Below are 288,358 nucleotides of genomic sequence, written 5' to 3'. Positions count from 1 at the left end.
GTGTAATCACCTATTTGATTCTTTTAATGTCTCTTTTACAATACATTCCCCTTTCCCATTGGACCATGATAATTAAGGTAAGAAGGAAAAGAAAGAATAAGGATTAAAAAACAAAAGGAGACAAAAGGGGGAGGGGCTTAGGCCAGAGAACAAACATTTTTTTTGATGTAAGAGGATGAATTCTAATCTGACCTCTTTCATTTACCACCTGTGTGACTTTGGTCAAGTCTGTTGATCTCTTTAGGATTCACTGTTCTGATCTGCAAAATGAGAGGATTAGATTACCTTTAACGTGTCTTCTAACTCTAAATACATAGTCCCCATATATAGTCTGGTAAAAGCCTGTCTTCACACTGTCCGTAAAAATCTTCCAAATGCACAAGTGTGTCACAGCATACTGAAAAGGGAGATTTACCTTGAGAGTCAACACTCTTTCTAGAGAATGTAACTCATTTCTGGGAGTGACATAAGCAATAAGAAAAATCTGACCTATTGATCTGAAAGGTGACTGCTACATTCAAACAAACCTCTGCTTGTGAAAGGTACAATCTACATTCTTATAGCAAAGTTGCTATTAGATTGTGTCTAGACAATGCCAGGACTTTATAATTCACTGCACAAGTCAGTACAAGAAATAAGAGAGGCAGAGAGAACAAGAAATATAAACAGAGTTGAGAGAGCGAGAGTGTGTGTGTGTGTGTGTGTGTGTGTGTGTGTGTGTGTGTGTGTGTGAGAGAGAGAGAGAGAGAGAGAGAGAGAGAGAGAGAGAGAGATTGGCTTTATGCCAACAAAATGACATTCTAATCAGTAGACATTTCCTGACTGATAGGTTGAGAGTATTCTGTCTCCACTAATGAAATCATAAATGTCTATTGTGGTTTCATGTAGACCTAACTGAAATAGTAGTTCTTATGAAGTTATGAATCATAATGAACAGAATTAAAGTTAGGAAGACCTGGGTTCAAATCATACCTCTGATATAAATTATATGGTCCTGAAAATGTTGTTTAGTATATTTAACTATATGTTCATAGGCAACTCATAATCTTTTTTGGACTCATTTTTTTCCATCTGTATGTAATGTAGGGGTATTGATAAAAGAGCACCTACTTCATAAGACTAGATTAAAGTTCAAATGACAGGAATTTTAAATAATTTGGACATTTTGAAGCACAATAATTTCCTCTATACTTTCTCTTGCTACTCTTGTCAAAAAATTTCTATAGAAATTCTAGGTGGCACAATGAATAGAGCACCAGTCCTGTAGTCAAGAGGACCTGAGTTCAAATCTGAATCAGACACTTAATAATTGCCTTGGACAAGTCATTTAACCCCATTGCCATAAATAAATAAAAAATTTTAAAAATCAAATAATTTCTATAGAAATCTATGGATTTGTATGTGAATTAGCTAAACTATTAAAGAAATTGTAATTGGAAATTTCAAATAACTCTAATCATGACCTTGGTGCAAGTTGTTTAGCATTTGTCTTCATTTTTAACCATTTGTACAATGGCAATTCTATTTACCAATTTCCCAAGGATATGAATTTACCTGTGGTAAGTAAATCATGAAGGAATCACCACAGGAAGATAAGATGGAATAGTCCTATGGCAAGAGTAAAGGGTGACAAGAAGACAGCCAGAGGGCTCCCTTGGTATTCAAGATTTCATCATTAGGAAATCTTTAAGTATGGGCTTCCTTTGGTAGATTTTATGGGATGAACAAAAATTCTACCAGATAGGTATGTATGGATTAATGTTTACAACATTGAATAGAACTTCTAAATCAATGACATCTTTGATATACTTGAATATTCGAGTTATGCGTATGTTCAGTCTGACAATCTATGATGTAGAAAGCACATTTCTTTTATCAGATAATCTTTTGGATAATATTTCTGGTATATTTTCACATTTCATAGAATTTGTGGCTTCATGGCCCTTTAATACTCCCTTTACCTAAACAGTTTACAACCTCTACAAACCTTAATAAGATGGTTTCATGGGTTGCCATAACCAAATGTTACCAATTTTTTGTTGATGAGTTCCCTTGTGGTCAGCTAGCCTGGTGCTCTAATCCCACATCTGAAGTCTTTCTAGTTTGTTAGGGCCACCTAGAGTTTATGCTCTGCTAGCATGACTCTGAGAACCCATTGTCACCTTCATATATCAAAGGAAGACTTCAATGACTATGGACAGCACTATAACTCAGAAGGGCAAATCATCTTTTGTAATTTTAGGAGATGTGCTATACCTCATTTCCAGAATACTGATCTATGCATGGTTTAAAATTGTTTCATTGCATTTCCAACACATCAGCCTTAAATGAGGAGAATATCAATTACATCCATGTTGCTAGAACTTATATCTATTAGATGACTGGGCAGGGTCTAAGAAATAAATGTCAAATTCTTGTTTTTTTTAAGTATTTTAATAGGATGCAGAAGAATTAGGGCAGTCTTTAAATCTAATCACTATCCAAAGTGCAACTAATTTTCTGCGCAATTAATTACTATCCAGTTCAACAAACATTTCTGTATATCTACTATGTGCAAGACTGTTAAAAAAGAAGCTACACTGTGCTATATAATATGGGAGTTAAAAATAACATGTAATTATGTTTGAATGACAGCTTTCATTCAAAATAATTTCAAAAATATGAAGGGAACATGGGCTCCTCTTATGAGCCTTTTGCCAAAAGTCCCTGAAAAGACTATGGCACAAAGGCAGCCCCACAAAATATGTTCTCTCCTTCTTCCAGATGTGGAAAGTAAGGATAATGTCATGCTCTTCCTCCAGATGTATTACATTTTTGAGCACTTAATCTCAAGAAACTTTTTGAAGTCCAGATACTACTACTTTATTCATTGTCTCCTGTTTAGATTAAAGTAACAAAGAAGCAAGCTGAAACTCTCTCAGAGACAAAATTCCTCCTCCCTTTTCCCCTCAACTCCCCCATACAGTACATAAACAGAGCTGCAGCCTTTGCATTTTTCACCATCTGGTCCACAGTGTGAAATGACATTAGTAGCATGTCAGTGATTTTTTCCCCTCCTCTTTCAAAAAAAAAGAGTGGGAAAGAAAAAAAACACCATAATCCTAATCTATAGTATGAAGAGTATTAAATGAAACATCTGCCTTGCTGAAATGAGTGGATCAACTTTGCAGTCTGCAAGCTGCTGGGGTTTGTCAAGTACATGTTTACATTGCTGACGGCTGTAAATTTTCAAAATGGTGACATAAGAAATCGACTAACTAAAATATCTTATTCAAACCTTTTCAATGTATTGCATATTTTGTTTCAATTTCCTTTTTTTCCTGTCTATTTTCTGGAAAGACATTGGAAATTGCAGCAATGAAAGGTTACTAAGATCCTAGTTAGAGTATTAGAGTATTTGAACTAAACTTTTCAAGGCTAATATGGATTCTAATGTACAACTCCATCCTGGGAAAAACTAGGTAGGATCAATTTTAATTGCATTCAAGGAAAGTTGCTCCTTTTATTCCATATACTGAATATCATTGTAAACTTTCCTGAACTCAACCTAGCACAATACCTAAAAATTAAAGCTAATAATTCCCTAAGAAAGCTTTTTAAAAGAAGTCCACAGAAATTTAATCTAATCAATATACTTTTACTTCATTACAGAAGGACCTTATTTTAAGTGTGTGTGTGTGTGTGTGTGTGTGTGTGTGTGTGTGTGTAGTTTTGGGGGGAGAGGAGGAAGAGTAGCATTAAAACCTCATTTTCATTATCAACCTCCTCCTGATAATAAATGCCAGGGCTAAAGCTTCTTTCTACATGTAGCAAGATCAATTTCCCAGGACTGTTTGGGAACTCTCATTAATTTAAGGAAATGATTATCAATTAATTGAGAAATATTTAAGGCTTATATTCTATTCAGATTAATGTAAAATGAAGTTTTATATTATGAAGGCTTTTTTGCATTGACTTGCATTTTTATTTTTGAAATGAATATTCATATCTTCAGGATCTTTGCTGCCATGTTTTCTCTGAGTTGCTTTTTTACACTTATTTCCTATTCTATTGATACTTCTACTACCAAAGCTTAGTGAGTTATTTCTTTAATTCTGCACTTCAGAGGAGCAGTTTATAAACAAGAAAGTTCCCAGAATGAAAATCGTACCTACTCTCTTCAGACTCATTGGTACCCCTAAAGACTGACAGTTTCTTATGTTTCCCCAAACTTCCAGTTATCAATGTTGGACTATTTTAAGTATTTTGAGCTAGGAAAATGAGGTTTTTTGACTAGATAATCTGAAGACTTGAAAAATATTACATAAGGGACATGAAAATATATTTCAAATATGTTTTTCCCAATGCAGTAAGATATTAGTAAGTCATCCTTGACATATAAAATAAATGAGAAGTCATACAATCAGCTTCAGTTGGTGTCTTATGGATTCATTTCTTTGTAACAGTGTTTTGAAATATATAATCTAAAAGGCAAAAGTCCCTATCTTGATATAGGCTCTTCTTTATTCTAATACTGACTTCAAATTATATGGCTAACATATTTACTCCTTTTTGTTTCAGTTACCTTATTTACAAAAAAATAGGACTCAAATACTTTAAAGAAATTTTTTGAGAAAGACAGAAGGAAACAAAGGCAAGAAGGTAGAAGGGAAAGAGTATAAAAAAGAGGAAAGGAGAGGAAAAGGAGGAAAAAGAAGGCAAAGAAAAAGATTGCATAAGAAAGGAAATAAATTGAAAGGAAAGGAATGGAAGGGGAAGGAAGGGAAGGAGGGAAGGAGGGAGGGAGGAAAGAAGGAAAGAAGAGGAGGAAAAAGAAAGAAAAAAGAAAACATAACTAGATGTCCCTGTTTGCTAATGATCTTGTATTGTTTTATTGGACCCTAGAGCACTAAAGGGGTTGTTCAATGAGTAACACAGTCAACACAAAAGTTTGACTTAGTTTTCCACAGAAAATAAATAATGACTATTTTTTTAGACATTATTAGATGAAGAAATCTTTGAGTTAGTCTATGGATCCGTATAACTTGGACAGATATTGCAAATGACCTGGGTCCAAAATTGAAAAGAAGATACAACTGGATTACATTCAAGAAAAGGCACTGCAATTTTAGTTATCTCAGGGGATTGATCGCTGAAAATGCCTTTCTAAAAAAATTTAGCAGCTATATTCAGAGGTGTGCTGATAGATGTTGAACAATTTGTTTTTCTGAAAGAAAGGGAACAAATGTACTATAACCTATTTTTAAGTTTAGTCCACCTTGTTAACATTTTCTCCATCACTTCCTCAATTATAGACAAATAGTGAAACAGCAAATCAAAGCTGATTGTGTTTGACAACTTCCGAGGTGAAGGCTTACAATGAAAATTTAACAATAGTCTCTTAAACCGGTTCAAGCTTCCTGAGGAGAAGCTTTGGTCAAAGAACTGGAATGGAAACTAAGAAAAATTGGGTTCAAGCCCCATCTTAGGCAAATTCTTTTACCTCACAGAGCTTGAAACAATTCACTAAGACTGTAATTTGCAGATATCATGTCCTAAGTGAAAAGATTTCTCAGGTTCATATTACTTGCATATATCATCCCTTGAAATGAAATCTCTGGAAGTGTAGGAACAAAGTTCCACAACAACGAGATCAACAATTATACAGTTACAGTTAGCATTTATATAACTCCTTAATGTTTTCAAAGTGCTGTATATATATTTTGTTTTATCTTCAAAAAAACCATGACAAAGAGGTATTATTATTATTATTATTATTATTATTATTATTTTATTATCCTCATTTTGCAGATGAGGAAACTGAAGTTCAGAGAAAGCTTAGGTGACTTGGCCAGAATCTCACAGGTGACATATTACAGAGATGATACTTCAACTTAGGACTTCCTGACTCCAGTTTCAGGTCTCTACCCAAGAGCCCACCTAGCTGATCCAGCTATGCTTAGTGCTGCATATTTTTTTTCACCATACTAGAAATAATGCCTTTCTGAAAAGTCTTCTTATTAACATTATGGTAGATACAGAAAAAAAAAACCAAAAGATAAAATATGACTTTGGGATAAAAGGATAGATATTGTTCCAAATGTCAAACATAAATGCATAAATGAATTCTAAATCACTGATTCCTTTTTAATTAATATTTATTATAGAAATCACTCAAAAATAAATTGTTGCACTGGAACTGGAAAGGAATCTGTGAGCACATGTAATTCAATTTCCTTTATTTTAAAGGAAAGAAAACCGAGGCCCTGAGAAGTTAAGTGCTTTACATATAATAAGTATCAAAGATGGGATTTGAAAAACAGGTCTTTCCCATTTTAACCCATGTTCTTTCCATGCAAGCTGACCCCTCCTGACTGGAATACTTCCTGTTGAGTGGGGCATAAGCTTTCCAGGGGCTTATGTGTTCTAAACCAAATGCTGTTGTATATAGTAATATATATTGTTATTATTAGTAAAATCAGTACATGATTAATCATCATCAGGTTAAATATAGTTCACAACCTGTCTGTGACTTTGAAGGTAAGTTTTAGAAAATTCTCTGACAGCAACTTGCCCAGAGTCATATACTCAGCTTATAAGTATCAGAAGCTGGATCTGAACCCAGATCTTCCTGATAGCAAGCATAGCAAACATTCTACTAGGCTAAGATAGATGGTACAGTGGCTAGAATGTTGGAATTTGAGTCAAAGACTCAAGTTGTGTTTAAATTTGACCTCAGACATTTATTAATTGTGTGATCCTGGCAAGTCACATAACCCTATTTGCCTCAGTTTATTGAAATGGAGAAGGAAATGGCAAATTACTCTAGTATCTTTGTCAAGAAAGCCTCCAATGAAGTCACCAAGAGTTGGATACAGCTGAAATAACTAAACCAAGAAAATAATAATAATTATTATTAATAATAACAACTGACATTTATACAGAGCTTACTATGTGCCACTCACTGTGCTAAGTTCTTTATAATTATCTCATTTGATCCTTACAACAACCATGGCAGATAGGTGCTATTATTATTCTCATTTTAGAACTGAAGAAACTAAGGCAAACAGCTTATGTGACTTGCTTGGGATACCAAGTTAATTAGTATCTAAGGAAGGATTTAAAGGAGGTTTCTTCCAGAATCCACTATAAAAAATCATTAATAATGTTTTGTCCTGCAAAAGCATTCTATAATCAACTAATGAATCTATCTGAAACAAATTTACTTATTATCTACTATGTACCAAACACTGAACTAAGCCCTGAGATACAAATATCCAAAAATGAGACTTTTCTGGACCTTAAAGGTGTTATAATATACTGAAGAGACAATATATACCTAAAAATAAACAAAATAAAACCAGATAAAAGCATATTTTGAATCCTGTTTTTGCAACAAATGTTCAAAATTAAGAAGTCTTACATATGTGGGACTTCCTAGATTAAAGCTGGGGGGAGGGGATCGTCACACTTTTAGTTGCAGAAACCCTGTATTTTTACATGAACCTTAGCTAATGGTCTGGGGGGAAAGGAAATACTCCGATGAGGATATTTGCTGTGAAGGTCTTCTCTCCACAAGAGGGCTGACTGGGGATTGCTCCAGAGATTGGTGGAGCTAGAAGAAAAAAGAATCTCAACCCCTGGAGCCCTTTCACTTTACTCAGTGAAAAGTAGGGATGAGGGAAGAACCGATCTGAAGTCTTCAGCACTGAGTTTTGCTGAAATTCCCTGTTGTCATGGTATCTATATACCACTATGACTTCCTTGGTCAGTTTTACATCTAGTTCCATTAATTTACTTCTGAAGTCTCTCCTGCAAGTAAAATTGAACATTTATTATATTCAAAGTTTATTTGTTTATATGAATAAGAATCAAATATTAATTGAGCAAACTGTAAATATAGGATGAAAACATCATTTTATGTTCCTAGAATAATCATGAGCTTTTTTGTTTACTTGATTAGTTTTTTTATGTCTTTCTGAATAAGTTACCCTTCTACAAAAACTGTTTAAAACATAAGAAATCAATTCTATATATATACATAAAATGAATAATTTCATAATTTTATAGAACAGGAACATTTTTTAGATTACTGAATACATTATATGTATATAATGGGAATTGTATATGTGCTATTATATAAGATCTATCAATATATTATACATAATATGAAAAATTTTGCTATTCTAAAAATTGCTTCCATTTTATTGTCTAATTCTTTAGACAAACAGAACATGTATATATTAGATAGCCTAAAAATTTTTCCCATTGTACAAAGTTCCCAAACTGTCCTGTCATAAGAGTATTAAACCAAAAAGAAAAGATGAGCATCATTCCTCTTGTTCTATTAAAATTAATAGGTACTATGCAGCTCAATATTTTGGCAGATACCTAGACTATAGAGCAAGACTATTGTGAGAATGGCATTCTATACACTGTTTTAGTATTGTTGGGGAACATTCTTCCTTTGCAGATCCCCTCTAGCAAGCAGAATATCCTCCTGACGGATTCCTGCTAGATACAATGCCTGCTAGCTAGTGGGCTGTGTGCTCTGAGCTTCATCAGCATCCTACACAGAGGGTCCTAGCCAGGAGATATTTCATAAAGGGTGTGGTTTTCCAAGCCGGCTCCCAGCCAGCAGTTCCTGCTTTTAACAGTATCTCTACAAGACACACGATGACAAACCCCTTCCTTGTACAGGAATTCTCCTGTATTGTTTACATAGGTATCACAGAGAAATGTGTTTGATACAAATTGTTTCAGTTGAAAAGAGTTCTGCCAAAGAAAACAGACAGGCAGCTGTTTGCATTTCGCATAAAATTTTTGTGTTAAATATGGCTGCACCTGTGTAAACACAAACTTTATTTCCAAGAAGTGCCCCTGCAGCTGCAGAGACTTTCAGACGCTGCCAGACAAGTTATTTTTTATTATACCATGTGCCAAACTCAGCTGGCCAGGGGTAGGTTGTCGGGCCTTAAGCAACATGTAAGGTTTACTTCTTTTTAGTACAGATAGTTCATTATAGTTTTTTTCCCAAGGAGAAATATGATGGCTTTCCTTCTCATTTAAACTCCAAACTAGATTTCTTTGTTTAGTTGAAAATAATGAGGAGAAATTTAGTCCACTGATCACAGAGAACATCAGGGACATGCTTGGTTTTGTTCTGTTCATTTCATTCATTCATCTTTCATTCATTCATTACCATAGGGAACACGTGTTTCACTCTTTGGCAGACAGGTTATATTTGAGCATCACATTTCAATGACATGACTTGAGGCATTGTCAATATAAGGACTTTTATGGCCTCGAGTGCCATTGGAACCTAGGTTAGAATCCCCACTTTGCCATTCATTAACTTTGCAAACCTAGGCAAGTTTTGTAAGCTGTCTGGGACTCAGTTTCTTATTCTGTAAAATGAAGGAATTAGACCAGATAATCTCTAAACTCTTCTCAGTACTATATCTGTGGTTCTTTCATTATATTTGTTGAGGGACAAGGAGACATCCTGATAGGTTGAAGGCTAAAACTCTCCTAACCTCTGTCTCCATGACTCAAGACATGTCTATTTTACTTTTTTACAATGTTGATTTTTTTCCCAGATTCTTTTCTACCCTCTTCAATTTTATAAGTTTGCTTCCTGCTCTCACCTAATTAAATTCTTACTAACCTCACTGTCCTCAGGGTATATATCTAAGTATAGTTGTAGCCAAGTAGGATTATGATCTGCTTGTTCAATAAAGTCAAAAATAACTAATTTCTATTCTAGGCATTGTACATTGAAATATCTCATGCAAAGAATTAGGCCGGTTTCAGTAGTACTCAACTAACCACTATAATAAGGTAAGGTATGTATGTGTGTCACACATACACACAAACACGGTTTAGATGAGACCTAACTCCTGTCTTTAAGGACCTCATAGGCAAGTAGGTCTTTTTATCTAGACCTGAGGGAGCAGGAAGGTACAGTAGATAGATTGCTAGGCTTGGAGACAGGAAGACCTGCGTTCAAATTCAACCTCAGACATTACCTGCTATGTGTACTTAGTCATTTAACTTGTTTGCTTCAGTTTCCACAAATGTAAAATGGAGATAATAAGAATATTTACTTCATAAGGTTGTTGTGATGATCAAATGCGATCTTTGTAAAGGGTTTATACAGTTTTATAAACAGATACTAAATAAATATGAGTTATCATTATTATTTCTTCATTGTGGGACTGTCTAGTGAAGAACCATTTCAATAACAAGAAAACTTGGCAAAATTTATGGGTAAAGATGCTCACCTTTCTGGACAGTTTCCCCTGCAAACTAATATATGCTTTTTACAAGCAAAAATGAGGCTGATCTGAATCTCGACAAGCTATATTCTTCACACTATTTTATCCACCCCCCCCCTTGTCTAAAGGGAAATATGTCAACTCTTATTTACTGAGAACCTAGCATTAGAGTTGGTACTTCACAATACAAACTTCTCTGATATTATCAAGTATAAATAATGATATCATTGGGAATCCTAATTGTGGAATGAAATGAGCTCTTAATGGCTTCCCACTCCTTTTTTGAATGAATTTCCTGGAACTTCCAACTGTAGTAAATAAAGGTTCATTCCTTTTAGTAGGATAAAGGACATGTCCCCAGGCTCACATTTGCACTTCTGTACCTGCATCTTCATTGAACTGTGAATGGGTCATAGAAAGTTTGGTTTTCAATATATAAATATAAAATATCTCCTGTCATGTTGAAAAACCAAGGAGCTAAATCTCAGAATATATTACCCACCCATGAATGGTAATTAATTTTTTATTGAATAAAGCCCTAAAATATAAAACATTAGTTGATTATGTATAATACAGTCATGCTGGATGTCCAAGGGTAATTATGATAAAATATTAAAATGATTTTATAGATTAGAAGAAATATTTTTTGAAGAATACACAGCCATAGACTTTTGGTTCAGATTGTTTTTTTGCCCACACACACACACACACACACACACACACACACACGTAAAACATATAGAACAGGAACTGACATCTAGGTGGCATCTATGAAATGTTTCTATTTCTGAGAACTGCCAAGTTCGATGAAGCCCCTTCAAGTTGCCCAGAGTCACAAAGAGTTGCTGCTGCTAAACCTCCCATAAGCCCAGTCAAGCTCATGATCCACTTCTTTAATAATAAATTTAGAATCCTTATTAGAAAATGTGCCGCAGTCTAGCACTTGGAGATAAACTATGTTGCAGAAGTCTCTTGACAAAAAAAAAGATAGAAATAAGTCGCTTAATAAAGTCTAAATCATTCCTTAGGTTAGCTAATAGAAGCACCCGTGGTTATAAAATTAATCAGTCCCTGCTATTACAGCAAATTGGGGAAGATTGTATTGACACATCTTCATCTGCATGTCTCATCAGAGGTGTCCATGCCATTTAGCTACAAAACCCTGGAGGCTTTACTCTGCACAGAATCTTATAATACTTCAATTAAGGGACACCAAGCTGCCAGCCAGACAGCAGAGCATTTATTTCTTGATGACTCCTTAAGTTGTGCCACAGGCCTATCATTAAGAGAATATTTTTCACAGCAGGTTGCAAAGATCCTCATGCCATTAAAAGGAATTGAAAAAGCATCAATTTGTTGTTTCCACCTAACACAGATATTTTTCATTGCTGGAACAGCCATGAAAAACAATCTGTTTTATTGCATTCTGAAAAGATCACATGAAGTACACAGAGAGATTTATTTTAAGTATGACATTAGTATTAAAACCACTGTGAAAATGTAGTATTTGAAATAAATATTTAGGAAAACAAAGTATCAAATAAGCTGTTTTTAAACTGAATTATCAGTAGAATTTTATTAATACCTTAAATCAGAGATCTCAGATGCTGAAAATGAAATCATTTCAAAGAGAAGACAAAGGACGATACTGGATAGCCCTAAGGATGACAGATTCAAATCCAGAGGCAGATCTGAAGCCTACTCAAATTAGAAACCAAAATTGTGTTGAAAAGACAAGGGATCAAATTTTTCTTTCAGGTAACTTGGTAGGAAAATTTTTGCTTACGTTATTTGATTTGTGAGTTTATTGTTGCTATTGGACACTGGTTATAAAATATTCACCTGTGAAGGTATTACCCTTTAGCAATGTGAGAAAAAACATTTAACTCTTTCCACTTTTTTTTATATCCAGTCAACTATTCAATTAATGGTGATTTTTTATATTACTCAAGAAATATTCCCAGGTGGATATAGGGGTTTAAAAATTAATATCACAGTTGCTGCCTAGTCACCCAGAAATGTTTTCGCCCTAAAAACAAAGGTCATAACTAACAATGACAATAATAGTGATTATGATGATAACAACAATGCCATGATGGTTCCCTATCTGCAATGAGATTTTCAAACTTTCAGCTATACTGTACCAGTAATTTTCAAAGGAATTTTTAAAGAACACATTTCTCACTACATTTTAAGTAAGATTTATATAGTGTCTAGGGTTTGTAAGATTCATCCTTTGGAAAAAATAAAATAAAATATTTTTGTTATTTTTGCCATGGTAGTATAATTTATATTAGGAGATGTAGGCTTCTGAGTATACATTATATATATATATATATATATATATATATATATATATATATATATATATGTATATATACTTGTTTAGAAGATTTAATATCAATCTATATACTTAATTTCAACTCCTGTCAATTGAATGGTTCTGCTTACTGGACTTTTAATTCAATACAACTCAAATATTGAACATAATCTTGTCTCATAATTTTAAATCTCCCAAACCATGTCTTGATGTTATTTTATTGCCCCATTTATAGCCCCTCTTCTATCCCCTACATATGCAGAGATATACATCTACTAATATGAATTATTTTGCCACCCTTTATATCTGTACTTTCCTCCTTTTCCTTTTTCCCCAACTAACTTCATTCTTTTCTGTTCTCCCCCTTCATCTCATATTTTTCTCCTTTCCCTTTTCATTATTACCACTTCTTACTCTTATCATTTTCCTATCATTTTTTCATTGTTATGGTAGCTTTAGCTTTTCTCATGGGTCGCATTTTCCAACTTGCCCACGCACTTGGAGAGGTTAACCACTGCACCACAGGATTTTCTGAGTAATTCTCAGGGGATGAGCTTCTAAGATGGTTGTTCATGATTCCCCCAACAATGACCTTTTCATTAATATTAGTCAGTCAGACTCCAATTAATTTTTAGAAAAGGATATATACTAAGATGATTCAGTAAGAAGAAATTTATACTCTCCCTCAAAAATATGGAGGTACATGGAAGAATGGGCTCTAACTGTAAAATTTTATTAATATCTTAAATCAGAGATTTTGGATGCTAAAAGGAAAATCATCTCAAAGAGCAAGCAAAGGACTTAGAAGAAAGATGCTAACTGTAGGGCAAACTCACTACTTCCAGTTACAGAAATCCTTCTTTCTCTGTGTAGAGTTATTATGAAGTTCCCTTTCTGTGAAGCTCTCTGTTGAACAAACTGGCCCCCAAGTCTCTGTTGAGTTCATAATCAGCATTCTCTGGTGCAAGGGGTCATATTCATTAATGCCGCTTTCTTCATCAGGTGGCTATCTTCCTATTAGTCCATTTGTCCTCAGTGTGTGTTTTTCTTCCCAGATAGATATAGTTTCTCAAACCAGTACAATCTCTAATGAAATGATCAATTAACAGAGACCTAGAGAATTTATACCATAGACCAGTCACTGTTTGAGTGACTAAGTGCTTACATCCTTCAACTATTTGAAGCCCTCAGAGGCATGACTATCCTATCAGTTATGTCATTTCTAACCTAATCAAATAGTTTTAAAACTCATAAAGGGGTCCCAGATTATAGGGCATCTCCTTTAATCAAGATCAAATGAGATACTATTTCTGAATCACAGCACAGTGCCAAATACATAATAGATGCTAAAAAACTTTTATTCCCTTCCTTTTCCCCTTTTCTTTACAGATTTTAAAAACCTAGCAACATTTATTCACTGATTGAAATAGAGGTGTAGAATGCATTTCCTTACAGTAGAAAGAGTTTTAAATTAAAAATAACAGCTTCTGACATACACTAGTTGTATAACCCTAGTCAAGTTGCTTTAACCTCTTAGTCCTTTAGAGAAATCTCTATGATTTAAGTTTAATTCTAGAAGAATGAGCTCTTTTAGAAAAAATGGAATTTTATAGGAATAAATGTAAATTTGATAAGAAGAAATTAAAAAAATAAATTCACAAGTACTTGGTGGGTGGAATATGACTAGAAAGCACAATATGTAACAACAATTTAAGGATTTGAACCATATTAACTCAAAATCATAGAATTGAGAGCTGGAAGAATATTAATGTCATCTAGACTAATTCATACATGAAAAGAAATATATATCAGAAATGGTCAGCCTCTTCTCGAAGGTCTCCAAGGAAATGGAACCAACAATACCATGAGTCAATAAACATTTATTTAGCACCTATCATGTGCCAGGCAACTCATTCCACTTTTGGATCACTCTAGAAAATTTTCCCACACATGAAACTAAAATCATGTCCAAAAAGAAAATGAGGTTTTTCTGCCATTGACTTTTTCTTTATAAAGCCATATAAGCTCTTAGTGATCACCGTTTCCTTTGTTAGATGTTCTTAACCTCTCTCATGATTTTTTTGAAAAATTTCTAAGGAATTGAAATTTGGATGACTACCCTATAATTTTTAGATTTTTCTTGTCTTTCCTTTTTGAATAAGAATTCACAATATAATGTTCAGATAGACTAGGTATTTTTAGCCCTAAGGATCATATAACAAAGTATCAGTTGATTTGGACCAAGTGTAGCATTCCTAGAAGAATTCTGTGGTAGAACCACCTAAAGGAGAAAGAAAGCTTTTGACTTTGCTTTTTATCAGATCTCCTTCCCTCGCATTTCAACTCTGGCTAGAAGAATATAATGAAAGGTTCAAAATCTTCCAAAATCTTTGGACTTCCAAATTCTATCAATGGAAATCATCTTAGTGGCATTACTGTATCAACTGATGATGTCAAAAAAAAGAATTCCCAAATCAGGTGCTATTACATTTTTTGTCACTTGGGCTTCCCAGTCCAGAGTAATTTCCCCTGGACTTTATAATTGCTGAAGAACATCACAGACTTGATTAGGTTTGGATAATGTTTTACAAGGACTGTTCTTTTGTGTGTGTGTGTGGTGTGTGTCTATGTGTGTGTATGTGTTTTATTATTATTCTTTATTTTTGTGCAAGTGATTTTTTGTACATTACTAAAATATTCTTGTTTAAGAGTAAACATAATACCCCCTCCCCCAAAAAAATATAGACCTTCACGAGAAAAAAAGTAAAAGAAAGGGAAAAACATGTGTTTCAGTCTGTGTTCTGTCTTGGGGAAATCACATTCTTTATGATAAGTCCATCACAAAAGTTACTTCCATATTTTTCCACTGTTGCTGATTGTAATTCCCTCCATCCATAGAGCAAGAGAAAGGAGGGGTGGAATATGCTAAGATATTTCATATAAAAGATTTTTATTTTGCAATGAACTATTTCAATGATATGGAAGGGGGTAAGGTGAGGCAGAATGAGGGACCCTTCACGGTCATCAGAAATGATTCAGAGAGGAAACAGCATACATACCCAATAGGGTATAGACATCTAGAGTAAAAAGGAGAGGAGGGGGACAGGGGCAGGGGGAAGGTGGGGATGTGGGTGATAGAGGAGAGGGTAGATCATAGGAAAGAATAGTCAGATATAACACATTTTCTTTTTCATTTCTTGCAAGGGGCTGGGATTGGGTGACCTGTCGGGGGCCAGGTAGTTGCTGGGTCTCAGGGGTGGTATGTGGGCTCGGGCCCTCTTGGCCCCAAGGCTGGTGATCAGTCCACTGCGCCACTCAGCGACCCTACAGCACATTTTAGAAGAGGGACAGAGTGAAAGGAGAAAGAAAATATAATACATGATAATAGGACTATTCTTAATTTGTCACATTAGGAAATGTTCCTTTCTTGAAGCTACTTAAGGTTGACTAAAGAAATATTTCTTAACTAATAATCTTGTGAAGGAAGTATTTCAGTGGCGGATCAAGTCAATGTCATTGGAGAATAACCTATGACTCCTTAGAGATATCCATAAAATTCTGAGGTGGCCATATTGGAGTACATGAACTTTTCATTGGGAGTGAGAATTGTGATAAGAATACTCAGATCTTAAATGGTCTACACCTAAATCAATAACAATCAAAGGTAGAATCCATATTTACAAAATCAGGGGCAGCTTGGTAGTGCAGTGGATATAGCATTGGCCCTGGAGTCAGGAGGACCTAAGTTCAAATTCAGTTTCAGATATTTAATAATTAGCTAGCTATGTGACTTTGGGCAACTCATTTAAACTCATTGCATTTCAAAAGAAAATATATTTACAAAATCATAGAATCTTAGAATTGGTAGGAACCATAGAGGAGATTATCTTAACCATGTCTTGTATTTTGAAAGGTGTGGAACTAGTTGTCTATAGTTTTAGAGAATACAAAGTGTCTTATAAATAGAAGTGTATCTTATCCATCTGAGCTGCCAGCTCACTGGTGATATGAGAAGAATGTGAAGAGAGCTGGTGAACTTATTTTAGATCAAAAAACAGATTACTGACTACAAAAGGTTTGATATAATTTCTTATGGCTGACTGGAATTCTAACTCATAGTCAAGGATCTACTGAAGCAGAAATATCACAAACACCGCCCCCCACCCAAACCAATAAGCTGCCTTCATTAAAGAGTGATGCATCACTTTAAATCAGCAACCATGGCTGCAACTCCATTGGCTATTTCTTTATATTGCTTGTTTTTGTGGCAGAGAGAAAATAAAGACAAAAGGATTCTGAAAAGTAAAGAAACAAATAAGAACATAAAAACAAAACAAACAACCACAAAACAGTGAGAATGAAGAACTGAACAACAAGCAAATTCGGTTGACATTAACTAGTATCTTTCTTGTATCTTTTGATATGCAATTCAATTACTATATTAACTCCTCACAACACAGTAGGCAAAATGGAGAACAAAGAACCATAATTTGACTGACTTTAATCTGTTATTTTAGCACTGAAATAAAATTGGAGGCATTAGAATCTCTCAAATAGCAAGACATTATAGTTTAGTGGAAAGCACACTGTTGTTGAAGAATAGATCTGGATCAGGGCAGCTAGGTGGCTCAGTGGATAAAGTACTGGCCCTGGAGTCAGGAGTACCTTAGTTCAAATCCAGCCTCAGACACTTAATAATTACCTAGCTGTGTGACCTTGGGCAAGCCACTTAACCCCATTTGCCTTGCAAAAACTTAAAAAAAAATAGATCTGGATCTAAGTCCTGGCTCTAAAGTTGACTAGCTAACTGATTTTGGGCAAATTGCTTGTATTCCTGAGCCTCAGTCATATTTATAATCTGTACAAATGGAATCATGATACTTCCACTACTGGCTTAACAAATTGCTGTGAGGAAGTATCAATTAATCAATCAATCAATAAGCATTTATTAAACATTTTCTATGTATTAAGATCTTGCTAAGCACAAAGGATAAACAAAGAGGCAAAGATAGTCCATGTCCTCCAGTTTACAAAGATTACAAAGTTTCTACATTCCTTATTTATCTAGAAATCTAACATCTCTTCCTGGAATATACATTCCTTTGTTTTAAGTACCTGGCATGACCTCTCAAAAGCAGAAGGTATTCTAAAAACAATCTGCTGAATAAATGTAATCTTGCACAATTGTCTGTTATTATATTTCCTTTTAATGCACTCTATGTTAGATTGGTTCAGAAGTATAAGAGAACAGAATCAGAGTCTCAGTGCCCTGGTTACTCTTGTACTTTTACCATCAGAAAAATATTTCAATAGATTGTGCTTTAGTCATCCAAGCCAATAAAATCTTGCAGAAATGTTCAATAGCTTTTGAAGGAAAGATTTGCCAAGCCTTCATGGACAGGGCATTCAGAAAAGCTACCTAGCCTATATGACAGTGTCTTAGGAAATATTTCTCCTCCCACAGAAACACTGGTTGGGCTTCTTCTACCTTTTCTGTTCTTCCCATTCTCATCCTTATGTGCCTTTCTTGAAGTTTTAAAGTACTTGGAGTCCACAGATACTAAAGTAATGATCACTGTAAACTGACTTTCCAGGTTGGGGCATGTAAGAAAAGTGAGATACTAAAATATCATTTTTATGGTAAATTAAAAAAAAGTTATTAGTGCCACAGTGGATAGAATATTGACCCTGGAATCAGAATGATTGCAAATCTAGCCTCAGACACTTAATACTTGCCTAACTATGTGACCTTGGGCAAGTCACTTAACCCTATTGCCTTGCAAAAGTCAAAAAAAAAAAGTTATGGTCACAAGTACAAAGGCAGAAGGACTAATTTTAAGGCCTCTGAAACTCTGCTTCCAGCAATGGATTATTGCCATGAAGGGAGTAAAAAAAAATCAAACAATAGCAAATGGTGCAACCTTCCTTTCAGCAACAAGGAAAAAGGGAAATGTTTTATATATTTTTATGGCATTTCTAGTAAATCATTATCAACTCAAAACCAAAAAGTTTTATCTCTTTGTAACTGAATTTAATTTGTTTATAATCATTCTGTGTCAATGTCCCGTTTGCTAACTGGTCTATTTAAACCAAATAGGACCAGTACCTTTTCCAGTTATTCCCAGAAATTCCCCTCCACCCCCAGGGCCACTGTCTATTCCAGGAATAAATGATGACACAATCTCAACTGTTTATCAATATCTGAAGCTATTGGTCCATTTCTGGAAATACTGCATTTCAATTGACACATCAGTAAAAACTTGGAAAGGCAAAATAGTTTACTTGCTTAGCATGGACTCCAAAGAGTATCCATTAATGCAGAGACATTATTCTCTAGAGAGCTTGGCAAGCCAGTCCATAATATGGAGATATTTAAACCAATTCATGAGATTTAGTCAATTTCTGCAACAATTTCCTTCTAAATAGTATGGTGAACATCAATAAAAGCTCATTCATGCTGGACCTTTGGTAATAGACTTACAAGTAGATTTAATGTAATTTGTTTTTACATAATGTAGGCTCATAAAATGCATCATTTTTCTTACCCAGTTCACAGTTGGAGGATTTATCTTTAAGGCTTTTTTTTTTCCTTTGCTAGGGCTAGACGCTTTTATTTTAATCTGCGGAATTTTGTCTTATTCTGGTAAAATTTGTCAGCTAGAGAACTGAAGTGCTTCAAACACCCCAGTAATGGTACAGTAAATTACATTTTCTCATTTGGAACATTGTAATAGATTTCTCTACAGAGTGATTTATCATGCAACAATTAGGAACCCAGGGGAATTAGATGACCATTTTAAATTTTATCAGCTTGTTTCAATAAACTGTTAATGTGACCCTAATGTTTGGGAAGCACTTTAATATAATCAGATTTCGGTTGTTCAATCTACTGACATTAATGGCTACCTCATTAATCATAGTATTCTCCCTGAGACCTTCGAGGCTGTGCTAAGTTCAGTGGACCAGTTCTTACAATAATAAAAACAACAGGCAATTTTCAACAGAGAAATACTTTTACTTTATCTACAAAATATATTTTTGTTCCTCCTTAGGAGCTGACATGGACAATTTGAAATTCTTCATGTTTACCACCACTCTTTCCCCCAAAACTGAAAAAAAGCTATTTAACCTGGGGTCTGTGAACTTATATATTTTTATAAAATTTGTAATTTCATTTCAAGAAAACTGGTTTCCATTGTAATCCTATACATTTTATTTTATGCAATTAAAAACATTCTTCTGAGACTTCACCATGCTATAAAAAGGGTTCAGGACATTTTTAAGGAGTTTAAGAACCCCTGCCTTAGTCAACTCTCAAACTGAGAAATTAAATTAAGATATCCCATAACATGAACTATAGTTCTTTGCTTTTATAAAAATATAGTCCTTTAAGGATCACAGAAACATAGATTCAGGGCTACTTAGGTCATTTAACCCACCTTCATTTTAAAGATATAAAAAAATGGAGGACTTGGAAGATCAAGTTACTTTCCAAAGTCACATAGGTAACATCATAACTGAGACAAGATTTGAACCCAGACCCTTATTTCCATACTCTTTCCATTGCATATTAAATAAGTCAGAATGTATGTGTGGGTTGTGTAGATAATGTGACCCTAATGTTTGGGAAGCACTTTAATATAATCAGATTTTGGTTGTTCAATCTACTGACATTAATGGCTACCTCATTAATCATAGTATTATCCCTGAAACCTTTGAGGTAGATAGAAAAATAGATAGATGATAGATTAGATAGATAGATAGATAGATATTTGTCTATCTATACAATACATATATTTACATAAATACATACCCTATATATGTTCTATGTGTATGTATTTGAATATGTCATATATAGACATAGGGACATGTATAATATCTATATAGTATACATAAGCATATATTTGTTTATATATTTCTTTGTATTAATTTCTCTTTCTAAATTTCAAGGTTAGGACATATGCACACATGTTTACATATATATGTATATTTGTATAACATGTATATGTGGGTGTGTCTAGGTAATGTTTACACATTTGTGTGTGTGTGTGTGTGTGTGTGTGTGTGTGTGTGTGTGTGTGTGTATTTAGAACTGGGAGATCTAGAGGCCATCTAGGTAAATAGGCCCAATCATTACAAACTTTATGAAATTAGAATTAAAAAGGAATTAGATACTTATTCTCTTCATCTTAAAATAGGAAATCCAAAATCTAGAGAAGTTAGATGACATTCCTAACAAAGGTCATATAGGTATTAACAGAGGCAGAATTTGAACTCAAGTACTATGAATCCTGGGTTTAGCTTTCTTCCAATTGGGCCTTGTTGCTGGCATTTCCTGAATCCCAGTCTATCTACTCTAAGATGAGTTTTTTCTTTTTATCCTATTACTAGAAGTAAGGGCTTGATTATATTGACTTCAAAAGGTACATTTTCCTCTCCTTAAATATGTGTTGCTTAAGTTAAAAGGATAGGATTAGTCCTAGTTTGAAATTAGGGAATTCAGTGCAACATTTACAAATTCATTTACAAATATTACATAATAAAATACCTACAAAACATTCCTCTTTCCACTAAAAATTTTAAGAGTACACATTCCCATAGGTAGACAGTGTATTTTTAACTTATACTGAAGAGATGCTGCACCCAAGAGTAAACATCAGAATCAATTCAGTTTAAGAAAAAAAGTGTGAAGAATTTAGGGTATGAGCAAGAGGTTATTGTGATGTAAATGGAGGGAAGAGGATGAATACAAGACACATTGGGAAGGTAAAATTAACATGACTAGGCAACTTACTGGACAGTAGTATAGCCCACATATGACACTCTAGCTCCAGATTTTTTTATGTTTCCTATGTCTTGAATAATCTCTCCTTAAATTCTATGACTTTCCTCCAAGTCCTAGATAAAATTCAGTCTTCCATGAGAGGCTTTTCCTAATTTACCTTAAGGCTAGTACCCTCCTTCTATTGATTAGTGATTATTATACCCATATAGCTATATCTAACTAGCTATAGACATGTCTTATATTATCTGTCCATATCTATCTATTAAATATTCATATCTATCATCTATATTAGCTAACAATCTATCTATGCATCTAGCTATATCTTGTTTGTATATAGTTATACTGTGAGATCCTTGAGAACAGGGGCTATTTTTTCCCTTTTTTTTTGCTTCCCTTTCTTTTTCTTTTATGCTTGGCATAAAATAGGCATTTAATAAATGCTTAATGACTACCTGCTTGATTGTACAAAGTTGAGGATAAGTTCTAGATTAGAAAGATAGCTAGGTAGATATAACACTGAACTTGAAAACAAGCAGACATCTTCATGAGTTCAAATTTTGTCTTCAATACATACTATCTCTGTGATCCTGGACAAGTCACTTAACTCTGTTTGCCCCAGTTACATCATCTCTGAAATGAAGAAGAGAAGGAAATTACAAACTAACCCAGTATCTCTACTAAGAATGGCTCAAATGAGGTCACAAAGATTTGGAACTGAAATGACTCTACAACTTCCCAGATTAGAAAACCTAAGTGACTAGGAAATGGGAAAAGGAATATTTAGAGCAGGAGTTGTTTAAGATAAGACACAATGTGTTCTGTTTGATGTGTGCTGAATTTAAAAATACCAGTGGAATATCTAAGGTGGACTGTCCACCAGGTATTTTGGGAAGTGTGAGTGGAGCTCAGAAGACAAGTTAATCAAGCAGCTCTCCCTTCAGGAACTAAAGATCTATGATATCTAATTATTTGCACTTATCTTAAAGAAGGGTATAGAACATAAATTATTGCAGTGATTTAAGAACATCCAGCATCTTCACAAAGCAAACATACTTGCATTTTGTTTGTTTTTCTAGAAAGTAATTTTGTGTTTGAGAGGCCTTGACTTTTTAGTCTACAGAGCAAAGCCTATACTCATTTTCAATATTGAATATAGGATCTATTAAAAAAACTAGAGAAATTAGGAGATATTAGACAATTATAACCCTTTTAGTTCATATAGTTGGATTTTGTGTCCCTTGAATTTAGAATTATTAAGCAATAATTATACATTTAATATTCATTTCACAGCATGTTCTCTCATTTAACATAGGACTGAACAAAAGGATTCCAACATAAATAGAACAAGAATTTGTTAGTTATAATGAGTAACTACCTCAAACCACTGTTGGCTAAACAATGGAATGGTATTGAGTGAGGTTATCAAATACATTTCTCTAAAGCTTTCAAAATCCATTTGATACTAAAAAGTTTTAGTTGAAGGCAGTTAAAGATTCCAGGCTTCTTCCTATCCCTTAGTTTCTATATTCATGCATTTTCCAACAAGCTATATTCACCCCTACTGCTGATTTTTATTTTATTAGTTAAGAGAACATAAAAATATATGTGCAGCTATAACCACATGCAGGTACTGAATACTCTCTTGCTTTGTTGATTTACTTTCTTTAGCCATTTTCAAAGGCTCAATTCTGCTGAGCTTGAAGCAATATGAATTGGTATTTATACTAGCCTCAAACACTGAACAGACTGTGTTTTAAAAGTGATTTTTTTATTATATAAAAAGTAGGATTCAAAAATAAAATCAAGTATCTATATAAAAGCTCATGATAGGAATTTTTTCTTAAAACCCATTTCTTTTCCTACACCCTTTTTTCTTAACCCCCTCAGACTTAAATTATGAATTATTAGAAATAGCTTGGTATAATGGATGGGACACACGAAATTGTAGATTTAGACATGGAAGGGAGCTTGGAGACCATCTATTCTAAACCTTTCACTTTATAGTTGATAAAACTAAGACCTAGAGAAGTTAAGTAATTAGCCCAGGATCACTCAGGCAGTAGAATGTCAAGTCTGAAAGTGATATACATATTCTTTGATTCCAAATCCAACCCATTTTCCCCCAACCTAGACTTGAGTCAAGAAGACAAATTCTAGCACTTATTATTTGACCTCTTGTCACAATTTCTTCGAGTCTCAATTTTTGTCATTTGTACAATGAAGAAAATAACAGCACCTAACTCACAAGGTTCCTGTATCAATTGAATGAAAATGCATGTAAAGTAGTGCATGAAGATCAGTCATTTTCCTCAAGATCTGCCATAATTTGTAAGGATTTCAATATATTGATGTTCAATTGATGATTCATACATATTGTTGACTGCAATCACCTCAGTTTTCATGACATGAGACTCCACTCCATTTCGACATCTGATTGGGTTCATTCAGTAGTTCTATTAGTATACCTCAATATTCCCCGTTCTATTTCCTTCTAAGTACCTTCTCTTTCACCTCTACAACTATAGGAATCCAACAAGACTCATTCTTTTCTTTATTCTCATTTGGCAACTATAGTTCCACAGTAAAATACTTCCTTTGAATATAGGAGAATAGGAATTTGATTTTCTGGAATACTTAGCTATTTTGGTTGCAAAAGTGGCAAAGCTAAAATGTGATTCATTTTCATAGAAGACATATATGTAGTCTAATAAAATAGTAATAAAATACTATATGATCTTGGAGGACCATAGAAGAATAGTTGTCAGAGAGGCAATGTTTTAGAGAGGAAAGTACATAGGATTTGTACCTAAGGTCAAATTAGAACCCAATTCAAATTCCGTCTCTGTAATAAAGTAAAATAATTAAGTAGAATTAATAATACAGTGACCTACTCAAAAAGTTCATGCAAAATTTCATATCTCTAGAACTTCCTCCCTCTTTGTTTAAGTTAACAGAAACCTATTTTTTCTCCCCTTCCCATTCCCAGTCCCATCCAAACAAAGAAATGAATGCTTGAAAGACTAAATTTGTCCACCTCTTCATGACCCCAATTTGGGTTGGGTTTTTTTTTGTTTTGGGGGGGTTTGTTTTAGGTTTTTTTCAAAGCAATAGGATTAAGTGGCTTTCCTGAGGCCACACAACTAGGTAATTATTGCGTCTGAGGTAAGATTTGAACTCAGGTCCTCCTGACTTCAGGGCCAGTGTTCTATCCACTATACTACCTAGATGCCCCCATTTGGGTTTTTTTGACAAAGGCATGGGAAGGGTGTAATTTCCTTCTCCAACTCATTTTGCAGATGAAGAAACTGAGGTAAAAAAGGGTTAAATGACTTGCCCAGGGTCAAACAGATAGAAAGTACTTGAGATCTGATTTGAACTAAAGTCTTCCTAATTCCATATCTGACATTCTATCCAATGTATCATCTAACTGGATAGATAGATAGATAGATTGGTCAAGAGAGAGGGAGAGATAAATGAATGAATAAACAGATAGATAAACAAATAAATTAATAAATAGATGAAAGCAAACTCTGCTACTTATAACTCTCAAACCTATGATCCTATCATTCTAGTTTTAATTGTGTTTGCAATTATTTGGGATGTCAAGGTAGTACATATAAGATAGTACCACATTGGGGTGGCTAGGTGGCACATTGAATAGAGCACCGGCCCTGGAATCAGGAGTACCTGTTCAAATCCAGCCTCAGACACTTAATAATTACCTAGCTCTGTGGCCTTAGGCAAGTCACTTAACCCTGTTTGCCTTGCAAAAACCTAAAAAAAAAGATAGTACTACATTGATTACCCTCTTATAATTATTTTTCCATTGACCCTCCATCATTCCTATCCTGTTAATCTGCAACCCTAGGCAAATTCTACCATCTATTTCTTCTCTTCCCAAGTGACTGAACCTTGCAGAAGAAAGTGAGGATATTTTTCAAGTATCCTAAAAATTCATGTTATTTAACTTCAAATGAGCCCTTGATGTTGACTGAATATATGGTTTTTTAATATACGTAATAGAGAAACCAAAAAAAAACCTATTGAGCAGGGGAGTGAGATAGAAATATAACTTTTGCAGCTCTGTAGGAGATGGATCTTGAAAGGCTAGAGAACTGGGTTTAATTCAATATGCTGAAATTCAATAGAGATAAATGTAAAGACAAATATATTCAAAATAAATTTATAAATTTCCAAATGAGGAGTAGGAAGACAGCAATTTTTCTGAAAAAACAAAAGATCTAGAGGTTTGATGGGTTACAATCTCAATATGAGTCATAAGTATTATGTGGCAGCCAAAAAGCTAATATGATTTGTAGTTGCAATGAGAGGCATAATTTCTGGGAACAAGGAGGTTATTATGTGACAGTTGTCTGCCCTATTCAGAGCAATGTATTTAGTTCTGGACTTAAAAGTCTAAGCCTGGGAAGACTTCTAGAGAAGAACAAAGAGGATGGATGAGAGAACTAAGACCTTATCATATAAAGAAGAATTAATTTGGAAGAATTAGGAATGTTTGCCTTGAAAAAGAATAGATTGAGGGAAGGGATATATGGAATAAATCATAACTATCTTCTAGTATTTGTAATAAATGGAAACAAAGGGGTCAAACATGTATGTGGTCTTCCAGTCCTGGGAGACTTGTTATGGCAACACCATTCATATCCAGAGGAAAATAAAATAAAACAAACAAAAAAACCACAATCTGAATGGATACTATGTTCATTTTTTTAAACTTTTCATATATGTTTTCTTCCTATCCCATGGATTTTTTTTCTTTTCCTTTAATCCTAATTCCTTATATATAAAATGACTAATATGTAAACATGTTAACCACAAATGAATATGAACAACTTTTATTAGACTGTTCATCATTGAGTGGAGGAAAGTGGGAAAGGAAGATGGTAGAAATATGCATATCATATAAATATGTATGTGGATGAATGTCAAAAACCATGTAAGTGGAAAAATAAAATAAACTATCAATTTTTAAAAAGTGCTCTTCATGCAGCCCATAATACTCCTGAATGAGGTCTGAAACGGATTAACATGTATTTGAAGCAGATTAAAATGTATTAAAATAAATAAAAATATAATGAAATATTATGTATGTACACACACATATATGTATATATATATATATATATATATATATATATATACTTATAAGTATATGCACAGACTGAAAGCTATATCTATCTATTCTCTATGTCTATACCTTTTCAACATATAATTTGGCTTTTTCCCTCACCATTCTACTAACTTTTCTCTTTCATGATGTATTAATGTTCTTCAAATTACTAAACCCAGTAGCTTACAGCCCTATGATTCTTGAACTTTACAAAAAATTGACATTTTTGATCACTTTAGCCCCCCCTCTCTTTGATATTCTCTATTCCATTGTATTCTCTGATGCAATAGCTCCTGGTTTCTATATTTATTCACTAATTTTGTTAAGGTAGACATTCCCCTAAGACTCTCCCATTAGTATTTATATCTTATCTTTTTATACTCCTTTCCTTTGTACTCTCATAGTGCCATGACTTCAATGATCTCATCTAAAATAGCTTGCATTTATTTGGTAGTTTTAGGTTTGTAAAGAATTTTCATTTGTTAATTCATTTGATCCTCTTGTAACCCTGGGAGGGAAAAATATTATTTTATAGAGGAGGAAACTCAAAAGTTGAAGAAACTGGTCTTGAACACAAGACTTTCTGAAATGATCAGTCAAATGCAAAGGGCTCATGTTGGAAAATCCTGTCCAAATCTAGAAAAAAAAAACTGATAGAGTTTGAACACAGATAGAAATATAATATTTTCACTTTTTTCAAGGTTTTCCCTTTTGTTTCTTCTTTCAAACATGACTACTATGGAATGATTATAGATATATAACTTTTATCAAATGTACTTAGTGAATGGGGAAGAAAGAGAAGGAAGGAGAAAAATTTTCATTAAGAAATGATTATTGGCCAAGATGGTGGATTAAAGGCCAGAAATCCCAGGAGACCCCACCCCAGACCACTCCAAATACTTTTAAATAATGACTCTAAACAAATTCTAGAGTGGCAGAATCCACATAAAGACTGAGTGAAGCAATTTTCCAGCCCAAGATAATCTGGAAGATTCACAGAATAGATCTGTTATCCTGGGGTTAGAAAGTGCCTGAGCAAACCAGCTGCAGCCAACCAGGAACAGCTTATGAGGCACCTGGGTCCCTGGCAGTGTCTGGATCCATGTCAGCGGGAGTAGTTTCCATACTCTCAGCCCAGGGATTGCCAAGAACAACTTGAAAGCTTAGCAGGAGAATTCTGCTTCATCAGATTGAGCCCAGAGCCCAGTCTAGAGCAGTCATCAGCACAGACTTGGCCTGGGGAAGCAGGAGTAGGCTTGGGGAGCCAGTAAGGAATCAGAGAAGACTGCAGAAGTCTCTTTGCTATTCCAGAAGCAGGACTCTGTTGCTTTACCCATACTCAGATCCAGGTCATAGTCTGGGCCCCAATCTCAGGAAAAGGAACTTTACTGCCATAGAGGAGCAGTAACTCTCCTTTTAGTTCCAGGACAGAGGGGAGAGCTTGTAGTCATCTACAGACCAGAGTACAGGCCAGGGGAACAGTCAGAACTTCTCATAAGACCTTGAAGGAATTGAGGTCCCTTGAGAATATTCCTGAAAACAGCTGCAAAACCTTCAAAAACTTGGAAAAATGTGTCCTCAGCACTAGAACCAGATTCCCCACTTTAAAAGGGATTAAAATTAAGACATAGACTGGGGAAATGAACAAATAACAGAAGAAAAAAATATGACCATAGACAATAACTGTGGTCCTATGGAGGATTAAAATACACACTCAGAAGATAACAAAGTCAAAGCTTCTGTATACAAAGCCTTCAGGAAAAATATGAATTGGTCTCAGGCTATGGAAGAGTCAAAAAAGATTTTGAAAATCAAGTAAGGAAAGTAGAGGAAAAATTTGAGAAGAGAAATGAGAGCAATGCGGGAAAATCATGAAAACCAAGTCAGCAGTTTAATTGAGGAGATACAAAAATACTGAAGAAATTAATATCTTAAAAACAATTTAGGTCAAATGGAAAAAGTAGTTCATAGGGTCAATGAGGAGAAAAATTCCTTAAAAAGTAAAACTGGCCAGTTGGAAATGAAAATTCTCTGAAGAAAATAATTTCTTAAAATGTAGAATGGAGCTAAGGGAAGCTAATGAGTTTTTGAGAAATCAAGAAACATTAAAAGAAAAATAAAAGAATAAAAAAACTAGAAGAAAATATAAATAATGTCACTGAAAAAACAACTGACCTGAAGAGATAATTTCAAAATTATTAGGCTACCTGAAAATCATGGCCAGAAAAAAAAAGTCTAGACTTCATTTTTCAAGAAATAATCCAAGAAATTTGCCCTGATATCCTAGAAACAAAGGGTAAAATAGAAATGGAAGGAATCCACCAGTTACTGAAAGAGATCCCAAAATAAAAACTCCCTGGAATATTATAGTCAAATTTCAGAGCTCCCAAGTCAAGGAGAAAAATATTACAAGCAACCAGAAATAAACAAAGAAACAATTCAAATATCATGGAGTTACAACCAGGATAGAACAGGATCCAACAGTATATACACTAAGGACTTGTAGGGCTTAGAATATGATATTCCAGAAAGACAAAAGAGTTTGAATTACAACCAAAAATCAACTACCCAGCTAAATTTAACATATTTTTTCAGGGGAAAAGATGAACACTCAGGAAAATAGAGACTGGCAGTATATACTGTATTTCACTCTGCTCTTAAGGGAAAGAAGCTGGGCTTCCTTATTTAGTCTCCAGTCCCAAATTGTTTATCAGGCAGTTTTCATCATGGTCCTGCTGGAAGCAAATAAGTTCTGGTAATATCTAGTACTAATAGTTATCCCTTCAGGAGAAAGACTGTTGATTGCTTTTGAATCCTTGGCGCTTAACAGTTCTTACCCTAGTGGCACTTAATAATGAGAGTTGAATGAATGACTGAAATTCTAAAAAACAAATGTGTTTGAACCAAGTGAAACTAAATTATAACATTCTCAACTTTAGGAATAAGATGACTCTTAAAAATACCAGACTCACTAAGATAGGCTTACTAAAGTAAAAGTATTTGTGAATCTCCAAGGAATCTTTGCTAGTTTTTGAATATAACAAGATGGTAAAAATAAATGCCTATTTTCTTGAGTGGTCATTAACAGCTGAGGGAGGGTCAAAATGGAAAGCAATACTATCTGGCAAGCATACTTTTCATGAGAATTCTATAAATTCATCTTCTAGTCATTTTTTTAAAATCCCAGGCTTATCAGGGTAAGCTATTTTGCATTGTCAACATTCTGTTAGTTTTTCATAGGCCAACATTGAAGGTGAAGGGACAGAATGAGAATAGCATTTTGAATTACTTCACAAGCACTGCCCCTGTTAAATTGTTTCATGTGGTGGACAGATGGCATATATGAATAACAGGTTGCAAAGCTGGTCTCCCCCCATTTTCTTCCCCTCGTCCTTGTACATATACTTCGTCATACAATACTAAAAGCAGATTTAATGCCAGGGTTCCTATGGACTCTCTCAACTTCTGGTACCTTTTGGAACAGCACCCTATAAAGCAATTGTTTTCTGATGACCCTCCTATTTTCTTTTCTTGAGTTCATACCTCTTTGGGTTCAAAGTTAAGTTCAAACTTAATTTGCACAGGCAAGCTGCATATTGGACTTCACTGAGATGTTTTTAGAGGATCTCATTTCAAATGGTATAATACTACCGTCTTTCTTTTTTCCTTTTGTTTTTTGCAAGGCAATGGGCCTAAGGTCACACAATTATTAAGTATGAAGTGTCTGAAATCATATTTGAAGGTCTTCCTGACTCTATGACCATCACTCTTTCCATTGCACCACCTAGTTGGCTCCTATAAAACACTTTCTATAGATTACATGTCTAACTTGAGGGATATGGAATAGACTGCAAAGGCAGAACTGTCAGGAAGTGGTACATATAGAGAGGAAAGCAAAAATTTCAGTGGTTGGTGCTAATGGATGAGTCCTAAATTCATAAACTCAGAATCATCCCTGACTCTTCTTGTTCCCTCTCTCTCACCTCCATTTCCAGTCTGTTTTCATCTTCCTACTTTTACCACCATGACACCTCTACTATTTTTCCCTTTTCTCCCCACTCACATGACTACTACTCCAATTAAGGATCTGACTAATGAGAATTCTTGCAAATGTCTCCAAACTAGTCACCCTGTAGCCAGTCTTTCTCTTCTCCAATCTATTCTCTATATATAAAACTCAAAAATATTCTTCTCAAAAACATAAGGAATGAACTATGTCTCTTCAAAAATCTTCTGTAGTTTTAGACATAAAATACAATCATCTCATTATTTAAAGTCCTCCACAATCATGCTCATGTTTCCCAGGTTTATCTCAAATAAACCTCCTTCATGCATATTCCAACAAAACTAATATGCTAGCTGTACCCCTCCATGTTCATAGAATTATAAATTTAGAACACAAATGGATATTGAAGATGGTTACACCCCACCTTCTTATTTTACAGATTAGGAAGATAGAGAGGTATCTTTTCTTTCTGGCACACTTTTATTTCTGTCTCCATGCCTGAAATATACCATTTTTACCTCTGCCTCTATGAATGATAACTTCTTTCAAGGGATTCTCTCCCTTCTTAAATAATAATACATTTGTTCAGTGGCTTAGTGAATAAAGCTCTCTAGACCTGGAGTTTGGAAGACCTGAGTGCAAATCTAACCTCAGATACTTGCCACCTGTGTGACCCTGGGCAAGTCATTTAATGCTGCCTACTTCAGTTTACTTTATCTGAAAATAAGATATTATATTAATTAATATGATTAATATAATTATATTTATCAATGTGATTGATTGATATAATTATATCAATTAATTAATATAATTATATTGATTATATTAAATTATATTATAGTACCTTCCTCTTTCAAGGTTGTCAGAAAGATGAGATGAGATAGCATTTGTATAGCACTTTATATATCTTAATTCTAAACAATTAGTAGTAGCAGTAATGGCTGGTATGATTTGTTTTCTTTGTGTTCAGGATATCTTGCTCAGTGCTTTACACAGAATGTGTTTAATAAAAGTTTGCTGAATTAAATGATGTTGAAGTATGGCCTCATATTTAATTCTTGCTTGTAAAAGGAAAGAAACATAATAGCCAGATCCTGTAGAATATTGTATTTTCCAGAAAGAGTGAACTGTAGGAGGAGAATTTTGACTTGAGTTCAAGCATCAGAGAAAAAAAAAAGAGTTCACCACCCTGGGCTTGAATTCTGTTTCTGACACTCTCTCATGTCATCATAGATAAGTCATTTAATCTCTTTAAGCTTCAGGATTCTTATTTATAAAATAAGGATAACAATACTTATAATGTCTGTTGTTATGGTTTGCAAATCTTAAAGTACTAAATAAATGTCAGTAGTTAATAATTACAGGATTCAGCACAACCTTGAAAACTATAACCCTAAAAATACTTTTTATCCAAAATGTTATATTGAATGAGTGTGTATTTTTTTATATTTGAAAATCTTTATTTTTCTATGTCTACATATCCTATAACAGTTGAAGTGGATATGTAACTTTGCAGAACTATATAACTCTCTAGTTGTTAGTGATTGTTTGAAATACCTTTCATGGATACTTAAGGTACTTGGAACAGTGCTTTGAATTTAAAATATTGCTTCTTCTCTGCTTAATATGCCCAAGTCTGTTAGCACCAGCTGGAGAGACATATTCATGAAGAAGGACCAAATCTCTATATTCCTCACATAATACCAATTCAATAGCATTCATGTCTCCTCCTCCCCCAAATGGCAGAAAATATAATGCTACATATTTAAAGGCAAATGTACAGTATATTATGCAAGTAAAAACATAATGTAAGAACTAATTGGATGGAGAGGTTTTGTTATGCCTTCAATATTTCAGTAACAAAGAATTGAAACATCACCACCCACAATTCTTGCATACCCACAGGGGACACGGGACCCTATTAGGTACTAAACACTGTTGTAATTGTTAATAGAGTTGAACTTTCAATGTGTAATTCTTCTTGTGTTTTCCTCTCTTTAATGTTTCTTTACAAAAACAAAGTGAATCTTTAATGCTTTCAGGAAAAGCAGCACTACAATTATTTGAAAATTGAATTATGTGCTATTAAATGTTTGTGTACTTTAAAAAATGTTACAGAGAAAAAATATTATGCATTCTAAGTGCTGTGAGATTCTTGGCACAATTGGCCTGTATTCCTAAAACTCTTTTAAAATCACTGTCAAAAGAGGAGCCGTCCAGGAATAAGGCCATTTTGTGCTTTTTGTCCTTTCAAAGAAGTTGCCATGGACAATAAACATTACCATTTGCCCAGCATTCTAGTGAATAGACTTGCTTCAAGGCTGGTCTTTGAACAACAGACATGCGCTATGTTGCCATGCTTATATAAGAAATATTTCAGACTTGATAAAATCCAGAAGGACTAAAAACTTTACTGATAAAGCCCCAAAACCTTGCACATAATAGGCACTTAGTAAATGTTTGTTCAGTTTGAACAGTAATATAAGAATTTATATGCATGTCTATACTAGAATGCTACAAACCATCCTCGACAAAGCCCATAGCAATGTGAAGGAGATACATATAACAATCCACAAGGGAACAACCACATGGATGAAAAATATACATTGTCTACACTATGTCATATAGTAGACAAACAAACCCTTAAATTAGACTATATTTAGTATGTATCTAAGAACGTTCTTCAGAGGCATGATAAATCATATTTGTAATTATACAAAATAAAGAAATCACACTATATTCCATTTATCAGACTGTGCAGTGTTTTCTGTGATTCCAAAATGCTTGCTGCTATCAAAACAAAAAACAAACACTTCATCTTATAGTATCAATAATCATAGAACTGCAAAGTTCAGAGCTGGAAGATAACACAGGGGTGGTCCAGTTCATACATGAACAAGAATACCCCTCTCTAATAAAACTGACAAGCACTCTTCTGGCCACTGAGGAATATCTCAATACATCCTGAGTCAAGTCATTCCACTTTTGAATAACCCTAATTTTTAGGAAATTTTTATTTCTATAATGTCCAAACTTGTTTTTTTTTTTACTTTTATTCAGTGTTCCTGGTTCTTCCCTCTGGGGCAAAACTAATCTAACCCCTCTTCCACAAGACACATTTTCAAATGCTTTTCATGTAGTAGATTGTAAAGATCTTTTTTGGGTCACAACTCTGTTATACAAAATATCACTTAGGGGGTAGCTAGGTGGCACAGTGGATAAAGCACCAGCCCTGGAGTCAGGAGTACCTGGGTTCAAATCCGGTCTCAGACACTTAATGATTACCTAGCTGTGTGGCCTTGGGCAAGCCACTTAACCCCATTGCCTTGCAAAAAAAAAAACCCCAAAATATCACTTATCCTTCTTAGTTTTGTGTCATGGGGGAACATGGCATTTATGTGTACAGCTAAGTAAACAATTAAAAATAAAGTGAAATAGCACAGGCTCAAGTCCAAATATGTAGGGTAAGCCACTAGAAATTCAAGTAAACAATGAATGATTAATGACTACTTTTTAAGTCTAGTCATTAATAAAGATTAATCAACAATTTAACTAAACGGTTGATCTATTGATGTTATGTCTGTAAAACATGAACCACCACGTTCTTAGTAGACCCACTGTAGTATAGGGGCTAAAGAATTGGACTTCTAGTGAGGAAAACTTACTTCAAATATACACTAGTAAATGAATATGGTCAAATCATTTAACTCACATTCAGATTCATTTAAAAATAGTAAATGATAATGATAAATAATAATAATAATATCTGTACTATCTACAGATTGTTGTGAGGTTGAGATGAGATAATATGTGTATTGTTCTTCATAAACTTCAAAATATATTGGTGCTGTTTTTCTTTAATTTATTTATTAAATTTTCTTTAATTTACACATTACTAAAATATTCTTGTTTAAGAATAAACATAATACCCCATCAACCAAAAAAAAATATAAAACCTCATGAGAAATAAAGTAAAAGAAAGAGGAAGAAATGTGTTTCAGTTTGTGTTCTGATACCACCAGCTCTGTCTTGAGTGGATCATATTCTTTATCATAAGTCTATCAGAGAAGTTACTTCCATATTTTTCCACAGTTGCTGTTACTGATTGTAATTCTCTTCATCCATCCTTCCCCACTATCATCTATTATATTTTCTCTCTCTTTTTCACTCTGTCCATTTTCAAAAACATGCCATGGGGCAGTCAAGTGATGGGGGGCCAAGGGGACCCAAGCTGACATCCTACCCCAGAGACTCAGCCAACCACCCAGCCCTGTGGTCTTGGACAGGCCACCCAATCCCAGCACCTTGCAAAAAGTAAAAAAAAGAAAATGTGTTATATCTAACTATCCCCTCCTATGCTCTACCCTCTCCTCTATCACCCACATCCCCCCTCCCCTCCCCTGTCCCCCTTCTCTCATTTTTCTTCTAGATGTCTATACCCTATTGAATGTGTATGCTGTTTCCTCTCTGAGCCATTTCCTATGAGAAAGAAGGTTCCCTCATTCCCCCTTGCCTCCCCCCTTCCATACCATTGCAAAAGCTATATGAAATATCTTAGCCTATTCTACCTTTCCTTTCTCTTACTCCCAGGACATTTCCCTTTTAGCCATTGACTACATTTTTACAATATATTATATCTTCAAATTCAACTCTTTCCTGTGCCTTGTCTACATATGCTCCTCCTACCTGCTCTATTAAATGATAAGGCTCATATGAGTATTATTAGTATCATCTTTTCATGTAGGAATATACACAGTTCATCATAATTAAGTACCTCATAATTTACCCTTCTCATTTTCTCTCTATATACTTCACTTGAGTCCTGTACTTGAAGATCAAATTTTCTATTCAGCTCTGGTCTTTTCAACAAGAAAATTTGAAATTCCCCGTTTTATTGAAAGTCCATCTTTTCCCTTGGAAGAGAATGTCCAGTTTTGCTGGGTAGTTGATTCTTGGTTGCATTCCAAGCTCTTTTGCCTTCTGGAATATATATTCCAAGCCCTATGAGCCCTTAATGTATTTTTTGCTAAATCCTGTGTGATCCTCACTGCAGCTACACGATATTTGAATTGTGTCCTTCTGGCTGTTTGTAAAATTTTCTCTGACTTGGGAGTTCTGGAACTTGGCTATAATATTCCTGGGGGGTTTTTTTTTTTGGATCTCTTTCCAGAAGCAATTGGTGAATTCTCTCAATTTTTATTTTATCCTCTGCTTCACTGGATCTTTATGTGGGTTCTGTCTTCAAAATTTAGTTAGAGTCATAATTTTATGACTTTTGAAATATTTTGGAGAGAGCTCCTAAGAGAAGTTGTTGGGCCACCATCTTGACTCCATCTCCCCCCTGTCAGTGTTATTTTATTAATTATTATTATTAGAGGAAATAACTGAAAGGGCATAAAAGTTTAGGATAATAAATACCCAGATGCAAATCAACTTATTTTCCTTCTTTCTTTCAATTACAATTCCTCATTCATGGCCTCTCCAAGATATTTAGATTGGCTATCTCGGTGGGAAGACCCTCAAACTGCATATTATAAACAGGACTATATGCATTTGTCATCCACTTATTTTTCTTTCTTTTTGTGGGGGGGAGACAATCAGAATAAAGTGACTTTCTCAGGGTCATACAATTAGTCAGTGTCTGAGGCTGAATTTTAACTCAGGTTCTCCTGACTCCAAGATCAGTACTCTATCCACTAAACTATCTAGATATCCCATATCTGCTTCTTCTTTTGACAATTTTAAAGCTTAAATCTCTCTATGATTGCTATGCTCTATCCTCCATAACTACCAAATTGATATTTATATGATACATAGGGAAAAATTAACAAACAGAGAGGAGGAGAGAGGTAGAAAAATTGCCTTTAAAATCAACTAAGCTAAAATAGTTGAAGAGTTAAAATACTGTAGTTATAGAAGAGAAAAAATCCTAATGGAGAGGGTAATATAAATATGAATGAAAGAAAATATAAGCTGAAGGTTCTTATCTTTATTTTGTCTGTCTTTTTTAAAATTTAATTTCCCCCAGTTACATGCAAAAACAAGGTTCAACATTCGCTTTTAAAACCTTGAACTCCAAAGTCTCTTCCTTCCTCCCACTCCAATCTCCCTCATAGATATAGGTTACCAAAATGCAGTCATGAAAAACATTCCCACAATAGTCATGAACATTCATATCTTTAACTATGAATGAACTAAGTAATCCAATATAATGAACAAGTGATAGACCATAACAAAACAAACCTTACAATCTGTTACACAAAACACACTTTTTAAAGACATACATAAAAGAAAAATGAGACATGAAAAAAAATTCTATTCTCCAGGTGAATCAAAAAAAATCATGTGATTGCACTATGAGATGTGGCAAAAAACTAAAATTTTGGATAAACAAGGAAATTACATTATGCCGGATGGAATTAAAGTTTAAAAATAAATTTCAATATTAAACTTACTTTCTATAAATACTTTAGCATTTAAATTCATGAACAAAAGATAACTGAACTACAGAAGAAGATATGGGCAATAATAGTCACAGGAGATATCAATGTCCCTTTCTCAGTTTTGGATAAGTCAAAAAAAAGAAAGATCAACCAATTTCCAGTGACTCCTTGAATTATAAGAAATTTGTAGGAAAAATTCTAAAACTCTTAAAAAACCAAAATTCTGAAATCACACATTTAGAATTGGAGAGTACCTTGGAAAATGTGAGATCCACATCCTTCCTTTTAACAAATGAGGAAATTGAGGGGCAGAGAGATTAAGGGACTTTGATTTTATTAATGTCTCCCCTTGCTATTTACTAAATTTAACTTTTCATCTCCTCTCTCCATGACTTTGCACTGGCATTCGCCATGCCTTAAATATACTTGCTCTTCACTTCTCCCTCTTAGTAGAGTCTTAGTTCTCTTCAAGGCTCAGTCCATATGATATTTGTACTCTCTCTTCTCAAATCATCTACTTCAACCCACCATCCATTCCCAAAGACTGTAAATTCTTTTAGGACAAGACTATTTTTCCAATGTTTTAAAATTTTCTAGCACCAGCACAGTGCCATGCATGATGCAGATAATTAAAAAAAAACTTCTTATATTCTTTGTGTAAGAATTCTGAGTTCTAAATTTCCACCTGCTAATTACTAATAAGAGAAATGCAAACAAAAATAACTGAAGTTTCATCCCCATACTATGACATTTTACAAAGATGACTAAAAAAAGCGAACCAAACAATATTAGAGGGAATGTAGAAAACAGGCATACTATTGTGCTACTAGTATGTCAGTAGTAGCATTAACTAGTGGAGCTGTAAATGGTTCAACCATTCTGGACATTTCTGCTAGAAAAGTGAATTCAGGGACAGTTAGGTGGTTCAATGGATAGAGCACCAGCCCTGGAGTCAAGAGGACCCGAGTTCAAATTTGACCTCAGACACTTAAAACTTACTCAGCTGCTTGACCTTGAGCAAGTCACTTAACCCCATTGCCTTGCAACTATTTTACACCAAAAAGCTAGATTCTAATGGATATTGTTAATAATATTCACACAATATGTGAATTTAATGTAAGATCATTGTATTATAAAGAATTTAGGATGAATTCTGATAAACTTTATGCAAAATGAAATACACAGAACTAAAAGAATTATATATATATATATATATATATATATATATATATATATATAATTATTATAGCAATGTCAGCGTAAAGATTTGCTAAAGGAATTCATATTCTGAGTAACCAGGAAATAAAATGCATCCTGAAAATTGTGGACATGATACCTACAAGCAAAAAATAGCTTCTGAAAGACTAGCCTGGCAGAACCTTAGCTGTAAGGTAAGGACACATATAGTTTCTATAAGGAAGAATTGCCTGAAAGGACAGGATCCATAAATATGAGACTGAAATTCAACCCTGATTTAAAGCATTAGATTAACCTTGTCATGTTGATTTTGAATTCTAAAACTAGCTGGTGCTAGAAATTTATAAGACAAAGGTGGTCCAGATTTGTGACTATTATGACTGTTATTTACCTAGTTATAATGGGTTATTAATACGAAGTCCTCTTAATCAGATCAGGAAGTCTCAAGGAAAATATCTTTTCCTGATTACCATTAAATGTACTCTATTTTATGTTGTTAAACACTCTGTATTACTACATCTTATATATCACCAACCCAAAAGTTAAATTATATTTTCTGGGGTCACCCTCTAAGGCATCTAGTCATTTCCAATATTCTTTTACTTTTCTAATATTTTTTACATTCAATTAGCAACAGTGACAAAACTCAAAAACGAGTATTTCTCAGTGTATTATGACTTTGTTATTCCTAAAGGGTCTTTCTAAATCTTAATTTTTGTCTGAAAAGAATGAATATCTTGATATTTCTCTCTGATCTTATACTTGTATATTGACTATTCCACTTAAATGCAAGCTTTTAAATTATCTCTATTAAATCTGATCTTCCTCTCTATTTTTGCTGAAATTGAACTCTAGATTCCTTGACACTTCTGTGTGCTTGCAATTTCTCAAAGATCACCAATGACAGACAGTTCAGCAATCACCTCTGTCTGGGAATTTGAATTCAAGAAAACATTTTTCTTTGTCCTCTCTAATAAATTCATTACAAAAGCCATGAATGAAGAATTTGAACTTCAGGGAAGATTGGAAAAGTCTGAGTAACTGACTAACAAATAAGCTTCAAACAAGCCAAGAACAAAAAGAAATGGGTCAGGGGGAATATCTAGATGTTTCACAGGCCTGGAATAATGGAGACACAAGTATAGTGTTTCCAAACAAATTTGGAGCAGTATGTCCTACAGTCCAAGGAAGGACTCTTTTGTGGCCCAAATAGAGAAGGGCATCTAAGTAAGACTCAAGAACTCTAAGGCAATCGTGAAGAGGATGGTGAAGTCCCAGGATGACTGTCACTATATTGCTTTGAGGAAGTAATGTGCCCTGCCCCCAAGGTCAACATCCTGAAACAAAGAACCTGAAAGGTTAGATAATCCAACCCACCTTCTTTTACAGATAAGAAAACTGACATCTCAGGTGGTTTAATAATTTACCCAAAGTTACACTGGTATCAAGCATTATGAAGGGTATTTGAACATAATTCTTTTAACCCTAGTCAGTACTTCCCCTCCTCCACCTAGTTTTTCTGATAAGATAAATGAGATTCTATAAGTCTTTCCTTGCTTACATTTTTTTGATTCCCTCAGACATGTACTAACTTCCAAAAAAATACTCAATGAAAGTACCAAGTGTTAATGAGATAGGGGCAGCTAAGTGACACAGTGGATAGAGCACCAGCCCTGGAGTCAGGAGAACCTGAGTTCAAGTCTGACCTCAGACACTTAATAATTAACTAGATGTGTGACCTTGGGCAAGTCACTTAACCCTATTGCCTTGGCTAAAAAAATGAGATTAGCCTCACTTATAATTCTGGGAATACCTAGTTCCATAATCTCTTAAACTTTTTCATTGTGTTTATAGTATTTTTCTGTAGTTACTGGTAGCAGTTGTCACCATAAGGACTCATCTAGTATAGCTTTCTAGAATATATGGTTGGCTTCCTACAATTATATATATATATATTTAGCATCATCTCTAATGACCCCAAACTTTAGATGACTGAAAAGGAAATGGTGAGATGCATACTAGGTTCAAATATTTTATAGAATAACCAATGATAGCTTGTGTACAAGATGAAACTTAAAAGACATCATAAAAAAGGATAACTAATACTTATATAGAACTTGAAGGTTTGCAAAACACTTTACATTTATTACTTTATTTGAGCATTACAATATCATGAGTAAGGGTTATTGTTATTCCCATTTTATGTATGAGGAAGCTAAGGTAGCCTTAAGTAACTTGCCCAGGGTTACTCAATTAGTAAATGTCTGGGATAGGAATTGAAATCAATAAAGTCTTCTTGATGCTTACCACTTTCTCTGCTGCAACATTTGGAAAGTTATGATAAGAAAAGAGGAGATGGACAGGATTCCCTCGACATTCATAAAAGTAGCTTAACTTACTTAAAGATTTAAAGAAAGCATTTAGGGAATTGGGTAAATCCACTAGGGATGATTTATGACAGAATATGGTTAAGATTATATAAGAGGAAAGGGTAAAGGTGGGTGAAATCATTCTACTGGTGCCTAATTCATAATGTCTAATGAACTCTAGAGAAGAGTGAGAACAAATATGCTCTATTTTTTTCTATGTTCTCTTCTGGTAAGTTCATTGCAAGAAAGAGATTAGCTCAGAGCTAACATCACAAATTCAATGCTACAAGTAGTAGTACAAATAGTAAAAATTTCTCAGGAACCTAAAGAATGATTATAGTAGAGACATGCTAGTAGGTTTTTAACAACTGGCTCTTCAAAAAATATATTTAACCTGTATTATTTAAATTTACTTCATCACTTTCCTAAATATAATTAATAAAATAATAAATCAAGTTCTGATGTGTGATGCCAATTTCTCAGGTGCATGCTGAAAATTTGACAATAGACTGATTCCAGCACACCTCTCTTTGTGGTACTGTTTCAGTGACCTCTAAGTAGAGGAGAAGTTGGTAGCCCACAATATGTTTCATTTCACGAGGGATTCTAGAAACCAGGTTGAAGAGAGTAGAGAACAACTTTAGAAGGTAGCAAGCAGATCTAATCCTTGAATACTTGACTTGTGAAAGAGCAGAAAATGAAGCATGCAAATTTAGTTTGGGACTAAGGAATATCTTTTGGGGTTTAGCAATTATTGGAAGGCTTTGTAGATTCTCTCCTTCCTCCCTCCACCTCAAGAGGCACTGACACTTGGAGGGGTGAACTCTTTGCCTGTACATTTGGGTCTCAATACAATTAAAAGTTTCAAACAAGGAGACCAAAATAAATGAATAAAATTATGGTGATATTAGCAAGTTTCAACAAAATTTCTTTAGGTAATGCACTTGCTAAGGTAGCTCATTCGGTTAGATAGCTCTATAGACATTTAGGATTTAGTGGAATGTCTATGAATTCAACTTGTGACCAGAGTGACAATCTCTGTGAATTTCAAAGAAAATTCTGTATGAGTATTATCACCTCCAAAGGATGCATAGGAAAGCAAGAAATGGTTCTTTTGTGAATTAGCAAGTGAGCAAAAAATATAAAAATCAATAGCATGGTTTTGCAAAATGTACTCCGTTCATTTATTTTGATGACTGTAGCCTTGTTTTAATTATTTATGATGCTACTTCATACTATATTTTATAGTCTGAGTAATATGAATCCTCACTGCAACTCTTTGCAATTAAATATTTGCTAAGGAGCATTTAAGATTGCCAATTTTCAGGGAGAATTTCTAGGTTTGCTGATTAGTGAAGTAAGAATTAGCGAAGTCATAAAATATTTTATGACTATGGTGTCCATTTTTAAGAAGTATGTGTATACTCATATGAACAGTTTTTATTCATTTAAAAATTTTACCCTAGAAGAATTATTTTCCCTTTTGATACATGTGTTATTTTGTGAATAACTCATTAGGGTTAATGGGAGGAACATGCAAAATTCCCTCATGCTTTGTGAGAAGCACAGTCTCTTTAATGTTTCCATGAGGAATACTCTGAAACCTTCATAAAACATTTATGACAGTTAGATAGAAAACACACACACACACACACACACACACACACACACACACACACACACATACACACACCAAAATACCATCCTTAATGAAACATTTGTCCCATTATGTAAAAGTTAGTGGTTTATTTAAGTATCATATATATTTACATGATATACTATGATATCTTCTGGGCAATAAATATAATTATTTCTTTGTGTGATACTAAGACTTTCTTTTTTGGCCCAATAAATGAAGTTTGTGTATCTAGGATATAGATTGTAATGAAAGTTCTCTTGTGGAGGTCAAGACCTGGCCAACTATTAGTACAGAAGGCTCATATTTGACTAGTTTTCTGAGTGATCAAGGATTATAATAAAAGTTATCACCTAAATGTTTAAAATGGAAAGTAAGCATGTAATAATTAATTAGGGTGATTGCTAGACCCAAATCCAGTCTTTCCTTTGTCCCACATAAGGTCATTGACTAAGATCAAGTCACATCTTTCAGTGCTCTAGACATCTAATATTATGATACAGAAGAAGCTACCTTCCAACCATTTTAAATGGAAAAATAATTCACATTCAAACCTCAAAAACCATAATTTGTAGAATACTAAATGTACTAAATTAAATTTCTTTTGTAAAATTGCTAATATGTGGTTCTACTTATAAGGATGTTCCCAGAATTTGTATCCAATTAGACAGAATATTGGAAAGGGACCAAAAGAAAGACAGGGACTTTTTAAAAAGTCTCTAGGCTTAAAAAAATTATTAAAGAAGCAAAACACTTTTTTAAACAACTGATTGTGTATAATTCAGTAAACTTCATCAGCATGTTTTTCATTAAATCATATAAGTACATTATTATTTATGCTAATCATCTTTTCTAGATTGTTGGCATTTTGACAGTTGTGGAAATCAAAGCCAAGTATAGTTAACACTTAAATATCTTGAGTAAAATTTACCATCCTTCTTGGGGGAATGTTAAAATGTTCTACATTTGTGTTCTCAACAAGTAAATAACACATTATATGGCTACATTATGACCAGATTATATCTATTAGTTACTGCTGTGCACCATGTAAATCTCCAGATTCCCCTAGGAAATGAGAAAATCATTTCAGACTTCAATAACTAACAATCAGTTATTGCTCTGGGCAATAATAAAGCTGAATGCAATTACCTAAAGTGAAGTTAGCAGTGTAACAAATGAAATACAGATATTTTTTTTCTCTCTTAAAATAAATGTAGCATCTCCTCATCACACACTGCTGCATAGGATAATGGGGTCTTCTAAATAGTGTATTGTGTGAGCAGTCTATTTGAGAAGTGAAATATATCTGGTTCAAACTTAGGAAAGTTACTTTTTATGGCATTATTTGCATGATTAGTGCTTTAAAAAAATTTAAAGACTAGAAAATTGAATAAAGTAAAGCATTCACTCTAAGAAGATATTTAAAAGCCAAACAGCTTCTAGTAATACTGTATTCTCATTTATAAAGATCTTGACTTAGAACAATAAAAAAGAGAAAGGGATGGAGTGAGTGAAGGGTATATTGGGAAAGGAAGGTGATAAAAATAAGATCTCATTTTTAAAAAGGGAAATTAATGTGTCCTTTAAAGGATCCAGTGTTAAAGTTGACATCCCAAAAGCAATGAGTTATGGACTTCCCCCAAGACTTGAATAAAAAAGCCCCAAACCTTGGATTTTCTACCTTTCTTCCCTGAAGAAACCTCATAGATGATGAGAGATCAATCTTTAGATCTTCTGGACTGCATCACCCAACAAACACTTATCAAGGGCTGCATGTAAAATTTAATATTTATTTATTATTCCAATGTAATCCAATGAGTGTAATAATAAAATGTAATAACTATATGAATCGGTTTCAAGGGTCACATGCAGCCTGTGAGCCATGATTTGGACACACCTGTCCTAGATGAAATTATGAAATTGTTTCATAATTTAAGAAACTATCTCCAACAAGTATAAACCATTGATTGATATACTTTTGGAAATTTCTCCAGTCCTTAAGATATTTATCTACAATGACATTTATGACTGGTTTTTTCATAAGAGGCAGAATGTGCTACTGGATTTGGATTTAAATTTGAATGTGAGTTCAAATATTGCCTGTACCACTTATTTATCACTTAGCATATGGTTTTAGTAGACAATAAAATTATTGTTGTCTTAATTGAACTGTGTTGACTTAACTACGATGATATGACCATGGTCAAGTTAATTTATTTCTATGAGCTTCAGTTTCCACATCTATAAAATTAAAGAGATAGACAATATCACTTCTAAGGTATCTTCCAGCACTACATCAAAGATCCTACCATACTGTGACCTTTGGATAATTACTTAACTTCTTTGGGTCCCAGTTTCATCATCTACAAAATGAGGGGATTGAACTAAATAATTTCAAAGATATTTCTGAGCTCTTAACTTATGATGCTATGATTAAGGATATATTCCACACTATTAAAATTGTTGAAAAATCTTACAAAAGAGTGTGGGAGGGAAGGGTTTGAAATGACACAAAACAATGACCTTTTAAATAATGTTCCCTTTTTAATCTTTCCTTTTAAGGAATATTATTGTCCTGAAATGATTCCTAATTCAATATTTGCATATACATTCTGTTTGTCACAACAAAATCAATTACCCTGAAACAGATTTCCCAGTAGAAAGTTAATCCTGTTGCTTCATATTTTGCTAAGCTATTTTTTTAAAATAATGTATAAATGTATCTAAGTTTAGCCATGTATAACTTCTGAAATAGTAGATGATCTGGTGATTTGGCTGCTAGTATGTATCTAAGGGTGAATACAGTCCTTCATTAGCTCTGTATTAAAATGGTACTGTCAAAGGATTGTTCATGTTTTTTTCCTTGCTTCTGTTTATCATAAATCCTTGGAAGCTTGAAGCTGACATCTGTTTTCTAAAGTAATCTTTTCTCTCTGTGTCTCTCTTCTCCCTCTCACTGGATTGGGTGCATTGCCTTTTTATGACAGAACTTTTTATTAGAACTGGTCCACTAGTAATTCTTATTCTTATTTTTCTTATTCAAGAAAAGAATGAGTTGTTTGGGGAGGGGTTCATATAGAAGAATTAAATGAGTAATGCTAGACATGGATATATGAAATTTGGCACCCACTAACTCTGACAACATCTGTTTAACTAAATATTTACAGCATCTAGTTTAAAAGTCTATTGAATAATTTGAAGAGGATGTTTGCTTTATCAGAGTTCCATGTATCAATGAGAAATTATTATTATTGTGTTTATTTGTGGAAAAACATAGCATCCCCTTGGAAAGGTGTATAATCTGTAGAAGGATTTGGCAACTCATATGCCTCCTTAAATTGACATCAGTGTCAATCAGTGATGAAGTTGGCACAATTCATGAAAATAGTCCTCAGATCTATTTCTAACTATAATTGTTAAGGAAGCAAAGTTTGATGTTGGTAGTTTCTCACCTCCCCACTCATCTCAATGCCCTACCTGAATGGAGAATAGAAATGAGAAAGAATCTGCAATTTAGAATTATGTCACATGTGGTATTGAAATTTTAATATTATTGACAAAATGTTAATTATTTAGATTTTTAAGAAAATCATCAACATTTGGATTATATATAGTAGAGATTAACAAACTAGAAAGGAAGGTTCTTATTTTTAAATTCTATAAAATTATTTGAAAGTTTAAAAAGTTCTTAGCTCAGGATTGGTAGGCTACCTTAAGTGACCTAGTCTGCTCCTTTGTCTTTCAAAAAAGACTGTACTGCAAAGTGTATCCAATCAAACTTAATAAACTTTCTCAGTAACCCATTCTCTAATCTACCAGGGAAAGGCATTTACTGAGCACAGCAGCATCCCTTTTTCAACAACTATACATAAGACTGAACATATACAGACTACACTAGCAAAGCAGCACAAATTCAAAGAACACATTTGGTCAAGGTGATTCACACTTGGGGACTACAAGAATACTTTGCTTTCATATATCATTCTAAGGTTACCCTTCTGCATCTCTGCACTGTAGAACATTCATTTAGTCTTCCTGTGATTATTTCTTTCTTTCTCTAACTTACCTCCTGATGGATAGTACTAATTCTTTCTCAGTTTAGAAATTCCAATCTTTTTGTCTTGACTTTTTGGGTTGCCTTCTTCCTACTGAGTTTAGGATCTCCTAAGATTCATTCTCAAGGACTTGGTACTTATTCCATAACTGGCTGTCTTCTTGATTAAGTTCAAGCCATCAGAGTTACTGCTTGTCATGACTTTCCTGAAAGAATGTTTTTTTAATTCTTTAAAGAGTAATTAAGGTGTAGACAACTCTTCGTTGGCCAATTACTATCTGCCCTCTGATTTTAACAGTTTGATTAGGAATCTTCACTAGTTGAGAAGGTTAAGAAAGTTTATGTTTTTCTTTACATTTGCTATAAAGAACATAGCATTTTATTATCTCTATTATTTGCCCTATCCTCAGTAATTTCTTCAGCTGGGTTTGGGGAAATTAGTTGATGTAGATAGGGAAAGAGTTTATGTCAACTACCTCCTCCTGTCCCACCCTACCAACATCTATATTAAATTCATCTGTGCACAAATTATATCCTCCTAGAAGAATGCCAGTCAGCTTTTTGAAGGACTATTTGCTTTTCACCTTTACATCTCCATTGCTTAATGTGTTCTTAATAAAATATTTTTTGTATTGAGGTTGAAGGGACAGGGAGATAGAGAGCTATAGAGTGAGTAAACAGTTACATGTATAGCAACTACCTCAAAGGTCACTCGGGCTTCAACCATGAATAATAAAGACAGTGGTGGTAATATTAAAAGAACAGAGGAAGCCAAAAAAAGAGTCAGTTTGTAGAAACAGAGTTTAGACTTTTATGAAGTCTGAGTGATGGAGGTATCTAGGTAAGAAAAGTTTTAGGTCTTTTGGAATTGTGAAATTGAAGCTTAGTGGAAAGTCTAGACTTAAAGAGTTTAAAGTTATGAGTGTAGAGAAGATAGATAAAACCAAGAAAATATATGACTTTCCTATGAACATGCACAGGGAGACCAACAGATGGATAAAGATTAAACTTTGAAGAAAGCTCACATTTTGAGTGGAAAGTTGAAGAGTGGTCAATGAAGGAGACAGAAGGGGGAAAAATCAGAGGGGGAACTCAGGATCACAGACATCAAGGTAAGAATGACTTTCAAGAAGGATGGAAATCAAATGCTACAGAGAAATGAAAGAGAAAAAAACATAGAAAGGTCATTGATTTGGCAACTGGGAGAGTGAAGTTTCATTAGAAGGATGATGGTGGGAGCCAGATAGTTAAGAAGGAAATGGATATATAGGAAGTCAGAGCAGCAGGGACAGGTAATTTGTTCAAAAGGCATCACTGTGAAAGGAAAAAAAGAAATAGGCAGATGACTTGGATTAAATGAAACTGTGTTCACAATATGGGAGAATCCCACATGGCTAAAATGAGACAGGAGGGGAGTGAGCCAGTGTCAAGAGGTAAACCATTTTTTCAAAGTAAAAAACACTTGCAATTTTTTGAAGGCAGATGAAAGAAGTCAATGCTGTCAGCATCTTTTCATATGACATCTCTTTCTTCTAAAAGTCAAGAGATTGTAAAACAAATCAGTAGATTTCAGAAACTCTTGAGCAAATTCCATCAGCTATTGGGCAAAGGCATTTATTCAAATAGCAAGGGAATGAAAATAGTTAAGAATATTAGGAGCACACTCTCCTACAAACATCTCAGAGTTTAGAATAGGATGGGGCAAGTAGTTTTGTCACCTCTAGGCAGGGGATAAGAGGTCCTCTCCCTCCTTAATAAATTCTTCCTACCGGGGCGGCTAGGTGGTATAGTGGATAAAGCACCGGCCTTGGAGTCAGGAGTACCTGGGTTCAAATCCGATCTCAGACACTTAATAATTACCTAGCTGTGTGGCCTTGGGCAAGCCACTTAACCCCATTTGCCTTGCAAAAAAGAAAAAAAAAACCCTAAAATAAATAAATAAATTCTTCCTACTCAAAAGCCATCCCTTGATGTTTTAAGGGAAATACATTCTCTAAGTCCCAAACTTCTTTGACAATCTTATGTAATTGAATGACTAGGGACTAAAGTGTAAATGCATCTGTGCCCAGACACAGTTCATTGTTTTACTGACTTCTTCCTATGCAATTTAGATATTCATAGCCTCTCAATCTTCGTAGGGTGGTTAATGACTATTTTCCACCAAAAGTCTCTCCCCTTTACTTTTTTAATATTCCTATCTTTTAACATCTACCAATCTTCAGTTTTTGATGGTGTCATTGGGATACTTCTTCACCTCTGTTTTCTGGAAATAAATGCTATATTTGGTTCTAGGCACGAACGTTTTTATAACGAATATGGGTAAACTGGAGAATACTATAAGAGAACAGCAAGGAATTATAAAAGATCTTGATCATAATTGATTGAGCATTAGTTGAAAAAAATAAGCATATGTAGTCTAGAAAAAAAACAACTTGGGATATTATATAATATTTGCAAAGCTAAGAATCTTACAAATATTATTTCATTTGATCCTCACCACAACTCTAGTAGTACTATTATTATCTCCATTTTTACAGATGAGGAAACTGAGGCAGGTAGAGTTTAAATGACTTACTCAGAGTCACACAGTTAGTAAGTGCTTGAGTCAAGGGGCTACTAGGCCACCTAGCTACCTCTAATATATATATAATAGATGTTTTCAAATGCTTGGAAGACAGTGGAAGAGAAAACATAGATATAGAGCAGGAAATGATCTCAGGGTTCAGCTAATCTAACTCTCTTATTTTATTCATGAAGGTCATGGAGGTTAAATGACTGTGTGATTAAAGATTCCACATAGGAAATTAGCATCAGATATAGGATTTGAACTCATGCTTTCTGAGTTTTTGAACCAATATTCTATCCACTCTACTAAAGAATCATACAGCCAGAACCTGAAGGAACCTCATAATCAACCTATGATATAATGACTCAGTTTGCCTCTAGTGCAAAAAACAAGTAACAGAGGGTGGAAATTTGGAGGGACTGACAAACTTCATAATAGCAAAAACTACCCAAAAGTTTGTTCTGGTGTTTGTTCTAATTATGGAAATCTGTGATTCAATAATTAAGGTTTCTTGTTAACTAAATATTTAATCAGGAAAAAAAATGGGAATAGGGTTTGACTTTTTTTCAATAAAATATTTCAACTCAACATCACTGTGTTAATTCTCTACTATATATTGAAAAGGGGTCCATAAGTTTCATTATACCACCAAAATAGTCCATCACATACAAACACACACACACACATACACACACACACACACACACACACACACACACACACACACACAGATCAAGATCCCCCCCATTTTAACCCTTTCTCTTGTTTTACAGTCACTATCTTATCATACTTGGCACAGGCGCAGAGATAGAGAATCTATATAAGAAGGGAAACTGAATCTAGTGAACACACTGAAGTAAATTTTCTGTCAATAAATTCATGTTACAAACTAATTTTGCTACCCTTGTCTTCCTAAAATTGGAAAGAACCCCATCAGGAAAAAAAAATGGTCAACTGAGAATTCTGATATCTTAAGATTTTATTTTACTGTCACCAATTTCTTCATTCACCTCCAAGAATTTAAAAGCCTTGATGAAATTTTATCTATCTTTACATTCAAGTGACATTTCAATATTTTGAAACTGATTTCCTTGGTGTAGGTACTCCTTTCACAGGAGTAAATGAAAACCTTGCTCTGACATCATAATTGAACTATTTTCATGATTTACTTTGGATGAAATATTTATCAACTGAAGATCAGTCTTTCTGAACTTAGATTGGTACTTAAAGGATAAATATGTAGTCTACTATCAGGACTATATTGGAAACTTTTCTAATTTACTTTAAACTTGAAGATAAATAATATCATCATATATTTGTTCCAGTACTAGATTATAAAATAGGAATTATATCTGATAATAAAATTCAATAAATGTATTTCAGTCCAGTATAGTTTTTAAATGTAATGGTAAAAGCTGGTTTTATATGATGCTTTAAGACTTACAAAGCACTTCAAATACAATATAACATGAATGCATGTACATATATATTGTGTATATGCATGTTTACATACATGTAACCTAAGTTTCAAAACTGTTTGGCAAGGGACTCTTTCATCTTTTATGGAGATAAATCCACTAGATTTGAATGGGGAACAAGATGAAGTTGATGAGAAGAGAAGTTTAAACACTATCAATTGAGGAGCAGAGAAGTTGCCTTAATTTGTTGAACATACAGCAACAAAATCATAATTCTTGAAGCAAATTTGGGGAAAATGTGATTTTTACCTCTATAAAATATGAATTTCACTAAAAATTTACATGAAAAAATGCCAATTTATAAGTAGGTTAAACTTGAATTTCCTAAGTATCAAAAAAATCACATTGACTTTTGAAAAAAGGTGAAATTAAATGTATTTTCAAGTCTTGTGCCAACCTAAGTAGGATATAGTATACACATTTATTCTCATTGCTATAGTGAAAAATATTTTAAAATGAAGACAAAGTAGTTTACCTTAAATCTGAAATGTGATGAATTTACATTTTCCCTCACTTTTCTATTAGTACAATTATGCTGTAGATGTAACAGGAGCTGAGTCTTGTCACTTGCCATTTTCTTCTCTGAAAGGAGATTAATTTCTTTAGGCTAAAATGGAAACCTTGATTGCAGACCAATAATAATGACGTAAACAAGCTTTTTATTCTTCTGATCTGAAATCATAATTTAATGACACAGTCACATTAATAATGTAAATAAGACAAATACTTGGGCAATTAAAGGTAAGCTATAAGGTAACATTTAATGTAATATTGATTGACTATATCAACAAAATAATTGTAGACATCTGTAGACATGATGGCATAATGAAGTAAAATATTTTAGAACAAAAAATAAAATATGGTATAGAGTTAGAAAAGGGAGCACAGGAGATCCCAGGATGTTTGTCACATAATAATATAGCATCAGAGAATTAGAGCTCCATAGGTTCATTGATCACTGAGTTCAGCATCAGGTCATAGATAAGTCTTAACTCCTCTATAAGTGTACCTAAGTAAGTTCACTCTGGGTTAATTGTGACAGCTTTTGCTCTAAACTGATGGCTTTGGGTAGTCTATATGAAATCAATACTACAATATCATACTGGGATGCTTTGTAGCATCATAAAAATATTTGTTATAGTTTCCAATTCATGAAATATCTTTAAATAATCTTAGTGATAATGAGTCAAATTTTCTAAGCACTTTAATTTCTAGTTTGTAAAAATATTAAGAAAATAAAGATGGCATGAATAGACATGATTCTATCAGTTTCTCAATGATTTATGCAAGATATATATTTGGATATAATACAATATAATATAATATAATATAATATAATTAATATAATATAATATAATATAATATATACTACAATATAATATATAATACAATATAATACAATGTAATACAATGTAATGCAATATAATATAATATAATTAATATAATATAATATAATTAGTATAATATAATATAATTAATATAATATGATATAATTACAGTATTTCAAGTGACTCAGAAGTCATCTAGTCCAAGTCATGACTGAATAAGAATCAACCCTAGAACTTACTCAACAAGGAGTTATCCAGTCTCTTTCTGACTTCCAATTGCCCTATTAGTTAGGAAATGTTTTCTTACCTCAAGCCTAAATTAGTTTGCAATTACAGTGTTTTGTATGTAGCTAGAGTTTCATGAAGATTTGTTGAACTAAAATGAATTCTATCCATTGCTCCTGGTTTCAGAAAATAAATCTAATTCCCTCTTCCAAAGAGAACCCTTTAGAAACTTAAAGACAACTTTCATTTTCCTGCTATGTTTTCTCTTTTCTACAGTTTAAAGAGAACATACACCTATATAATGTTTTATAAAGCACTCTGTATATTGTGATAATTGAAATATGTACCTATCTATATATAAGCATACATATTTGACAAGTATGAGAAGAGAAAATGCATGATAAAAGAAGCTTTTAGCTATCTAAGATAATGATAACTTTTTTGAAAAATACCTCTGTCTTTTGTGAAAGGAGATTAATTTCTTTTGGCCAAGTTAAAAGTAAAACTTAGACATAATATTCCTCATATAATATGAGGAATATATAATATTCCTCCTAAAAAGTGTGCAGGTCCATTGTGCAGGTTTTCAAACAATATTATATCTTCAAAATTGATTTTTGAAAATGTAAATATATCTTGTTTAGATATATGATATTCATTTGAAACCCATAAAACACATTTCTTCAAATATGAGATAATATAGAAATAATACTTGAGAAATATAGATAAATGGATAATTAATGTGTTCATTGACTGTCTCACAGATATAGCATATCTTAAATGAACTTCAGGAAAATTTTCTGACTTCTTTCAATTTACAATCAGTGTCCATAAGAATTTTCTTCCCAAAATTGTTGTATCAGTGGGCTAGTCAGTGAATGATTCAAACAAATATTCATAAAAAATCTTTATATGCTTTGATTTTCCTCTTTGGATGTCTAGACCAATACCATTTGAATGTCTGCTGGAATTCATTAAGGAGACTCTATCATGTTCTAGAACTCAATAAAAATCAGTACAATGTCATCCAGATAGCAAGATGGAAAAGCAGATAAATGCTAGAGCTGGAGTCATCTCAAATACAAGTTGTGTAATCCTGGACAAGTCACTTAACCTTAAATTTCTTATACAATAAAAATAAAAATAAAATTAGGATCCATCTCCTAGAATAGTTGTGAAGACAAAATGAGATAATTTTTGTGGAGTATCTTGTAAAAAATAAGGCATTATAGAAATGTTAGTTGATATAATTCTTTTTTTATTAACATTCGCAAACAGCAGCACCAGAAAGTCTTTTGATTAAAAAGTTATTACTATTTTAATTTTTTAGCATAATTACCTCCATAATAATAGTAAACACTTATGGTGAACATTTTTTAATACCTAATTTGTAATTGATAATCAGAGAATTCTTGAGCAAAGTTTTATCTGGGGTTCAAATATGGAGGAATTTCCATCATTTTAACATATGCATAAGAAATATCATTTTTTTTAAAGAGCTTCAAAGGGGTAGGAGAGTATAGTCAAGGTTGCGGATAAAAGGCAGCAGCATTCCAACTCTCCCAACATTCCCCTCCAATCAACTTTAAAATAATTGCCTCAAATCAAATTTTGGAGTACAGAGTCAATTAAAACATTGAAATAAGACATTTTTTTTTCCTAGACAAAGAAAATTTAAGAGATTGGCAAGAGAAATCTATGACACTGGTTTGGAGTTTTATCCAGAGCCTATACAAATGGCGGTAGCAACAGCAATAGCAGCAGCAAATTCTAGAGTTCTCAGTCCAGATATGAAAGAAAGTCAGACAATTGGTCAGAAAGAGATTAGAAAGGATTCTTTGCTGGTATTGGATACTGCTGGGATTGAGTAGCAACTCTATTGCTCGTGTACATTTGTAGGTCACAATGTAGAGAGTAGCACTAGTGGTCAGTCATAATGAAGCAGGGGCCCTTGTCACATTCCAAAGCAAAGAGCAACACTAACCCTTGTCACTTAAGGGTACCAAGGACCCTTCTTAGGTAAAGACCAGAGTGCAGATGGAAAAAAAAGCAGTAATCATACCTTTCCCAGGATCACAAAATCTTGGAAGTACAAAAACTTGCTGATCCCCAAAACTAGCTCTGGAAACATCACAGAAAAGCCTGAAACCTGGGGCAGTGTTTTTCCACCGTCAGGTGAACACAGCCCAACTTTAAAATAAAGTTCAAAGTAAAAAAAAGAATGGCTAGAAAAATATGCAAATAAATAAGAATATGACCACAAAAAGCCATTAGTTTCACAGGGAAGACCAATACATTAACTCAGAAGAAATCAACAATGAAAAAATACCCAAAAAAGCCTTAAAGAAAAATGCAAATTGGAACTCAAACTAACAAGATTTCTGGGAAGCGAAGAAAAAGCTAGAGGGAAAAAACTGGGGAAAAAACTGAGAGTAATGTAAGAATTATTAAGAGACACAAAAATTATGAAAAAATATCACCTTAAAAATAGAAATGGTCTAATGGTAAAAGAGGGATAAGATTTTGTTATAAAGAAATCCTTAAAAAGCAAAATTGACCTAGTGGAAAAAGAGGTACAAAAGTGCACTGAAGAAAATAATTCCCTAAAAATTAGAACTGGGCAAGTGGAAACTTGCTCCTGAAGCTTCAAGGAATAATAAAACAAAATCACAACAAAAAATAGAAGAAAATATGAAATATATGATTGGAAAAACAAGTGATATGAAGAACAGATCAAGTAGAGGTGTTTTAAGAATTATTAAACTATGATAGCCATAATCCAAGAAAGGGCCTAGGGAGCACATTTCTAGAAATTATCAAGGAAAACTGCTGTGATATCTTTGATTCAGAGTGTAAAAGAGAAACTGTAAGAATACACTACCTCCTGAAAGAGATCCTAAAATGAAAAACCTTCAGAATAATACAAACCAAATTGCTGTAAGTAATTTGAACTCCAAGGTAAAAATGAAAATACTTCAAGTAGACAGAAAGAAACAATTCAAATATCATGAAGCCACAATCAGAATTACACATGATTTAGTAGTCCGTGTTAAAGGAACAGAGTGCTAGAAATATGAAAGTCTAGAGGGCAAAGGAACTAGGATTGTAACCAAGAATAAACAATCTAGCAAAACTTAGTATAATCTTTTGGGGTAAGATGAATATTTAATAAAATTAGAGGATTTCCAAGCAGTCCTAATGAAAAGAACAGAGCTAAATAGAAAATTTGATATTTAAACAGAAAAGTCAAGAGAAGCATAAAAAGGTAAACATTAAAAAGCCATCATATGATTCAATGGAGTTAAACAGTTTAACATTCCTATATGGAAAGATAATAGATGCAATTCATAAAAAAATGTTATATTTACTGGAGTAGTTAGAGTCTGAATAGACAGAAGACAGGGATGTGAGTTGGTTAAGGTGGGATGATCTCAAAAGTAAGGGGTTAAGTATGTAAGGGTGAGAAGGAGAAATGCCCTGGGAGAAGGCAGCAAGGAGAGGTTGAATAGGGGACACTTTCTCACATAAAGGAGGTGTACAATGGAATTTTTATAGAGGAAGGCAAAATGGGGGGGCAATACTTGAACCTCATTTTCATTGAAATTGGCTCAAAAAGAGGTAGATTCATGATCAATTGAATATAGAAATCTATTTTACCCAAAAGAGGAATAGAAAGGAAAAAGCATAAGAGATATGAGGGTGAGGTGAATGAGGCAGAAGACAGTTGAAGGAGGCAGTAGTCAGAAGCAAGACAGACTTTTGAGAAGGGACAGAATAAAAAGAGAGAAAGATAAACAGAAGGTAATTGAGATGGGGTATGGGAAATGCAGTTAATGATCATAACTTTGAATATGAATGGGATGTACACACCCATAAAACAGAAGCAGATTAACAGAAAGAATTAGAAACTAGAATCCCATAATATATTGTTTAGAAGAAACACTTCTGAAATATGAAGAAACACTCACAGAGTTAAAGTAAAAACTGGAACAGAATCCAATATTCTTCAGCTAAATTAAAGTAAGGCAGGGGGTAGCAATCATGATCTCTTCAAAAGCAAAAGTAAAAAATAGGCTTAATTAAAAGAGAAAATGAGGGCAATTACATTATGCTAAAATATATCATAGACAATGAAGTAATATCAAAAAAAATTGACATGCTTCTCTGAGAAAGGCCCCATTTCTCAAATATATACTTAGTGTAGAATTGAGTCTTAAACATAAAAATAAGAGCAATTCTCCAATTGATTCATTGTCAAAGTATGTATGCAGTCAGTTCTCAAAGAAATCAAAGCTATCTATAGTTGTTTGAACACAAGTTCTATTGATTAGAGAAATACAAACTAAAACAACTCTTGGTTATCTCTTCATTCCTATCAGAAATGACAAATTCTGGAAGGGATGAGTTAAAATAGACACATTAATGAATTGTTGATAGTACATCCGTTCTGGAGAGTATTCTGGAAATATGCTCAAAGGGCTAGAGAATTGTACATACCCTTTGATCAACCAGTACCAATAACAGATCTGTATCCCAAAGAGATAAAAAGGAAAATGACCCATATTCATAAATATGTATAAGCAACTCTTTTTTTGTAGTGGTGAAGTATTGGAAATCAAGGGGTTGCCCTTGGAAAATGATTGCATAAGTTGCATCATATGATTGTGATGGAATGCTATAAGAATACTATAAGAAATGATGAGTAGGATAGTAAGAATAGGCAGCTAGGTGGTACAGTGAATAAAGTGCTGGACCTGAAATTAGGTGGAATCATCTTCCTGAGTTCAAATCTGGTCTTAGATTCCTATTAGCTTTGTTACCCTGAGCAAGTCACTTGATCCTGTTTCCTCAATTGTAAAATGAGTGGGAGAAGGAAATCTATATTATTCCAGTATTTTTGTCTAGAAAATTCCAAATAGAGTCATTAAGTCAGATGAAATTGAAAAATGACTAAACAACAACCTTGAAGTGAGAAGAACTGGGAGATCATTTTTGCAATGTTGTAATAATCAACTGCTAAAGAATTGACTACTTTGATCAATTTAGTGATCCAAGGCAATTCCAAAGAACTTATGAAAAAGAAATGTTCTCCAGTTCCATGGAGAGAGAATTGATAAACTGTGAGTACAAATTAAATTATAATTTTCTCATTATGTTTTTCTTACTTTATAAAAAGTGGTTAATAGGGGCGGCTAGGTGGCGTAGTGGATAAAGCACCGGCTCTGGAGTCAGGAGTACCTGGGTTCAAATCAGGTCTCAGACACTTAATAATTACCTAGCTGTGTGGCCTTGGGCAAGCCACTTAATCCCTTTTGCCTTGCAAAAACCTAAAAAAAGTGGTTAATAGAGAAATGTTTTGCATGATTTTACATATATAATTGTTATCATATTTCTTACCTTCTCAGTGAGTGAGGGAGAGGCTGAGTGGAGGAAGAGAATTTAAAACTTAAAATTAAGAAAGAAAAAATGTTTAATAAATTAAAATTAATTAAAAATTAAAATTAAATTAAATTAAATTAAAAATTAATCAATCAATTAATTAATTAAATTAGGCATTAAAAATAAATAATAAATTAAACTTTTTAAAAAGTCTCAAAGGATTTTTAAAAATCTAACAATTTAAGTAATTTGTTTTAGAAATAATAATAGAATGATTTTAGAATCAAAAATCAAATAGAATATTTGATTTTTTCATCTATTAATCAAATGTGTGATTGTGAAGATGTGGTCAGTAGTAAAAAGAAAATCTGTGAAATCTGTCCTTTTCTCCTATTGTCAGCAAGTACAAGACTAATTTCAATTCCTAAAAATCCAGTTTTAATGCCCCCTACTCTCCTAAGACACTATCAGTACATTGATGCAGTCTCACATCTCCTTTGAACTAGACTAATGCAATATCCTGCTGGTTTTTCTCCTTGCCTTAAGTCTCTCCCTACTCCAAATCCATTTTCTATGAAGCTGTCAAAATTGATTTTCCTAGAGTACAAGTCTGTCTATGTTATGCCCCACAATTCCCTATTCCCAGCATCAAATATAAAAATTACTTTTTTGATCTTTATGGTTCTTCATCAACTACCCCCTTCCTACTCTTACATTTTATACCTTTTTCAACAGCCTTCTCTGGCATTGGCCTCCTTTCTCTTAGTAGTACAGGGTACTCCAGACTTCAGAATTTTTTTTTTCTATGTCCTAAGCCTAGAACTTTCTTCCCCCTCCTCTCTTCCCCCTAGTTTCATTGAGATTCTTTCAAGTCTCAGCTAACACCTCACTCTCTTGGGAAGAAAAAAGTCTTTGTTGTTCTTAATCCCAATGTATCCCCACTGATATATCCAATTTAACCTGTATATAGGTTTAATATATCTCATTTGTATATAATTGTTTGCAAGCTGTCTCCAAAAGCAGTCTGTGAACTCCTTTCCCCTCCCCTTCTATTTGTATCCTTGGTGTAGACAGGAGCAATTAAATAAATGTTTGGTAATTTGACTTCTAGAAATGAGAAAGTAAGCATTTAAGTCAGTAATTGATAAAGTTCTCTGTCATTTTCTTTCAATTAAATTGAAGACTGTTATTAAGTACAATAAACTATGCTAGGTGATGGAAATGTAAGGACCAAAAAAAAAATTCCTGCCCTTTGGGAACTTTCATTTTGTAGGAAGATACATGGAAACAAATAAAATATTATAAAGAAAAGTAAGACAACTTTAAAAGTGTTATGGACCAATCGAGGTAATAATTTTATTCATTATCTTTTTCATAGTTTTTGAATTTTATTCTTGAAATATCTTGAAAATTGAATCACCTCTAACACAAATATCTTCTCTATCATATTCAATTGCTCTGCCTGACTTTGTTTTCAGAAATGTCTACTTTTGGGGTGGCTAGGTGGCGCAGTGGATAAAGCACCAGCCCTGGAGTCAGGAGTACTTGGGTTCAAATCCGGTCTCAGACACTTAATAATTACCTAGCTGTGCGGCCTTGGGCAAACCACTTAACCCCATCTGCCTTGCATAAAAAAAAAACCTAAAAAAAAAAAAAAAAGAAATGTCTACTTTTGTATATCTTATACAAATGTCCTGATTCCATTATAAATATCAGGGTGAATAAATCACAGCATAGTACAATGGGAAAAATAAAAATAAATAAGTCATTTCTAGCAGCTATATAACAATATGCAGATAGATTGATAGTTATATTACTGATCATCATATTTGACCCTCATAAAAGGCTTGTGAGGTAGGCGCTATTATTATTTGTATTTTACAGATGGATAAATTGAAGCTGAGAAATTATGTGACTAGAGGTAGACTTCAACTCAGGTCTAATTAACTCCAAGGTAAACATGATTCATATACTGACTCTGTTGGGGAAATCTTAGGAACCTAACTTCCTTTTTTCTGGACCTCAGTATTTTTCATCTGTAGAATGGCAAGGTTGGGCTACATGTCCTCTAAGATCCTCTAAGACTCAAAGGAGTCTGTTTCCTATAATTTGATAGAACAATTATATTACATATTTATTTCCTTCTTTCATATTAACCTAAAATTTTTTTTGTCCTTCATTCTCAAAAAAGACCACAACATGATGCTATGACAAGCACATGAATTGGATTTGAGTGAGGGGATATTGTGCTAAGTCACCAGCCTTACTTTCTGTTCTAGAGCCATCCAATTCCAGTGGCCAGATATGAATCAGGACAATCAGAGATGGCCCTGGATGTGAGGCAATCAGGATTCAGTGACTTGCCCAAGGTCACACAGCTGGTAAATGTTTGAAGTTGGATTCATGATTCATGAAATGTTCTCGGTTGTCACTTGGCTTAGCTGCCAAACTCTCATGTTTCTTTCAACTATATTAAGAATTCTATTATGGTCCAAGAAGTGAATTCAGATCAATTCAGCAATTGTTTATTAAGTAGGACATACAGTTTTGGAGATCAACAAGCAAACAAAAACTTAAATCCTACTCTAAAAGAGCTTAATGTTTATGGGTAAGAGAGACAATTCTAAAATAAATATGTAAATATGATAAAAATAAAATATATAAATCTGATAAAAGAGTAAGCTCTTTGTTTTAGCCACCATTGGAAAAATCATAATTAGCAATTGATGTTAAATTATACTCTAGTTGTTTAAAATGGAAACAAGATGATAATTAACTCCTTCTTAAAGTTCATTGTGTTCCAATCAGAAAAATAGGTCAGAAAAAAAGTAAATATGTGACTAAATGGTATAAGCAGTTTCCAGTCCTAGTGTGGTTGGAACTTTTTAATTTAAAATTAATTTGTACCTCAAAACTAACTGCAGTAGTGTACAAAAGACAAAAATTTGCTGTAATGCTGGAAATGCTTGTGGAGTACTTACCGCTTGAATGCTCTGACCCACCATGGTTTGTTGTTGTTGTTGTTGTTTTTGAAATATCAACACTAAGATCAATATAACTGTTACTAAAAACTAAAAATATTAAATATTAAAATACTATTTCACTTAAATTTTGGTACAAACGTAGAAGAATCTGAAGATTATAAAGAAAACAACATGTAATGTGGAGATATATCAGAAGCAAAATCAAGAAAACAGAGACATAGGTATGGATTCAAAAGATCAAGGAAAAAAAGTCCCAATGAAAAAAAATAATAACTCTCACCATTAGAATCAAAAGTGTCTAGAGTAGAAAAGAAATGTGAATTAAATTCGTTTTGTTTAAGGAAGTCTTGGTACTTTTGATTTTCTTATACACTTCTCACTGTAAAATGTCAAGGAAAGGAAGACTGATTTTGTTTCCATTTTTTTTTTTAGTTTTTTAAATTCCCATGAATATAAATTTGAATTTTTTAACTATTTGGTTAAATCTCATCATGTGTATAAAATTTTTAAAATTTCCCAAAATGGGCATAAAAATTGAGGGAGGCCAATGAACTTGATTTAATTTTTGACAAAATTCTATCATATTTTATTAAAGGAATAATTTGTGAATGTTTAGAATAGCAACTTCCTGATTTTTCACCACTGTATCAATTTCCTTCCTATAATTTAGAGTACAGAACCAAAGTACTGTAATTGAATCAGAGTAGTGAGACAATCACTTCCCTGCTCTTCAAATGTGTGCCTACGTCATATTAACTTTCTATGTTGCTTGTCACACTCTTTATAGGTCATAATTTTTTACTTGTAGACCACTAAAAGCATCTTTTTTTAGAGGAGTCACATCTTCCACATTATAATAATGCAATTGATTTTTTTTGTTGTAGTTAAATTTTGATTAAATAAAAAACTTTGGATTTGTTCCTATTGAATTTCATTTTATTTAATTTGATCCAGGGTCCTGGAAAAATCTTCTTGGAATTCTATCTCTGTATAAGCTTTCCCTATCAGCTCTGTCACCTGCAGATTCAATAAATATCCTATCTCTACCTTTAACCAAATCATACACATGTTAAATAAGGCACAGACAAATGCAGTTTCCCAGAGCATTCAGGAAGACACTGAGTCATTTATGATTTATTCTTTAGATTCAGTCATTCACCCATTTCTAAATACTCTAAATTGTGATTCAGAGGATTCTATAACTCATATCTTTCCATTTTTTGACAAGAAAGGAAATAGGAGAGCTAATGACATACTTTGCTGAAATCTAAGTAAATGATATTTATGTAATTCTCATTTGTTCACCTTGCCAAAAAAAGCAAATGAGAATTGTTTGTTATATGATCCTGTTCTCAATCAAGCTGAGATAACTCCTTTTTCATTTGTTGATTTTTTAAAACATTTATTAAAAAAGCAAAAAGTATGTTTCTCTCAAATAAAACAATTAAAAATGGTAAAGCAGTAACAAACAAATTGTATACTAGCAGTATCCAACTGTTAGAATTTTCTCTCCACTCCTCAAGTCATCTTAGCAAGTTTAGTGATTTGCGAGCTTGCTGCTAACTGCCCTCATCATCATAATGCAGATATATTATAAACATTATATAAACATTACAAACATTATGAAATTTACATTTTAAGGTTAAATAAGCTTAAATAAGGGTGTTAAATACAAGACACTTGATCAAAGCTTCTGTACAAAGATAAACAAATTTTGGCATTGGACAAGGGAATCTTGCTGGCTCACACCATACGTGAGTTTTTCATAAGTAAGTGGTATTGTACTTGTCTTTCCTAACTCTTTTTGGTCACTGTTTACTCTTTTAGGTGTTCACTAATTCTTTTATTCATATAAGCTAGAATTTTGTGGAAATCAAAATAAAGCACATTAGCCTAAAACTATTAAAAAATCATGAAAAGTCAGCCATGCTTTTAGAGAATTTTGAAGTGACCTTAAAAAATACAACCATGAAATTTCTAATTTGAGCCAGACAGTTGGGACAAATGTACTCTTTGGAAATTCTTTAGGTTGATTCAGTTGAAGAAGGATGACAAGATAAATTCCAAGTGAAAGAAGTCTTAGCTCAAGTAAAAAGTGATTCAACATTTAGTTCATGTATTTTCCTGCAAGTTTCTTTGATTTAAATAGTATGTGTGTACATTTATGTGTGAATAAATACACATATACATATGGTATGCATATATACATATGGTATATATACACACAAACCATCTAATTCAAGGAAACATGAAGGGAAAATGATGAACATTTATGGCACATACTGATGGAAAGAGGAAAAAGGGAAAAGAGGAGAAGTGAGAAAAACAAAATTTTGCTTCTTTACTGAAAACTGTATCTTAGTCCAACAAAAATCTGGCATGTGATAAATATATTTTTGGTAACAAAATGGTACCTACAATAGGTATTTCTGGTATTTTTTGAATCAGATTGATTCCAATTAGGAGTAAATAAGAGAGCTTTGGATAATCAATAAATTTCTCTTGATTTATTGCAAATTTGCATTTTTGAAAGACAGTCTAATGTAAAAAAAGCAGAAATATTAGACAATTGATAAATCAGATTATTATTTTCATCATTAATGGAAAGAGTAAATATTTATAGCTTGCTGTGAATTTCATATTATTGTACTAGATCCCTGGATTATAATATAGTGAAATTCAGAAATACTTCTGAAATTCAAATTATTATCATTTGTATAATGTCCAAATTAATTTAGTGAAGAAAGAACAAATAAATTAGAGTCGGGTCATTGATTTTTGTGATTTTTTTCCTTGTTTTGTCATCCAAAAGAATTTTATGTATATTTCTAGTGAACTTTATAGTTTTCAGAGCACCTGTCATCTACTGTCTCATTTTACCCTCACAGCTTTCCTGTGAAGCATGAAATAATGGTATTATCCTATTATTTTGTGGATGAGTAAACTGAGGCCTAGAAGGGTTAACTCACTTGTCAAATTTACATAACGATATAGTGGCAGGATTGGGACTAGAATCTTGATTTTGGCTAAGATGTTGAGAAGGGAATAACCATTAACACATTCATGAATTATCCCTCTGTTTAATTCTAATGCTGAAAAGTAAGTTTGTTTTAGTCATAATTCGTGCCTTGATCAAAAGTGTTTTCATGTGAAAATGTTGACTGTGCTTGGCTCCCTAGTGAGAAGGATATTAACTTCAAACAAAATTGTAAAGTATAAATAAAATATCATTCATTAGGGATCAAATAAAAGCCATTAATGGACAATAATCAAGGAAAATCTGTTTCATGTGTAGCAAGAGGATAATTCATGAACTAGCACATTGTTCATCTTTACTGTAGGCATAGTTTTGTCACTTAGACACATGAATCCAAGAGACTTTACTTAAAATAGACAATTCTTATCATAAGATACAGATATATGGAATTTTATATTTGAGTAGTGTCATAGTCTAAAGAAATACAAAAAGACTTAAGGGGCTAAGAGCTAGGTTGTGCCTATATGATGCAAAGGAGCCAGCAGAGGGCAGCAAAATCCTTGCAGAGTGTAGACCTTGGTTTCCCCCACCCCTCCCTTCTCCCTGCCCCCCTGCCCTCCTGCCCCCCCCCAGATAAACTGGTTACCCCAGACTAGGAAAAGTTTCTGGCAAGAGATAAATAGGAGTCCTGAGTAAGAGTCTAAATAGGAAATGTTAATAAGAGGGGTCAGCAGAATTTCTAACCTCTCCACCCCAAAAGATGGCAGATAACTGAATTCATAACCAGACTAAGACAATAAGGGTTTTGTTCCAGGATGTCTGGCATATGGCAGAAATTCATGATCTTCTGTTATCAACCAAGCCACAGCCTCTATATAACCAGCAACCTAGTTTAGATTGATCGCTCATTAAGGTTCCAATGTTGTTGTGCCCCCTCCTATTGGTTGTGGGTCCACTATATCATACTGTCTACCTCCACCACTTTAGTCCTTGCCTGTTGTCTTCATACCTCCACGTCCCGTTCTTAGCTGAGAATTAGAATAGTTCAGATTATCTAGGGATAATGGTGTCAAAAGAGAATAAAAAATAATCCCTGAAGGTAACATCAATGGTGTTAAACATGAATAGAAAATTATCCCTGCAAGCAGAATATGAACTTAAAAAAACCACAAATTAGCGATGTCTATTTTTATTGTATTTTTGTTCTGTTAAACATGTCCTAACTTCATTTTAATAGTTTTGAAGAGCTGACCTGACCTGGCCTGATAGAGTCACAAGTTTAACACTTCTCGGGGAAAGGGTTATCTGAATAACTTCACAAGACAGGAGAGAATTGAACTCTTTTCCTTGCCACGTAACACACTTAAAGTGAAACTCAACTCGGTAATATAAGCCAGGTAGAACCCTGTTGGTTTCCTATTCTGTGAATATTTCCCAGCCTCAACTTGACCCAGTTCCTTCCCCAGTTATGTATTTGTCATAGGTGTCCCAGGGTCTACCCCACTGTGACTCTAGGATCTTTTGTCCTAAAGATGTCTTTCCCCTAAATCGCTATTAGAGTTCTGCCTAACATGCTTGTCCTGGATCACAGAAGTGACAATTATGGCTCTGGTGAAGGGATATGCATCTCAGGTAGTTCAGAACATAGGTACCAACACCCCAGGGAAAGGAACAGCCTGACCTTGTGCCTGTGGAAGGTTGAGGGCAGGGGGAGAAGGCATCTTGAAATAGAGTTGTGCCACAGGGGGTGCCAATTGATAGGTAGAAATCAGGGAAGTGGGAAAGATTGTACCATATAATAGCAAGGACCAGGGAGGACATAAGGTAGGTTTTGGGTTGGTGGTAGACACTGCAGCTCTATCACCTACCTCAATGTCAGCCCGCAGAGGTACAACTTCATTTGACCTGACATACAATTATCTCCTCATCCTCACTCTAACCCCATTCTGGTCTTTCTGTTAGGCATTTATTTTGAATTCCTTGCCGCTATGCCATTTGCCTTTCTTTAATGGAAAATCATGTTGTGGTGGTTACCACATAATCCTAGAGTTGAAAAGGACTTCAAATTCCATTTTGTTACATCTATACCTAAATTAAAATTTTTTACACACACACATATTCTCACACATATGTATATAATTTTACAGTTTTAAGAAACCCAAATTGAATATAAGAAACCCAAATTGAAATTCATGAACATGGTAGTCTCAGTTTCTGAATACATTATATTAACTTTCGGTATTTATAGGTGATAATATCACAGAGTTCCAGAATTTTAGAGCTGTAAGAGATGTCCAAGGCCACTTCCTATAACACAAACATAGACAAGATTTATTTCTATAATATGGACAAAAAAGTTACCCAACTTGTGCTTGAAGACCTTTAGGTATACCCTATGACAATCTATTTATCTTTGGTCTAGCTAGCCCTAACTGGTAGAAAGATTTAGGCAGTTCGGTGGTACAGTGAACAGAGCAATAAGTTTGCAGTTAGGACAGACCTGAGTTCAATTGCTATCCCAATTCCATTTCAATTGTTTCTTTCATCTCAATTTTTTCTTCTTTTCTGCCTCTTAAAAAAAATCTTTAGTCACTTCTAGATTCTGTAAATATAGGGTATAATAATGCATGCAAACTATGATACAATGAAGGATATATCTATATATTTATATATAGATACACACATAAACACACACACACACACACACACATATATATATACATATATATATTCTTATTTTGTATTTACTTTTGGAATGGTGCCTACTGCTGATTTCATTTCTTTTGAGATTTACTGATAGAGTGATGAACAGGGGTAGAAAAGGACTCCTAACTATGTATGGTGGTTTATACTTGAAATCTAATTACTTGAATGGCTAAGGTAGGTGGATCTATTGAGCTTGAGTGTTTTTAGCTTCAATGGGCTATTCTGAACTGATAAATTCATGAATTTGGTCATTTGCGTGATAAGCCCGTGGGAGTAGAGGAGTCATCATGTTGCCCATGAGGAGTGAATCAACTCAGATAGGAGATTAAACAAATCAAAATTCTGTGCTGATCAGTAGTGAAAGAGGAAGAAAAGGAAGTAGAAAGAAAGGAAGATAGAAGGGAGGAAATAAGAGAGGAAGGGAGGAAGGAAAAGGAGGGAAGGAAAGGAGAGGGAGTGCAAGAGAGAAAAAAAGAAGGAAAGAGTTTGGGAATGAGGGGAAAGAAGAAAGGGGAGGCGAGGACAGAAATAAAAGAACTATCACTTCCTCAATGTCAGCTCTCAGAAGTACAACTTCATTCTCTTCACTTTTCTATTTAGGATATACCAAACAATTTTATCTATTAAATTTTTTTATAACACTTTGTATCTATGCAACTTTGTACCTTTCTTCAACTTACTTGCTATTTGGAAAGCTCCACAAATTTAATATTGTAAGAACTCCCTTCACAAACAATGGTTCCTTGCCTTTACTATACTTCCAAAGAATGGAGATAATTTCCTACATAATGATGCAATCACCCAGATAATCTTTTGAAATTGATACAACTTTTCTTTATTTTACAGATGAATTTTAGCATTAACATAGTCAATAGGTTACCAAAATCAAACAGTGATTGAGGAAAAAAGGATTCATTTCTCATACCCAGATACAGACAAGTAACTATTACACCCCTTAAAATGATGCAGGCAAACTTTACAAATCATTATTTTTCATGCTTATCAATACTGAATTATTGTGGAGTATAACTGAAATTTTTATTTTACCAGTAGAGTTCAAGAAATAGGATGTCCCATACATTATACTTATTAAGGGTTTGAGTGTAGCATTGTCGATTACAACCAAGATTTTCAGGACTTAAAACAAGATAAATTGGGGCTTGTGGCACATTCTTTAAAGAAATCCCTAAGGAAATCATGTTTTCCAGTCTTTCTGAAAAAAAAATAGAATTGCTCTATACCAATGTTCCTAATGGCTGACCTGCTGTCGACCAATGATGAACAGATAGTGAAGGAGAGATGTAAGTTTGACCTATTAACCAACAAATTTAAGTTGCTGAGACAGCTAATTTGAGTAATTTATCTCCAAAATTCAAGTCAAAGAAAGATCTGCTAGAAAGGAATGAGTATTTTTGCTAGTTTATTAACAGTTTAAATTCAACAAATCTCAAAAGATTTTGCAAAAATTTTGCAAAGTGCTTTGAGTATCTTTTCTAATAAAACTACTGCAAAAGACCTAGTTCAAAAAAACATGAAAAAGAAAAAGATCTAGTTCAGCTGTCTAAACTCCTTCAGCTATTTAATGTCATGGTTTAGATAGCTTCACACATACACTCAAGTAAATAACATTTTTTCTGTTTAATTAAATATAATATAAATAACTTACTTATATGCATGTTGATAAGAATTTATCAGATGAATGTTTTTGAATTTGTTAATTCATTCATATGTTATTCCTATTAAATATTTATATGATCTTGATATACTTTTATCATTTGGTGAGGATAGGATAAGTAAAATTCTATTTCTGCCTAATTTAAGTTTACCAAAATATGAATTTTTAGATTATATAAACATATATAAATAACAATTTAATTTATATATTTTTTATTTTTATATTGTTTCTGGTGGTTGCCTTTTGCATTTGATAACATGTTTATATTGCACTAGTAATATTAATTTTGATAAGAAGTATTTCTATAGCCTTAGGTTTTAATAACTAGGAAATATTTTCAAGGGAAATATACACATATTCTTATTATGGAGGCAGAAGAGTTACTAAACAATTATTGCTGGTATCATATGAGTTTGTCTTTTTTTTTTTTTTTTTTAGGTTTTTGCAAGGCAAATGGGGTTAAGTGGCTTGCCCAAGGCCTCACAGCTAGGTAATTATTAAGTGTCTGAGACCGGATTTGAACCCAGGTACTTCTGACTCCAGGGCCAGTGCTTTATTCACTGCACCACCTAGCTGCCCCCTGAGTTTGTCTTTAGGAAAACAAAGCTTTCAATTTTAAGAAATGCTTTCAATAATTACTCTTTCCCAAATCCAAATCACTTCAAGACTTCAATGATTTAATGTTCATGTTTCAATAAGTACTCACTAATACAATTTACAATCCATCTAATACTGTGGAAAACTTGTCCAAAATTAGGCACATCTTCCCTCTCTATTCTCTCCCCCTACCCCCCCTTCCTTATCCCTCTCCCCGCATCCCTCCTCAAAAGTCTGTCTTGCTTCTCCAATCTACCCTTCTCCCTTGTATCTCCAATATATCTCTCTCTATCTCTTATATATCCCTATATCTCTCTCTTATCCTCATCCCCTCCTGTCTTACTATTGGTTATCAGATTTCTATACCAAACTGAGTGGATAGCATACATATTTTTCTCTATTGGAAACAATTCTGATGAGAGTGAAGTTCAAGCGTTGCTTACCCACTCCCCATTTTTTCCTCTTCTATAAAATCTCTGGGCAACTAGAAGATGCAGCGAATAGGGTGCTGGGTCTGAAATCAAGAAGAATTGAATTCAAAACTAGGTTCAGACACTAACTAGTTATGTGAGCTTGGGCAAGTCATTTCTTCCTGACTGCATCAGTGTTAGTAAAGAGTCCCCTCTATTCTCTTTTTTGACCAGATGTCCAAGCCCCCCTACCATCTCTGTGCTGAAAGCTCCCTAAACTGCTGCTGCTGCTGATGTTTTGGTCACCTCCATGGTCACCTTTTGCAATCTGGCCTGCAACACTCCTCTATCCCACCCCATCTCCCATTTTCCCCTCTCCCCCATGTCCCCCCCCCCCATGTCACAAACCTTTCCTGTAGACCTCCTAAGTTATGTTGGGTTGGGAAAAAAAAATCCTTCTTTGACCTTTTGTTGACTCTGTGATGCTAAAATTAATTTTGAGGTGTTAAAATTATTTGAAAGGGAATACTGGGAGAGTTCAGCTGGGCCCGTACTTCACCATCTTGACTCTTCCACTTTTTATTAATTTTGCTTATTTTAAAATAATTTGAATTGTTATTATATTTTTCTATTATTTAGTCCCAAAATGTTTACCATTTCAGTTTTTAGATAACTTAGGTAAATTGACTTTGATAAACTGTGACTCCAAGAAAGTGGTAAAAGTCAAGAGCGTGCCTTGCAAATTTTGAATTTAATATATAGAATGTTCTCATAGACTAGAAAGTACATCAAAATTAATTTTAAAAAGTGAACCACAATTCCTTTTGTTTCTTGTTTATAAATCTAAAAGTAACAGATTATTTTTCTTATTAAATAAATTGTTCTGTTATACAGAATGTGAAATAAAACTGTAATTGTAAGTATAAAAATATGAACTTAGAATAAAACAAGGAAATGAAAAATGGAAAACATTTTTTCATGAGATTTATAGCAAAATCTTTCTTTTAAAAAATCAATGCCAGAGCATCTACCACTTTTGGATCCTAATGTCACAGTCCCCAAAAGTGCTACACATGTAAATAGAAATAACTGAAAATAAAATATAGGAAGAATAATAGTACTGGAACAATAGGATTAAACATAAAGGAAGTCTGTGCTGAAACAGAACAAGAATGATAGCAACTATATGCACTTATTAAGCACTGACTATAGGCCAAGCATTATGCTAAGTGGCAAGAATGAAAATAAAGCAGGATGGGCCAGTGAGCCCAGTCCTTATGGGCCAATGTAGAGAGCATGCTTGGCTAATGCAATTCCCTATGTAGAAGAGCTTGGGGACTGCTTCTTGGGGGCAGTCGTGAAGATGTTAAATGGAAGTGACTTGAAAAAAATTATCATATGAATAGATATTCTGTTACTAGTACTAGTTCTGCTAAACTATATATTAAATGACAGTCTCTGAATAGCTACAGTTGCAGCTAGATATAGCAGTAAATAGAGCACTAGACCTAGAGTATGGAACACAGAACTCTGAATTCAAATGTGACCTTAGATGCTAACTATCTGTGGGATCCTGGGGAAGTCAGTCAGGGTATCATGTGATAATAATATTGGCTGTTAAGAGGATCAAATGAACGGGGCGACTAGGTGGCACAGTGAATAAAGCACTGGCCCTGGAGTCAGGAGTACCTAGGTTTAAATCCGGTCCCATTCACTTAATAATTACCTAGCTGTATGGCCTTGGGCAAGCCACTTAACCCCATTTGCCTTGCAAAAACCCTAAAAAATTTCAAAAAATTACAAAAAGAGGATCAAATGAGATAATTATAAAGTACTTTGAAAAATTTGAGGTGTTATACAAATTCTAGTTTGTTTAAACTATTATTACAGGACTGGAACTGGGGGGGTACCTCCAAAAGACATTAACCTGTCTCTTTGTCTTGGTTGCATCCCTTCTTTTGATTTGAGTCCTCTAACAGCATCCCGTGAGACAAAGTGCTGCAAGACAAGAATTTTTGAATTCTCTCCCTATCTGAAGTCCACATATGGCCCTGTGAAAATGGGTCTTAATCCATTGCTTCTATGTTTATTCTTCTGAAATGTGAGGAGAACAAAATGTCCAGGAATCCAAGAGTTTGGAAGTTTGAGGCAGGAGTGAAAGAAAGGTTAAGAACTTCAGGAGTAGAATATTGTTGGCTTTTGGAAATAAACCATTGATTCCCTGAGGAGTAAGAACAACTTCAGAACCCAGTCAGTGTTGGCAGAGATGAGAACTCCAGGAGTAAAGACATCATACTTACTCACGGCAGTAACCTTGTTTGCCTTTCAGTGAAGGTAGTTATAGCATTTTATCCTTACACATGCTGTACATTAAAGAAGGTTTTTTCCTTTTTTTCCTAAATGTTTAACTACAAACCAAGGTGTGGAGCTCCAGATATTTGAATGTGTGAGTTTCAAACATCTGGAACTATACATACTAGAATAAATGCAGCTGTGTTTATTTCAATGATTACACATTCAAACACATACAATATATTTACTTAAGATGTGTGATCCCATATCCATGTGAGAACATTCAAACACATGCATTCAGTGTTGTGATATGAATGTGCAATTGAAAAATCATTCAAAGAAATGCATTCACTACTTTTACTTACATCTCAGGGCATTTATTCAAATAATGTATTTATTAATATACAATCACTGCTCTTTTTCTAATTCTAAAACCAGTAAAATTGAAATACCCTGAAAGATTAATGAAAGTTATAGATGAGAATTTAAGTCAGAGAAGTAAAAAATAAAATCTTGCAGTTGTGAATTTCAGAGTTAACCAACATTTGATAGCAGTTTCATTGTGGGAGAATTCCAATAATTCATCTTGCAAGAATATATCAAACTTTGTTATGTTCCTAGGACAAGGGAATGAAAACATTTGCAAGTGGGAAGTTCTCCTTTCCTTCAGGAAGTTATTGGTCTAATAACGATTGCTATTTTAGGTTGTCCTCAGAGTACTTGTTTACTTTATTGTGCAGCACTGCCTTTAAAAAAAAAAAACCAAAAAAGATTGTAACCAAATTTGGCCTGGATATTGATTGTGTCAAAGTTTTGAGTCAGAACCAGAAAGACTTTAATAACTTTCTCATATCTCTGAGTTTAGCATCCATGAAGGAGAAATATGAGTAAAAGCATGGTATTTAGTATCCTAAACTAATCTTAAAATTATTCAGTAAAAGATAATTATTTTTATGCTGGAAAATGGTCATCTTATCATGATGAGATGTCAACAGCATTAAATATAAAAAGGGTTGCTTCTATAAAGAAAAAAAAAGAAACAATAGGGATTGCTTTTTAGCTTTTTTTTTGGTAACTTTGTTGCTTTTAGCACAGTCCCTGAAACAAAGCTGATATTTTATAAATACTAGACTGACTGAAAGGAAACTTGAAGATAGTAAAGACTATTAATTTGCAAGGGTCTGGGGGAGCATGAATATTTTCCTGGAATTAATTCTGAGCTCTGAATGTCTACATCTCCTTTGAGTCATCAGTGGGTGGGTTGGGGGGGGGGGCTGCCCAGGCCATACTATCATTGCCACTTTTGCCATTATAGGGCCCATACTACCAGGAGGCTATTGAAATCAGTAAGACATCAGACCTGGGATTCCAGAAGCCATGAACAGATGGAGAACATACTTCTCACTTGCCTTCATTAGCATTGGTTCTTCCAAAAACAAAAACTGGTACTTTACCCTGACTAGAAACAATCCAAAGGATTGGTAAACTATCACTCCCTCTTATTCTTCTTATCTCTACCATCTATAATCCCAAGTTACTTGAAAACAGCCTGCTGGTAGCTACCTCATTCTCCCTCCCTTCAATATTGCCCACATAAAGTCCTAGATCTACCTGCCCATTCCAATGTGGTATCTGGAACTTCTATAGTGACATAGTTGTTCTATGGTTGATAATTAAGAAACTTCCCCTCATTAACTCTGGTAAAGATCTTATGCTCAAATCATGTTAGAATTAGGGCCCCAAACTGTGCCTAATATACAGTAGACTTAAAATACATGTTTATTGAATGAATTAATGTACTTAATTTTACAGATTAATTTAAACTTTGTATCTGATAAATTTCATCTGATGTTCAAAATTTGTTGCAAAATTATACTTAATCATATGTGCTACAATTAATCAATATTGTTGTTATTGTTTGGTCATGACCCCATTTGGAATTTTCTTGGCAAAGATACTGGAGTGGTCTGCCATTTCCTTCTCCAGCAAGGCAAACAGAATTAAGTGACAGGATCACAGAGCTAAAAAAGTCACATTTGAATTCGGGAAGATTAGTCTTTCTGACTCCAGGTTAAGTGCTCTCTATTCACTGGGCTATCTAGCTTCTCCTCATCAATATCATTAATGTATTTTTTTTGTAAAAATGAGAACTATGTGAAAAAGAGATTTATATTTTAGTTAAGAAAAGCAAAAGATCTAGTAAAAAGAATACTAGGTTGGAAAACAGTAAACCTGGATTTGAGTCCTCCTTCTGCTACTTACTACCTTGGCTACCTTAGTCAAAATAGTGATGCTCTTTGAGTCACTATTTCCCCATCAATAAAAGAAGGGGAATTTGTTGAAATTGCTAAATTATCACAATTCTGTGATAATGACTTTGCCTGGTGTATGCTGCTGTTGTCTATATCAGAATGTAAAAGTAAACTTTTATACCCACTACCCAAATCTTAAGAGATCTTCTTTTGACTTATCAGGGGAAAGATTTAGTAATTGTGTTCGAAAGGAGGGAGAATCTGGAGTTCAGTCTCAACTCCATTAGATTGTTAGAATTGTTGCTCCACTTTTGGAAGTTGTAATGCAAGTTGAGGTAGGTTGGGTCTTGGATAGCCACAGAGAAAAAGCAACTAGTGCCCTAAGAAATAGTGTAATCAGTTAATCATGTATCTATTACCAGTGACATTATGCCTTTTAACTTGAATTAATCAATAACATTGACACTATGGTGTGTACTTAAGTGGGATAGATTCAGTATGAGATAGATTACCTATGTGACTCTCAAAATTTTCTTGAAGATTCTATGTTTATTATAAATGCATTACTCTTATTTCTAAAGGCTTGTTTAATGTTTGTTGATTTTCCATAAGATATGTTTAGCTAAAGATAGGGAGTAGATATGAGTGTAAATCTGAGTTGGAATCTAAGCTTATATGAGAATAAACAGAGAAATGGAGATGCTTTAACAGAAATCTGTCAGAATGACATCATGAAACCGGAAGCTTTTTATGTGATAATGTTAAGGTCTTAGAATTTGCAGGGACTTAGAGAAATTCTCCACTCAGAACTTTCATTATTGTGATTCCCTGGTTTTAAGAAACCACTAAAGGAAATTTAGCATTTTTTAAAAATAGCTTTTTAATCAAACATTGTTTTTGGTCAATGTAATTGGACATTGTTTTCTGATGTGCTCCCTTTACTAGTCAGAGCACTTTCTTTGAGATAACTTTTGCTTGTTTGAATACCTATGTACTGATATCTGTTGTATTATTATATTGAATGCTCAAGATCATGTAAAAATTTAGCCACATGTACTTTATAAAGTTATTTTTTATTTTTAAATTTTAAGCAGACCTAGATTACTTACTTTATTGTGGATCCTTATACATTGAAACTGGCAGAAACTGGCTTCAAAATAGAAGAGATCCTGGAAAAAAAAAGAGATAGACATGCATACGGAAATAGAATTTCTCTCAGATTTGGAATCCAAACTGTGCCAGTATTTGCTTGACTTTGTCCCAGTGTCTTGCTCTCTCTAGTTCTCAGTTTCCTCGTTTGCAAAATAAGAGCAATTGATTGGAAATCAAGGTTTTTTTTTTTGATCTGGAGTACCTGATAAAATATATGCATAAAATATACATATATACATATTAAAAATCATGCAAACCTTAAATTTATTGTATAAATCATGTAAAATGTGCTTGATATATAGATATATATCATACACATATATAAAAAGTGTGACTGACTCTCTCTCTATATATATATATACATATATATATATATAAATATGTGTATATTAATTTTCGCATCTTTTCTTTTCCAGTTCAGGGACCTCAGGTAAAAGACCCTGACTTCCAGTCCACCCCCTCACACCCCATATGTCGATGATAACTTTAATATAATTTTCTCTTTGTAATGTTATTCTATTCATAAAAACTCACATCCTTTTGAGACAATTATGGGCTCCACCAGGAAGGTACAGGACACCCCGCCCAGGAGCTAGAACCAAGTTCAGGTTCATTTCCATCTTTTAAAGCCCCACCAATCTAGGAGGCGTCAATTCCCTGCCCTTCTAAGACAGAAAGACTCCGAATGACAGAGCGACCAATCCAGAGAGCAGGCTGAGAGCTCCTTCCAATCACCTTCTACCTCAGGCTTTCGGGCCCACCCCCGGGGGCCAATCAGATATCAGCACCTAGCGTTTGTCCCGCCCCCCATGGCCGGAGTGACAGCCTGGAGGAGGTTTACGTGGGCCAACTCCCGGATTTCCCCAGTTTGGCTGCCCTTGCCTAGGTGCGAGCGGAGGTGCTGTGAGTGTCGGGGACTAACGGGGTCGGGGAGGCCTTGGCCCGGACGACCTCCGCGATCCGGGTCTGAAAGCAAGAGTGCTCGCCTCCTCGGAGGCGCAGGAAGGAAGGTGGGGAGCGTGTAAAGACGCAGGGGAAGGAAGATGGTAGTGGATGGCTGGGTTGGGGGACGCTGCTACTCGGTGAGGGCGGCGAGACCTCGTGGTTGCTAGGGAATGCATCCTCCCCTCCCCCACCCCGCCAGAGCCTGGCTCCGCTGGGCGGGCTCCATCCAGTCTATAGGGAGGTCTGAGCCCCGCCTTCTCCCCCGCCTCCCCCGAGTGCTGAGGCTGGGGATTGGCTCGCTCAGGCTGTCAATCACATCCCGGTAGGGTTCCTTTACCTTTGCCCTCACCTTTCTGTGATCTTTTTGGCCCGATCTGACCTAATACTGTTTTTTTTCCTCCAAAGAGAGAGGAAGAAAGAGACAGATACACAGAGGGAGACCGAGCAGAAAAAAAACTGAGCACAGTCGGGTGGGGAGGGGGAAAGGAAGGGGGCGAATTCTTCCAGGGCATCAACATTTTCTCCTGAGTCCACCCGAGCCACCCTAGAGGAGGGGCGGCCTGGCAGGGGCAGGACATCCGCCTCGCCCTGCCCAATCCCGTGCCGCCCTTTTCCTTCCGCGGGGACTCAGAAACAGTCCGTCCACCAATCAACACTGTCCAAGCGCCGGAGATTCAAATGAGGCAAAAGACACCTCCTGCCCACAAGGATCTTACAATCTAATGGGCGGGGCAGACAGCACACAGGATTTACCCAGAATGCTTTCCACCGGATGTAGGAAAATTGTGGCCCCACTTAGTATCAGAAGTAGGAGGAGTGGGCAGCAGAGTGTTCCCCCTCCCCCTTCTGGGCTGGAAGGGGTGGTGTGATGGGGGCAGCAACTGTGAAGTGTGGCAGAGGACCCTGCCATGCGGGAGAAGCCAGGTGTCTGTAAGAACTAGTGAGTTTTGTAGTAGTTAGGGATTTTGTTGCCCGAGGAATGCAGTCATCCTTGACTTTTGTTTACTTTGTTGTTTTTTCCCTGAATCAAACATTCTTGGCCTTGATATCAATTAACCCAGGATCTCCGAACCACCTCTAACTATCTTAAAGGACTATCTTTTTTGCTCACATTCCTCTACTCCAAATGATTTAAAGTCTTAAATTTGGAAGGAAAATTAGAAATTTAGGTCAATCATCTGAAGTCTATATGTGAAAAAAGGGGAATTAGTATAGCCAAGTATAGTCAAGAGTAAAATAACCCTGTCTCAAAATAATGTTGTTTTTTATGAATAAAATGATATTACAAAGTAAGAATTATATTGAATAAAGTTATCATTAACATATGGGGTGTGAAGGGGGGTGGACTGGAAATCAGGGTCTTTTACCTGAGGTCCCAGAGTCGTTAAAAAACAAAAGTAACAAACTGGGCCAAAAAAAAATTATACTAGATCTGCAATTTCATCTTTGTAGGGAAATTTTGGGGGAGAAAATTGTCAATTTAGATCAACACCTTCTCTGAAATTTATAAAATTAGAGAACTGCCTGGGGATCTGAATTTAAGAGAATTGTTTGGGAAACACTAGAAAGGGTAACTTGAGTTCACATAGTTAAGAAGTGACAAAAGCTAGACTTGAATCCTGAATCAAATTTGGGGCCTGCTTTTTATCCATCATGCAAGTATTGGACCTGATAGTAAAAGAAACTTAAGATATACTTAATTACTTTATTTCCATCTCAGCCTAGGGTTTATTCTTCATTAAAGCATCTTCTGTTTCTTTCATTCTTAATCGGCCTCATACCCCTTTCTTCATTATCATTTCCTTTTAGGAACACCAGCTACTTTGCCCTTCCAAGAGCAGTTTCTACCTCTGCTCTTTCTTGGCTGATAACTTGTTCTTACTTTCACATCCTGGAGCTTGTATGAAGGGGGAAGAAAAGGAATTTTCTTGGATTCTTTTCCCGGGTTAGCCAATCTCTGATCTTTAATTGAGGTGGTGAGATAGACGGCCTACTTTATTTGATTGTTGGATTATTGGATGGGGGGGGGGGTCAAGCAGATAGAGACAGCACTGCTTTGAGAATCTAGCCTGTACACATTCTAAGGTTCTATACTATTTGTTTTTCTAACATGAAAAAAAAAGATTCCTGGACTTGCTTAGAGAATCAATGTTTTTACTTTTTTTGAGGCAAATATAAGTCTCAATTAAATGTATATTATATCCCTAAAATGAAATTTCTTTAAAAGGAAATATATGGATGCAGGTATATATGTATTTATATATGTTTACATGCGCATGTATACATATGTAAATGGACACACACATATGCATATATATATACACACACACACACACAGGCATTGAAAAATAACTGAAGACTGCACTTGCAGGTTGATTTTCATTAATTGAAATGTGATTATTGAACCTTTCCAAGTAATCTTTACAAGGCCTTTAACACATAAGGAAAAAAGGAAGAGGTATAACTGTGGGTCTGGAGAAGAGAAAGTGTTTTCATGTTTTAGTTGCTTTTTTCTTTTTTTTTTTTGCTTGTTTGTTTTGAAGGGAACTGAATGGAGTCTGGAAACTAAGTAGCAGTAAGCAACTTCATTTTCTGGGGAAAAAATCAAGTATGTATTACTAAAGAGATTTTCAGTGAGCACTTAGAAAGAGAAGCAGAGGTCATAGGTCTAGCATGTCTTCATCAACAGGTCATACCAGATGAACCCACTTACTTTGTGGATAGAGTTTTTAAATTGTATATCTGGTCTAAATCTAACTACTTAGATTTTATTTGATAATGTTTTCCAAACATAGAGAAGTTAGAAAAGTGAGGAATAGATGACATAGGTAGATTTGGAACTGGCTGATTGACTGGACTTAATGGTTTGAAGACTATCTTCGTTGTAGCTTCTGTTTATCATTTGACCTGGTCCTTTATTTAGCATTTAATGACTTGGAGTAAAAGCTTTGAAAACATAATCACCATCAGGTAATGTTTTAAATTTTGCAGATGACTCAGAGTTGAGAGGGATGGTCAACTTGCTGAATGAGAAGTCAGAATCCTAAAAAAATCTTGATAGTTTGCATATTGGTGCCAGGCCACTAGGGTAAAATTTAATAGTGATAAATGCTTTTTTACATGGTTTCAAAAATTAATATACAAAGTATGGGAAAGGGGAAACATACCTAGACATTAATTCATCTCAGAATGACCTGGGACCCTTAGTACACTGATGTTGAATTCTAAAACTATAACCTTAAATTTCTTTCATTCAAACAATTAACAGGCATTTATTTATTTATTCCTTGTTATATTCTAGGCATTAGGTTTCAAGATTACAAAATATAAAGTGAAATATATGCATGCAAAGTGGATATAATAACATGATTCAAAATTGAGGTGGGGCACTAGCAGCTTAGGAAGATCAGGAGAATGCTTCATGCTCTTGATCTGAGCCTTTAGTATATGAGAGTGAGGAGGGAAATGTGTTCAAGGTTTGGGAATAGTGTTGGTTGGCCTAGTTTGGGCTAGTATCCAGTAATATTAGGAAGTTGATTTGTCTCTCTGGATTCCTGCTGGGGTTAGTTGTTTTCTATCATGTTTTGTCCAGTGAATATCTCAGGAACCTGATTTGTGCGAGTCATTGTGGGATACTGATCCAAATGTCATATAAATTCTGAACTTAACTCCACTAGTCAAGATTGGAACTTAATCATCTCTAAGGTGATTCAAAGCTTTAAAATTCTGAGATTCTAAAACCAAACTTATTTCCTTGAGGAACATTTGATTTAAATTACAATTATTTATGCACTTCTTTTCCTTTCTTTACATTAAGTTCAAACCATTTTCTTTAGTTTTTAACATATTACTATAGTTTTACCATATTCCTGTAGTTTCCTTAGGATCATAAATGTAGAGCTGAAAGGGACCTCCTTTTATAGAAGAGGAAACTGAGGTTCACTAAAATAAAAGATCTTGTCCTATGGTACAAAGGATAATATTGTTATTCATTTCCAAAGGAAACCATGATTTCAGGGAGATGATGCCATGACAAGCACATGAATGGGATTTGAGTGAGGGGGAGCTATGTTAAGTCACCAGCCTCATGCCATCTGGGTCCAGTGGGTAAAGTAGGAGCAGGATGATTGGAGATGGCCCTGGATGTGGGGCAATCAGGGTCAAGTGACTCACCCAAGGTCACACAGCTAGTAAGTGGTAAGTGTCTCAGGCTGGATTCAAGCTGCCATCCTCCTGACTCCAAAGCTAGTGCTCTATCCACTGCAACACCTTGGTATGAGGGAAGTAAATAATAGAGTGTAGGATTTGAACTCAGGGTCTCTGATTTGAAAGCTAACACTATAAACATTGTGGAATATTATTAGAGGTACCTAGGAATCCCAGATTCCAAGTAGCATTTCTCTTTGATATCTTTCCTATTTTCAATTAGTTACAACATTCTCTAAAAATAGTAATCAGAATCAAACTCTGCTAAAATAATTCAAATAAGAATTGTACTGGATTTGCTATTTTGTCATCATCATCATTGTGATCTCTTTTATTGATCCCATATGCCTTTATGGGGGTCTCAGTAGCCACTTCAGCCATGACCTAGTCTGGTACTGTGAACAATCCCAATTATATCTACCTTCTCCCCCCAACTCCCAACCATATAGGGAGAGAAAACCTAAGGGAAAGATGCCATCATCTCTTTCAGTACTTCTTGCTTCAATCCTGCACTCACTTTCCACAAATCCAGTAATGCACTACTCCTTCCAAAACCTTTCTGCTGATTGTTGCCTACCTACTCTATCATCACTTTGCTTTCTTTCTACTAAAGGCATCTTTCACCATCTATCTCTATATACAAATGGTTTTTACTACTTCCTGGCACCAGTAAATACTCCATAGAGATGCAATCAATCATTTCCCTCTTTAGTTGTTCCCACTTTGGTGAGAGAGCTATGGAGGGAACATTTCCTCTGGCACTTCAAAGAGGAGAACCTTGCCAATCCTTCCATCTCTGAGCTCCTTGTCTTCTGGCAATGGGAAACTGCAAGATGATGACTGAATGTTACCTTGTGGGTTCCTATTAGCATAGATTTAAAAACTGTAAGGAATTTTAAAGATAATCTAGTCTATCCTCTTCATTATTTTATATAAGAAGATTCTGAGATCCAGAGATGATGACTTATCAGAACGTCACCAGTTAGCAGAGGAGGGATTCAAATCCAGGTTCTCTTCCACCATAGGATGCTGCCTTTGAGACTCGGGGACTAAACTAGTTTTTAAGAAATTCTACATATAATTTCTGTTTATCCTTTACAGGGTTGATATAATTTTATAATTATGGTTGGTAAAAATAGAATTACATACAAATGATACTTTATCATCAATGTTCTAGAACTGAAAATATTTTTAAAAATTTGATATTTTAAGAAACAGAGATTTTTTATTTCAATTTTGTCTAAAAATTAATTTATAGCACCTCATCTTTGCAAAACAGAATCCAAGGTACTATGGATTAAAAATAAAAATAAAAATAATCTTGATCTTCAGAGAGTCTACATTTTTTTGTAGGGTTGAAAATGGGGTGGGGTATTACATATATATATATATATATATATATATATATGCACAAAGGAGTATAATATAAGGTTATTTGAAGAGGAAGGGAGACTTAGCAATTGTGTGGAAGGGTGCAGTGAAAAAAGAATTGTCATGGCAGGGAATGCCAAGAAAGGGTGGCCCCTGATCTGACCTCATGCCATTGCCCTAGGGTAGGAAATAGAAGGCCATATCCAAGGTGAAAATATTCAAATATTCAATTAGGCAATGGCAGTCAGTGGTTAGGATTTTACACAGAAGAGATGAATTGAGTGAAGGTTTAGGTGTTATCTTGAGGCAACTGAATAGTGCAGTGGATAGAGCCCTGGTCTTGGAGTCAGGAGGATAGGAGTTCAAATTCAGCTTCAGATACTTGACTATTATCTGTAGGATCAAAGCCAGGGTCAGACACTTGACATTTACTAACTTTATGACCCTGGGGCAAGTCACTTCACCCTGATTGCCTCACATCCAGGGCCATCTCCAGTCATCCTGATTCATATCCGACCATAGGACCTAGATGACTCTGGAGGAGAAAATGAGGCTGATGACTTAGCACAGCATCTCCTCACTCAAATTAAATTCATGTGGGGGGCAGCTAGGTGGCGCAGTGTACAGAGCACCAGCCCTGGAGTAAGGAGTACCTGAGTTCAAATTTGGCCTCAGACACTTAATAATTACCTAACTGTGTGACCTTGGGCAAGCCACTTATCCCCATTTGCCTTGCAAAAATCTAAAAAAAATTGATGTGCTTGTCCTGGCATCACCTCCCTGATGTGGTCTTCTTTGAAAATGGAGGACAAAATATCTGGTATTATCAAGAAATTCTGCCCTTTGGTGGAATCTCTGGGAGGGCAATGAAGGAGGAACATGGGAGAGATTTATTTGGTGTTAGAAAAAAAGATATCAATAAAATTTTATTTAAAAAATGCTGTTCCCATATCTTCCTTTTAGAAGTTTTGACTGCCTTTTTCAACACTGGAACCATTGGGAACAGAAACTAAAACATTTGCCTTAGGAGAACATGTATATAGTTTACTAACCTTCAGTTGCTCTCCCAGGAGCTGGCTGATATCAAATATATCAGTCATCTATTAACATTTATTCGATGCCCATAAAAATATTTAACTATAATAGCTCTGTAAGTAGTAACTAAATTAATTTAGGTCTAGTAAGGTTAAGATTACTTAACAAGTAAACCTGCAATGGGAGAAGTGGTTCAGTGGTAAGAATTATCGCAGAGGTCAACTCTCTTTCTAGTGAATGAAGCAAAGCAGAATGAAACAGGGGCTAGTTGGTCTATAAACCTAGTAGTGGTGGACTTCTAAGGACTTGAAAGGGAAAGAAAAAACAAAAACTCTACCCCAAGGCAGGAGTTGGGAGGAGTTAGGGATGGAGTTCTGCCCAGGGAAGAGCTGGAGGTGGAATGGGGAATGTCTAGTTCTAGTTCCTGGATACTTCTGTAACCCCATGATGGGGAACATGAATTTGCATCTATAATAACATGCTAATGAATGGTGAAGCATCACAAAGGTAACTCTAGGTTAGGTAGGAAAGCAACCTCATGCTGGTCAAGGGAAGGTACCTTGACCACAAAGTCTATGGGAGATTGATTAGACTGTCAACTCCAGCCAGTTTCTAAAAAAACAGTTTGGGGGTGGGGTGGGGGATTTCTATCTGCAAAGGATGGGGGGGGATTCTAGTTGCCATCAGGGATAGGGGATGCTTTTAGCTGTTAATTGTCAAGAAACTTTTAATAGATTTTAAGAAATACATGTCTCTTTTATTTCTTAGTTTTCTGAAATTCATAGTCAAATGGTACATCTACAAAAACTGTTATTTTAGAGTCTCTTTGAAAAAAGATGATTCTAGGTTATGAAATATCAAACTAGAAATATCATTGGACAAAATGATCACAAATATAGAGTCCATAATGAAGATAATTTATATTTATTGCCAACAATTATATAAAGTAAATAAATTTTATGAATTTGACTATCTTTCAAACGGAACATATGAAATGTCTTGATCTGTGTCAAATATAATCATCAAATGGGTCAAAAAATAAGGAGATAAGTTACCTAGTAGGTCGGAAAATGTATCCAATGTTTTACTGGAGTCAAGAAGACCCAAAAAACTTATTAGCTTTGTGACCTTGAGCAAATTGCTTACTCTTAGTCTCTTAAACTTGGATTAACAATAACACTACCTTACAGGGTTGTTGTGAGAATCAATATTTGTAAAGAGATTTGCAAACCTTTAAAGTACTGAATAAATGTTATTATAAAAATGATAATGTTTGTCATTATATTTGAGGATGTCCAATGCAGAATCCAAATCGTGGGATTCTCTATCATTGATAAATTCCTCTTAATGCTCTTATGCCAAGCTATATAAATAACAAAACTTCTTTAGCCAAATTCACAGTCATTCATCAGATATCTTCCACATTATAAAATTGAAATGGAAAAAAAAATCTTTTACCCAAAGTATGACTTGATCATCATTTATAAAATAGGGAAAAATAATACTAAAATTTAAAAAGTGCTCATGAATGTTATTACTATTAGTTTTTAACCTTTTCCTCCTGAAGGATGGGAGGGGGTTCTCTCCTGATTTGATTTTTTTTTTTACCTATCAAGTTTTTACAAATATACTAAAAATTTTTTTTTGTTGTTAAATTCTTTTTTGTTCCTCATGTTTCTGTGACTCATATCATCATAAACTTTTGTTTTTTGCTTTCAATTTCTGATTAAGACAAGCTAGAACTGATATTCTTTGGTTTTTCTGACTTCATTCTGCACACTGCTTTTTTCTTGATTTTAAAAATTGGACGGGCAGCTAGGTTGTGCAGTGAATAGAGGACCAGACCTGGAGTCAGGAGGACCTGAGTTCAAATCCAACTCAGACACTTAATAATTACCTGGCTGTGTGGCCTTGGGCAAGCCACTTAACCCCACTGCCTTGCAAAAACCTAAAAAAAAGGACAATATGCTGTAAATAATGTCTGCTATATTTATCTGCCAATATTGATGTAATTTTTATTATAAAGATTTTTTAATTGAACTTCATCTTGAGAAAATATAAACATTTCAAAATTAAAGAACAAGAAGAAGATTGTATAAATTGTTTCTGCCATGGTGATATTTGATGCCTGTCCTTAAGAGTTTTCCATGACACCACCTTTCTTTTACTCTCCATATATATTGTTATGTATATATCTGAAATATCAAATAGCAGCTTTTTAAAAGTTCTCTCTTTTTATCTGGTAGTTAGATTTGTACCTTCAAACTCAAAAGAGACTTCAAAATTTCAAAGTATATCCATCTTTTCAAAATCATTTGTCATCTACTTTGTTATTAGTCATCACTTCTACAAATTTCTCATCTAATCTTTATTTAAAGATGAAGTTAATTTTTACAATGGTCTTGCATTGGTATGCTATACATTGTTGTTTGTTGGAACTGAGGTTAATAAAAATAAAAAAGCAGTATGAAGTCTTTGGCTATAAATGATAAAATCTGATTCCAGTTTTGTTATAATATAGTACAAGGAAATAAAGAAAATATTTAGCTTTGCATCCTTTTCAGGCATGGATGTGGGGTGCCCACATTATTGTCCAGCACCATCTGTACAACATTTTCAGCAGGTAGAAGGGTATTGGTTTTTCTGATACATTATGATTTATCTTATTGTTCTTACATACAAACATAAAGGAGAGGACTCCAGTCTCTTCTGGGTCAAGTTAGTCATTCAAATCTGAAGAAGATTCAGGAGGCAGTTTATTCTAAGCAAATCAAACTACCAGCTCACCTTCCCTACCCCCTCCTTTGTTCCTTGATGGGGCCAGCCTAAGATTCCAAAGCCAAGACCATTAATCCTGTTTTCACCTCATTTCCCATTCCTTGGAAGAATTTGCTATGTAGACAGGGCTAGCAATCTCCACCAAGTATCAACTAACTGCCAGCTTTGCAAGTTAGCTTATATGAAGCAGAATAGCCCCTTGATTCCCTATCCTAAACCCCTATATTTCTATAAACAGATATATATAGAGAGAATGTGCCAGGTAAGTTAAATCACTACCCACTTGACCAACATCTTGCCTCTGACTCAAACTCTGAAGTCTTGGGACTTAGTGTCTTTCAGACAGAGGCTCATTCTGTTTCCAGACTGGGTCATACAATCATCAGTAAGGGGATGATGGAGAAAGGGCATATCTTCTTTCACCACCACTAATACCAATTGTTGACCAATTGTCTAGAAGACCCAAGAGTGGCAATTGCCACCCCTCCCTCACCAGATCATTGGTCTTGCTTCTAGACCAACTCCATTAGCCATCATCTTGGAAAACAAACCCTATAACAATATGATCTGGTAACTATTTTTGCAATTGCTACAGAAGACACCCCCCCCCCCCACCCAAGCAACAAAAAAAGTTCTCACCATCAAATTTATTGACCTTGTCAAATGATTCAACTTTGTAAACAGCTATGATTTTATCTATAGAAATAAAATTAAAAATGCACACATATATATATATATATATATATATATATATATATATATATATGTATATGCGCACTTACTTTGTTGCTATTCCCCCTCTGTCCACCATGAGAGGTCTTTCAATGTTTTACAAAACCTTCCATATATATTGTCTCTCTCTCATTAGGTGAGCTCCTTGTTTATTGTATCACTATGACGTAGAACTATGCTTTGCACGTAATCAATAATGACAAAGTTTTTTTATGAATTTGTTCATACATTCATTCATTCATTGAATTAAGCTGCAATACTATGCTATCCCGCTGATTTCTTTTTTAGTCTTTAGGATCATTCACATTGTAGTAGTTTCAAGGCACATAAATCCCTAACTTTATGACATCCTGATTTGTATTCCTTTCCTTCGCCTTTCCATTTCACAGCATGGTTTGAGTTTTAAAGGGGTTAGTATTAATGCTATCATCATCTTGTTCTCATCTTTCTGATGAAGATCAAGTAAAAATGTCAGGAACCAAGTCACTATCCTGCTATGTTTCTTTTACATTTTAATAGAACTCTGTAGACTTGTCATGCAGGTGTAGAAAATTAATGTTTTCTGTAATTGAATACAAGCATTGGATTGTAAACTCATCTTTAGACTTATTGGAAGCATCTTGGGGACACCTTCAGTAACAGATAGGATGACAGGAATGACATGAATCTCATCCTCTATCCACATGGTTTTAATTTCTTCTGCCAGATGTCTACTACATTTTGCAAACATTTTATCCAATGTAATTTGGAGATTATGAGGATTCACTGTTGTAATGTTTATTAAAATGTTGTGCTTAGATTTTTAATGTATCAATGCTAAATCTAGACAGTTTTTGGAAATAGTTTTGTTTATAATGTTGCTACATTTCTACCATAGCTTTTTTAATACTGAAGATTATTTGGGGATTTGTATCTATAGAATGGGCATTTGTTATATCTTAGTTTGGAAAGGCTATTGAGATTGTAAGTGTATAATTCTAACCCTGTAATCAGGGAATGTGAGGTATCCAGTAGATGATAAATTTGTGTGGCCTGCCTTGAGTTATTGTATAATTCCTACAATTTTATTACATAATGTATATCAGTCACTAAGTCTGTGTTCCTTAAAGCCAAGCGTTTTTTTGTAATTTCTAATGGCATTTGCCTGTTCTTGAAGCAATATCATAACTCCTTTCATTATTATAAACAGATCTGCATGACTAAAGAACTTGTTTGATCATTTAATTTACTTGACAAGTGATATCTCTTCTTTTGCTGAGATACAATTTACTGAGTTCATATGCAGTATGCCTTTTGCTCCCGGTCTTGAATCTTAGCTGTCTAGAGATAAATCACTTTCAGTTATATTTGACAGATCCAGTGATATATACCTGTTTTCAACATTTGATACTGCTTTCTGGAGGTGAGGACTGTTTGTTACAAAAGTATTTTTGTAAATTTTTTTGATCTATTTGTTGTGTACTCAGAGAATATTTATTATTCCTCTTCTATCTTTTTGATAAGGAAGTGTTATTCTTTCTGTAACTGTCTGAGGGTGATGAGTCCCATGTTTTTGTTTGGATACCTTGATCCATCCTTGTCTATTTTACTGTGCCATAAATGTACATTAAGAAAAATATTGCATAGGTGTTAGGGCTCTAAATATTTTCTTCCTATAAATCTTAAGTTTCAGCTTTCTCTTTGAAAACCATGCATTCCATGTATTTTAACTGGAAAAGAACAAATTGTTACTAAGTGTCATCTTCATCTATTGATTCAATCTCATAGACTTCAGTTTTCTTTGTACAATATTTTGATAACATTGGAGGAAGTTTTCATAAAATAAACTATTAATTTAATGGTTTTCAGTGAAATAATATTACTTGAAAGTTGATTGATGTATATGATTTGTTCTTTGATCTGAAAGCCATACTTCTATTTAGGGGTGATGATAATGATTGAAGTCTAGGCAGGAACATAACAAGCTTAAATTATCTCCCTGAAAAGACCATGTTTTATATCACTTATTTTTTTATTTGTTTTGTTTTTTAACAAAGCAAATGGGGTTAAGTGGCTTGCCCAAGGCCAAACAGCTAGGTAATTATTAAGTGTCTGAGACCGGATTTGAACCCAGGTGCTCCTGACTCCAAGGCTGGTGCTTTATCCACTGCGCCACCTAGCCACCCTTATATAACTTATTTTTTTATCAATATTTTATTTTTTCAAGTACATGTTATGAAAAACTTTTCAACATTCATTGATATGCATATGTATATCCTCCCTTCCCATCTTCCCTTCCCACCGTACACCCCTCAGGGAACAGTCAGGTTATTATTGTACATACACATTTGTGTTAAACATGTTTACAGATTGGTCATTTTCTGTATAAGGAATTAGGATTAAAGGAAAGAAATACATAAGTCATATATTTTTTAAAAGTGAATGTAGTGTTTGTCAGATTATGAAGGGTTTTTTTTTCCCCTTGGTTTTCTTCCTCTGGATGGGGATAGCATTGTCCACAGCCAGTCTAATTGGTTTGTCCTAGCTCTCTGAACTACTGAGAGCAGCTGCTTCCAACAAGGTTGTTTATCTCATAATGTTGTTGATGTGTACTTTGTTCTCTTGGTTCTCTTCCCTTTGCTCAGCATCAGATCGTGTAACTCATTCCATGCTTCTCTAGAATCTGACTATATCACTTATTCTCAACACTATTGTATTGGAAACATGTTTTAAAAAGAAAAGTAAGGAAGAAAAGTATTAATTAAATAATTTATGGATATAAATTAGAAAAATGAGGCAGTCATTGCTTTCAAGGAGTTAACATTCTAATAAAGGGAGACTAAATTTAAAAAATAGAGAACTGTTTTCCAAGTGAACATCAAATAACCTGCATCATTTAATTGATTGATTGATTGATGCAAAATATGATGAGCTATGAGTATGGAACTGAGTTAAAGGCTTGGTAATAATCATCAAAAGCCAGGATCCTGGTTTGAGGCAGCTTATTCCATAATGTTTGAATTGATTAAAACTTAACTTTTTTTGAATATTTTTCTATTTTGTGTTTATATTACCTATATTTCTTCCTGTTTCTTTTTTATTTCCCCTCTTAGTATTATTCCTTATATTTAAAAAAAAAGTCATCAAATCCAATTGACACGCACAGTGTCCAAACCAGAGGTGTGAGTTGGTACCTCAGGGATGCTTTAATTTGCATTTCTCTAATCAGAAATGATTTAGAGCAATTTTTCATGACTATGGATCACTTTGATTTCCTCATTTGTAAATTGCTTTTGCATATCCTTTGACTATTTATCAATTGGGGAATGACTTGTTTTTATTATAAATTTGACTCAGTTCTCTATATATTTTAAATAATGAGTCCTTTGTCAGAATTGCTAGTTGTAAAAATTGTTTCCCAATTTATTTTGATATTTGTTACAGTGGTTTTGTTTGTGCAAAAGCTTTTAAATTTAATGTATCCAAAATTATCTGCTTTGCTTTTAATGATGTTCTCCATCTCTTCCTTAGTCATAAACTGCTACCCTTTCCATAGATCTGACAGGTAAACTATTCCTTAATCTCCTAGTTTGCTTATAATATTGTCTATTATAGCTAAATCCCGTATCCATTTTGATCTTATCTTGGTATAGGGTGTGAGCTATTGGTCTAATCCAAGTTTCTTGCCATACTCCAATTTTCCTAATAGTTTATATTGAAGAGAGTTTTTATCCCAGAAGCTGGACTCTTTGGGTTTATCAAAAACCTGATTACTATATAATCATTTCTTGCTATCTCTTTTACATCTAGTCTATTCCACTGATCTACTACTCTATTTCTTAGCCAATACTAGACATTTTTGATGACTGATGTTTTATAATACAATTTTAGACCTGGTAGGGCAAAGCCACCTTCTTCTGCTCTTTTTTTTTTTTCATTACATTCCAGGATATTTTTGACTTTTTATTTCTCCATATGAATTTACTTACAATTTTTTCCTAGCTCATTAAAATAATTTTTTGGAAGTTTGATTGGTAAGGTACTAAATAAATAGTTTAATTTAGGTAGAATCATCATTTGCATTATATCAGATCTGCCTATCCATGAGCAGTTGATATTTGACTGGTTATTTAAATCTGATTTTCTTTGTGTGAGAAGAGTTTTATAGTTGTTTTCATAGAGTTTCTTAGTCTGACTTGACAGGTAGACTCCCAAGTATTTTATATTGTCTGAAGTTACTTTAAATGGGATTTCTCTTTCTAGCTCTTGTTGCTGTTCTCTAAAGGTTTAAAATTTTACTTTTTTTAAAATTCTTTTTTAATTTGTTTTTATTAAAGTTATTATTTGAGTTTTACAATTCCCCACCCCCCAGTCTTGCTTCCCTCCCCCACCCCCCCCAACAGAAAGTACTCTGTCAGTCTTTACTTGGTTTCCATGTTGTATCTTGATCCAAATTGGGTGTGATGAGAGAGAAATCATATCCTTAAAGAAGAGAAGAGAAGTCTAAGAGGTAACAAGATCAGACAATAAGATACCTGTTTTTTTCCCCCTAAATTAAAGGGAATAGTCCTTGCACTTTGTTCAAACTCCACAGCTCCTTATCTGGATACAGATTGCACTCTCCTTTTCAGACAGCCCAAAATTGTTCCCTGTTGTTGCACTGATGGAATGAGCAAGTCCTTCAAGGTTGAACATCACTCCCATGTTGCTGGTAGGGTTGTACAGTGTTTTTCTGGTTCTGCTCATCTCACTCAGCATCAGTTCATGCAAATCACTCCAAGCTTCCCTGAAATCCCGTCCCTCCTGGTTTCTAATAGAACAATAGTGTTCCATGACAAACATATACCACAGTTTGCTAAGACATTCCCCAATTGAAGGACATTTACTTGATTTCCAATTCTTTGCTACCACAAACAGGGCTGCTATAAATATTTTTGTACAAGTAATGTTTTTACTCTTTTTCATTATCTCTTCAGGATATAGACCCAGTAGTGGTATTGCTGGGTCAAAGGCTATGCACATTTTTGTTGCCCTTTGGGCATAGTTCCAAATAGCTCTCCAGAAGGGTTGGATGAGTTCACAGCTCCACCAACAGTGTAATAATGTCCCAGATTTCCCACAACCCTTCCAACAATGATCATTACCCTTCCTGGTCATATTGGCCAATCTGAGAGGTATGAGATGGTACCTCAGAGAAGCTTTAATTTGTATTTCTCTAATAATTAATGATTTAGAGCATTTTTTCATATAGCTATGGATTGCTTTGATCTCCTCATCTGTAAATTGCCTTTGTATATCCTTTGACCATTTGTCAATTGGGGAATGGCTTTTTGTTTTAAAAATATGACTCAGTTCTCTATATATTTTAGAAATGAGTCCTTTGTCAGAATCATTAGTTGTAAAGATTGTTTCCCAATTTACTACATTTCTTTTGATCTTGATTACATTGGTTTTATCTGTGCAAAAGCTTTTTAATTTAATGTAATTGAAATCATCTAAATGGTTTTTGGTGATGTTCTCCAACTCTTCCTTAGTCATAAACTGCTCTCCTTTCCATAGATCTGACAGGTAGACTAGTCCTTGATATTCTAATTTGCTTATAGTATTGATTTTATGTCTAAGTCCTATAACCATTTGGATCTTATCTTGGTAAAGGGGGTGAGGTGTTGGTCTAATCTAAATTTCTTCCATACTAACTTCCAATTATCCCAGCAATTTTTATCAAAGAGGGAGTTTTTATCCTAATAGCTGGACTCTTTGGGTTTATCAAACAGCAGATTACTAGAATCATCTCCTGCTTTTACACCTAGTCTATTCTGCTGGTCCACCACTCTATTTCTTAGCCAATACTAAACATTTTGTTGACTGATGCTTTATAATATAATTTTAGATCAGGTAGGGCTAAGCCCCTTTCTTTTGCACTTTGTTTTCATTAAGCTCCTGGCAATTCTTGACTTTTTATTTCTCCATCTTAATTTACTTACATTTTTTTCTAACTCATTAAAGTAATTTTTTGGAATTTTGATTGGTAGGGCACTAAACAGATAGTTTAGTTTTGGTAGAATTGTCATTTTTATTAAATTAGCTCTACCTATCCATGAGCAGCTGATATTTGCCCAGTTATTTAAATCTGATATAATTTGTGTGAGAAGTGTTTTATAATTGTTTTCAAAAAGATTCTGAGTCTGTCTTGGCAAATAGACTCCCAAATATTTTATATTGTCTAAGGTTAGTTTGAATGGGATTTCTCTTTCTAGCTCTTCCTGATGTTCCTTGCTAGACATATATAGAAAAGTTGAGTATTTATGAGGGATTATTTTATAACTTGCAACTTTGCTAAAATTGCTAATTGTTTCCAGTAGTTTTTTGGATGATTTCTTGTGATTTTCTAGTTAGACCATCATGTCATCTGCAAAGAGTGAGAGTTTTGTCTCTTCCTTCTCAATTCTAATTCCTTCAATTTCTTTTTCTTCTCTAATTGCTGAAGCTAACATTTCCAATACAATATTGAATAGTAGTGGTGATAATGGGCACCCTTGTTTCACCCCTGATCTTATTGGGAATGCCTCTAGCCTCTCCCCATTGAATATAATGCTTGTTGATGATTTCAAATAGATACTGCTAATTATTTTAAGGAACAGTCCATTTATTCCTACACTCTCTAGTGTTTTTAATAGGAATGCATGCTGTATTTTGTCAAAAGTTTTTTCAGCATCTATTGATATGATCATATGATTTCTGATAGGTTTGTTGTTGATATAATTGAGTATACTAGCAATTTTCCTAATACTGAACCAACCCTGCATTCCTGGAATAAATCCTACTTGATCATAATGTATTATCCTGGTGATAACTTGTTGTAATTGTTTTGCTAAGATTTTATTTAGGATTTTTGCATCTTTATTCATCAGGGAAATAGGTCTATAATTTTCTTTCTCTGTTTTAACTCTTCTTGGTTTAGGTAACAGTACCATATTGGTTTCATAGAAAGAGTTAGGCAGAGTTCCATCTTTCCCTGTTTTTCCAAAGAGTTTATATAGGATTGGAACCAATTGTTCCTTAAATATTTGGTAGAATTCACTTATGAATCCATCAGGCCCTGGAGATTTTTTTTTTATGGAGTTCAATAATGGCTTGTTGAATTTCTTTTTCTGAGATAGGATTGTTTAGGTATTTAATCTGTTCTTCATTTATCCTGGGCAACTTATATTTTTGTATATTTTTGTAAATATTCATCCATTTCACTTAGATTATCAAATTTTTTGACATAGAGTAGGGCAAAATAATTTCAAATTATTACTTTAATTTCCTCCTCATTGGTGGTGAGTTCACCTTTTTCATTTACGTTACTAGCAATTTCATTTTCTTCTTTCTTTTTTTTAATCAAATTGACCAGAGGTTTATCAATTTTATTGATTTTTTCATAATACCAACTTTTGGTTTTATTTATTAATTCAATAGTTTTTTTGCTTTTGATTTTATTAATTTCTCCTTTAATTTTTAGAATTTCTAATTTGGTATTTAATTGGGGATTTTTGATTTGTTCTTTCTCTATTTTTTTTTATTTGCATGTTTAGTTCATTGATTTCCTCTTTCTCCAATTTATTCATGTAAGCATTTAGAGCTATAATATATCCCCTGAGAGCTGCTTTGAATGAATCCCATAGGTTTTGGTATGTTGTTTCATTATTATCATTATCTAGGATAAAATGGTTAATTCTTTCTATGATTTGTTTTTTGGTTCACTCATTTTTTAAAATGAGGTTATTCAGTTTCCAATTTGTTCTGGGTCTATATCTCCTTGGCCCAGTGTTGCATATGACTTTTATTGCATTGTGATCTGAGAAAGATGTATTCACTATTTCTGCCTTTCAGCAGTTGATTAGTAGGTTTTTATGTCCTAGTACATGGTCAGTTTTTGCATAAGTTCCAAGTACTGCAGAGAAAAAGGTATATTCCTTTCTATCCCCATTCAGTTTCCTCCATAAGTCTACCATGTCTAATTTTTCTAACAATCTATTTACCTCCTTAACTTCTTTCTTGTTCATTTTATGATTCGATTTCTCTAGATCTGATAGTGGGAGGTTGAGGTCTCCCACTATTAGAGTTTTGCTGTCTTTGTCTTCCTGTAGTTCTTTCAGCTTCTCCTCTAAGAATTTGGGTGCTGTCCCACTGGGTGCATATATATTCAATATTGAAATGACTTTATTGTCTATGGTACCTTTTAGGAGGATAAAGTTTCCTTCCTTATCTCTTTTAATGCTATCTGCTTTTGTTGCTGCTTTGTCTGAGATAAGGATTGCAACCCCTGCTTTTTTTACTTTGGCTGAAGCAAAATATATTTTGCTCCAACCTTTTACCTTTACTCTATATGTATCTCTCTGCTTCAAATGAGTTTCTTATAAGCAGCATATTGTAAAATTCTGGTTTTTAATCCACTCTTCTATTTGCTTACATTTTAAGGGAGAGTTCATCCCATTCACATTCAAGGTTATGATTACTAATTCTTTATTGCCCTCCATGCTATCTTCCCTCTGTTTGTATTTTTCCCCCTTCCCCCCCTTATCCATATTCCCCAGTATTTTGTTTCTGAATACCACCCCCTTCAGTGTGTTTGCCCTCCTATATCACACCATCCCTTTTCTTTCCACTTTCCCTTTTTCCCTTTTCCCTTCCCTTCCTTTTGTTATTTCCCCCTTTTTCCCCCACTCTCCTTCCCTTTCTCCATCCCCCCTCCCCTTTTCCCCTTTTAATCCTTGAAAGGTTAGATGTTTTATATGTTAACTGAGTTTGTGTAGGTTGACTTTAAGCCAAGTCTGATGAGAAGAAGATTCAGGTGTTTCTCCTCTGCTCCCTTCTTCCCCTCTATTACCATAGGTTTTTTTGTACCTCTTAGAGTAATGAGATTTACCCCATTCAATCCCCTCCCTCCTCCCGTCTCTTTCCTGTCCCCCTTTTTAAGGAGGTAGTGTTTTTTTTTATATCATTCTATCTAAGTCATAGAAAATTCTGAGTGTCTGTCCCTTCTAGCTCAGTATATTTTATCAAATAGAGTAAAAATTCCTGATTGTTATTGGAGTCTTTCACCCAAGTGGGGTTAAAGCCAGTTACATCCCATTAGGTAGCAGTCTCATGGATAGGTCATGAATGTCCATCATTTCTGGCTAGGTGTATTCTCTCTGTTAGAGTTACAATTCTGAAGATTTATGAGACTCTTTTTTTCCCCCATGCTGGGATATAGCCAGTTTGAACTTACTGGATTGCATTTTTTTTTCCTTTTACCACCCCCCTTTTTTTTACCTTTTCATGTGTCTCTTGAACCTCCTGTTTGATGTCTAAATTTTCTGTTTAGCTCTGGTATTTTCATCAGAAAATTTTGGAATTCTTCCATTTCATTAAATGTCCATCTTTTTTCCCTGGAAGAGAAGGCTCAGCTTTGCAGGAAAGTAGGTTCTTGTCTGCATTCCAAGCTCCTGTGCTCTGCAAAATATCTCATTCCAGGCCCTTCCATCCCTTAATATTGATGCAGCCAGGTCCTGTGTGAACCTTACTGTGGCTCCTTGATATTTAAATTGTTTCTTTCTGGCTGCTTGCAGGATTTTCTCTTTTATGTGATAGTTCTGGTGTTTGGCCACAACATTCCTTGGTGTTTTCATTTTAGGATCTTTTTCTGGTGGGGATCGATGTACTCTTTCAATAACTACTTTGCCCTCTGATTCCATGATATCAGGGCAGTTTTCCATCACTAGATCCTGTAATATTAAATCCAGGTTTTTTTTTTCTCTTCAGTGTTTTCAGGAAGTCTTGTAATTTTCAGGTTGACCCTCCTCAATCTATTCTCGAGGTCAGTGGTTTTGTTGATGAGGTATTTTACATTTGCTTCTATTTTTTCTATTTTTTGATTTTGTTTAACTGACTCTTGCTGTCTCATGGAGTCATTAGTTTCTGTAGACTCCATTCTTTTTTGGGGGGAGTTTTCTTCATTAACCTTTTGCAACTCTTTTTCCAATTGGTCAATTCTACTTTTTAAAGAGCTTTCCATTTGACCAATTGAGGTTTTTAGAGAATTAATTCTTTTTGCATTTGCTCATTTGAGGATCTGAGAGAATTATTCTCATTTTGTATTGGTCCAGTTGATGATCTGAGAGATTTATTCTCCTTTTTTGTTTGTCCAATTGTACTTTCTAAGGTTTTGTTTTCTTGTTGCAAGGTATTAATTGTCTCTCCCAAATTTTTAAGCTCCTTCCTTATTTCTTCAAGGAAGTCTTTCTGTGCTGGAGACCAGATTTTCTTCTCCTCAGAGGTTCCAGGTCTCTCTCTGAGTTAGGGTCTTTCCCTTCCAGGAATTTTTTCTATGGATCCACCTTTCAGCTGACCCTTCTTCATTTTGCTAAGACCTTGAGTTGGGGGGGAGCTGGTTTACCAGGGCTTGGGATCACTAAAGGCTTCACTCACTGAGTGCAGTTTCTCTGGCTGTCCAGTAGGAGGTGTTGGTTTCTTTCTCTGGAGTGTCTGTGACCTTGACTGAGTCCTTCTCCCTTTGCTTGAAGGGAGGGGTTGGAACTATTGAATTCTTTTGCCTTCAATCAATGGTGGGGTTTACCCTGGCCTGAGGTCATTCCTCAGCTGGGCTGGTTCTTCTGCTCACACACCTGGGCCTGAGGAAGAAGTAGTTTGCATTTGTTTCTTTGGGAGGAGGTCTGAATTGTAAAGGGAGCAGAGGAGCCCAGGATGGTGTCCACAGTTTTTCTACACCAGAACCTCCACCTCCCCCCCAGCCCTGGAGTTAGCACCAACACCAGTGCCTCTGCTCCCTAGCCGACCCAAGCCCCTGTTGTCCAGGCTCTCGGACCCTCAGACTCCAGGTTCCAACTCAGCTGCCAATCTCACTGATTGGGGCTGATCCTCCCTCTGAGCCCAGACTCACCTGCCCCAACTCGGCCAAAGCTGCTGCCGGAGACAAATCCTGAGGTAGAAGTTCCTTCTTCTAGCCTTTCTTTCTGGTTTTTGTGGTTCGGATTTGCTTTAAGAGGTTTGTTTCATGTGATAGATGGGGAAGAGATCAGGAGACTTTAGAACTGTGCCTGTCTTCTCTCCGCCATCTTGGGCGGAAGTCCTCTTGTTGCTGTATCTTGCTGAGAATTTATAAGGGTTTATTTTATATCCTGCAACTTTGCTAAAGTTGATAAATTGCTTCTAGTAGTTTTTTTAGACGATTTTTTTAGGATTCTCTATCATGTCATCTGCAAACAGAGTTTTGTTTCTTCCTTCCCAATTCTTATTCCTTCAATTTCTTTTTCTTCTTATTGCTGAAGCTAACATTTCTAATACAGTATTGAATAGTGTGATAATGGGCATCCTTGTTTCACACCTGATTTTTTGGGGAATACTTCTAGCTTATCCCCATTACAAATAATGCTTGTTGGTTGTTTCAGATAGATACTGCTAATTACCCGAAGTAACAATCCAGTTAATCCTACCTTCTCTAGTGTTTTTAGTAGGATTGGGTGCTGTATTTTTGCCAAAGGCCTTTTCAGCATCTATTGAGATAATCATATAATTTCTGATAGGTTTGTTATTGATACTAACAGTTTTCCTAATATTGAACCAAACCTGCATTCCTGGGAGAAATCTTGCTTGGTCATAGTATATAATCCTACTGATAACTTGCTATAATCTCTTTCTTAAGATTTTATTTAAGATTTTTTGCATTTATATTCAGTAGGGGATAGGTCTATAATTTTCTTCGTTTTGACTCTTCCTGGTTTAGGTCAGCACCATATTGGTGTCATAGGAAGAGTTAGGCAGAGTTCAATCTTCACCTAGCTTTCCAAAGAGTTTATATAGAATTGGAACCATTTTTTTCCTTAAATGTTTGATAGAATTCACTTGTGAATCCATCTGGCCCATGAGATATTTTCTTAGGGAGTTCAATAATGGCTTGTTGAATTTCTTTTTCTGAGAGGGTTATTTAGCTATTTAATTTCCTCTTCATTTAACCTGAGTAACTTATATTTTTGTAAATATTCATTCATTTCACTTAGATTATCAAATTTATCAATATACAGTTGGGCAAAATAATTCTGAATTATTACTTTAATTTCCTCTTTATTTATGATACTTGCAATTTGGTTTTGTTCTTTCTTTTCTTTAATCAAATTAGCCAGAGGTTTATTAATTTTGTTGTTTTATTCATAAAGCTAATTCTTGGTTTTATTTATTAGTTCAATAGTTTTCTTGCTTTCAATTTTATTAATTTCTCCTTTAATTTTTAGAATGTCCAATTTGGGGGTTAATTTGTTCTTTCTCTAATTTTTTAGTTGCCTATTTAGTTCATTGATTTCCTCCTTCTCTAATTTATTCATGTAAGCATTTAAAGATATAAATATATCCCCTGACAGCTGCCTTGGCTGTATCTCATAAGTTTTGGTATGTTGTCTCATTATTGTCATTATCTAGGATGAAATCATTGTTTCTCTCTATAATTTCTTGTTTGATCTACTCATTCTTTAAAATGAGGTTATTTAGTTTCCAATTAGTTTTAGGTCTATATCTCCATGGCCCTTTATTGCATGTGATTTTTATTACATTATGACCTGACAAGGATGTATTCACTATTTCTGCCTTTCTTCATTTGATTGTAAGGTTTTTATGCCTTAATACATGATCAGTTTTTAATGTAAGCACCATGTTAAAGTACAGTCCTTTCTATCCCCATTCATCTTTCTCCAAAGGCCTATCATGTCTAGGTTTTCTAATATTCTATTTAACTCCTCAACTTCCTTCTTGTTTACTTTATGGTTAGATTTATCTAGTTTTGAGAGAGGCAGGTTGAGGTCTCCCACCAGTAAAGTTTTGCTGTCCATGTTTTCCTGTGACTCATTCAACTTCTTCTCTAACGATTTGGATGCTATACTGCTTGGTTCATACATATTTAGTATTGAAATTGCTTCATTGTGTAAGGTACCTTTTATAAGGATATAGTTTCCTTCACCAGTTTTACTCCTGTATTCTACCTCCTTCGGGTGTTTGCCTCCTTATATCCAACCCCCCCTCCCCTTTCTTTTCCTTTTGACCCTTCTTCCTACCCTTCCTTCTGTTAGTTCATCTTTTACTCCCCCACCCCACCCCTTCCTCTTGAAAGGTAAGATAAGTTTCTTAACTTAACTGTGCTTGTATGTTAACTTTGAGTCAAATCTGAGGAGAGTAAGATTGAGGTGGTTCTCACCTCCTCCATTCTTGCCCTCTATTGCAGTATGTCCTTTATTCCTCTTTATGTAATGTAATTTAATCTGTTCTGTCTTCTCCTTCCTTCTCTTTCTGGGTTTTGTCAGTCAAATTTCTATTAAGAAGCGTGATTCATATTAATTCTAAGGAAAAGCCAGGAGACCTTAGCACAGTGCCTGGCTTCTCTCTGCCATCTTGCATATGACACATTTCTAAGTTTAATCTGTATTAGTTTGATTTCTACTGATTTCAGAGGTACAAATGCTCATATCTAAAATTTAACAATTGACTCTCACAAGCCAGCTTGAACTGGTGCCAACACAATCCTAGAGGTGCTGTCCATTATCTCTTCTTTGGGGCTAAGGTTGGCCATCATAATTATGCCTTATTCAAATTTGATTATTTTGTAGTGGTTGGCCTTTCCATTTAGAATTTGTAACTATTGTATATATTGTTTTTTGTCTCTCCTTACTTTGTTTTCATCAGTTTATATACATCCTTCCATGTTTACTATATTCATCATATTTGCTATTTCTCACAGAATGGAAATTTTAATTTAAATTCACATACTCCCAATTATTGAGTATATTTCCCAATTTATGGACATCTACTATTTTTCTACACTTCTACAACTAAAGAAAGTGTGTCTATAAATATCGTGATGTACATTGAGTCTTTCAATTAACCATTGATCTTTTGAGATATGTGCTAAGGAGTAGAATCTCTGGATCATAAGTAATTTACCATAATTCCAAATTACATTCCATAATCCAATTCATGACTCTACAAAATGTGCTTTTAGTATGTTTATCCTGAGAACCTCTAACTTTGACTATTCTCATCTTTTGTTTCCTTTTGCCATTTTGCAAAAGTGTGAAATGAACCCTCTGTGTTTTAATTTGAATTTCTCTAATTATTAGTGTTTTATATATATAGCTGTTAATAGCTGGCAGTTTTTCTTTTAAGAACTGTTTGTTCATATCACTTGGCCATTGGCAAATGACTTTTCTTACCCTATATTTTTGTAGTTATATATCTTGCTAACCAAACCCTATCAGAGAAAATAGTCATAAAGATGGTTTCCCCCATTTTCTTCCTCCTTTGTCCTAGAGCATTAATTTTGTAGGCAAAACATTTTTAATTTGATGTAGTAAAACTCTATTTCAACTTTTCTATTGTCTCCATTTGGCTAAGAATTGATGTCATGTATGCAAAACTATGAAAGATACATGATTTTTTTTACTAATTTTCAATGCTATTATCTTTAATGCTCAGATCAAACATCCTTTTTGAATTTATAGTGAAATATAGTATAATATTTTGTTCTAGGTCTAATTTATTATTCCACTTGAAATTTTAGATCTTTCATTACTCCAAATGAATTTAGTTATGTATTGTCTAGACCTTTAAAATACCACTTTGGTAGTTTGATTGGCATAGTTTTAAATTTATAAATTAATTTTGGTAGCATTGGGATTTTTATTATATTTCCACAGCCCAGCCATGAACATTGATTTTTCCTTCTTTTCCAGTTTTTAAATTCATACTGGAGTTACTTAAGGAGAATTGGAAAACTGAATATATTCAGGTATCAGGTGTGCTTTGGTAGATTAACTCAAATATTTTATGCATTTCATAGTTACTTTGAATGTGACTTCCTTTTCTATATTGCCTTCTGAATTTTTTTTAAATATAGAAATGCTGTTGATTTTTGTGTTTTTATAGTCTACAGCTTCTTAAATTGTCAATTGTCTCAATTTTTTCCTTAGTTCCTATGGTTTTCTAAAGAAGCCTATCATCAGCAAATAGGGATACTGCTAGATTTAAATATTAGCTATGGAATACTTTATATGAAGTATTTAAACATACAATTAACTGGAATTTAGAAATATTGTGGTTATTCTTACTTTTTGGTAATAGTCACATAACTTCTATAAAGAAAGATGGGATCATGTTTATGTTAGTAAAGGAAGCTGAAAAATTCTTTGCAAATGATTTATATGAAGCATTTGAGTCAATAAGTATGGATCTCATAAGATCCCACTATTTTTTCAAGTTCCAGAACAACTAGAGATTCAATAAATATACTCTTGATATAACTGTTCCATTCATTCATTATATTAATGGTGGAAAACTTCATGTTTCCCATTTGATGTAACTTTTATTTTCATTGTGTTGAACTTTTATTGTCCATGAAGATGATAATACATTTTCCACATTTTCTTCCTTCAGGATTTCTCTCTTACCTCTGATTACATTACCTCCAAGGGCACTTGAATAACATTTTTCATTAATGTTGAATTGTTTATTTTATTCACTGGGCTGCTGTTCTTCCTTCATATTAGGACTACTGATTTCAGTAGCTTTACTTTGGTATCTGTTATTTTGAATCATTTTCACTTAAGAATGAATTTGTTTTATTGCCCTGAGCTGATTGCACTTTATTTTTGTGTGGTGTGGAGCAAAGACAACAACAACGACAACAACAACAACAACTACTACTACTACTACTACTATTGCTATGACTACTACAACTACTACTACTAAAATTTTTTTATTATAGCTTTTATATAGCATCTACTATGTGTCAGCCACTGTGTTAAGTAATTTTACAAATATTATCTCATTTAATCCAAATAAAGTCTTTGCCTTTAAGTGGTGAGATATTTCCACATTTGTTATGATATAGTACAGGAACATAATATAAGTATTCATTCCTTCAGTGTATTTTATACATAATTAATGTTTGCCCACTTTAGCAGTTAGTGCTTTCTATATTGAAAGATTTCCAGCTGCTGGAATATTAGTATTTTTGATTTGTTCCAATGTATTTTGTCTTTCTGTAAAACTGGCATTTGAAGAAGTGCCACTCTTTCTGGTGATTGTTTTGATGGATTTTTTTGGTTGTTTTTCAAGGACAGGGTAGAGCACAGGACCTAGAGCACAGGACCTAGAACTCATGAGTTCAAATCCAAATTCAGACAATTGACACTTTCTAGTGGTGTGACCTTGGGCAAGTCACTTATCTTTGATTGTCCCACATCCAGGGCCATCTCTGGTCATCCTGATTCTTGACTAAATCTGGAGATGACTCTTCACTTCCTTGATGCCATGATCTTCTTTGAGAACACAAGTCAAATTCATCATTTTAAGAATAGTCAATCTATAAACTCATGCTACTCCATCTATTTCTTAGATTCAAAGGGGAACTTTCATCTCATGATAGAGATTTCTTATCCAATTAGTGCTATTGCAAAAGCTTTGTTGGCCAGTGTTTTAAGATCCCTTCCAATATATTCACAGCTACCATAGTGGTCTTAGGGAGTAGAGATTCCACGATATATCACCCTGCCTCTCATTCCTCTACTTTTCTATTGCCCTCCCCCTTTTTTAACATGGACCATAGTTGGTACATTGGAGGAATTATTATTCCTATTGCTGTTGCAGTTGCAGCTAATGTTGTTGGTCAATTATTACTTCCTGGACAAGACCAGAAATTTAATGAGATTGGATTGAATTAAATTTGGAATTATGGAGATTTCATTGATCTACCAAAGCTTAAAAATGACAGAAATGCACCTTTTAAAACATTCTCCTCATGATGATCTATGACTATAAATTTGAGGCCACTGGTATCATCATTATCATCATACTTGCTAGCATTTTTACAGAACTTTAAGTTTTGCAAAGTATTACAACTTTTATATCATTTTATTCTCACAACAACTCTTTGAAATAAGTACTATGATTATCCCCATTTTAAAAATGAAGAATTTGAGGCTAAGAGATTAAGTGATTTATACAGAGTTACTTAGCTGGTAAGTGTCTGAGACAAGATTCAATCCAGGGTTTTATTGACCATGCCTCCCAAAGAGCAATGACCAAGGTTCATTGTGACTTTCATCAGCTTTTAGCTTACTATTGTTGATGACTCACATGCAAGAAGTACCATGAAAATAATCAAAGAAAATGTGTGATTAGAAAAGTAGGTGAGCTGGTAATATTTTTCAGTTATGACTGACTGTAATTCAGAATTTTCTTGTCAAAGAAAGTGGAGTGTTTTGTCATTTCCTTCTCCAGGGGAAGAAACTGAGGCAAAGAGCATTAAGTGACTTGCCTAGGATCACAGAGCTAGTAAATGTCTGAGAACAGATTAAAACTCGGGTCTTCCTGATCCTTGGTCCTGAACTTTAATCCTGTGCCACCTAGATGACTGCTGATAATATATCAAGACTGAAATAGAGGAGATAGATATCTTTGATACTGTGAAACCTTTGAAATGTTTATAAAACTGGATAGGGAAAACCTCTATGCTTTGTGGGAGTGCTATGGAGCACAGGGTGAATGATGAGCAAGAACTAGATAGGACATGTAGTTGTGCAGATTATGTTTTCAGTCTGTGGCATACATGTGTTGAGAAGACCACAGAATTTTCTAAGTATCCAATTTTAAGTTCTTTAGTTGAAATGTAATTTTCTTTACATTTATTTTAGTATTTTCATTATTCTTTTTTAACTTTTTAATGTAAAAATTATTGAGATCTGAACCTGTGACCATATAATTGCAACAAAATTCTAAAACTTTAGATTTTTTTCTATTTCTTGAATAGTCTAAAAAAGGGAAAAGAAAAGAAATTGAAATTTTAAAATGATCAGCAGAAGATAGAACTCCTCTATCTCCTTCTTTCCTGGCAGGTTACCAGCCTCTGCTTATTAGAAGTATTTGAGGTTTGTCTCTAAAGAGAAAATCTGGCAGGTGTTGAGGGTTGTGTGATATTCATTTGTTTGAGGTTTTGTAGAGTTAACTCTTGTGTTATGACTGCTGCCCCCCCTTTGAGCCCTCTGAGATGTAATCAAAGAGCAAGCCAGAATAAATATGGAAAGTACTCTAAATCTGGAAATTGTGGAGGCAAAAACCAGAACTGACTTTGGCAGCTGCCATATTTAGGTAACATGTTTCCCATGGGGGAAAAATACATTCACACTCCAGGAGTCTGATTATTAATTCTAAATTCTTCCACAAGGGAGAGTGATAGTTATATAAACTTTATATTAGTTTAATCTTCAGTTTTTAAAATGCAATGGGTTGTTATATAACTTTCTAAATGAATCTTTTTAGCCATTACTAAGAAGAACATGGGCTGTTCCTGGAAATAGTTTCTAAAGATGGTGATGGGCTAAATTGATCACAGATGATTTGAGATAAATTTCTGAGCACTAATGAAGCCTTTCCTTTATTTTGAACGTGGTACTACAACCAGTCACCTGCAGCATGTTACTTTAATTTCGATATGTATGAACAGATACTTAGTTTCACATAATTCAGTTTTCAAGAAATGTGTACTTTGTCATTTTTTCTTAGAGAGTACAGTGATTCTCTAGAAAACCTTAAGAATAAGCAATATAATAGTTATTCTTTGAAAAATAAATAATGTTGATAGGGTATTATACTAGGATGCCAAAATCTAATTCTAGTATTCCATTCTACCAGGCCTTCTCCAAGTCTAAAAATGATGACTAGATTCATTTTGACCTATCCTGAAAGCAACTGTATTATTTTAGAAATGTTTTGCATTTGGGGAAAGAATGTTATTTAAATGGTTTGCAATTGGAAAAAAAAGACATTAGAAACTTTACTTTCTCAAAATGAAACCAATGAATATTAACTTAGCAATTTAGGAAACACCTGATTTAATAATTTATGAAAGAGGGGGATGGTATTTGTTATCTGAAGATAAATTCAGTTCATGTATATATCAGGCATAATAACTATATAAGCTAATGTAACTGGTGCTATGAGCAGCATAAAGAAATTAATTTCATTCACTTGTATTATGCTACATATTATATGTGTTCCTAGTACAGTAAATGATGACCGTGCTCCAATTGTTTTATGAAATGAATAATTAAGAAGTTGAAAAATAACTATTTCTTAATATTTTTTGTGTTAAACTAAAATTTTATCTTAAATCATTCCCTTTATCAAGTTCTTAGTTATAGTCAGGAATCACAAAATGTCAGAATTGAAAATGACCTATGAAGCTATCTAGGCCATTTCATAGCTGAGCAATCATTTACCATCAACACACTCAGCAAGTCGTCATCCATCCTTTGGAACCCTTTCATGAGGGGAAGCCTACAAACTTCTAAAGTAGGCTGTTCCACATGGTGGGTCAACTAGGTGGTGCAGTGGATAGAGCACTGACCTTGGAGTCAGTAACTCTGGAATTATAATTCAACCTCAGATACTTGATACTTACTAGCCATGTGACCTTGAGCAAGTCCAGGGTAATATCCAGTTGTCCTGATTCAAATCTGGCCACTGGACCCAGATGACTCTAGAGGAGAAAGAGATGCTGGTAATTTAGCACAGATCCCTTCACTCAAATCCAATTCATGTGCTTATCATGACATCACTTCCATGATGTGATCTTCTTTGAGAACAAAGGACAACCATAATTATTCCACATGGTGAAAGTGCTTGGTGATAGGACGTCCTTGTTTACATCAAGCCTATGTGTGTGTGTGTGTGTGTGTGTGTGTGTGTGTGTGTGTGTGTGTATATTTACAATCATATGCATGAATATATATGTGTATATATTTATATATATATATATATATATATATACACGTTTTCATCTTTCAAGCTTCTACCTACTGCTTTCAATTTTGCCTTCTGAATCCTAGAAAAATGAATCTCTTCCCTTTTCTCCATGCCAGCCATTTAAATGCTTGAAAAATAACCAAGATTCTTTTACTTTTGTTAACCTGCCACTGAACTTGCCAGAAATGACAACATAATTTCCTCAATAACGGCCCTTGTCTTTGGAAACATTTCACCCTTTGGCAGTTCTCCCAAAATCAGACTTGGCAGCTTAGAGGACACGATGTAAGGTGTGTTTATTTGATTTAACATTTGGCAAAAGGTGCTTTGTTTTGTGTTTTGTGTATGTGTTTTTACTTAACTTTTCTTGTATTGGTTTGGTTGCTTCTGGCAATGAATTTAAGTTTGTAATATTTCTTACTTTAAATAGTGCAATATTTTGTAAACATGTTGAAGTTTTTGAGCATTTTCTTCCCCCTTTTCTTTGGATTTTCATATAATCTAAATGAATTTGTGAATGGACAGTGGTCAATAAAATTATCTTCATGGCTAGTAGTATTTAAATTATTCAGTAGGGTTATGTGAAAATTTTGGTATTATCTTCAACTCCTCTCTCATATTTGTTCCACATTTCCACTCTTGCAAAATCTTGTTTCTGGCTTCATGACATCTGTTGTCAATGTACCTTTCTCTCCACTAACAACCATCAACTTGGTTCAGGCCCTTATGATCTTTACCTGGACTGCTGTAATAGATTCTGGTTGTTCTCCCTGCCACAAGCCTTAACCCCAGTCCAGTTCATTCTCCACACAGCTGCTGAAGTGACCACATCACTGCCCCCCCATCACCACCACCACCAACATACACACACAATAAATTCTATCATCCAATTATCCCATAATCACATATAATACTTTGTTTGGCTTTTAAAGTCCTTAAGAAGCTCTAACCCTGAACTGTCTCTCCTCCCTCTCCCCTTTCCAGTGTTCTCATACAAAAACCCAGTTCCCTAACTCAGATGTTCCCCAAGCCTGAAATGCTTACCTCTGCCTCCTGACTTTCCTGGCTTCCCTAAAGACTTGGATCAAATATCACTTCTGAAAGAGACCTTTCTTGATTCCCACTGACTGTTAGGGCTTTCTCTCTGGGAGTGCCATAGTTCCTGTTTAATAAAGATCTCTTGATTGATTAATTCTTTGACTTTCTTGAGTTATCAGGAATGAGCATATTTGAAATACACAATCTCTTAGACAGCATTGTGTTAATTAGAAATATTAATTGGTATTTCCATTCATTATTAATACAGTGATAATGATTGCCTTGAGGATCTTTAAGATCTTAAGTGTCTTTTGAGTCATCAAAGAAAGATTTAAGTATATTCCATATAGTTTTCTTCTTTAGTATATTTCATCCTTTGGTTTCTAATTATTTGAAAACTGGTGATAAATATATGGAACATCTCCCTCATCATTCTATATAATACAGCTTATTTTGCATTACTTTCTTGAAAAAAAAAGCTTTATTTTTCCCCTTTATCATATTTATTTCTAAAACAGACCAAAAAATGTAGAAGCTTCTGCAAAATCAGCTGACAAAGCAATGGATTTTGACTGCTTATTTATGCCATCATATAGCATTCCACTCACCAAACTCCTAGTGATTTCCCCACCACTCTGGGGAGAAGAAATTCCTCAGAATTTATTCTCCAGGGCCAATATTAGTCATTGGAATGAATCTGAGTTCAGTTCAGTTTCTATTTAGTTTAGTTTTAATGGAAATCATTGTAATACATACATATATATACATGCAATATATATATATGCATCTATAGTATATAGATGTATATACATACACATACATATTATATAGTGTTCAGTGAGTATGAAAAAGTTGACTTTGGGAAAGGGAAAAGGGGAAAATAGCAAATGTTTTGAGACAGCTAGTAGTGACTCAGTGGTTAGAATACTGGGCCTGGAGTCAGGAATGTCAGAGTTCAAATTCAGTGTAAGAATGTAACAAATTCTGTTATTTGTGTGTCCCTGAGACAAGTCACTTGACCACTGTTTACTCCAGGTTCTTCAATGTTGAAGGGGGAATGATAACAGCACATCCATTGCAGGGTTGAGAATAAGATGGGATAATTTTTGTTAAGTTTTTAGCACAGTGTCCAGCAAATGATAGATGTTTATATAAATGCTTATTCCCTCCCCCCCTTTCCCTACAATGTCCCCCCCACAGCTGTATTGTGTTTTAGAAGAAATAATTTACTTTGTAGCGGAGGCTGTTGGTTGTAAAATGATCTCTGAATATGGTCATGAGAACCTGAATTCATCTCTCACTTCACTCATTTGTGGAGGTCCAGGCATAACTCTTATGGTACAAAGGTCCTAAAGAGTAGTCCCTTTGGGAGGAGCCATCCTTCCTGCCTTGTCCTCCTGGACTTACCTCCTAGTGCATGTATCTGATATCTAGCCCCCAATTCTAGATTGAAGGCCACACCTTTCCTTTGATGGACAAGCCAGCAGTAGATTTTCAGATCCTGTTTCTGATAGTGGAAAGTATAAGGACCACTGTTCCCCATCTGTATCTTTTGAGGGTTTGACTCTCTAGTCAGACCCCCTATGCATGTCTGTGTAATCAGGGAATTTAGAGAAATATTAATAAATGTTTATGTTAACCTAATTCTGGTTTGTTCTTTCTTAAGACCAAACTCTGAAGGATAAGTCTATCTCTTATTACAACAAACTCTCAAGGTTGTTACCTATTTAAAGTGATTATCTGTTTTTAAGTCCAAAACTCAGTGAGGACCCCTCCTGATTTTTTGGAGGATTCTCTACTCATATAGCATATGTAAAATACTTTGTAACCTTAAAGCCTATATAAATATTAGTTGTTATTTCATATTTTAATGAAAATTTTTACTGAACCATTTTGAAGGAAGTAGATCCTTCAGAACGAATTATGTGTATGTCGTTTCGATTATTTTGTTAGATATTTATAAGTTCATTAATATGCTCTCCATTTTTTCCTAGATAAAATATTTTCTTCCTAGGTATTAGAAAATGATAAAAGGTATCATAAACTATGTTAATATCTCCACTTTATGTTGCATATGTCTTGTTTGTACATAGTTGTTCACATTTCATCTTGCTTTTTAAAAGTATTTAAAAAATACTTGCTTTTTTTAAACTATATCTCTGCTTTGTTATCAACTATCTATTAACCGATTTTGTTCTGTTCTTTGCAGTCAAGAGATCATTGCCCATGGCAGAGAAAATAAAAAGCAAAGGAAAGGCCAACTGCTTTCTTTCTACTCTTTCCAAGCCAAGCCCTATCTCTTCTTTAGCTTCATGTAACTAAAACAAAATTTTTTATTTTTCTTAGCTTTCCTGAACAGCATCAGCTCATGCTGAGCTTTTACATTTCAAACAGTATTCTTGTAGGGCTGTGCCATTCCTTTCTCCCAACAGCTTCACATTTTTAAAAAACCTAAGTTGGTTTGTGAATTCCCTGTTCATTCTCTTTGGTCATTTTAATATAACTCCCCTTTCCCCACTTTCTTACAGTCTCATGCCCCACAAGTATATGTATGCATTTCTCATATTTTCTTAGTCCAGGCTCATGTAATGGTATATAAATTGTAACTGTCTCTCTGTCTCTCTGTCTCTGTCTCTCTCTGTCTCTCCCACATATGTGTGTGTATGTCTATATGTAGTTATGTAATGTGTTTCCTATAGAGTTGACTAATACACAACATTTAAGTGAGCCATTCAATATTTTCTATGATGAGACCATGTTTATCTAACTTTTTTTTTTATTTAGGAGACCCACATTCTTTTAAAAGTTATACATATTCAGTAATTGTTTTTAATTTTTAGTTTTAAGAAAAAGTTAGTAAGCTTTAGGAAATTTTTGATCATCTAGAGTGTTAAAATTGACTTTAAATTGATAAAATACATTTTCAGAAGTTTATTGTAAATATGAATATTTTGTATTCCAAAATTATCATAATGGTAAATTTAGATTGTTGATGTGTCTAAAGCAATTTATAATAAATTGTTTTTCCTTATAAAGTTGAAAATTTCAGGTAGCAGCAATATTTTGTCCTAGAAAAGGAATGGAAATATGGTTTAGAGGAAATACTGATATGTATAAAATTTTTGCTATTTAATGATTATTTTGAAATATGTATTAATTGACTAAAGCTGCAGACAGATTACTCCACTGTTTTCATCTGACAGTGCTGAAGATTCATCAGCCAAGAAGGAAATTTAATGCCATTTGTAAAGAGAAATTTGCTTGCCTGTAATTTTAGACTTAGGTGGTCTATAATAGAAGATGAATGAATATGAAGGGAAACAAATCCCAGTAATGTCTTTTTTTCTTATGAAAGACACTCTATAAATTTGAACTCCATGTTTTGGTCTTTGAAATATCATAAAAAGGTGTGTATATTTTTCATGTGTATTGTATTGTGTGTGCATGTGGAAGGGAATGGGGGGGAGGGAGAGAGGGAGGGAGGGAGGGAGGGAGGGAGAGAGAGGAGAAGAGAAGAGAAGAGAAGAGAAGAGAAGAGAAGAGAAGAGAAGAGAAGAGAAGAGAAGAGAAGAGAAGAGAAGAGAAGAGAAGAGAAGAGAAGAGAAGAGAAATGAAGAAATGTCTAGGCTTCCCACATCCTTTTGTTTCAGAAGCAGCACAGAAATCTTCCACTGTAATTCAGAAAATTGATTAAACATTTCTTACTGGCATTCTTAAAATGGAGGATGCTAATTTCTTTTGTTTGTATTTCTCATATTTTCTCTAAAGTATCATTGATATTAGAGGATATTTTATCACATTTCTATGCAATTATTCCTATTAAACTATGCCACACAGCTTTATTTGGCAAAATGTGTCATAGATTCTTATGTATAAATGCTTTATGGAGTCAAGTGATGACAATGGTTTTTAGAATTAAATATAGAAACGGTTGTAAAAATGTGGTACAATGAATAAATTAAAACATTCAATCATAAGGTCATTAACAAAGAATGAAAAATTAAGAATAAGAATAAATTATATTTCAAAAATGAAATCTGGTCTAGAATGCAAAGGAAATGAAGCATACGGTAGATATTTTTGACAGAAACTATGAGAGTGGATATGTGTACTGATATTAATTCAATTCCTTCACACAATTTTGGAAAAAACTCCAAAAAGCTCTAATGTAGTTTAAACTCACTTGACATCAACATTGTGTTTCATGAAGAATAAGAATATGGGGAAATTCCTGTTCATCTGAGGCCATGTAGCCAGTGTTATAAAAGAGATGTAAAACAATGTTAATTTTTTAATGCTTTGTTTGAAAAAGAATGTCCTGGTTTTTAGCATTTCTTCCTCCCCCTCTCCCCACCTTTCAGTGAGAGGCAGATGGTCTGAAAAGTGGACTCCCTTATTCAAAGGGAGTGTTGATATTTATAACAGAGCTTATCTCTAGCAAGATTTATTTTTTGCAGCTGTTCCAGGTTGGAAAATATTATATTAAAATCCTGGCTTGTTTTTATTTCCATATTTAGGAGAAAAAAGTCTTCAGTCTGTGAAAAAGTGATGTTTGATTTTTAGATACTGATCCAATGTAAACTGTGATTTCTCTGAGTATATATGTGACTTTTTATGTTTGTATGCTGTTATGATTTGGTTCCTCTTCTTGTTTCTGTCTTCTATTTCCTACCCTATATTGAGATATATCATACACATGCAAAATCATTTCACTTGTCATTTTCTATACATAAACAAAGTATTTAAGGGAATCAAGTAGATGACACTGAGTTCTGCTGTAGTATTAGAGGAAAGATTTTTCTATTTTTCACAACTATTATGATCATTTTTCTTTTTGCCTGAGGCATCCTTTTTGCAATGAAGTTTATTTATTGCAGTTTTCCATGTACTGAATGTTATTCATTATAAGGTATGCTCTTTTCCTTTAAAGTTTTCTGGGCTGCTTTATTGAACAAAAAAAAGGCTAGCTTCAGTAATGCAACCTTCTGATATATCTTAAATTCTCTAAATTAAGACTGATGTTATTTTAATATCTAGGGCTTAGCATTTTTAGAGGTAGTAGATGTGCATACATTTTATGTAATTTAGCTAACATTTATTAATCCTCTATTCTATATAAAGCACTGAGCTGACAATATTAACTAGGTAGATTTTTAAGTTATTTACCAGTATTTATTTAGAAGTTTTGTGAAATGTTAAAATGCTCTGTATTTGTGAGGTGTGTATTTTTAATTATATATAAATGGGTATATTTCATAATTATATAAATGTAAACAAATATGAAATTCTCATCTCTTTTTAAGGCTTTATTTTCCTTCAGTCCATCTCTAGGAGCACTTCTCTTATGAAACTTTTCTTCTTTTCCCATCCCTGAAGCGCTGAATCTGAAAGTGATTACTGTTTCTTCAGATAATCCTAGAATTCTTTAAGGAATCTTCCTTTGCCATTGTCACATGAGACTTTATATTATTCATTTGTGTACATATTGTTTCACTTCCAGTAGATTATAATCTCCTCTAGGAAAGATGCCTCATCAGTTCTTATCTTAATCCCCAGTGTCTACCATAACACTAAATATATATTTATATATATGAAAATATACTTACATATTTTTATATATAATATGTATTAGTTCTATGTCTATATATTGATATAGATAATATATGATACATGTTTATTGAATTTAATTTAATGATTAAGTGAAAATATACTATTTGATTAAAATTCAATGGTCAATTCAATATCTCATATTGAATATTAACTACAATTTTGAAATAAAAATATTAGCAAATGGGAAAGTTCAATTCAACTAAAATTATTGAAGTATCTTCTTTGTGGAAGATATTGTGCTAAGTATTGTCAATTTATGAATATTTTAGATACATAATTGACTTTTTAGTAGCTGAAATTATTACTTGGGGAAGTATATATTAAAAAATTACTGTGTTAAAAGGGGAAAGTATGATAAATAGAAATACAGAGTCAAATGACTACAAGAGATTTGAGGAGGGTGAGATTACTTTGTCTCAGTGATGATGAGAGTTGAGAACCAAGCTTTTTCTGTTTCTTCAGATGGCAGGTAATCTGGACCTTAAAAAATGAATTATTGAAAGAAGAAACAGATGGAATATGGGGTAGGGGTGGAAGAGGATGTATTCCATATAAGAAGCCTGATATAAGGATAGTACTATGAATAAAAGAGGACAAAAGGAAGATGAGGAATAGTTTATCTCAAATCAAATCTAATAAGGAAGGGATGACATGAAATAATATTATAAAGGTATTTGGAATGTTAGGGTTAGGAGTTGATAATTTATTCAGTGGTAAAAAGTGGCAAAGGTCTGTGAATAGAGTAGTGATGTTATTAAGAGTGGTATGTTAATGTTAAGGATATTTCTCAATAGGTAAAGTATGAACCAGAGAGATGAAGAACCGAATCAGGAAAACGACTGGGAAGGCAATTAGTTTATGTTGGAAGAGATAAGAGCTGACATTTGACTGCAGTGGGAAGGGAAAGGAGGGGATAAAGAGAACAGATATTGTGATGGTTGGACTCTGTGAATCATGGGATGCTTAGCAATAAAAGAAACCCATAGTGTCAGCTAGGTGATATATTAAGTAAGATAAAGTGGGGTCAAGAAGATCTGAATTCAAATTGGGCTTCGGACACTTACTTGCTTGTATGACCCTGGGCAAGTCATTTAACCTCTATCCACCTCACTTTTCTCTACTGTAAATTATATATAATAGCACCTATTTTCAGGATAAAATAAACAAAGATAAAATAAAACATATTCATGTGTGGTTTTCTACATCATGATGTAGCAGAGATTCTTATTTAGGGTTAGTAGTTTCTGTTTCTAGTTGAGTTTGAATTGAGTAGCCTATTTGAATCTACTATCTACCAACTATTTTTATGTCATTATAACAATGATTTTTAACCAGCTCTGGTGTTCCAAGATTTCAAGTCACGTAGATATACAGGAAGAAAACATGCTAAGCATCTTGAACTGCATCTGTGAACTCAATGGTGTGGATGTCCCTATAGATAGGAAAGATTAAATCCAGAAGAAGCTGTGTTTGCATGGTCTCTGTGGAATGTTTAAAAGTATTTGTGACTGCTTCTGGACTTATGAATAAAAATACAGTATAGTCTGCATGCTTGAAGATAGCTGATTCCATTTACCTTGTCCCTGTGGTCAGAATACACATCAGACATTCAAGAAGGGAGAAGGGTTTTCCTGGAATGGAGTCTTGAGAGGGGGTCAACGTAGAGAGTACAACAGGTCGGAACACAAAGCTGTCCCTTCCTAGTGTCTACTTAGGTTGGATAACATCAGGTTAGAGGACAGATTGGGACAGTTGGGCAGGGCTTTTATCAGTGTAATCGTCCAGGATACTGGGGCTTGATTTGATCAGCATAATATCATCTGCATTAATGCCATCATTTATATGGAATCTCTTTTCCACTTAGACTCTTACAGAATGTTTATTGGGATGGTAAAAATTTTTGTTTGTTTTATGTTTCAGTTTCAGTTTCATTTGATGTTACTAACCCATGAATGATTTTATCATGGAATCTTTTTTGACCTTAATGTATTTATTGTAAACTTATCAAAGTGCTTTACTCCACTTATTGTTTTGTAATTCATAAGCATTTATAATTAATCAGTGATACACATAATAAATGTACTGATAATTTTCTTAAACATTTTATAAGGATGAGTCAATATTGCTATTATATAGCAATTGCTATATTAGCAATATAGATTGCTAATAATTTTCTTTTGAATTATATATTTTTTTGTGCATCAGTATTTTGGATGAGCTTTTTCCATTCTTTTGCTATTTTCTTCTCCCTGAATTACTGTGTTAAACAATTCTGTTATACTTTGAATGTTATATGGTGCAGCATAGATTTTTCAAAGTATATACTTAGTCTAATCAATGCATTCTTTCTTACTTTTCTTAAATACCATTTTAATTCTATGTATAGAATTATATATGTATACATGTTATGTATAGCACAATGTTTGTGGGTCCATCTTAGAACTGAATGGTATGAAACTGTTCTATTTTCCATCTAAATGTTGTTTTTCCATCAATTCATTTCCGAATGTTCTTGAGTGATTTTGACTCAATTGGATCTTTACATCAAATTTTCTTTTCTTTGAACTTATTTCACCTCCTGCTTTTAGGGGGAAAATACTACTTTTGAGGAAGTACTAATCTTTTTGTTCCATTATTCATCACTTTTTTAATCATGTTGATGTTGTATTGTCTATTTGCGTATTTTATTTCTTTTATTGAAGGTAGGAACTATTTTGATCTTCATATCCTACTTAACACATATTGGATGTTTAATAAAATATTTGAATTGAATACAGTTTCAAAAATGTATCTATTCATTGATTCTTAGATATAGATCTCACATTTTATCATTATCAGGCCTAATCTTAAACTCAAGTAAAAGGACAATCCATTTTTTTAAAATGTCTTTTAAAAAACTTTGTCAACACTCATAAACTTAACAATCTACCATTTTCCTGACAAGAATCTAAGTAGGTAACACAATCTATATTCCTTTTTTTATAGATGATTGTGAATGATTATTTCCAAAACTATGTTGGTTACTTTAGGAATCTAATTTTCTAGTTAGTAGCTTAAAAAGAGAAAACATCGAAGTACAACTTAGTAGATATAATTGAGTGTCACATTCCCTCCCATGATGCTATTCCCAACCCACTTCTGTCTCTCCATCTGGTATGTCTAATGTCCAGTACTCCCATGAATTAACTATAAGAGTCTGCCTCAATTTTTCCCTCTATCACAAAGGTACATGGAATGCTCAGGCTGCTGAGTGGTTATTTCTCACTCTGGCCATTACACCCAGTCCTTGGAAAATATCCATTACTCTGCTTTTTCTCTGTAATCACATGTTTGTAAGATCTTTTTAAAAGCAATATTTCCAATTACACTAAAAGCCAACTTATAATATCTTATTTGGAATTGTTTTTATTTTTAGCTTCCCATTTTGTTTTCTGAGTCAGGTAACTATTGGCTATCATTCCTTTGATAAATTCCCTGAGATTTAAATTCAAGTTTCTAAGTTCCTGTGGGTGGGAAAAGAAGATGAGGAGAAAGAGGTAAGGACTTTCCTTCTGATCATATTTTCTTAAATACATTTATTAAAATTTTTTGTTGTTTTGCCATCTAGTATTGCCTCGCCTGCCATCTTTGTCTCTGTTCCAGGGTTTGTTAATCCTGACCTGTATGGAACTATAGTATAATGAATTGAATTCTCTTCCTAATTATTTCCTCAACTGTTCTTTGACCCTGAACCAGTCTCCTCGTCTTTTTGTAGTTTGGGGATTACCAACCATCTTGCTTAGTCTAAAATTAAAGTTGTATGGAATTTCAGCTTAATAAAATCTCCTTTATGAAACACAAATTCCAGAATAAAGACGCTGCATAGGAGGAAGTGTTTGAATGTCAGTCGGATTTCTGAAGTCCACTAGGGTGAGGGCAGGAGTTGAGGAAGAGAGAAAGATTGTGGACTGGTCCCTGATTCACTAAGGAAGGGAAGAGGCCTGGCAGTCCCTAGACAACACCTATCAGAATCTTATCGGATTGATGAAGCTCAAAGGAGGGGTGGCTAACTGAGGGGCTGCAAGGGGCGCCCCAGCTCCCTCACCTCAACCACCCAGAAGGAGTGAAAAGACAATCAGCTCCTCCTCACTGTGTCCCTCTTCAGCTATGCCTCTGGCTTGTTTGACTTCCTTCTTATTGAACTAAAATCTCATCTTCTCCTAGAAGCCTGTCCAACCTCCTCAGTCCTGGTGCTGCTATAGTTGTTTACATTTTGTCCCCTCAATAGATTACAGATAGCTACTTCAGATAAAGATATTTTTTGCTTTTCTATGTATCCCTAGTGGTTGATTCACAGAAGGTTCTTAAAGAGTTCTTGGTGACTCATTCAATATCATAGCAATTTGACATATTTAGCACCTACCAAATTCCTAGCAAGGAACAAGCTGGTGATTTGAAGTTTTTGAAATAAATTGTATTGATATCCCCCCCCACTGATTTCTAGTGTATTTTTTGCTTTTCCTACTCCTCCCTTCCCCCAGCCATCTCAGATCTCAGATAACAAATATTTTTTAAATGAAAAGGAAATGAAGAAGATAATAAAAATTCAGCAAAATGATCAATATACTGAAAATATCTGGCATATGTGCAATATTCCATATCTCTGAACCCTGCAGAGTGATGAGAGGAAGTATTTACACAAATTTCTTCATTAAGACTAATATTTTTCTTTGAAATTTTGCAACATTTATTTTTGGTTATTTTGTGCTTGTTTTACTTTTGATTTATACTATTCTAAGTCATTATGTATATCATCTTCTTGGTTCACCTTACTTGACTTTGTATCTGTTAATGAAAATTTTTCCAAACTTCTCCATATCCATCATATTCATCATTTTTGCAGCAATTTTATTCCATAATTCATTCATTTGCATTTCTACTTTGATTCCAATTCATTGCTATCACAAAAAGTGCTGCAGTTTTGGTATATGTGGAGCCTTTATTTTCCTTTATGACTTCCCCAATGTTAAGAACAGTGGAATCTCTGAAACAAAGGACATTGGAATTTAGTCAGTTTCGTTGAAGAATTACAAATAATTTTCAAGCACTGTCATACTAATTCAAAGATTCAACAACAAACCCTCAGTGTACCTACTTTTTAAAAAAAATTATTTATCTTTGAATTTTACAATTTTTTCCCCTAATCTTGCTTCCCTCCCACCACCCCCTACAGAAGGCAGTTTGTTAGTCTTTACATTGCTTCCATGCTATACATTGATCTAGATTAAGAGAGAGAGAGAAATCATTTCCTTAAGGGAAAAAATATGAGATAGCCAAATTACATAAGAAGATATTTTTTTAATTAAAGGTAATAGTCTTTGGTCTTTATTCAGACTCCACAATTCTGTCTGGATACAGATGGTATTCTCCATCACAAATATTCCAAAATTGTTGCAATTATGAAATTAGCAAGTCCATTAAGATTGATCATCACCCCCATGTTGCTGTTAGGGTATACAATGTTCTTCTGGTTCTGCTCATCTCACTCAGCATCAGTTCATACAGATCCCTCTAGGCTTCCTGAATTTTGTCCCTCCTGGTTTCTAATAGAATAATAGTGTTCCATAACACACATATACCGCAGTTTGTTCAGCCATCCCCAATTGATGGACATTCACTTGGTTTCCAATTCTTGGCCACCACAAACAGGGCTGCTATGAATATTTTTGTACAAGTGATGTTTTTACCCTTTTTCATGATCTCTTCAGGGTATAGACCCAATAGTGGTATTACTGGATCAAAGGATATGCACATTTTTATTGCCCTTTGGGCGTAATTCCAAAATTGATCTCCAGAAAGTTTGGATGAGTTCAGTGTGCCTACTTTCTATAATGTTCCTAACATTTGCTCATATGTTTGCTGTCTTTTCTGATTAGCTGACTATGCTGCGAAACCTCAGGTTTATTTTGTAGCTTTCTCATTATAATTTGGACCATTCTTTCATGTTATTGCTAATAGTTTTGAAATCTTCCTTTGGTTACTAATTGTTCATATTCTTTGACCACTTATCTATTGGGGGAAGGCATTTGGAGCATTTTTTTGGGGGGGGGAGTGAGACTCTAGGTTTAGAAGTTAGATATAGTGATATTTCCTCAACTTGACCACTTGCCTTTTTTACCCTATATGCATTACTTTTGTTTGACCAGAGGCTTTTCAGTTTTGTCTAATTTTAATTATCAATTTTAGCTTTTACAATGTTCTTTGCTCATTATTTGGTTAAGAATTAACCTATTGGGGTGGGTAGGTGGCACAGTGGATAGAGTGTTGGCCCTGGAGTCAGGAGTACCTGGGTTAAAATCCTGTCTCAGACACTTGATGATTACCTAGCTATGTGGCCTTGGGAAGGCCACAGAATTCCATTTGCCTTGCAGAAACCTTAAAAAGAATTAACCTATTGGGGTCGCTAGGTGGCGTAGTGGATAGAGCATCAGCCCTGGAGTCAGGAGTACCTGGGTTCGAATCTGGCCTCAGCCACTTAATAATTACCTAGCTGTGTGGCCTTGGGCAAGCCACTTAACTCCACTGCCTTTTTTTTTATGTTTTTGTAAGGCAAATGGGGTTAAGTGGCCCAAGGCCACACAGTTAGGTAATTATTAAGTGGCTGAGACCAGATTCGAACCCAGGTACTCCTGACTCCAGGGCCGGTGCTCTATCCACTACTCCACCTAGCCGCCCCAACCCCACTGTCTTAAAAAAAAAAAAAAAAGAATTAACATATTACTGTGAATGGTGAATTATCTGCTTTATCCCAATACTTTTATGGTATGATTCTTAATATTCAAGTCATAACTTCTTCCCCTATCTATAGGTCTGCACACGTAAATTTATTCTTGCTCTCCTAATTTATATATGATATCACCCTTTATATCTAAATCATTTGCCTGTTTTGTCTTGGTTTACTATGGGATTTTGGTCTGTGCCTAGTTTTGCTTTGTCTTTTGTTTAGCCTAAAGGTGACTGGTCAGAACTGTTCTTTATTTTTTTCCCAAATGATATTTTATTTTATTTTTCCAGTTACATGTTATGAAAATTTTACAACATTCATCCACATGCAAATGTATATTTATAAGTAACATAATTTCTTTCCACCCTCCCTTCCCACCCTGCTCCCCTCAGCATGGTGAACATTGTACATATACATGTTTTTAATATGTTTACAGATTAGTAATTTTCTGTATGAGGAATTAGGGCTAAGGGAAAAGAAAGAAAACCATGAGATAGAAAGGAAAAACATAAAAAAAAATTTTTTAAAGTGAACATGGTATTCATTCAGTTTCTGTGGATTTTTTGTTTTGTTTTGTTTTGTTTTTCTTGCTTTGGATATGGATAGTATTGGTAACAGGTCTCTCAGGATTGTCCTAGCTCTCTGAACTGCTGACAGCTGTTACATCCATCAAGGTTGATCATCTCACAATGTTGTTATTAACGAATACAATATTCTCTTGGTTCTGTTCCCTTTGCTCAGCATCACATCCTGTAACACATTCCATCCTTCTCTAGAGTCTAACCATTTATGGATTCTTATAGAATAATAGTACTACATGACATTCATATATCATAATTTGTTCAGCCATTCCCCAATTGATGGGCATTCCTTCAATTTCCAATTCTTTGCCACTACATGAAGGGCTGCTAAGAATATTTTGGAACATGTAGGATTTTCCCCATTTTTTATTATTTTTTTATGGATTTAGGCCTAGCATTGGAATTTCTGGGTCAAAGAATATATGTTTTATAATGTTTTATTGTTTTGGGGGAACAATTCCAAATTGCTCTCCAGAATGGTTGAATTAGTTCACAACTTCAACAATACATTAATGTCCCTATCCCGCCACAACTTCTCCAACATTGATTGTATTCTCTTTTTCTCATTTTAGTCAATCTGAGGTATGAGGTGATACCTCATATTTGCTTTAATTTCCATTTCTCTAATCAGTAATAATTTAGAGCATTTTTTCACATGATTACATATAGCTTTAATTTCTTTGTTTAAAAGCTTTTCTGTTCATATCCTTTGGCCATTTATCAAATGGGGAATGACTTGTAACCTTATAAATTTTAGAAGTAAGACCTTTATCAGAACCCTTAGCTGTGAAAATTATTTTCCTTCTCATCTTGACAGCATTTATTTTATTAGTGCAAAAGTTTTTAGTTTAATATAGTTGAAATCATTCATTTTGCAAAATATAATATATTCTATTTCTTGTTCTGGTCATAAATTTCTCCCCTTTCCATAGATCTGACAGAGTATTTCACGATCTGTTAATTGGTCTATAATATCTCCCTTTTTGTCTAAATTCTGTCCCATTTTGACCTTTAGAGGATGTGGGATGTGACTCTATTCCCAGATTTTGCCATACTATTTTCCAGTTTTCCCAACAATTTTTGTCAAATAGTGAGTTCTAATCCCAGAAACTAATGTATTAGAGTTTGTCAAACAGTAGATTACTATAGTCATTTACTGTTATTTCTTTTGGCTTATCCTAATCAAGTGATTCATTACTCTATTTCTTAACCAGAACCAGGCAGTTTTGATGTCTGCTGCTTTATAGTATAGTTTTAGATTTGGTAGAGCAAGGCCACCTTTCTTTATATTTTTTTATCAGTTTCTTTAATATTCTTGACCTTTTGTTGTTCCATATGAATTTTGTTACTATTTTTTCCTAGTGCAGTAAAAGAGGTTATTTGGTAGTTTGATTGATGTGGCACTGAATGAGTAATTTAACTTGGTTTGAATTGTTATTTTTATTATATTAGCTTGTATTTTTCCAGTTGTTTAGATCAGACTTTACTTGTGTAAAAAAGAGCATTGTAATTGTGTTCATACAGTTTCTGGGTTGACTTGGGAGGTAGATTCTGAAGTGTTTAATGTTGTCTATAGCAATTTTAAATGGAATTTCTCTTTCAATGTCTTGCCCTTGGGCTTTGTTATTCATGTTTAGAAATGTCGATGATTTAATATGGATTTATTTTATATCCTGCTACTTTGCTGAATTTATTAATTGTTTCTAGTTGTTTTTTAGATGATTTTCTTGGGTTCTCTAAGTATACCTTCATTATAATGTGCTTAGAGGGAAAGTTTTGCTTCCTCATTGCCAATTCTTTTTTTCTTTTTCCTTTTTGTAATATAAATATTTTATTTGTTTTCTAATTATATTCAGTAGTAGTTTCTACTTATCATTTTTGTGTAATATTTTGAATTTTAAAATTTTTTCCACAACCTCACTTCCCTCCCCCCAAGAAGGCAGTCTGATAATCTTTACATTTTTCTATGCTATATATATATATATATGTATATATATATATATATATGTGTGTGTATATATATATACACACACATATATATGTGTGTGTGTGTGTGTGTGTGTGTGTGTGTGTGTATGTTGATCAAAATTGAATGTGTTGAGAGAAAAATCATTTCCTTGAGGAAAAAATAAAATAGAAGCTGTAACAAAATTAGTACTTAAGATAACTTTTTTTTAAAAAATTGAAGGTAATAGTCTTTGGTCTTTGTTTAAACTCCACAGTTCTTTGTTTGGATACAGATGGTATTCTCCATCACAGATACCCTAAAATTGTCTCTGATTATTGCACTTAAGAAATGAGCAAGGCTGTTAAGGTTGATTATCACCCCCATCTCATTGCCAATTCTAATGCCTTCGATTTCTTTTTCATCTCTTATTGCTAAAGCTAACATTTGTAATACTATATTGAGTAGAATGGTGATAATGGGCATCCTTGTTTCACTCATGATCTAATTGGGTATCTCTGAATTTATCCCCATTATATATAATATTTGTTGATGGGTTTTAAATACTGCTAATTATTTTAAGGAAAATTCCATTTATTTCTATACTCTAGGTTTTTAATAGGAATGGATGTTGTATTTTAGCAGACATTTTCAGCTTCTATGAAGATAATCATATAATTTTTGTTGATTTTTTTTATTGATATGTTCAATTATATTGTATTTAAATATATTGAACCATCCCTGCCCTACCTGGTATAAATCTTATCTCTTGGCTAAAATTTTAAGATTTTGATTTTTGCATCAATGTTTATTAGGCAGATTGGTCTGTAATTTTCTTTGTTTTGATTCTTCCTGATATAGCATATTGATGTTATAAAAAGAATTTGGCAGAATTCCTTCTCCTATTTTTTAAATACTTTATATAGAATAGCAATTAATTCTTCTTTAAATATTTGGTAGAACTTACTTGTAAATCCATCTGGACCTGGAGACTTTTTTCTTAGGGAGTTTATTGATGGTTTTTCCAATTTTTTTCTCAAATAGGAGTATTTACATTTTTTATTTCCTCATCTGTTAATTTGGGCAGTTTGTATTTTTGTAAATATTCATCCATTTCACTCAGGTTATAAAATTTATTCATATAAAACAGGCAAAAAAAAGCTCTGAGTTATCTCTTTAATTTCCTCTTTAGTAGTGAATTCACCCTTTTCATTTTTAATACTGATAATTTGTTTTTCTTTTTTAAAATAAAATTAACCAAAGTTTCATTTATTTTATTGTTTTTTTTTTCATAAAACAAACTCTTAGTTTTATTGATTTGGTCAGTGGATTTCTTGCTTTCAATTATATTAATCTCTCCCTTGCTTTTCAGAATTTCTATGGTATTTATTTGGAGCTATTTAATTTGTTCTTTTTCTAGCTTTTTAGTTGCCTGCCCAATTTATTGATCTTCTCTTTCTTTATTTCATTCATATAAGCATTTAAAGATATTAAATTTTCCTAAAAATGCTTTGACTGCATCCCATAATTTTGGTATGATATCTCATTGTTATCATTTTCTTGGATGAAATGATTAGTTCTATGATTTGTTGTTTGATCCACTTGTTCTTTAAAATGAAATTATTTAATTTCTAATTAATTTTTTGTTTATCTTTCCATGGCCCTTTATTACATGTAACTTTTATTGTATCATGATCTTAACTGTATGCATTTCTTATTTCTGCATTTCTGAATTTGATTGTAGGGTTTTTATGCCTTAGTACATGTTCAGTTTTGGTACAGGTGCCATGTATTCCAGAGAAAAAAGGTATATTCTTTTCTTTCCCCTTTCAGTTTTTTCTAGAGGTCTATCATATCTAAGTTTTCTAAGATTGTATTTACCTTCTTAACTCCCTTGTTTATTAGTTTTGTCTAGTTTTGAGAGTTGAAGTCCCCCATTTTTATGGTTTTGTTGACTATGTTTCCTTGCAATTCATTCATCTTCTCCTCTAAGTATTTGGATGCTACACTACTAGGTGCATATATGTTTCATAATGATATAAATTCATTGTCTTTGGTGTCTTTTAAGAAAATGTAGTTCCTTTCTTATTCCTTTTATTGAGATCTATTTTAGTTTTTGCTTTGTCTGAGATCAGGATCGCTCCCCTTGATTTTTTTTTTCTTACCCTGAACTATAATATCTTTTGACTCAAGTCTTTTACCTTTACCCTGAGTGTATCTGTCTGCTTCAAATGTGTTCCTTGTAAACAACAAATTGTAGGATTATGGTTTTTAATCCATTTTGCTCTCTGTTTTTCTTTTATGGGAGACTTTATCCCATTCATATTTACAGTTAAGATTAATAATTCTTCATTTCCCTCTATGTTATCTTTCCCAATTTGTAGTTTTCTCTTTCCTTTCCTCTTATTCCTCCTTACCAAGGATTTGATCCATTTCCTCCTTAATTTTTCTTTTAAATTTTGACTTTCTGTTTACTTTTACTTATAACTAAGCCTTTTCTTTTATCAGTGCTTTCTTCCCTTTTCTTCCCCTTCCCCTTTCCCTCACACTTCCTTGTAGGATAGGATACATCTTTTTAAACCCTATTGGGAATTTATGTTTTTGCCTCTCTAGGCTAAATCTCCTGAATAGGATTTACTCATTACCCACACCCTCCCTTCTTTCCCCCTATTTTAATAGCTCTTTGTGCCTCTTTACCTGGTATTATTTATCCACCAATGTTCAACCTTCTACTTTTTATGTTTTTTTTGTTTTAACCCTCTCTTGTACTACATCACTTTTTTCAAATTATACTCTTTTTTATCTGACTTGATAGAAGTATTATCAAAATACATTCAATCAAAGGTTGATTGATTGCTTGATTGATTGATAAGATCAAATTACTATCAATCAAAGTACAACTAAAGGTTGATAGATTGATTGCTTGATTGATTAAGTAGCATTGCCTCATTGTTACTAAGTACCCTTCCTTCTGTCTCATATGAAATATACTACTCAAGAGTCATGAATTATAATCACTTCATACCTTACCTTCCTTTCATCAAGAAAGTCATAAAAAGGTAAATAGAAAGGGAAAAAATATGTTAGTCAAGAACATTAAATTATATACAACACACAACAAGGGAAGATAACACTCCATGGACACACCATCCTCATGAACCAAAGCATCATGCAAAGCCAAATCATTTCATGATGTTTTCATGTTCTGTCCCTCTAAGTATACTCTCTCCTTCCATCTCTATAGTACTCCAACCATAACCCCACAGCTATACCCAATCAAAGTATCAGGCATGCTCTCTCCCATACTCCCACCCTTTTAACTCCCCAACCATACTTAAACCCTTGTTAACTAAAGTATGTATTAAAAATAAGACCACTTCCTATTCTCTTTATGTTCAATGCTTTTAAGTTCCCAACCTCTCCTCTATGGTACTACAAACCTCTAAGTTGCTAGCAAAGTAAAGTCACTTCTGATTTTAATTAAGTGTAGAACATCTAAGTTCTCTAAGGACTGGGACATACTGAAGATCTCTCTTAAGTACTTTACAATTGATTATAAGGTATGGAAGACACTGGCAGAGCATTGCCCACCATAGGATGCCCTGCTCTATGATAGAATTAAAGTATGTCAAAGAGTAAACACCCAGGGTTTTCACCTGAACTATTTGTGTATGACCTTTTGTAGAGCATTTCAAGCTTATATTGGTCTGATCAACCATAGTCTGATGTACTGTTATTTGTCTCAAACATAGTGATGTCATTTTTGTCTTCTTTGATAGAAAGAAAAGAATCAACCATACCTTTATTCTCTAAATCTCTTCTACTATATTCAATCCTTTAACTATACTAAGACTTAAAGTGTTTTCTTCCCTTGTTGTGTTGTATATAGTTTAATTTCTTGACTAACATTTGTTTTGTTTTGTTTTTCCCCTTTCTGTTTATCTTTTTATGCATCTTTTGAGTCTTGTTTTTGAAGATCAAATTCTCTGTTCATTCCTGGTCTTTTTATCAGGAATTTTTGGAAGTCTTCTATTTCATTGAACATTAATTTTTTTTCTCCTGACAGAGCATGCCGAATTTTGCAGGGTAGTAAATTCTTGGTTGTAATCCAAGGTCCTTTGCCTTCTGAAATACATTGTTACAGGCCTTTCAATACTTCAATTTTGAAGTTAATAAGTCCTGTGTAATTCTGATTATGCTTTCTTTGTATTTAAATTGCTTCTTTTTGACTGCTTGTAATACTTTCTCCTTTATTTTAGAATTCTGGAATTTGGCTATGGTAGTCCTTGGGGTTTTATCTTGGGGAGGTCTCTTTATGAAGGAGTTCTGTGTATTTTTTCTTTCTTTTTATTGATAGTTTATTTCTTGCAAATACATATTATGAAAATTTTACAACATTATAAAATTTCCTCCCACCCTCCCTTCCCACTCACCCCCAGCAGCAAGGTTAGCATATATGATAAACATTTTTACAGATAAGTCATTTTCAGTATGAGGAATTAGCATTAAGGTAAAGAGATTCATAAGAGATAATTTTATGAAGTATTTATCAGATTCTGAAGGTTTTTAATTTTTTTAATTTAATTTTTTTTTGAAAAAATGTTTTTTTGGTTTTCTTTTGTTTTTCCTTCCTCTAGATAGGGATAGCATTGCCATTCTAGTACAGTTGTCTCATCTCTGTTGAGAGGAATTGCTCCCATCAAGGTTGATCATCTCACAATGTTGTTAATGTTACAATGTTCTCTTGGTTCTCCCTTTGCTTAGCATCAGATCCTATAACTCATTCCATGCTTCTCTAGAGTTTGACCATTTGTGATTTCTTATAGAATGATAATATCCCATAGTATTCATGTACCATAACTTGCTTAGCCATTCCCAATTGATGGGCATCCCCTCAATTTCCAATTCGTTGCCATTTCAAAAAGAGCTGCTATGAATATTTTGGAACATGTGGGACTTTTCCCATTTTTTATGATTTCTTCTGGATATATAGACCTAGAATTGGAATTGCCAGCTCAAAGGGAATGAACAGTTTTTTTGCTCTTTGGGCAGAGTTCCATATGCTCTCCAGAATGGTTGAATCATTTCACAACTCCATCAGCAATGCATTAATGTCCCAATCCTCATACAACCTCTACAACATTGATTATTTTCCCTTTTTATCATCTTAGCCAATCTGATAGGTGTGAGGTGATACCTCAAAGTTGTTTTAATTCACATTTCTCTAATCACTAATGATTTGGAGCATTTTTTCATATGATTGTATATAACTCTAATTTCTTCATTTGAAAACTGCATTCATATCCTTTGACCATTTATCAGTTGGAGAATGGCTTGTTCTATGCATTTTTTCAATGGCTGTTTTGTCTTCTTGATCTAGAAGATCTGAACAGTTTACCCTGATAATTTACTGAAAGATATTTTCCAGGTTCTTTTTTCTTTTCTTTTTTTTTTTAATCTAGGTTTTCTGGTAGACCAATAATTCATACATTATCTCTTATGGATCTATTTTCCAAAAAGGTACTTTATGTTTTCTTTAATTTTTTAGCCTTTTTTCTTTTTTTATAGAATTTTTTAGTCTCATAGATTCATTAATTTCTATTAGTTCAATTCTAATTTTTAGGGTTTTATTTTCTTCGGTTAGCTTTTGTATTTCCTTTTCCACTTGGTTAATTTCACTTTTTGCTGAGTTGTATTCTCTTTCCAATTGATTTATTTTATTTTTTGAAGCGTTACATTCTTTTTCCAGTTGATCATTTTTACTTTTAAAGCAGTTCATTTCTTTGGTCAGTTTTTCATAATTTTCCTGCTTAATTCTCATTTCTTTTTTTCCAAATTTTACTCTTTCTCTCTTTATAGGTATTGCTTGAAATCTGGCACTGCTAAACTGCCTTCCTTCATAATTTGTTTCTCTAATACCCCTGATTTACTTAACCTTCTGTTCTTCCAGATCAATTTTATTAAAATTGTTCTATAATTGTTCTATAAAATAATTCTTTGATAGTTTGATCAGTACAGCACTGAATAAGTAAATTAATTTCAGTAGAATTGTCATTTTTATTGTATTTACTCAGCTTATCCATGAGAAATTAATAATAAATTTTTGTTCCAAAAGTTTGGATCTTTGGGTTTAACATATACTAGATTGCTATAATCCTTTATTACTACTGTTTTGGTACCTACCCTCTTCCACTGATCTACTACTCTATTTCTTACCAATGCCAAATAGTTTTGGTGCCTGTTGCTTTATAATACCATTTTACATTTGGTATGACTAAGCTGTACATTTTTCCAATAATTTCCTTGATAGTCTTGATCTTATTTTAAAGTTTTTTGGAGGGGAGTGTTAGGAAAGTTTGGATAGAGTGCTTCCTTTATTCTGCCATCCTCACATTCTTTACTTCTGTAAGGAACATTTTGTAATTGTATATCTATAAGTATTTTGTCTGCTTTGGTAAATTAAATCTCAGATATTGCATTCCTTTTGTAGATTTTTGAATGGGATTTCACTTTCTATTGTTTCATCTTGAAATTTTTATTATTATATTGAAATACTGCTATTTTTCAGGGTTTATTTTTGTAGCCTGAAAATTTCCTAAAATTATGATCTCATTTAGTTTATTTGTTAAATCCCTAGCATTTTCTAAGTGAAGCATCATGTCATCTATAAATTGAGCTAGCCAGTGGCTTAAATTTTTAACCAGCAGTTCACTATCTTTCATAAACTGATATGTTAAAAAAACCTTGTATTACAAGTACAGACCTCAAAGTATCCCTGAGAATTCAACAAATAATTCCTATTAGATTAGAGTATCATAATAGATTAAACTTTTTTATTATCACCTAGATATAACATTTAGATTCACTGACATTTAGGTCAAGGTTTTTATTAAATGTTACCATAATGCATACACATAATAAATCATTTCAGAATGTAGATACTTTGTTGAAGAAGAAATCAAAATCACTTAGGAAAAGACAGAGGCAGATCCCTTCCCATTCTCCTATCTGCCACTGGAATTGTCCCATAAATGCCTCAGTGGCCTGACTTTACATACCAATACCATCTTTTTCCTGCCATAGGAAAATGTTATGTTCCTGAATATCCCCTTCCAAGGAGAATTCTTATGTCTTTGTCAGTTTCACTGTGATTATTATTTACATGTTCCTGAACTCCCAAAAAATACCTTATTAAAACCAATGAATTCTTCCTTTTTTTTGTTTGTTTGAACTCTTACAAGTTCAAGAAAGTTACAAGAAAAAAAACAGCAGATACAAAACAATAAAATAAAAACAATGCATATCATATCATACTAACACAATACCAAGTAAGTTTGCAAAAAGGAGAAGACTAAGGTGAGGAATCCTGCAAGGAGAGTCATTTTAGGATGCATGATACATGAGATGCATGTACTATTATAAAACAGCAAAACAAGCATTCTGAGAGACTTGTCATCAATCACTACCTCTACAGATGTGAAAATGGTGACTCTTGTTTTCCCCAAGTCAACTGTTCTCAAGGCAAACAGCATAGTATCTTCCCAAAATCCTCTCTCAGACTTTTAAGTTTTACAAAGCATTTTATATACTTTTACATTTCATTTGATTTTAGCAACACGATTAGAAATGTAGAAGAGTTTTCAAGAGTAAGAGGTGAACCACATGAGTGTAATATGATGGAAGTCACAGGAAGAGTATCAGGGATAGCCAAGTTTATATCATATTCTACAGGGAAGCCAAGTAGGATGAGATCAGAAAAAAGAACATTGGATTTGATGATCAGAATATTATTAATGACTATGGACAGAGCTACTTCATCCGAGTTGTAGCCATTTACCTGAATAAAGATGGGTATTATATACATAGAATTTGCAATTTGAGTCTACTATAGAGGACTTTAAAGTTTTCATCATGAGAAGATAAGAGACATTACTGGAAACCTATTTCAAGCATTTGGAACAAGCTACATGATAAAATATCTTTTAATGAGCAAGAAAGACTAGTCTTCCTTCAATAGCCTAATATTTTAATAGGTCACAGGGAGACGAAGATAGCAGACCTGGGGGTGATCTGGTACTGTTTTCCTAGTCCGAAGAAAGGAGAGAAAAAAAAGAGGCAGTTTGTTGCAGGGTGTCAAAGAAAAAATTCTCAGATATAGATTGTCCCCCAGGAGTTTATTTATACACTGAATACACAGTGGGATGGACTGGGAGACAACACACACACACACACACACACACACACACACACACACACACACTCGATGCCATGGATTGACTTCAGGGATAGACAGCACTAACAAGGGGGCAGTTAGAAAAGGCAGAATTTATAGTAAAGTCATAAAACATGTTAGTTAAGGTGGACTTTATAGATCAAAGGCAAATGATGCAGATAAGGGATCATAAGACAAAAGATGGCCAAGGGCTTCAAGTAGTAAAGGAAAAAGGTAGCCCCAAGCTGTGAGTTAGGGCAGAAGATGCTGATAAAGGGTAGTTAGAAGACAAAGAGACCTTGGGTAGAGTAGACTTTATAGTTTAAGTCATAAACTACAATTCTAGGTTTAGCAAGGTGATACAGAATGGATCAAAATATTGGGGGATCCTCATCAACATAAGGAATAGAGTGGAACTTATATCCAAATTCAGAAGAGTATAAGAAGAAATATATGTGAACATGAAGGAAGAGATAGGGAAACCAATAACACAGACCTCTTATCATTTGAACCTGTCCAGGAAAGGTTGGACACACACATACATATGTAACCAAAGAGTTTATCATAATAGTACATTTAAAGCAATAGTGAGATAGGCAGGGAGAGTTTTAAGTGGTAGGGTAAGTTGGGAGAGAATAGTTAAAAGCAAATCAAACTTGGGTTAGAAGAGGGGAGATGGAAGGTCAGGATAGTGGAGGTAGATTACTTCAATTATAAATCTTTTTTTTGTAAATAGGGGATTAGAGGTAAAGAGAAGAAAACGAATTAAAGGATTTGACTTTAATTTAATGCAGTGAATAGCAGCTGTCAAAATCCAAGAGTCGGAAGATATAAATCTATACAAATCATTAACCTTGTTATATAGTTTTAAAAAAGTGGGAAGAGATAGTGAAATGTTATTCAAAATAACCACATAATATACAAAATATTTTGAAGTTCACCTACCAAGGAGCACACAAAAATTGTATGAATGAAACTCTATATTGTTTTTTTATAGAAATAAAGAGAAACACTCATGCCAATATAATAAAAATGAGAATACTATCTTTTTTAGAATATAATCAATTTATTCTGTCAAACCAACCAAATTAGCAAAGATTACTTTATGAAAATAGAAAAAACGAAACAAGAATCATCTAGAGAAACAAAAGACCAAAATTTTCAAGGGAAATAATGAATAAAGTGGCAAAATAGGTTTTATGGTACTAAAACTCAGACAACACCACAAATGTCAAAAGTATTTAGATCTGGATTAAAAAAAATAGTAAAAGGGTTAATGAACCAGTGGGACAGATTAGGAACACAAGATTCAGAAGCATATGATGAAATCAGCATATTTTCCAATAAGCTTGATTCATATACTTGAGCATGAATTCATATTCTATAAAAGCTTGTATGAAAATTTCTTGGCAGAAATTAGGTTTAGTCTAACATATAATATGCTCCAAATAATTATATGTCCAAGATGTCATAGGTCATATCATAAAGGAATTAGAAGAACAGAGATTACTTTCACAACTGTGGTTAGGGGAAGAATTTTTTTACCAAACATTGGAAAGATTGCAAGGATTAAAGGTACAATTTTGATTACTAAAAACCTTGTACACAAAATTTGGACAAAAATATTTCCAGCATGTCTCTTTTATAAAGCTCTATTATCCAAAATAAATAGCAACTGATTCAAATATATTAAGATGAAAAGTCATTCTCTATTAGATGCATAGTCAAAGGCTATGAATGGGACACTTTAAAGAGGAAAGAAGTGAACTGTAATTTTTTTTTTCAGGGCAGTGGGGTGGGAAGAATTGCTCCAAATCATTTATAATAAGAGAAATACAAATTAAACCACCTCTGAAATTACTTAATTATACATATCAAATTGGAAATATAGCAAAAAAATGAAAATGACATTTGTTAGAGGTATTTGGAAGGGAACTATATCCTAAAATTCACTTCACTGCTCATACCATTTGATATAGTAATAGCTCCACAAGCCTATTCCCCAAAGAGAGCAAAGAGAGAGAGAGAGAGAAGAGATTTAGATGTGTAAAAATGTGTATAGTAGTAGTTTTTTGTTATATCAAAGAACTGAAGGATGCCTAAACAATTTATGGCATATGAATGGAATATTATCATGCCATATGAAAATGAGAGACACAAATTCAGAGAAAACTAGGAAGATTATTATCAAATGATGCAGAGTGATGTGACTAAAAGAACCATAATGATTTTTACAAATAAAACATTGTTAAGAAAAATATCTTTTAGAGACTTAAATATTCTTATCAGTGAAATGACTAGTCATGACTCCAGAGGACCCTTGATAAAATATGCTTCTCAACTCTTGAAAAGCATAAAAAATAAAAAATAAATGAATAAAAAATAAAAATAAAATAAAGAGTGGCAGCTAGGTGGTGCAGTGGGTAGAGCACTGGACCTGGAGTCAGGAGTTCAAATTTGGCCTCAGACACTAAATGATTGCCTGGCTGTGTGACCTTGGGCAAGTCACTCAACCCCATTGCCTTAAATGAAAATAAAATTAATTTTAAAAAAGAAAAACAAAGAACAAATGAGATGAATTTTGACAAATGCTAATTTGTGGATTTATTTTGTTAGACTGTTCTAACTTGTTCCAAATTGAACACTGTGGGTTGGGCATAGCTAATGATAACAATGGGGATAAAAGAATAAAAAGAGCATCAGTAAAGCATTTAGAAAAGCTTCACAATATAACAGAAGAAGGTTCAAAGGCCAACATAGACAACAAGCAGGACAGTTTTGGAAGTTAATTCCAAAAAACTAAATTTAATATTTTAACAGAATATTATTATTATACTCCCACCTTTACTATATCAAAATTTATCTTTATATTTTATTTTATAATTTAATCTTTAGGGTACTGTGTTTTTATAGATTTATTCCCAAATATTCATTCAATAATAATTTTCAATGGCACTTTAATGACTGTTACTGGTTGTTATCCTGAGTCATTTGACCAAAAATCCTTTAGAAGCTAGATGTATACTAGATATAATGAGATTTGAATCCTTATCTGTAACTTTCTTTTTCTGTTCATGTCTATAGATGTTTATCAAGTTCTAAATAACAAAAAAAAAATTTTTTTAATTTAAAAACTGGACTGGTAGGAGTGAGGTTCTTTAGTTTTTGCAAGGGAATGGGGTTAAGTGGCTTGCCCAAGGCCACACAGCTAGGTAATTATTAAGTGTCTGAGGCCGGATTTGAACTCAGGTACTCCTGACTTCAAGGCCAGCGCTCTATCCATTGTGCCACCTAGCCGCCCAAGGAGTGAGGTTCTTAAGGGTAGAATTGAGGATGTAAGTGAAAAGATTAGATTTAGGAAAGGGAAAGTCAAAAGGACATTGAATAGACCAGAGGAATGTCGGTAGTGAGTTAAAAAAAGTTTTTCTGATGGTCCCATTATTTTTATTAAATTATAATGGGAAACCATTTTTCTCAGATGAAAAGTATAGAAATAGAATTTTGGGAAGAAAAAAAAGGATTGAAATAACTTAAAAGAAGACTGACATGCAACAGTGAAGACCCTCTGTGAAAATTTAAATAGCATAATATTTTAGTCAACCAAAGCAGTAACATTTCTTGATTTCCCTCAGCCATATTTAGCATTTGGGAATGGAATTGTAAGAAATGAATTACAGTATAATCCACAACACAGAACTAGCATCACCGAGAAGATAGAAGGGCAAGAAAGATTTGTCTAGAGCATTTTTAAATATTGAGTCCAGAAAAGGGTTAGTCTAGGAGAACAATGTAAAGTTGATGGGTTGATGGACATATTGTAGGTAAAAATGATATTTGAATTTTTCTTAAACCACATCCCCCTATCAGTTAAGAAAAAATATACATCTATATATTATCTAATTCTTTTTTAAATTATGTAATCTATTAATATTTCTTTTATAATGTTTACACAAAATATAAATATATATATATTTATGCATGCTATAAAGCTTATACAAATATTTAAAAGCAGAAAGGATGAATTAAAGATGAAGTAATATTTGATCCTAGAATGAATAAAGAGCTATTGGAGTTCTTTTAGGAGGGGAATTAAATGGTCATTCCTGTGAAGAAATTATCACTTAGGAAACTATTATAATAGTCCAGGTAATAGGTGATGAGGTGCTTAGACTAGGGTAGGGGGGATGGCTGTGTGTGTGTGTGTGTGTGTGTGTGTGTGTGTGTGTGTAATGAAAATTCATTATGCAGAAATGGTAAGATGTTCAAGCAACAATAGTGAGGAGTCAAAGATAACAAGGTTGTTGAACCAGGTTCATTCAAAGGATGATGGTGCCCTCCATACCCCTGGGGAAAGTTCAGAAGAGACTGAATTTAATGGGGAAATATAATATGAAAAGATCTTGAATCTTTCTTAACTCATTCATGTTTGCTCATTTTATATTCTCAGTCTGACCCACCCAAAATGATTCTTACTTCTTAGGTAGTGTTCTGGAGAACAGAATATTCACTCTGACTGTTGCAGCCTTTAAGTAAAGGGTGGGGGAACATCCAGCCTCACAGGGCCTGTGAAATCATTTGGTCTGGTGATGCTATCGCAATCACAGGCAGATTTGAAATTCAATAAATCTAGAAGAAGGGTGAATTAATTAAATATTTTACCAAATAAAGCAGACAAATTTTCAAGTTAATAATTTTGTACGCTCTGCGAATGATGTTATAAATAGCCAAATGACCCTTAGCAGAAAAAAAGATTCCCTACCTCTTAAGTAGTCTGGGAGCAGAAGATATATACATATGTGGGAGTGTGTAGAGAAAGGGTAGAATTTTTCTTCTGGTGTCTATGCAGGTTCTATTGTGGGTGGCTGGGAACTGGTAGGTAAAAACTTCTATGTGGTTCAAGAGGAGAATGGTAGAGTATTAGAGATCATTCCTAGAATTAATAGTCTTTCAGTGGTGGATATTATTGGTTGATAATATAACTCTTTAATTTAAGCCCTGGTTCCCCCCCCCCCCAGGAGATTACTGGAGGAAAAGCAGGAATACAGAAGGAGTATGAGATTATGTATTGGCATGGTCACATGCTGGCATGCATTCTGTATTTTTTTATTCCACTTTTTTCCCTTTCGTCTTTCTTTGAAGAGCCTTGTTTCTTGTGTTCAAATTTTTTTTTCTGTTCTATTAATTATCAGTGTGGAGTAATAATTTCTTCAATTTTGTTCTTTACTAACTTTTTCCCTTATGTGTTTATCTTTTGAATCATTTTTTTGTTGTTGCTTTTTAAGGCAATGGGGTTAAAGTGACTTGCCTAAGGTCACACAGCAAGGCAATTATTAATTGTTTGAGACCATATTTGAACTCAGGTCCTCCTGACTCCAGGTCTGTACTATATCTACTGCACCCCCTAAGCTGCCCCTGAACCATTCATGATCATTTTATTGTTCCATACCTTTTTGTTCTTCCACAGGTTTCTATCATGCATTGCTTTGATTTCTCTGTTTTCTAAGTTTTATAATAATTGATGTTTTAGTAATTATACTGCCTTTGAATTTTGACATTCTTTCTATTTATTTATTTGGTTGTGTTCAAGGTTTCTAAATGAATAGTCTTCTCTTTATATATTCCCTGTTTCGCACTTTTTGGCTCTCCCCCCTTTCTTCCCAGGCACAACTCCAGGGCTAGATTTTAACCTTGCCTTAGCTTCCTGCTGTGATGGGAAATTTACTTTTCACTAACCTATTCCCTGCCTAATATAAATTTTGAAATATAGAACTCTCTGAACTAGATTTCATTTACCTTTCCTTCATATTCTATGCAACTACATATGTTAGCTTCTTAACTCCACTGTTCCCTCCATTGTTTCCTTCGCAGCAACTGAATTTGTCTCTCTCTTTCTAGGTGTATGTATGGGGGAGGGAGAGAAAATCTCAACAGCATTGGGTTTCATTATTCTCCACTCAATAAATGCTTCCTTATATGGTAAAATTCATTGTGCAGAATACAAATTCCTTTGAATTTGAAGTTGGAGATATAAAGTCAAATTTGGATTCTCATGGGTAGGACCTTGTTTGCATTCCTAACCTCTCTTGGGAGCAGCTTTCTGATACATAAAATAAAGTAGTTGATCTAGTTGAATTCTAAGTTTTCTTCAACTAAAGTTTCTGAATCTGTGATACTATGGCCTTTCTATCTTGTAATATTATTTGATTAAAGATAGTAGATGCTCCAATCCTTTTATATTTGGTTTAGAATAAAAACACATCTCCACCCATAAAAAAGATACAATAGAATATGTAATTTTATTTGAGCGTATATTGCTGCCAATAGATGTGACTTCAGGATTTAAGATAACCTATTATGTCATTTTAAACATAATTCAAAGCGAGTCATTTCACTTTTTGGGTCCTCAGATTCCTTATCTTATAAAATAAGATATATATATATATATATATATATAAAACATATAATATAATATATAATATATAATACAATAATATATAATATCATATATATCATGCATATGTATATATATAAAATATGGCTTGGACAAAATGATCAAAATCAGACTTTAGCTAAGGTCCATAAATATATTTCAGAAGATCTATGAACTTGAATAGGAAAAACTTCATCTTATTTTTTACAAGACTTTAGCTGAGGTTTATAATTTCCTTCAATTATTAATTTACACCAACAAACCATTATTATTAATATAGACCAACACACAATTATTCAAAAAAAGATCCATATGCTACACTGGACTGCCAAAGGGGGGATCTGTGACACTGATGATGTTAGTCCCTCATTCTTTTTTTTAAAAAATCATTTATTTATTTGTTTGTTTGTTTGTTTGTTTAAGGCAGTGGGGTTAAGTGACTTTCCCAAGGTCACACAGCTAAGCAATTATTAAGTGGTATGAGGCCAGATTTAAACTCAGGTCCTCCTGACTCCAGGGCCAGTGCTCTATCCAGTATACCACCTGACTGCCCTGTTACTGTCCCTCATTCTTGAAAAAGACCATGACATCATGGAGGTGATACCATGACTTGTATGTAAACTGGATTTGAGTGAAGGTATCACCAGCCTCACTTTTGCCTCTGGCACCATCTGAGTCTAGTGGCTAAATATGGCTTGGGATAACTAGAAATAGCCCCTAGCTAAATGTATGACATTATGATCTTATTTTTAGAGAATCTTGAATGTTGTATTTTTTAAAAATTCTTTCATCATAGAAAATCAAATTACATCATTGTTTACCATCACCAACATGCCCAATTGCTTGTTTCATTTTTTTGCCCAGGTAATGGCAGAACCTTTCATAGGTTCATTTTCTGACAGTCCCACAGTTAATTTCTATAGATGAGGAAGTAGAATTTTCTTGTATTGAGTGAGGTATTTAACTGATGGAAATTTCCTTCTGAATTTCCAATTTATAAATCCAAATATTTATGTATTCATTTATTTATTATCTATTAAGTGTGAGATCTCATATAATGAGGCTTCAAATAGTTGGGTCTTTCTCCACCCCAGTTCACAGTGCAGAATTATAATTTTATTAAATTATTCTTTAATCCTTGGGATGTATACTGCTAATGAAAATTTTTCTAATGGAGAGTATTGTTGATGGTGCATTCAAGGCAGCTTTTTTTCTATTCTGGGCAGTATAAATTTAATGTGTTGTTGTCAAGTATGTCATGTGCCCAGATGCCACAACAATCTGCGCATTAAAAAACATTAAAACAAAAATAAGTATCACTTTTTGTATTTTTTGTGTATGTCTGTGTGTGTGTGTGTGTGTGTGTGTGTGTGTGTGTGTGTGTGTGTGTGTAGGGGAGGGATTTTGTGATAATTAATCATTTAAATAAATGCATTGTTTTCTTGTAGCCATTTTGAAAAAAATTACAATAAGGTTTATAAAAATGAATATTGCTTATACAATTTAGCCCATTCTTTATTCATTTTTTTCAGATTTTAAAACTTACTTATCTTGATTATATTTATATAGTTAAACATATTATAAACAAGATACAATTGAGGTTAGAAATGCTAGGAGGTAAGCCTTACTACTATGTAATATAAAGTGTTAAAATCCACCATATATATTCATCTATTTATTGTTGTTCATCCTTTATATTTGAAGAAGACAAATGGCATCATGATGCTGGGATTAAGTTACAGAGCATTTGACTATGACTGATTGGTCCAATGTGAGCTTGGAAGACTATAGTACTGGTTAGGGACAAATAGCCCCCCTGAACCTTTGGGATGGGGATATCTCTAGCTTGGTGCACCTCATTTTCCCTTTGCACTCCTGCTCTGCTCACAGAGCACAGTGCCTTTTTTGATGTGTGCTTGCCAGGTGAGCCATCCTTTGTCAGTCCTTCCTATCTTACAGTTGATTCCAAAGTTGTTCAGAGATCTCCAGAAGTGTCCTTGTCTTCTGACTGCCGTGTGAGTGTTTGCTTTGCCTGAGCTCTCCAGGCTCACAAAGAATCATTTGTCTACAGGTGGCAATAAAGCCTCTCTAGAGCTCAGCCCCCAGACCATGACCTTGCTCAGTTTGATCATCATACTAAATCTGGATGCTAGCCTAATAATAGATGGAGGCTAAATAAAGAGATCAGTGAGACATGTTTTATATCTTTCAGATCATCTATCCAGGGGTAGGGAAACTTTTTTTCTGCAAAGAGTCATTTGGATATTTATATCATCATAACTGGGATATATTTTGTTAAACATTTAATTAATTTATCCCTAGAAAGGCTAATAGATTTATTGAATTTTGAGTCTCATCTACAGTTGTCTTGGCATTGCCACACCAATACAGGCTGTGGACTGGATTCCCTGCCCCTGCTCTAAACCAAATCTGCTCCATCTTACAGATGGGAAAACTGAATCAGGTTAAGTACTTTGCCTAGTATTGGTCAGTAAGGACAGAAATGAAACTTAAACCCATGTTTTTCTAACTCCAACCTTAGCCCTGCATCCCTGATGGCATAGTAATATTCTCTGGTCAATCTGCTTAATAGAAGCCAAGCATTTATATAGAAAATGCCCCAATTTTTAGAAATAATGTCTTTTTCCTCTTTTGATCTGTGACCTAAAGATGAGGAGACATTAATTGGCAATGATGCAGGTGGGTGAGTTTTTGATTGATGTTTAGAACTAATTACTGTTTGATTTTAATTCAGTATTTATTAAGCAGTGTTACATCAAGATGTACAGGCCACTCATTGAGCCTTCTCAAAACACTCTGTACAGCCAGAGAGGAAACCTGGTGTCTTGTTGAAATCCGTAATTTGACCCTTCCAAAAAGGTCATTTAAAAAAAAACTTTAAGATTTACGTTATCTTCAGTTTGGAATATTTCCTTTCACCTCAATCTACCCAGTAAACTATCCTATGTAATAAAAAAAAAAAAAACCAAGGGGAGCAGTTCACCAAAACCAATCAGCACCTCACATGATTGTCATGATTTGTGTAGATTTTACATCAATGTTTTCCCACTTCTATAAGGAACCTGTGGTGGTGAATTTTTATCCTAGTGGAAGAGTTAACTATTTAAGTTCTCATGATATTTCATGAATTGTTATAGTGTGCCATATTTCTTTTTCTTGTGGATTCAGCTTTAGTGATTCTGTATATATTCCCAATATAGGTCACATTTTTTTATGAGTTTTTTGTGTTGCTGAGAATTGTACACAGCACTTCTCCCACCACCTAATAGTTGCATTCAATTTCAGGTTATCACTATTGACTTCTTTTCCTTTTTTTTTCCTTTATTGACCTTAACAAGAGTAGGGGGGGAAAGAGAGAAAATAGTTCAGAAATATGTGATGGAGGAAATAACCTAACAATTATAACAATGAATTTAAATGAGATGAAATTACTTTTAAAATAGTTGAAAGGGAGAAAACGAATCAGAAAGTAAAGCTCAGTATGAAATCACATAGAACAAAATAGGTTATATGAAATAATGTAGTATTAATATAAGATGTATAATAATATGAATGTATAATAATATAAATATGGTATTAAATCAGATGTATGTGTATAATATGAAAAAATAGCTAGCATTTTTATAGCTCTTTAAGGTGTGCACTGCATTTTATTTTCACAATAAAACAAATTCAGACCAGGAGTGACAATTTTAATTTCAGACCATGCAGCAGTAACAATAAATGTAGTCAGGAGAGGGACAAAAAAGTTACATTGTACTTAAGAGTGTCATAGATAATGAAAAAATAATAAAACCAAATACAGGTTGTCTCCTAAATTGCAAAACTTAACACTGTACTTTTATTTTTGAGTCACTGTACATATGCACTGAATAGAATACATCTGAATACATAAAAGGAAATTTAATCAAATTGCAATGATAACTTCCATACTAATTACTAATGGTTTCAACATTCATATTGCAGAGAAATTTAACAGAAAGATAAAAAAGATAGAATTAATGGACCTTAACAGAATTTTAGAAAAAGCATGTATATGGGGCGGCTAGGTGGCACAGTGGATAAAGTACTGGCCCTGGAGTCAGGAGTACCTGGGTTCAAATCTGGTCCCAGACACTTAATAATTACCTAGCTGTGTCGCCCTGGGCAAGGCACTTAACCCTGTTTGCCTTGCAAAAACGTTTTTTAAAAAAAGCATGTATAATATTTTGTGTAATTCCGGCTTCTTATTCTTTTAAAATTTTGTCTTTATGCTATGTCATAAAATATACACAAATATTAAAATATACTTTGTAGGCAATAATAGCAAAAATTTTAATCAATAATGGAAATACAAAGAAAGGAATTTGAGTTGACTGTAAACTAATGTCACCCAAAAGAGTATGGCAATGATAATCAAAGAACGATTTAAAAAAATATAATTTTAACCAACAAAATTATAATAATGAGACAACATAATAAAACCTTGGAATGCATTCTAGTCATTTCTTAGGGGCAATGCTTATCTGTAAGTGCTTTAAAAATAGAAGAAACAAGAAATTAATTAATTGAATACTGTCTTAAGTGACTTTTATTTACCAGTGTCTTATTTCAATTTACTGGAACACAACACATGATTTGATGTATGAATTTCTACCTGTAAAAGTGAGGTTAAGTGATAAAATAAGAATTGTATTAGACCTCTGATTTTATCAGCGCAGGAAGTCTTAGTGAAGAAGTTACTTAAGCAGTGTAGATAAGCAAGCTTTCTGAAATTTATAGGATCAGAGAGTCACCTTGAAGTTTTGAAGCATTGAATGATCCAATCACTATTAAACCACCAGACTTTCAGAGGTAAAGTTTGAGCCCAAGTCTTCTTGGCCTCAAAGTTGGACCTCCATCCATTCTACCACTTTCCCTCTCAGAAACAGTTAAGAGGAAACAAGGACTGCCAGGGAATTTAAGAGGAAAAAGAAATGGAGTTTAAGAAATTCTATCTGAAGGAATAATTTTGACCATCAAATAATTTTTGATGCTTTTTGATTTATAAAGTAACTTCTGATCCAGAAATTTATTTTCCTTTCATTTCTATTTTTTTAAATTTCCATTTAGATTTTGCACCGTTTATTCTACATTATCAAATTTATTATTGTTTTTGTATCACTAATATCTTGGAAATTTAATAAGTATGATACTAAATCCACAAATTAATTCAGATCATATTATCATTCATATTAGCATATTACAAACATGAATAATGAGTTTCCTTCAAATACTTAAGTAATTAAGAATTTTAAGTTGTTAGATGGGTTCCCTACATAGTCATACCAATGTCTTTGAATAGCTCTCGCTTTTCCTCCTCAGAATTATTTATTTTTTGTGTCTTCACAGTTTTAATCTTCTCATCTTTCCTTTGCTGATATGTAGAACTTTATAATAAGGAGTTAATCAATTCTTTCTTTGAACCTTTTGAAATCAAATCTCCCAAATATTAGGGTACACTCTAGAGTATAGCTCTATATTCTTTTCCTCTATTTGAATGCTGGATAAAATGATTACTCCCCATTAGTGTTTCCATCACTTATACTCCATCAAATCAGTTTCTCCTTGTTATCTCCTTAATATCATGCCAGTAGAATCATCATTCTGGTTGACACTGTTTCTTTGTTCAATATTCTTTGATTATTCTAAAAGTTAAAGGTTCATCAATGTTGGTATTATGCATTTCACATTTTATCCTGAATCACATCTTTACCTGCTTGACATCTCTTCATATGCATTTCAAAATCAATCAATCAATCAATCAGTCTATGAGTGTATTTCATATTTAATCTAATCTATATTTATTGAATCATTTAAAACCCCTTTAAAATTAAATTATATTTAGAGTGGTTTTTTGGCCATTGAGTTTTATAATTTACTGCTCACTGCTATCAGTTATTTTTTTATTGCCCCAAATCTTTTTCTTTCAAACCTGTAGGATGATCTTTGGTGTAGTACCTTAAGTTTTGGTATTTTCTTTTTCTTTTATTCCTTCTTTCCTTCTTTCTTTCCATTTCTTTCTTCCCTTTCTTTCTCTTTCCTCCCTTTCTTCCTCCTTTTTTCCCTCCCTCCCTTCCTCCCTCCCTTCTTTCCTTCCTTCCTCTCTCCATCTCTCTCTCTCTCTCTCTCTCTCTCTCTCTCTCTCTCTCTCTCTCTCTCTCTCTCTCTCTCTCTCTGCCTTTTAAACATTTGGCTTAAATTTTAAGCTAGTAGGAATGCTCACTTTACAATGTAATTACCCCAGGAGTGGTAACACATTGAACCATTATTAGTTATCCAATTAACACCTCAAAGGTTATTAATTTATTTGATTGCTTTCTAACATGCCAGCTAACTAAGAAGGAAAAGATAGAAAAAGAACAATTGCAAATAAGTCCCTTAAAAATATTAATTGATCTTTTGCTTGTATTCCCTGGATTCCCCTTTGTAACATAATACCTTATCCCAGAGCACCACTCTCATAACAAAAATATTAAAAGAAAAAAAATTCATCCAAATCTATTACTGTATAGAAAAAATAGGACTTATTTTCAATATTCTATGTTCACGAACTCATCATTTGCGGAAGAATGGGAAATAAATACCTTTCCATATCTCCTATTTGCATCTAAGCTAATTTCTATAATTTTTATAATATTCTGTTTCAGTTCTTTGATTAAACTTTCTGTTTACATTGCTGTAATCATTATTGTGCATCATTTTTTGACATTGCCTAAACTTTATTTTTTTCCATTTCATTTAATACTTCTAAATTTTTCTGTATTCATTATATTTGTTGTTTCATGTAACATAGTAAAACTTCAATCCATTCCTATACCACTGTTTACATACCTATGATTTTTCCAATTAGGGGAAACATACTTAGCAACTTATTCAAAAATGAAAAGAAAAGATAATTTTATTTCTTTCTTTTTCTATGCTTATTATTTAAATTTCTTTTTCTTGTCAATGCTATAGCACTTCTAGCACTGAATCAAATAGGAATAATGATAATGTATACCCTGACTTTTCCCCTAATCTTACTGATAAGTCTCCTGTTTATCTCTATTTTAAATTAAGCTGTCCCTTTATTCCCATGCTTTCTAATTTTTTTAAACATGAATGAGTTTTGTCTTGTTAAAAACCTTTCCTGCAAAAATCATGATGCCATGACTTTGTTTCTTCCTGTCATTACTATAGTCAGTTGTGTTTATAGTGTTCCTAATATTGAATTAGAGATGCATGGCAGGTATAATTCCAAACTGGTCATAGCAATAATGTTTGTTAATATGTTGCTACAGTCTTCTTGTTATTATTTTATTGAAAATTTTTGTTCAATAGTTTTCTTTGTTTTGTAACAATACTATATATCAAAGGAAAATCTAGGATGGCTCCTTCTATTTCTGTTTTTTTGGTTTATTTATTTCATATAAATAAGAGTGAGAGTAAACATAAACCTCCTCCCCCCAGAAATATGAAAAACCTCAAGAATACTGAGAGAAAAAAAAGTACTTCAGTCTGTGTTTATATTCCAACAGTTCTGTCTCTGGGTTGAGTTGCCTTCTTTATCATAAGAGAAGTTGATTCAATATTTTTCCCATAATTGCTATTACTAGCTGTATTTCCCTCTACTCTATTCCTTCCCACTCTCATCTATTCCATTCTCTCTCCTTTCACCCTGTCCCTGTTCAGAAGTGTCTTGTATCTGAGTACCTTCTCCCAGGATCATCCCTCTCTTCTATCACCTACTCTCCCCTTCACTCCCCCCATCCCTGTCCTCTCATTTTTCTTTAGGGTAAGATAGATTTCTATACTCTTAAGTGTGTATGTTATTTCCTCTCTGAGCCATTTCTGATGAGAATGAAGACTCACTCATGCCCCCTTGCCTTCTCCTGTTCCACTCCATTGTAAATGTTTTTTCTTGACTTATGTGAAATATCTTAGCCCCTTCTTCCTCTCCTTTCTCTTCCTCCCAGTACTTTCCTTTATCACCCATCTTTACTATATTATACCATTATATTTAACTCCTTCCTGTGCCTTATCTATATATGCTCCTTCTAACTGATCTTATAAATGTGAAAGTTCATATGAATTATCAGTATCTTCTTCCCATGCAGGAATACAAACAGTTCAACATCATTAAGTTCCTCATAGTTAGTCCTTCTTGTCTACCTTTATGGTTCACCTGAGTCCTGTATTTGGAGATCAAACTTTCTGTTCAGCTCTGGTTGTTTCAATAGGAAAGTTTGAAAGTCCCCTGTTTCACTGAAAGTCCATCTTTTCCCCTGAAAAAGGATGTTCACTTTTGCTGGGTGGTTGATTCTTGGCTATAAACCGAGATCTTTTTGCCTTCTGGAATATCATGTTGAGCCTATCATATTGAACCCTATGAGCCCTTTAATGAAAATGCTGCCAGATCTTGTGAAATCCTGATGATAGAGCAACAGTAGTTGAATTCTTTGTTTTTGGCAGCTTTTAGTATTTTCTCTTGGACTTGGGAGTTTTGGAATTTGGCTATAATATTCCTGGAAGTTTTTTTTTTTTCCTGGGATCTCTTTCAGGAGGGGTGTTGGTGAATTCCCTCAATTTCTATTTTTTCCCTCTGCTTCTAGGATCTCAGGACAACTTTGCTATATTATTTCTTGCAAAATGAGGTCTAGGCTTTTTTCCTGGTCATGACTTTCAGGTAGCCCAATAATTTTTAAATTCTCTCTCCTGTATTTGTTTTCAAGGTCAGTTGTTTTTCCAATGAAATATTTCACATTTTCTTCTAATTGTTTTTGGTATTCTTTTATTTCTTCCTGATTTCATTCAAATTCATTGGCTTCCTTTAGTTCCATTCTGCATATGAAGGAGGTATTTTCTTCAGAGCTTTTTTATCTCCTTTTCCAGCTGGCCAATTCTGCTTTTTAAGGCATTCTTCTCCTCATTTGTCTTTTTTGTGTTGCTTTTTCCATTTGGCCTAAACTGCTTTTTAGCATATTATTTTCTTCAGTATTGTTTTGTATTTCTTTCACCAAACTGTTGACTTTGTTTTATTGATTTATCTGCATTGCTCTCATTTCTCCTCCCAATTTTTCCTCTATCTCCCTTAATTGTTTTTCAAAGTCTTTTTTGAGCTCATCCATAGTCCGGGCCCATTTTCTATCTCTCTTGGAGATTTTGGAGACAGAAGCTTCAACTTTGTCATCTTCTCAATGTGTATTTTGGTCCTCCATGGGACCAAAATAAGTTTCTATGGTCAGATTCTTCTTTTTTTCTGTTTTTTGCTCATTTCCTCAGCCTATGACTGATTTACCATACTTCCAAGGCTTTTGGGGGTTTGGGGGACATCCCACTGGGATCTTAATTCTCCCAAGGTCTTGTGAGAGGCTCTGACTGCTCTCTTGCCTGCCTGTGCTTTGGTATATGGATGACCACAGGCCCTCCCCTTTGCTCTGGAGCTGGGAGGAGGGTCCCTGCTTGGCTATGGTGGCATGGGAACCCAAAGTGCAACCTGGATCTGAGTGTGGGCAAATAGCTGAGTCCTGCCCCAGGGAGATAAGAGAGAACTCTGCAGTCTCCCCTGACCACTTACTGCCCGAGCCCTTTGAAAGTTCTGGGTGGCTCTGCTGATTCCTGCTGCATGTTCTTACCACAGGGTTGCTCTGAGGCTGATGTTCCACTCTGGTGCAGTAGAGTTCTCTCATCACCCCTTCTAGCTATCCCTGCTGATCCCTGGGCCAAGAGGACTGGAAACCACCCCCTCTGCCATGGAACCAGGCTCCCAGCCCAGCTGTGCTGCGGTTGTGGCTCTTTCTAATCCTGGGTCTGGTGAAACAGATTGTCCTGCAGATCTTCTAAGTTGCCTTGGACTGGGAAATTGTATCACTGAGGCTTTCTGTGTGTTCTGCACCTTTAAAATTTTGGATAGAGTCATAATTTGGAGGCTTTTGGAGTTTTTTGGGGGAATGAATTCCTAAGAATTCCTGCCTTCATGCCGCCATCATGGCTTCACTTCCCTATTTCTGTTTTGTGTTAAAATAATCTTTGTAATATTGATTTTTTATTTTTATTTCTTTTATTTAATATAGACTCGCTTGAGTGATAAAGGGGAGGGAAAAAATTAAAATTAAAATAAAAAATAATAGTAATAATTGTAGGTATGGCCAGGTGGCACAGTGGACGGAGCACCAGCCCTGGAGCCAGGAACCCGAGCCCATATCCGGCAACATACACCCAACAATCATGCAGCTGTGTGACTTGCAAGCCACCCCAACCCCACTTCCCTGCAAAAACCAAAAACAGAAAAAAAAGACCTAAAATAAAATAAAATAGTAATAATAGTAGGGACGGCTGGGTGGTGGACAGAGCACTGGCTCTTGAGCCAGGAGCACCTGGGTCTGCATCCGGCCTCAGATAACCCAATGATCACCCTGCTATGTAGCCCAAGGCAGGCCACCCAGCCCCATTTGCCCTGCATCCCCTCCCAATAATAATAATAATAATAATAAAAATGTGCTTCACTCTGTGTTCCAATGCGACCAACTCTGTCCTGGTTGGATCACATTCTTTATGATAAGTCCATCACAAAAGTTACTTCCATATTTTCCCACCATTGCCATTGCTGATTGTAACTACCTCCTTTCACTGACTCTGCTGTAGGGTAGCGGAGTGGTGCAGCAGACAGATCCCTGGCCCTGGGGCCAAGAGGCCCTGAGCCCCCATACCACCCCTTAGGTCCAGCATCCACCTGGCCCTATGGTCCCGGACAAGCCATCCAATCCCATCCCCTTGCTAGAAGTAAAAAAGAAAATGTGTTATATCTGAACATTTTCCCCCCTATATTCCATCCTCTCCTCCTTCATTCACATCCCCCCTTCTTACTCCAGATGTCTATACCCCTTTGAGTATATATGCCGTTTCCTCTCCTAGCCACCTTTGATGAAGACTGAAGATTCCCTCATTCCCCCTTGCCTTCCCCCCTTCCATATCATTACAGTAGCTCATTGGAATAAAGAAAAATCTTATTATATGAAATATCTTGGCCTTTCTCCCCCTCTTTTTCTTTCTCCCATTACATTTCCCTTTTTTCTATTGATTCCATTTTTAAACCATATTTTATTTTCAAATTCAACTTTCTCTTGTGTTTCATCTATAAAAAGCTCCTTCTACCTGCTCTATTAATTGAGAAGGTTCATATGAGTATTATCAGTGTCATTTGTCTATACAGGAATACAATGCAGTACATCATCATTTAGTCCCTCATATTTTCCCCTTCTCCTCCAATCTATGCTTCACCTGAGTCCTGTATTTGAAGACCAAACTTTCTGTTCAGCTCTGGCCATTCCAACAGGAACATTTGAAATTGCCCTGGTTCATTGAAAGTCCATCTTTTTCCCTGGAAGAGGACATTCAGTTTTGCTGTGTAGTTGATTCATGGTTGCATTCTAAGCTTTTTTGCCCTCCGGTGTATTATATTGCAAGCCCTACGAGCTTTTAATGTAGTTGCTGCTAAGTCCTGTGAGATCCTGATTGCAGCTCCATGGTATTTGAATTGTGTCCTTCTGGCTGCTTGTAATATTTTCTCTTTGACTTGGGAGTTCTGAAACTTGCCTATAATATTCCTGGGTTTTTTTTTTTTTTTTTTTGGATCTCTTTCTCAGGGAGATAGATGGATTCTCTCCATTTCTATTTTGCCCTCTGCTTCTAGGATATCAGGGCAGTTTTCCTGTAGTAATTCTTTGAAAATGTTGTCAAGGCTCTTTTCCTGATCATGACTTTCAGGTATATCAATAATTTTTAAATTATCTTTCCTAAATCTGTTTTCCATATCAGTTATTTTTTCAATGAGATGTTTAACATTTTCTTCTAATTTTTCATTCTTTTGGTTTTGAAGTTTTGAGTCCTGATTTCTTGTAAATTCAGCAATCTCCCTGAGTTATATTCTTTGTGTGGAGGATTTGTTTTCCTCAGAGAGCTGTATTATCTCTTTTTCCAGCTGGCCAATTCTGCTTTTTGAAGCATTCTCCTCAATAACTTTTTGAACTGTTTTATCCATTTGACCTAAGCTGGTTTTAGCATGCTATTTTCTTCAGCATTTTTTTGGATTTCCTTGACTAAGCTGCTGACTTCATTTTCATGTTTTTCCTGCATCTCTCTCATTTGTTTTCCCAGTTTTATTTCTAACTCCCTCATTTGATTTTCAAAGTCTTTTTTGAACTCTGTCGTAGCCTGAGCCCAATTTCTGTTTTTCTTGGAGTCTTTAGATGCAGGAGCTTGTGCTTCCTCATCTTCAGACTGAGTGTTTTGATCCTTCTAGGGCTCACAGGGAAAATATTTCTCAATGATGTTCCTCTTTTTTCTCTGCTTGCTCATTTTCCCAGCCTTAGCCTGTTTTGGGGGTGCTTCCTGAGCTTTTGGGACACTCCCACAAGGATCTCAGTGTGTGAGGCTCTGTCCTCCCTCCTGGTCTGTGAATGACCATAAGTGCCCCCCTTGGCTACGGGGCTGAGGTGGGAGGGCCCTGCTGTTCTATGGGGGGACCTAGACTGTGATCAGGATCTGAATGTGGTCAGAACCCCAGAGTCCTGTTCCAGGGGCAGAGCTTGGCTGATTTTTTTATTTTTAAATGCTTGCTAGAATTAACTTAAATCCACTTGTAATTCAGTGCTTTTTTTTTTTCTTTAGGATCTCATTTATGTTTTGTTTAATTTCCTAAATCTTCCCTTTCTTATTCTGTTAATCTGGACATTTTGTACACACACACACACACACACACACACACACACACACACACACACACAAACATTGATTTGTAGATTTCCTGTTCATTTAGAATATCAGTTTTTTTTTGGTTGAAATAGTTTCAAGCGATTTTGTGGTGGTTTCTTTTTTTCTTTATTAACTTTTTCACTTTTGATAATGGTAATTTGATTTTCCTCATTTAAAAAATCAAATTATTCAATGCTTTATTTTACTTCATAATCAACTATTAGTTTTATTTCTTTATTTTTCCTTTAAGTTTTTTTTTTATTTTCCTTTTTCATTTTGAGGATATCTATTTTACTATTTAATTAGAGGGTGAAATATTTTGTTAGTAGTTTTACTTCCCAAATTAAATTTCTAATTTTGACTAATTCTATAATATATCTCTATGGAAATTTGATTGGCTTGGTTCTAAATCTGTAAATTAACATTAGTATTATTGTTACTTATATTATATTGTCATGGCATAGCCAAGAGTGCTGAATATATCTTCACTTTAATTTTTTTTGTGATGAAAATTTTGTAACTGAAACAATTATTCAATAGGTTATGGTAAATTTATTCAAAATGTTTCTTTCATTTTTTAGTTATTTGTGTATGACTTCTTTTTCCATTATCACCACTTAGATTTTGATGTTATTGTACAAAACTACTGTTGATTTTATAGATTTATTTTGGAGTTTACAACATTGCTGAAGCTATTAATAATTATAACAAACTAAATTAGCTAGCATTTAATACTTTCAGATATGAAAAACATTTTACTTGCTATGTCTCATTTGATCCTTTCTTTTTTTATATGAAACCATGAATCTATTTCATATAGCTTTTTAAAAAGGTGGTAGTACTATAACATCTTACTTTTCTGTGTTGCCTCCTGAAATTGCTTATTCTTCTATATATTTCTTATTAGAAAATTTTTAAATAAATGTACTTATTTATTTTTCCAACTTCTGCAAAGATAGTTTTTAAAAATCATTTTTGTGAGATTTTAAGTTCCACATTTTTTCCCTTCCTCTTCCTTTGATAGCATGTAATCCAGTATAGGTTATACTGTATATATGTTAATAACATATTAAACTTTTTCCAATCATGTTGTGAAAGAAGAGTTCATTTGCTCCTTTCTAATTTAGATTATCTCAGTTGTTTCTTAGCTATTCCCTAGAATTTTCTAAGGAAAACAATGCCATGCACAAATAATGGATGATTTTGTCTCTTTGGCTATTTTTATGATTTTGACTCTATCTTTTCTTATTGTTCTTACAAATATCTATATATTTATATAAAAATAGTGGAGCTAGGAGGCATCCTTACTTTACTCCTGAATTTATTGGGAAGTCTTCTAGTGCATTTAATCCATTTGATTTTTTAAAAATTTTTCTTTGGCATTTTAAATGATTTCCATATGATGAATAAATATAGAAAAGCCTGGAAAAATCTAGACTTGATGAACTAATAGAGAAAGAAGCAACATGAAGAATGTAAATGTAGAAAATTGCAAAGAAAAAATGTAATGCAAAAGAGAAGAAATGGTTTAGGTAAATATGAATGCCACTTGAGAATAGGAGTTGTTGGTGTTGTTTCAGTAGTGTCACTCTTAGTGATCCACTTTTGGGTTTTTCTTGGCAAAGACATGGAGTGGTTTGCCATTTTTTTCTGCAGCTCATTTTAGGAATGAGGAAGCTGAGACATAGTTGATGAAGTGGGATCATATGACTAAGAAGTGTTTGATGTCAGATGATAACTCAGATATTCTTGACTCCCAACTGACACTTTATCCACCTGTGCCACCCGGCTTCCCCAAGAATATTGGTTAATGAAGCATTTTTGTTACAGATAAATGAAATAAAACAATGGGTAGTAGCAAAACCTTCAGGATCTAAGTTCATATAGAAACTAGAGATAAAGAAGATACTTTTATTTCAACAACATGGTGATTTAGTGGATAGAGCACCAGTCCTGGATTTAATAGGACCTGGGTTCAAATCCCACTTCAGACCCAAACTGTGTGAGCTTGGACAAATCATTTAACCCTGATTGTCTCCCATCTAGGAGTACTGATTTATATCGGAACCTGACTCAGATGACTCCAGACGAAAAAAGTGAAGCTGTTGACTTAGCACAGTGACCCTCACTCAAATTCAATTATGTGTTTGTCATGGCATCACCTCCCTGATTTCATGATTTTCTTTGAGAATGAAGGGCAAGCAACAGTTTGAGGTGAAATAAAAAAATGAACATGCTTTACTAATCAATTTCTGTTATCTTTATAGTTCTTGTTGAATTATTTTTACCCTTGTCCACAATGTATCAATTCAGAAGTGAGGTAATGAGGATTAGAATATAACATTATACAAATTATATTATGTTCCATACTATGAGGTGTAATTCTGCCTTATTCCTTTTCCAAAATCATATATCTTTTTTGGGGACATCCATATACTTTCTCATTATTTGCCAGTAGTTACCCTAAGATGCTTTGATTTCACTTCTCCTATGGTAGAATGCTTTTAACAAATACTCGAATTTCTCAGTAGTTTTTTTGTATACCATTGCCAACCCTCTCAGTTTGGTTCTTTGTAAGGATCACTTAACCAATTATAGACATAATATATCCCTTTTGACCATGGGAGTTCTCTTCAGTGTAACTTTTTCATTCCTTTCATTCCTCACTTTTGTTAATCCATTTCTTTTTCCACTCCCCATCCATTTTTCTTTAGCTTTATTGCTAAGAGATTATAGGAAGTATCTTTCTTTTATCATTCATACATATACTTCATGAGTGTCCATTTATTTCAAATTCATCTCTCTCCTCCACATTCCAGTCTAATGTATGACCACAGATTGCACTGAGAAATCTGTAAGAGGATTGTGTATCCATGGTATGTCAGATCTGATCCTCCGCCATCATTCCTCTCATTTCTCTAAATTCTTATTTTATATTTAAATCCCCTATGTATTCAAAATATCTCTTAATGTTATCTCTATTTTTAAAAAGTATGTCAGTCTTTTCCTTTTGTTTAAAACATTACTTTAAAAAAAATTTAGTTGCTAGATATATATTTATTCTCCTTTCTGTTCTGGAAGTATTTACAAGTTGAATTATTAGTCAGTGGTTCAACTATCATTCTAAAAGCTCTCATTGTATTTCTACTTTCTAAGTACTAGGATGACAAAGACACATAAAAAGTAAGCTCTGCTCTCCAGAAGTTCACAGTCTACTGCTCTAGTCTGTCAGAATAATCTGCTCATAACTGATTGTCTTTCTTGCAGTAATGCTTTAAATGCTTTTTTCTCCTTTTCTTTTCTTTTCTTTTCCTTTTTCTTTTCTTTTCTTTTCTTTTCTTTTCTTTTCTTTTCTTTTCTTTTCTTTTCTTTTCTTTTCTTTTCTTTTCTTCTTTTCTTTTCTTTTCTTTTCTTTTCTTTTCTTTTCCTTCCTTCCTTCCTTCCTTCCTTCCTTCCTTCCTTCCTTCCTTCCTTCCTTCCTTCCTTCCTTCCTTTCTTTCTTTCTTTTTTTCTTTCTTTTGCAGAGCAGTGGGATTAAGTGACTTTTCCAAGGTCACACTGCTAAGTAGTTACTAAGTGTTTGAGGTCAGATTTGAACACAGGTTCTCCTGACTCCCGTGCTAGTGCTCTAACCACTGTGTAACCTAGCTGCATCAGTTCTGTTTGTTGAATCAATCATTTCAGATTGCATCTTGAACTCCTTTACTTTTTGTAATAAATTATTCCATTATCTCCTGTTCTATTTTATGTAGAGTAGTCTTGTGTTTGGTGTGACAGTGACTGAATAGCCAGACCTGGAGTCAGAAAGATTTATCTTTATGAGTTTATATCTAGCCTCAGACACTTACTAGCTGAATGACCTCGATCAAGTCACTTAATTTTATTTGCCTCCCTTCTTCATTTATAAATTAAAATAGAGAATGAAGTGACAAACTACTTATGTATCTTTGCCAAGAAAATCCCAAATAGAGTCATGAAGAGTTGGACATAAATGAAACAACTGAACAATAATAATTACTCAGATTCTTCCAATTTTACATTTCAAGTATTTTGTTCTCGGTAATTGGAGCATTCTTTTTTTTTTAATTTTCATCATTAGAACTATGAAATTTAACTGCTATGAAGCACTTTTTTCATTCTTAGAATTGTTCTATGGTTCCTTTTGATAAATGCTTTGTTCTCTGTATTCAGAAGAGAATAATTTTAATGTATAATTTTATAAATTATGTTTACTTTTTTATTTTTTTCTTTTTCTGGGAAATTTAGGATCCTTAAAGTTGTCTATATATGCATCCTTTCTTTGATATTACTGGCTTTTACTTGGATAATAATCATATATTTCTTTTGTGTTACTACCTTTTCTTTTTCTAGATTGTCCTTTGCTGAAGTTTATTTGTATTCCAAATCTTTTCACTTGCCACCATGATTTAAGTTTTTCTGTTCCAGATATTTGTTCTTCTAACTCTTGTTAAAGTTTCAGTTTGTTAAAATGTTCTGGAATGTCCTGCTATGTTTCCATGTTCTTGGGTTCTGTAATACATTAGAAATTGTTTTATATTCATTTTTCTCATAATATTTATTTAGAAACATTTGTAATATTTTATTTCATGCAAAAATATTACACTGGTCAGGGAAATTGGGGACAATCAGGTGGAAGGGGAGAAAACTGTGTCAGGGAACACAGGAAAACTGCATCGGGAAAATGCTGCCCCTGTTTGAAGAGTTATTCTGGGGATCAATACATACATACATATATACATACATACATAACATAAATTCAGTGTGTATATATGCATATGTGTATATATTCATATATAATAGTCATATAAGAGACACATTATAGATCTTAAAGCCCTTTAGAAACTGAAGCTATTATCATTTTATCTTAGCAGGTTTTTTTAGGATTTTTTTTTGCAAGGTAAATGGGGTTAAATGGCTTGCCCAAGGCCACACAGCTAGGTCATTATTAAGTGTCTGCGACCGGATTTGAACCCAGGTACTCCTGACTCCAGGGCCGGTGCTTTATCCACTGCGCCACCTAGCTGCCCCTCGTAGCAGTTTTAATTACTGCAGAGTTGTCATATATTTTGATGCTGTAGGATGAAAGAATTGTATTGAAAATAACAAAAATAACACAATTACTGTTTTTTAACCTTTTGAATTCTAATCTCTCCATTTGGGAGTGTGGAGGGAGGTTTATTGTTTCCCAGTTTATCTGCTAAGATGTCTATTTGGGGGCGGCTAAGTGGCGCAGTGGATAAAGCACCGGCCCTGGAGTCAGGAGTACCTCGGTTCAAATCCAGTCTCAGACACTTAATAATGACCTAGCTGTGTGGCCTTGGGCAAGCCACTTAACCCCATTTGCCTTGTAAAACAACAACAACAACAACAACAACAACAACAACAACAAACAACAAACCTAAGATGTCTATTTGACTCTATATCTTGTTCTTTATTTTAAGCCTTTTAATCACTCTTAGAGTTCCAGTAACCATTCCATAATATTTCTCTGATTCTGGTTATTAGATAATTATCTTTTGTAGTTTTGTACTTGTATTCTTTTAATCTACAATCCTCATTGCATGAGACATTTCCATCTACCTGTTATTTCCTTAGATTCTCTTCTGATTTCTCTACACACTCCCTTCCCCTTACTTTTTACAGAGTTGTATGTCATCCTTTCACAGGGCATGTGCTATTTTTCTCTGAATTGTTCTACTTTTACTGTATTTTCAATTGAATGTGGCATGCATCCTAACTGCACTTTCAAACAGTCCTTACCTAAATTCCAAGATTTTAATGGCACATAGGATGTAGAAAGGGTTTTTAATGCCACTTTAATATTTGAAAAATATTAATTACATTGCTATTTTATTTTGGAATATAACTTACTTTGCATCTCACTGAATATTGATTCCCCACCCTAGTCTTATTTTGATCATTGTTGATACAAGAAATAGAAATTGTAACTATTAGGATTCTTGTCTATGTACTTCTTGAATAATGTTAATTTTTAATATCCTTTAATGTGAATTTAAATATATACATCTGTCTTGGGTACTTTCCCCAGAAGGCAGAAAACTGTAAAAGTTTTAAGATTGTTTAGTCATTCTGTCTAATTTTCTATATATTTTATGAAAATTAAAAGAAAAATATGCTAAAATGAGTACTTCTACAGTATTATTTTCAGACCCTAATGATATATTTTTCTTGAAAATCTATATCATGTTTTTGTACAATTCAGGTTAATAAAATACTAATCAAGAATAGTGATTTTTACCCTATGAAACTTTTATCCAATGAGGACATTGTTAATTTAAAACTTTAGCTTAGCAAAAATGCACTCACTAAAGTATTTTACGCATACCATTTTGGTATTAAAGTTCACATTTTTTTTATCTATAAAGATTTCTAATTCTTTTAGAAATCCATAATGGTTATATTTAAACCCACTCTTACAAAAACCTGATTACTAATAAATATTAGTTCCTATTAATCTATAGTTTAGTTTAACTTAGGCTCGTAGCATGTGGCTTTCTCAGGGAATGTTATATTTTTTACAAGTGAAGATGATAATCCACAATCCCTAGAGAATTAAATTGTGAAAGCAATCTTAGTTTTGTACATACTAATAAAGATCTGCTATTTCCTTTCCACATCTATCACAACACACTTTAAATTGTGGCTAATATTTTATGCAAATAGCTATCTTATTAGATATTGTGGCTGTATGTTCTAATGTCTCCATGAGTTTCTTGGTAGTTTGCTATCTAACCATCAAAGCAGTGGCAATGAATGATGAATTACCATATAGCTTTGAAGAACAAAAAAAGTTCACACAACATTTTAGAGGTCCTAGATATCTGATGCAGTGATAGTTTGAACTATACAAATCAATGGGAATTTCTGTGACTCAGTTTAAATATTTTCCATAAAAAAAGAAATTTTGCTTATGCCTTTGATTTAGTGGAAATTAAATATAATGTTTGTAATGACAAAATCATAACAGTAATAGTATTTATTATTCACATTTTATGTTCCTATTTGTTTGCTCCTCAAATTATATTTTGGATTTAGGTTTTGAAAGTCATAAACTTATTTACCTAGGAATTTAACTGAGGAAAAATGTTTTTTAAAAAGACCTTATAAAAAACTAAAGAAACTTAACCCTATTTATTATTCTTTGTTGATTTCTATTTTCAATTATCATCTTAGCATATATTTATGTATTCCTATTATATTTGAAATAGATTTGAAAGATGAGGTACCTTTAAATTCAAAAACCTCAAGTATATATTAAGAAAATTGAACTTCTGGCTTGAACATAGGCCTCAGCTGTCAAGCTTATATGAGTGTAACACATGCTTTGTCAGGCCTTATGAAATTGCAGAGGCTTCAGAGGTAAGCCCTGTAACATTGCATCCACCATCCAAGGAGCAGACATATGTAGGTCCAGCTAAGAACATCATCAGAAAATTGTTTGACAGCATCTTTCTCTTTCTTTCTTTTCTTTTCTTCCCTCATGCTCTTTTTTCCCTCTGTCCCTCATTTCCTTCCTTCCTTCCTTCCTTCCTTCCTTCCTTCCTTCCTTCCTTCCTTCCTTCCTTCCTTCCTTCCTTCCTTCCTTCCTTCCTTCCTTCCTTCCGTCCTTCCGTCCTTCCTCTCTTCCTACTTAGGTAACTGTCATCATTATATTCATTTTACCGGTGAGAAAACAAATTGAGAGAGGGTAAGTGACTTGCTAAGTAATTAACTGAGACCTGTCAGACCCAGTGTCCCAGAGGTCTTTTCTCCCTCAATGCCACCTCCCTCCATCTCTGTTTGCCATTTAAAATAAAACAAAGTATCATATAAACTATCCATCCAAGTGGCAAATGTCAAAATAATTTTAGGTATTGTGGCAACTAGGTATCACAATGGCTAGAGTATCAGACCTGGAGTCAGGAAAACCTGAGTTTGAACACTCACTAGATGACCCTGGACAAGTCACTTAACCCTGTTCCTTCTTTCATAAAATGATCTGGAGAAGGAAATGAGAAGTCATTCTAGTAACTTTGTGAAGGAAACTCCAAAAGAGATCATGAAGAGTCAGACAGAATAAAACAACTGAATAACAGCAATAAATTGCTTCCAATTTAGGCTTTATTTCTTTCCATATATGATTTATTTTTATTTAATATTTCATGATTTTTTTTTCTTTCTTTTGAATAGGTATTTTAGAAACCCACGATGGGTAGAAAGGATGCTTCTACTTTAAAACTTCCTGTTGATCAATATAGAAAGCAAATTGGTAAGTACCATAATTTCTTTGATTTTTGAGTAAATGTAGGAATCTATCAACTTGTTCTTTCCTGCCCTATGACTGAAAAACTCACTTTCCTTTCTCGTATTCATTATGTTTTGAGTTATCCAAGGTAGAAGCCCTCTTCCCTGCCTAAATATTTCCAGTCTCTCACCTGCATACATATTAGCCTCTTTGTTCCAAAGACTTATACAACTGGAAACTGCATTATGTCATCACAAACAAATGTTATCAAATTTCTTGTCATCTTAGATTCTTCATCTTATAATATACAACTTGTTTCAGAAGAAATGACATCCTCTCCATTACTATATGTGTCTTCTTTGATGTTGCAGAACCATCAAACCAGGAGGAATATGCAGACACCTTGCTTCATACCTTTTCTCTTTTGAGGTCACTTATCTATATCATCCCATCCAGAACCATTTAGTAGTCATTGCCTGTTTCCCAGCTATCTCACTTTTCTTAGGAAATTTATTGACCTCTCTCCATCTTTTATTCAAGAAATACTTCCATCTTATATTTGTTTTCACTTAGGAGCAGAAGCTAGAAGCTTGGGAAACATCTAAATTAAAATAGGAGTAAAGCGACAAACTTAGAAGATAGCTTAAAAAAAGAGAAGTCAATGGAGAATACAACAAAGGAGTAGATAGAGAAGAAAGAAGTGAACCTAAGAAAGGAGAATAGTATCCAAGAAAAGAAGTTGCTTTATGATATTAAAGACTTCAGAGCTTTAAAGAAGAGTGTTTGAGAAAAGACCATTAGATTTCACAGTTAAGAGATCACTGATAATTTAGAAAGAGAAGCTTCAGCTGAATGATGAGGTTGGAAACCAGTTTACAGAGTTAAGAACAGAATGAGAAGAAAGCGGGAATATTGACAGAACAGCTGTCACTAGTTTAGTCACAAAAGGGAGGAGAGATAATAGACTTAAATTTAGAGATGATGATTCAAGAAAACATTTCTTTAAGATGAGGAGAACATAGGCATGTTTGTAGGTAGGAATCATCATTTAGTAGACAGGAAGAGACTGAACATTATCACTGAGTTGAAAGGCATAGAATTGAATTAATAATATATGTTGAAGAACAGGAGGGCCAGTTTTTAGGGTATAGAGTTCAACAAGAGGAGTGCAATATGATGATACTTGAAAGAAACATTGGAATCTGCTATGAATGACAATAAATGATTAATTTATGAGTTTCTATTTTATCCTAGAATAATAGGAAAGTACTGATATTATTGAAGTGGGGGGAGACTTTAGACCTGAAGATCAATTATAAACTTATTTTTAAGAGTCCAGGGGAAAGGTGTTTTGACAACCTAGGTTAAAATGGTTGTATTAGAAAGGGTTGTATGGAAGATGGATATATCAAGAACCTGCTAGCAAGACCAATTGTTAATTTTGTGTGTGTGTGTGTGTGAGCACTTACATTTCATAAATCAGTAAATGTTACATATCAGGGTTTGATTTACAGTTTGTATTTTTTGTTTTGTGGGTTTTTTTGATGATTTAGAATTAAGAAAGTGATGGAGAAAATTTTAATAATGTGAATTAAATTTAAAAGTGTGTCATACACAGTTTTTTTTAAAAAAAAATATTTACCACCATATCAGTGGATGTGATAAATGTTGTGGTGGAAGATGATCTGGTAAAATGATTGTATATATAGGGTAAGAGAGAATGAGGAATCTAGAATAACACTAAGGTTTTCAACCTTTGAGACTAGAATAATGCACTTTCTTCCTGTTCAAAAGAGTGAGGTTGGGTCTTCTTCTCATATCTCTTTTTCAAGCCATTTTGAAACTCTGACTTTTGATATTTTTGTAGTGGTTCTTTCCATTTGTTTTAATAAATTTTTCTTGGCTTTTTTCCTTTATTAGGCATCATTTTATGTATTTTTTCTATATTTCTCTGTCTTCATAATATTCATCATTTCTTGAAACAAAATAATATTGTATCACATCTATTACATCATATACATTCTATAACATTACCACAATTGGTTTAGAGATTTCCTAATCACTGGGAATCTACTTTATTTCTAATTCTTTGCTATCAAATATAGTACTCTGAATATTTTGATGTATTTGGAAACTTTTTTCTCTCAGATATTTCCTAAAAGTATAAGCCTTGTATTAGAATTTCTGGGCTGGATAGAATGGGGATTTTCATCACTTTATTTGCATAGTTTAAATGGCTTCCCAAGATACCTACATTATTTCACATCTCAATCAGAAATGCACTGGTATTTCTAACATCTTATAACTTCTCCAACATTGACTATTCCAATCTTTTTTTTTTATTTTTGTCAATTTGCAGTGCTAGGCAAAATCTCAGAATTTTTTAATTAGAAGCTTTGATTAGGAGTTTTCTTTAATATGATACTTAATAGTTTGTCTTTTTTTTGAAAACTCTTTGGTCATATTCCTTGTCTATTTATATATATATATATAGGGTAATGGTTTTTGGTTATTAATACAAACATATACATATATATGCACACATATGCACATATACCTATATTATATATATATAGGTATAATTTGTTTGTATGCACACATACATAATTTGTTTTATATACCTTGAATTCCAAACTCTTATCAAAGAAATTTGATGCAAAGATTATTTTTGGTAGTCATTTCTCTTTTTTATCCTAGATACAGCAATTATGCCTTTTCAGTTTCATTTAACCAAAGATAATGATTTTATCTTCTGTGATTGCCCCTCTTCAAGGTTTTGTTAAAGATTACATTTGCTATCAGTATCTATGTGAGGTAAACATCTACTTTTCTTCAATTTTCTTTTATGGTGATCTTTCATATTAAGGTCATTATTTCAGTGAGACATAGTATAAGTTATTGGTTCATGCCTGATTTCTGAAAAAAGATTTTTTTCTAGCTTTCCCAAGACTCTGTCAAATAGAGAGTTTTTGCCTAAGTAATTTGGATTTTCTGGTTTTTTGGAACTCTAAATTTTTGAGCTCCATTGTTTCCTTTTTTGTCTTTAGAATATTTTTATCATATAAATTATTCTTCTGCCCCTGAATACTTCATTCTGCATCATGATATTCAAACAGCTTTAACTACGTTTCTCTGAAACCATCCCTTTTGTCATTTCTTACAGCACAGTAGTGATTCTATTATATTCATATATCATAATTTGTTCACCCTTTCCCTAATTTTTTTAAATTTATTTTTATTAAGGATATTATTTGAGTTTTACAATTTCCCCCCATCTTACTTCCCTCCCCCACCCCCACCCCCCATGGAAAGCAATCTGTCAGTCTTTACTTTGTTTCCATGTTGTACCTTGACCCATATTGGGTGTGATGAGAGAGAAATCATATCCTTAAAGAAGAGACAAGAAGTCTAAGAGGTAACATGAGATATCTGTTTTTTTCTAAATTAAAGGGAATAGTCGTTGAACTTTGTTCAAATTCCACAGCTCTTTATCTGGATACAGATGGTACTCTCCTTTGCAGACAGCCCAAAATTGTTCCCGATTGTTGCACTGATGGAATGAGCAAGTCCTTCAAGGTTGAACATCACTCCCATGTTGTTGTTAGGGTATACAGTGTTTTTCTGGTTCTGCTCATCTCACTCAGCATCAGTTCATGCAAATCCCTCCAGGGTTCCCTGAAATCCCATCCCTCCTGGTTTCTAATAGAACAATAGTGTTCCATGACAAACATATACCACAGTTTGCTAAGACATTCCCCAATTGAAGGACATTTACTTGATTTCAAATTCTTTGCTACCACAAACAGGGCTGCTATAAATATTTTTGTACAAGTAATGTTTTTACTCTTTTTCATCATTTCTTCAGGATATAGACCCAGTAGTGGTATTGCTGGGTCAAAGGGTATGCACATTTTTGTTGCCCTTTGGGCATAGTTCCAAATAGCTCTCCAGAAGGGTTAGATGAGTTCACAGCTCCACCAACAGTGTAATAGTGTCTCAGATTTCCCACAACCCTTCCAACAATGATCATTATCCTTCCTGGTCAAATTGGCCAATCTGAGAGGTGTGAGGTGGTACCTCAGAGAATCTTGAATTTGCATTTCTCTAATAATTAATGATTTAGAACATTTTTTCATATGGCTATGGATTGCTTTGATCTCCTCATCTATAAATTGCCTTTGCATATCCTTTGACCATTTGTCAATTGGGGAATGGCTTTTTGTTTTAAAAATATGACAGTTCTCTGTATATTTTAGAAATAAATCCTTTTTCAGAATCATTAATTGTAAAGATTGTTTCCCAATTTACTACATTTCTTTTTATCTTGGTTACATTGGTTTTATCTGTGCAAAAGCTTTTTAATTTAATGTAATCAAAATCATCTAATTGGTTTTTGGTGATATTCTCCAACTCTTCTTTAGTCATAAACTGCCCCCCTTTCCATAGATCTGATAGCTAAACTAGTCCTTGATCTTATTATTTGCTTATAGTATTGTTTTTTATGTCTAAGTCCTGTAACCATTTGGATCTTATCTTGGTAAAGGGTGTTAGGTGTTGGTCTAATCTAAGTTTCTTCCATACTAACTTCCAATTATCCCAGCAAAGAGGGAGTTTTTATCCCAATGGCTGGACTCTGGGTTTATCAAATAGCAGATTACTATAATCATCTGCTTTTACACCTAGTCTATTCCACTGGTCCACCACTCTATTAGCCAATACCAAACAGTTTTGATGACTGATGCTTTATAATATAATTTTTGATCAGGTAGAGCTACACTTTTTTTCATTAAGCTCCTAGAAATTCTTGACTTTTTATTTCTCCATATGAATTTACTTACAATTTTTTCTAACTCATTAAAGTAATTTTTTGGAATTTTGATTGGTAGGGCACTAAACAGATAGTTTAGTTTTGGTAGAATTGTAGTTTTTATTATATTAGCTCTACCTTTCCATGAGCAGTTGATATTTGCCCAGTTATTTAAATCTGATTTAATTTGTGTGAGAAGTGTTTTATAATTATTTTCAAAAAGATTCTGAGTCTGTCTTGGCAAATAGACTCCCAAGTATTTTATATTGTCTGAGGTTACTTTGAGTAGGATTTCTCTTTCTAGCTCTTCCTGCTGTATCTTGCTAGACATATATAGAAAAGTTGAGGATTTTTGAGGGTTTATTTTATAACCTGCAACTTTGCTAAAATTGCTAATTGTTTCCAGTAGTTTTTTGGATGGTTTCTTGGGATTTTCTAGTTAGACCATCATATCATCTGCAAAGAGTGAGAGTTTTGTCTCTTCCTTCCCAATTCTAATTCCTTCAATTTCTTTTTCTTCTCTAATTGCTGAAGCTAACATTTCTAATAAAATATTGAATAGTAGTGGTGATAATGGGCACCCTTGTTTCACTCCTGATCTTATTAGGAATGCCTGAGATCCATTGTTTCTAATTTTCATTTTTTATAATTTTTCCTTTTGTTGATCTTTTTTTTAACTTATCCAAAACTGAGAAAGGGACATTGATATCTCCTGTGACTATTATATTATTGCCCATATTTTCTTGTGTAGTTTGGTTATCTTTTTGTTCATGAGTTTAAATGCTAAAATATTTGGAGAAAGTAAGTTTAATATTGAAAATGATTTTTTAACTTTAATTCCTTTCAGCATAATGTAATTTCCTTATTTATCCAAAATTTTAGTTTTTGCCATGTCTCATAGTGTAATCACATGATTTTTTTTGATTCATCTGAAGCATAGAATTTTTTATGTCTCTTGTTTTTATTTCGTGTATGTCTTTAAAAAGTATATTTTGTGTAACAGATTTTGGTTTGTTGTTTGGTTTGTTATTCAGTCTATCACTTGTTCATTATATTGGATTGCTTAGTCCATTCATAGTTAAAGATATGATTGTTTATGACTATTGTGACTAATGCACTTTGATAAACTATATCTATGAAGGAGATTGGAGTGGGAGAAAAGAAGAGAGCTTAGAGTTCAAGATTTTAAAAGTGAATTGTTGAACCTGGCTTTTGCATGTAACTGGGGGGAAATCAAATTGAATTTTAAAAAAAGAAAAATAAAAAAGATAAGAACATTCTGCTTATATTTTCTTTCATTCATCTTTATTTTACCTTCCCCATTAGGATTTTTTCTCTTCTTCTATAACTACAGTATATTAACTTTTCAACTATTTTACCTTACTTGATTTTAAAGGCAATTCTATTTTTTGTATCTCTCTCCTCCTTCTCTCTCTTTGTTAATTTTTCCCTATAGTTTAAGGTTCCCCTTAAAGTTTGTTTTTTCCCTTTTATTTGTTATTTTTGGTATCATTATTTACTTAATTCTCCTTTTCCCCCACTCAACTATTTAATTAAAATTTTCTTAACTTTTTTCGCTCCTTAATTTTTTTTGACTCATTAGTTTTTTGACTTCATTTTCTGTTCCTTTCTCATTTAATTATTTATTCCCTTTTTCTCTCTTTTAGGCTTTCATTCTTTGATTCATAGGCCTTGTATTTGTTTATTTCTTCTTTATTCTATGTATTTCTTATGTATTAAAGCCTATTATCTTTCCCTCAAAGACTGGACTTTCCTGTTTTTTTGTCCTTTTTTTTCCTAATCAAGTTCAGTTTTATTTATAAATTACTGAAAATAGACAGGATTCACATACAAGACCACCATTGAGCAGCCAAATCACAACCCAATCATCTTAACATTCTTTCTAACCTGTCATATATCCAGTCCTCATTTGCTGTAGTATGTTGAATCCTAAGAGATCACAGATTACAGATAAAGGAAGAAGGAATCTTAAAGGCCATTTAACCAAGTCCTTTTTTTCTGCATTAGATGAGGAAGGTATGGTTCTGTTATATTCAAATCCATAAATATTTATTTTAAAAATTATTAATATGTTTTGTTTTTACATCACCTTCACATAATAACCTTTTTCTTCCCTTGTTCTACTTAACTCTTTTTGAAAGATTTTATTTATTTTGAATTTTACAGATTTTCCCCCAATCTTGCTTCCCTCCCCAACCCCCCACAGAAGGTAGTCTGTTAGTCTTTACATTGTTTCTCTGGTATGCATTGATCTAAGTTGAATTCTTTTTTTAATGATCACTTTTAAAATTTGATATGTTGCAGTGAGTAGGAACAGAAAAACCATGAGTATTTATTAAATATTTTTTTTACGGTTAGAGATCTTTTAAGTACTAAAGTACTAAACCAACAAAGAAAAACATTTTTAAAAAAAATAGCATTGATGGGCTAGAAGGTTAAGTATAGCCAATTTATTGTCTTGGACTGATCTAGAATTGTCAGTATGGTTTTACTAAATGACTACTTGAATACATCTTTGTTTGGCTTTCTGATACATTCCCTTTTTTCATGCTATTTACATGGTATCTATAGTGATAGATTAAGGAGTCAGTACATCTTGGTTCTGTCTTTGACCATCTTAACAATTTATAACCATGACCACATCAAATCATCTCACACTTTTATTGCATTTAATTTCTCCAGCTGCAGAATCAGAATGTTTATAATATTTTCACTTTATAAGAATGTTTAGAGTAGACAGTGAGATTTTTCAGTGAGTTAACTGTTTCTTTTTTAAAAAATCAGTTAAATGAGAACAAGTTTATTATACTAGACAACCTCTTTTGGAACTTTGACACCTTATCATTGTTTTTTTGGCTTTGTGATACTACTTTCTTCCAAGTATAGCAATCTTCTGCCCAAATATTTTCAAGGGCTCTACCTAATAAAGCCCAGATTTCTTAATTTGACATTCACAACACTGTGTCATTCAGATTCTCCTTACCTTCCCAACTGCCTCTTTTCACATGCGTTAAAAAATATTTAAGCACTTTACTTTTGACTTATTTTTTTCACATTACTACAATAGTTATGTTGTAAAAGTAAACATAATCCCCCCCCCCCAATACAAAAAAGAGAAGCCTCAAGGATAATAAAGGGAGAGGGAAAAAAGGGTGCTTCAGGCTTCAGTCTGTATTCAGACACTATCAGCTCTGTCTTTGGAATGGATAACATTCTTTATCATAGTCATCAGAGAAATTGCTTCGATATTTTTTCCTCACAGTTGCTATTGCTATCTATATTTCCCTCCATCCTATTCCAACCCACCCACATTTATTCTGTTCTTTCTCTCCTTTCTCCTTGTTCCTCCTCAAAATTGTGTTGTATCTGACTACCCTTTCTCATAATCTTCCTTCTCTTCTATTACCCTCCATCCCCTTTTTCCCATCCCTTTACTCTCCTAGTTTACTCTAGGGTAGGATAGATTTCTATACCCAGTTGAATGTATATGCTATTTCCTCTCTGAGCCACTTCTGATAGAATGAAGGCTCACTCACTCACCCCTTCCCCAAATTTCCCTCTTACACTCCATTGCAAAAGTTTTTTCTAGCCTCTACTATGTGAAATAACTTAGCACATTCTACTTCTCCTTTACCTTTCTCCCAGTATATTCCTTTTTCACATAGCAACTTCATCTTTATAATATAGTATTCTTTCATATTCAGCTCCCTCCTGTGCCTTGTATATATATATATATATATATATATATATATATATATATATATATATATATATATACACTCCTTCTAACTGCCCTAATAAATAATTCATATGAATATTCAGTACCATCTTCTCATGCAGGAATACATGCATTTCAATATCATTATATCCCTCATGATTTTCCCTTCCTGACCACCCTCTCTGAGTCTTGTCCTTGAAGATCAAGCTTTCTATTCAGCTCTGATTATTTCTTCAGGATTGTAAGAAAGTCCCCTATTTCATTGAATGTCCATCTTTTCCCCTGGTAGAGGATGTTCAGTTTTGCTGGGTAGTAGATTCTTAGTTGTAATCCCAATTCTTTTCCTTATGGAATATCATATTCTAAGGCCTACAATCCTTAATGTAGAAGCTACTAAAACTTGTGTTATCCAGACTCCATGATATTTAAATTGTTTCTTTCTGCCTGCTCACAATATTTTCTCCTTGACTTTGTGGTTCTGAAATTTGCCTATAATATTCCTAGGAGTTTTTATTTTGGGATCTTTCAGGAAGTGATCAAGGATTCCCTCAATTTCTCTTTTACCCTCTGCTTCTAGGATATCAGGGAAATTTTCATGTAGAATTTATTGAAAAATGAGGTCTAGGCTCTTTTTCTGGTCATGCCTTTCAGGTAGCCCAATAATTTTTAAATTATCTCTCTTGTATCTCTTTTCCAGGTCATTTGTTTTTCCAATGAGATAGTTCACATTTTCTTCTAGTTTTTTCATTCTTTTGGTTTTTATTGTTTCTTGATTTCTCACAAAGTCATCAACTTACTTTAGCTCTAATCTGCAATTGAAGAAATTATTTTTCACAAGAGAGCTTTTGTATCTCTTTTTGTATCTGGCCAATTCTGCTTTTAAGGCATCATTGGCCTTTTGGACTGCTTTTTCCATTTGACCTAAACTGGTTTTTAAGATATTATTTTCTTCAGTATTTTTTGGTAATTCCTTCACCAAGCTGCTGACTTGGTTTTCATGATTTTCCTGCATTACTCTCAATTCTATTCCCACTTTTTCCTCTACCTCCCTTCCTTGCTTTTAAAAAATATTTTTTGATTGTCTGAGACCACTTCATATTTTTTTTTCTTGGAGACTGATTTTGTTATCTTCTCAATGGGTATTTTGATCTTGCATAGAACTAAAGTAATTGTCTATGGTCAGATTTTTTTTCTTCTCTTGTTTGTTTATTTCCCCAGCCTATGACATGGTTTTAGCTTTTTTTTTTTGGTTAAGCTTTTGAATGTTTTTGCAGCTGTTTTCAGGGAGACCCCAATTTCCTCAAGGTCTTAGGACATTGTCTGACTGCTCTGGTCTGTGGGTGATCATAAGCCCCCTCCACTGCTTTGATCTGTGTGTGTTCACAAGCACCCTCCTTTGTTCTGGAGCTGTGAGGAGGGACCTGCCTCCTCTGTGGTAGCCCAGATTCCAATCTGGATCCGAGTATGGGAAAAACCACAGAGTCCTGCCTCAGAGATAGTAAAGAGAACTCTGCAATCTCCCCTGACCCCCTTACCAACCATGAATTGAGTATTCTGGAAGCAGCTGCCAGGTGGTTCCCTGCTTGTGGCTCCCCAGACCTGTCCCTGTTTCCAGCTGGCACTGAGGCCTGCAGTGGTTTTGGGCTCCATGCTTACTTTGGTGTGGCAATCCCTGAGCTGAGAGGTCTGGAAACTGCCCCCCGCTCCGCCCCGCCATGGACCCAGATGCCTCCCTCCCAGGGTCCCAGGCTCCCTGTGAGCTGATCCTGGATGGCTAGACCTGGGTTCACTCTGGTATAGCCAGGCTGTGCTGCTGCTCTATATGCCCTTTCTAACTTCACTGTAACAGACCTTTCCCACAGCTCATCCAAGTTGTCTCAGGTTGGAAAATTGTTTCATTCAGTCTTTCTATGGGTACTGCCACCCTAAGATTTAGAGTTGTTAGAGGTATTTGGAGTGGTCTGGAGGAAAGCTGCTAGGATTTCCTGCCTTCACTCTGCCATCTTGTTTCCTGCTCTTCTTTTCATGTACTTTTGCCTACTGTACTGAACCATTTGCTGTTCAACATTCATCTCCTAAATATTTTCTTTTGCTGCTTTCTATATCTGAAATGTATTATCCTAACCCAGTCCTCTTCAACAAGAATTTATTAGATATTTGCCCTATTGAAGGAACTCTGCTAGGTTCTGGGAATACTATGACAAGACATAAAGGAGTCCCTGTCCTTAAAGGAGCTCCCATTCTTTGGGGAACCTATCACTTGCAAGCAGATACTTATCTATTTACTTACAGTATATAACCTAACTGATTGTATATTTTTATCTTCCTAGTATGCAATGTGCTTATAATTTGAGTGGCCGTATTTACATGAAATACCCAGGAATGAGGTAAAGACAAAGGTCAAAAACAGAGATCTATTGGCTAGGTATTATCTCTGCCTCTTCCTCCATGCCTGTCCCCTCCCCCCACACTTGGGAGAAGGAGAGAGGATTAGATTTTTTTGAAAATGGTAAAGTTCAAACTCCAAATTGTTCATGAATTAGGTCATAAAAAATATCATAATCAAATGCAGAAAGACAGATATATTAAATACATCTTTTTCAGATCATGATGCAATAAAAGTTTTGTGTAATAAAGGACCATGGAAAGATACACTAGAAATTAATTGGAAGTTAAATAACAACAAATCAAAGAAAATCAATAATTTTATCACAGGCAATGACAATGATTAGACATCATGCCAAAACTTTTGGAATAAAGCCAAAAGCAGTTATTAGGGGAAATTTGATATCTCTAAATGTTTATATGAATAAAATAAAGAAAAAAGAGATCAATGAATTGGGCATGCAATGAATGGGCATGCAACTAAAAGAGCTAGAAAAAGAATAAATTAAAAATCCTCAATTGCATAACAAATTAGATGTTCTGAAAATCAAGGGAGAGATTAATAAAATAGAAAGAAAACTATTGAACTAAGAAAATTAAGACTTAGTTTTTGGGGTGGCTAGGTGGTGCAGTGGATAGAACACTGGCCCTGGAGTCAGGAGTACCTGAGTTCAAATCCAGCCTCAGACATTTAATAATTACCTAGCTGTATGGCCTTGGGCAATTCACTTAAACCCATTTGCTTTGCAAAAACACCTGAAAAAAACACCACCACTGAGACAGAAATTAAAAATGAATAATTCAGAGCAATATAGCCCAACTGTTTGCCAATAAATCTGATAATATAAGTGAAATGGATGAATATTTCTCAAAATAAAAATTGATCAGACAAAAATATTTATATCTCTTTTTGTAGCGGAAAAGAAATGAGGCATCCCAAATCTGTTGGGGAATGATTAAACAAAGTATGGTTTATGGATGAGATGGAAAACTACAGAAAATATGAGCAGGTGACATCAGAAAAGCCTGAAAAGACTTTCATAAACTGATGCTGAGTCAATTGAGCAAAACCAGGAGAACATTCTCTAAATTAGCAACAACGTTGTGAGATGATGAATGTTTACAGATTCAGTTCCTCTCAGCAGTTCAATGGTCAAGCACAATTCTCTTTTCTTTAGCCATTCCCCAATTGATGAAGATCCCCTCAATTTCTAGTTCTTTGTCCCCACAAATACAGCTGCTATGAATATTTTTGTACAAGTGATATTTTTACCCTTTTTTCGTGATCTCTTCAGGGTATAGATCCAGTAGTGGTATTGCTGGATCAAAGGGTATGCAAATTTTTATTGCCCTTTGAGCCTAATTCCAAATTACTTTCCAGAAAGGGTTGATCAGTTCACAATTCCACCAAAAATGCATTAGTGTCCCAGTTTTCCCACATCCCTTCCAAAATTGGTCCTTGTCCTTTCTGGTCATATTGGCCAATCTGAGAGGTAGGAAGTGGTACCTTAGAGATATTTTAATTTACATTTATCTAATCAGTAATGATTTAGAGCAATTTTTTATATGACTATAAATAGCTTTGAGTCCCTCATCTACAAATTGCCTTTGCATAACCTTTGATCATTTGTCAATTGGAGATTGGCTTATTGTTTTTTTTTATAAATTTGACTCACTTTTCTCTCTTTCTCTGTACATATATATATATATATATATATATATATATATATATATATATATATTAGTCCTTGTCTATATATTAGTCCTTGTTAGAAACACTAGTTGTAAAAATTGTTTCCTAATTTACTACATTTATTTCGATCTTTGTTATAATGGTTTAGTTTGTACAAAAGCCTTTTAATTTAATATAATCAAAATTATCCAGTTTGCTTTTTTTATGATGTTCTCTGTCTCTTCCTTGGTCTTAAACTGCTCCCCTTTCCAGAGATCTGACAGGGAAAATATTACTTGTTCTCCTAGTTTGCCTTTAATATTGTATTTTATCTTGTATATTTAGTATCTGCCATACTATCTTCCAGTTTTCCCAATAGTTTTTTTTATCAAAGAATGAGTTCTTATCTCAGAAGCTGGACTCCTTTGGTTTATTAGCAGATTGCCATAATCATTTCCTGCTGTCTCTTTTGCACCCAGTCAATTACACTGAAACACCACTCTATTTCTTAGTCAGTACTGGACAGCTTTGATGATGCTTTATAATATCATTTTACATCTGGTAAGGCTAAGCCACCTTCTTTTGCACTTTTTTTCTTTTATTAAATCCCATCATATTCTTGACTTTTTGTTTCTCCATATGAATGTAGTTACAATTTTTTCCAGCTCATTTATTAAAGTAATTTTTTGGAAGTTTGATTGGTATATTACTAAAGTAGTTTACTATATTACTAAGTAGTTTAATTTAAGTAGAATTGCCATTTCTATTATATTAGCACAGCCTATCCACGAGCAGTTGACATTTGCCCAGTTATTTAAACCTGATTTTATTTGTGTGAAAACTGTTTTATGTTTGTTTTCATGGAGTGTCTGAGTCTGCTTTGGCTGGTAGACACCCAAGTATGTTATATTGTCTGAAGTTATGTTAAATGGGATTTCTCTTTCTAGTTCTTGTTGCTGTATCTTGGTAGTAATATATAGAAATGCTGAGGATTTATATGGGTTTATTTTTATATCCTGCAACTTTGCTAAAGTTGCTAGGTGTTTCCAGTAGTTTTTTAGATGATTTTTATGGTTCTCTAGGTATACCCATCATGTCATCTGCGAAGACTGAGACTTTTGTTTCTTCCTTCCCAATTCGAATTCGTTCAATTTCTTTTTCTTCTCATATTGCTGAATCATTTCTAATGCAATATTGAATAGTACTTGTGAAAATGCATATCCTTGTTGTACCCCTGTTCTTATTAGGAATGCCTCTAGCTTATCCCCATTGTATATAATGCTTATTGATGGTTTCAGATAGATACTTCTTATTCTGAGGAACAATCCATTTATTCCTATGCTCTCTAGTATTTTGTTTATGGTTGCTGTATTTTGTCAAAGGCTTTTTCGGCATCTTTTGAGATAATTATATGATTTCTGTTAGGTTTGTTTTTGATATAGTCAATTATACTGACAGTTTTAGTAATATCGAACCAATCCTGCATTCCTGGAATAAATCCTGCTTGGTTATAGTGTTTTAACCAGTGATAACTTACTGTTATCACTTTGTTAAGATTTTATTTAAGATTTTTACATCCATATTCATAGGGAAATTAGTCTATAATTTTCTTTGTTTGTTTTGACTTTGCCTGATTTAGGTATCACCATATTGGTGTCATAGAAGGAATTAGGAAGAGTTTCACCTTCACCTATTTTTCCAAACAGTTTATATAAGATTGAAACCAATTATTCCTTAAATTTTTGATAGAATTCACTTGTGAATCCATCTGGCCCTGGAGATTTTTTTCTTAGGGAGTGCATTGATGGCTTTTTGAATTTCTTTTACTGGGATAGGGTTATGTAGGTATTCAATTTCCTCTTTATTTAAGTTAGGCAACTTATATTTTTGTAAATATTCATCAACTTCTCTTACGTTATCAATTTATTAGTGTACAGTTGGGCAAAATAGTTCTGAATTAAACTTTAATTTCCTACTCACTGGTGGCGAGTTCACCTTTTCATTTTTGATCCTAGAAATTTGGCTTTCTTCTTTTTTTAATCAAAAATTAACCTAAAGTCTATCTATTTTATTGTTTTTTTATAAAGCCAACTCTTGGTTTTATTTATTAATTCAATAGGTTTCTTGTTTTGATTTTATTAATTTCTCCTTTAATTTTTAGAATTTCTAATTTAGTATTTAATTGGCATTTTAATTTGTTCTTTCTCTATTTATAGTTGCATGCTTAGTTCATTGATTTCTTCTTTCTCTAATTTATTCATGTAAGTATTTAGAGATATAATATATCCCCTAATAACTGCTCTAGCTGTATCCCATAAATTTTGGTATGTTGCCTCATTATTGTCATTGTTTAGGATGAAGTTATTAATTCTGTCTATAATTTGTTGCTTGATTCACTCATTCTTTAAAATGTTATTTAGTTTCCAATTAGTTTATCTGTCCATTGCCCACTATTACATATGATTTTTATTGCATGATGGTGTGAAAAGGAAATATTCACTATTTCTGCCTTTCTGTATTTGGTTATGAGATTTTTAATGCCCTTGTACATGGTCAGTTTTTATGTAGGTGCCATGTACTGAAGGAAAAAAATATATATATATTCTTTTCTATCCCTGTTCAACTTTCTCCAAAGATCTATCGTGTCTAGGTTTTCTAACATTCCATTTACCTCGTTAACTTCCTTCTTGTTTATTTTATGGTTAGATTTATCTAACTCTGAGAGAGGCAGGTTGAGGTCTCCCACCAGTAGAGTTTTGCTGTTTATGTCTTCCTCTAACTCATTCAGCTTAGCCTCTAATAATTTGGATGCTATAGCTCTTGATGCATACATATTTAGTATTGAAATTGCTTCATTGTCTAAGGTACCTTTTAGGAGGATATAATTTCCTTCCTTATTTCTTTTAATGAGATAATTTTTGCAGCTGTTTTGTCTGAGATAAGAATTGATACCCCTGCTTTTTTCTCTTCAGCTGAAGCATAATCTATTCTGCTACAACCTTTACTCTATATGTCTCTGCTTCAAATGAGTTTCTTATAAGCAGCATATTGTAGGATTTTGATTTTTTAATCCACTCTGCTATCCACTTATGCTTTATTCATCCCATTCACATTCAGAGTTGTAATTACTGACTCTTCCTTGCCCTCCATGCTATCTTCCCTCTGTTTCTATTCCCCCCCCCCTTTTTTACCTTATTCCTATTTTCCAGTATTTTTTTCTGACTTCTTTCAGTGTGTTTGCCTCCTTATATCAACCCTCCTCCCATTTCTTTCCACTTTCCCTTTGCCCCTTCTTCTTTCCCTTCCTTCTGTCACTTCCTGTCTCCCTCCCTCCCTAAATTTAACTGAGTTTGTGTGTGTGTTAAACCTTCTTTGAGCCAAATCTTACCCTGGAAGACAAGGGCCACAACCCTGCCATGTTTTCAGTGAAGTCCCCGTGTAGGTAAAATTTAGGTGGTTCTCATCCCCTCCCTTATTCCCCTCTATTGCAGTAGATCCTTTGCACCCCTTCATGTGATATAATTTACCCCATTCAGTCTCCTCGATCTTCCTCTCTATTTACTGACCCCCCCCCTTTTAAGGAGATATCATTTTAAAATCATTTTATTATAGTCATGTACAAGTCATGAATGTCCCTTACTTCTGGCTAAGTATATTCTCTCTAATAGAGTTACAATTCTCAAGAGTTATGAGAATCTTTCTCCCAGGTGGGGATATAGTCAGTTTCATCTTATTGGATAAGGTTTTTTTTCTTTTCCTTTTTTACCTTTTCAATGTATCTCTTGAGTCTTCAGTTTGAAGTCCATATTTTCCATGTATGGTCTTTTCATCAGGAAAAGTTTGAAGTCTCTTTTTTCATTAAATGTCCATCTTTTCCCCTGGAAGAGAAGGCTCAGTTTTTTCTGGATAGTGAATTCTTGGCTGCATTCCAGGCTCCCTTGCTCTTCAGAATATCATATCCTAGACTCTTTGATCCCTTAATATTGATTCAGCCAGGTCCTGTGTAATCCATACTTTGACTCTTTGGTATTTAAATTGTTTTTTTCTTCTGGCTGCTTGCAGGATTTTCTCTATTATCTGATAGTTCTGGAGTTTGGCCACAATATTCATTTGTGTTTTCATTTTGAGAACCCTGTCAGGAGGGGATCAATGTATTCTTTCAATAACTATTTTGTCCTCTAGTACCATGATAGCAGAGCTATTCTCCTTCACTGTATCCTGTAGTATGGAGTCCAGGCTTTTTTTCTCCTCAATGTTTTCAGGAACCCCCAGTGATTCTTAAATTGTTTCTCCTGAATCTATTTTCCAGGTCAGTTGTTTTGCCAATGAAGTAATTTATATTTTCTTCTTTTTTTGTGTGTTTTTCTTTTGATTTTGTTTAACAGATTCCTGTTGTCTCATGAAGTCATTAGGTCCCACAGATTACAATCTTTTGTTAGAAAATGATTTTCTTCATTTACCCTTTGCAACTCCTTTTCCAATTGTTTAATTCTATTTGTGAAGAAATGTTTCATTTGCCCAATTGTGTTTTTTTTAATGTTTTTTGCAAGGCAAATGGGGTTAAGTGGCTTGCCCAAAGCCACACAGCTATGTAATTATTAAGGGTCTGAGGCCGGATTTGAACTCAGGTACTCCTGACTCCAGGGCTGGTGCTGTATCCATTGTGCAGCCCAACCGTCCCCCAATTGTGGTTTTAAGAGAATTATTTTCTTTTTTGCGTTTGTCCTATTGTATTTTCATTTTCTTGTTGCAAAATAATTTTCTCTTACAAAGTGTTAATTTTTTCTTGTGTTTCTTTACCCAGTTTTTCCATTTGATTTTTAAACTCCCTCCTGATCTCTTCTATGAAGTCTTTCTGGGTCAGAGACTAATTCATATTCTCCTCTGAAGCTCTAGTTCTCTCTGAGTTAGCATTCCTGTCTTCCAGGTAGCATTCAGTGGGCCCCGCTATCCACTGGCCCCTCTTCATTTTCCTAGGATCTTTTGATAGGGGAGAGGCTGGTTCACAGACCTTTGGTGTGGCGTCCTTAGAGGCTTTGTTCACTGGGCTTAGGAACTCCATGTGGGCTACCCATTAGGGGATGTTAAACACTTTCTCTGGAGTGTTGTAACCTTGATTAGAGGCCCACTCTCTGGGCCTGGGGAGGTGAGGGGAGCAAAAGGATCCCATTATCCTTGAACAAAGTGAGTTTGGCCCTCAGGCTAGATAGTTATACTGTTTAATCCTTCACCAGGACTGGAGATCTGCTACCCATACCTGAGACTGGGGGAGTTGGGTGGGTGGGTGGGCTACTGTGTTTGGTTAGGGAAGAGTCACTTTCTCCCACAGGAATGGGGGGGGGTCTCAACTGGAAACATGGGGGCTTTGCTGAAAACATGGCAGGTTTGCATTCCCTTGTCTTCCAGACCAGTCGAACTGACTGGATCGATGTCTAGACCTACTCCACACAGTAACCACTTCTGCACTGGAGCTCTCACCTGGCTGTTCTCAAGTTTGTCCCCAGGTCTCACCCCACTGCTGGCTCCCTGCCCTCTTTCCCTGGCTCACGTATGCTCCCCTGAGACAAACGTTGATGGTAGTTAGTCTTCTCCTAGGTTCTTCTCTGGGTTTTATGGATCCAAATTTTGTTAAGAGGCTTGATTCTTGTTAGTTCTGAGGGAAAGTCAGGAGAGCTTAAGATAATGCCTGGCTTCTTTCTGCTATCTTTACCAGAAGTTGATCAAGGACAATTCTAAAAGACTTGTGATAGAAATGCTATCCATATGTAGAGAAAAAAAAACCTATGAAGTTGGAATGTAAAGCATACTGTGTTCACTTTTTAAGACTTACTTTATTTTTTTCTTCTTTATCATATTGGTTTCTTCCCCTTTAGTGCTGATTCGTCTTTCACAACATGATTAATATGTAAATTTGTTTAACATGGTTGTACTTGTATAATCTATGTCAGCTTATTCATTAACAAGGGGAGAGGTGAGAGAAAGGCAGGTGGTAGAAAAAGTTGGAAAACAAAAGCTCATATAAAGATGAGTGTTAAAAAGCTATCTTTTTACATAATTGAAAAAATAACATTAGAAATATAATTTTATCATCATACCTCAGGTTCTTCTATCTTACCCTGATTGTTTTTCTAGTGCTTTGGTTCTCCTCACTCCTGTTAATTTCATCCTCTCCTGTTGTCATTTATGTTTCTCCTATTGCTAGGTTCCTCCCAAGATCTCCCATTTTGTGCAGGTGACTGAGTCAGCCAACCTTCATTTCTTCTCAACCATCCCAGTTTTGCTCTGACTTTTCAAACTTTTCCACCATTTCTAAACTTTCCTATAACATTCTTCAACATCTTGGGTATTCTTACCTTTGTATATCCATCTGTCTCACCCTAGAATGTCCTTCCACCACACTGGCCCTCTTCTCCCATTAGTATGATCCTCTTTAGGTCTACATTTTGGGAGGAAACCCCGGGCTGATCATCTTGATCCCCTTGCTTCCCCTGGAAGGCACTGTTTCAGTCTTTCCAAATTTTAAAACCTTTTTTTGTGCACCATCTTCCTCCTTGAGAAAGTAAACTCCGTGAGGCAGGCACAGTATTTCTTTTTGCTTGTATTTGTATCACCAGTGTTTTGTGATCACCAGCACTTTATAAACCTGTTCATTAACAGAATGTATACCATAAAGTAAAGTAAACTTTTAGTAATAAGACTCAATCCCCTGGATCAGGAAGAAGAAGCCAAAGAAAAGATTAAGATGAAGGGATTGAAGCAGTTGGGAAGAGACTGTTCTTTTTTTCCCCAAATGTCTTAGTGCTTGGAACTGAAAATCTTCTGTTGGGACAATTAGAGACTTTAGAACCAAGAATCTGCAAAAGCAAGAAAGAAGAAATAAAGAGGAGACTTTTTGTTTCCACTTTTACTAAAGGTGTCTGGAAACATATATCATTGCTAAGCTGACAGCATATGGCAGCACCCATTCATTTCTTGAAGAAGAAACTTTCAAGTTTCTCAGTTGGGGTGGCTAGGTGGCATAGTGGATAAAGCACTGGCCCTGGAGTCAGGAGTACCTGGGTTTAAATGCGGTCTCAGACACTTAATAATTACCTAGCTGTGTGGCCTTGGGCAAGCCACTTAACCCCATTTGCCTTGCAAAAACCTACAAAAAAAAAAAGGTTTTCAGTTGACCTAGAAGTTGGAGGCAGAACAGTGTCAAGCAGGTACATCTGATGTGATTGATAGAACAGAGCAGCAGAGTAGCATCCAGCCCATCAGCTTCTGACAAATGCTCTATCCCATAGAGCAGTGACCAAAGGAGCCTGAGAATACTTCAGAGCATGACCCGATGGAGTGGCATCTAAAAGTCATTTGGACAGCATTCCATCTGCTATTGCGATCAGGAGGGATAGACCTGGTAGGACCAGTGTCATCCATCAGTGGCATGTGGGTGTGAGCCGCTCCTCCATTCATGTGCCTTGGCCCCACTTTTCCTTTATGTGTTCCTCTCTACAGGTGCATTCTGGCCACATATATATTATAACACCATTGCTTCACATATAGTCCTTGGCCATATATGTTCCCCATATTTGTACCTCTCCATGAAGATTCCCTACATATGTTCACTTTTTCCCAATGAAGCTGTAGGTATTTATATGAATATTCTCCACATTTGTGAAGGAAATATTCTGATGCTATTTACTTTCTTACAATGTCATTTAATTTGAACTAATTGTGTTTTCTGGTTAATTATTAAAAACAAACACACATTGGTATCATCTTTAGAATTATACATTTAGGAAATATAGAGTCACATTGTATCTTAAATTTGGTGTATCCATTTCCTAGGGGCCCACACTGTGTATTAGGACTCCAAATGATACAGAGGATAAGTTGAGAGGAGGAAAAGAATTATAATGACAGAAATGATTAAAGAGGGAATTTTGCCTTAATTAACTGCTCAAAGAATCAAAGGATTCAAAGATGTGGATATGAAAAAGGTGTGCATTCCAGGAATGGGTCCAATGCAGATGTGATCTATGCCTTTCAGTGGTACAATGAGTAAAGAGACTTATCAGGCAATAATCCTGGAAAGGGAAGTTGGAGGTAAATTCTGAAGTATTTTAAGTGCCAAACTGAATAGTTTATATTTTTATGCTAGAGGAAATAGAGTTCCATTAAAGTTTCTTCATCAGAATAATGACATTGTCAGAAGAGCTTTTAGAAGATAATTTTTGTATTTGAACATTCTTCTATCTTTTGGAGGCCTGATCATTTCCTACACAAAGTCTTTTATTACCAATCCCTATTCCCTAGAATTTATTGTTGCTTCCTCAGATTTACCACAATACTTTGTACCACTTCTCTGTCTTTATTATATTCTAATTTTATTAGATATATTGGCATTCCTATGTTATCTACCCTAGTAATGTTTAATCCTGAGGACAGAGATTATGTATTATTCATTATCCTTACACATAAGTGTCTAGAGATGAGTCATTAAATTGAACTAAAATGTCTCATCTAAAAGTGTTAAATTCAGTAGTTCAATTCAACATGGATTTATTATTAAGTGAATGCTCCTGTGCAGGGATCTTTTATTAATGCTAGAACTGCAAAGAGAAAAACAGCAACAATAACAATATCAAAACAATTGGGCCCTGCCCTCAAGCAGCTTATGTGGAAGTATCAAGTAAATAGGTAAATAAATACAAAGAAATTTTAGCAGATAGTGTTTACTAACAACTAGTGATCTGGAAAGACTTCTTGAAGTGATTACTGAATTGAACCTTAAAGGAAAAGAAAGATTCTAAAAGACAATGATTGAGGAGTGCATTTCAAGTGTGGTTTATATACTACATAAAGAAGATGAAATGCTGATTTAAGAGAATTGAAAGTGGGATGCTTTGTCCAGTGAATGATTATACATTTTTGAAAAATTAAAATTTAATTTATTTATCATTTTCTATTTTCCATCAAGTCTTATCAAAACAAGATTCTGAGTAATGGAAGAAGGAGAATAAAGCTGATTATACTGGAATTGCTTCAGCTTTCTTATTCTCAGGCTACTTATATTTTCCCAATTTTATATGTGAGAACCTAGTCTGCTTGATATTTCAATCCATATTCTAAATTAAAGAGAAAGTGCACTCCAGTTTTATTCAGGAGGAAGAGAAGGAGCAGGAGGAAGAAGAGTAGGAGGAGTGGAGGGAAAGGAAGAAAGGAAGAAGGAAGGAAGGAAATAAGGAAGGGAAGGAGGAAGGCAAAAGGAAGGAATGGGGAAAGGAAGGAAGGAAAGGGGGAACATAGTGGCAATACAGTTGTGAGAGAATTGATAGACTAATATCTGAAGGGGGGAAAGATACAAAAAGTATGAAAAGAATCTTGAGCCTTAATAAAACAGAAAAAGTTGACCAAAAATACCAATAATTATCCACTTCTATGCCTCTCTCATTTATACAAATGTTTTTGAGAGTCGTATATACATGAATTAAGTCATTCTTGAGGAGAATATTTTATAGGAAAGGCAAGTTTTTACAAGCAATATTAAACAATAGACTACTATATCTACAATTTCACAATTAAATGAAAGATGAATTTTAAGATTCCATTGTATTGTTTTTTATTATGAGTCAAGGAGGGATTCTCTATGAATAGTTAGGGGTTCCTATTTGTGGATCATATTTTCCTGCTTTTATTAAGGTCAAGTGGTTGAGACTTATGGAAGAAGAGTTCAAATCTCTCAATGGAATCTGACCTATCCATCCACAGAAGAAAGGCTAAGGGAATAAAAAATAGATTTCAGCATGCAGTATTCACTCTATTTAATTGAAATTTATCCAGTAGTGTGTATTTCTGGAACAGGCAATACAGATATACAATGAATTGATTCTAGAACTAGAACAAGAAAAGAGTAGATTTTCTTGCTTTCACGAAATTCAGAGCACTTTTACTGATGCTTAAGTTTCCCATGATAGCAAAAAACTCTTTTAAAATATTAGCATTTTATCAAACAGCATGCTATAAGATATCTGTTGGATATGAGCAAGCTACAATATATGACTAGTGAGGAGCTCCAAAGAAGAACAAGGAATTATGTGATAGAATGAGAAGCTGAACTGGTGTTGGATGGACCCCTTATGTTGAACTTTTAGGAGCACATAACAGGGATCATACAGGTATACATGTTACAATATGCATTCAGAGTACCCTCTGTGTAAAAATTAGAATAGAAAATTCACTATAAATATAATCATAAATTTCAAAATAAAATATAAATGATTATAAAGATTTCCTACTTGTTTGGAGGATGAATCACTATTTCATTAATTTTGATAACTGAGGACACTCTTTTGCAGTTGCTGAAGATTCTGATCTTTGCATTTTAATAAATAAAAAAATCAATTGTTGAGATAAGGAGAGTAGCTCATTTTATATCTGTTTCTAACTTGAAGTTGCTACTATAAATCTCTAAGTTAGTTTAAATAAAAAAAGACTAGGTTAAACTTTCTATCATTATTGCATTAATAGTATACATTAAGGGAAATATCTTTACTTTTTACTTATAATCACCACTTTTTATGCATTAATACCTTAATGCATATCATACAAGTCTGAATGAGGACTCACTGTTGGTTTTTGCCTACTCTGGCTTTTTCAGTTATGTCAAATGAAGGTAAAATTGTATTTCCTGATATGCATTTAAGACATTACTTCACCTTGAGTTCTGAATTCCATAAACCAGTGCTATAAGAACTCATAAATATGCATTTCCTTTTACACTTTTAAGTAACCTACTATTGCCATCTTTCATTTTTTACTTAAAACCTGTCAGTTGGTATTTATGGTGAAGAGATGGAGCTTAAATTATGAGCAAACTGAAGCTCATAATTCTTTGGGGAACTAAAATTGTAAGTGGGCTAGATAGATGACTTCCTCACAAGTCACTGTATATAATCCTAGGGATGGTAATGTTTTGAAGTTGATGTATTTCCTTATTAAGACTATTAATATTTAGATTCTTGTTATTGGTAATACTTGTATCTTGATAAACTAAGTACATTTTTATTCTGAAAAATCATTTCAACCATTTCCTCAAATATCCTTTCCCACTAAAAGTTTTAGCTTGTCAACTACTTAAATGACAGTGATGAATGGTTCTTAGAACTAATTCTTTATAACATACCTTATAACATACCTTACTAAAGTGAGTATCAAAAAGGCTGACACTGTAACTAGAAATGTCTTATAAATGTAAAATTATCACATTAAACTGCCACTGTTTAAAGTATTGTAAAATTATTTATAATTGTGCAGTTGGCTGCAGAAGAAACAAAATCTCCCACCTACTTTCTAGTCAGTATACTTAAAAAAAAGAATGACTGCTGAAAAAATAGCCAAGTGTTATATGCAAAATTAATACAAAAAGTAGTTTCTTTACCTTAAAAAACTTTATCAGAAATAACTAATAAAAGAAAAGACATCTTCACTATTGTAAAAAGATGATATATATTATGTAGAAAATTGAATTCTTAATTTTTTAAATTCATGAATATAGAAATCAAATAATTTAAAAATTACAAATCTATGCTCATATATAATTTTCATCATATCATTTTTTAGATATACTGATTGAGCAGTGTAATGGTCCTAAAGGAATATTAGGGATATTGTTCTAAAGCTTGAAGGGACATCAGAATTCAGCCAGTTTTAGACTCTCATACAGACAATGTAATTGAGGTCCAGAGAGGTCATATACTTATCCCCAAAACATTAAATGATAGAGTCATGATTCAAATCCAGGACTTCTGCCTCCAAATTCAGCATTCTTTCCACTAGACCTTGCTATCTCTCTATTAAACAGTTATGATCATTATAATTAGATATTGATCCTTATTTTTGCCATTGTTATTTACTTTGTTGATATATTTTCTTTGTGATCCTTACTTTTTTTTATTTCATGCATGTTTTCATATGTTTCTCTGAATTTTTTATATTTGTTTTTTCTAATGGAGCAATATCATTTATCCTCATACAACAGTTTATTTATTTATTCTCCAATAATAGATACACACACACATATACAAACACACATATATCCTTTGTTTCTAGCTGTGTGCTACCATAATGAATACTTTCTGGAATGAATACCTTGCTACAGAAAATCCTTCTGTCTGCATCTGATTTTTTGAAGAATACCTGTCTAAAAGTTGGAATTCTGAGTCAAAGGATGTATATGTTTTAGTCACTTTCTTAACATAATTCCAATTTGTTTTCCAGAATGGACAGACCCATTCATCATTCTACCTATAGTGTTATCAGTTTATCTATCTTTTTACAATTCCTCCAATATTCCATTCCCATGTTTTGTCATCTTGGCTGTATGTGAGGTATCAGAGTTCTTTCATTGTGCTTTTCTCTTATTGAACATAGATATTGTTTATAATATGTGTATATATGAATACTTCTTGTTTGTATCCTTTGAACTTTTTTCCTCTTGGAAATGGCACTTGGTCTTTGTGTTAGTTTCCACTTTATCTTGAACATTAGAGCTTTCTCAGAGATATTTATTGCAAAGATTTTGTTTCCTTAATTGATCACTTCTCTTATTTTTCTCTTTTCATTGATTCTATTTATTATTTTAATTTAATGTGTTTAAAATTATCGTTTTTCCCCTTTTACCAAAGTCATTATCATGTTTGTAGTTAAAAACTATCCCACCCACATCATAAGCCATAGTTGTAAAAGCTATTTTCTGTTATTTTTTTAGAATGTTCACTGTTATGATCCATTTTGAGCTTGTTGTGATATCTGATATAAAGATGTTGATTGAAACCTAATTAACCTGTTGTTTTTTCTAGAAGTTTTTATTGAGTAGTGAGTCGAATTAATTAGTAATTAATTTATATTCTTGTATTTATTGAATACTTTGTCCTAATTTGCCCTTATATAATATGATTCACTGATCTATTTTTCATTTTTAACCACTATCAAATAGTTTTGATGATAATTTCTTTACATTGTAGTAAAAATTTGGATCTGGAAGTGTTATTCTCTTTCCATTTCTGTACAACTCCCCCACACACATTATTTTCCTTGACGGTTCTACTTGGGTTTTTCTCCAAAGGAATTTTGTTATTTTATCTTAACTGTATAAAGCATTTCTTTTCATAGTTTAATTCATCTCTCTATCTGTAAATTTAAGTTGCACCATTTTTAATTATATTGACAGCTTAACAGAGTAATGAATATCCTTCCAATTGTTTGTCATTCTGTTTCTTTAAGTAGCATTTTGTAATTATATTTCTAGAAGTCCTTAGTGTACCATGGGAGATAAATTCCCAGATATTTTATATATTTTTTATTATTTTTTTTGCAAGGCAATGGGGCTAAGTGACTTGCCCAAGGCTATACAGCTAGGTAATTAATAAGTGTCTGAGTTCAAATTTGAACTCAGGTACTCCTGAGGGCCGGTGCTCTATTCACTGTGCCACCTAGCTGCCTCTTGTATATTTTTTTTAATGAAGCTTCAATTTCTATTATTTATTACCTTATTTATGTTATTGTTCATAGAGTAATGCTGGAGATTTTCATGACTTTATTTTGTATCCTATTAATTCTTTAATATGTTTATTTTCTCAATTAACTCACTATTAGTAGCCTCACTAATTTTTTCTATACCATTATATGATCAGAAAATTGAGATATATTTGTCTCTTTGTCAATTTTTATGCCATCTATCTTTTTCCCCCCTTTGGTTTTTTTTTTTTTTAGTTTTTTGCAAGACAAACGGGATTAAGTGGCTTTCCCAAGACCACACAGCTAGGTAATTATTAAGTGTCTGAGACCAGATTTGAACCCAGGTACTCCTGACTCCAAGGCCGGTGCTTTATCCACCTAGCCACCCCCTGCCATCTGTCTTTTAACTAGCAATGGCCCTTCTAGAACTGGTAAATGAGAATGTTGGAAAGATTGCAACAATATATCCTTCGTGTTTTTTTTGATAATTATACTTACTTTTTCTTGCTTCTAATATTTGTATTATTTGCTTAATCCATTTCCCCTTCCTTTTTAGAGGAATACTTTAAATGTCTCCCTTTGTTTAACATAATTTTTTTTTTGTTTTTTTTGCAAGGCAATGAGGTTAAGTGGCTAGCCCAAGGCCACACAGCTAGGTAATTATTAAGTGACTGAGGCCAGATATGAACTCAGGTACTCCTGAACTCCAGGGCCAGTGCTCTATCCACTGTGCCACCTAGCTGCTCCTTAACATACACTTTTTTCAATTGATGATTAGGCTAAGGTTTATGAAGATATTTGTAAATGTGACAACTTTGTTCCTTTGATTTTTTATGAACTATGCAATTCCATTTCATCTTCTAATCTCTTATAAATGCAAAATAATTCTGCATTATTCAAATTGTCTTTCCTTCATTTTGGAAAGGTTATTTCTCCTTGGCAATTGCAAAAATTCATTGTTTTTGAAATTGTTTAATATAACTACTTTATATGTCTTGGTGTTTGAAAGTCAGGGTATATTCATGATATTGTTGTATTTTCCCATGATCAATACCTTTTTATCTCCATCTAAAAGATCTGGTTCATTTTCTTATCTTTCCCAGGTAATTTAACATTTTCTTTTTTTATTTCATTTATTTACTTATTTGTCATTTTCTTTAAGTAGCTTGCTATCTCTCTGCAACCTGTCTTTAAGTATAGTCACTTTAGTTTGTTTAGAATTCACATGTGCTTTTAAAGCTGCTATCTTTTGCTTCAACCATATTTTCCTTTTTTCAACTTTTCTAAATCTCCAAATTTTTTTATAGATCTAACTCTTCACATCCTGGCATTTTCCTACCTTTTCAGCCTTTGTACATTTTATTTTCTTTCATGTACCCTAGCATCCGGATACTCTATTCTGTTTGCTATTCTTTATAATTGACATTACATCTGTGCATTTTCCCAACTGTTCCATACATGGGAGACTCTTTGTCCTCTCCTTTATTAAATTTTTTTTCCGGTAAGGCAGTGGGGTTAAATGACTTGCCCAAGGTCACACAGCTAGGTAATTATTAAATGTCTGATGCCAGATTTGAACTCAGATTCTCCTGACTCCAGGGCCAGTGCTTCTATCCACTGCGCCACCTAGCTGCCCCACTTGTTCTCTTCTTGTTGTTGTCCTTTCCTGGTTTCCTTTACAACTCAATTCAAATCTCACTTTCTAAGGGAGGTCTTTCCCAGACTTTTTCCTTTCAACTACTAGTAGCTCCCCTTCTATTGTCATCCAACTACTCTATATATTTTATATTTACCAGGTTATTTCCATGTTTTATTCCATATTAGATTATTGATGCCTAGAGAGCAGGAATTTTTTTTTTTTGCCTTTCTCTTTATCTCACCTGTTAGCATGGTATTTGAATCCAATAAGCATTTAACAATTGCTTGTGATAACTGACTGGCTCAAGGAAATCTGTAATATATATTTGATGTTTCCATTTTGCTATTTGTGTTTTAAAATTCTTTGTTGAAAATTCTAATACCATGTGAGATTTATTCATAATTCTTGGTTTTATCAATCAGTCAACAATTATCACCAAGTACAGTGGTAGGTCCTAGAGATACAAGGAAAAAACCAGAAAATGATCCCTGATGCCATGGAATTTTTATTCTAAAAGTAGAAACAATATGTGCATACCTAGGTACATATAAAATTCTATGTGAAGAAAGATAAGAAGATCAATTTGTCTGGGTCATAGAGCCCATAAAAGAGAATAATATATAATGAGCCAAAAAGTTAGGATGCAGTAAGAGTTAGTTCACTGGGAGCCACTAGAGTTCATTGAGTATAAAATGTGTGTTTGTGTGTATGTGTGCGTGTGTGTGTGTGTCTGTGTCTGTGTTTTGGGGGGCTGGTGTTTTGATTACACCTGTACTTTAGGAAGAATACTGCAGGAGATCCATGGGGGATGGATCAGAATGGAGAGATTTATGGCAGGAAAATTAATTAGGTGGCTTTTGCAAAAGTACTGGCAAGAGATGATGAGGACGCCAACTAAGGAAAGGGAATCTTCATAATATGGTAGTAGAAATGATGAGCTTTTGCAATTGAAAAGGTAACCTGAATGAGTAGACAGGTTTTTTGAGCCCTACAAAAATAGGAAAGTTTAGAAGACAAGTTATTTTTGGAAGAAATTTTATTGAGTTCTGTTTTGGACATACTGATTTTGAGAATCTTTGTAGAACATCATGCAGTTTGAAATCTCCAATAGGTAGTTAGTAATATGGGACTGGAGCTAAAGAGATAGATTATGAATAGAAAGATTACTAGGTCAGGATGGTAGCTGATGTCACCAGTAAGCCAATAGTTACTCAAGAATCATTTATTAAGTGTATGGCACTGTACTAAACACTGGGGATGCAAAGAAAGGCAATAATGGACCTTTTCCAAGGATAACTCATTCTAATTGGAAAGACAAGATGCAAGCAACTATATTTAGGCCTAATACATACAGGTTAAATCTCAGAAGGATAAGCATTGAGGGTTTCTGGGGTAGATATCTCATCCAAGGTGATATTTTAGGAAGAGTACTGCAAGGAATGCATGGAGGATGGATCAGAGTGGAAATTCTTATGACAGAAAAATGAGGCTTTAAGGAAACCAAGGAATCCAGGAGGAGATGAAGAAGGAGCGAATTCTAGGGTATGGCAACAGTCACTGAATGTGCAATCTCTTACCAAAGGAGAAAGCATATATAGAGAAAAAAAGGACGGAGCCTTGGAGGATACATTAAGTTAGGGAATAAAATGAATGAAAAGCCTGAGAGACAGTTTCTGGTTAATTAATAATAAAATTTTAATTAAACTAGCTGGCATTCAATATATTGATGGTCATTTGTCTCCATAATCAAAGACAAAACCAGAATACATAAATCCCTTTGGAAAGGTGGGTGCCCCTGATTGATGAAAATCAATCCTGACTAGTGAATAATTAGTAAGGGGGTAGACTTTCAAATGAGAAAGTAGATGGGAAGGAAGCCTTTGGCTTCTGATGATAATATAACTTGATCAGAAAACTCAACTGCCTCCAGCAATCTGGAATAAAGAATTCACCTATACCCAGACCATTCTGGTTGGGTTTTTTTTTTTCCTTCATGAGGTGGGTTACCCTAAATCACAATGGGGAGCAATGATAATGGGCTAATCTCCTAAGGGTAAGATTTCACCTAGATCAGAATTGGTTTACACTTTAATCAGAAATAATCTCTCCTAGTTGCCTGGGGTCCTACCCAAGATTGAGAGGCTTGTTCCCAGAGAATTTGAACAATCTCATTTATCAGCAATGCCCTGTAGAGACTGACTGGTATATAGGAGCTGACCCTGAATAAGAAAATAAAGAGGAAAAATTTAATTTGTTATCAATACTAAGACCATACTAATAAGAGAAATTTTCACTATACTCAGGGTTATGATGTGAATGATAATCTGGGATTGTTAAAACAGGTAGCAGAGGAGCAGCTAGGTGGTGCAGTGGATAGAGTACCACCCTGGAGTCAAGAGGACCTGAGTTCAAATACAGCCTTAGACAATATTATAATATTAATAATTATACAGCTTTGTGACCTTGGGGAAGTCACTTAATTAACCCCATTGCCTTGCAAAACAAACACACAATCCCAACCCCCCCCAAAAAAACACAGAGAAAAAGTACTCTCCTAAAAACCCAGAGAGGAAAGAGTGTCCAGGAGTATTCAATAATATCAAGAAATTCAAATAAGTTGGGACAGATTCAGTCTCTCACATTTTTAGGGCTATGTAGGGGAAAATCTATACTTAGATTCTTAATCAAAAAGTATTTGAACTTGTTTGTGTCCAGCAGCATTTGGCATTGGGGGTGGGCCCCTGGGGTGCTGGTATATGTTGAACAATTGGCTCTCCAGGTAAAAATAAATATTTATAATACACTTCTAAATTAAACTGAATAAATAATATTTTATCTGCCACTTAAGTCTAGATAATCAACAGAACAAAAAAATCAAGCCTTCAGAGTTGTAAGTGTTCACATGGAAAATTAATAATTGGCTCTCTTAATAGGTTTTTATAGACTGCAGAACATTCATGGGTATAGGAGTCTATTGGGGGTGGATCCATTGAATTAGAACTCTTAAGTATTATTGGACCTTGTTAATTCCTGAAGCTTTTGCCATATTCTATCATTATGTATTTTTTTATCATTTGGATTCGACCATAATTGCCCCATCAGGGTATAATCTCGGCTCTTTGCAGTTCTAAATTTGGAGAACTTTTGTCAAAAGCAACTATTTGTCCCTGAAGAGATTATGAAAAAAGTTTAAAAACATCACTTATACAAAAGTATTCATAGCAACCCTGTTTGTGGTGGCAAAGAATTCGAAATTAAGTGAATGCCCTTCAATTGGGGAATGTCTTAACAAACTGTGGTATATGTATGTCATGGAACACTATTGTTCTATTAGAAACCAGGAGGGATGGGAATTCAGGGAAACCTGGAAGGATTTGCATGAACTGATGCTGAGCTAGATGAGCAGAACCAGAAAAACACTGTACACCCTAACAGCAACGTGGGGGCGATGATCAACCTTGATGGACTTGCTCATTCCATCAGTGCAATAACCAGGGACAGTTTGGAGCTATCTGCAATGGAGAATACCATCTGTATCCAGAGAAATAACTGTGGAGTTTGAACAAAGACCAAAGACTATTACCTTCAAATTGGGGAAAAAAAACACGTTATCTTATTATGTAATTTTACTATCACATACTTTATTTTTCTTCCTTAAGGATATGATTTCTCTCTTATCACATTCAACTGAGATCAATGTATACCATGGAAATAATGTAAAGATTAATAGAATGCCTTCTGTGTGGGGTGTGTAGGGGGAGGGAAGCAAGAATGGGGGAAAAATTGTAAAACTCAAAATAAATAAAATCTTTCTTTAAAAAAGCATTTTTTGTGTAACTTGTTTTTGACGCTTTATTTTGTTTTTCTTTGGCTTGTGAATTTGTTGATTTTCTAGGTTTTTAAAAAATTTCACATTCAGTTTTTTAATGTTCTTTTTTTCTATTTTATTAATTTTTGTTTTCAGAGTTGTAATTTTCTTCTGAGGACTGTTTTAGGTGCATCCCCAAAATTTTGGTATGTTGTCTCATTGTTATCACTCTCTTTTACATAATTATTAGTTGTGCTTATTTGATTTTTGGTTCATTGATTATTCAGTTTGTCATTATATAGTCTCCATTTGATCTATATCATTTTCTTGTGTTCCCCATATTAATTTTTATTGCATTAAGGTCTAAAATTATAATACTTCTATCATTTTATATTTATTCATCATTTCTCTGTGCCTTAGTTTATGGCCTGTTTGCTAAAAAAAAAAATCTATTCTTTAATATTTGCATTTTGGCGGGTGGGCTACGTGGTGCAGTGGATAGAGCACCGGCCCTGGAGTCAGGAGGACCTGAGTTCAAATCCAGCCTCAGACACTTAATAATTACCTAGCTGTGTGGCCTTGGGCAAGCCACTTAACCCCATTGCCTTGCAAAAATACTTTAAAAAATTGCATTTGGAAGATGAAATATGAATTTCTGATCCAGGATTTTCAAGTGTCTTCTGCAAATTTCTTTGTTTTCCTTTTTGTCATTTTCAGTTTTATGTATTTCTGAGAGAGAAACAGTAATATCATCTAAAATCATGGTGTATTTTTTGCAATTCAGATGGCTTTTGTGTTATAAATTTAAAATTTATGTAATTTACTATATATATATATATATATATATATATATATATATATATATACATATATACTGGTAATGATAATTTTGCTACCTATGATACTTTTAAGCATTATGTAGTCTTGTTTCTCAGACTTGATGCTATGAATTTTTATGTTTGCTTGGTAAATAATTCATCCATTTTTAGAATTACCTGTTGCCTAGAAGACTGATACAAATTCTTACTTTTGTTCTCCACATTCTTGATAGGATTGTATGTGTTTCTTATGAGCAGAATATTAGAGTTTCATTTTCTTTTCCAACCTCTTTCATTTAATTGGATGGTTTAATTCATTCACATGATTGTTAGGTTTGTGTTCCTCTGATTTTATTTATTTTGTATTGTTTTCTATCATCCTCTTTCAAATCCAAACGAAGCCCTTAATTTTTATCCTGTTAAATATCACTTTATCAAATTTAAGTGAATGTCTTTGTTAGACTTAGATTAATTTAGATTCTATTATCCAACATTTTTAGCTATTCTTTCTAATTTCATTTATTCTACACATTTGATAAGTAAACAATTTGTGCCTTTATACAATCCATTTATATTAATGTAGAGTAGAAATTACTTTCTAGAACAGATCTCTAGCTCCTGGAGACTTTCTTCCATATTTCCAGCAAACTATTGATGACAATATTTTGACTAGATAATACCCTAAGAGAATACTCTTGTATTTTTCTCTACCTTCCTTTCCTGCGCTAGTCACTTAGAAGAGTTGAGATCTACTGTTTTTATGTCCAGAATCATGAGGTGAAGGCAAAGTGTGTGTTACCAGTAGCACAGACGCAATAGCAATGTCAGAGCACAAACCAGTGGATCATGTTGCAAGCTTCTCTATTGTATGGTGTTTAATTGGAGGATGAGGAGAGAAGTGCAAAGTGCAGAGTGAGTGCTCTGTGAGTTGACATCCTCTGCTCTTAAATCATAAGGCTAGTGCCTTGTTAGGCTTCTTGGTGTTTTGGCCTTGCAATTCCCCTATCTTTGCCCCATAATTCCTTTTTGGAGGATTTTTTTCATTTATTAAGGATTTATTTTCTCATCTTTCCACCTCCTTTTAACAAAAGGGGAAAAAACTTCATAACAAATATACAATTTTAACAAACAAATTCTCATATTGAACGGCTTAAAAATAAATGTTCAGGTCTACATATTTACTCTATCCTCTCTCTCTCTCTCTCTCTCTCTCACACACACACACACACACACACACACACACACACACACATAGGAGGTGTTTAGTATTCTTCACTATCAGCCCTCTAGGACCATGGTTTATCATTGCATTGATTAAACTTTTAAAGTTTTTCAAAAGTGATTATTTTTCAAGTTGTAATAGTATAAATTGTTTTATTGCCTCTACTCATTTCATCTTAGATAACTTTATGCAGGTCTTTCAGGCTTTCTCTGAAACCATCTCCTTCATATTTTTTAAAAGCACAACAGTATTTTATTATATTCATATGAATTTGTTGAGCTACTTTCCAATCGATAGCACCCATAAATTTCTAATTCTTTACCGTCAATGCCACATACACACTCACACACATACACATACGGATAAATACTTGCTATCCATATTTTTGTTCAAATGGAATTCTTCTTTGTTTGATATCTTTTGGGTATATGAATGGGCTTCTAGGTCTTCATATTTATTTAAAATTATTTTCTATTTATTTACATGTCTTTTTCTTCGAGTAAAAAGTAAACTCTTTAAGGCTAAGGCCTATTTTATTGTTGATGGACTTTCAATATCTAGCAGCAAATGAGATGAGATAGAACTAGACCTGTGATTTCATTAGCACAAATTGGGCATTGCCCATGAGGAAACTCCTTCTACTAATGCAGATTTCTCTATAAAGCATAGTTTCATAGAGCTGCCTAAAATCCTGTTCAGCTGAGTGATTTGCTTAGATTCATTCACACAGTTAATAAGACAGGCTGGACTTGAACCCAGGTCTTCCTGATTCCAGGATAGACTCTCTTTCTGTATCTGCTGCCTCTTGCCTGTGTCTTAGTCACTATTTAGTAAATGCTTATTTACTTAAACTTCATTGAAGGGAATCTACCTAATATACAATAATTCTACATGTCCTAATATTTCATGGATTTCAGTGTAGCTCTCAGATTGTCAATCTGATGTCCCTCACTAATTCTATCTAATCTGCCCACCATCTTTTCTATACATGTATTTTATCATATCTTTTACAGTCTTTCTCTTATATAAGCAATACTTGTTTACTTTCTTGCCAACTTAAAAGATCATAAACTTAGAACTATAAGGGATTTCAGGGGCTATCTAACCCCCACCATCCTTTTTATCTACTGGAAAATTAAAGATCAGGAAAGTTAAATGATTAACCTAAATTACCTACATAAGTGACCTTAGGCAAGATTTTAAGGAAAGTGCTCCGACAGTAAAGCTAGTGTTCTTTAGATTGCCCAATCATTCATCTTTCTATTGTCTTTTGAGCCATCTACAATTATGATTATTCTGAATTTTGTTTTGATTCATGATACATTGCCATATGCAGCTAGGAATTTATGGAACTTGCATGAAATCATTGAAAGTACTTGGCAATCTTACAAATGCAAACTAGCTTCTACAAAACCTTTCCACACAATCCTTGGTCCACCCCATTGGTCATCTGAAATATATGATCAAGAGCTATATAGAAAAGCAACTCCTGAATGTATCAGAATGCAGAGCAAGGATATACATGAAGGTTTGTTTGTTTTTTTAAACGGGAAATTCTTTCTCATTTATTCTCTCTCCCTCTTCCCCACCTGTCCTATGTTTGACTTCCTCCTGCCCTCTCCTTTATTAAAGTAATTTTTCTTAAGTAATCTCAGTCATTTTCTAACCCTGATTTTCATGAATACATCAAATGCTTGTTTCTGGTTAAGCCAATCTCTTTTGAATAACTATGAATTTCATTGAGGATGCTTCTTAGCATTCCTAGGCTAGGTGCAGTTAATACTACAGTGTCATTTGAAAATAGAAATATTTGGAGAATCTAGACTTCAGTAAAGATGCCTTCCTTCTATTTACCTGCTAAACAAGATGGCCTTCATTACTCTGGTAAACCTTAGTATTCCTTGTTCCATGCTTAATCTATATAAGATTAAATGTCAGTCATTTAATCTTACATTTTTGTATTTTTCTTTTTATCACATGAACATTAAGCAACCTTCTTTGATGAGAAGCTTTAATTTTGCATCTTTTTCTTTATAGAAAAATAAGTGTTTTGTGAATGGAAAGTATTAGTACTACTTGTCCTATGTCAGTAAATCTAAAAATTACTCGAAATACTCGAATTACTACCAAAATTAAAATAATTATTTGTTTTTTAGCACTTCAGATATTTAGTGTACATAAATGCAATGTAGGTGGCAGCTAAGTGGTACAGTGGATAGAGCACTTGCTCTGGAGTCAGGAGGACCTGAGTTCAAACATGACCCTAGACAATTAATAATCACCTAGCTGTGTGACCTTTGTCAAATCACTAAAGTCCCATTGCCTTGCTAAAAATAAATAAATAAATAATGTGATATAGTGTGATTTCTTGGAAATGGAGAAAAGATTAAAAGTATATGAGAAGACTGAAGTCATGCCCAGCACATTTGCTTATTATTGTTTTTCTGATATTTTTTAGAACTTCAAAATTACTTTAGGAAAATATTTCCTTTTTGTTCTGGGTAACAAGCCAACTTTCAATCTTAATCAATAGTAAATCTAAAGCATGATTTTCTAGCAATTGACTTTTCTTGTTTATCTTTCTTAATTTGTGTAGTATGATGTCATTCATTTACAGATAAGGTTACTTTTGACCTATTGATCAAAGTTTGTTGTCTAATACAAGTAGAGTCATTGTTCCATAGATTGGATGTATCTGCTTGGCTGAAGAGCCAAAGGATATGGATCTTTGATTGAATGTTGTTATTAAGTCAAATTTCTCCAAAGCCTGACAATATCACAGCACTGGAATCTAAAGGTCATGGTCTTCCATTGTATCCAGGCCAACACCAGTCCTCCTGTTCCTATTGCATCAGGCCACTGGGATCAGAATGGTTCTGGAAACTGAAGTGACACTAGTGTCTTTGCACAACACCCCTTCACATTAAATTATGGCCATTTCATGACATCACTTCCTTTATGTCATCTTCTTCAAGATCAAAGGACAACTATTTAAATAAATTATATTTAATCATAATGATAATGATAATACATTGGTTCTATCAAATTATCTAGTCATAAATATTTAAAATCTTACTTAAAATGAACAATCTCAGCAAGATTAGGGGAAAAATTGTAAGACTCAAAATAAATAAAATCTTTCGAGGGCAGAGCCAAGATGGCAACAAGAGAGGATCCTTTCTTAGGCTCTCTGTTATAAAACTTATAAACTAAGGACTCCAACTTAATTTTTGAGAGACAGAACCCACAGAGGAACCCAGTGAGGCAGTTCTCCTACTAAAGGTAACCTGGAAAAGAGCAGAAAGGCTCTGCTCACTGGGGTTGGAGGGGCGCCCGCCAGAGGGGTGACCTGCCAGAGGGGTGGCCCACCAGAGGGAAAGAACTTCAGCTTCCCAGAGGCAGCCCAGGGCACTGGGAACCACGGCTCACAGCAGCAGGGGAGTTTCCTGAGCTATACCCCAGGGAGCACTGAGCACAACTTGGGGGAACAGCAGGGGGCCTCTGCCAGAGAGAGCACAAGCACCTGAAGCCCAGCCCTCAGGGCACACAAGCAGCTTGGCTGTGGCAGCCCACATCCAGGAAACAGAAGCAGGTGGAGCTGGTAAGCAGGTGCCCCCAGGGCATGAGCCCATTGAACCTAGGGAGGAGAGTGGAGAGAGACTGCTGAGTTCTGTCCTCTGTCCCTAGAACAGGACTCTGTGGTTCTGACCACATTCAGATACTGATGGCAGTCTAGGCCCCCCATAGAACAGCAGCCCCCCCCACCTCAGCCCCATGGCAGGGCGGGGGTGGCGCATATGGTCATTCACAGACCGGGAGGGAGGACAGAGCCTCACACACTGAGATCCTTGTGGGGTGTCCCAAAAGCTCAGGAAGCACCCCAAAACCAGGCTTAGGCTGGGAAAATGAGCAAGCAGAAAAAAAGAGGAACATCATTGAGAAATATTTTACCTATGATCCCAAGATCAAAATACTCAGTCTGAAGATGAGGCAGCACAAGCTCCTGCATCTAAAGGCTCCAAGGAAAACAGAAATTGGGCTCAGGCTATGACAGAGCTCAAAAAAGACTTTGAAAATCAAATGAGGGAGTTAGAAGAAAAACTGGGAAAACAAAAGAGAGAGATGCAGGAAAAACATGAAAATGAAGTCAGCAGCTTAGTCAAATAAATCCAAAAAAAATGCTGAAGAAAATAGCATGCTCAAAACCAGCTTAGGTCAAATGGATAAAACAGTTCAAAAAGTTATTGAGAAGAATGCTTTAAAAAGCAGTATTGGCCAGATGGAAAAAGAGATAAGAAAGCTCTCTGAGGAAAATAAATTCTTCAGACAAAAAAATAGAACTCAGGGAGATTGCTGAATTTACAAGAAATCGGGACTCAATACTTCAAAACCAAAAGAATGAAAACTTGGAAGAAAATGTGAAACATCTCACTGAAAAAACAACTGATATGGAAAGCAGATTTAGGAAAGATAATTTAAAAATTATTGGAATACCTGAAAGTCATGATCAGGAAAAGAGCCTTGACATCATTTTCAAAGAATTACTACAGGAAAGTTGCCCTGATATCCTAGAAGCAGAGGGCAAAATAGAAATGGAGAGAATCCACAGATCCCCCCAAGAAAGAGATCCCAAAAAACCAACCCCCAGGAATATTATAGCCAAGTTCCAGAACTCCCAAGTCAAAGAAAAAAATATTACAAGCAGCCAGAAGGACACAATTCAAATACTGTGGAGCTGCAATAAGGATCTCACAAGACTTAGCAGCAACTACCTTAAAAGCTCGTAGGGCTTGGAATATACCAGAGGGCAAAAGAGCTTAAAATGCAACTGAGAATCAACTACCCAGCAAAACTGAATGTCCTCTTCCAGGGAAAAAGATGGACTTTCAATGAACCAGGGGAATTTCAGATATTCCTGTTGGAATGACCAGAGCTGAACAGAAGGTTTGATCTTCTAATACAGGACTCAGGTGAAGCATAGAGATTGGAGGAGAAGGGGAAAATATGAGGGACTTAATGAAGATGAATTGCATGTATTCCTGTATAGAAAAAATGAGACTGATAATACTCATATGAACCTTCTCAATTAACAGAGCAGGTAGAAGGAGATTTTATAAATGAAGCACAGGAGAAAGCTGAATTTGAAGATAAAATATGGTATAAAAATGGAGTCAATAGAAAAAAGGGAAATGTAATGGCAGAAAGAAAAAGGAGAGGGGGAATAGGCCAAGATATTTCATATAATAAGATTTTTCTTTATACCAATGAGCTATTGCAATTATATGGAAGGGGGGAAGGCAAGGGGGAATGAGGGAATCTTCCCTCTTCATCAAAGGTGGCTAGGAGAGGAAATGGCATATATGCTCAATGGGGTATAGACATGTGAATGAAGGAGAAGAGGATGGACCATAGGGGGAGAGTGTTCAGATATAACACATTTTCTTTTTTTAATTCTTGGAAGGAGCTAGGATTGGATGGCCTGTCCAGGACCATAGGGCCAGGTGGAAGCTGACCCTAAGGGGTGGTATGAGGGCTCGGGGCCTCTAGGCCCCAGGGCCTGGGATCTGTGTGCTGTGCCACTCAGCTCCCCTACAGCAGAGTCAGAGTGAAAGGAGAGAGAAAATATAGTACATGGTAGTGGAGAAATACGAAAGGAGGGAGTTGCGATCAGCAATGGTGGAAAAATATGGAAGTAACTTTTGTGATGGACTTATAAAGAATGTGATCCATCTGCAACAGAGTTGATGGTGTTGGAACACAGACTGAAGCACTTTTTGAAAAAATATTATTATTATTATTTGGGGGGGTGCACGGCAAATGGGGCTGGGTGGCCTGTCTGGGGCTGCATAGCAGGATGATCGTAGGGTGTCTGAGGCCAGATTTGGACCTGGGTGCTCCTGGTTTAAGGGCCAGTGCTCTGTCTGCCACCTAACCTCCCCTACTATTATTACTATTTTTATTTTATTTTGGGTCTTTTTTTCCCTTTTTTTTGGTTTTTGCAAGTCAATGGTGTTGGGGTGGCTTGCATGTCACACAGCTGGGTGATTGTTGGGTGTACAAGGCCGGATATGGGCTCGGGTGCTCCTGCCTCCAGGGTTGTTGCTCCATCCACTGCACCACCTGGCCATACCTACAATTATTACTATTTTTTCATTTTAATTTTTTTCTCTCCCCTTTATTTTATCACTCAAGCGAGTCTATATTTTTTGTGGGGAGGGGGTATGTTGTTTACTCTTAAACAAGAATATTTAATTAATGTATAAAAACATTTGTATAAAATGAGAATAAATGAAATATTAAATAAAAGAGATAAATAAATAAATAAATAGAATCTTTCTTAAAAAAAAGAATAGTCTCACCGTTTTTAGACTTAATGACATAGTTTTATTCATGTTTAAAGCCTTCCCTCCTCTTCATCTAAATTTTAAGTTTTATCCACTCTTCAGAACCTGGTTTTTAAATCCCATTTCATCCATAAAACCCTCCCTGTCTGTTGCTGCGTGAAAATTGTCCTTTTAAAATTCTTGGAACATTGCAAGTCACTTATCAATTAAGCATTCTCTGCCTTGTGATATGTATCTTATTGCTCTGCACTGTTGCCTAAATATTTTATTATTTTTAATTTTTCATATTTTATGTATTATCTCCACAAATAGTATGTAAGCTCTTACATGATATATAAATTTGTGTTGAACATTTTTGCAAGCCCTGCAGCACCCAGTGTACGTAAGAGCCTTATACTATACTGTGTGGTCAATAATTATTTGTCTGTTTGACTTAATGGCATGATAAGTGTATGTTTTATGACAACTATATGAATTTGAAGGAAAAAAACCTATTAGTTTCTACATTGTCACCTTAGTGTATATTGTCCATTGGCTCATGGTAAAATATAGTTACTTCAAAATTAATTTGTTTCATGAATAACCAGTTGAATTATCTTTAAAACATTAAATATAATAATATATCAACTCAGAAGTTAAACAGGCTGTCTAGTATTTTTTAAAAAGTTGTTCCTTAATACTTAATGTTATATTAAATAATGATTCATCCTTTGGAAGTGCATTATTAGTACCAGGCTGTTCCATCTCTCAAGTTGAAAAATAGTCAGGGGGTTGCTTCCAGTTTCCAATAGCCAGTACTAATTATTATTTTGCCATCTATGATTATATCAACATATGTCCTTTAAATCAAAACTATAGAAAATTGAGGTAATAAAAGCTTATTTTGAACATTTTATTGTGGTACAGTTGCTTCTTTTCTTGAAAATTTAATCGCAACAGAAATTAATGAAATTAAATATGATGAATTTTTTATATATTTTTTTATGAATCATTGTTGCATGTTTAAGTTAGCACTGTGACAATGATGATGCTATGGGACAGACTTAAAATGTTTTTCAGGACTGGATGATAGGAGATTCCTAAACAATTGATTTCATTAATTTAGGCACAAAAGTTCACCAGTGCAGAGCAGAATCTCTTCTATAATTTATATTAAAGTTAATTAATATTAAAGAATTTCTTAAGGCCCTGAAAAGTTATATGAATTTTTAGACAGCTCTTATTTGTCAGAAGGAGGAATTGAACTCAGATCTTCTTGATCTGAGCTAGTCCTATGTCCCCTAAACGAGGCTTTATCCTTCTTTGGGGTTAATGAGGGGAGATTGTACTTATTTATTATTCATGTGTACTTATTATTATTGTTGTACTTATTATTTATTATCAGTTTCATTGATTTGTGTATTAAGTTTTGTAAACTAAATTTTTTTTTTAGCTCAACTTGCAACTAAGTGCAGATCTTGATTACCTGAGTCTACTTACTCTCTCTCTAATAAACTAACAGAATTCTACTGTTAGGTTCTAGCATTGGTTTTAAATGAGATTTCTACAGTGATTTGCAGTTTTTTATACTGTAACTAAAAATCTTGTTCATATAGCAGATGGGAAGTTGCTGTCTGTGCCAAATCATATTGCTGTTTGGGAGGCAATAGTGCTAATGCTAGGATACAATGATCCTGGGTAGTAGTGTTTTTGTTTTTGTTGTTAAGATGGGAGACCATTTGAAAGGGTTTGGTTGGAAATCATCTCAAATACTGTTGAAAGGAATTTTAAAATATCTATTGTTGATTAGCAACTTTTATTATTTGTCAGGTCTTTTTTGGCTTCCTGTAAATAACTCATCTTCCAATAATTCAAGTAATTAAATTTAGATTGCACATTTGTCTTTTCAAATATTTTGACTTATCTTTTTCTTTTTATAGTGGCTTAATTGGTGTGGTCTATATAAATGGACAATAAATTATATACCTTTGTTATAAAGATCAGACAGTGAATAGAACTTGGTATTCATCCCAGACAGAATTATAATTGAATGTATTTGCAAGATTAAAGCATGGAATTTACTTTTTTTCTAATTAAAGGCAATTAAAGATTTGCAGACACAAATAAAAGACAATAAATTGAGGAATAAGTATAGGAGCAAGTCCATTTGCAGGTGAAAAGATGTGCCTTTGAAGCAGAACCAGCTGTATTTTCATTGAAAAAATAACAGTTTAGGAAGCTTTTCTGCATGTGCTTGCTTGATAGCATAATGTACTCATAAGCAGCTTATGCAGTATTCAGAAAATAGCTGTGCATTAATTTTTAAAGCAGCAAAGGCAGATGAAGAGCAGCACTGCCACATGATGATAATGAGGGTGGATATTGTAAAGTCTACTGAGGATAAAAAATGGTGAGCTTCTGCAATGTGAACATTTATAAAACAATAACCAGATATTCACATGATAATGAGCTTGGACAGCAGTATCAACAAAGGGCAATGGTACAGACTTGTTTCTGGTTAAGGCTGATGACTTGAAATTCAGATAGCCAAATGTGGTTGGTAGGTAGTCTTTAATTCATTAATAATTCTCCATTAATGACTGTCAGAACAATAGAATTTTAATAATAAATATTACTCAGCATATGAGACAAACGATTACTTTTAAAAGGAAGCTCTTTTAACAAAATACTGGAGCTTTTCCTTACAATATTATAAAGACAATGTTGAAGGAAATAATGTGGTAATTCTGAATATAGAACTGTACTGGGTGGGGGGGGAGGTTCAAACTCCATTATGTTTTGTTCAAGCCCTTTGGGTCAGGAGAAGACCCAGTGTGTGAACTGGCTCAGTGAGTGCTTTCTTAGCCACTCCTTGAGACCAAACCTGTGGCATGAACATTGAAGAATGCCTGGAGCCAGGTGCTAAACTACTTCACAAGTACTGCCCTTGTCCCATCCACCACAGAAATTCATTTAAGCAAAAAAATCTTCCCAAGTGGAGCTCTTTTTCTTTGACTCCCCACTAGTCTGCTCCATCTCTTCTCTTCTTTTCAACAAACTGGATCCACATGATCTGGCCTGTGCTGCTGGAACAGCTGGAATAATATGACTCCAACTCCATGGACTGGATCTTTGTTGTTCTCAGTTTCTTTTCTTTCCTTTTCAATCACTTCTTTCTTAATCTCAACTTGTTAATCAATCTGACCTTTTAAGAAATTATCTTTTTGCTTCTCTAAAGAATTGAACCTGTGGACTTTGTAGTAACTTGTAAAACTTTTATGCAACTTGTGAATTAAAATCTATGCCTTTTCTTACCTCCTTGAGTAAGAGATTGATGAGTTCTTCATCTTCATGGATGGATTTTTATCCTCCTTTCCCTGAACCCCTTTTCCACTCTTCATGACCCTGTTTCAAATATTTTTGGCAAAGATACTGGAGTTGCTTGCCATTTTCTTCTCCAATTCATTTGACAAATGAAGAAATTGACACAAGGAGGATTTGAGTTGCCCAGGGTTACACAACTATTCAGTTCCTGAAGCCAAATTTGAACTCAGCTTTTTCTGACTCCATACTCAGAGCTCTCATTGTGCAGTTAGTTGCCCAAATACAGTATCAAAGTGATAAAACATTTCACTACTTTGTGAGAGTGTTCTATGTATCTTCGAGGTCCTTTGGTAGGATAGTAGTCATGATAATAATGATTATGTTAACTACCCCAAACTGGTGCAAAGCTTTTTTAAAATATATATATATATATATAACTGGTTTGACTTTAAGGAGACAAAAAAAAAGAAAATTCTTTGCATAAAATGAGAATAACTTTGGCAGAAGAAGAAAAACAAAAAGAGACAGGAAACAATAAGAGCAGTGAATAGCTGTGGTATGATATCTATAGACCAAAGAAGTTGGGTGCAATTTGGGTGTCATTTTTATCAGTTTTAGAAACATGTTTCCTTTTTTAAAAAGAGTGATTAATTCAGTGAGTCCTCTCATCCTCATTTAACTAACCAGATGTAATCATTACAAGCAAGATGCTACATTCTTATAATCTTCATTCCTGGACTGGTATCACCAAGGCCTATAAATTTCCATTAAATCAATCAGTTCATCAATGACTTTTAACTAAATATGAAAGGCCTTTATCAAATTAGAAGTCTTAAAATCAAATGAATTAATCTATTCTGATTGGTTGAAAAAAATTGGTTGGTCATACCCTTTGAACTTTGTTTAAAACCATCAAACTAGATTGGAGTTAAGCATAGAAGTGACCAGAAGCTTAATAGTGGAATCTGTTCCAGAAAAAGGAAGAAAGTATTCATTGGGAAATGTGAAGAAGGAGAGTGCTTTGTCTTCTTCCATCCTCTGATTCAATCAGAGAAGAACATTGTGAAAATTAAAGGACTGGGGGACTTGGGCCTTTCATAAACATCCTAACAGCATCCATATAAAATAACAGTGAGTGGTCAGATTAGACACACCAAAGAAAGGCAGGCTTTAGACTATACAAAGAACCTAAGGGGAACTTTAAAAGAATTGCACAAAGAAACAATAGGACTTTGGCAACCAGGAACTATTTGTTACCCCTTTCCCATATATACTGTAACTTTAATGTATCCCCCCCCCAGAACTCCATGTGTGTACATAGAAAAATGTGTCAAAAAATCTTAGGAGGAATGTTTGATATCAACTGTTCTTATTGTATTGGCTTAGCAAATACTTATTTCTAAATGCTTATTATCTGATTGACTGTTATCAATTTCTAATCATGAGAAGAAGAATATACAATGGGGACTCATGAGCTATAATAAGCTAGAGTCAGTCTGGAATGTCTCTGATACAGTCTCCTACTAAGCTTGATATGTGAGATAACTGAGTTTTTGTTAACGGGGGTGTTTTTGCCAAAGCTCTATGCCTATTTTCAAAATTCTTCAGATCTACTTCCTGACTCTATTAGAATTTATTAGACACTAAGATCTTCATTGATGTAGGAAGAACCTGGACCAGTTGTGAACTGGATCCCTAGTTCAGAGAAAAGATGCATAACAATAAATTTTACATAAACTTAAAAGCAGTATGGTTATATTATTAGCATCCATTGATTAAAAAAAGACAAGATGACAAAAAGTTACTATGAATTTAGTACCACTTTTAAGTTAATTTACATTTTCTTAATCTCAACAATGCCTTTGGGAAAAGTCCTAAAAGTCCAAGACATTGCTTATTGAGTCTATAGAAATTTTCTTACTATAATGATTTATGTTGTATATTTTTAGTGAAAGTCAAAATGACAGTGCTTGCTACATATTTCAGCTTGGTAAACACCTTGCAATATTACTTTACCTCTATGAGTCTGTAACCCATATTTTGGAAGCCACTGAAGTGGAAAGAACTTTTGATTTGTAGTCAGAGAAACTAAGTTCAATCCCTGATTCCCAAGTTACTTATTAGTTGCTTAATGCTTAATTAACCTCACTATCAGGTGATCTATAAGTTTTCATTCTGTTCTAATTGTATGATTCTTTCATACTAAATATTTGCAAAATATAATTTCTTCATTTGAGCATTTGTTGATTTGATTCACTTAAGCTCATTCACTTTTGTTTCACAAAATCTCTTTGTGTCTCTTCTGTTTCTCTTGATCTTTCTTTTTCTCCCTGTCAGTTTCTCTTATTCTTTGTTTCTGTCTTTATCTCTTTGTTTCTGTCTGTCTGTCTGTCTCTATATGTGCGTGTGTGTGTGTGTGTGTGTGTGTGTGTATTGTATTCATACATTCATGTGGATATAATAGAAAGACAACAAGTCAGTCCACACATTTATTAAGCACATATTATGTTAGGTACTCTACCAAGCAGAAGGAATAGTAATACAAGTAAAAAGAAATTTAGTCCCTGTCCTTTAGGAGCTTAAATTCTAATGGAGGAAGTCAGTAAAAGAGGAATGGGAAAAGGTCACAAGATACAGAGGAAAAAGAGAGATAATGGTGGCAAAATCCAAAGATTAAAAGATCAACTGGAAGAGGAATGAAACCTGACCAGTCTGTAGCCATCTCCAAAATGGAGACTTTGCAAGAAACTTATATCTTTATAATTATCATAATAGAAGGATATAAGAAGGCACAGGGTGCTGCAGGAACTTTTTTTAAAAAAAAATTAATTGCTTTAGTATTTTATTTTCCCCCAGTTACATGCAAAAACAATTTTTAATATTGCTTTAAAAAATTTTTATGTTCCATATTCTCTCTTCTCCCTTCCCCATTGAGAAAGCAATCAATTTGATTTAAGTTATAAATGTAGAGTCATGCAAAATATTTCCATAATAGTAATATTGTGAAAGAAAACATAGCCCCCCCGAAAAAAAAACTCAAGAAAAATAAAGTAAAAGAAAATATGCTTCAATCTGTATTCTGAAAACTATCAATGTTTTCCCTGGAGATGGATAGCATTCTTCATCAGAAGTCCTTTAGAGTTGTCTTGGGTCATTGTATTGCTGAGAAAAGCTAAATTATTCACAACTGGTTATCCTCCAATATTGCTGTTTCTTTGAACACTGTATATATTACTTTGCCAAAGCTCATGTAAGTGTTTCCAGGTTTTTCTATGACCATATTGCTCATCTTTTCACATAGCAGAATAGCATTACATCATAAATACACGCAACAATTTGTTCAGCCATACCCCAAATGATGGGCATTTCTTTAATTTCCAATTCCTTGACATGAGAAAAGAGTTGCCACAAATGTCCTTGTGCGTATAGGTCCTTTTCCTTTTTTGTTTTTCATCTCTTTTGGGCATTGCTAAATCAAAGGGCATTCATGGTTTTATATAGCCCTTTGGGTTTATATGCCCTTTAGGCATATCTCTGCAAAATGGTTGATTCAGTTCACATATCCAGCAGCAGTGCTAAATCTTTTCCAACATTTGTCATTTTCCCTTTCTGTCCTATTAGCCGATGTAAAAGGTGTAAGTTGGTACCTCAGAATTGTTTTAATTTTTACTATCAATAGTGTGAGATTTTTTAAAAAAATATGACTATAGATAGCATTGATAACCTTATCTGAAATCTATTCATATCTTTTGATCATGTATCAATTATTTCTGATCACATATCAATTTTTTTTTATAAATTTGAATCAGAATAAGAAATGAGGACTTTGCTTTGGAATTTGCTTCAAAATTTTTCTTTCAAGTTATTCTTACTATTTCTTTCCAAACTATTCCCCCACTCCCATTTTTCTTCTCTCTCTCTCTCTCTCTCTCTCTCTCTCTCTCTCTCTCTCTCTCTCCCCTTTCATCCTGTCCCTCCCTCCTCAAAAGTGTTTTGCTTTTGACTAGTCTCCTAATCTCTCCCCCCCAACTTGCCCTCCCTTCCATCATATCCCCCACTTTTCCCTCATCCCCTTCCCCTTCTACTTTCCAGTAGGATGTGTTAGATTTTTATACCAATTGAATGTGTATGTTGTTCCCTCTTTGAACCAATTCTGATAAGAGTAAGGTTCAATCACTCCCTTTCACTTTCTCCCCTTCATCTCCTCTATAAAAGCTTTTTCTTTCTAGATGAGATAATTTTCCCCATTACACCTCTCCCTTTCACTTTCCCCAGTACATTCCTGTCTCCCCCAATAATTTTAGTTTTTTAAATATCATCCCATCATATTCAACTGCCTTATGTCTATACATATTCTTTATAACTGCCCTAATGATGAGAAAGGTCATCTGAGTTAGCAATATTAGCTTCCCAGGTAGGAAAATAAAAAGTTAAACATCATTAAGACCCTTGTGATTTCTCTTTCCTGTTAACAATTTTTTATGTTTCTCTTGAGTTTTTTAATTGAAGATTAAATTTTCTGTTTGACTCTGGTATTTTCATCAGGAAAGTTTGAAAGACCCCTAATTTCATTGAATGTCCATATTTTCCTCTGAAAGAGTATATTCAGTTTTGCTGGGTTTTTGATTCTTGATTGTAATCCAAGCCCTTTTGCCTTTTTCAGTATCACATTCTGAGACTTCAAATCCTTTATTGCAGAGGGTACTAATTTTTGTATTATCTTGACTGTGAATACATGATATGTTAACTGTTTCTTTCTGACTACTTGAAATATTTTTTTCTTGACCTGAGAACTCTGAAATTTGATTATAATAACCATGGAAGTTTTCATTTTGGGGATGTCTTTTAGAAAGTAATCATTGATTTTTTTTATTCCTATTCTACCCTCTTTTTCTGGAATATTAGGGCAGTTTTCCTTAATGATTTATTGAAAAATGATGTCTGGGCTCTTTTTTTTAAATTGTGGTTAGTTCAAAAACTTAAATTATCTCACTTACATTTATTTTCAAGGTCAGTTTTTTTCCCAATGAGATGCTTTACATTGTCTTCTTTGTTTATTCCTTAGTTTTGATTTATTGTTTCTTGATTTCTTATGAAATCATTAGCTTCCATTTGCTCAAATCTAATTTTTAAGAAATTATTTTTTCTTTTTTCTTCTTTCTTTTAGGTTTTTGCAAGGCAAATAATGACTTGCTCCAGGTCACACAGCTATGTAATTATTAAGGGTCTGAGCCCGGATTTGAACTCAGGTACTCCTGATTCCAGGGCCACTCCTCTATCCACTGTGCCACCTAGTTGCCCCAGGAATTATTTTCTTAATTGAGCTTTTATACTTCCTTTTCCATTTGACTGATTTTACTATATAAGGAGTGTTTTTTTTTTAATTTTGGTGAATTATTAAGCCTCTTTTTCCACTTGGACAATTCTGATTTTTAAGGCATTCTACTTATTGGCTTTTTGGACCTCTTTTATTATTTTTCCCTAGTCTATTTTTAAGGTGTTATAAACTTCAGTATTTTTTGTGTCTCCTTTCCCAAGTTGCTGACACATTTTCCATGATTTTTCTTACAACACTCATTTTTTCATCCCAATTTTCCCCTACCTCTCTGATTTGAAGCACTTTTTGAATGCTTCCATTTCCTAAGACCAATTCATATTTCTCTTGGAATCTTTGGATGTGGGAATTTTGACTTTGTTATCTTCCTCAGAGTAGGTGTTTTGAACTTTCTTGTCTCCATAGTAACTTTCTGTGGTCAGAGTTTGTTTTTTTTTTTCCTATAATTTGCTCATTTCCCCAGCTTATGACTTGATTATAACTCTTTGTTGAAGTAGGGCTCTGCATCCAGGATGGAGGGCGCACTGCCCCAAGCTTCTTCTGGTGACCTATAAGTTCTCAGTTCCTCCAAGGTGATATGATCTAAGGAAAGTTGTTTACTGCACTCTGGTCTGTGAGCCTTAAAGGCTCTTTTCTGCCCCAAAATTTTGAGGAGGGTCCCTGCTCTCCTGAGGCCCCAAATTCTGGGTGCTTCATTGCTCCTCCTCACCCTAGACCAACCAAACAGAACTGTGACCTGGATCTGGGGAAGGGCAAAGCAATACTTGCTACCTCAAGGCTAGCAAAGAGACCCCGTAATTACCTTCTGACTTGTGTTCAGTCCCCTTCCTTCCCTTCTTCTTAGAGCTCCAGAAATAGCTGCTGCCACTTGTGATTCAATGACTCCCAAGTCTTGCTCCTGGGTTGGTAGAACTTGCACTGTGCCATCATGGCCTGCACTGAACTGTGCTCCTCTCTCATCCTGGGGTAACAGAGCTTTTCTGCCTTCTTGCTAAGTTATCTTTACCATCTCTGAGTTGAGATATCTGGAACCCACCACTGCTGCCATTAGTTCAGTTGCTCCAAGCCTACTCCTGATCTGCTGGGGCCTGCTCTGTGTTGGCATGAGCTGTACTGCATGGAGTTTCTCTCACCCTGGAGCAATAGACATTTTTGGCCAGCCTTATAAATCATCTTTTTGTGTCTTCTGGCCTAATAAAATTTGTTTAGAGACATCATTTAAAGATGTTTGGCGGGAGAGCTCAGGCTAGTCCCTATTTTGACTCCCCTCCCTGCAGATACTTTCAAGGGAAAACAAAACAAAACAAAACAAAGGCAACTTTCATGGTGGCAACATCTAGAAAGTCAGAAACACAGTTGAGAGGGGAATTAAGTTAGTCTGGTCAGCACCTATCTCCAGAATGGAGAACCAGGGAAAGAATATACCAAGAGAACGATATTGACATGCAGGAGGTTTGTTCCAGAGTGGAAATGCCTCAAATACTGAAGGGAAATTCTAGAGGAAATAAGTATTGAGCCATGGTGTCATAATCTAGAGAGTAAGAAATCACAGTCATAAGGGAGATAGATAGGTAGATAGATAGATAGATAGACAGACAGACAGAAAGACAGATAGATAGATAGGTAACTGAAAGTTATTGAGGCTATCACTATAATCTAATTGATATAGGGAGCTCCCACGTGAGAAAACTCCTTCTCTCAATACAGTTCAGCATCTTCTGTGAAGATTAAGTCTTAGAGAATTATTTAGAACTGAGTGGTTAAGTGGCATAGGTTCAAGGAGTGATTGACTAAAGTGTAAGTTCACCAAATTAATATTTTTGTTTACTAGCGAGTGAATGATTACCATCCATAAAGAAAGAAAGAAATGCATGTGTTGTAGTTAAAAGCTGAATATAATTTAATTGCTTTATGAGGAAAGAGATGCTGGAAAGCTAATTAATTAGATTTTTAATTTTCAGGATAATCATTTGTTATTTTTTTAAAAAATACTATAATCCATAAGCACAGTTACAAACTTGTGAAAATATCAACCAATGTCCCAGTCCACCTTGCAAATCTGATTCAACAAATATTCACTGAATACTGACTCTTTGCATAGCACTGTGCAAGGTACTAGAGAGGAGAAAAACATTAAAATGTCCCTAGACTTACAGACTTTATATTCTAGTTGGGAAAATAAGTCATATGACATGAAAGTTAAATAAAAATTGAATTTCTATAGGATAAAAAGTAACAACGCAAGAAATGTTAGTGATCATCAAATCAACGGGAATTTATTAAGCACCAAATATGGCACTGTACCATAATGTTTTGAGGACACAAATGAAACTCAACATCAGTCACTATTCACCAAGAGCTCACAATTTTGCATGCAGCCAACTATGTATGCAGACAAGAAATTGTTCAGGGTAAAACTGGGAATAGTCTCCATGTGTAAGCACAAAGGAGATCAGAAAAAGCTTCCTGCAGAAGGTAAGATTTTCGAAGGAAAACTTAAGAAAGCCTTAGAAACTAGACAGTAGAGATGAGAAGGAAGAGAAATGAGCAACAGTCAATGACAATTTGAAGTGTTGAGAGATGTAGTCCCTTGTGTTAGGAACAGAAAATAAGGAAAGTTTTCACTTCTGATCAAGATGTCAGAGAGAAGCCAGGCACTGTTTTAAGCTCTCCTGACTTTCCCTCAGAACCGAACATGAATCAAACCTCTTAATAGCTTTTGGATTCATAGAACCCAGAGAACAGAGGAGACATTTTCTAGGGGGGAGCATGGAGGGTGAGGCAGGGGACTATAACTGAAAACCACAGTGTTGGGAGTGGAAGTCTTTGCAGTGTACATGTTGGACAGACTGGGAGAGCTCCAGTGGGGCTGCTGGCTCCACCAGCTTAGCTGGTCTGTAAGGTTTGGGCCTCAAGCCCCTGGTGTTCCCAGTGCAGTCTCCAGCTTTCCTGTGCAAGGGCCTGGCTTTCTCCAGTACACAGAAACAGCCTCAGATTTCCCCAAGGCAAGGTTGTGGGCCATATAACTTCTCTAACACTAACTATCCAAAGAGACCCTCTGGCACTTCTAACCCTGCTGACCTATCCCAATGACTCGGATTGTTTGAGGACAACCCAAATCCAGCACAGGGCCTAGGGAGTAGGTTGCTGACACCTAACACACACAATCCAGAAAAAGGTTTTGGTTCCTCACTGGTTGATCCACCAAGTAACCCCCTATAGTTCCTAACTCCAGTGAGCAAGGTCTCTAGGGTTCTCAACACTGAAGGTCTGCAAACCTGCCCTCCCCCAACACAAGACCCTAGGGAAAGCTGACATCCCAAAATGGAAAAAGGCCAGCACAAAGCAGGGTCTATTGAATATCATCTTGGAGATAAGGATAATTTCTCAGAAAAGGAGTCCAGAAGGAGAGCTATATGTGAAGTTTCAAAGGAAAATATGAATTGGTTTCCAGCCCAGAAAGACTTATTAGAAGAGATCAGAAAGGAGTTTAGAAATGAAATGGAAAAACTAAGAAAAGAAATGCAAGAGTAAATTAATATTAACATCTTACAACAAAAATTGACAGAAGATAACAAATCCTTTAAAAATGCAATTGGACAAATGGACAAAGGAAATAATTCCCTCAAAAGCCCAATTGGGCAAATGGAAAAGGAGATGGAAAAGTTAAATGGAGAAACTTCTTCTCTGGAAAATAGATTGGAATCTGTGAAAGCTAATGACTTCACAAGACACCAAAAATCTGTTAAACAAAATTTTAAAAATGAAAAAAGAAAAGAAAATGTAAAACACCTCATTGGTAAAATAACTGACCTGGAAAATAGATTCAGGAGAGGCAATTTAAGAATCATAGGACTACTTAAAAACCTTGATCAAAAAACAAAACAAAAGCTGAACTCCATACTTCAAGATATATTAAGGAGAATTGCTTTAATATCCTGGAACCAGAGGGTGAAAAGAGTCACTGAAAGAATCCATCTCACCCCCCCCTTGAAATAAATACAAAAATGAAAATGCCAAGGAATATTGTGGTCAAACTTCAGAATTATCAGATCAAGGAAAAAATCCTGTGAGGGGTCATAAAGAAGCAATTAAAATAGCAAGGAGTCACAATCAGGATTACCCAGGACCTATCTGCATCAAAATTAAGGGCTGGAAGAGTCTGGAGTATGATATCCTGGACAGCAAGGGAGCTTAAATTACAGCCACTATCCAGCAAAACTGAGCCTCCTCTTTCAGGGGAAAAAATACACGTTTAATAAAAGAGATGACTTTCAAACTTTCCTAATAAGCAGACCAGAGCAAAACAGAAAATTTGAACTTCAAGCAGGAGACTCACGAGACACATGAAAATATAAATGAGAAAAGGAAAAAAAAGTCATCCAATAAGATTAAATTGGTTATATGCCCACCTGAGAGGAAGATTCTCTTAACTCTTGATAATTGTAACTCTATTAGAGGGAATATACTTGGGCTGAAGGTGTGAACGTTTATGGTATGTCCATGATTTTGATGGAATAATTTTTAAAAAATTCATTAAAGAAGGGGGTACTATAAAGAGGTGAGAGGAAGGAGGAGGTTGAATGGGATCATATCACATTAAGAGGTGTGAAAGACCTATTGGACTAGAGGGAAATAAGGGAAGTGGTGAAAACACCTGAATCTTACTCTCATCATATTTGGCTCAAAGAGGGATTAGCACACACATGCAGTTGAGTTAAGAAATTTATCTTACCTTTCAAGTATTAGGAGGGGAAATGGGGGGCAGGCGGGAGGAGAGATGGAGAGACTGATATAAGAGAGGGAAGAAGAAGAAGAAGGGAAAATGGAAAGTGGAAAGAAAAGGGAGGGTGGTGATTGGAGGAAACATATCAAGGGAGTGATATTCAGAAACCAAACACTGGGGAGGAGGGAAACGGTGAAAGAGAGGGAAAAGGTGAAAGAAAGGGGGAAAATACAAACAGAGGGGAGATAGCATGGAGGGCAATAAAGATTTAGTAATTATAACCGTGAATATGATTGGGATGAACTCTTCCATAAAACAGAATTGGATAATAGAGTGGATTAAAACCAGAATCCTACTACAATATGCTGCTTACAAGTAACACATTTGCAGCAGAAAGGTACACACAAAGTAAAGGTAAAAAGCTGGAGCAGAATATATTATGTTTTAACTGAAGCAAAAGTGAAAAAAGCAATCCTTATCTCAGTCAAAGCAGCTGCAAAAATAGATTTCATTAAAAAAGACAAGGAAACTATATTCTCCTAAAAGGTACCACAGACAGTGAAGTAATTTCAATACTAAACATGTATGCACCAAGTGGTATAGCATCCACAAGAAACTAAATGAGTTATAGGAAGATGTAGACAGGCAAAACTGGGGGACCTCAACCTCCCTCTCTCACAATTAGATAAAGCTAACTAAAAAATAAACGAGGGAAGTTAAGGAGGTGAATAAAATGTTAGAAAACTTGGATGTGATAGACATGGAGAAAATTGAATGGGTACAGAAAGGAATATACCTTTATTTTTCTGTGATACATGACACCTACATAAAAATTGACCATGTATTAGGGTATAAAAACCACAGAATCAAAGGAAAAAAACATTGAATGAATCCTTATTTTAGACCATGATGTGAACATCATGTGAAATAGAGGACCAGGGAGAGATAAAATTTAAAACTAAATGGAAACTAAATAAACTAATTTTAAAGAATGAGTGGATCAAATACCAAATCATAGAAAGAATTAATGATTTCATCCAAGACAATGACAATAATGAGACAACATATCAAAACTTATGGGATATAGCCAAAACAGTTATTAGGGGCTATAGTATAGCTCTAAATGCTTACATGAATAAAATAAAGACTAGCTCGATGAATTGAGCATGCATGCAACCAAAAAAATCCTCAATTAGATAACAGATTAGAAATTCTAAAAATTAAAAGTGAAACTAATAAAAGCAGAAGCAAGAAAACTATTGAATGAGTGGATCAAACAACAAATCATAGAAATAATCAATATTATGTCCAAGAAAATTATAACAATGAGACATTATAGCAAAATTTATAGGATACAGCCATGGCAGTTTTGAGGAGAATTTTTATATCTCTAAATGCTTATATGAATAAAATAAAGAAAGAAGAGATCAATGAATTGGATATGTAACTAAAAAAAACTAGAACAAATTAAAGATTTGCAATTAAATACCAAATAAGAAATTCTGAAAATCAAGGGAGATATTAATAAAATTAAAAGCAAGAAAATCATTGATCTAATAAATAAATCTAATAAATTTTTATAGAAAACCCATAAAATAGATAAATCTTGTGTTAATCTGATTTTAAAACAAAGAGATAACCAAATTGGCAGTATCAAAAATGAAGAGTGAGTTAACCACCAATGAGGAGGAAATTAAAGAGATAATTCTGAGCAATTATGCCAAACTGTATGCCAGTAAATTTGATAACTTGAATGAAATGGATGAATATTTATGAAAATACAAAGTACCCAGAGTAACAGAAGAGGAAATAAAATACTTAACTCCATTTCAGAAAAAAAGGAAATTGAAATCATCATTAAACTCCCTAGGAAAAACTCTCCAGGTCCAGATGGATTTGCAAGTGAATTCTACCAAACATTTAAGGAACTATTAATTCCTATTCTACATAAACTATTTAAAAAATAGGAGAAGGAGTTCTACCAAATTCCAACATGGAGCTGATACCTAAACCAGGAAGAACCAAAACAGTCAAAATTATAGACCAGTCTCCCTAATGAACATCGATGCCAAAAATCTTAAATATAATTTTAGCGATGAGAATACAGCAAGTTATTAGAATAATACATCATCATCAAGTAGGATTTATACTGGGTAGACAGGGATTGTTCAATATTAAGAAAACACAACATAATTGAACATATCAATAGAAAAACCAACAGAAATCATATGATTATCTCAAGATGCTGAGAAAGCCTTTGATAAAATACAACATCCATTCCTATTAGAAAAAACTAGAAAGTATAGGAATAAATGGAATTTTCCTGAAAATAATAACTATCTATTTAAAAACCTCAGTAAATATTATATGTATTGGGAAAAAAATAGGAGCATTTCTATTAAGATCAGAAGTGAAACAAGAATGCCCATTGTCACCATTACTATTCAATAAAGTACTAGGAATACTAACTTTAGTAGTAAGAAAAAGAAATTGAAGAAATCATGGCAGTGAGGAAGCAAAACTTTCACTCTTTCCAGATGATATGAGGGTATACTTAGAGAACCTGAGAAAAATCATCTAAAAACCTACTTGAGGGGCAACTAGGTGGTGGAGTGGATAGAGCTCTGGCTCTGGAGTCAGGAGGATCTGACTTCAAATCTGAATTCAGACACTTAACAATTACCTAACTCTCTCACTTTGGACAAGTCACTTAATCCTATTGCCTTGCCAAAAAACAAACAAACAACAACAAAAACACCTACTTGAAACAATTAACAAATTCAGGGAAGCAACAGGATACAAAATGAACCTACATAAATCATCAGCATTTCTATATGTGAAGACCAAAGCCAAGAGTAAGAGATAAAAAGCAAAATTCCATTAAAACAACTGCAGACATTTAATACTTGGGAATCTACTTCTCAAGATAAACTCAGAAACTGTATGAACACAATTACAAAGCACTTCTAAACCAAATAAAGTCATATCTAAACAACTGAAAAAAATGTCAATTTCCCATGGTTAGACTGAGCTAATATAATAAAAATGACAATTTTACCCAAATAAAATTACTTATCAATCAAACTAGCAGATAATTCTTTAACCCAGCTAGAAAAAATAATAACAAAATTCATCTGGAGCAACAAAAGATCAGGAATAGGAAGGGAACTGATGAGGAAAAAAAAATGTAAAAGAAGGTAGCCTCACTCTACCAGATCTAAAACTATACTATAAAGCAGCAGTCATCAAAACTGCCTGGTACTAATTAAGAAATAGAGTAGTGGATTTGGATAGGATAAAAAAAAACAGTAGTAAATGACCATAGTAATCTACTATTCGACAAACTCAAAGACATTAACTTCTGGGATACGAACTTACTATTTGACAAAAATTGTTGGGAAAAACTAGAAAATAGTATGGTGAAGTTGTGAACTGATCCAACCATTCTGGAGAGCAATATGGAACTATGTGCAAAGAGCAATAAAACTGTTCATTCCCTTTGACCCAGCAATTCCAATACAGGTCTATATCCAGAAGAAATCATAAAAAAATGGGAAAAATCCCACATATTCCAAAATATGCATAGCAACTCTTTTTTGCAGTGTCAAAGAATTGGAAATTGAGGGGATACCTTTCAATTGGGGAATGACTGAACAAGTTATAGTATATGAATATTATGTAATAATATTGTTCTCTAAGAAACCATTAATGGTTGGACTCTAGAGAAGCATGGAATGAATTATAGGATCTCATGCTGAGTGAAGGGAGCAGAACCAAGAGAACATCCATCCTACACATTAACCACAATATTGTGAGTTGATCAGCCTTGATGAATGCAGCTCCTCTCAGCAGGTCAGAGAGCTAAGACAACCATAATAGACCAGCTATGGACAATGTTATCCCTATCTGGAGGAAGAAAAACAAAACAAAACAATAGCAAAAACCCCTCAGAGTCTGATGAACCCTACATTCACTTTTTATAAATTTCTCTTATGTATTTCTTTCCTATCTCATGATTTTCTTTCTTTCCCCTTAATCTTAATTCCTCATACTAAAAATGACTAATCTGTAAACATGTTTAACATAAATATTTACACTATTCACCTGACTTTTCACTGCTGAGGGGAGGAAGGGAGGTTGGGAGGACATTATGTAACTTAAAAATATCCATATGCATATGAATGAATTTTGAAAAACTTTCTTAACATATATCTGGAACAATAAAATATCACTTAAAAAAAGGAAAACTATTGAACTCAAATGAAACCAAGAGTTGGTTTTGTGAAAAAAAAAATAAAAATAGATAAACCTTCAGTTAATTTTATTAAAAAAATGAAAGAAGAAAACCGAATTACTAGTATCATAAATGAAAAAGGTGAATTCACCACCAATGAGGAAGAAATTAAAGCAATAATTTGGAATATTATAAAACTTTATGCTGATAAATTTGATAATCTAAGTAAAATGGGTGAATATTTACAAAACATAATTTTCTGAAATTAAAAGAAAAGGAAATTAAATACTTAAATAACTCTATCTCAAAAAATGAAATTCACCAAGCCATCAATGAACTCCCTAAAAAAATATCTCCAGGGTCATATGGATTTACAATTGAATTCTACCAAACACTGAACCATGTAAAACTTGAAGAAGGTGAAGGGTAGGTACTTGGAAAGGTAGAAAGGGATTAGATTAAGAAGGGCTTTGAAAGTCAAACAGAAGATTTTACATTTACACTCCATCCTTTGACTCTTGGTATTTTTACTATTCATGAAATGATCACCATCCTCATCTCCACCTCTTGGCTTCTCTAGCTTCCTTCAAGTTCTAGATATAATCCTATAGTCTCCCCTAATTAAATGGTACATTTTCTCTGTTATCTTCAATTTATCATGTATATACAGTTATTTGCATTTTATCATCCCCTTTAGATTGTAAACTCCTTGAAATCAGGGACTATCTTGTTCATTTTTGAATTTTCATTGCTTAGCACAGTGACTGGTATGTGCCAGGTGCTTAATAAATACATATTCACTGACTAACATGATCAGGTTTGCACTGAAGGAATATAAATTTGAAATTTGATTGGAGGATAAACTGTTATAAAGCCAAGCATACCATTCAGAAGGATATTCCAAAGAGGATCAATAACAAAGTGGTGACAGTATCAGAGGAGACAAGTAGACATTTATGATGAATGTTATAAAAGCAAGTAAGACTGGATTTGCCACCATATTGGTACTGGAGGTGGTGGGAATGGGGGGTGGGGTGGAGAGTGAGGATAGCATCTAAATTGCAAACATGAGTGACTAAGGTGATGGTAGTGCCATAAATGGTAATAAAAAATATGAGCAAGAGAAAAGATGAGTTTAGTTTTAATAATGTTGAGTTTAAGATGTCTATGAAACATAATGTTCAAGATCTCCAATATGACATTGAAGATGTGAAACTGGAAGAGAGGAGGGAGGTCAGGATCAGATAAGGAACTCTTAAGAATCATCCATTTGGAGATGCAAATTGAATCCATGAGACTTGAAAAAAGAAGAGGTCTCCTAACTGAACTTTATAGGGTAACCAAACTAAGTTGAAATCCAGACTTCAGTGAATTTAAAAGAGTATCAAGTGTTTAAATTAATGGCAGATGATTTCAGTAAATGTAGAGAAAGCAATATTGTCTATTAGAGAAATCAGGAACAATGGTGAAGGAACAATGGATCTATGAATTAAAAGATAAGTAGAATTTCAGAGGAGATGGAGGGAGGAAAGTTCAAACTGCAGTCATTTTGAACAAGGGTACAAAAGTAGAAAGGTACATGGTTGGCTCTAGTACAGTTGTAATGGATGGGATTTATGAGGATTAATTAGAGGAGAAAAGTTTGACAAGGTAGGAACTAGATTTTGAAAGACTGTGAATACTGTTCTTGTAATTCTGAAGCTAACAAAGAAATAATAAATATCATTTCATGAACATTTGGGCATATCATCTTTCAGTATTTCTGGTAAATATTTGCAAAAAGATCACCTTAAAAATAGTCAAAGTTTATTTATCAACATCTGTTGTAGAGAATAAAGAGGCGAAGAACTCAATGAGACCCTGTCCATTCAATCAAGATATTATTCTGCACTCACTGACTTTAATGCAAAAATCGAATAGTTGAATTCAGTGCAAAAACAAAAAGGGAAAATTATAAATGAGAAAGGCATAGACTACACAGAAATCTCATGCTGTATACTTTGGATATTTTCTTGAAGGAAAGAATTAGAAATTTTTTAACATGGTACACACATACACAACAAATAATAACATCAAAAAAAATAAAATCTATTTTAAAAGACTAGAAATTACTTGTTACTAATGTAGGAGTTATGCCTGAATTAATTGTTTATAATCAGACTTGTAGAGCAGTGGTTTATACATTCACATGTTACTAAGTGCCTTTCAAATTGGATGTTCCATAAGCATCTCAAACTCAACATGTCCAAGACCCTCCATTATACTTGCTGTTACTATTAAGGGCACTGATGTTCTTCCACTCAACTAGTGTCAAATACCAATTTAATTCATCTGCCATCCTAAGAAGGCTTAAAGAGCATAGAAAGCACCTTAGCAAATACTTGTTTTTATAAACTTTCTTATAAACTTGCTTATAAAATATTACATAGAAGGAAACAATGTTATGAGTGGAATAACAATGTTATGAGTAGAATAACAAAATAACAAAAATCCACAAAGGAGTTTGTAATTTTTTGCACCATCAAGGAAAGGGAATCCACCACACTTGGATGTAAAAAACCACTTTCCTGGGTATGCTTACAGTATGTATGGGGGTGGGGAGGAGTTGGGAGAGAGGATAGTAAAAACAACAGCAAAGAATATTGAAGCAGGAAAAGAGATTTGGCTATACTAAGTTTATATAGAGGAGATCATTGTTGGTTGGGGCATAATTTTTAGGATATTGAGGGGTTGATATGGATGATTTTTGAAGGAGGAGAAATACCAAAGACAGAAAATTTCAGACTTTATTGATAAGAAGTCAGTTGAAGAATATGAATTACTACCTACTTACAAACCTAAATATAGTTTTTATTTTATTTATTTTAGTTTATTCATATGCATTGAAGTGTTCCTTGATGAGGTTATTAGTAATGGGAATGGCATTCCAGGGTAGACCACATTTTTACTGTCTTAAAATTAACTAAATGATACTAGAAATATAAGATTTCATTAGGTTTATTGTTTGTTGATGTTGTTTTGAAAACTGATGCTGTAAATCAAAACACTACCTTAAAAGTTCTCTTATATCAAGATGTCACAATATTTGCTTTAGTTTTGTTCAAAATTACCTTATAAATACATTAGAGCTAACCTTGTTTGCAATTTTATGATCATTAATACCAGGAAAGATAGAAAGGAGGATGATATATGCTGACCAAAGGTGTTTGCATTGTCAAGAGGAAGATCTACCTTAGAAACCAGATTTAAAAAAAAAAAAACATTCCCTATAAATGTGAAGTTTTTGTTTGTAGATGACACTATGCTGTTTACACCGATATTTGAACAAAGGACTATTTTTAATAAGAATATTTTATCAGTATCATTATATATCTTCAAATCTTGAAATATTAGTCACCAAGAAGAATATGGAAAAGATGATGGTGGATATTTCAGTAGTCTGCAATTACTTTATATAGTAGATAAAGACTTTTGAAGAAGAATAAGAACCAAAGAAATTGTGATTAAAAAAAAGTTGAGTTTGGTCACATGGAATAATGAAAATGCGGGGTAATACGTAAAGAACCCAAATGATCTACTGGTTCCCATTGAATGTGAGAAAAAAAGTGAAGAGGGTCACATTCCAATACATGTTGGGTGGACCCTCAATGTTAAGGGGGTATTGGATCCAATTTGAATTGACTAACAAAAAATTAAATTTTCATTGAAAGGACTTGATTTTATTGTTTTGTTCATTTTCTAGACTTAAAGTGAAGAGGAGAATGTTAATAGTGTGAGTTAAATTTAAAATTATTCCAGAGAACTAGTTGTTAAACATTAAATTATGGAAAGGTATGGTCAAGCATCTTATGTATATGCAAATGTTGATGGTTGGTGATCAGTATCCCAAGAGGGAATAGCCATATTGATATGATGCATCAGTCAATCAACATGCTTTTATTAAATACTGACCATGTCTTCCATTGTGCTAGACTCTGGAGATCATAAATAAAGATAAAAATGCAAAACTCTTAGCAGTTCTCTTTCCCAGCTTTGCTGTTTTATTCTTTCTCTACAAGGTTGAGTCTCAAGACTGTAACAATATAATTGTTAGTGATTATAAAAGTGGTTATAAACTTTGCTATCATCAGCATCCTTCTTTTCCATGCTTTAGATATCTTTATATGTCTCTTCTCATTCCCACTCGTTGAGTAAATTGGAAGTTTCTTAAGGAAGTTTCTTAACTCTATTCTTTTTCTCATCTGTTTATCCTTGCTGTGTGCAGCACATTTAGTACAACCATATCTCATTTTATTGCATTTTTCTTTATTGAACTTCCCAGACAATGTATTTTTACAACTTGATGGTTTGTGACAAAACTTTGTTGAACAAGACTATTGTTGCCGTTTTTCCAACAGCATATGCTCACATCATGTCTCTATCACATATAGGCAATTCTCACAGTATTTCAAATTTTTCTTCATCATCATTATTATTATTAGTAGTAGTATTATACTCCTTATGATGATTGTTGACCAGCAACCTTTGATGATACTATTGTAATTGTTTTGGAGCTCCATGATCTGTACTAATAAAAGGCAGCAAATTTAACAAATGTTTTGTGTATTCCAACTGCTCCATCAACCTGTTTTCCCCTATCCCCATCTCTTTCTCTGCTGCAAAATGAAGTGAACAGAACCATGGGAACGTTGCACACAATATAACAATCAACTGTGAATGACGTAGCTGTTCTCAGTAATACAGTAATCCATAAAAATTCTGAAGGATCTGTGATGAAAAATGCTTACACCTCCAGAGAGAGAACTGATGAACTCCAAGTAAGATTGAAGCATGCTTTTTCATTTTCTTTTCAAAAATTATATTCATTTGTTGAATTTTGTTACTTTCCTGGGATCAGACAATTGTTTCCTGCAAGGCACAGGACTCGAAGTCTCCAAGCTCCTAATTCAGTGCAGTTAGGATGTTTCCACTACACTAATGGATGTACATTATTAATATAATCTAAATTAAATTCTAAATCCAAGGAGCCATCCTTCATGCAAAGCACTAGGTTGTTTATCAATTCACATTGGATTTCACATGAATATTATAATTCTTTAGAATACTGCATAATTCTTAAGGCCTTAAAAAGTTTGGCTGTTTCAAAAGTCTTTGGGTAAATTGTAGGATCTGGTTTTAATTATAAAGAACTTAACAGATGCCACTTTTTAAACTTTTGCACTTGGTAGACAGACTGCATTTTGCAATATGTACTTTTCTTTTGGCTATCACAGCAATGAGAATGCTAAATTAATGACAGATGCACTATTTTGGAGAACTACCAGGTGTACAGTCATTATTAAAACAGTCTATTTGTTATAAAGGTGGTTTCAGATGTTCATATCAAGTTTAATATAAATCTGGAAGTATGCTCTGAAAAACTGCTGAGGCTGAATTGAAATAGAATACATTATTTAACCAGTGGTTGAAAGCCACTTGAGAAAGACCAATAAATTCTCACTTTAACTGACTCTTTGAGGTAAATTTGAATCTGTTTCTTATCTGAAACATTATCCCAAAAAATTGCATTCTCATATGAAAAGCATATGGAACAAAGTAAAGATTTTTTTCTTCCCACTAGAATTTGAGAATGATAGCTAGAATTCTAGAATGTGACACAAGTTGGCTTCTAGGTCTCATCCTGGTGTTTTTCAATGCATTTTTAAAATTCTTTTTAGAAACTTGCTTTGTAATCTTAGTGGAATGGTTGTATTTGAGGTGCTACCACCTTTATCGTTCTGAACTATTTTATGCCGACTGGAATAATGATTCAATAATTAATTGATGAGATATGAAGCCAGAGTCATTTTGATTCATATTTTGTCATTTAAAAATTTATTAAAAATTAAAATAAATTATCAAATAGTTATTTCTTCAAGCAGAAGCTAAACAATTACTTGTTAGGAATGTTAATAGGAGAGATTCCTTTTCTATATGTATTTGACTAGATGGTCACTGAGATCACTTGTCAATCCTCAAATAGTGATCCAGAGATTTATCAATCTTCTGTCTGTATGTGGTATCAGAATGATTGATAAATTAAAAAAACTGTGAAGAAAAGTTTTATTTTACTTTTCCAAAGAAAAGTTACAGACAGTTGATAAGGCAATTATTCTTATCCTCTGAGAGAGGACAAAATATTCTCCCCCCCCCAATTCATCTCTCCTCTTCAAGGTGTTTATAATCTGAAAATTATATAAGATTTCACATAAAAATATTTTAATATTCTTCAACTTAAATGATATCCTAATATTGTTATGATTGACTCTCTTATTTATATTCATACATTCTTTAACCTTGGAGGATGAATAGAAAAGGGTATAACCACAAGAATTTTTCAAAAAGAATGTACTGGATTGTGACAAAGAACTGAGGGTTATTTGAAAAAACAGCAATATTTAAGTAGGAAGGCAGGGTTAGGAGGTCAGCAAGGGCAATAGAAAAATTGAGATGAGAACAGAACAATCACCCAAAGATAATTAAGGAAAAGTCAGTAATCATTTGTTAATTCCCACCCAGAAATAATTTTTTTTACCATATTACATTTGAAATTCAAAAGGGCAATACTTCTTTAAGAAATTAGTCATCCAAATATTGCATTATCCTATCCACTAAGGTATATTCTTCCCCTTTCTTATTTATGCGATAGGGTTTTTTATTATTTGTTAATTTTTTATCAGAAATTACAAAAAGAGTTATAATTTCTAAAATAGTAGGTGAAAATTTTGAAATAAATGAGTAAAGTCAGATTTTCTTATAGGCTTAATTTATTCATCTTTTAGTACTTGCTTAAGAAATACTGAATGGCAATAGATAGTTTAAAAATTAAAAGAAGAGAAAAAAATCAGCAAATCCTATCAGTACATCCAAAATAAAGAATAATTTATGCAATGTTCTATAGACATGAACTCTAGCGCTCAACTGAGGAAGGAATAGAAAGAGGGAGTCCTTTAATTAGTTATCTAAATAAATCTTTTCTATAGCATTATTGACAAGTGATCATCTAGCCTTTACTCAGAAAAGTATCATTTGGTAATCTGATTTAATGACTCAATATAATATGCTATTTCTTCTTTCTAATTTTGTTCTTATAATTTGAAATATTAATTTTCATTTGTTTTGTAGGTATTATTTCCTTTACGATTGTGGGAATTAATATATGTGTCTTTTCCATATATATGTGTGTTTAATGGCTTTGCTTACCTCACTATCCATTCACTTAAGTCTTCTCATGATTTTCTATATTCATAGTTTACCTATTTCTTATAGCATATAATAACCCACTACCCTTTTATACTACAGTTTATCCATTCTTTAATCAATGGAAATATATTATATATATATATATATATATATATATATATATATATATATATATATATATATATATATATGTATTCCTAGGAGTGGAATCTCTGAGTCAAAAGGTATAAATATCTCAACTACTTTGCATGATTCCAAATTGCCCTTTTAAATGGTTATTCTAATTCATTGACAATTAAGTCTACCCGCCTTTGCATAACTTCTCTAACATTGATTAGTTCCATCTTTTATCATCTTTGCCAATTTGTTGGATTTGAAATGAAACTTTAGGTTTGTTTTATTTTATATTTTATATTTATTTTATATAAGCTGTTTTAGACTAAAGTAGCTTTGCATATAACTTTTAATAGTCTCTTTTTGAGATCTGTTTGTTCTTATCCTTCAAAACTACACGCAATAAGGTTGTAGCATTTATATAGTGCTTACTTTGTGTTAGGCACTATATTAAATGATTTAAAAATATTTTTTATTTGATAACTTTTCTCTTGAGAATGATTTTTGATTTCATAGATGTCTATTAGTTGTCAATACCAAACCCCTCTCTCTGAGAAATTTGAAACAAATATTTTCCCCCATTCAGCCATTTCCTTTATTATCTTAAATGTATCAGTTTGTGTAGAAACTTTTTGAACTTCATTGAAACAAAAATATGTATTTTGCTTTTTGTAATTATTTCATTACTTTGCTTGGTTGAGAATATCTCATGTAACATAGTTATAAAAGCTGTATCATTTTCTCGTCTAATCTAAGTGATGGCTCTCAGGGAGATGTAAGAGGAGAATGGGATTATTGAAGATCTAAAGCATTCTTGGCAACATTTTTATTAACTTGGAACTCACCCAGAATGTGGCTTAAGTAAAACTTTATAGATATGATGATATATGTGAGAGATTAAGGAAAATATAAAAATGGACATCTTTGAGTTCCCCTTGAGTCATTTACAAATTGTGAAAGATAAATTCCAAGTCGTTAATATATACTATATGGTAGAATATGAATATATTATGTATTTGTAATGTACATATACTATGTAATATCATTATCCCTATATATTATTTCATTTTAAAGAAATCAGATATTCAACATGCTGCACCTCCGTGTTTCATCATCAGCCCTCCAGGACAACAACAATCAGTCTTTGCAATTCATTTGAATTTAGAGTTTTCTTTTAAGGTTGTTTTCATTGTTTATTTTTTATTATTTCTCTGAAAGCTATGTGGGAAGATGACTACATTTCTGGAATTGTATTCAAGGAGATGTAATTTCATTGTAAACCTTCCTCAAACACTAACTATGAACTAGTGAACATTTAACTCACTTAACTTCTACCTGCCTCCATTTCTTCATTTTCAAATGGGGAAAATCACACCTACTTCCAGGAGTTTTTATAAGGATCAAATGGAGAATATTTTAAAGTTCTATACAAACCTTAAAGCAATATAGAAATACTAGCTATCAATAGTAATGGCACTACTACTAGCAATAATTAATGTATTATTTTATGAAGTTTATAATTACTTTGAATGGAATTTCTTTTTTTTAAGTTTCTTTCTTTTTTTTTTTTTTGCAAGGCAATGCGGTTAAGTAGCTTGCCCAAGACCACATGGCTAGTTAATTATTAAGTGTCTGAGGTCAGATTTGAACTGAAGTACTCCTGACTCCAGGGCCGGTGCTCTATCCACTGTGCCACCCAGCCACCCCTGAATAGAATTTCTTTATGATTACCTCATGGTTTTTACTAATGCTATATGGAAATGTTGATGATTTAGGGAGTATATCTTGTTTTCTGCCACTTTATTGAAGTTATCATATTGCTTAGTTTCTGAGGAGGTTATCTGGGGGTTACTGAAGAGAAATATCATTATCAACCTATAAACAGGCATAGTTTTGTGTATTCTTTAATCTTTTTTAAGGCTTATTTTCTCTCCCTTCTCTAATTATTATAGCTAGCATTCCTATTATTAAATCAAGTAATTCCAGAGATATGAAATACCCTTTTGTCCCCAAACTTATTCCACAGCTCTGTATTTCTTCATTGCAAATAATGCTATTCTTGGTTTTCAAGATATTAAATCATATTTAGATAGGCATCTCTATCCTTAATCTTTAGATTTTTTAAATGTAAATGAGCACTATTTTACCAAAGATATTTTCCACATTTATTCATTATGAAACTTTCAATTGTACATTTTCTGTCTTCTAATGTTAAACCATTCTTGTATCTCTATAATAACTACTTTTTTCTTAATTATATTTTGAGAGTATATTGCTACAACCTCTATGCTAAGATTTTATTTGAATTTTTTTTTATTTGGAATTTGAAATACGTATTAATGTAATTGGACTTTAATTTATCTGCCTTATCCCTCCCTGGTTTGGGTAAAAAGAATCATTTGTTTCATGAAAAGGAATTCATTAAATACTTCCTTTACTACTGAGAAAAAATTTTATAGGTATTAATAAGATTCTGATTCTATGCATAGACTTTTCCAGCTATTGTTACCCTTTCATTTAATATGTGAAAAGATACAGATAAGTAACTTGTGCAGATTCAAACTACTAAGTAAAAGTGGGTGAGACTAGACTCTAAGTCTCCTTACTCCTGGTCTAATGCCTTTTTCAAAGTACCCTCATCTCTTTTGTTTTCAGTCATGTTGTGTCTATTTTATTCTGTTACTATTGAGCATGTGCAGATTGTATTTCTAACTTATTCTTTGAAACTATTTTATCCTAGGTAAACAGGACTACAAGAAAAACAGACCTGTTTTAAGAGCAGCCAAGTTGAAAGCAGAAGCCAAGAAAGCAGCAATAGGAATAAAGGTTGATGTAACTATATGTATTTGCTAACTGGATGTCTTCTCTCTCTCTCTCTCTCTCTCTCTCTCTCTCTCTCTCTCTCTGTCTCCAAGTAAATGCTGATTTCTGAGCAACTTCACTTCAAACTTTTGGAATGCTAGGATCTAAAATATTTATAAAAGACTGCATTTATTTAAAGCATCTTCTAACTCCTGAGTAATGGAGAAATATCTGAAAGGATTTTAAGTGTTCCATAACCTTAAATGAAACATGATTTTATTTAATTGAGTCAATATAAAGTAGTGGTACCCTTAGAATTATAATTTCTTTCTTATTTAGCTATTTTATATATATATATATATATGTATATATGTGTGTGTGTGTGTCACTGTCTACATTTTCAAGAAATTATTTGTAATAGTTGTTTAAAATTCAGTTGTTACCCTTTATATTTGGATAATTCATCAGTAAAATATATTTATTATTGTGGAAGCTTATTCCTATTCTCAATACCAAGCGCCAGTATCCTCTCTTACAACTCTGAAAAACATCTTAGATTTAGACTCTCGGATTTTTTAAAAAATTTTTAACTGTCTAGAATTGAATATGTAATTCAGCATGTTGATTAATATTAGTCTAAGCTATAAGATCTCAAATGCCACCCAAAATAATTGTGTTAATATACAATGTAGTATACCTAAATTCTATTTATATACATCAGTGCCTCTGTTCTTTTCAAATGTATTTATTAGTTTCTCTATTAATGATTCATTTTAACTTGGTAATCCTACTATCAAAGATACAAAATTAAAATTGCTCAATATAGGTATTTTATTTAAAGAAACTTAAGAAATGTTGAAAAAAAAGGAGAGGGTTTTTTTTTTCCTGGCAGATGAAAAATCAATTTTTTCCACATTACAGCTTATAGCAAATGCCAAGGTATTACTACCAGGCTGTAACAGCTGTTGAGCTGCCAGATGATATATTTGGTTGTCTTCCAGAATTTGCTATTATAATCACGAAACAGGGCTTTCTTTTCGCTCCTGATTGCTGATCTTGATCAAGCATTGCCTTGTGCTGCAGAATGTTTTCACAACATAATCTCCTCCGTTAGTGCAGTGTGTCAGTTTTTAATGAGAAAAAGGAGATTGCCTTTTTGTTTAAAAGATAGATGATTAACCTTTTGAAGCCTTTCTCTGATTTCTTTTATGTGAAATTTTACTCCCCTTTTTTAAAAGTTGTTTCCACAAAATACTCTTTCTAAAAAAAAATATTCAACTTTATATTGCATATACACATTCAAGTTATTTTTTAAAAAACTATCTTGAGCTTTATTGATGATTCACAAGATATGAGAATATTTCTGCTTCTCCAAACAGCAGTCCACAAGCCTTCATTAAATATCTTCTATGTGGTAGGTTCTATACTAAGTGCTCCTTTTTATCTTTTATTAGATAGTCCTTAATTGAAAGGGATGGCAGTTTGGGGAAAAAGCTTCATGCTTCTCAGCATAGTTAAAGAATTATGTCTTTGAGAAAAATAATTTATGAATTTATTGACATATACTTTCTTTGCATCAAAACAGCTAGCCAAAATATCCATTGGGGATTTATTTTTAAAATTTAAGGTAATAATGATGTGACTAAAGAGTAAGCTGAAGACTACCTCTGGCAATTGCAAATGACCGATGCCATTTAAAGAACAGAACAAACTGTGCTTGTCTTTTTTTAAAATGGATATTTTCCCTGCAATTTATATGTAATACAAAGTAATCATAGAAGAATTTAAAAATGAGCATTATGTATCCCCTGTTTAATAAATTGGCATGTCATTTTGAGTTGCCAACCTGTGGAAAACAAAAGGTTTAATGCCTAAAAATTGTTTACTTTGCTTGAAAACTGATGTGAATAGACCATTAAAATGATGTGAAACTTTTTTAGAATCAGACCCCTGGAGGTATTCTGCATTTCAAAACTGGCATACTAATTAGGTTGTCCTGTCAAACTTTGATTGCCTTGTCATTTCAACATAGGATTTAAAGTAACCAAGTTTCTTTCAGCTATTGCCATTTAACGCTTTTTAATTTCCCCAATGAGTGATTTTATCCATGTTGATAATGTCAGCAAAGCAGCTAAGGACTAATAAGCATCAAAAGTTTTTATTCCTATCTGTTTGAACCACAATGACCATAATCATATCATATTTTATCCTTTTACAACTTGTTCTTTAAAATGAATTATAATGATGTCTTTTGAAATATTTTTAAGTTTCCATTTGCTATAGGATGGTAAAATGTTTGCTTTGGCCATTGCTAGTTCCTATGAATTATGTAGACTTTTCACAAATGACATTATTCTGAATATCAATATGAAATTATTCATCTAACATTTATTGAGCACCTACTATATCCAAGGCTTGATGTTAGATGACAAAGGAGATGCAAATATGAATAATATATGAACATGTTCTCTGGCATTTCACAAACGTGTTCCTTCCTGGCCTTCCAACCTTCTTTCTCTTTGCATTTGTTCACACTATCAGCTCATGACCCTTGGCTTACATACATGTGCACACAGTCTTAGTTTCTCCGACTTCATTCAAGGTACAAATTAAAAACCATCCTTTCTCTAAGAGGCCTTATACTCTCTATCTTTATTTGTGTCTCTCTTCTTCTCTATCCTCATCCTCTTCTCTCTCTCCCTCTCCATTTCTCTTTTCTTCTGTCCTCTCCTATCTTTCCTATTCTTTTCTCTGTCTCTTTTTCCTCTCTCTTTTTTCTCTTTCTCTATGTTCTTCTGTCTCTTTCTCTCTCTCTCTCTCTCTCTCTCTCTCTCTCTCTCTCTCTCTCTGTCTGTCTGTCTTTCAGTTCTCTTCCTCTCTGTCTCTGTCTGTCTCTTTATCTCTCTCTGTATATAGTCATATGTGTGTATGTGCATGTGTATCTATCTATCTATCTATCTATCTATCTATCTATCTATCCTCTATCTACATTTATATGTATAGCTCTTTCTATCAATAGAGAATTGAATAGAGCACTGGCCCTAGTCAGGAAGATCTGAGTTCAAATCCAGCCTCACTTTCTAGTTGTGTGACTGTGCAAGTCACTTTACCCTGTTTTCTTTGGTTTCCTCATCTGTTAAAATGAGCTGGATAAGAAAATGGCAAACTGCTCCAGTGTATATGTCAAACTTCAAATGGAGTTACAAAGAGTCAGGAACGACTGAAAAAAATCAAAATATTTATGTTTACATATGCATCATGATCATGTTGTATAATTCTATGAATTCTTTACCTTTCTTTGTAAGAATCCCAAGTATTTGACAGTCTCTGTTACTTTGTAATGTGTTAATGCTTGTTTTTTTTTATTGTGCTCAGATATCTCATAATTTTCACCTTTATTGAAATTCATATAAATTATTTAAATGTTTTATTATTTTATCAAAATGATTATTATGAACCCTTATTTAAATTCTCATGGCTACTCATAGAATTAATTTTTTTTGGCATAGAGATCTGCTATTTATTTGACTAAAAGAATTATTTTTCAAATGAGAAGTTAAATTTGTGTTATATTTTTTCATTGAATTATAATATTATAAAGTATCTAAAGTTATGACCCAGTAAAAAAAAAGAAGTGTCAGAAATATCTGTGCAACTGGCATTTACATTTTGGTTGCTTTTTAATTAGAAGATTTTGAGCCAAAAATTAAAATATGGTTAAAATTGAATCTTAGCTTAAAAAAAAAAGAATTCAATTACTCATTCATCCGTATGTTTACTTTTATTAAAAGAAAGAAAAAAGAATGTAGATTTAACCTTTTGCTTTCAAAAGCAAGATTTTAGCCAATATAGCTACTATGTATGAACCCCGATGGTTTTACCAGAATCGGGAATTCCCAGTGAAGAAAATTTCCTGATCTTAGAAAGTTTCCTAAAGCAAAGAGAGGTAAAGGGACTTTGCTAGGATCAATCATTAGTATGTATCATAAGTTGGTCTTGATTCCAGAGTTTCCTGTCTGAAGTTGATTATTTCTAGCTACTCCAGATAAGATTAAAATTTTCCAATTATATTTAATAAAACATCAAAGTAAAGTAATATTAAAATAATAGCAAGTTCTCCCAATCCCCTGAAAGAAGTGATTTGAAAACTTTAGGTCTTTGAAACTATGGGCCTTGAAATGGTTCTCTGGAACTATCTTTGTGATCTGATCCTAAAGGCATTAGTTTGGGATAATTTTTAATACTTCTAGGCCCCCAAATTATGACTAGTTTCATCAGGGTGCTCAGAGGCATTCAAGACCCACTTTTTCAAACTCATAGTTCTAATCTCTAAAACAAATTGGCTTGAACTAAATTTGAACTAGATTAAATATCCTCAGTCTATTATATTGGCACACATCTCATATTCCTCTTATCTATGCAGATGTAGTCTGGAGGTATAGGACCAGAAGGAATCATGAGATCATTGATTTAGACCTAGAAGAGCTCTTGGAAGATGTTGAGTCCAATCCGTTCACTTCATAGATGGAGAAACTGACTCTAAGTGGTTGCCCTGCCTGGGATCACATATTGAGTGATTTAAAACAAATTTTGAATTTAGGCCTCTTCACTATCAGAATGAAGATCCTTAAGACAATATGTAGGATTTGGTGATCCCTCTTTGTTTTCCTAACCTGAGAATATTTTTATTGCATATTCAAATACAGAAGTTTTGGAAGCATATGCTAGGGGAACATTTTAAGGCAGTCATGAGGAGCAGTGTGAATATCAGTGAAGGGTAAATGATGGCTGCCAAGCAAAAGAAAACTTTAGTCCTAGACTATGTCAATGGGAATGGAAGCCATCGGGTACTTTTGCTGTCCACTATGCAGAGCAGATGGAGCTCACAGAGTTGTGTGTCACTTGTTTATTACATCCTTTTAAAATTAGTAGCTGGGTAACCAGATGGGTCTGGGAGCACAGCTGCAGATACACGAAAATAAATGAAACCTGTCTGATGCTGCCATGCCCTTTTGAGATGCCAAAGTACTCCAATCGTAACAAAGAAAAAATGAATTTTCATTTGACATATTATATTAGTCAATTCAATATTGTTTCTAAAAATCATCTTATGAAATCACATGTTAACTTTTCAGCCACCTTATTATTTTGATTGGAGTTTACTTTGATAGCCCAAAATAAATGCATTAACCTAGGTAAATATGCAAAGTGACTGTTTGTAATTTAAACAGGGTTAAAAAGTTCATGTTTTCCAATAAATAAAATTGATTTTAATGTTTTTGAAAGTTTGACTATGGCATCTCTTACATTATTGAACTAACATTCTTTTGGGAAGAAACTGCATTTATGGAAATTTAAATGTCTACTTCTTCATAAAAGAATTCTAGGTTGTGGATATGATGTATATATGTGAACAATCCTAAGGGAGTTTTAACTCCTTCTGAATTTCAGGATGGCCTATTTGCCCATTCCTTTTTCTGATTTGCCTAATGATAAGTTAATCTTGAGAACAGGCCTTCATGTTATGATCATATGGGGAGAATAAATATACTTGCTTGCTTTACTGAGACATAGGTTTGTATTACTACAGAAAAGTTGATATAAATCATTAGAATCACATTTTTTTTGCCATAATTCCCCAAGTAAATGATGGCTATAATTCAAATCAAGCATGTAATAAACTATGCAAAATTATGCTGTGGTTCACAGGTATTTGGGGCATATACTATGTTAAATTGTATGTATTACATGTAAGAAAATAACATGGCTAACCTTTGCTACACTGTTAGCAGAAGCTTAGAGATTGTATGTTAAAAATTTGAATAGTATTTAAGAAGGATGAACAAAAACTCATCTATAATTATGGGACATGGAATGATTCCTATATTAAAAATCGATCTTCATATAATGAAATTAATTGTGAATTGCAGCTACTAAAGTGGACTTAATGGTAGTCATTGTGGTGGGAGTATTCCAGTAAGGTGCAGTACCCTGTAAATACAAAACACACTATATTTTCATATTTCTCTGGTTAAGAGCAGAAATTAAAGAAGAAAGGGTTGTAATAATAATAGAATAGTAAACTCTCCATTCAGACATTTAACTTTCTTCTGATAATCCTAAGGTAAAACATAGTCAAGAAGGCTTCATGATAACCACTCTCCAGTTTTAGAAAAGGGTAAAAGGTTGAATGGGAAACTCAATTTTGAAAGATATACATGAATAGGTAGGATTACTTGAGTTTCATTGATATTAAAAAACTGATATTTTTCATTGTTTTTAAATCTGTTGCATGTTTTTTTTTCTTTTCTAGGAAGTTGGCCTTGTGCTTGCTGCTATATTGGTACTCCTACTGGCTTTCTATGCTTTCTTTTATCTTAAATTGTCCAATGAAGTTGATCCTGTCCTGGAGGTGAATGAAAATTAGCAGGGCATTGATCATGGAATCTTGATCCCTTTTTAGAAAAGCAGATGCTTCAAATAACGCTTTTTGAGAATGCTCTCACCAACAACATTCTGAAGTTTTTCAAAGCATGAAAATCTCAGAACCTTTTAGCTGTTCTACTTCATTTGGGGAACAATTTTAAAGTTTAAATGAATATCAAGCAAAGATTCTCACCTTGCAATGGAATATGTCAGGTTGTACTGGACATTTTTACAAGATGTTATTATTCTTTTTCTTACAGTGCTGAAAAGACAAGTTTTCTTTACTTAAACTGCTTAGATATGGGGGGGAAAATAATGGATCCTCTCCTTTTAGAAATCTTAGTCCAATTTTCCAATACAATTGCATGTTTCAGAATTGTTTGCTGATCGGTAAATCTTTGTTTCTTTCCAATCACATGGGATGAAATTCTAAATTAAAATTTATTCTTATTTGTGGACACCTACTCAGATTGCATTCATCCTTATGTGATTGAAGGAAAAGTTGCAGGGAATTTTGTATTTTAGAAGAAAATGCTACTTTTTCTACCAGCATATTTTATTTTATACTAGATTCTATCTGCACATACATTTACAGTCATCTTTTTCTTTCTCCGCCAACTGTTCAGTGCACATGTGCTCTTTCAGAAATGGCACCTGGATGACAGAAGCTCGAAGAGTCACATATGCCTCTGAAATCGAGTTCTTTGCCTCTTGGGCTGTCTGAACTGGTGTAAATAGAAAGTTCAGTTGATGTTGATTTTAATTAGTATATCACTCTATTAATACAAAGTTGGAATTCTATTTTAATTATGTTGTTCCTGCTGCTTGAAGTATCAGTTTGCTCCTCTTGTTAGGAATATGTAAAAAAATATTTTTCATGCAAATTCTTTAAAATAAAAATGATCCAAAATTTTTGGAATTTTTACCTTATACAAATGTATATTTCACCTCTCAAGACATAAATTAAATCCTAAAGAGGAAATAAATGACACAAGAATACAGGATGTTTCTTTATATAGTATATATTATAGAATTTTCAGTTAAGATAAACATTTTATACTTATTATTGATTCATTTGTCAGAAAATAAATTTGACAAAGTCAGTAGATTAAAAACTGATGAAGATTCTTTTTATTTCCAAAGAAAACACAGTTTAAAAAAAGAAATAATATTAAGTATCCTGATAAATCAATACAGAAATTTATGAAGAACTTTTTAATGGCAAAACATCAATAATTTACTGGTGAACTCAGTGAACAGTAATACACAACTTAAATTTTGTAATAGTACAATAAAGAATTTTCAAATCATAATCATGACTTTTTTTTAGTTATTACATAATTAATTTTCTGGTTTAAAATCAGGTATTCCTCAATACCCATTCCTTAATGATGTTGTTGTTGTTGAGTCATTTCAGTGGTGTTTGACTTTTTTTATGACCCAATTTGGGGATTCCTTGGCAAAGATACTTGTAGTAGTTTGCCATTTCTTTTTTCAGCTCATTTTACCAATGAGAAAACTGAGGCAAACAGGGTTAAGTGACTTGTCCTGGGCCGAATAGCTAATGTATCTTTGACCTCAGGAAGATGAGTCTTCTTATTTCAGGTCCACCTAATTATAAATATTCCCAAATTTACCATATGCCTAATTTTAGCAATTTAATTAGAGAGTTCTAATTTCTATTTCTCCTTGTTTTTTTCATTTTCTAAAATAGCAAAGAATGTTGTTCAAAAATTACTCAAATTTATAACATTTCTTCTATTATTATGAGGTAACTAGCATGAAGATAATCATCCCCATTTTACATATAGGATATGAGAAATAATTATGTATCTGAGTTTGACTCCAAGTTCAATACTCTTTCCAAAAAGCACTGTGCTGTCTCTAAACAACTCTTTTTCCAAATCCTTACTAGCCTGGTTCTAAATCCAAGTGATATAGTCATATCCATTTTGTGGGCAGTTTTGATAACATCGATTTCCATTACACATATGAGTCTGCATTCAACAGAACAATAATTAGCATTAAGAATGCAGTAATAGGGGTGTCTAAGTAGCGCAATGAAAAGAATACCAGCCCAGGAGTCAGGAATACCTGAGTTCAAATCCGGCCTCAGACACATAATAATTACTTAACTGTGTGACCTTGGGCACCTAATCCCATTGCCTTGCCAAAAAAAAAAAAAAAAAAAAAAACCAAGAATGCAGTAGTAGTAACAGCTCTTTACCAGAGCAAAATTTCCCTGAAGTTGGTGGAATTTCTGTTCTTTTACCTATATACCTAAATGCTATGTGGACTGAAAAGCTTAAGGACAATTCAATTAGATGCGAGCATCTTAGATCTGGAAGACATCCAAACTAGACTGGGTCAAGAATCTTCTCCACAAAATACCCAACAAGTGATCTTGCCAAAAGATGGGTGAAGGGAAATCCTCTATCCCAAGGAATCCTTGTTCTTCTCACATCAAGGAAAATTGTGTCTCTCTGCAACTTCTACCCAGTGTTCCTAATTTCACCCTGGGGATGGAGGGAGGAGCAAGTCATCATTTTATCTCATAAGATATTGTGATATATATTGTGAAATGTGAAAAATGAATACTCCTATAGCAGGAACAAAATATGATTCTAGAACTATAATTTTCCTATGGTAATTATTAATAACATATAGAATAAAATGTTTTGTAGTGGATAGGCTATGTCCATTGGAAACAACAATGAACAAGCTCCATCTCTTATGAAGCATGTAACCTTAAAAAGGCTTTAATTGCTCTGATATCTTAAATGGGAATAATGATATCTTTCCTACTAATCACAAAAGTTCATGGTAAAAACAAAATCAGATAATGCAAGGAAAACACTTTTTTCCTCTGTAAAGTGACACATGTATATAAGAGACGATCACTTATAATTCTAGTTGCACTGACAAAAATAATTTGTTTTTTTATATACACTTTAATATTGTGCTTTTCACATAATCACAGTGAACACTACCCTCCCCCTCTGTCTTGAGATTGAGTGTGTCTATCTTGCTCAAGTTCAAAGTACTATAGTCCTTTAAGGACTATTGAGTCCTTAATACAGTTTGCATGAGAACCTTGACCTTTTCTCTTTCCCTCCTGTGCCAGAACTCATCTCCTTAAGCATCCCTTTTCCAAAAACTTGCCATATTGGCATCACATTGAATATTAAATTATATATGTATAATTTAATATTAAATTATAATAATTTAATTTACCTAGTTGCCTGAGCCTACCATTTCTTAGAACCCTTTAACTCAAGAAATTCATCAGCCTCAGCCTCTCCTGCTGCAAGGCATATGCCATTATGCTGAAATTGGATCCTTTATTAAAATAAAATATTTTTCTTTTAAAAAATGTTATTTCTCTGTGAAACTATTTTGTCTAGAATTTTGCCAGTAGCACACCTTATTTTTCAGATATGGGGAAAAAACAATCCAGATGCTTATTGATCATTGATACTTAATATCTGAGGACAATGATGGTTTCCCTTGTTTTGTAGTCATAAATTAAAATGACAAATCAGTAGTTCTTATATACTAGGGTTGACCAATATGGATGGCATTTTTAGTGAAGGTTGCCGCATTCAGTGACATGTGGCATGTCTGTTAGTGAAGAAGAAGGCAAAGGAATATCACAAGCTGGCATTTTGGATATGATGGGCCTTTTACTTCCCTGAGTGACATGCCACATGTCCCAAAATGCTGTTGTCTCCCCACCCCCATCACATATACGTGAGCAATTTTCATTTAGTTATTTCTTCTCCCATATGGTGTTCAAAAGCACTCACATTGAATAAAGGTTATTCCTAGTTTTTAGCAGTGACTTAAATGAAATAGCATGGCTGCATTATAGATTCGATAAGAAACTTTATCAAAATTAAATATGGCATCCATTAAAAGTATAATCAATGATCATAACCAAAGAGCACATTGAAAATATATCATCTTGACAATTCTTTTAAAATATTATATAAAAGATACAAATTATCTGATAATAAGAATTAACTAATACTACTCTTCTGCCACTACTACTACTAATAATAATAATAGCTAACATTTTTGAACATTTACTGTATGCTAGTATCAAATATTATTTCATTTGATCCTTAAAACAATCCTGCTAGGTAGGTCCCATTATCACATTTTCATCTGAGAACACTGAAGCTGAGAGAGCTTAAGTAGGTCTGAGACTGGATTTGAACTTATGTCTTCCTGACTCCAGGCCCTGCACTTTATCCATTTTGCTTTCTTAACTGTGGGGTTTGATTTGGATTTTTTTAAAGGTTCTGATTTACTGTCAGAGTATCATCAGTTTATTTGAATAGTTGAACAACCCTCAAAATGGAAGTCTTTGAGATTACCCAATAATGGGAACTAGAAACATTCCTCATTGACTGAGGTTGCATGTGCTAGAGAGTGTTCATGAAATGTACTTTAGATGCATTTACATCTCCTGAGAATATAACAGAGAATATAAGGAATACAAAATTGCTTTTTCTATCATTGAAGACAAATTTTGTCAGGTTTCTGGTTATTGTTGCTGCTTTTTAGTGGACAGAATTCAGTAATAACAGTTATGGTTTTGAGGATCAAATATAAATATACCAATATTTATCAATATAAACATGCCTACAATTTTATGTATACCTGTATATACATATATATATATATATATATATATATATATATATATATATATATATATATATATATATATGGAGAGATGATAAATAGATACATAGGTAGGTAGAGGGAGGGAAAGAGACAGACCAAGGAGATGAAGTTTTTTTAGTCTACATAGACATAGATTTTATTGGCTGGGTAACCTTGAGCAAGTCACTTAACCCCATTGCCTTGCAAAAACTAAAACCAAAAGAAAAAATACTAATAGGAATCTAGAACTATAGTTTCTTGTCATGTTTCTTTTAGCAAATTTTTAACATCTTCCAGTAGACAGGTAGTTGGTTAATGATAAATGTGGAAATTCCCAAATAATCAAGACTTCAGTCTTTGACTAAATAATGGGTGGGTAAATGAATTGAGCCAGGAAAGTACTAAGTGTGGCCTCTGGCACCATTTGAGATACAATTCAGGCAGTTAAGAATTTCAGTACTTATTTTGACCCAGGATAAGAAGTTTAAGCTTTGGAGAAAATATGCATCTCCAGACCCTAGAAGAGCCTCAAAAAGTGAAGAGTCAAACACCACAAATAACTTCTCTCATCCAAATTAAATTTAAATGAGACAGACTAATTTGGGGAGTATGGAAGCAAATCTACTTTCTATTACAAATGTAATATCTTCAACTTTTATAATGTAAATAAAAGCTGTTTAATTGAGCTACTATTATAGATAAAATATCTAAAATACTAACTATAATGATACTAAGAATCTGGAATTCTTAGAGAAGAGTGACTGGTTATGCAGATCCCATATATATCTTTTTTCTTTTTTTTTTTAAAGCCAGTAACAAGAGAACCTAAAATGAATTCCAGGTGAGAAAAGAAAAGTCTTATCTGTTACAAAGGCAAGTATTAGGAGCCTTTGTCACCCATTTCCAGAGGGAAAAATTTTTTTATATACTAAGATGATAATAATGACTATAGTGGAATAATAACTCTGAATTTGTTTTTCTCCTAGTACTGTTGCTTTCTCATACTGAATTATCTACATTCTTGCCTGTTTCTTTGGGGTACAATTTGTTCCCATTGTCAAAACAGCTGGGATTAAAAGAAAAGTCAGGGAGAGCTAGGTGGTACATTGAATGTAGTGCCAGGCCTGGAGTAAAAAAAAACTCATTTTCCCAAGTTCAAATGCAGCCTTGACTTGCTGGCTGTATGACGCTGGACAAGTCACTTAACTTTGCTTAGCTTTTTTACCTGTATAATGAGCTAGAGAAGGAAATGCAAACCACCTCAGATCTTTGCCAAGAATACCCCAAATGAAATCAGATATGACTGAAATTATTGGACAAGGGGGGATGGAACAGACTATTTCTCTATAAAGAGATTGAATCACTTGGTCATTCACAGAGCCAGGGCTGTATACATGGAAAATTCTTTTTTTTTTAGGTTTTTACAAGGCAAATGGGGATAAGTGGCTTGTCCAAGGCCACACAGCTAGGTAATTATTGTCTGAGGTCGGATTTTAACTCAAGTCCTTCTGACTCCAGGGCCAGTGCTCTATCCACTGCACCACCTAGCCACCCCCATATACATAGAAAACTCTTAACAAATGTTTAAGGAATTGATCCTATAACTTTGGAATTATTAATATTATTCTAATTAATGAGGAAATATAGGTAGATTCTTTGATTCAAATGAAAATTGTTGATATGTAAAACTTATTGAATTTAAATTGGATATTGATATACAATGGTTTCTATATTTTAAAAGTATATGGAATAAATAAAATATAATTCAAAAAAGCTTCAGAAATAATTATTTAGAAACATAATTTTAGAATAAATTTATATTATAAGGCTATTTAGAATCAGATCCTAGACCAGAAACAAAATAACTGAGCTTGGCTTCTTGGTGTATCTAGCTGCTTGATATTTCTAGGCTAGATTGATCCATTAAAAACATCCTCAGAGAGATGGGTATCTCCAATGCCAGAGAGTTGTCTCATAGTATTTAGAACTGTTCAGGAAGAACCAATTTATCCACTGTAGAAAATATCTGTTGCCTCCTGTACAATAAATAACATCCTTATGGTTTTTGTTTAGCATGAGCAAAGCTTCAGTAAGTATGTTCTAGCGAGGCAAGATGTCATATGGAGAATTTGCCTGTGCCACCATTCACTTGATAAAAGGGACCAAGGAATCTCCTGAATGTCTCAAAATGTCTAGAAATATCATAAAGAAAAAAAGTAAATAAAAGATTTACATAAAACCTAGTACTTTATGAATTTTGAGGCAGTACAATACAGTGGAAATAATAGTGGGTATGGATTTAGATGTCTTAATTCAAATTTCAGTTCTGCCATTTTCTATCTGTGACCTTGGCCAAGACACTTGATATCTCTGGGTTTCAGTGTTCTCATTTATAAAAAAAAAAGGTGGAGGGGTTGACGGGGTAAACCTGTTAGACCTCTTTCAGATTTAAGTATATTATTTATTGTCTTATCACCCTCTCCCCTAAATATCAATAAATGTGAGATCCATATTTAGGGGGAAAATAAGAGTTTTATATGTCATTGAATGTTAGATGCCAGAATTCCTCTTCTTCTTCATTTTTTTAAATAACAACCAAATTGGTGGGGAGGCAGCCAAAATTTGAGGTACCAGTGCCTCTCGAACAGATGTCGCACCATTATTTTTTAGCTCGTTTAGATGAATAAACATGTTAAACTGTGAAGTATTACATTTTAGATTTTTTCATTAAAAAAGAGACAATCTGTTTACTGTCCTAATTGAGACAACAATCCTTGTGGTTGCCAGTTTTGGCAGTCATAACAATGAACTATAAATATTTGGACCAATCAAGAAAATGGTGACTGTAAAGGCTATAACATGTGGAAGGTTCTGTTTTCATGGGCATCCATTTTAATTCTGCTTTTTTCTAATTTCTGCAAATAAAATTATATCAAATCAGAGTTACATGGGAAAGCCCCACAAAATCAGTTAAGAGACCTGTTTCAATATCTAATTTCTTTCTAGTTCATTATCCTTTTTAGTGTTCAATTATCCATCTGCTTGTGACAAATTGCTTCTACAGTTGCTCTAGCCAATGTGACAAGTCAGGTTGTTATTTGGATGGCTTTGGGGTACAAACTAGGCTACCACATAGTTTGGGTCTTCTCTTTTTCAAATTAAAAAAATAAGCATTATGAAGGGCTAATCTTTTCAAAGTGCAGCAATTTCAAAGGGAATTGTGACTAAATAAAAATCATCCTATACTTTTTCTGAGTAAAATGCTTTAGTTATGTCACCCATTTGTGTATTTTACATAGTAAAACAAGAAAGAAGGAAAGTGCCCTTGAGATATTCTTTGCTGCTTTGAAAGAAATAATAAAATAACATTAACTAGAGCCCATAAAATTTTTGGGAACCAATATGGTAAATGGTCTCTTAGACTTTGTTGAAGTTGAGATTTATAGTTAGAAGGGGCCTTAAAGATCATTGAATCTCAATTGCATAATTTTATAGAAGCGGAAATTAGAAACCCATCAACTTTAAGTGAGTTACTAGGATCATCTCAGTAGTAATCAATATAACTACTCTTGAGGGAAAGACAGAAAACCTGGAACACCAAAGGGGCTACTGTTTGGAGGTGCCATTTCTTTTTCAGGAAGAAGCATGAGACTCGACTGGAGAGGATCTACCTGAGTAATTATTAATTAACTAGGTACTATATATTTCTCCCTGCTAAAGGAGCAGAAGTGTCATCTGTGCCTTCTAAGTTTTGGCACTCTGAAATACCACCCTGCTTACCAAGATCTTGTTTTACTTATTGCTCTGATTTTTGCCTATTATCCCCTAATTTATTCATCATGCTGACTCCCAATATTTCTTCCCTTTCCCTATTATCCCTCTCTGGTTCTCTGTTTTCATCCTTTTCCTACCTTATTTCTTAGCATTTCCACAATCCTTTCCCTCTATCCTTCATTTTTTTGTATTTTCTTATTAATTCTACTGTTACTCCACCTCCTCCTCTTCTTTCTCTTTCTTCCACTACTACAGCTGCTGTTGCTGCCACCACCACCACCACCACCACCACCACCACCACCATCATTACCACTACTATTACTACAACTATGACCACCACCACTATCTTCACCCATAGCATCCCTACTACTACTACTGCTACTACTACTACCACTACTACTTATTACTACTGCTACTACTTACTACAACTATTACTATACTACTAGTACTATTACTACTACTGCTAATACTACTAGTACTACTACTAAAAATAATAACACTCTCTTAGGACTTGGAATGAAGAGAATCTGTGTTCAAAGCCTACTTCTGACATATATTAGTTATGTAACCCTAGGCAAGTGACTCAAAGTTGCTCAAAGAGAACCAAAATGACATCACTATGTCAGGGTCAATATAGAGTATGTCAGACTATGGTTGATCAGGCCAGCATGAGCTTGGAAGGCTTTATCACAGATTGAGCAAAGATAGTCCACACAAACATTCAGAATGGTGATGCCTCCAAATTGGTGGATTTCATCTTTCTCTTGAGCTATTATAATTTCGCTTTGCTTACAGAGTATAGTGCCTTCTTTGATCTGGGTATGCCATGCTGCACGGTCCTGTGGAAGTAGCCCCTACTTAATGTTTATTGACTGACTGAATGTATGACTAGGCAGAATAATACAATCATTACCTCTGCATAATATTAATTACATATACTATATGGAGTCAAATCTTTTAGGCCCATCGGCTAATTTGACAAAGGATATTCATTGTTTTTTACTTTTGAATATAAATACAGGGGGACACTTTTCAAATCTCAGGATGATTTTAAAAAAGAAGAAAAACAAAATCATTCAGGGGAGATAAAGCACTATGTTTTGAATGAAATTATATTTCATTTTAAACTATCCTTATGTGCAATAAGAAGTCGTACAAACTTATACAACCTATTGAAACTTCAATAGACTATATTTTTTGATACATGTGACCTTGATTTATTTTTCCTCCTCTCTACTTAGTTCATCTCTGATTTACATTTTTACTTCTTTTCATTTTATTCTTTATAGAGGTGAATTTTACCATACCTTAATTTTTTATCTTCCGAACTCTTTTATTCCACTTATTCCAAGAAAGGGATCTGTCATTTAGACTTATCTTGAAAAAAGTTAAATAAATCAATTTTGTTTCTAAGAATTTATTATCATAAAAACAAAAAAAATTATCATTCTTTAAAATAATTTCTGATATTCCATAGTATTTCAAAACCTGTTTTTGGTATTTCTGAATTAACAATAAAATTTTTCAACTGTGTCTCATTCCACTTAGCAATTTTTTTCATTAAACATCTTATAAATGAATCAATGAGAAATATATTAAATAGATTATAGGAAGTCATACCTTTTAATCCCATTGGCTAATTTGATAAGGGATATTAATTCTTTTCCAAGTTTGAATATAAATGCAAGGGAACACTTTTCAAATCTCAGAATGATAAAAAAGGAAGGGAAAAAAAGGTCACTTAGGGGAGATGTATCCCAGCCATCAACTAGTTTTGAATGAAGTTATATATCATTTTAAACTATCCTGTGCAATAGGTAGCAACCTACAGCTCATGAGTTTCAGCTGATACATTTTTTTCTCTGAAATAGGACGTGATAGAAAGCAATTTCTAATGTTTTATCACTGGGAACATGTTCACCACATGTTATAGATTATAAGATAATATATTCATATACATAAACAGTTAATATTATATAATAATTCTTACTGAAATCTTTATCTTGTTCAGAGCAAAACATTGATTGATAAAGTGACAAAGAAATTGCAACTCTTACTGAATTGAAGTTCATTTTAACAACAACAATGAACCTGATTCCAAAATCTATATATTGGTAAATGACTCAGGCTTTTGACATCTTTATTACAGACTGATAGAAGAACCAGGTGTCATGAAATCTGGTTTGGGTGTAAAGAACGAGTCTCCAGTCTGGCAATAAATATTTGAATTTTCTAGTGGATTCTTAACAGAAAATTGAAATATTGTTAAAGTTACTATTCTAACCCCCCTTCTGTGGTATTTTCACCTCATTTTCCTTAAATATGAACCAAATTGGATAAATAAAAATAGTTATCAGGTGAGTTGAACTGAAGATAGTCGTGTTCATTATCAATTTCACTTCCAATTTATTCAAAGGATTTCTTGACTGCCAAAGACAGAATTTTACCAATGATTAATTGTGCTTAAAATGAATAATTTTTTGAGAGTAATTCACATAAAATAGACACAAGACCAGAGGAAAGTCTACATTGTAGAATGATGAAACAAGGAAATCTGAGGAGATAACCACACAGACTTTATATGATATATATGTGTGTGTGTGTGTGTGTGTGTGTGTGTGTGTGTGTGTGTGTGTGTGTATTACTGAAAGTTTTAAAATTATACTATATTGGCATAATCTTATTTTTCTCTTATTAGCTTAAAGTTTTAGCATAGGCATGAAAGACAGGAATGATGATGTTCTCAGTTTTGTTTTAGTATTAAGACATTTAAGGAAGTTCAATCCCCTTTGGGGACCACTAAAATAATAACACATTACTGTCATCTTGAAAATTAGAAAGTCATTCTGTCTCCCTAAGTACCTAATAGAAAGAGTGACATATACTATAAAAAATAAGTCCATTTTCTCATTAATTGTGTATATTTCTGTGAAGTAAACAGTTTAAAATCACCCTATTTTATGAATGAGGAAAGAAAGATATGAAGGCATTAAGTGATTAATTCATCTAGTTAGTGGTGAAATTGCAAATATCTCATTTCATATTTACAATCACATTTCAGTAACTTAAAAGCATGTAAAAGCTACTTAAAAGCAAAATCAAATGGACAGTGATACCAGAAAAGAAAGAAAAAGAAAAGGAAATCTGCACACACACTTAAGAGAATTCAGCGCATGCGATGAAATAAAATATAGCATAGCAGAGAGTATTCATTGGATTGCTTCATGGAGCTGAATACAGGATCACAATATCTCAGAACTGCAAAGAACTCAAGAAGTTATCTAGTTAAATTTTAGCCTGAATAAGAATTTTCCTTTCAATAAAAACCCAACAAATTATAGTTTAAACTTAGAATCTCAGATGAAGGTGAACCCATCCATCTTTAAGGCAACCCATTATACTTTGGGTGAGCTGTGATTGTGGGGGTAATTCCCAGTTGCAAAAATTAGCTTATTTTTGGGTGGGTGGGGTATATAATGTCCCCTGAGAAGTGGGGTATATAATGTCCCCTGAGTACATGGTTTCCTTCTCTTTGGTTTTAGGTAGTATATTTTAGAAGAAAAGTTCAGAATTCACTCACAATTTCTCTATGGCCCTAGTAAGGAAAATTCCTAACAGCTAAGCAGAAGTTGGGTTCTCTGTCTAACCTGAGATTTACATAAATCTCTAGTTAATCCCTGGCCTCTTTGGGGCAAAATTCACTTTATTAAAATCTTGGGTAATAAAACAATATAGTACATTATTATTTATGTGGATGAACAAATATTGGAAAGGGAAGTTGGAGAAAAAGCTGACATTTTGAGGAACCTGCTTAAGACCTTTACTCTGTAATGCTTATAGTTCCCTCAATTATCTCCCTCCTCTGACACAGCTCAATTCTCCTTTAAGGATACACTTGAAATGGCCATGTTTATTTCAACCTCTTAAATCCAGAATGTTATTGTCTCTTCCCAGAATTATGAGGAAGTTTCTTCCTTTTGTAAAAATTATGCAGGATATGATCTAGTTTCTCAAACATGGTTGACTCAAGGGGGTCTAAGGGGTTTACAAGACCTTTTATATATAGTTATGATTGTTTAATTCCATCAAGTCAAGTCAAGACAGCAGAGACAATTACATGAGAAAGATCTCATTACATTAATCCAACTTTCTTTCTTTATAACTTCAACTCTTTTCCTAGTTCATAGAATTCTAAATGGAGAAGTGGAAGAGAACTCATAGGTCATCTAGTCTGACACTTTCATTTCATGGAAGAGAAAAGTGAGTCTCACTGAGGCTAAATGACTTGCCTAAGAACACACATCTAGAAAGTGATAGAGATAGATTAAACCCAGATTCTCCAAATCCCAATCCAATATGTCTGATCCCCCAAATACTTGAGAACCTCTTCAAATACTTGAAAAGAGGCATCATGTAGTCTGCATGTCTCCTATATACTTGGCTTCCAAAGGTTTTTTAGATATTCATATGGCATAAATTCAAGAGCTTTCACTTACCATCATAACCATTTTCCTTGACATTCTTGCTCATTAATTTCCTTCTTAAAATGTGGAACATGATAGTCAGGTCAGCATATGATTAGAAAAGAATAAAGCAAGACTTTATACATATTAGTAAATGTAAAACTAGCCTAAATTGCCTTCACCTTTTCCTCCCACCACAGCACATTGTTGACACCTTCAACTTGTACTATGTGTGTGTGTGTGTGTGTGTGTGTGTGTGTGTATGTATTTAGAGAAGCTGCTTTCTAACAATGCATCCTCTAGGTTTATACATTTTGATCATCTTTTTAGGTTTAGCCTATCAAGAATTGAAAGTATGTTGATTGGGGCAACTAAGTGGTGCATTGGATGGAGCTTCAGCCTTGGAGTCAGGAGTACCTGGGTTCAAATCTGGCCTCAGACACTTAAATAATTACCTAGCGGTGTCACTTGGGCAAGCAACCCCATTTACCCCCCCCCAAAAAAAGTATGTTGATTAGGGGATGACTGAAAAAAAGAGTATATTGAAAAGTGGGATTATGCAATAAGAAATAAGGAAACTGAAGAATCCTAAGTAACATGAGAATACTTTCATGAACAGATGAAGAATGAAACCAAAAGGACATATAACTGACTATAGCAATCAATGTAAATGAGATGTCACTAAAATCTAAATATAATTTAAAAACTCTATAAAAATTCCAGGTAATACATAATGAAATTAAACAAGTCTTCATGACAGAAAATTGAACTCCATCTAGTTGATTTATGATTGTGATATAAAGATGAAAAATATAAATAAAACCTTAAAAATTAAAAACCAGCACTTTTATGTAACATTGAACAGTTATTTTTACTTCATACTTTTAGAAAAACACTAACTAAATATGTTTATGCCCAGTTTTAATAATTATCTCTTAGAGTTAAATAAAAGACACCAGTAGTAAGTGAAGATTTTTTATGTGTCATTAAGAGATTTGATCTCATTATTTCCTTGTATTTAGGTAAAATAAGATTATAAATACTAGAGTTGGTATTACTGATGAACATCAGTATTATTTGATTTAATGTTCAGAAAGAATGTATATTCATTTACAAGTGTCCAGTGCTATAGACTCCCTGGCAAGAAAGCAATCACAGAAATGTGGAGGTAGGGCTAAAGGATTCTCACTGTCTGTAGCTGGGTTACTTTTATCAGGAAGAGACAGAAGGATTTAAGAGTAGGAAAAACATACCAGGATATTTATGTGTTCATTTAAAATATGCTAAGGTCAAGTTTGAGCTATTTGATAATGTTAATACATTATCTAAAAATCTTATACAATAGTTATGAATTGTGTTTTAAACCAATTAAAATTATAATTGCATTATTTTTGCAGATTATTGAAGATGTTAATGCCAAAAATTAGCCAGCATTAAGGTAGAAATTTTTTTGTCTGATTTTGCTTTTAAAAAATATTTGTCTTTAATTTTTTTCCTATTTCCCTAAGTGTCTTTTTCTTTTTAGATTGAAATTTCTGAGTAGAGGTAATAATATTAATGGTATAAGTAACTCCACATGTAGAAGACTTCTTGATATGTTGAGCCTCAATTTTACTTTCTGGATAAAAGATTACTTGGCACATGGAAAATATTTTCACTTATCTTCAGAATTAATGTTTTTGAGACTGTTAGAATTATATAAAGAAATTATATAAATTATATAATATATAAAGAAATTATATAATATATAAAGATATATCCTATATAAAGAAATTATATAAAGAAAATCATTTATATAAGAATATTATAAGAATATATAAGAAAATCAATTATATAAAGAAAAATTGAATTCATTACAATTATAGTTCTTTGAAGATTAAAAAGTATACTTCTTGAATATTTGCAATGATATTAACATAATAAGTAATTCTAGTCTTTTCTTTTTTAACTAAATCTTTTTTATTTGTTTTCTTTTATTATATGATTTTTGTTTCTTAACTACATACAATAGTAATTTTTACTAATCTTTTTTCTTACAAGGTTTTGAATTTACAATTTTTCTCCCTCCTTGTCTTCCCTTCCTCCTCCCCCCAACAGAAAGTAATCTGATATAGGCTTTACATTTGCACTCATGATAAACATAGATTGAAATTGAATGCATTGTGAGAGAAGAATTACATTGGAATGGAAGAAAGAAAACATTAGAGATAATTTTACATATACATAATACAACTTTTTAAAATTGAAGATAATAAGCTTTGATCATTGAAACATGGATATTGATGGTATTTTCCATCACAAGTCCTTTAAAATTGTCTTTGTTTATTGTGCTACTGAAATGAGTAAGTCCATCATAATTGATCATTACTCCATGTTGTTGTTAATGTGAATAATGTTCTTCTGTTTCTGCTCATTTCACTCGGCATCAGTTCATTCAAGTCTTTCCAGGCTTTTCTGAAATCCAGTCCCTCATGATTTCTTATAGAGCAATAGTGTACCATCACATCCATATACCACAATTTGTTCAGCTACTCCCCAATTGATAGACATCCCCTCAATTTCCAATTTATTGACATTACAAAAAAGAACTGCTATGAATATTTTGGTACATATCACTGTTCTTTTTCCATCTAAATACAAAATATACAGTATGACTCAGAGATAGCATCCCTGCCCCACTTCCAGTGGAACATAAAGTCCTGGAGAGTTGGTTTGTTTCATTTGTGTCTGAATTCCTAGCAATTATTTCAGTGCTTTGTACGTGATATGTGCTATTGAATTTTATTGAGTCAAATATTGATTAATGACTCTGTGCATTGTGAATAATCTGGTTAATTGAAGTTTTGGGCTTCCCAAGGGTCCTCACTTTATTGAATTTTTGAGAACTTAGTATTTATTGGCCCAATTTTTCACTTTAATAATGAAGTGTCATTGTATGTAATATAAACATAAAGGGTTAAAGAAATAAAAATGAATCTGTATTGATCCCAGGGCATCCTCTGTATGTTGGATTTTGTGCCATCTCCACTTTCCAATTAAAGTACTAATAAAATTCTGCCTTGTTGTCAATTACCACTTCTAAATATGAAGTGCATCTTTCCCCTTCCCCCAGCAAATTAATGTAGGCTTCTGTATGTTTTCATATGGCTATATTTTTCAACTGATACATAATTATATTATAACTAATTAACTCAGTTGATTCTAATATAATAGAAGCCATGATAAAATGAGATAACATTTATAAAATATTTTGCCAGTCTTGAAGCTCTACATAAATGCTAGCTATTAAGATGATTGTCATAAACATTTATTATATACCAACTATGTAACAGGTACTATGCTAAGTGCTGAGAATATAAATATGGAAACAGTTCCTGCCCTCAAGAAGTTTACAATCTAATGGAGGAGAAGACACACACACACACACACACACACACACACACACAAACATACAAAACAAAGCTGAAAAATGGGAGGTAAAGGACAAAGTTCCAAGTGCAGAAGTATGGTAGAAAAACCATGGCATTCACTGTTGCTAGAAGATTTAAAGAAGTTCAAAATGAGTGTAGAATGATGATGGTGATAATGGTGATGATGTTGGTTGCAGTGATAGTGATGATGATTATTTTGATCCCAGTTAACTATTTTATTCCATAACTACAGAATCTATCCTCAACTACTTATCACAAGATAAAGTGATTGTCAGAAGACTCAATAGATGGCATATGGTACAGATTTTGGAAGAGTCCATAGACCCTCAGAGAAACCCCTTAATGAAGAAGTGATCTAATCTCAATAAAGGGTTTTTCAATGATAAAGAAATCACCATTTATCAAGGAAGTTCAATATACTTTTGAGACCACTGAAGTGAGTGTTTCCTTATATCAAGCTGATCTTTTCTTTAGTTTCCAAACACTCTCCAAATTCTGTATTGTCAGAACAAGCAGGAAAACTTTAATCCTTCATTCTTATGTCAGCCTACCAAGTGATTACAGACTGATCACACACACACACACACACACACACACACACACACACACACACACAAAAACACAACACATAAAAATTCCCTTCCCAGATTTCTCTTCAGGCTCAACTGAGCTTTCACTGAAACAAGGCAATATTTTTATGCATTTCTAATTAACTTACTACCTCACTAATCACAGTGGCTTTTCCAAACTATTTTATTCTTCCTTAAGACTCCCAGATTTAACCCTTCTCCAGTGTTTTCTGGTAAGAATCTTGCGTCATATTTTACCAGAAAAAAATGTTATTCATTGAGTTTTCCTTTTCTCTTCTTCTTAGTTTATACTGGCCAGATACCTTCTGCCACTACCTTCACCCTTCTCTGTTTGCTATCTATCCTTCACCCCATTACATCTGAAAAGTCAGTCCCTTCTTCTTGTTAAGGCAAATGCCTCTACCAGAAAAAGTAATCTCATTCCATCTTGTATTCCCCATAATCTATCATTATTCTATCCCTTTAGGCAATATTTCAAATTTTCACTGATAATATAGTTTAAAAGCCTCTTTAAATAATTCTTAAGGTTTTTATTGTTGTTTTGTATGTTTTCTAAATAGTAGCTTGTTGTTTGTTCAGTTTTATCGGACTCCTTGTGGCCCTATAGACCATAGCACGCCATTATTGTCCATGGGGTTTTCTTGGCAAAGATACTGGAGTGGTTTGGCATTTCCTGTTCTAGTGGAGTAAGGCAAACAGAGGTTAAGTGACTTGTCCAGAGTCACATAGCTGGTGTCTAAGTGTATTTGAACTCAGGTCTTCTTGACTGCAAATACTGGGGTCTATTCACTGAGTTACCTAACTTCCTCCACTTTTCTGACCCTCTTCTTAATAGGATACTGCTATTCTGTTATCATTACCTTTTATTTCCTATACTTCCACCAATTGTGATATTTCAATACTATTAACAGTAGAGAAACTGTAACTATTTATATGTGACAGATACTGGATCTAATGCCGGAGACACAAAAAAAGGCAAAAGTCACTGTCACCTATCACAAAGCTCACAATCTCTTGGATTTAAAACCATAATCTGACAATACATATTTATAAAACTCCATAGTTAGCATAGTGTTTTTCTCACAACCATGTCAAATTTTTTTTTTGTTCACTCATTTCAGTTATGTCTGATTGAGACTTTGCCCTCATTTGGGATTTTTTTTTGGCAAAGATTTGAAGTAATTTGCCATTTTCTTTTCCAGTTATTTTTAGAGATGAGGAAACTGAGGTAAATAAGGTTAAATGACTTGCCCAAGGTCACCCAGCTAGTAAGACTCTGAGGCCAAATTTGAATTTAGGAAGATTAGTCTTCCACACTGCAGAACCAGAACTTTTATCTTTGGGGTTAACTATTTGAAATGATCTTTATTGTCCCCATTTTACAAATGAAAAGAAATTGATGCTTTGAAAGATCATGGAACTTGCCTGTGACAATAGCTCATTTACAGAAAGCTTGTTTTTTTTTTGCAAAGTGTTTTCCTTACACCAGCACTGAAAGTTAATTGTCATTATTATTCCTCTTCTACAGATGAGGAAAGTGATGCATTCCTTTCTCAACTTTTTTCCAGATTTCTCCATCTTGTCCAGAAAGTCTTCCCAAGTTGGAAGATATCTCCACTCTTGGCGGTCTCCTACTCTAAATGATGGGTTCCTCCCCAAACTCTTCATTTGGGAAATACCCACACTATAAATTCATTCCTCCCTTGGCTTCACTTCTGATTCTTATCTTCTCCACCTTCCTCTTCACCCTCACCTGATTTTCAGTTCCCTTTTATTTTTCTTTTCTCTGTTAGAATGTAAACTCTTTAAGGATAGGGACAATCTTTCTTGATTGTTTTTATTTCCAGTGCTTAGCACAGGGGTTGGCACTTAATAAATGTTTTGCCCATCTGTCTAGACTATCTGTCTATCTACAGACATTGAAACATGTATTCATTTATAGAATTCTAAAAATAAAGTATCTTCAAGAGTAATGATGATGGTGGTGATAAAACTTGTATTGATTTAAGAAAATCTTATAAAATAAAGCCTCAATAGAAGAATTGAATCAGGTCCAATTATTCAGATTTAAAAGGACTCATCACTTTACAAAAGATTTCACTTCAATCGTATTCCTCTACACAATGATTCTCTTTCTCCACAAAATTTAAATGCACCTTGAACCACAAAAAATGTTTTACATACATGACTTTTCAGGAATTTATCTATTTTGCAAAGTAAGGGACAACTGCAGGCATAGATACATTCCTCCAGCAAAATGGAAGATAGGTAAGAGAGGTTAAGTGATTTGTCCTAACATTTTTTCCAGTCTCTTTTGCTGCTTAAAACAAATAAAACACTGTAAGTTTCATTTTTCTTTCCAAAAGCATGTGTGAAACTGAAAGAAGGAGACAATGGGTAAATACAGTACGTTATTGTCAGCTTTGCTATTTGTTAATTCATTTAATTTAAATGCAAATTGTGTTTTAATAATCATAAATTGCCTAGCATCAAGTTGCTCCCAGAAACATGCTATTCCTGAGAAGATGTGTTTCTGAAATTCCAAAAGGGCTTCATTGCATAGAGCCTTTTTTCTTTGTGAGGATAGCTGCCCCTTGAAACATCCTGACACATTGAGCTGAAATGATTTTAAAGCCTCAGAGGAAAGCTTTAAAAGTTGTAATAGGAAAGCACACTTGGCTTCACCGATAGATCTGAGCATAGGAGCTAAAGAAGTGATTTCAAATCAATCTGTAGGAAGATTTTTACATCTGATCATGAGCAAACAGAGCTTCTCTCTGATGGAGGCTAGGAGAGAGTCACGTGTGGGCTCTAATGATGTCTGCCGCCTTTCATCTTCTGACAGTGACCCAGTCACATTTCTTTCTACTTTGACAGTGGAAACATTTAATGAAACAAAACAGCAATCCCAAACTCCAGGTCTCCCAAGCCTCTTTGCTTAAATGAGACTAAAGCTTCATTAAATTCTAGCTTGCAGAGGTGCCCCACAATTACAGTCCTCTGAACCCCAAATTAAAATAAGATCCAAAAGCTTGACTTTAATGCACACTGACTTGCTTGGTGTATTTCCAGACTCCACGAGAATTTAAGATCAATCTATCAGAGGACCAGTATTCCTATAATATATCTTCTCTATAGCAAAGTACAGCTTGACCTACCAGCTCCTTGACATGAATGCTGACAGACTAGAGTGTATACCATCATGAGATGAGAGATGCTAACTGTTTTGGTTCAATCACCCCTTTCATTGACTCATTTAGCATCCATGCAAAACTCATCCTCTACATATATTAAAGTATTTATTACATATGGTTTCATAGTTCTCTGAATGTTTGTCCTTCATTTTTTGAAGAAGATCACAACATCAAGGAGGTGATGCCATCATAGGCATGTGAATTGGATTTTAGCTGCTTAGCCTCACTTTCTCCTCCAGAGTCATCTGGGTCCACTGGCTAGGTATTAATCAGGACAACTTGAGATGGCCCTGGATGTGAGGCAATCAGGGTTAAATGATTTTCCCCAAGATTCAAACACCCATCCTCCTTACTCCAAAGCCTGTGCTCTATCCACTGTATTATCTAGAATAACTTGGTAGGAATCATCATAAAATTGGAAATTAAACTTCAATAATCATTGGAAAAATTATTGTAGCATTATGTGTAAATGTTGGGTGATTTGACCTTTTTATCAATATTCTTTACTCATTCATTTGTTTTTAGTTATGGTACTATAATTACCTCTCTCTTGAGCATTATTTGACTTTGGAAATACAAAGTTACACTAAATTTTAATGGATTAAAGATTCATATTAGCAAACTATCATTTTAGCTTTATATTTTAGTGTTCAATAAGTCATTAGCAGTATTTTTTCCTCCTTAAACACATCTTTTATATTCAATTTTTTAAAAAAAATAAAAATATAGATTTATTTATTTTATTTTGGATTTATTTTAAATAATTACTCATTTTATTTTGAAATTGTTTACTTTATAGATTTATTTTACTTGTATTGATTTATTTGCTTTATTTTTTATTATTTATTTATTTATTATTTATTATTTATCTGCCTATAAAGATAAGAAATTTACTACCTGTTTTTAGGAGTAATAATATTCAAAATTTGTTCTAATGTTTCATCATCTTAACTTTATTTTTAGGTTTTTGCAAGGCAAATGGGGTTAAGTAGCTTGCCCAAGGACACACAGCTAAGTAATTATTAAGTGTCTGAGGCTGGATTTGAACTCAGGTACTCCTGATTCCAGGGCCGGTGCTCTTATCCACTGCACCACCTAGCCACCCCATCATCATAATTTTTAGATATCTGAAGAATCAATTATTGAATAGCAGAGGAAGTTATTATATCCTCCTAATGGTCAGCTCCTCTACAAAAGTCCTACTCTGATATGTGTCTGAAGTGAAGAGGTTCTCCATGATGAAAGCAATAGAGTTCCCACTGGTATATACTGGCAGAAATAAAAACTTTCAATTATAATCCTGATCATTGTGTGTATGACTGTTGTATATAAGTAAGAGGACAGCTAATTTTTCAAAGTCTTTCCATCATATTGAACATAGGTTGAATATTTTTTTAGGTCATAATCAAAGAATCTCATGCCATCAAATGATGACATGGCGTACCATTATGTTGATTAGAGTGTGGAAAGTGTTGTGCAAAAACTGTAGCAACTTTTGGAAACAGGTGGTATTTGGTGGAACAATAGATAGGAAATTGTTGCTGTTGTGTTGTTTCAATTGTGTCTGAACCTCTGTGACCATTTTTGGGATTTTGCTGGCAGATACAAGAGTGGTTTGCCAGTTCATTTTCCTGGATTGAAAACTACATGTTGATAGGCATAAACTGACATTTCACACCTATACCAAAATAAGGTCAAAATGGGTACAGGATTTAGAAATAGAGGATGATATCATAGACCAATTAACAGATCAAGATATAGTCCTATCTATCATATCCATGGAAAAGGGTGAATTTATGACAAAACAAGAAATAAAGTACATTATAAATGGTAAAATAGATGACTTTGACTATTTTGTCTTCACACTAATAAAACCAATGCTGCCAAAATTAGAAGGAAAACTGGGAAACAATTTTCACAGCCAGGGGTTCTGATAAAGGTCTCATTTCTAAAATATATAAAGAATTCACACAAATTTATAAGGTTACAAGTTATTCCTCACTTGATAAATGGTCAAAGGATATGAACAGTTTTCAAATTAAGAAATTAAAGCTATATTTAATTACAAGAAAAATGCTCCAAATCATTATTGATTAGAGAAATACAAATTAAAACAACCATGAGGTACCACCTCATACCTATCAGACTGACAAAGAGAAAATGATCAATATTGGAGAGGTTGTGGGAGGATTGGGACATTAATGCACTGTTGGTGGAGCTATTAACCAATCCAACCATTCTGCCAAGCAATATGGAACTATGCCCAAAGATCAATAAAGCTGATCATACCCTTTGACTCAGCATTCCAAATACTGGTCTGTATCCAGAAGAAATCATAAAAAATGGTAAAAGTTCCATATGTTCCAAGATTTTCATAGCAGCTCATTTTCTGGTGGCAAAGAATTGGAAATTGAGGGGACGCCCATCAATTGGGGACTGGCTGAACAAGTAAGGGTATATGAACACAATAACATATTAATGGTCTATAAGAAATCATGAATAGTCTGACTGTAGAAAAGTATGGCAAAAATTCAAAAAAACTGATGCTGAGTGAAGGGAACAGAATCAAGAGAACATTATATGCATTAGCAACAATATTGTGAGTTGATCAACTTTGATGGATGCAGCTTCTCCAAGCAGTTCAGAGAGCTAGGACAACCCTGGGAGACCTATTATGATCAATACTAAACAGACAGCAAAAAAAAAAAAAAAACAGAATGTTAATGAATCCTATCTTCACTTTTAAAAAAATTATCTTATGTTTTTCCTTCCTATTTCATGGTTTTCTTTCTTTTCCCTTAATCCTAATTTCTCATACAGAAGATGATGAATCTGTAAACATGTTGAACCCAAATGTATCTGTACAATGCTCAACATACCATTCACCACTGAGGGGAGGGAGGTGGTAAGGGAGGGAGGAAGTAAATTTTGTAACATATAAATATGCATATATATATATATGTGTGTGTGTGTGTGTGTGTGTGTGTGTGTGTGTGTGTGTGTATGAATGTCAAAAACTTTAATCACATATAATTGGAAAAATAAAATAAAATATCAATTAAAAAAATCTATGCATAAGAAAAGTGGCAGGGGCTAGGTTATGAAGGGATTTGAATACCAGAGCATCTTGATTTTGTATTTGCTCCTTAAGGCAATAAGAAGGCAATGGACTTTATTGTGTAAAGGTTGCAGGATGATATACTCAAAACTGAACTTTAATAAAATTACTTCAGTGACTGAGTGGAGGAAGCATTAGAGCAGGGAGACACTTGGGGGAGGACCACCTCAAGTATGAGGTAATGAAGACCTCCACCAGAAGGGTGGCAGTGTCAGAAGAGAGAAAACAGTGTATGCAAGAGGTGTTGTAAAGATGAAATCAAGAGACCATAGCAACATCTTGGATGTGGGGAATGCAAAGAGTGAGGAATCCATGATGACTTCTATATTTTGAGTCTGAGAGACTGGGAGGATGGTGTTACCCACTACAGTTATATGGAAACTGAGGAGAGGGTTTACAGGGAAAGATAATGCATTTATATTAAACTATTGAGTTTAGTATATCTACTAGACATTCAGTTTGAAGTGTCTGAAAGGCAGTTGGAGATTTAAGATTGAAGATTAGCAAAAAAGGACAGCTAGATTTGGAAATTGCCATCATTAAGATGGTAATTAAATTCATGAAAGTTCGTGATATCACCAAGTTAGGCAGTACACAGGAAGAGAAGACCCAGGGTAGAACCCTGCCCTGAGGGGCACATATAGTTAGAAAGTGTGATCTGATTCAACATAGCAGACAGAGATGGAGCTCTGAAGAGCCTGGAGGAAAATCAGGAGAAGGTGGTCCTGAAAACCTAAAGGGAAGAGAATATCAAGGAGAAAAAAGAGATAGTGTCAGAGTACAGTGAGGTCTAGGAGAAGGATTGGGAAAAGATAATTTGACAACTAAGAGATTTGGAGAGAGCAGTTTCAGTGAAACAATAAGATCAGAAGCCAGATTATATGAGGTTTAAAAAGAGAGTGTGAGGAGACAAAGTAAAAGAGGCACTTGTAAGCAACTTTTTCAAGTTTAGTTACCAAAGACAGAAGAAGAGATTTAGGACAATACTTAGAGAGGATAGAAGAATCAAGTGAAAGTTTCTTTTTTTTCCAGGATAGGGAAAACATGGGTTTATTTGTAGGCAATAGAAAATTAGTCAGGAAAGTTGGAGAGATTGAAAAATAAAATGAAGAAGTGGGGATGACAGAAGGGACAATCTTTTAGAGGAGACAAGATGAGATGGAATCACTTGAATAGGTAAAGGGGTTAGCCTTGATAAGGAATAAGGCCATTTTATTGTGTACAAGAGGGGTAAAGGAACAGAAAATGGAAGAAGGCACTTGAAACATAAGAGATGGAGAAGAGAGGAGAAGAAAGGGTTCTTGGAAAATGACCTCAATTTTTTTCTATAAAATAGGAGTCAAGTATCTCAGCTGAGATCCTTGAGAGGACTATGAGAATCATGAGAAGTTTAAGGAAAGATGAAAAGATTTGGAAGAATCACTATAAAGAGAGGAATAGTGATTTGAAAAGACAGTATAATAGGATTGCCCAACACAAGTGAGGGGTCTGAGTGAGGTTATATAATTTACAACCTTACAACCTTGGTGTAATCTTCCAAAATGTTTTGGGAAAAAATAGAAAACAAAGATAGGAGAATAACCAAGACAAATTAAATAATATATCAAACTAGTATAGACAATGAATCCCCTTGAAGTCACATTATTTGAATTAGTAAGACATATTTCCATTAAAGTGGTACCAATGATCAGATTTTAAATAATTAAAACTTTGAAGAGTGTGAATGTGAATATACAAAGCCTCTTCAGGACATTGATTATTAACATTTATGAGTGCCTATCTATATACAGAGGAGGTTCATGCTGGAAGTGATTTGCTAAGGACCTTTTAGCAATTGATTTTTTAGATATCTAAGAGCTAGAAAGATAATAAAAGATTAGGAAAACAAATCAGCGATTTTATTACTAAAACTCTATGATAAAAATTTATGCATATATCAAGGACATTCCAAAAGTCAATTTGAAAAGGGGGTCTGGAGCACATTGAAAATGATATTATACAGCAGAAAAGTTCTTTAAAAAATTGAAATTGACTTTTTAAAAAGGTTTTGTTGTTGCTGTTGTCATTCATATTCAGAGGATGTGCCTAACATTTGAAGAAAAAAATCCAGAGTGGGAAGAGTCCCAATTTTCCCCGCAGAAACAAATGATATGTCTTTTGTATACATAGAGAAAAGGATTTGCAATGGAGAAGACCATAGTCTCCTATGACTGGAAGGCCTATAGCCAGATCTAGTATTTGAAGTCTGTTGTTAGAGGTTGTTGCAGTTAAAAACAAACAAACAAAAAGCATACAAAGGTACTATTAAATTAAAATAGACACACTAAGGAATATCTTAGTGGGACAACAGGCAGATAAAGAGTAATTAGGCAACATTGTTTTTTAAAAATGATACTTAAAAGTCTATTTTTCTAATACTAATATACGTTTAAAAGTGATCTAATCAGTGACTGTTGAGTGGAGATGTTTATTTCTTGGCACTTTACCTTCCAATAATAGTTTCTGTTTTGCCAAAACATATGCCAATAACTCTAACTATCTAAGTAAAATGGATTAAAATTTGCAAGAAAATAAATTGCCCAGATTAACAGAAGAGGAAATAGAATATTTAAATAGCTCTTATCTTAGAAAAAAATTAAACAAGTCATAAATGAGCTCTCTAAAAAAAATTGCCATTACCCAGAATTCACAAGTGAATTCAAATGAACATTTAAACAACCATTAATTCCAATACTATATAAACTATTTGGAAAAAAAATAACAAAGAACGAGTACTACCTAATTCTTTTTACAATAAAAATATGGAGCTGACATCTTAACCAGGAAGAGTCAAATCTGAAAAAGAAGACTATAGAACCATTTCCCTAATGAATTTTAATGCAAAAATTTTAAATAAAATACTATCAAGGTGATTTTAGCAATTTATGACAAATATCATATACTATGAATTTATACCAGGAATGCAGGACTGGTTCAATATTAGGAAAACTATCAGCATAATGAATCATAACAATAGCAAAAATAACAATACTCATATGATTAGATCAATAGATGCAGAAAAGCTTTTGACAAAATATAACCTTCAGTTTTGTTTATAAAAATATTGCAAGGGGCGGCTAGGTGGCGTAGTGGATAAAGCACTGGCCTTGGAGTACCTGGGAGTACCAGGAGTACCTGGGTTCAAATCCAGTCTGACACTTAATAATTACCTAGCTGTGTGGCCTTGGGCAAGCCACTTAACTCCATTTGCCTTGCAAAATAAATAAATAAATAAAAATAAAAATACTGCAAAGCAGAAGAATAAATGTAGCTTTACTTAAAATGTAAAGTGGGATGGTTGATTCTTATACTTTGTTATCAAATAAGCTCAAAATGACATCACCATATTTGAGACAAATTACGGTGTGTCTGACTGTATCTGATCAGACCAATATAGAAATGCTTCACTACAGGTTGTAAACAAATAGTCCATGTAAACCACTGGGGTGGGTACTGTAAACTTACATATGTAATGTTTCCTTTGAGCTGCTTCAATTCTATCTTCCCCATAGAGCACAACCCGTCTCACTGATGAGGGCATACCATGTTGGATGGCCCTGTGCCAGTATCTCCCATGCTGTAAATCAATTCTAAAGTTCTTCATTGAGACTTTCAAGGTGTCTTGCTATTGCTTCTTTTGACCCCCTTGTGAATACTTGCCCTGTGTAAGTTCTCCATAAAATATTTTTTGGCAAGTGTATGTATGGCATTCTAACAAGGTGTCCAGCCCATCACAGTTGCACTCTCTGTAGTAATGTTGAAGTGCTAGGCAGTTTAGCTTGAGAAAGGATCTCAGTATCTTCTCTTGTCAGGCGATCTGCAGAATCTTCCTGAGACAATTTGAATGGAAGTGATTCAATACAGCAATGAGGCAAATACAGCAGTTCTGAAGATCTTCAGTTTGATAGTCATTCTAATACCTCCTCTCTCCCACACTTTCTTTTGAACTTTCCAAATACTGAGCCAGCTCTGGCAATGTGAGTGTCAACCTCATTATCAATGTGTACCTCCCTGGAAAGGACATTGACAAGGTAAATGAACTTGTCCACAGGACTCAAAACTTCTCCATTTACTATAATCGATTATTCCACATATGTATTATGTGGTTCTGGTTGATGGAGTACATGGATTTTCTTGGTGTTAGTTGTTAGACCAATATTAGCACAGCAGAAAAGAATTGATTCATACTTTGTTGCATCTCAGCTTCAGAGGCTGCATTGAGTATACTATCATGTGCAGAAGATCATGCACCAACTCTCCCTCCTCTGTGGTCTTGGCTTGAAGCCTTTTCAAGTTGAAGAATTTCCCATCAGTGCAGTAGGTGATCTTGCGACTATGTTTAGCCTCAGTGAAGGCATTTGATAACATGACTGAAAAACATCATGCTAAAATGTATGGGAATTCTCAACATTTCTATATATGACTAGCAAAATACAGCAGAAAGAACTAGAAAGAGAAATCCCATTCAAAGTAATCTCGGACAATTTAAAATACCAAGGAGTCTACTGCCAAGGCAGACTAAAAAACTTTTTGAAAACAATTGCAAAACTCTTCTCACACAAATAAAATCAGATCTAAATAACTGGGCAAACATCAACTGCTCATGGATAGGTTGAGCTAATAAAAATTACAATTCTACCAAGACTAAACTACCTGTTTAGTGCCCTACCAATCAAAATTCGAAAAAAATACGTTGAGTTAGAAAAAGTTGTAAGTAAATTCATATGGAGAAATAAAAAGCCAAGAATTTCCATAGATTCAATGAAAAAAAGTACAAAAGAAGGTGACTTTGTCTTACTAGATCTAAAATTATATTATAAAGCATCAGTTATCAAAATTGTCTAGTATTGGCTAAGAAATAGAGTGGTGGGTAACTGGAATAGACCAGGTGCAATAGCAGGAAATGATTATAGTAATCTGTTGTTTGATAAACCCAAAGAGTTCAGCTATTGGGATAAAAACTCTCTCTTTGATAAAAACTGTTGGGAAAATTGAAAGTTAGTATGGAAAAAATAGTTGGATTAGGTCAACACCTCATACCTTATACCAAGATAAGATCAAAATGGATACAGGATTTAGACATAAAAAACAATATTATAAGCAAACTAGAAAATCAAGCAGTTTACCTGTCAGATCTATGGAAAGGGAAGCAGTTTATGATCAAAGAAGATATGGAGAACATCATTAAAAACAAACTGGATAATTTTGATTACATTAAATTAAAAAGGTTTTGCACAGACAAAACCACTGTAACCAAGATCAAAAGAACTGGAGTAAGTTGGGAAACAATTTTTACAACTAGTATTTCTGACAAAGGACTCATTTCTAAAATATACAGAGAACTGAGTCAAATTTTCAAAAAAAAATAAGCCATTCCCCAATTGACAAATTGTCAAAGGATATGCAAAGGCAATTTACAGATGAGGAAATCAAAGTGATCCATAGTCATATGAAAAAATTGCTCTAAATCATTACTTATTAGAGAAATGTAAATTGAAGCATCACTGAGGTACCACCTCATACCTCTCATACTGGGCAATATGACCAGAAGCGATGATGATCAATCTTGGAAAGGATGTGGGGAAATCTGGGACACTAATATATTGTTGTTGGAGCTGTGAACTCATCCAACCTTTCTGGAGAGCAATTTGGAATTATGCCCAAAGGGCAACATAAATGTGCATACTCTTTGATCCAGCAATACCACTACTGGGTCTATACCCTGAAGAGATTATGAAAAAGGGTAAAAACATCACTTGGGCAAAAAATTCATAGCAGCCCTATTTGTGATGTCAAAGAATTGGAAATTCAGTGAATGTCCTTCAATTGGGGAATGGCTTAACAAAATGTGGTATAAGGATGTCATGGATCAGTATTGTTCTATTAGAAACCAGGAGGGATAGGAATTCAGGGAAGCCTGGAAGGATTTGCATAAACTGATGCTGAGCGAGAGGAGCCAAACCAGAAAAACATTGTACACCCTAACAGCAACATGGTGGTGATGATCAACCTTAATGGACTTGTTCATTCCATCAGTGCAACTATCAGGCACAATTTGGCAGGGGGTATCTGTGATGGAGAATACCATCTGTATCCAGAAAAAGAATTGTGGAGTTTGAACAAAGACCAAAGACTATTACCTTTAATAAAAAAAAAAAAAAACACAACATTATCTTATTATGTAATTTTGCTCTCTTATTTATAAGTTAATTTTTTTCCTTAAGGATATGATTTCTCTCTCATCACATTTAACTTATATAAATGTATACCATGGAAACACTGTAAAGACTAACAGACTGCCTTCTGTGGGGGTGGGGGGTGGGGGGGAGGGAAGCAAGATTAGGGAAAAAATTGTAAAATTCAAAATAAATAAAATCTTTCTTGAAAATAAAATAAAATAGCATAACATAAAATGTTTGGGAGCAAGGACATACCCTTGTTTTACTCCTTTGCTGAATGGGAAATGTTGAGAGCATCGTTGACCATCCAGAACCCAGGAGTGCATGCTGCCATGGAACTAACATACAATACTGATGAACTTCCTCGAGCAACCAAATTTTGACATAATTTTTCATAAACCTTCATGACTGATGTTATCAAAAACCTTGGTCAGATCTACAAATATTGTATGCAGACCTCTGTTCTGTTTTTGGCATTTTTCCAGGAGTTGTTGGGTAGCAAACACCATAATGATAGTTCCTCTACCCTTTTTGAAGCCACATGGGCTCTCAGGGAGTTGACCATCTTCCAGGTTAAGGATCAGACTTTTGAGAAGAACTCTGGCAAGAATCTTACCAGCAAGTAATAACCATCTAAAACTAAGAACAAGCATTATCTATAAATAAGATAAATTTGAAGCCTCCCCAATAAACTGGGGTGAAATAATGACATTCCTTATCACCATTTTTCAAAAATTGTACTAGAAATACTAGACTGAGCAATAAGAGTAGACAGGGAAACTGATGGGATTAGAATAGCTAATGAGGAAACAAAACTACCACCACTCTTTGCAAATTATATGTTGGCATATTTAGAAAATCCTAGAGAATCTATTCAAAAAGTAGTTGGGTTTTAGGGTTTTGTTTTTTTTTTTGCAAGTGGGGTTAAGTGGCTTGCCCAAGGCCACACAGCTAGGAAATTATTAAGTGTCTGAGGCCAATTTTGAACTCAGGTACTCCTGACTCCAGGGCTGGTGCTCTATCCTTTGCACCACCTTAGCAGCCCCAAAAAACTAGTTTTTAAACAATTAATTAACAACTTCATGAATGTTGCAGAATGTAGAGGGCCAGTCCCAGGGAGTGATATTCACATATCCTTGGTGATCTTCTTCATCAAAGATATGCATGGATTATTGCTCATAGTATGGATCCATTGGCTCACCAGTAAATCCTGACCTAGGATAATCTGTGGCTCCTGGGGTGGTTGTAAAAAGTTTCTTTGATAGAGAAGTATGCAGATTTCTAAGAACAAATATTGTTAATTTACCCAGGAAATTGTAAAACTGGGTCTCCTTTAATGGTCATTCCTGAGATAAGTTTTTGCTATTAAAAAGTCTGAGTTTCCAAAAATAAAGTTGGTAGATTTTCACTTCCCAACCTTTCGTGTTTGGATATGGTTTTCTACCCGACCTGACTCTCAGAAATTCATGTCCAGACCCGTACCAGAGCTATTGAGGGCGATAGTAGGATATAAAATCAAGTCATATACATCATCAGCATTTTATAAATTACCAGCAAAGTCCAGCAGTAAGAGCAGAAAAAGAAATTGCATTTAAAATAATTGTAGACAATATAAAATACTTGGGAACCTACTTGCCAAGAACATAATCACAAAATACTTTGTTTTTAGGGGTTTTTTTTTTTGCAAGGCAAATGGAGTTAAGTGATTTGCCCAAGGCCACACAGCTAGGTAATTATTAAGTGTCTGAGACCCGGATTTGAACTTAGGTACTCCTGACTCCAGGGCCAGTGCTCTATCCACTGTGCCACCTAGGCTGCCCCCACAAAATACTTTGACACAAAATAAAATCAGATTGAAATAATCCAGGAAATATTAATTACTTGTGGGTAGGTTGAGTTAAGACGAAATGATAGTACTAGCTAAATTAATTTGCTTATTCAGTATACCAGTCAAACTACTTTATAACCAGGAAAAATTATAACAGAAGAAAGAGAAGTCAGAAACTTGCTTGAACTCTTCCCAGTTTCATTTAGAAACTAAAGTTAAATCAAGCCTGTAAAAGATCTAAGGAGTTACAGAATTAAGAAAAAATGGAGTGAAATGATTTCCCAGCCCATGTTGACTTAAAAGGACTTCAAGAAAAATCTTATTAACTTGGGTAAAAGGAAAGAGCAGTCTATGGAAGGCAGAATCCAGGTGCTCTTGGTCATAGCACATATCAGCAATTGAGACACTGTGGGTTTTGACTCAGCAGGCCAGTGGCACAGCAGGTCAGTTGCCGGCTTTCCAAGCTGGGTACATCAGGTAATCTGCTGTTCGGGTCCTGTTACCCTAACTCAATGGGCAAGTCACCAGCCCTAGAGATCCAGCACAGAAAACCAGTGTCCAGGTCCCCAGGCTCCAGTGCAAGAAGCTTGGGACAATGTCTCCTGTCCCCCAGGAGTAGGATTTAACTTTTAAAAATGAGCAAAAATCAAAGAAAGATCTGATGATAGAAAGCTACTATGGGGAGAGGAAAGATCAAAACACAAAAAATCAGAAGAGAATGACAATGTCAAAACGTCTACATGCAAAGCCTCAAAAATTAGTCTCAAGTCCAAAAAAGTCCTCCTCTTAAAAGAGCTCAAAAAGGATTATAAACATCAAGTAAAAGAGGTAGAAGAAAAACTGGGAAAAATAAATGAGCGTTATATAGGAGAATTATGAAAAAATGGTCAATAACTTGGAAAAGAAAGCACAAAAATCAACTGAAGAAAACAATCCTTACAAAATTGAATTAGCCAAATCAGAAAAATATCCACTGAAAAACAGCTCCTTTAAAAGTAGAATTGTCCAAATGGAAAAGAAGTTTTAGAAACTAACTAATGAAAAGAAGGTCAAAAATTAGAATTGGGCAAGTGATAGCTAAGGACTCTATGAGATATCAAGCAGCTATCAAACAAAATTAAAAGGATAAAAATAGAAGAAAATATAGAAAATATCTATTTATTGGATAGATAACAGATTATATTGTTGTCTTTTGCAGTTGAAGAAGACCATGACATGCATATGACTCTCATTAAAGTGAGAGGAATATTGTTCAAAGACATCCTTCTCACTGCTCTTCCAGAACTATTAGTTAGTGGTTAGGATTGTTAGTATAGGACTATGGGTGATAGACTGTATGCAGTGGGAGACTTTGACCATTTAGATGTGGTTCCTCTCATGTTCTTGAGGCATAAAGACATAGCAGTAGCACTGAACAGAGGTGACAATATGGTATTTTTGGCTAACCTGTCTCTTGGTGATTTTTATGGCAATGGTATTTTGACAGTAGAGTCAAACTAAAATTGATACGAGATGGTCTAATAGTCATTATAATAATTTTATGGTGATGATCTAACCTGTTTCACAATGGTCTAGGTTGAGAATATGTTAATATTTGGTGAGAATGCATTGATTGATACCAGGACAAAGTTAGCCTGTATCTCAATGATCTATGCTACTCCTCTGGAATTAACCCTGAATTCCCATCACCCATTGTCATCATGGTAGGCACAGCAAGTACCATTGAAAGATAATGGACAGACATTCAAATGGGTTATTATCATCATCTTGAGAGGGAGGGGGAAGGGGGAGCTGAACAATTGGCCTGAGGTTATCTAGAGTCAAAAATTGGTTCAGGGCATTCCCACCCCTGGTTGGGGGTTTGGGGAAACCACTGAGTTAGTTTTGGTCTGATAAATGCACACATCCCTGGGGTTTGGGGGGATGGGCTCCATCTAAGGGGAAAGAAGACAGGGTCAACCACTGGCATATACTTCCAGGAATAAATACTTTCAATTATAGTCCTGATCATTTTCAGTGTGGATGTTGTAAAGCATGTTGTTGGCATGTATTAGTTCTACAATTATCACACTCATCCAAGTGGAAGGGAGGGTGTGGTCAAAGGAACCAAAACAGATTTGTCAAGCCATTCACACTTTCACTATACTGACCATGTGTACTTGGACATGTATGGCTTGATCTTTGAAGCAAGCATATGTTACTGGCAGGATCAATGGGGTAAAGAAGAGAAGGAGGAGATGATCACAAGAAAGAAAAAACAAGCAGAATGAGGAAGAAGAAGCCCAAGGGTCCACTAAAACCACCTTCTGTTGGTTTTTTCCCTGCCTTGCCCTTCTGGGCTCTCTCTCATCCTCTCTCTGGGAGACAACCATAGCCACCACAGCTTGGCTTTCCTCAGTGGGAGGGTCTCACCACTGAAGCTCTAACTGGATAAACAACAGATCTGGAAAACAGATCCAGGATAGATAATTTGAGAATTATTGAACTCCCTAATGGCCAGGATAAAAAAAAAAAGTGCCTGGACAGTATCTTTCAAGAAATTATCAAAGGGGGCAGCTGGGTGGTGCAATGAATAGAGCACCAGCCCTGGAGTCAGGAGTACCTGAGTTCAAATCCAGCCTCAGACACTTAATAATTACCTACCTGTGTGGCCTTGGTCAAGCCACTTAACCCCATTGCCTTGCAAAAACCTTAAAAAAATTATCAAGGAAAACTTCTAAGATATTGTAGAACCAGAGGGAAAAATAATAATTGAAAAGATCCATCTGAGTACTTCCTAAAAGAGATCCCAAAATGAAAACTCTAAGGAATATTGGAGCCAAATTTCAGAACTATCAGGTCAAAGAGAAAATACTTTAAGCAGTCAGAAAGAAACAATTCAAATATCCAGGGGCCACAGTCAGGGTTATCTAGGACTTAGCAACTTCTCAGTTAAAAAATTGAAAGGCTTATAATGTAATATTCCAAAATAAAAGAGCTTAGATTACAGTCAAGAATCCATATTCTAGGGGCTGCTAGGTGGCGTAGTGGATAAAACACCAGCCTTGGAGTCAGGAGTATCTGGGTTCAAATTGGCTTTCAGACACTTAATAATTACCTAGCTGTGTGGCCTTGGGCAAGCCACTTAACCCCGTTTGCCTTGCAAAAACCTAAAAAAAAAGAATCCATATTCTAGTAAAATTGAGCATAATCTTATAGAAGAAAAGATGGATATTCAATGAAACAAGGAACTTCTAAACTTTCCTAATGAGAAGATCATAGTTGAACAGAAAATCCAATCTTCCAATACAAGACTTAAGAGTGGCCAAAAAGGTAAGCAATAAATTAAAAAATAGTCAATAAAGTTAAACTGCTTACATTCCTATATGGAAAGATTTTTACAACTCTTAAGAAATTTGATAAATCTAGAAGTCTTTTTAGAGGTGAGTTAATTAAACGTTTGACCACATATAACCCATGTGAGTGATGTTATAACTATCCAAATGACCCTTGGCAAAAAAAAAAGGTTCCCACCCCAATGTAGAAGGCAGAACTTGAAGAAAGATTGCAAAAAACTAGGGATTGTAAGAGGCAAGAGTAAGGAGTGAATGCATTCTAGGGACCAGAAACAGTTTGTGCAAAAACACCAAGAGAGAAAATGGAGTGGTTTGTAAAAGGAACAGTGGGAAAGTCAATATGTCTAAACCATATTGTGCTTTTGGGGAATTAATATACAATAAGGTTGAAAAGGCACATTGGAACCATATTGTTGTTTTGTTGTTTAGTCATTTTCACTGATTCCATTTGGGGTTTTCTTGGGAGATTCCAGAGTAGTTTGCTATTTCCTTCTCCAACTCATTTTACAGATAAGGAAAATGAGGTAGACGGGGTTAAGTGACTTGCTCAGGGTCACACAACTAGCAAGTGTTTGAGATTGGATTTGAATTCAGGAAGATGAAGTTCATAACTTTAGGGCTAGCGTGCTATCCACTGTACTAACCTGGTGGTTTGTAAAGACAATATGACTAATCCATATTGTGCTGGATTCCACTGAAGCTGGAAAGACACATTGGAGTCAGTCATGTTCTAAAGATCTTCAGGGCAGCTAGGTGGCGTAGTGGATAAAGCACCGGCCTTGGAGTCAGGAGTACCTGGGTTCAAATCTGGTCTCAGACACTTAATAATTACCTAGCTGTGTGGCCTTGGGCAAGCCATTTAACCCTATTTGCCTTGCAAAAACCTAAAAAAAAGTAAAGATCTTTAAATAACCAGTAAATAAGTTATTTTTGATCTCTGTATTTTACTGAGTGCCTTATTATAGAAAAATTATTAAAGGGAAATATAATCATCAATGAAGAAGATATTTGCAAACAGTATGTAAATGATCAGTATCCTTAGTGTATACTCCATACATTAAAAAACAATTGTGTGGGGCGGCTAGGTGGCGTAGTGGATAAAGCACTGGCCTTGGAGTCAGGAGTACCTGGGTTCAAATCCGGTCTCAGACAGTTAATAATTACCCAGCTGTGTGGTCTTGGGCAAGCCACTTAACCCCATTTGCCTTGCAAAAACCTAAAAAAAAAGTTGTAAAACATAAAAAAAAACAATTGTGTTACTGAGTTTTATTTATGTAACCAATCTGTCACCATCCTCACCTTCAGTCTAGCTGATTAACTCTTACAGAATGAATCTCAACATGAAGAGAAAAACCTCATTATAAGCTCTCACAGATTTCATTGTAATCATCACACAGAGGAAAAAGATAATGCCTGCTGAATCCTGAAGGCAGATAAGAATCTGTATATACTTCAGGATTTTGAACAGGTCCAATTGTCTCAAAAGACCTAGCACTGCACTATTATCTAAAGATATGAACAAATAACAAGAAATTGCCATCCTATGGAGTCAGCAGCAAGAAACTACATGCAGAAGGAGATATTCAAAGTATATTTTCCTACCTGCTGCTTGCCACAATATAAGCATATTATAAGAACTGTTTTATTATTATTCAATTTATTAGATTGTCCTAGAAAAATTAAATGTGACTTAAAGATATGTATTGATATAGACTTAACAACTAAGTATCAGAACCCATTAAATACCTCAAATCCTGTGATTTCCACTGAAGTTTTGTTTTTTTCCTGGCACATTTCAATATTTTTTCTTGATATCTTTACAGTGATTGTATGAAATGGTCAAAGGAATGCCCAATCTTGCCTGGCATCTCTTTCTACCAAAAGAAGGCTATGATTATTAATACAGTGCCTAGCAGTCATCCTGGTTGGATATGTGTTCTAAATTAAATGGCATTTTAAATCAACAGAACTGTTGGCTTAAACTAATAGTTAATTGAAGGCATCCCCCTGTTGATTTTGATTGCAAGGCTCATTTTCAATGGAACGTCAGCCAGAAGACCTACTTGAACATTTTAATTTGAGCAGAGTTCAAATCTACACAATACCTGTATGACCATTGACAAGGGTCCTGACCTCACGTCACTCCCTACAAAGTCACTGCAGCTGTAATCTCAATGAGAGGAGGGAATCTTCCCATCAGGAATCTCCTTCTATAGTAAAATCCCTCTTGTGTGTATTCATGGATTTGCATCATTCAACATAATAGTAAATGTTCAACGTCCCTGAATTTAACGCTTCCTTTTCATGCATAATATACTGTATGGTAGGAGTCATGGAAACAGACATTGCTGTAAAATAAATATCCCAGGAAATGTTCTGGGATAATAATAATTGACATTTATCCATTTTTTTGAAGTGTGCAAAGAAGCAGTTTTTTTGCCTAGTTGATGGAGAACAGGAGTTGGGCAAGTCATATAATCCTACCTCCCAGGGCTGTTGTGAGGATCAGATGAGCTATTTATTAAAAAATCCCTCAACATAGCAGTGGACACATAAGCTAAATTCTATTCCCTTCCTACCTTCTTTCCTTCTGTAAGATTCTCCTGTAAGATAAATACTATCATCTCCATTTTACAGATGAGGAAAATGAGACTCATAGAGTCTTGCCTGTGGTCACCCAATTAATAAGTTTCTGATGCAGCAGGATTTTAACCTTGGTCTTTGTGACTCCAATTACTTTTCACCAACTCAATCCATGACTATTTTAATGCCAGTCTAGAGCATTGTCCAATATTAAAGCAATGCAGCAACAAAGCCAATTAATTAATGCAAGTAGGGCATGGTTTAATATAATGTGGAGGTTTCCTGCTCTCACACTGGTTGCTGGCAATAGGTCCTATACTGATAACAGGTCGTTGCTATTGTTGCCACCTCATTAGAAAATTAGCTTTTAATTAACTTTGGAAGCCATGGATGAGTTTTGATAGGAGACACACATTTGTACACATCTTGTTTGAGAATTAAACAGTCCTTTCATGTTACTAATGGGCCTTGCCTCCTAGCTCAAAGGAAAGCGATGTCGCAGCTGCTCAGGAACAGCATCCGCTCGGTGGGTATCCCTGACCACATAGCTCCAGAGTCTGCTCCCAATTATAGAGAGATGGCCTTTTATGCCCTTGTGAGCAGGCCTGTGCTCCAAGGCCACTGGAGATATTAGGCGGCAACCGAGAGAACCACAATCCCAGATGCTCTCCTTTCATTCCCTTCACCCCCAGAGTAGAGTCAGGGAAGGATATGCCTTACCTCATTTTTATATTTAAACATCTCTGTCTGTGGGCCCAAGACAGATAGCTAGATTATCCCTCATCTCCCAGGGGTAAATTCAGACTGTCAATTAGGCTTAATGGGGGTGCTGGGGTTCAGCTTTGGAATGCCCCAGCACTAGGGAAGGCTTCTCTACCCTACATGTCTCCATAGTCAAATGAAAGATTTTAAAAGAAAATGTGATCCAAGGGTGGTCTGACAAAGAAGAGAGATCCTGGCAAGACCGAAGATTAATCATTCAACCTCAACAATGGAGACTGTGGGATGATGAGCAAGATTAAGTTCCAGAGTCCAAGTCTTTAGAATTTTATTATAATTATAACTGCTCTGTCATTTCAATCCTATTGAATGGCTTACATGAGGTATGGGTGCTCTCTGCTTAAGGACCTATGATTGATATGCTATCTTAAACATTTGCAAACACTCAAAAATATCATTATTTCATTTGATCTTCTTAAAAACACTGAGATGTGGGTTGATCAGCTGGCATCATTCTTATTTTTTACAGAGGTGAAGAATTACGTCCTCATGGTCCGATGCCAACTGATTAAAGTTGGCCTAAAAGCAAGACAGCTAATAGTCTTTTGAGTATGGGTCCTTTCCACGTGAGTATTTGAGTATTCTAAGTCCTTTGCAGTTTTGAAGCATCTTTAAGCAGGATATGATATTTATTATTCCTTTTGTTATTGGATCCTAAATGACTATTAATATAATTCAATTGTGATTTTCCTTTATCAGTTGTAATGTTTGCCATTATGTACAAAGGAGAAACTGTGTTGAGTAAATGTTGCTTATCTTAACCCAAAATGATTATTTAATAGAAATCTGAAAAAAAGCCCATTCTATCAGCTTCAATCTCTGCTGGGGATTAGCAAGCCAACCAAGGTTACCTGAAATGAAGGTCTCTCTAATTTGTGGTCATAATAACCATTTTAATCAAAGTTCTGCACAAGCTGTGATAGGAATGTATATATAGCTCATGAGTCGGATCTATCTTTTTAAACATTAGTTTTCACCCTGAAGATCTAAGGAATATTATTAGGAAATATTTAACTTTATCCTTCCAGTAAATAATGGAGAGGCCATCAATAGATTTGCATGAAAATTGCTGTCTAAATCCAGACCCTGAACCACTAGATATAATTTTCTTTTGTTCCCAGGGATAGAGAAAGCTCATGGAGTTTGCTCCTACATGTAGAAACTGTCTGGTAGTCATTCCAGACGGCTTGTGTCCCCACCATTATCTGACATTCCTTTAATTCAAGGTGATGAAAGAACTTGCAGGTATAATCGCTGAGCCACTATAACTGGATGATATCAGAGGAATAGTGGAGAATAGGAGGAGCTCTAGGAGACTGAGAGGTCAGAGATCTTATGATTTTCATACAAAGGAAGAAGGTAAATTCCTCAAACTATACTTTGTGAATTTATCATTAGTCTCCCAGAAATTTTTAGAGCAATTGGGTTGCTTCTTGACCTTAGTTCTTGAAGAAGATCAATATGAAATCATTGTGTTTGAGGCAAATTATAGTGTGTCTGGCTATGGAAGCTCAGATCAATACTAGCTTGGAATGCTCTACCACAAGTTCGTTACAAAAAGTCCATGGGAACACCTGGGGTGGGTACTCTAAACTTAGGATGTCACATTTCCTTGAGCTGCTTCCATTCTGCTGTCCTCATAGAGGGCAGCACCCTCACTGATGAGGGCACACCATGCTGGATGTTCTTATGCCAGTGTCTCCCATGTCGTATAAGCAGTTCTAAAGTTATTCAATGAGACCTTCAGGGTGTCTCACTATCGCTTCTTCTGACCCCCTTGTGAGCACTTGCCCTGTGTGAATTCCTCATAAAATGGTTTTTTGGCAAACTTCTGTTTGACATTCTAACAACATATCCAGCTCATTGTAGATGTATTCTCTGTAGTAATGTTGGAATGTTGGGCAGTTTAGCTTGAGAAAGGACCTTGGTGACTGGTATCTTCCCCTGCCAGGTGATCTTCAGAATTTTCCTAAGACAATTTAAATGGCAGTGATTCAGTTTCCTGACATGGTGATTGTAGATTGTCCAGGTTTCACAGGCATATAGCAATGAGCTCAGCACCATGGCTCTGTAGACCTTCAGTTGGATAATCAGTCTAATAACTCTTCTCTCTCACACTTTCTTTCAGAGTCTCCCAAAGACTGAGCCAGTTCTGACAATATAAGTTTCAACCTCATTGTCAATGTATACTTTCCTAGAAAGGACACTGAAAAGGTTAGTGAACTTGTCCACAGTGCTCAAAATTTCTCCATTATCATTTGTGAAACCTTAGAAAATTGAATTATGATTACTAGGAGCTCACATGGGTTCACTACAAGCAAATCATGCTATTTTAATTTAATAGGAAGACTAGAAAGAGTGGTAGAATAGATAAATATCGAATATATAGTAAATCTGAAAATTAATATGATATTTGTATAGTCTCTCATGACTTCCTCATGGAAAAATGGGTTGATGTTTGTTTTTTTTGTGTGTGTTCAAAGAGAACCAATGACATGATGAGAACAGGACCAATGACATAATGAGGTGATATCTTGAGTTGCTTGTAACTTGAATTTAAGTGAGGCAGAGTTGCGAAAGTAGTCAGCCTCATTCTGTGTTTATTGAAGTCCACTAGCAAGACAAAAGTCAGAATGACTAGGATGTAGTGGATGACCTTTTGGTCTTTGATGGCTAACTAAGTTTGAAATGCTCCATAGAAGTTGCTAGGGAAACTTTTCCCACACCAAACCAACTTACCCATTGATTTGAGGTCTGTCAGTCACCCTTGTTTATCTGTTCAGCTGAGTGGTTACTGCTCATGCTATAAAGCTTCTTACAGCCACAAGACAGAGGGTTAAATGCTAGGTGGACACTGAAGGTAGTTAAGCACCTTGAAAGGGGTTCAGCGAGCCTTCACACCTGAGTGTAAGTCCTATTTAACACCTCATAAACCCTACAAGATAGATAAATGTGGGCCAAATGATCATGGAATTACATGCCCCATACAGATCTGATCCAGTTGAATAAATACACCACATGATTAATGTGTTGATATCACTCTTGGGGAAAGTCTTCTAGTGCTATACTTATTATGGGAGTAGTGTGCTTCAGAGGATAGAATGCTAAACTTGAAGCCGGTAAGATCTGAGATAGAATAATCTTAGATACTTACACACTTAGTACTTAGACATAATTTCCTCATCTATAGCATGGGTATAAAATGGCATCTGATTCAGAGGATTGTCACTAAGATCAAACTCACAGTAAAGTTCTTTGAAAAACCTAAAAGTTTTATTTAAATTTGCTGGTTAGCAGATTTTATGATAAGTTGAATAAAGGTATTAATTGACATAACTGCCAATTTTGAGAATGGATATTGTGGGTAACAGAAATGAATTCAATTTTAGAAATCATTTATTTGATACTTTCTTTATGTAAAGCATTGAGGAATGGGTTTATAAAAGATTTAAACTGGAAAAATGAACTGATTCTAAGTGAGATGAAGTTGAGGAGGAAAACTACAAAGTCTTGTACTTGATTTTTTCTTTGTCACTGGGTCACTATTTTTTCTTTTTAAAACTAATTTATTTTTCCCAATCACATGTTAAAATAATTTTAAATGTTATTTTTTTAAATTTTGAATTCCAAATTCTTTCTGTCTTTGTCTCCTTCTCCTTCCCAATCCCATAAACAGTAAACAGTTCAATATGCTTTATACACATTGCACTTAATTTAAAAAAATCAACTGCCCAGTTACAGAATTAGGTAAGGTGGCTTCTTGAATGTTTATATAAAAAAGACTTACTATTTTTCTGGCTACCAAAATTATAAAATGTGATCTCAGACAATATTAATAGAATTATAGTATCCAGTGAAAGGGAAGAGATCATCATATTTAAAAATTTTAACCCTTAGCCAGAGAAGCACAGGCTAACTTGCAATTTATCTAGACTGAACTCAGGATTTAGATTTCATCTGCATCTAGGTCAATTCTCTTGGTCCAGTTGCAGTTAGGAAATAGAGATAACCTTTGAGAGAAATTGGTATCTGCACATTTACATATGGGTATTTATAGAAATGTGCACAGAAAAAGATACCTGTCTTTGTCCTTTGTCTTTTTTTCTATCTTCAAACCTTAGATTGAAAGAGAGAAAAATAACAACTTCATTCCTCCCCCAACCTTCCCTCCTCCATCTGTCTGTCTGTTTGTCTGTCTGCAAAAATGAACAAGCTTTGATGAAGTCTGAATTTCCATTCTCATGTGGATCTCATCATGAAAAAAAGTTGCCACTTGCTGGGGAACCAGAACACTAAAGAAGGATGTTTGACTTTCATTGAAAAGGATGGAAGGCTGGTTCTGTGTATTCTCTGCCTGTCTCCCTAGAGGGGAGCCCAGTCTTGTCAATGCAATGAGCTGACAGGTAGGGTCTGACAGCACCCATCAATCACACCTTTAACAGCCTGAAATGCTTCCATTTCTCTTCCAAGGAGCAGCCGCCAAGCAACCAAGCTGCATCCAGCTGTCAATGAGGGAACAGCCCTTGGTGACAGAGCCCCTCCTGGGGGATCACCCACAGCCGAGCATACATTTTCCAAGACCAGCTGCCCCCATCTTCCTACCTTTGTGATAAAATAGTGATGGGGTGGGGGAGAAAGGGTCAAAAGAAACTGACCTTTTAACCAGATGTTTTATTGTGCCCACTGACCTAAATGAGAGTGGTATAGCCTCTATGGGAAGCTAAAAGGAAGGAAAAGGAAAATATAGTTTAGAGCCCTCTACAAGCACTGTAAAAAAATTTTAAATCATTGCATAAGTAAGAGCATGAAAAATATCTTACTACTCATTTTCCTTTCTTCCTATAGAATAGTTTCTATTACAAAGGTAAGTAGAACCATTTCTCTACATTCTTGAAGCAAATAGAATTCATTTGATTATTATCCCTGAAGATAAGCTGATTTCTTGGGTCAAAAATGATAATGAAATAAAATAAGATAAAATAAAGTCCATGTGAAGTGGGTGTAACAATCTTCATTGGCATTAGGTCATGGATAAACTGAGAAGTCATAAGATAAATTAATATGACTTCCCAGTTGATCCATGACCTAATGTCATAGACTAACTTTTAATGTTGATAATTTGAACATAGAATTAAAGTTTGAATGACTTTAGTGAAACAATTTCATTTTATTCCTGGAAGTAATACACATAGATTTGAGACCTACTTAGTCCTAATACTTTTTTATTGCTTGTGAGCAAATTATTTCATCTCTTAGAAATTCATTTTTTAATTCAATCCATTAAATTAAGCAATCATTCATTAAGTAATTATATGTGTAAGGTACCAAGCTAGGTTCTAAAAATATTAAGACATTATTGAAGAAATCCTTGCCTTCAATAAGCTTAAATTCATTTAGAACTTTACACAGGCTGATTTACTTTCTAACTAATTTGTATCTAATTATATCTGTAGCTATATGTCTACATGTATATTAAGAGGAAAGTTAGAAAAAAGGGCTAGTTTTAGAGAAAAAGATGAAATTCTGTTATTGTTGTTTAGTTGTTTTGGTTGTGTCTGACTCTTTGTGACCTCATTTGGGTCATACTGGAGTAGTTTACCATTTTCTTTTTCAGCTTATTTTACAGATGAGTAAACTGAGGCAAAGTTACATGACTTGCCCAGAGGCACAGAGATAATTAGTGTTTGAGGCTGGATTTGAATTTTGAAAGATGAGTTTTCCTGACTCCAGACCTGACTCTTTGCTCCCTGTGCCACCTAATTTCCCATGAAACCTTATTTAGACATGTGGAAATGGAGATGCCTATAGAATATTCAGTTTAAAATGTCTTTTAGGTAGTTGGTAATGGACTTGGAGCTCAGAATATAGATTAGGGATAAAGATTTATGGAACTTGGAATCACCTATGTAAATAGAAGTAATGAGAACTGATAAAGTCAACAGGATACAGATTGTAAAAAGAGAAGAGAAAAAAAAGGCCAGGTGAGAGATTTATTGTACACCCACAGTTAAGGGGCAGAACATGGATGATGACTTAACAAGAGATATTAAGAATGAGTGGTTGTGGGAGGTAGCAAGAAAACTAAGAGAGAGCCAGGTCAAAAAATTCAGAGATTAGATTATTAGAAAGACAGAATCCTCAATAATGTCTGAGGAGAGATTAAATAAAATGAAGACTCAGAGATGTCATTAGATTTATCAATTAAGAGACTGCTGGTAATTTTGAACAGTGCAATTTCATTTGGGTTGGTGGGGTTGGAAACCAAATCGGAAGGCGCTGCAAAGAGAGGGACTGAAAACTATGAAAGTAATTGACCCTCCCTAGAAGACTTATTATGAAAGAAGGAACAGGTATAAAATAATAGCCTGAAACAATAGTAGGATCAAGTGGAAGTCTTTTTGTTTTGTTTTGTTTTCAAAAGGATATAAGAGACCCTGAGCATATTATAGGTGTCAAGGAAGAAGGAACTAAAATATAAAAGATATTGAAAAACGAGAGAAAGAGAGGAATAGATTTAAGAGGTAAACTGGTAGGAAATGGGGTGGAATGGAATTAAAAGGAATAAGGTGTTGGCAAAAAATACTACCACTTCAACATCTAAAGTAATAATTTTATTTACATTACCTATCTCATGGGGTTATTGTAAAGCAAATTTCTGAATGCTAGATAAATATGATTTTATTTAATGATTGATTGGCTAGGTAACCCATGAAGTCTAGACACACTAAAGAAATATTATAATATATTCTACTTCTTATAAAGGAACTTGTTATCTAATTGGGGAGACAGCATATATGAAACAATAAACAAGTGAACATTTTCCTTAATGGCAAAAAACAATCAGAAATTTACTAAAAACAAGGGCTCATGAAAGTAGATATAAATGGAAAGCTTCATGGATAAGATGAAAATAGAACTGGGCCTGATGCTGAAAGTGATGTTTGCACAAAAGAAGATAAGGTAATCGAGTTGGGGATCCACATGGTGAAGAGCATAGCAGTTTTTTTTTTTTAATAGAAAAGATTCAACAATAACAATGTGACTTCATAGAGAGCTCTCTGGTGAGCTCTGAGAAAAGAAAAAAGGAATGACAAGTAACTGAAGAAAAATTTAAATTGTATCATAACAATAACATCCAAAATATTAAAAAATAAAGCATAGAAGAATATTAAGGTCACGGAAAAGGATGCATTGTTTATTTTGTGATTAAAAGAAGAAATCAATGATATACCTATAGTTTAGGGAATATGGAATACTGATAATTATTGGTAGAGAGAAAAATCAAGTTACTTAAATACTTTCCTTCAAGATCAGAAGGATAGAATTCAGTAATTTTAAAAGACGTGAATACCAACATATAAGCCAAGTCAACAAACATTTATTAGATGCTTATTATTTTCCAGATATTATATGGAGTGTTAAAAAACCACATCCCACCCTCAGGGACCTTTCAATCTAATGGGAGAATAAAATGTACAAAAGAAGTAGGTAGGTAAAAGAAGGCTAAGTCCTCTTGGACTTGGCTTTAATTCCAGAAAATCAGAATCAGGGTCAAAAAGGGGTTGGCCAGCCTGGATTTTCCTACAAAACAGAGTCCACAAGTAAAGAGAGAAGGTATGTTGAGGAATGTTGCTGAGGGAGATGATTGCAGGATTAGATAGAGTGAGGAGGCTCCAGATGCTAAGGAAATTTCCAGATACTGCAGTTAAGGCAAGGTGGTGAAATCCAGAAAATTAAAAGCAGATCTGGATAAATCCTGGGGCAATGGAGATGGATAAATTGCCTTGATTTAATCCTCAAATCAAGTGAGAATGTTGGGCAGGACAAGAGTAGCCCCCAGACTAGGAAGCTGATACTCAAAAAAGGCAAGTGACTTTCCCAAGATCACCTAGCTGACAGAAGCAGGATGAGATCCTAGGATTTTTAGTATAAATCTCTTTCTATTATCTCATTTAGGAAGGCAGCTTGCTATAGTGAATTGAGCACTACTCAGCATAAAAGATCTGGATTTGATTGATTCACTAGTAAAGTGATATATGAATCTCAATTTCTTCTTCTGTAAAAATGTGCATAAAAATATGGCAACTTCATCCCTCATAGAGTTTTTGTGAGGAACAAATGGGAAAAAAAAATATATATATATATATATATGTGTATATGCATATATATTATCTAGTAATATTTACATGACTAATGTTTTGTATAAGTGGAATTTTTATCATTATATGTATATATATATATATATATATATATATATGTATTTAAGTGATAAGAAGTAACATGGTATAATGTATAGAATGATTTGAGCCCAGGAAGACATGCTAAGATACCAGCTCAGATACCTCTTACTAGGGGTGGGATTTGGTCAAGTAATTTAATTTTTCTGAGTCAAAGGTTATATATTGGTTGCTTGCTCCATTGTTGAAGGATGTTGCTGTACCCAGGGGTTTCACAAATCATAGATGTATCAACTTATAAAATGTGAGTTCCTTGAGAGCAGAAGTTATTTTTGCTTTTCTTTGTTTTCTCAGTGCTTAGTATAGTTTCTGGCTCAAAGTAAGTACTTAATAAATACTTGTTGACTGAATGACACATATGCGTACCTTGATATTTGTTTAATGTTGTTATTATGAAATTGCATGGGTTTTCCTATCTTGTCACCTCTCTTTAATTATTTTTATAATGAACCTTACAATCATCAACATAAACCTCTCAAAATGCAAAGAATAAGAACATTATATTAGAAGTGAAATTTATGTACATTTTTAAAGTTATATATAAACAAATTTGGCCACATTACACACATAAGTATATGTCATTAATAAGATAGCTGTCATTTGCAGTCTTCATGTTTTACTGATTTTCTTTCTTTTAGTTTTTTATTTTTGCAAGGCAATGGGGTTAAGTGATTTGCCCATGGTCACATAGCTAAGTCATTATTAAGTCTCTGAGATCGAATTTGAACTCAGGTTCTCCTGACTCCAGCGTCAGTAGTCTTTCCACTGTGCCAACTAGCTGCCCCCTTTCTTTTTTTTTGAACCTATATATTACTATCAGTTAACCTATACCACCTTCCCAATATAATTCCTACCTTGTTACAAACCTGATAAATGGGGCAAAATAAACAAAAACATCACCCATGTCTGAGAGCCTCATTTTGTACCTCTATTCTATCATCTCTCCGTCAAGAGATAAAACATCATTATCTTTAGTCTTCTAAAATCATGTTTGGTTACTGTTCTAATTAATATTCTGATTTTTTTTGACTAGCTATCAGGATTAAGTGACTTGTCTGTGGTCATACAGTATTCCTTTATCTTTTAAAGGCATTTTCTTTCACACTATTATTGTGATCATCATGTAAATTATTCTCTTGCTAATTTCACTTTTCATCAATCCATTTGATTCTTCCCATGTTTCCCTTAATTATTCATTTTTATTTTGTCTCACAATAATGTCTCATGTACATTTATATGCTCAAATTTTTTAGCCAATAATCAACTTTACATTTTTATCATCTCTTGTTTGGACAATAGGAGTAACGTCCTATTTGAATTCCTGGCTTCTAGTCTCTCTCCTGTAATCCTTCCAAACATGCTACCAAAATACTGTTTCTAAAGATCATGTCATTCCCCTGCTGAAGACCCCTTAATGGCTTCCTATTGTCTCAGGAATGAAATGCAAACTGCCCTACTTTGGCATTTTAAGCTCTTCCCAATTTGCTTTCAGCTTACTTTTCTAGGATTACAGCACTTATTGACTTCCATGTACTCCCTATTCAAACTAAACTGGGCAAATTGTTCTCCAAAGTTGGCATTCTCTATCTTTTTCATGTTGTCTCTCCAGTTGGTAATCAGTTGCCTACTTATCTCTTAGAAACAGTAATTTTTTCAATGTTCATCTCATAAATCAGTACCTATATAAAACCTCTACTGATCTATTCTTTTCTTCCTCCTCAGATTATCACATATATGAACATTTATCTGTTTCAATGTATTGCCACAATGGAAAATAAGCTTATTGAAGATATGGACTGTTTTTGATTTTTTCTTGGTATTTTCTTACACATAGTGGACACGATAATAATTGTCTCATATTCAGCCACCACAATTATCATAAATATACCTATTTTGAAGTAAGAAGGGCAGGCATAAAGAGGTTGTGAGTCTGAAATAATGATGCTTTTCCTGCCTGGATATTTATATTTTCTAGGATTTCTACAGAGGTAAGTTGAGCAGGCTGATCTAATAGCATTAACATGATTTGTTAAATGGAACATCTCTTACTAATGACCTAAACTCCTATAGACAGGTCTGTGTTAAGGTACCATTGTAGAATGAGCATATGATTTGTTGCATATGTTTATTTATAAGGTTTTCCTTAAATGCCTGTATTTATGCTTCAAACAACTGTTATTTTGAGGAAATAAAGTGAAGGTGAAGGACTGGCCATGCTAAGCTGTAAGAAGCTAATATTTCCTTAACAGATGCCCAGAAAAGGATAGCACTTTATGACTTTGTTTATACCTGAATGTGAAAGAAAATATAGTGTCAACAAGCACAGTGCCATCTAAATATGGAGGGATGGAGGTGGGGTTGGAACTGTGCAAGAGAACTGGACCACTCATCACTTGAAAACAATTACTCAGTAGCTCTGGCTCAAAGGAACAAGGTCATTCAAGGTAGATGCTTTCCTTATGTTATTTGTAGAATAAAACAATGACCTGGATTTTGAGATATGGGCTTACTACTTACTTTTAGGGGTAAGATTTGGTGAATAGAAGTTAATAGCATCATTAATGCTTCCTGTACAGTAATAGTTTCTACCCTGGGACATCCTGGTGACCACATCTCAGTAGTAGCAGCATACACACACACACACACACACACACACACACACACACACACACACTATCCTGGCTATATGGCTCTCCTGAGTCCATATATTATATAATTAATCCTCTAGAGAACTATCATGCTGGGCAGCATATTTGTATTTAAGATGGTAGGAAAATCATTTATCAGAAATAAAAAGTATCTATCTATCTATCATCTATATATACACAAATATGTAGGTAAGCATGGAAACCACTTCTAGAATTGCCACGATTTTATTCATATTGAAGGTCTACTCAGCACATTGGTGAAATATTCTCCTTTAGATTATCATGCCTTTCAGCAGTCCCTTTTTGGGTGACTATAAGGTAAAGAAAAGAGTTCACTTCATTTGGAGCCAGGAACACCTGGGTTCCATTTCTGCCTCAGACATTTATCTACTGTGTGACCATAGACAAGTCATTTATTCTGAGTCTAGTTTTCTCCTCTTTGAAATTATGACAATGATGGTACCTACAATACAGGCTTGCTGGGAAGTTCATAGATCTTTTATAGGCTGTAAGATCTTGCATTGAACAGAGTGTGGGACTGGGGCAGAAAGGACTGAGTTCAAATCCTACTTTAGACATTTGTTAGTTTTATGACTTTAGGCAAGCCAGTTTCCTCTTTTTCTTCATTTTCTCATCTCTACAATGGGTATAATAATAGTTTCTATCTTAGAGGATTTTGGTAAAGGTCAAATGAATTAAATAAAGTGCTTCGCTAGCCTTAAAGTGCTTTATAAATTATAATTATTATTCAAATGACTTTTATAAGAGTTTCAGAGTCAGAAGAAAACTTGGAACTATGTAGTCCAACATTTTCAATTTAGAAATGAAGAAACTGATGTGCAGCATTGCAGACCTAGATTAAGGTTCTATTGCTTATTCAATCAAAGGGTAGGCCTGGGATTCAGACTTAGGTCCCTTGGATGTTCTCTAAGTATTTATAAATTAATCAAAGAGTCAAGAAGCCTTTATTATGTATCAGTTCTAGGAGGGGTACAGGGGAAAGGCAGCTAGATGGTCCAGTGTATAGAACATTTCCTTGGAATCAAGAAGACTCATTTTCATGAATTCTAATAACCTCAGGTACTTAATACTAAGTTTCTCTGGACAAGTCACTGAACCTTGTTTCCCTCAGTTCATCATTGGTGGAATGGAAGGAAATGTAAAACCACTCTAGTGTCTTTGCCAAGAAAATCCCATAAAGTGTCACAAAGGTCAGGTAGTGCTGAAAACAATTCAATAACAACAAAAGTATCAAATAATGTGTTAGGTGAAGAAAGTAGGGGAAAAAAAAGGAAAAATTTCGTCTTTTCCCTTAAAGAATTCATATGCTAGAGTGAGAGTAAAAAATTGTATAGATAGAAAATTTTAATGAAATAAACTTAAAAGGGTTTGTATAAGCAAAATTAATGTAATTCATTAGAACAGGAAAAGAAATAGTTCGTTTGAGGAAAAAAATCCATCAAATTTCTCTGATAAAAACCTGATTTCTAAGATTTACAGACAATTCTCCAAAAGATAATGGATTTCATCAATGGATTTGAACAGAGAATTCTCAAATGAGGAAATGAAAGCTGTCAATCACCAAATGAAAGGGGGGGGCGGGATTTTCAAATAAGCAATATGCAGATTTGTAATTTAAATGACTATGGTTTTACCTCACATATATCAAAGGAGGGGGAGAGAAGGGAATGGCTAAAGATAAAAATGGAAACTGTTGGAAGGGTATTGGGAAGACAGCAAACTAAGAAACTTTGTAGAATTTTGAATTGGCCTGTCTTTTCTGGGAAAAGTTAATGTGAACATGCCTCAAATAATCATTTTCATTTAATTATTGAACTCGCACTATGTACAAGATATCAAACTTTTTATCATTTGAATTATACATGACAAAGAAACATAAATATGTCATTGCTATGGTCTTCTCCTCCCTGAGTTTTATTTTCTATTTCAATTTCTAAACTTTTAAATTTTTTAATCTCAGTCCTGATGGATTTCACTTAGATTACATAGAGATGGGTCAAAAGCAAGACAGAAGACTAAAGAAAAAAAGACTAAAAAGTGGACTGAGTTTGAATCTTGACCCAACATTTATTAATATTAATACTGATAATAATAATTAGCATTTATGTAATGCTTTCAGGTTTGCAAACTCATTAAAATATTATCTAATATTATCCTCTTAGCAATCCTGAAAGGAAAATGCTATTATAATTCCCATTTTACAAATGAGAGGGATGAAGTAGAAAACAGTTAAGTAATTTGCCTAATAATGTCAGTAAATATTTTAATCTCAATTTGAATTCAGGTATTTCCAGATCCACATGTTATTTCCTCTGCTAGCCAGCTGTCACTTGTCCTAGTGGTCCTTGATAATTTTCAATTACTGCTAAATGACTTAACCTTGAGAAAGTTCAATTTCTTCATTTGTAAAAAAAAATCTGGTCATTCCTTTATCACCTGATATCATCATCATCATCATTACTATTATTTTAAAATAATATTTCCCTCAATTATTCACAAAGATAAATTTTTAACATTCTTTTAAATAAAATTGAGTTCCAACATTCCTTCCTTCCTTCCTTCAACTAATTTGATATGTTATATATGTTCAATCACACAAAATATATTATATTAGTCATGTTGTAAAAGAAGATGTGAAAAAGATCTTTTATAAAAGGGGAAAAATAAAGTAATTTGATTTGCATTCAGACTACATAATTTCTTTCTCTCTCCATTCTCTATAAAATTTTCCATCATCAGTTGGTTAGAATTGTCTTGGATCATTGTATTTTTGAATATAGTTAAGTCATTTACAATTGATCATTGTACACTAACACATTATCATGGGAAATCATTGGTAAAAACATCATAACCATAATCTCTTCTTATAAAAGTCATCCTATAGACTTGCTACCACTACTATATATCTCATCCAGGGCCATTTTCAACCCACATCTGGCCTCTGGACCCTGAGGACTCTAGAGGAGAAAGTGAGGCTGGAGACTGCACAATAGCCCCTCATTGAAATCCTGTTCACTTGCTTGTTATGGCATCACCAACTTGAGTTCCTAGTCTTCCTTGAAAATGAAGGACAAAAAAAAGACATCAAATATCTTCCCAGAGAAGGAAGGACAAACAATAAGCAAATCAAGGTATATTTTTATAAGTATTAAAAGACTCGGGTCTAGCCATTTAGTTTCTATGGGCCTAAGTGCTTAGCACAGAGCCTCCCTGGCACATAAATGCATACATAAATGCCTACCCTTTAGGGAGAGAAGTAGGAGTGGAGTTGTGTCTACCCTGAGCTAATTGTTTCCAGCATCCTTGCTGAGTATACTTTTTATGTTGCAGCTGCGAAACTCTCTTTTACTTAACTGTTGAATTACCTTTTAATGTCTCCTCTCTTTTTAATATCAGACCTAGACTACCTAAGCAATGGCCTGAATATGACCTGTTCACTAAACATATCAATGAAGACAAGGGTAATTCAAAATAGCAATACTTAAACTGAAGGTCAAATAATTGATTCAGAATAATTCTAGAGAACCTCTTTTATTAACAGGTAGTCATCTTACTAGGAAATTTTTGTATATGATTAAAACAGAATGAAGGAAGGAATGAGCTTCTTGGAATATGTTAACAATTGGGAAGAAAAGACATCTTGAAGTGCTTTTTTTTATTCTACTGTGTAAAACGGATGATTTTCTATGATCTTCACTGATGGCTGACCTTCTGCTTGCTGCCTCACTCAATAAATCTTCATTGGTACACATCCTGGATAATAACCTCTTCTACTATATTGCAATTACAAATTAAATGTCGCTTTCATTTCCATTGTAAAAATTCCTTTTTCAACTACAAGGACTGTCACAAAACCTGTGGGTGTAGTACGCCCGTGGGTATCTGTGAGCCGAAACTATTGAGCAAATGAAAGACACAAAGCCTATATTTTCACATGGAGAGAATAATGCCAAACATAAATATTTCAAAATTGAACATAAAACACACTATGCAAAAATATAGACTTTGTTTGTTTGAGTTCCCTAATGTTTTCAAAAAGCCTACACCCAAGGGCATTAAAAGTGCTGTATATTTAAGACTCTAATTCAATTTAGGGCTCTATGCTGCCTATAAATTTTTCTATTGAATTACTGCCTTATTTTCAGTTCAAGTCAATGTATTGTTCTACAATACAAACCTTGTTAGATGCTTAATAATAGCAATAATATAAAGAATGACTCAAGTGGTTGTTGAAAAATTAGTCTTTCCTTAGTGATTCTTAAGGATTTGTTCAAGGATGAGGGCTTATATTTTGGGAAACATGCATATGGTGCCTCCATTGAAGAATAACCCTTATTATGTACAGTTTTCACAAAATATATGTATAGGCAAATAAGCTGTGCTTTTGTCAAGATAGGGAATGCCCAATGTAGAAAGTCTTTTATAAGAAAAAACTGCAACACATCAATGACTTAATATAAACGTCTGACAGAGGCACTGTATTCTTACAGATAGAAAGTATCAAGGGTGGAATTTGAATCCAGGCCTTTCAATCCAGGATTAATACTTTATTTACTACATCATGGTGGCCTCTCTATTTTTTTTAATGAAAAGCTACTTGGGCATGTGCTTAAACAAATCAATTTAATGCCAAGAATAAATAATGTTACTGCATATCTGTGACATTATCAAAAATAAAGGAAAAAAGGAAAAATAAAATGTTACATATGATTGAATCTTCTTAGAAATACCTATCAAGGCAACACCATTGGTTGAATAGGACACAAAACTTCCATTCTCTATGAAAATCTTCTTAAATGTGATGCAATGAATGCATTCTAAATATAATAATCTTGGGATAATTATATTATTACTATGACATTCCATCATTAAAATGTATTTAACTTACTAATATGCAAATGCACAAGTTTCTTGATTTTTGATGCTTGCATTTATTTCACTGTGTACCTACTACCTTAATGTGGCTCTCTTAGAAGGCTGGGCCCCAAGCTTTAATAATTATATTTATATTGTGATTAGCACAGAATAATACATAATTAGATGTTTAATAGAATGGTGTTTTGTATTCTACATTCCTGTTATCAAAATTTTTCTTTCTTAAAATACATTTAAGAGATAACATCACATACAACTTAGATTAATAGGCTTGTAATGAGATTGTTTGGTGTTGTAATTGTTCAGTCATTTTCAGTTGTTTCTTACTCTTCATAACCACATTTGGATTTTTCTTGGCAAAGATACTAAAGTCATTTGCCTTTTCCTTCTTCAATTCATTTCACAAAACTGAGACAAACAGAGCTAAGTGACTTGCCCAGGGTCATATAGCTAGTTAATGTTTGAGACACTCTATCCACTGTGCCATTTAGGTGTCTCTGATATTCAATATTTATGTAATCACATATAATCAGGCAAAACACTGAAAATCTTCTGAATCTCATTTTCCTTGTTGGTAAGATAGACATGATGCTTGTAATAGGTACTTCATAAGGTGGTTTGCAAGATTCAAATGACCTAATTTATATAAAACCTATTGAAAATTTTAAAGCATTATACAAATGGCTATGACTCTTCTCCAGTTCAATGGAAGAATTTATTAAGTGCTTATTTTTCTTAGGTCTTTGGCGACTGGCTGGTTCTGGAGATAGAGTATGAAATTTGGAGTTAGGAAGGCTTGAGTTTTCATCCTGTTTGGACACATAAGAAGTATGTATCCCTGGGAAAGTGATAATTCCTTTCTGTCTCAATTTTTTCACGTGTAAAATGGGAATAATATCAGCACCCACCCCCAGATTTGTTGGGAAGATCAAATGAGATGATAGTTGTAAAGTGTTTTGCAAATCTTAAAGGGTTATATAAATATGAAATTTGATTACATCTATTGTTACATAGACATCTTGCACATGTAGACAAAATAAGAGTTAATAGGTACTCCAGTCTGTTACAAAATATTTTTTGATGTTTGGTGGAATATAAACTCCAATAAGGGGCAGGCATTGCCTTGTGTATTTGTAGCTACAGTATTTACTATAGAGCCAGACACATAGTAATAATATAAAATGTTTTAGGTATTACTATATCAATCTATCTATCCACCTATCAGTCTTCTCTAAAAGTCTTTAATTCCACATGGTTTGTGGTCATGGAAAAGTTTAAGAAGATTTTATGAACCTCTCTTTGCCTCAGTTTCCTCATCTGTAAAATGGAAATAATAATGGCATGCACCTTCCAAAGCTATTGTGAGAGTCAAATGAGATAGACTTCTGAAGTATATTATAATGTCTGACATATAGGTTTGATATATATATATATATATATATGTATATATATGTATATATATATACACACATATATATATGTGTGTGTGTGTGTGTGTGTGTGTATACTAGTGATTTTTTTAGATAGCTAGGTGGCACAGTGGACTGGATCTAGAGTCAGAAAGACCTGAGTTCAAATCTATACACAGATACTTACCAGTCCCTTAACTTCTGTTTGACTCAACTGTAAAATGGGAATGATAATAGCAATCACTTCTCAGAGTTCTTGTGGGGATCAAATGAGATATAATATTTGTAAAATGCAAAGCTCAGTGAATGACACATAATAAATCCCCTATTCAATTGCTAATCTGGACTAACAAATGATGACTATGGGGAACAATTTTATCTATGATGATTCTTTAATTTGAGTATAATTTGTATATTGGATTATCAAAAATATTTTGAGGTATGAATTTGAAGTACTAGGTTTGTTATCAACTAGGCTGAAAAAATAGTGAGCCTTTGATATATATAATTCTGGAAATTACATTATATCTTTATATGTCTTTCACAACTACCAAGTATTCTCAATTTGCAGTGATGTGTTATACAGTTGCTACTGTTTTCCTGTATGACCTCCATATATCAGTAAATAACTATTCTGTAATTTCAGGTGGGACTGATCTCAATCTGACTTGCCAGTACCAATTCCTCTAATTTCTATAATCAAAGTATGAGTTCTTTTCACTTGTTTAATGCTTTTTTGTTGACATATTGTTGGTTTAATTCCTATGAATGACAGCTTTGAAAGAGTTTTGGTTCTTATTAGACATGAAAGTAAATCATTGTTAGTTGTATCTGACCAGTCTAATAACGCATAATCCAATCATATGCATGTATAGACACACACATGTGCATAGATATAGAAGCACATATATTTATGTAATAGTATATATGTGCCTTGCCTACATATATACTTATATATATAAACTATTAATAAATATATACATACATAAATACACACACATATAGAAATGTATATTCTAAAAGTATTTCTATAGTTTTTAGCCCATTTTTGTATTCTCTGAGAATATCTATAATTCCCTTTTCTTCTTTTTGATAAGGAAGTATTCATCTTTTCTTAGCTTCCTCATGGAGATGACCTTGTGTTATTGTTTGCTGGACTTTGCTAAGACACAAATCATTTAGTGTCTATTTTTACAATTCCATATGTTATATGAACTACTATATGTTAAGACTACTATTATATATGTATATTAGTGTATAGGTGTATTGTTTTAAATATATTCTTTTCACTGAGTCTTGATTTCAGGATACCAGTTAATTCTTTTCACATACAGAATTATAGAATTCTTTCTGATAGCCATATGTTCAGAGCTTCTAGAGGAAGGCAAGATATTTGAGGTATTGCATTTGACCACTGGTTCAATTTGACCACTGTATCCAGTCATTATTTGAATAAGAATTATTGATAATGGTAGGGAAAAAAGAATGGTACAACCTGAGAGATCAGACATAATCAGACTATTCCAAATACATAGACAATTGTCTGTTAGGTAGCAAGGGGTTTTCAGTGTTAGTTTTACATAATGAATATTACAAGATCCTCTGGCAAAGCAAGGTAATCTGCCCAGTTGGCTTTTATCAGCTTGAGCATATGGCCCAAGACATCTCAAGTAAGCAACCTTCACTTCTCAGTAGCTGATGGATAAAGCAAATAGATGTACAAATTATCTGAAAGTCTTGATATAGTTAGATGACCTCATTGTTTTTGGAAAAACATGAGAAGAAATTGAAGAAATAATGTGATAGTGGTTAGAGGAAACTGGTCTGAAATTGTTAGATGTGAATTATATGGGTCACTAATTATCTCAGCAAAGGACAAGCAATAAATCAGAAAATATAGAAGTGCTTCTTCATTGTCCATATCCAAATATCCAGAAAGATCTTAAAACTCCCTTCAACATAGAAACTACAATTTTAATTTTGTCAAGAATTATATGGCTATTGCAAAACCAGTAAATAATTTTGACAAGGGATATATAGTTTAAGAGAAGCTAAAGGTAAAAATGTGAAGTTACTCTAAATCATAGGAAACCATTTGGAGATTATTAGATTGAAGAATGAGAATGACCCTGCAGAAGCTTTGTTGACTGTATGGACAAGTGTTAGCCAATGTAGATCTAATCCAATCTTTTATTATGAGCACTTCCATCAATGAGATTGATTTTTAATCTGTCTTGCCGTCCCTAAGAAGAGATAGTAGATTGTATCTTCCAGTTGACGATTTAGGGACAGTAAGACTTACTTTTCTCACATACCACATAAGTTGGAGTTCTTGATTTTGTGAAGTATCATTG

The 288,358-nt window shown here is 34.0% G+C and overlaps 1 protein-coding gene across 4 annotated transcripts; it reads left to right on the top strand.

Annotated features, from left to right (window-relative positions):
* Window positions 1-75,023: 75,023 nt before the first annotated feature.
* TRIQK (triple QxxK/R motif containing) lies at window positions 75,024-235,474 on the top strand. 4 transcript variants are annotated; one of them, XM_074200131.1, is made up of 4 exons: window positions 75,024-75,121; window positions 156,659-156,737; window positions 224,342-224,427; window positions 230,717-235,474. In XM_074200131.1, the coding sequence occupies exons 2-4, from the start codon at window positions 156,677-156,679 to the stop codon at window positions 230,828-230,830; spliced, it is 261 nt and encodes an 86-aa protein (XP_074056232.1). In that variant the 5' UTR covers window positions 75,024-75,121; window positions 156,659-156,676; the 3' UTR covers window positions 230,831-235,474. The 4 variants fall into 4 exon arrangements, with proteins under 4 accessions (XP_074056232.1, XP_074056231.1, XP_074056233.1 ...); XM_074200130.1 differs by having other exon boundaries at window positions 75,024-75,228; XM_074200132.1 differs by having other exon boundaries at window positions 75,027-75,104.
* Window positions 235,475-288,358: the final 52,884 nt, after the last annotated feature.

Source organism: Macrotis lagotis, chromosome X, assembly GCF_037893015.1.
Source record: "Macrotis lagotis isolate mMagLag1 chromosome X, bilby.v1.9.chrom.fasta, whole genome shotgun sequence".
NCBI lineage: Eukaryota > Metazoa > Chordata > Mammalia > Peramelemorphia > Peramelidae > Macrotis > Macrotis lagotis.
The sequence above is the reverse complement of the archived record's forward strand: the minus strand, read 5'-3'. Positions and strand labels throughout refer to the sequence as shown.

Bases quoted from the DNA above. Each gene is read 5' to 3' on its own strand.
- TRIQK (XM_074200131.1), top strand. From the start codon at position 156,677: ATGGGTAGAAAGGATGCTTCTACTTTAAAACTTCCTGTTGATCAATAT. The intron at 156,738-224,341 runs GTAAGTACCATA...ATTTTATCCTAG, and splicing joins TCAATATAGAAAGCAAATTG to GTAAACAGGACTACAAGAAA. The intron at 224,428-230,716 runs GTTGATGTAACT...TTTCTTTTCTAG, and splicing joins AAGCAGCAATAGGAATAAAG to GAAGTTGGCCTTGTGCTTGC.